Source organism: Pongo abelii, chromosome 21, assembly GCF_028885655.2.
Source record: "Pongo abelii isolate AG06213 chromosome 21, NHGRI_mPonAbe1-v2.0_pri, whole genome shotgun sequence".
NCBI lineage: Eukaryota > Metazoa > Chordata > Mammalia > Primates > Hominidae > Pongo > Pongo abelii.
Window position 1 is genome coordinate 47666175 of NC_072006.2, and position 242717 is coordinate 47908891.

Genomic DNA, 242717 nt, shown 5'->3' on the forward strand with positions numbered 1-242717 from the left:
TGGATTAAAAAAAATAAAAAAGACCCAACTACACATTACCTGTAAGAATCTCACCTCACCTGTAAAGACACACATAGGCTGAAAGTGAAGAGATGAAAAAAGATATTCCAAGCAAACCAAAACCAAAAGCAAGCAGGAGTAGCTATGCTTACAATATGGTTTGGCTATGTCCCCACCCAAATCTCATCTTGAATTGTAATTCCCACAATTCTCACGTTATGGGAGGAATCTGGTGGGAGGTAATTGAATCATGGGGGCAGGTCTTTCCTGTGCTGTTTTTGTGGTAGTGAATAAGTGTCATGAGGTCTGATGGTTTTAAAAATGAGAGTTTCCATGCACAAGCTCTCTCTTTGCCTGCTGCCATCCATGTAAGACATGAATTGCTCCTCCTTGCCTTCCACCATGATTGTGAGGCTTCCCCAGCCATGTGGAACTATAAGTCCATTAAATCTCTTTCTTTTGTAAATTTCCCAGTCTTGGGTATGCCTTTATCAGCAGCGTGAAAATCGACTAATGCAACTATGTCAAACAAAACAGACTTCAAGTAAAAAGCTGTAAAAGGAGACAAGGAAATTATATAATAATAAAGGGATTAATTCAGCAGGAGAATGTAACAATTGTAAATATGTATGCGCCCAACACCAGAGCACCCAGATATATAAGGCAAATATTATTAGATCCAAAGGGAGAAATGGACCCCAATACAATAATACCTGGGGACTTCAACGTCCCACTGTCAGCACTGGCCAGATCATATGGACAGAAAATCAACAAAGAAACATCTAATTTAAACTGTACCACAGGCCAGGCATGGTGGCTCATGCCTGTAATCCCAGTACTTTGGGAGGCTGAGGCAGGCGGATCACTTGAGGTCAGGAGTTTGAGACCGGCCTGGCCAACATGGTAAAACACTATCTCCACTAAAAATACAAAAATCAGCCAGGTGTGGTGGCACACACCTGCAGTCCCAGCTACTTGGGAGGCTGAGGTGGGAGAATCGCTTGAAACTGGGAGGTGGAGTTTGCAGTGAACTGAGGTTGCGCCACTGCACTCCAGCCTAGGTGACAGAGCGAGACTCTGCCTCAAAAATAAAAATAAACAAAAAATAAATAAACTGCACCATAGACCAAATGGACTTAACAGACATTTTACCCAACATATGCAGAATACATATTTTGTTTATCAGCACATGAAACATTCTCCATGATTGACCATACATTAGGACATAAAACAAGTCTCAAAAAAACTTTTTAGCTGAAATTCTACTAAGTATTTTATCTGACCACAATGAAATAAAACTGGATATCAATAACGAGAAGAACATTTAAAACCATACAAATGAGTGGAAATCAAACAACATGCTCCCGAATGACCAACGGGTGATGACAGAAATTAATAATGAAATTTAACAAGTCAGGCATGATGGCTTACCCCTGTAATCCCAGTACTTTGGGAGGCCAAGGCAGGAGGACTGCTTGGGCTCAGGAGTATGAGACCAGCCTGGGCAACATGATGAAATCCTGTCTCTACTAAAAATACAAAAATTAGCCGCTTGAGCCCAGAAAGCAGAGGTTGCGGTATGCCGAGACGGCGCCACTGCACTCCAGCCTGGGCGACAGAGTGTGACCCTGTCTGCCCCCCACGCCCCCAAAAAAAGGATGAAATCATGTCATTCGCAGCAACGTGGATGGAACTGGAGAACATTATGTTAAGTGAAATAAGCCAGGGGAACAGAAGGTTAAACAGTGCATGTTCTCACTCATATGTGGAAGCTTTAAAAAAAAAAAAAGTTGATCTCATGGAAGTAAAAAGTAGAACAGACAATACTTGAGACTGGGAAGGATGGGGGAAGGTGGGGTTAGGGAGATATTTGTTAAAGGACACAAAATTACAGCTAGATAGGAGGAATAAGTTCTAATGCTCTACAGCACTGTAGGATGACTGTAATTAGCAATAATACTTTATATAGTTTCACACAGCTAGAAGGAGGCTAGTGAATGTTCCAACACAAAGAAATGACAAACGTTTGAGATGATGGATGTGCTAATTACCCTGATCTGATCACTATATATTATATGTATCACAACACCACTATGTACTCATATATATGCACAATTATTATGTCTCACTTTAAAAAATGTTTTTAACTGTTTTCCTCTATGGAATGCTTAGCTCTACAGACATACACCAGGGGTCTTCAATCTAAGCTAACTGAGAAGGGGAATAGGGAACAGGGAACAGGAAACAGGGAGAACAAACGGTCTGATGAAACTCACCTTCCCATCATTTGGCAGCCAGAAGAAGAGGAGCAGGTGGAGACTGTAATGGGGACTGCTAGTATTGCCTCTTCTGTCTTTTTGTTATTGATCCTATTGGCCAAATCAGGTACACACAGGTATCAGCGTTGCTGCTTTTCTTCTGATCCTTGCAGCAAAGTCAGATGTCCATCTCAAACTGAGCATCATCCTCAACTGCATGTTCCCTGTCTTGATTGTTCAAGTTGTTCAAGTTGACTTCTGCTTAAGAGTCTTCTATTGAGGTGCCAGGGCTAGTGACTCCTGGGATATTGGGCAGATGGCAGGGCTGTGTGTGAACCATGGGATAATTGCAATGATCCAACAGAAACTTTTGATCATAAATGATTCAAGATCCCTGGGGTGTGGTGAAGAGCATCCTCTGGGCATGGTGCAATAGTCATGAGGTAGCTGCACATGTCGCTGATGGGCACAGTGCGGGTGGGGCTGGCACAGCACTGGCTGGGCTGGTGACTGCTTCCAGCAGACAAGGACACGGCTCTGGGTGCAGGCACTCCGCTTCATCCTGAGGGCAGGCTGTGGCGGCTGCAGAGCTGGGCTGCTCCAGCTCCTCAGGCGGGAGGAAGGCTAAAAATGTTTTGTGTTTTTTGTGGTTTTATTGTTGTGGTTGTTGTTGTTTTTGATACAGGGTCTTACTCTGTTGCCCACACTGGAGTGCAGTAGCACGATCTGGGCTCACTACAGTCTTAACTTCCTGGGCTCAAGCAATCCTCACACCTCAGCCTCCCAGGTAGTTGGGACTACAAGCATGCACCATCACACCTCGCTAATTTTTCTATTTTTTGTAGAGACAGGGTTTCACCATGTTGCCCAGGCTGGTCTTGAACTCCTGGGCTCAAGCAGTCCTCTCACCTCAGTCTTTCAAAGTGCTGGGATTATAGGTGTGAGCCACCATGCCCAGCCCGGTCTTTTTTAATTTAATGTTGCTTTATTAAGCTTTTTTTTAGGCTAGGCACAGTGGCTCACACTTGTAATCCCAGCACTTTGGGAGACTGAGGCGGGCGGATCACCTGAGGTCAGGAGTTTGAGACCAGCCTGGCCAACATGGTGAAATCATGTCTCTACTAAAAACACGAAAATTAGCTGGGCATGGTTGTGGGCGCCTGTAATCCCAGCCACTCAGGAGGCTGAGATAGGAGAATCATTTGAGTCCAGGAGGTGGACATTGCAGTGAGCCAAGACTGTGCTACTGCACTCCAGCCTGGGCGACAGAGCAAGACCCCATCTCAAAAAAGATTAGCCCAATAAAAATGAGCAAAAGACCTTAACAAACACTTTACACAAAAAAATGCGGAGATGGCCCATATGCACATGAAAAAACTTCATCCTTCATTAGTCACCAGGGAAAAACAAATTAAAATCACATTGGAATACCTCTACATATTTACCAAATGGCTACATTTAAAAACTAACAACATCAATTATTGTTAAGAATGTAGTGTAACTAGAACTCACACATTGTTGAGGGGAGTGTAAAATGGTACAATCACTTTAGGAAAAAAATCTGTCAGTGTCATAAAACTAAACATACGCCTGTCCTGTGACCTGCAATTCTACTCCTAGATATTTACTCAAGAGAAAGGAAAATATGCCCACAAAAAGGCTAGCATGCAAGTGTTCATAGCAGCTTTATTCATAATAATCAAAAGCCAGAAACAGATCAGAAGAATGAATAAACACACTGTGGTGTATTCACAAAATAGAATATGCTTGAGCACTAAAAAGCCACAAACAACAATATGAATAAACCTCAAAAACATTACACATGGTCAAAGAGCCTTACTAAAAAGCATATACGCCTGTAATCCCAGCACTTTGGGAGGCCAAGGTGGGCAGATCACCTGAGATCAGGAGTTCAAGAGTAGCCTGGCCAACATGGCAAAACCCCGTCTCTACTAAAAATACAAAAATTAGCCTGGCGTGGTGGCAGGTGCCTGTAATCCCAGCTACTCGGGAGGCTGAGGCAGGGAGAATTGCTTGAACCCGGGAGGCAGAGGTTGCAGTGAGCCAAGATTGCGCCATTGCACTCCAGCCTTGGCAACAGAGCAAGACTGTCTCAAAAAAAAAAAAGAAAAAAGAAAAAAAAATGCATATACACTACATGATTTCATTTACATGAAATTCCAGAACAGCAAAATTAATATATCATGAAAAAATCAGAACAGTGGTTGTTTGGGGGAGTGGGGTAGGGGTTGATTGGGGAGAGGCTTGAGAGAACTTTCTGGAGTTGACGTTACTGTCCTATAACTTAACTGGGATTTGGGACTCATAAGTGTTTGCCTTTGTCCGAGCTTGTTGAAAGGTACAGTTAAGATTTGTGCAATTCACTTTATATAAATTATATCTGAAAAATACCTGTAAACAAATGTTGAGCTGAAGTTATGCAAGTCAAGGTGTTTAGAGGTAGAATATGCTGATGTCTATAACTTACATTGAAATGTGTCAAAAAATAAGATGGATTGATAAGTGAAAAGATGAATGACTAGATAATGGATAGATGATTAAGCAAAGACAGAAAGGTGATAAGTATATCAGTGTTATAATGTGCGATTCTTTCAACTTATCCATATATTTGAAAGTTTCTGTAATAAAATTGTAGGGGAAAATATATATATACTCTTCAACCCAGAAATTTTACTCCTGGGAATTTATCCCATAGAAATAAAAGTATTTGTCTATAATAACACGTGTAAGAACATTTATTGCGATGCTGTTCCTAGTGACCAACAACTGGAAGCAAAGTGCATATCCATGAAATGGGGGTGGATATGAGTACTCACCTGAGTAGAGCGTGCCACATCCACACCATGGGCTAGAACGTGGCCACTAAAAGGAATAAGTCAGAGCCTCTCCAGAGAGTTTAAAGGGATTTCACTGAGGAACGGTTGAGAGAGAAAAGCAAGAGTGAATAATATAATCCTATTTTTGTAAAACAATCACACACACCACACATACACTCTCTCGATCTTGTTCTCTCTCTCTGGATAGAATTATATATATTTAAAAAATGGAAGAACATAGATTGTTAACACAGCTTATGGGTAAAGGCAAAAAATAAAGGGTTGAGCGTTGTTATGGGGGTAAGGGGGAATATCCATGATTTAAAAAAACAGCATGTATATCATCTCCTTTAAGTTAAATTTTCTGGCCAGACACACTCAGGAGTTCAAGACAAGCCTGGACAACATAGCAAGACCCTAGTCTCAACAACAAAAAAATTAGTTTGGTGTGGTGGTGCATACCTCTAGTCCTAGCTACTTGGGAAGCTGAGATGGGAGGATGGCTTGAGCCCAGGAATTTGAGGCTTCAGTGAGCTGTGATTGCACCACTGCACTCCAGCCTGGGCAACAGAGCAAGACCCTGTCTCTTTAAAAGATAAATAAATAAAATTAAAAGAAGTTAAATTTTCTGTAGTATGCAGGGTGTGGTGCTTAAAGAGATGCACATGAAGGCTGGGCACCAAAATGTTAATAATGGGCATCTCACGGTGGTAGGATTCCAGGTAATTATCTCCTTGTCTTTGTAGGAAGGAAGGGAGAAAGGGAGGGAGGGATAGAGGGAGGAAGAAAAGAAGTCTACAGGTCTCATATCTTTACCTCCTATTATCTCTTCAACCCACCCCAACTCCTACTGGGTTTTTTTGTTTTTTGTTTTGAGACAGGATCTCACTCTGTTGTCCATACTGGAGTGCAGTGGTGCCATCACAAGTCACTGCAGCCTCCATCTCCCAGACTCAAGCCATCCTCCCACCTCAGCCTCCCAAGTAGCTGGGACCACAGGCATGTGACACTGCACCTAAATATTTTTTTTATTTTTTGTAGAGACGAGGTCTCACTATGTTGCCTAGGCTGGTCTAGAACTCCTGGCCTCAACTCCCAATTCCTACTTTTGCCAGACCCTAATCTTATCTGACTTCTCACCAGCATTTCGCATTGTTGGCAGATGTCTCCTTGAAATACTCCCTTCAATCAACTTCCATGGCACCCTGCTCCCGACTCCTGCCTCTGCAGTCATCACTTCTCAGTCCTCTTTCCATCCCTCCCATCATCTTCCTCTGGATTTTGTCCTCAAACCTGTCCTTTTCTCAATTTAATTACCATCTAGATGCTAATGTCTCCCAAGCTGAAGTCTTGAACTCCAACCAAACGTCTCTAATTGGATGTCCCACAGGTCATCAGACCCAGCATGGCCAAAACTAATCTCATCATCTTTCCCCCAAAAGCTACTGCTTCTTCTCCTGCAGTCCAATCTCAGAGAATGCCAGCATCGCCACCCGCCACTTGCTAAAGCCATAATCTTGGGTATCATTACTCTCTCCTACTCCCACATCCAGTCGCTCACCAGGTGCTGTCAGTTCTGTCTCCCGAGTCTCTATCCATCCATCCTCTTGTTTGCATCTCCCCTACCCCTGCTTTGATTTGGGCACCATTACAACTCTTGTAAATGACTGAAGCAGCCTGTTCATTCATCTTTCTGTCCACTGCCCCCATTTATCTCCCATAGATGCCAGAGAGATTTTTCTAAACCACAGATCTGACCTCATCACTTCCCTGTTTAAACCTCTTTGAGGATTTCCCATTGCTTTTAAGATCAAGGTCAAACTCTTAGAAAGAAAGGAAGAGGCCGGGCGCAGTGGCTCACACCTGTAATCCCAGCACTTTGGGAGGCCGAGGAGGGCGGATCACGAGGTCAGGAGATCGAGACCATCCTGGATAACACAGTGAAACCCTGTCTCTACTAAAAATACAAAAAATTAGCCGGGCATCGTGGGGAGCGCCTGTAGTCCCAGCTACTCGGGAGGTTGAGGCAGGAGAATGGCGTGAACCCGGAAGGCGGAGCTTACAGTGAGCCGAGATCGCACCACTGCGCTCCAGCCTGGGCGACAGAGCAAGACTCTGCCTTAAAAAAAAAAAAAGAAAGAAAGAAAGAAACAAAGAAAAGAAAAGAAAAGAAACTGGCCAGGCATGGTGGCTCATGCCTGTAATCCCAAAACTTTGGGAGGCCGAGGTGGGCAGATCACCTGAGGTCAGGAATTTGAGACCAGCCTGACCAACATGGAGAAACTCCGTCTCTACTAAAAATTCAAAATATTAGCCAGGCGTGGTGGCGGGTGTCTGTAATCCCAGCTACTTCGGAGGCTGAGGCAGGAGAATCTCTTGAACCCGGGAGGCAGAGGTTGCAGTGAGCTGAGATTGCATCACTGCATTCCAGCCTGGGAGACAGAGAGACTCCGTCTCAAAAAAAAAAATAAACCAAATATATATATTATTTATTTATTTATTTTTTTGACAGGGACTCCCTCTGTCATGCAGACTGGAGCACAGTGGTGCTATCACAGCTCACCACAGCCTCCATCTCCCGGCCTCAAACGATCCTCCTGCCTCAGCCTCCTGAGTAGCTGGAACCACAGGCACAGGCCACCCCACCCAGCTAATTTTCTGTTTTGTTTTTAGTATAGATGAGGTTTCACTATGTTGCCCAGGCTGGTCTCAAACTCCTGGCCTAAAGCAATCCTCCCATCTCAGCCTACCAAGGTGCTAGGATGACAGACGTGACCCACTGCACCAGGCCAAGATCAAACCCTTAAACATGACACATTGGTTTAAAGATATGCTCAGCCTCCCCCAGCACATCCATCTCCAGCCCCTGACCTCTCTCTTTACCACATATCTAAGAAGCAAGAACACTGCTGTGGGCCATCTTCAAGGGCTAGGGGCGCTGGAACATTTGGCAGAGGTGAGGACGCCTTTTGCTTTTTGGAAAACTACTTGTCAGGTGGCTGAAGAAGTGAGAGGGCTGAGGTTGCTTCCCCTAGGGCGACAGCCTTCCATCTCCCACTGATCCCTCTGACTCTATTATTCTCAAGAGGTTGGGGCAATGAGCTGGTTGGAGATGACTGACCACAGAGAAGAAAAGCCCAGAGTGGGGATAAAGCCCACTTTTCTTTTGCTTTAGGGAGAAGGTTCTGCACTGATCCACATTCATAGTGCCCTCCCTTTTTTTTTATTTTTTTTTTTGAGACGGAGTTTTGCTCTCTTTGCTGGAGTGCAATGGCGCAATCTTAGCTCACCGCAACCTCCGCCTCCCAGTGATTCTCCTGCTCAGCCTCCCGAGTAGCTGGGATTACAGGCATGTACCACTACGCCCTACTAATTTTGTATTTTTCGTAGAGATGGGGTTTCTCCATGTTGGTCAGGCCAGTCTGGAACTCCTGACCTCATGTGATCCACCTGCCTTGGCCTCCCAAAGTGCTGGGATTATAGGCATGAGCCACCGTGCCCAGCCACCCTTTTTTTTTTTTTTTTTAAGAGACAGTCTTGCTCTGTCATCCAGGTTGGAGTACAATGGCTCCATCATAGCTCATTGCAGCCTCTAACTCTTGCACTTAAGCGATCCTCCCCTATCAGCCTCCTGAGTAGCTGGGACTAGATGTGCATGCCACTGCACCCAGCTCTCCATTCTAATTCTTGATACCTTGATATAGAGCTCAGGACCAAGGTGGGAGGGCTCCTCTGCTACTGACTGTCCTCCATACATACACAGCATAGTACTGGGCACAATAACTCTTTATTTCAATCTTTATCAATGGAGTCTACGGTGCACTGTTCCCCTCAGCTTCAAGCTCCCAAGCCAGAAAGTGAGTCTTACTAAAGAAAAAATTACTCATGACACTTGTTAAAAATAAAGCAAACTTTATTGAAGAGGGGCCATGAACATAAGTATAGGGACCACTGGAATGGGGTCCTGCAGCGAGGGAGAGAGACTGGACTCAACTCTGACTGCAACCAGTTCCAGTAGAGATTTATCACCGAGGAGCAGGGGGAGAAGCTCAACAGAAATTTGCTGAAGGCAGGCCAGGGTGATAAGATACCGAGGGTGGGGAGTTTTTGCTAAACTGACTTAGCAGGATTCTTGCTCAAATTGGATTCTATGAGGATACAGAGAAGCTCAAGCTCAGGGCTAGGTGAGCAGAGGGCTCAGAGGAGCCCAGTGATAGTTTTGGTCTAAGAAGACAGTCTTTGTCAGCCTCAATAGGCAGAACTAACTAAGTAGGGAGAAAGGAGAATGTGAGGCTGCAGGCTGGTCAGAGGGCACCCTCTGGTCAGGGTGCCCCATTAAAGTAGCCAAACACTGGCTTTGGGGTCCACCTATGGGTTTTAAGCCCTAGGCCTGAAGTAAGAGGCAGGACTTGACTCTGGAGGCAGGGCTCGGACACCAGGCAGAATTGAGCACTAGTTAAAACAGGGATGGGGTGGAAGCAGCTTTCCTTAAGACACACCCACCAGGGTGCCATGTTTACCGTTGCCATGGAAACACCTGAACGTTACCACTGTTTGTCATGGCAATGACCCAGCGAGCCAAAAGTTACTACCCCTTCCCTAAAAATTTCTGTATAAACCACCCATTCACCTACATGTGATTAAAAATAGCTATAAATATAACTGCAAAACTGCCCTGAGCTGCTACTCTTTGCATATACGGTAGCCCTGCTGTGCAGGAGCAGTCACGGAGCTGTAATCAGCCCTGCACGTTACTCACTCTGTAACCTTGGGCCTCAGTCTCCACATGGGTGAAGACAAGGAGACAGAAGGGGGCTAGAGTTCCCGTGTGTACTCTGGGTTCTAGGCGCTGGTGCTCGCTTTCCAGAAGGTCCCAGCTGGAATGTTTCCTAAAGAACAAGAGCCAAGTGTCTCTTTCTTTGGCAACTTTCACATTTACATATAAATTGATACCTAATGGTTCTGCCCTCCTTTATCTTAGCCCCAGATTCTAATGAGCTGGAAAAATGGTCCTGTGCCTGGGAATAACAGGGCTTCCAGGCTGAGGGTGGGAGAGAATAAGTTTCTTCGCTTGCTGTACCATAGGGAAGGCAGAAAGGGCAGGGGTGAAGGGAATACCATGTCCCTTCTCCACTGGGACCTATGCCACAGTGTCCTAAAGTAGAGGGAAAAAAACGTTTTGTAACAGTTTGAAACACGGTGGAAAATCAAGCATGAAAGTATGTGAAATCCACTACACATTTTGTGAAAAGTGACTCATAATTATATTTGTTCTTTCCGGTGTACACATTACAGATATTTCATCCAGACAGAAACTGGAAACAAAGATAAGCCAGGAGCGCCATCTGGGACGTGATCTGTCACTAAGGCTAAGGCTTAACCGCTCAAATCCAGAGATCTCTGCAGATACCGGGGATGGGGAGAAAAGTGATAAAGTCCCTCCCCCAAAACACGCACAAACACACACACATAAATACACACACAAACACATACTCTACTGGTGCCAGGTCCCTCTTAGAGTGCTTTAAATACATCCTTTTATTTAATTCCAACAACCTGTGAAGTTAAGAGTCCCATTTTAGAGACTGAGGAAACTAAGACTTGCTCACCTAAGTGACTGGCAGACTTGGGCTTCAAACCCAGGCCTGTCTGATCCTAAAGGCCCAGGTTAATTTACACAATACCCCCAGAGCACTAGAGACTGTCTTTCTTTTCTTCTTTCTTTCTCTTTCTCTTTCTCCCTTCCTTCCTTTTTTTTTTTTTTTGTAGAGACAGAGTCTCACTATGTTGCCTAGGGTGGTCTTCTTACACTCCTGAACTCAAATGATCCTCCCACCTCAGCCTCCCTAAGTTCTGATTGTACAGGCATGAGCCACTGTGCAAGGCCTAAAGCAGAAGTTCTTAATTGAGGTCCATGGACAGAATTCAGGGAGTCCGTGGATGAAAAACGAAACTACATCTTTATTTTTTCCTAACTCAAATTTAACATTTCCTTCAAATCTGAAAGGGGGCAACAAACCAATATCAATAACTTTGCCTCCAGTGGAAATCACTGACTTTCATATCATATTACAGTTGTTGATATCTCAAACTATCATTTATGGTCATTAATATTTCAAAATATCAGTAGTTAACTGACTCACCACAAGATCTTGTCATTTAGTGCATTAATAAAGAAGCACTGTGGTAGCCAGGTAGCTCCCAGAAAATAAAGCCCTGCTATGTAGTATTTGCCAGTTCCCATGGTGTAAATACTCCTACAATTGCCCATTTCAAGGATGGCTATGTTTAACAACTGGTTTGCAAATTTCCTGAAAATTTAGCAATCAATGTTTGGAAGCACAGACAAGACAGCTCCAGTACACCATGGGCACCAGAGTGAATTTTTCTGGATCTGCCAGAATTCCCTGAAAGTCCTGAAGCCTTCAATGTAATGACATTGGTAATAATGGTAATAGATTTTAAATATTGATTAAATCCTTCTTCTGTGCAAAGTGTAATAATAAGCACTTAACATGACCTATCTCATTTAAACTACCAATAATCCAATAAGGCAGGTATTATTGGAGTGGTTTAAAATAGGGGAAAGAGGAAAGAAAAAGTTGTGGCTTTGCCCCCTGGCGATGTCTGGCAATGTCTGGAGACATTCTTGATTGTCCTAACTGGGTTTGCTACTGGCATCTAGTGGGTAGATGCTGCCAAACATCCTTCAATGTACAGGACACACACACTACCTGAGAAAGAATTATCCAGCCCAAAATGTCAGTAGAACTGGGGTTGAGAAATTCTTTATTACTGTTATTCCCTTTTTAAAAATTGGAAAACTGCCACCCATCGAAATTAAGTTGTCCAAGTTCACACAGTTTTCATAGAGACAGTTATGAGTGAAGACTAGTTCTTACTCCCTGACTCTCCCTTACCAGATGTAGGGAGAGTTGCTTGTTACAAAGGAAGCAGGCCAGGCACAGTGGCTCACGCCTGGGGAGGCCAAGGCGGGCAGATCACTTAGGTCAGGAGTTCAAAACCAGCCTAGCCAACATGGCAAAACTTCGTCTCTACTAAAAATACAAAAATTAGCCAAGTGTGGTGGCATGCACCTGTAATCCCAGCTACTTGGGAGGCTGAGGCAGGAGAATCACTTGAACCTGAAAGGCAGAGGTTGCAGTAAGCCGAGATCATGCCATTCCACTGCACTCCAGCCTGGGCAACAGAGTGAGACTCTGTCTCAAAAAAAAAAAAAAGAAGAAGAAAGAAAGACAGGAAGGAGGGCAGGAAGGAAGGAAGGAGAAAAGAAAGAGAGAAAAATAAAAAGAAAGAAAGAAAAAAGAAAGGAAGGAAGAAAAGAAAGAGAGAGAAAGAAAAAAGAAAGAAAGAAAGAAAGAAAAGGAAAAAAGGAGGGGAAGGGAAGAAGGAAGGAAGGAAGGAACGAAGGAAGGAAGCATAGAGAGAGAGAAAAAAAAACAAAGAAAGAAAAAAGAAAGAAAGAGAAAGAAGAAAAAAAGGAGGGGAAGGGAAGAAGGAAGGAAGGAGAAGGAAGGAAGGAAGAAAGGAAAGAGAGAGAGAGAAAGAAAGGAAGGAAGAAAGAAAGAAAGAAAGAAAGAAAGAAAGAAAGAAAGAAAGAAAGAAAGAAAGAAAAAGAAAGAAAGAAAGAAAGAAAGAAAGAAAGAAAGAAAGAAAGAAAGAAAGAAAGAAAGAGAAAGAAAGAAAGAAAGAAAAAGAAAGGAGGGAGGGAGGAAGGAAGGAAGGAAGGAAGGAAGGAAGGAGCCTGCTGGGCTGGCCATGGCAATGTGAGTCCAGGATTGGTCTCAAGGAGGCTCGAGCATTACATGTTGAAAGATCCAACCCCAGCTGCTTGTAAAGAGTGAGAAGGGGATGACAGTGACACTCTGTCTCTAAATAAATAAATAAATAAATAAATAAATAAATTAGTGAGGAGATTTGGCCCCAGAAATTATTCTCAAAGTGAGTCAATCTGATGGCCCATTGGGCTGTCTGCAAAATTCATTTAGGACAATAAAATGAAAAGGAACATGGAGATCACTCATTGCATAAATACTTATTAAGCACGTACTCTGTGCCTGCACTCTTCTAGGTGGTGGTGGAGTAGTGAACAGAAGCAAAATAGCTCTTGCCCTCATGGAGTGTACAAGCTGGTGGGGGAGTAGAAAAGCAAATGAAGAAGCGGGTTAGAAAAATTACAGTTGTGATAGATGCTGTGAAGGAAGGAAGTGCATGAAGTGCTATAATAAATAATCTCCGTAGGGTCTTCTTTAGAGAGGATAGTCAGGGAAGACTTCTCTGAAGAAGGGATATGTGAGCTAAGATCTGAGGGATGCAAAGCCACTCATGGGAAGAGAAGAGAACAGGCATCGACACAGTGGGACCAGCAGGGCAGGTGATGAGGCTCTGAGCAGAATAAGTTTGGTGTTTTCTAGTCACAAAAAGGAGGTTATTGTGGCCTGGTGCACTGGCTCATGCCTGTAATCTCAGCACTTCGGGAGCCCAACGTGGGAGGATTGCTTGAGGCCAGGGGTTTGAGACCAGCCTGGGCAACAGAGTGAGACCTCCCACCTCTACAAAAAAGGTAAAACTTAGCCGTGCGTGGTGGTGTGTGCCTGTAGTCCCAGCGGCTCAGGAGGCTGAGGAGAGAGGATTGCTTGAGCTTGAGTTCAAGGCTCCAGTGAGCTAGGATCAAGCCACTGCACTCCAGCCTGGGCAACAGAGTAAGACCGCATCTCAAAAAAAAAAAAAAAGAGAGAGAGAGAGAGATTATTGTGACTGGAGCACAAGGACAGAGGGAAGGGGCAATTCAGGACTGAGGTAAAGAGGTCAGCAGAGGCCATGCCACACTGAACTTTATAGCACTATATTCCACTCATCTGCCTGCACTCAGGACTCAAAATAGGTGTGACAAAAAGGAAGCCCCAGGCTATAAGGGCTGGGCAGGTGAGTGGCTAAGGAGGGTGTATTAGTCTGTTCTCATGCTGCTAATAAAGACATACCTGGCCAGGAGCGGTGGCTCATGCCTGTCATCCCAGCACTTTGGGAGGCCGAGGTGGGCAGATCACTTGAGGTCAGGAGTTCAAGACCAGCCTGGCCAATATGGTGAAACCCCGTCTCTGCTAAAAATAAAAAAAAAAAAAGAAGACATATCTGAGACTGGGTAACTTATAAATGAAAGAGGTTTAATTGACTCACAGTTCCACATGGCTGGGGAGGCCTCACAATCATGGCAGAAGGCCAATGAAGAACAAAGTCAGGTCTCACATGGTGGCAGGCAATAGAGCTTGCGCAGGGGAACTCCCATTTATAAAACTATCAGATCTCATGAGACTTATTCACTACCAAGAGAACAGTATGGGGGAAACCACCCCCATGATTCAATCATCTCCACCTGGCCCTGCCCTTGACACGTGGGGATTATTACAATTCAAGGTGAGATTTGGGTAGGGACACAGCCAAACCATATCAGCAGGTGGTGGGGAGGGGTACCTGTAGGTACCTAGAGGGACTTCTAGTCTCTCCTGTGCTCCCCCACTCACCTCCCTTAACCCATCACCTCTATTGACCCAAGATTCCCAGATGCCAGGATCCAAGATGTGAGTGTGTGTATGTATGTGTACAATAATGATGAAGATCAGATGGCATTGGAGAAATCCTCAGCTCATGGGACTGGAGGACCAACATATGCCTGGCTCTGTGCTGAGAATGTCACACTAATAATTAGTCATTTGATTAGCAGCTGCCCACTTAACCACTGCACTGTTCAACAACAGTCCAATGGACTGGTGCCCTAGAGCTGGATTAACTTTGCAGAGTGGGTGAACAAACTAAGCTCTGCTCAGGGAAGCCCAGAATTCCAGAACAGTGAGACTCATCTCAGAAAGCAGAGAATGGCAGAAGGTGGAGAAAGAGGGGAGAAAACAGACCCTGAGTAAATTCACTGTGCCAGCTGCTATGTGAAGCTTCACTATACACCAATTATCTCATTTCATCCTTCCAACAACACACTTCGGGGATACCCTTTTCCCTCTTCTCCACTGGAGAACTGTATTACAGCCAGTCAAGTCCAGGACTGGAATCCAGGTCTCCCTTTTCCTTGGTGAAGTGCCCACCCAATGTCTGGATTTCACCATCAGCGATTCAAGGAACTTCTTTATCTATTCAGAACTTAAAGAAGTGGGCCGAGGAGCCATTGGTGTGCCCAAGATAAAGATGACCTCTGAAAGGAGAGAAAATATGGCCCCAATGAGGGGAGGAAACGCTAAACAGAATTTGCCAGAACTCTCCAGAAATAATTAATGCCCAGGAGAAGAGCAAAGGCATTGAGAACTTGGGCAACCATTTGACTGTGTAAAGGGGGTAATATTTTTAAAACTATCAAATAGATCCATCTACTTTTCATCCCTGTGAGTCATGCTGCTCTGAATCTCTTCTTTCCATCACCCCCAGCCCCATTAAATCAAGAGGAGTGCCAACCCCACCTGAAATAAAGAGGCCATCCTTTAGCTTTGAGTCTGTACAGAGGCCATAGTCTTAAAACCTAGCCTGGTGGGGAATACGGAAAGGTTCTTAATTTCAAAAACTTCCCTTTCCATGCAAAGGCAAATCTGGGAGGTCTGAGCTCTGGTATATATTATAAGCAGTCATTAGATGGCATTCAGTAAAAGAGCTCAGAAGAAGGTGATCTCTTCCAAGCCCGGAGGTGGAACCAAGGAGGCAGGGAGATTTAGAGAAAATGCAACCAAGAGAAAGACATTGCCTGGGATGCTCAGGGATCCACCTCCCTCAGCCCTTGCCCCAGTATGGGATAGAAAGAAAATAGGAATCCAGGGCTGGGCTCGGTGGCTCACACCTGTAATCCCAGCCCTTTGAGAGGCCGAGGTGGGAGGATCACTTGAGGTTGGGAGTTCGAGACCAGCCTGTCCAACATGTGAAACCCCGTCTCTACAAAAAATACAAAAATTAGCCAGGCATGGAGGTGCACACCTTTAGTCCCAGCTACTCAGGAGGCTGAGGCAGGAGGGTCGCTTTAACCCGGGAGGTGGAGACTGCAGCGAGCCAAGATCATGCCACTGCACTCCAGCCTAAGCAACAGAGCAAGATTCAGTCTCGAAAAAAAGAAAACAGAAATCCCAGAAGGTGAGAGGATAAGGAGAAATCAGAAGGGGTTTTTCTTCATTGAAGCTCTGAGACTGTGCCTCTGGGTGACCAAGGAGCAGCCAAGGTAGCAGAGAGATGGTTGTAGCCTTGGAGGATCCATTGGGGACAGTCACAAAAACAGAACCTCTACAAGCACTGTGGGAATCAGATTTCATATTGGAACAAGAACTCACGCAGATGTGGGAGGACTTAGAGGTGGAAATCAGAGGGCCAGACAAAGAGCCACTATCATGTCTGCTGGAGCCACTGATGTGAGTGGACACACCAGAGCTTGCAGGGAGAATCCAAGAAGCTCTTCCTGTCTGCCCAAAGGAGGCCACGAATGAGGTCTTTATAGAGGGGTTGTAGCAATGGAGAATAAAAAAAAAAAGACAAATTTGAGAGATGCTTAGAGGTGGAACTGAAAGTCCAGAAATGGTACAGCAGGGAGAGGGGAGGGAAAGGGGGGGGCAAGGGAACCCTATATTTTTGACTTGAGCAGCTAAGTGGACTGAGCACTGTGCAGTAAGATGGGAAAGATGGGGGAGGGAGCAGGGTCAGGACTAGAGTGAGCAAGTGAGGTACTCACTTCAGACACCAAATATAAGGCTGTGCCTCCAAAAAATCATTAAAAAAGATAAATAATGTTTTAATGCAATAATTTTTTTAAAGAAATCAAAATGAATGCAAAAAAAATCCATGAGGAACAAGATCAGGGTTACTGATTTTTCCTTTTGCCTCGGGCTTCAATATGGCTCAGCACAGCACTATTACTGATCCTGTCTTGATTAAAATGTTTGATCTTTTGCTCACCATGGATTTTTTTGCATTCATTTATTCCCTTTTAATATTGCATCAAAATATTATTTGATGGCTGTGTTTTCTGGTGCCCCCTCACATTTTGCACCTAGGATGAGAGCTTCACTCACCTACCCATTTCCAGCCAGGAGGAAGAGGCCTGGTGAAAGGAGGTTAACTAAGGTTCAGTCTTGGATATACATGGGGATTAAAAATAGATCTCAGGGCTGAGCATGGTGGCTCATGCCTGTAATCCCAGCACTTTGGGGGCCGAGGAGGGCGGATCACCTGAGGGCAGGAGTTAGAGACCAGCCTGGCCAACTTGGCGAAACCCCATCTCTACTAAAAATACAAAAATTAGCTGGGTATGGTGGCAGGTGCCTATAATCCCAGCTACTTGGGAGGCTGAAGCAGGAGAATTGCTTGAACCTGGGAGACAGAGGTTGCAGTGAGCTGAGATTGTGTCACTGCACTCCAGCCTGCCCCTGGGCAACAGAGCAAGACTCAGTTCTCTAAATAAATAAATACATAAATAAATAATCTCAGGTGCAAAATGCCTGGACCAGAGTTGACCTTTAACCTGTGTTGTAGCAGATTCTGTGGGTACCTGGCTTGTTCCCTAGGTCTAACCATTTCAGGGCACAACAGCTGCCATCACCTGCATTTCCTGCTTCAGGACTCTCCTGGCCAACAGATGAGAGATGCTAGAAGTGCTGGGTAATTAACAGCTCCCTGATCCCCACCCTCCCACCCCCCCACACCCCCGCCCAGCAGCCTTCTGAGGCAGGAGAATAGGGTCTGGAGGCAGGGAACCTAAGGCCGTTTCAGGCTGACTCCCTAGAACTAGATTGAAAGAAAAACCCTAACTTTCCATACCTAAATAAGAAAAAGACCAGAGTCTACTCCCTTTGCAAACCCCCACCTTTTCTGCGGGGCAGATGGGAAATGAAAGTGCCAAGACGTTTGCATAGGAGTGTAACTTTGTGACTTCACTTCAGCCTCTGATTACGGCCCACCACTTCATTTACATGAGGTGAACACCAAGTGGCCAATGGGAAACCTCTAGCGGATATTTGGACCAGAGAAGATTCTGTATCCAGGGCCTGCTCCCAAACTGTAGAGTGTACTTTCATTTTCAATAAATTTCTGCTTTTGTTGCTTCATTCTTTCCTTGCTTTGTGCATTTTGTCCCATTCTTTGTTCAAGATGCCAAGAACCTGGACACCTTCCACCAGTAACACTTCAACTACTGATCCACAGGAGTTGGTGTATAAACACCCCAGCTCCCTTGCCCCTCAGATGGGACCATTTTGAGATATATATGTTGCACCATTTCCCAGAGTCCAGGTGAGGTGAAGCTCCAGTTGTCCAAAGTGTAACTGATTGGATAATATACCCATATGCTCTGTCCCTTCCCCATCTCACTTCCCTCCCCTGTTAATGGCATTTCCCAGGGTGACTTCCCAAGACCACTGCATGCACTTGAATCCTTGTCTCAGGGCCTGCTTTTAGGATAACTGAACCAAGAGACCTATGCGTCCTTCCTTTTTTCCCCTCTTCTCTGTGGAAACATAGAATGTTCTGCACACACTTGGAAGTCTGAGCATACCCTCTAAGGAGAGACCCCTGACTCCCAGCATTCCCCTGGGATGGAGGTCTGTAGGGTGGTAATTGCCAGCCAGCGCTAGGAGGACTGAATCTGAAATGGGCTTGGCTGTGTTTCTGTAATCTCTGCACCTTGAGTGGAAAAATAATTGGTAGACACCTTTCTTGGCCATTAATTCTTTACAGCTAACACTGAGCCCTTGAGGCAAAAACTGATTATCTGCAGTTACTGCTTCCTGGTCCTGAATTCAGAACAGGAAGCTTGACTCTCCACCACCCTCTATTACAGACAACCACTCCTCCCTTCTGCAGAGATGAGATGCCCTCCCTCACTTCCTCCCAGAGTCCAAGAGGGGCCAGAGAAGGCTGGTTGTACAGATTGGAGGGGACAAAAATGCCCCTCAAGCCAGGGGAACTAAGGGTTGAGAGCCATGAGTTAAAAATCATGGAAGGTAGAGCCTTTATTCATGCTTTCTTTTTTAGAAATATTTTTCAACATGCACACTTTTTGCCCATTAATACCCACACAACAACTTTATGCAGTAGATGTTACTCTTAACACCCATTTGATAGATGAAGAGGCTCAGAGAAAAGGAGGGGCTTAGCCCAGGCCACATAGAGAATAAATTGATTTGGACACAGGTCTGTTTGACTCCAAACACCATTCTCTTCTTCATGCTATAGGTTGTTTTTCTCCCTTCAGTAAACGTTTCTTGAGCACCTACATGTCCCAGGCTCCATACTGGCCTGAAGGAGGACATAAAGATAGGTATGAAGCATTTGTTCTTTTCAGGAGGAAGAGATAAAATCTCCCCAATTCTTCCCATTTCTGCCCATTCCCTATACAGAGGGTCAGCATTTGCTTGTCATTTTTTGTTTTTTGTTTTAGACAGTCTTGATCTGTTGCCCAGGCTGCAGTGGCATGATCTTGGCTCACTGCAACCTCCGCCTCCTGGTTCAAGTGGTTCTCCTGCCTCAAGTGGTTCTTCTGCCTCAGCCTCCTGGGTAGCTGGGACTACAGATGCCTGCCACCATGCCTGGCTAATTTTTGTATTTTTAGTAGAGACGGAGTTTCACCATTTTGGCCAGGCTAGTCTCAAACTCCTGACCTCATGTGATCTGCCCACCTTAGCCTCCCAAAGTGCTGGGATCACAGGCGTGAGCCACCGTGCCCACTCAGCATCTGTTTTTATAAGATGTATATATTGCCTATAGTAGCTTTAATGCTACAAATTGAGTAGGTGCAGCAGAGACCACGTGGCCCACAAAGCTGAAATATTGACTGCCTGGCCCTTTACAGGAAAAGTTTGCCAACTCCTGGTCTACACTGTGCCAGGCACTGACGATGCACCACCACACTTACTTCTCAACTCGACTCTGGAAGGTGTCCTACTATGATGTCCATGCTACAGATGAGAAATGAGGCTCAGAGGCAGGAGATGGCTTGTCCCATTGCTGGAAAGGTACAAAGTTGGATAATTCCAAAGCCCCCCACGGCTCCAAGCCACATCAAAAATGTTGATGGCCAATGTTTTGAAACATTGGCATTCACTCCTGAAAGAGCTCACAACCGGCCGGTGCAGTGGGTCATGCCTGTAATCCCAGCACCTTGGGAGGCTGAGGTGGGCGGATCACGATTTTAGGAGATCAAGACCATCCTGGCTAATACGGTGTAATCCCATCTGTACTAAAAATACAAAAAATTAGCCCAGTTTGGTGGCAAGCACCTGTAGTTCCAGCTACTTGGGAGGCTGAGGCAGGAGAATCACTTGAACCCAGGAGGCGGAGGTTGCAGTGAGCCAAGATTGCACCACTGCACTCCAGCCTGGGTGAGAGAGCGAGACTCTGTCTCAAAAAAAAAGAAAAAAGAAAGAAAGAAAGAGCTCACAACCTCCATCAACAGTGGGCCACTGAACTATCCCCATGGTCCCCACTCCCCAAACATCTGACATCTGCCACGTTGTCTTAGAAAGACCTGAACCTGGTCAGGTCCCCAGCCCTGCATGGATGCCCTTCTCCTACAGGCACCAGAAGACCTTTCACTGTGGTGAACAGGCATTCATGAGTTCATCCAAAATCTGAGGCTGGTGTCATGATCTTCTGTTACTCAGTCTTTGTGGGAGGTTAGGTTCACATCTGAAGGAGGAGCTGAAAGTCTGCTGGAGTGCACCACATGGCAAAAGTGGCCCGTTTACAAGAAGCTCCTTTAACTTGGTCTTTGTTTTTCTCTACTCCTGTGAGACAGGTAAGATGCTTAAATCTACACTTTTTTTTTTTTAAGAGACAGGTTTTTACTCTCTTGCCCAGGCCAGAGTGCAATACCACAATCCTAGCTCACTGCAAGCTTGAACTCCTGGGATCAAGCGATACTCCGACATAGCTGGGACTACAGGTGCTCGCCACCACGCCCAGTTAATTTTGTTGTTGTTGTTGTTGTTGTTGTTGTTGTGGTAGAGATGAGGTTTTGCTGTTTTGCGCAAGCTGGTCTCAAACTCCTGGGCTCAAGCAATCGTCCCACCTTGGCCTCCCAAAGTGCTGAGATTAGCAGGCCTGAGCCACCATGCCCGAGCCATCATGCCCGAGCCACCATGCCTGAGCCACCATGCCCGAGCCACCATGCCCGAGCCATCATGCCCGAGCCACCATGCCCGAGCCACCATGCCCAGCTACATTACCTAGTTCTTTTTTTTTTCTTTTTTTTGAGATGGAGTCTCGCTCTGTCTCCCAGGCTGGAGTGCAGTGGTGCGATCTCGGCTCACTGCAAACTCCACCTCCCAGGTTCAAGCGATTCTCCTACTTTAGCCTCCCAAGTAGCTGGGATTACAGGCGTGTGCCACCACACTGAGCTAATTTTTGTATTTTTAGTAGAGATGGGGTTGCGCTATGTTGGTCAGGCTGGTCTCAAACTCCTGATCTCAGGTGATCCGCCCACCTTGGCCTCCCAAAGTGCTGGGATTACAGGCATAAACCACCGCGCCTGACTACATTAACTAGTTCTTATCAGGAGCTGACCACCTGTAGCAGACACAATTTGCACTGTTGTCCTCCCAGCACTCACCTTCACAAGCCAAAGTCTTGCTAGGAACTCCTGCCTCCCAGCCCTGGGGCTTCTTAATTTCTGGCTGTGGAAGAAGATTCAGCCAATCAAGCAAGCAGGAAATGCCAGAGTGAACACTCCTGGAAACAAGCTTCAACCAAGGGCAGCTGGGCAGTTAACGTATGAACACCCAGCTTTCTCCCTGCTTGGCTGGGAGAAGGCCATCCTCTCCCCTCTGTCCAAGGTGTGTTCTGTACCATCTCCCAGAGTTCACAGAGGCATGAAGCTCCAGTTGCTCTGGGCTGTCCTCATCCCACTAACACATTTGCTGACTTCCTCCCATTCCATGTCTCATATCTTCTCCTGGTGCTTGCTGGGATCACCTCCCAAATCAACTACTTGTAACATAATACTAAGAATCTTGTCTCAGAGGCTGCTTCCGGAAAAATTCAAACAAAGACAAGCACCAAGAGTTCTTCATGCCCTCTCATCTGATCCTGACCTCTGCCCCGGGAGCCAGCTTCATCCCTATTTTTCTGAGGTGTAGGCTGAGGGGCTCATAGAGGTAAAGCAAGCAGAACCCCAGCCTGCTAGGAATTAGCAAGGGCCAGAAGGCTCAAGAAAAGGTCCTGCATCAGGCGCGGTGGCTCACGTCTATAATCCCAGCACTTTGGGAGGCCAAGGCAGGCGAATCACTTGAGTCCAGGAGTTCGAGAGCAGCCTGGGCAACATGGCAAAACCCTGTCTCTACAAAAAAAAAACGGGCCAGGCACAGTGGCTCACACCTGTAATGCCAGCACTTTGGGAGGCAGAGGTGGGCAGATCACAGGGTCAGGAGATCGAGACCATCCTGGCTAACACGGTGAAACCCCGTCTCTACTAAAAATACAAAAAGTTAGCCAGGCGTGGTGGCGGGCGCCTGTAGTCCCAGCTACTCAGGAGGCTGAGGCAGGAGAATGGCGTGAACCCGGAAGGCGAGCTTGCAGTGAGCTGAGATCGTGCCACTGCACTCCAGCCTGGGGGACAGAGCCAGACTCCATCTCAAAAAAAAAAAAAAAAAAATCAAAAACTTAGCCAGATGTCATGGCTCATGCCTGTGGTCCCAGCTACTCGGGAGGCTGAGGTGGGAGGACCTCTTGAGCCCAGGAGATGGAGGCTGCAGTGAGCCATGATCATGCCACTGAATTCCAGCCTGGGTGACAGAGCAAAACCCTATCTCAAATAACTAAATAAAATAAAAAGAAAGGGTCCTGGGGGGAGGGGATTCAAGCCTGTCTTCACTACAGAATGAAACTGTCCCAGACCGAGGCTACACCCCAACCTTCCAGCTCTTTCTGCTCCAGGTCCAGCTCCCAACTCCCATGTCGCCATCCTCTATCCAAGAAGATGGCTGGAATGGGACCAGAATCAGCCTGTCATAAAAGATGGAGAACTAAGAGCTCTCCATAAAAATGATCTCCATGGCAAAATTAGGAGGGAAAAACAGCATGGATGAAAGTTACATTTATTAAATAATAATCGTGAACACTCACTTCATGCCTACTGTATGCTAGCTGCTGTTCCAGCTGCTTTACAATAAAATAACTTTTTAAAATTTTTGCACAACTATTTGAGACAGGTACTATTGCTTTCTCCATTTTACAGTCAAGGAACTGAGGCACGAGAAAGTTATGAAGTTTGTCCAGGGTCATAAAGCTAGCAGATGAGGGAACTAGACTCAGGCAGTATAACTCCAGATACAGTCATTACAATGAGCCACACAACAGTGAGTGAGTCAAGGAGGAGCCACTTACACAAAGATCGTCCCATAAGATTATAACCGTATTTTCACCATACTTTTCTATGTTTAGATGAGGTTGGAGGCAGGACTGGACTCCAGAGGTGGAGCTTGGACACCAGACCAGATTGAAGACTAGCTGAAACAGGAAAGAGGTAAAAGGACGCTCTGTAAGACACACCCACCAGTGCCCTGTCAGTTTACTGTTGCCATGGCAACACCCAGAAGTTATCACTCCCTTCCCATGACAATGACCCATCTACCCAGAAGTTACTGCTATTTTTCTAGAAATTTCTGCATAATCCACTCCCTAATTTGCATGTAATTAAAAGTGGATCTTGACCGGTTGCAGTGGCTTATGCCTGTAATCCCAGCACTTTGAAAGGCTGAGGCCGGAGGATCCCCTGAGGTCAGGAGTTTGAGACCGGCCTGGCCAATATGGTGATACCCCGTCTCTACTAAAAATACGAAAATCAGCCGGGTGTGGTGGCAGGCGCCTGTAATCCCAGCTGCTACAGAAGCTGAGGTGGGAGAATCGTTTGAACCCTGAAGGGAGAGGTTGCAACGAGTTAAAATCGCGCCAATGCACTCCAGCCTGGGTGACACAGCGAGACTCGATCTCAAAAAAAAGTGAGTATCAATATCAGTGCAGAACTGCCCCTGGCCCTAAGCTGCTATTCTGTGCACACTGCCTGTGGCAGTACCTCTGTGGCTGATGTATGCTGCTTCAATAAGAGTTGCTAACATCACCGGCTCACCCTTGAATTCTTTCCTGGATAAAGACAAGAACTCTACCAAGCTAAGCCCCAATTCTGGGGCTTGCCAGTCTGGCGTCATCCATACACAGACACTTCCCACTGTGTTACCATCGTCCATGTTATGGGGTCAGTTGCATGCTGCAGTTTGTAGCCTAGGGGTGGCAGGCTGCACCAGCCCTAATGTGTGGGAGGCTATCCCATCTAGGGATGTATAGTGGACTCTATGATGTTCACACAGGGTTGAAATCACCTAATGCAACTTTTCTCAGAACATATCCCCGTCTCTAAGGGACACACGGATGTACTCCCAAACCTCTTCCCCATAGGGTGCCTGTGGCACAAAGTGGGTTCTCTCAATGGTCCGTTGAGAGACACTGTGACACTGCGGGAGACAGCGCCCCCTACAGGCCTGGAGGTCCCACTTTTCGGTTTTGTTCAGATGCAAAGGAAGCTCTGGCATCTGCCTAGGGTGGGGTGAATTTTTTAGGTGGGGGGTGGGGAATGGAGTCTCCCTCTGTTGCCCAGGCTGGAGTACCGTGGTGTGATCTCAGCTCACTGCAGCCTCCACTTCCCAGGTTCAAGTGATTCTCCTGCCTCAGCCTCTGGAGTAGCTGGAATTACAGGTACTCACCACCATGCCCTTTTGTATTCTTAGCAGAGACGGGGTTTTACCATGTTTAGCCAGGCTGGTCTCAAACTCCTGACCCTCAAGTGATCCACCCACCTCAGCCTCCCAAAGTGCTGGGATTACAGGAGTGAGCCACTGCACCTTGCCTTAGGGTGGGGTGAAAGAGGCTTAACCAAGGCTCTCTGAGGATAAAAACATGTGATGACCTTCTTAGCTTTTTTTTTTTTTTTGAAAGGGAGTTTTGCTCTTGTCACCCAGGCTGGAATGCAGTGGCACGATCTCGGCGGGCTGCAACCTCTGCCTCCCGGGTTCAAGCGATTCTCGTGCCTCAGTCTCCCGAGTAGCTGGGACTACAGGTGCCTGCCACCATGCCTGGCTAATTTTTGTATTTTTTAGTAGAGACAGGGTTTCACTGTGTTGGCCAGGCTGGTCTCAAACTCCTGACCTCAGGTGATGCATCTGCCTCAGCCTCCCAAAGTGCTGGGATTATGGCGTGAGCCACCGCGCCTGGCCAGCTTTGTTTTTTACCATCTTTATTGATACATAATTTACATATGGTAAATTGTACCCATTTTAAGTAGACAGTTCAATGAGTTTTGATGAATATATACATTCGTGTAGAGATCGCAATAGTCATGATCTGGAACATTGCCCTCACTCCTTCCTGCCTCTCAGCACTCAATTTCCTCCTCCCATCGCCAGCCCGGGCAGCCACTTACCTGCATTCTGTCCCTTCAGTTCCACCTTTCCTAGTGTGGTCCCTGAGCATCTGCCTCTCGGCTCTGCAGGAGAATTTTAACGCGCAGGGCCCCAGGCCCTGCAGGCACCCAGGGAGCCTGGCGCCGACGATGGGACCCACATATCCGTGTTTCCACGGTGCTCGCCAATGCCTGAGACCACTGCCTTGGGACTGTGATTTTTGGATGGCCCACCTGGGCCTGTCTCATCTGGTTATGTCCCCTGAGATGAGCACTGTGCCAGGGCTAGTTGAGGTGCCTGAAAACAACTCATTTCCCCTCACTCTCCTAGGAGGTACATTCTGTACCTCTGCCATGTGGTAGACCCGCTCAGCTTCTCCTCCCTGTGACATTAGAGGGCCACCATGTGAGGCAGCTTTTGCTGCCAGAATAAGGGCTGCAGTGAAAAGCACATGCACCCCCGAGGCAATCAGGAACATGTTTCCATTATATCTGTCCAGATGACAGCATGTGGAACTAATGATGAGTAAAAGGTCTGCAAGCCACAGCCTGGCCAGGCCGGAAACCTGCACGCACCAGTTTCAGGAAAGATCTGAGAGGGGACCTCAGTGCTGCTTCCTGCAGGATTCTGATAGGCTTGAAGACAATGCTGCTAACTGAAGTATGCTGTGGGCTGTGAGTAACTGTCTCTGATCTTCCCCATGGCCTCATGCTCTTCACCTGACATGTGGCCAACTAGGATTTTCCTCAACAACATTTCTTTTTTTTTCTGAGACAGAGTTTCACTCTTGCTGCTCAGGCTGGAGTACAATAGTACAGTCTTGGCTCCCTGCTACCTCCAACTCCTGGGTTCAAGCCATTCTCCTGCTTCAGCCTCCTAAGTAGCTGGGATTACAGGCACCTGCCACCATGCCCGGCTAGTTTTTGTATTTTTAGTAGAGACAGGGTTTCACCAAGTTGGCCAGGCTGGTCTCGAACTCCTGACCTCAGGTGATCCGCCCGCCTCAGCCTCCCAGAGTCCTGGGAATACAGGTGTGAGCCACCGCACCTGGCATTCTCATCAGCATTTCTATTTCCCCACTGCCCTGGAAACCTGGACAATGATCCTGAGTCTACCCACCAGCACCTACTGGATTTCCATTCTGCTGACTGGCCTGCTTCCACATTCACCACAATGGACAATTTCAAAAGCTTCTTTTTTTTTTTTTTTTTTTTTTAAAAGATGGGGTCTTGGCTGGGTGCGGTGGCTCACACCTGTAATCCCAGCACTTTTGGAGGCCGAGGTGGGCACATCACTTTAGGTCAGGAGTTCAAGACCAACCTGGCCAACATGGTGAAACCCCCGTCTCTACTAAAAATACAAAAATTAGTTGGGCATGATGGCGCATGCCTGTAGTCCCAGCTACTCAGGAGGCTGAGGCACGAGAATCACTTGAACCCAGGAGGCGGAGGTTGCAGTGAGCCGAGATCCAACTGCTGCACTCCAGCCTGGGCGACGGAGCGAGACTCTGTCTCAAAAAAAGAAAAAACAAAAAGAGATGGGGTCTTGCTATGTTGTCCAGGTTGGATTCAAACTCCTAGACTCAAGTGAACCTCCTGCTCCAGCCTCCCAAGCAGCTGGAATTATGGGCACTCACCACCATACCCAGATTCTTCCAGGAACTTCTTGATCCCAGTCTGGCTCCAAGCAGTAGGAGAAGTACGACTGAGTGAAGAATTAGGCTCCAGCCACCACCTGTGTAAACAAAGGCCACAGCTCTTAACTGGTGTAGAGAACAACGTGGCTGTGGCACCAACAGTCATATCCAGACAAGTCCAGGAAGGCCAAGGTCAGCTCTGAGGGCCACACATGAATCTGAGCACATCAGCGGTGAGCAGCCAGAAGGATGAACAGACTTGAAACCAGATCACAGGAGGGATATCTGGGGGTGTGTTAGTCCGTTCTCACACTGCTATAAAGATAATACTGAGACTGAGTAATTCATAAAGAAAAGAGTTTTAATTGACTCGTGGTTCTGCATGGCTAGGGAGGCCTCAGGAAACTTACAATCATGGCAGAAGGTGAGGGGGAAGTAGGCACGTCTTACCTGGCAGCAGGAGAGAGAGAGAAGAGAGAGAGGGGAAAAAGCAGGGAGAGGGAGATGGAGAGGAAGAGGGAGAGGGAGAGACAGGGAGGGAGAGAGAGGGAGAGAGAGGGAGAGAGGGAGGGAGGGAGAGATTGAGAGATAGAGATAGATAGAGATAGAGATAGATAGAGACAGATAGAGATAGAGATAGAGATAGAGATAGAGAGAGAGAGAGAGAGAGAGAGAGAGAGAGAGAGAGAGAGAGAGAGAGAGAGAGAGAGAGAGAGAGAGAGCACACACAAAAGAGAAACTGCCACTTATAAACCATTAGATCTCATGAGAACTCCCTCACTATCACGAGAACAGCATGGGGGAAACCACCCCCGTGACCCAATTGCCTCCCACCAGGTGCCTCCCTCCACGGGGGGATTACAATTTGAGATGAGATTTGGGTGGAGACACAGAGCCTAACCATATCAGGGAGACTATGGGCACTTAGCCAGAAGAGAGGTCATGACTAGAGCATCTGAGTGCTGACCCCAGCATCTGAAAGACTCATTTGTGGGAAACAGATGAATGTGCACAGCCTCGGGCACAGCCAGGACCAGTGGGTAGACAATTCAAGGAAGGCAATTGTTTATGTAAAGAATTAATAACACACAGTGAAAGATGTCCAACAATGGACTTGGACCCCAGTTAAGCAGTGAACTCTCCAACAGGGGTGTAGCCAAGTAAGGGCCAGAAAACTTCTAGGTGAATAAGAGGCTTGACAATTAGAAGACTTGGATTCGGGGACCTTCAAGAACCTTCTATCAATAGCTGTGAGCTTCTTTCAGGCAGGAATGAGCCGCTGTTAATTTTTCTACCATCGTAATCACACTGATAGCCACCAGGTGGCAACAAAGCCACACCTTCAGCACCATGGATCATGTCCAAGCCTACAGAAAACCCATTGGAAAACAAGCCCTCTGTCCCCTCAACCAAACCATAAACAACTAATTGATTCAGATGAATTAACATTTCTGGACAAAGACTGTAAATCAAGTTCTCAGCCGGGCGTGGTGTAATCCCAGCACTTTGGGAGGCCGAGGTGGGCGAATCACGAGGTCAGAAATTTGAGACCAGCCTGGCCAACATGGTAAAATCCCGCCTCTACTAAAAACACAAAAGTTAGCCAGGAGTGATGGCACACGCCTGTAACCCTAGCTACTCAGGAGGCTGAGACAGGAGGATTGCTTGAACCCAGGAGGCGGAGGTTGCAGTGAGACAGGAGAATCACTTGAACCCAGGAGGTGGAGGTTGCCACTGAGATCGTGCCACTGCACTCCAGCCTGGGGGCAGAGCAAGACTCCGTCTCAGAAAAAAATAATAAATAAATAAATCAAGTTATCAGTAGAGCTTTAGTTACCAGCATGACCCAGAGGGCTCTAGGTGAAGTGTGTAATTGTAATTTTCTTTAGAGATTTATTGTCTTTTTTGTTTTAATTTTCTGGTGAAGTACAACATGCATACGGTACCATGCACAAATCATAAGCACACAGCTCAGTGCATTTTCATCAACAGAGCACCCCAGTACCCAGCTCAAGAAACAAAATGTGACCAGAATTCCAGCGGCCCCTCATACCCCTTCCTAGCCCTCCCCTCCCTAGGTCACGGTGACAGCCACTACCAGCTTTCAGCTTTAATGGACACCACCATGCAGCTTTCCAAAGTGATTGTGCCAATTTACACTGCCACCAATAATCTGAGAGTTCCAGTGGCTCCAGAGCCACACTGGAATTTTCTGTTTGGATAAATCTTGGAGGAAATGTGGGATCTGGTGAGGACATCCATGCACCCCTCTGAAGGTGGTGTGTCTGGGCAGCACTAACCAGAAGGTGGAAGATTCCATCCCACCAGCACATCCTGGTGAACCCATCAGCACACTAATACCTGCTGAATGGAGAGTCTCGCTTCACGTGCTCTGCACAATGTCCCAGAGTGGCGCTGCTCTCAATTAGCACTTACTATGTGTGCTGCAGTTTTGTTTTTGTTTTGTTTTGTTTTTAGAGATAGTGTCTCACTCTGTCACCCAGGCTACAGTGCATTAGCTCACTGCAGCCTCGAAACCCTGGTTTCAAGCACCTTTCTGCCTCAGCCTCCCAAGTAGCTGGGACTACAGGTGTGTGCTACTTTGTCTAGCTGTATGTGGACTTTTCTTTTCTTTTTTTTTTTTTTTTTTTTTTTTGAGATGAAGTCTTGCTCACTCTATCACCCAGGCTGGAGTGCAGTGCTGCGATTTTGGCTCACTGCACTGCAACCTGTGCCTCCCCAGTTCAAGTGATTCTCTTCCCTCAGCCTCCCGAGTAACTGGGATTGCAAGCATGCACCACTACACCCAGCTAATTTTTGTATTTTTACTAGAGACGGGGGTTTCACCATATTGGCCAGGCTGGTCTCGAACTCCTGACCTCAGGTGATCCGCCCGCCTCGGCCTCCCAAAGTGCTGGAATTACAGGCATGAGCCACTGTGCCCGGCCCATTTTTGGACTTTTCTTAGGGCTGGAGATGAAGGTGTAAAAAGACAGACAGCATCCCTGCTCCACTGACGCTGACATTCTAGTTGGGGATGGGAGGGGCAGAAATACATATCTCAGGTGATGAAAAGTTCTATGAAAAAAATGGAACAGGGGAAGAAGAGACAGAGTGCAGGGGAAAAATGCTATTTTTAAATAGGTGGTTGAGGAGGCGCTTCTGATAACAGTCTGTTTCCTGCTGATATACCACAAACTGGGTAATTTATAATGAAATTAGAATACCACAAACTGGGTAATTTATAATGAAAAATTTATCTCTCTCCCTCTTTTTTTTAAGGCTAGTAAAGTGATGCAGTGGAAGTGGAGAAGGAACAAAGAAATCTGTAACTGATTGTGATCAATTAGCTGCAAACATCATTGCACTTGGACCAGCCAGAAAAGAAATTTATTTCTTACACAAGACAGAGAGGCACCGGGGCCAGACTCGCTTTAAAACAATCCACCCTCTCAATAACCAACCCACTCCTTCCATAATAACATTAATTCGTGAAGCCTCCACCCCCATTCATGATTCAATCACCTCTTATTAGGCCCCACCTCCCAATATCATACACTGGGGATAAAGTCTCCAACACAGAAATTGTTGAGGGACATGTTCAAGCCACAGCAATAAAGTTGAGCAGAAACCAAAAGAAAATGAGGGGAGCAAGTCACAGAAAAATAGTTCCAGATGCAGGGAGCTGTCCAGTGACAAGGCCCTGAGGTCAGTGTATGTTTGGCACATTCAAGAGCTGGTGGGAGAAGGAAGGGTAAGGAATGCAGGGAGAGTTGGAGGGATGTGACTGTATAGGACCTACCCCCACTGATGTTCAAAAGCAACCACAAACCCATCCAATACACACATATGTAGTCATATCAAGAGCTGGGAGTTTTAGGCCAGGCAAGGTGGCTCATGCCTGTAATTCCAGCACTTTGAAAGGCCGAGGTGGGCAGATCAGTTGAGTCTAGGAGTTCGACACTAGCCTGGGCAACATGGCAAAACCCCATCTCTACAAAAAATTAGCTGGACGTGGTGGCACATGCCAGTAGTCCCAGCTACTCAGGAGGCTGAGGTGGGAAAATTCCCTGAGCCTGGGAGGCGGAGATTGCAGTAAGCCAAGATGGCACCACTGCACTCCAGCCTGGATTACCGAGTGTGACTCAGACTAATAAAATAAAAGTGGGGTGGGGCGGGGCTTAAGGTGGTGTTATTTACAAAAAAATTGGGATCATGCATATATTAAAACTTGCCTTCTTTACTTAACAACACCCATAAGCATCATTAGTGGTCAGTCACACAGATTGAGGTAAACAAACCTCTTCTGTGAAGAGCCAGCGAGGAAATAGTTCAGGCTTTGCAGGCTGGATAGTCTCTGTTGCAACCACTCAATATAATAACGAATCAAGACTGCTGTTGTAGCTTGAGAGGAGCCATAGACAATGTGCAAATGAATGAGTGATACTGTGTTCCCATAGAACCTTATTTACAAAACAGGTGGCAGGCCAAGATTTGACTGGGGCCCTAGTTTGCAAAGCCGACACATGACGTTACTATTGTTTTCCCAATGCTGAGAACAGTAGACATTCGATAAATATTTATTCGAAATGAGAATAATCTTACTTATTTCCATCATGGAAGAGTATTCCATGGCTTGAATAAGCATCCTTGGACCTATGGTTTTACAAACTGGCTCCTTGTCAAATAGATTTCTAGGATTAAGGTTACTGGGTCAAAGGTTTATGAACTTGCTGTTTGTCAATTAACCACTACCTCCTTGAAACCCTTTCCACTCCTAGTTTCTGTGACACCACACTCTTGGGTTTTTTTCCATACCTTTTTAGACACTTCCCAGTTGCTATTCCTAAATTTTTGGAAGGGAGGAGGACAGGTCTTCACTCTGTGGCCCAGGCTGGAGAGCAGTCACACAATCACGACTCACTGCAGCCTGAAACTCCTGGGCTCAAGTGATCCTCCTGCCTTTGCCTCCCAAGTAGCTAGGACTACAGGTGCGTGCCACCATGCCTACTAACATTTTTCTTTCTTTCTTTCTTTCTTTTTTTGACACGTAGTCTCGTTCTGTCGCCCAGGCTGGAGTGCAGTAGTACAATCTCTGCTCACTGCGACCTCCACCTCCTGGGTTTAAGCGAGTCTCGTGCCTCAGTCTCCCGAGTAGCTGGGATTACAGGCCTGCACCACCACACCCGGCTAATTTTTGTGTTTTTAGTAGAGACGGGGTTTCACCATTTTGGCCAGGCTGGTCTCTAACTCCTGACCTCAAGTGATCTGTCTGCCTTGTCCTCCCAAAGTATTGGGATTACAGGCGTTAGCCACCGTGCCCGGCCTTTTTTCATTTTTTGTAGACTTGCTATATTGCCCAGGCTGGTCTTGAACTCCTGGCCTCCAGAGATCCTCCCACCTCATCCTCCCAAAGCGCTGGGATTACAAGCACAAGTCCCTGCACCCAGCTTCCATTCCTAAATTTAACAAAATTTCAGAGTCCCTGGTAGTGTGTCTGGAATTGGTTCCTTCCGGTAGGTTCTTGGTCTCTCTGACTTCAAGAATGAAGCCGTGGACCCTCGCGGTGAGTGTTACAGTTCTTAAAGATGGTGTGTCCGGAGTTTGTTCCTTCAGATGTTCAGATGTGTCCGGAGTTCTTTCCTTCCAGTGGGTTCGTGGTCTTAAGCCGCAGACCTTCTGCAGTGAGTGTTACAGCTCTTAAAGGCAGTGCGGACCCAAAGAGTGGGCAGCAGCAAGATTTATATGTGCATATATACATAAATGTGTGTAGAGAGAGGCTTAAACAAGTTCATGGAATGTTGTTAGGGAAAGGAGAATTTGACAATGATAAGATTTTTTACTCATCAAACTCTCATTTTTAAAAAATTTATTAAAATTCATTATTTGCAAGAGTTGAAGCAAGAAATGACACTCTAATGGTATTGGTGGGACTGGACATTGCTTTGGGGAGTTAGTGGGGTCGTATTTATTGAAGGATGGGGAATTCGTTTGTCAAAGAGAAAGATGCAGCTGATATCATCCACTCTTCCTCTCACTTCTCTTTCCCAAAGCCCAGTGGCTACCCCTAACAAAAACCCAAGAGCACTGCTGCAGAAGAGAAAACAGTTTCAAGTATCGTAATTGAGAGAGGTGTTGGATTGTCACCATTCTGTGGAGGCTTCCTGAGGACCCAACTCTGCTGTGTTGGGAGAACAACTCAAAGGAGAAATGGTAGATGTGCAGCATGGGAGCTCATATCTTTTCTTATTTCTTTCTTTCCTTTCTCTCCTTTCTTTTTTAGACAAGAGTCTTGCTCTGTCACCCAGGCTGGAGTGAAGTGGAGCCATCATACCTCACTGCAGCCTTGACCTCCAGGGCTCAAGTGATCCTCCCACATCAGTCCCTGGAGTAGCTGGGACTACAAGTATACACCGCCAGTATTGGCTTTTTTTTTTTTTTATCTAAGAGATGGAGTCTTGCTATGTTGTTCAGGCTGGTCTTGTGCTCCTGGGATCAAGTGATCCCATCTCTGCCTCTCAAAGTGATGGGATTACAGGTGTGAGCCACGGTGCCTGGCAAATCCCCTCTCGTAGCAACTCAGGTGTGTGTGTATGGAGTGGAGTGAATATAGCAGCAGTTGCTCCAGGGACAGAATCCGGAATTGGAAACTGTCAGTGACAGAGTTAGAATCATGAATCAGATGATTGAAAGATCCTCTGAGGCTCTTCCAACTGGGAGATTGGATTGCATGTTGCCAAGCTAGTCCAAACCTCGTTTTAAAAACTTCTATAGGCTGGGCATAGTGGCTCATGCCTGTAATCCCAGCACTTTGGGAGGATGAGGCTTGAACTCCTTGAGCCCAGGAGTTCGAGATCAGCCTGGGTAACATAGGGAGACCCTGCCTCTATTTAAAAAAGAAAAAAAAAAAAACTTCTGTACAGGCTTCATTTGGAATAGCACTTCTCAACCTCAGCTATTGACATTCGGGGCCAGATAATCCTTCGTGGTGGGGCTGTCCTGTGCCTTGTAGGATGTTTCGTGGCATCCCTGGCCTCTACCCATGAGATACCAGCAGCTCCTTCCCTCCTCCAGCTGTGACAACCAGAAAGTCTTCAGATATTGACAGATGTCCCCACGGGGGACAGAACTGCCCCCTGTTGAGAACCACTGCCCCCTATTGAGAGCCTCCCCAATAGCTGCGACTACAGGCATGTGCCACGATGCCCAACTAATTAAAAAAAAAATTTTTTTGTAGAGATGGGATCTCGCCATGTTGCCCAGGTTGATATCGAACTCCTGGGCTCAAGCAATCCTCTCACCTGGGCCTCCCAAAGTGCTGGGATTACAGGCGTGAGCTACCATGCCTTGCTCCTTGTTTTTCTTTATTTCATTGAGTCAGAGTCTTGCTTTGTTATCCAGGCTGCAGTGCAGTGGCACGATCATAGCTTACTGCAGCCTCGAACTCCTGGGCTCAAGAGATCTTCCTGCCTCAGCTTCCCAAGGTGCAGGGATTACAGAATCATATTTTTTTATTTATCTGACTTTAAGCACAGTCTCTATCTCCCCCAGTCATAACAAACAACGTTTCCCTCCAGACTGCCAAATAGCTCCAGGAGGGCAAAACCCCCCCTTTTCAACCCGAAGCTGAAGGATATTGAGGTTGCACCACTCAAAACAGAGCAGGAATACAAAAATATCTAAAGAGCTGGTGTTGGGCTGGGTGCAGTGGCTCACGCCTGTAATCCCAGCACTTTGGGAGGCCGAGGCGGGTGGATCACCTCAGGCTGGGAGTTTGAGACAAGACCAGCCTAACATGGTGAAACCCTGTCTCTACTAAAAATACAAAATTAGCTGGGCATGGTGGTGCATGCCTGTAATCCCAACTACTTGGGAGGCTGAGGCAGGAGAATCACTTGAACCTAGGAGGCGGAGGTTGCAGTGAGCCGAGATCGCACAGGCATGAGCCACAGCGCCTGGCCTGGGCTGCGTTCTTTCAGGAGGCTCTACGGGGTGAATCTGTTCCCTCGTTTTTTCCAGCTTCCAGAAGCTACTGACACCCTTTGGCTTATGGTTCCTTCCTCCATCTTCAAAGCCATTAACTTCGGTTGTGACTTTCTTACAGCCAATCACTCTGACCCCAATCCCAGCCTCCTTTGTCACATCTGCTTCTCTGACTGTGGCTCTCCTGTCCCCCTCTTGTAAGCACCCTTATGATCACATTGGGCCCATCCGGACAATCCCGGGGCATCTCTGCATCTCAAGATGCTCAACTTAATCAGATCTGCAAAGTCCCTTTTGACATATAAGGTAACATCTTCACAGGTTTCAGGGATTAGCATTAGGACATAGACATCTTTAGGGGGAACCCTTATTCTGCCTACCAAGAGGTAAAGCCCCCTGGGCTTCTGGGTAGGGTTGGGACTTGGAGAACTTTTCTGTCTAGCTAAAGGATTGTAAACACACCAATCAGTGCTGTCTAGCTAAAGGTTTGTAAACACACCAATCAGCACTCTGTAAAAACGGACCAATCAGCATTCTGTAAGATGGACCAATCAGCACTCTGTAAAATGGACCAATCAGCAGGATGTGGGCGGGGCCAAATAAGGGACTAAAAGCTGGCGGTCAAGCCAGCAGCAGCAACTCCCTCCGGTCCCCTTCCACGCTGTGGAAGCTTTGTTCTTTCCTTCAGGCAGGTTGGGGTCTTGCTTTGTCACCCAGGCTGGAGTGCAGTGGCATGATCATAGCTCACTGCAGCCTCGAACTCCTGGGCTCAAGAGATCCTCTTGCCTCAGCTTCCCAAGGTGTGCGGATTACAGACTGGTATTTTTTATTTATCTAACTTTAAGCACAGCCTCTACCTCCCCCCGTCGTGACAAACAACGTTTCCCTCTAGACTTCCAAATAGCTCCAGGAGGACAAAACCCCCTTTTTCGACCCGAAGCTGAAGGATATTGAGGTTGCACCACTCAAAACAGAGCAGGAATACAAAAATATCTGAAGAGCTGGTGTTATCTCAGTGATATCCCTTCCTTTTTTTTTTTTAAGCTTCGGTGACACCCTACTCTCCTGGTCTTCTCCCTACCTCCCTAGTCACCCCTCCCAGTCTCCTTTCCTGTACTTAAATTTCAGAGTACCCCAGGCGTTGGCCTGGGTCTTCCGCTCTCCACTTAAACTTACTCCTTTGAGGTTTTCATCTGGTTCTCCAGCTTTAAATAGCATCTCCATTGATAAACTCACAAAATAAGGCACTTTCAAGTCAATGGAGGAAATGATAGTATTGGGACAAAGGACTTTCCATATACGGGAGAAAAAAAATCGTTCATCGCTGTGGGAGGGCTGCCGGGTCTCGTCCGCGCTCCCTTTTGAGCACCTACAGTGAGCGTAGGATTGCCACGGATACCCCAATCCACAAGTGAGTCAAGCTGCCAGGGCTCCGAGAAAGACCCATGGAGGGAGAGGGGAACGTCCGGGGAGGCGAAGGCTGCGAGTGAGACCCGGAGAGGCTGATGGCGGGTGTGCGCGCTCGCAACGCGACCCCCACCCGGTCAGCAAGACCTCGGCGCGCGATCCTCGGATTCTGCGAAACAAGACAAGCGACTGGGTTCGAGAGCGCGGTCCCCATCAAAACGAGAATCAACCAATCGCTGGGGGAAATCGGCAGCCTCGTTTTAAGCCACCAAGCAGAGACCGCGGCGACCTATTATGATAACCTCGAGAACCAATGAAAAACGGGGATTCTCTCAGCCCGCCTCCCGAGCTTCAACCCCGAAGAGATCGCGCGGAGTTTTATAAAAGGTACAAATTAGAAAATAATTCTGCGGCTGGATTAGAGACATTGTGTTTTCAAAGACGGTGGGGAGGGCTAGAGAAAAATCCTAGAAGCTAGCAAGACCGCACTACACCGAAACGTCGCGGGCAACGGACTCGCCAGTCACCATCTAGCCCAGGGCCGACGCGAGACGGACGTGCAGCTGCGCGCTGACGTCACGCACGAGGCCCCGCCCCACCAGCCGCCCATATAGGGTAAGCCTGGCGCGCGCGCGCGCCATTGTGTGGCTGGACTCGGCCGCCACTGTGGTGTGAGGCGCGTGTTCGGGCTCTTGCTGTCCCCGCACCCGCACCGCGGCTACTGGCTTGCGGTCCGCCGTTCCACAACCAGCCCTTGGGCCCCCGCCCGCCACGGACATGCCGCGCGTCTACATAGGACGCCTGAGCTACAATGTCCGGGAGAAAGACATCCAGCGATTTTTCAGTGGCTACGGCCGCCTCCTCGAAGTAGACCTCAAAAATGGGTGAGTCGGGCCTGGGCGCCCGCGCCCAGCGTCCCAGGCCTGGTGGCGGCGGGAACTCTCCAAGGAACGAAGCGGCCAAGGCCGCGGCGCCGCGTGGCAGGGCCTCCAAGATGGCGACGGAGCGGCGTCGCGGGGGCGCGCGGTGGGTTGCGGGCGCGCGCACGTGCGCGCCCTGGCTAACGACTCCCCCGCCGTTGTCCGGCCCTCGCACCGCCCCCAGGTACGGCTTCGTGGAGTTCGAGGACTCCCGCGACGCCGACGACGCCGTTTACGAGCTGAACGGCAAGGAGCTCTGCGGCGAGCGCGTGATCGTAGAGCACGCCCGGGGTCCGCGTCGCGATCGCGACGGCTACAGCTACGGAAGCCGCAGTGAGTCCCACCCCCGCGCGCTCCGTGCCCTTGGGGACCCTGGGGGTGGGGGTGAGGGGGGTGGGGCCTCCCGGCCAGGGCAGGCGCGAGGGCCGGGGGTCGTTTGACTTGGGTGTCCCCGAGCCCCGCTGCCTTCACGTCTGCCCGGGGCAGCCATGGGACGCCGGAGCGCGGGGATTGGGTTTGGGTGTTCGGTTTTGTTTATTTGCCAAGTTGGGAGGTGGGTGGCTTCTTCTGGCCCCTTGTCAGCACTGTCACGGGTTTTTCCCACAGAGGAAGTAAGGGGTGGCTGTATTTGTTGTATCCTCCTTACTTACTTATCAGTGCATTAGTTAGAGGTTCGGGAGCAGGCTCGGGTGGAGGTGGGGTAGGGGGGGCCGGGGGACAGGGAAGGGGAGGAGCATAAAGTGTAGGTCTTAAAGCTATGGAACTTGATGGGGGCCAAAGAATGTACTATTTTTAAGTAATGTGGTATTGTACCACAAAGTAGATCTAAATAAGCTTTATGCTGTATTTGAACTAATTGGGGCATGTTATTGGGAGGAGGTTGGGGGGATTTTTGGTTATGTTAAATGTTTGATGTTTAAATTGTTGCATGTTGAATTCAAACTTTTTAACAAGTCCTTGATGTTTCAATTTGAAAGTGACCAATGGGGCTGAGGCTGTGTCCACTGAGGCTAAGATGACTGCCTTTCCTGATTGGCCTTGGCTTTTCCATACATTGTGTGACCCTTGCCCTATGACCCTTTGGCTGACCTTACCGGAAGCCATGACGACAGCAGCCTTTTGCCATTAGACGCAGGGTGATGGTGAGGATTCCAAGGGTTAGACAAAACTGGTTAATCTGAACTAGGTGACTGTTACCTTGCGTGTTTTGTGGCCAAACCACCACCAAAAACCTCACACTGTGATGTAAGTACTTAGTGTAAAACTAGTAAACATTTTTGTAAAATGTAGAAATGCATGTAATCAGTTAAGTTTTATATTTTACAATGTTCTGTAAAATAAAACTTAGCGAGGTAAATCGAATAAAGGAGCAGTCACTCTCTAACAGATTGTAGGAGAGGTTTAGTTGGATTTAGTCTATTTGACTTGCCCTTAATTTAATTTTATGGCAAATCACAAATGTGTCGAAGGTTTAGCAATATAATAGCAAAGTCCTACTCCAGTAAATAAAAGTTGATATGTTTGTACTAACTTTCAAAGACATTATGCGTTTTTATCATTACAAGGCATCTAATTGTTCCCTTCATGTGATAAAAGGTGGTGGAGGTGGATACAGCAGTCGGAGAACATCTGGCAGAGACAAATACGGACCACCTGTTCGTACAGAATACAGGCTTATTGTAGAAAATCTTTCTAGTCGGTGCAGTTGGCAAGATTTAAAGGTATGTTTTGTAATTCAAGATAGAAATGATATGACTAATGCTTTAAAGTAAACTCTTTACATTCTTATTTCTGGGAATTTATTATGGTATATAGATCTTTTAAGATCTCCGAGTCTGACCAATCTTGTCATTTCAGGATTTTATGCGACAAGCAGGTGAAGTAACCTATGCGGATGCCCACAAGGAACGAACAAATGAGGGTGTAATTGAGTTTCGCTCCTACTCTGACATGAAGCGTGCTTTGGACAAACTGGATGGCACAGAAATAAATGGCAGAAATATTAGGCTTATTGAAGATAAGCCACGCACAAGCCATAGGCGATCTTACTCTGGAAGCAGATCCAGGTAACTTGTTGAAGGACACTGTGGGAAGGAAACAATATTTGCCAATAAAAAGGAGTAATTGAGTGATTTCAATTGTTGCCTACTTGAATTAAAGCCAGGTTTTAGTTTGTTTTGGCTGTGCATCATTGGGTTCTTGTCTAGATGTTTTGAACAGTGTATTTAATTTCGTAGTAAAGAAAAACATTATTCTTTGGCTTATCTATTTTTGCCAGATGACACAGATGTATTTAAGATGGATTGGGATTAAGACTTCATTGTTTTTCTCCTAATAGGTCTCGATCTAGAAGACGGTCACGAAGTAGGAGTCGCAGGAGCAGCCGCAGTAGATCTCGAAGTATCTCAAAAAGTCGCTCCCGGTAAATAACATTGTGTTGAGTCACTGTGAATATTACCGTACTTGTTTATGGAGTATGTGTATGTTCTCACAAAGTATTGAGAAAATCGGTCTTTCCTTGTCCAGTTCCAGGTCGCGGAGCAAAGGTCGATCACGTTCTCGATCAAAAGGCAGGAAATCTAGATCAAAGAGCAAATCTAAGCCCAAGTCTGATCGGGGCTCCCATTCACATTCTCGAAGCAGATCTAAGGATGAGTATGAGAAATCTCGAAGCAGGTCTCGGTCCCGATCCCCCAAAGAAAATGGAAAGGGTGATATAAAGTCAAAATCCAGATCAAGGAGCCAGTCCCGTTCCAATTCGCCGCTACCTGTTCCACCCTCAAAGGCCCGTTCTGTGTCCCCTCCACCAAAAAGAGCTACTTCAAGATCCCGTTCTAGATCTCGCTCAAAGTCAAGATCAAGGTCCAGGTCGAGTTCCAGAGATTAACTCAGAACTCCTTGTTTGCACACTATTATGGAACACTTTCCTACTTAGGCAGTTACTCTTCCATGTTTATACTTGGCCTCTTCTGCAAGAGGAATCTCTTGAAAACAGGGGCACACAGAAATTTGATTTGTGGCCAAATTGGATGAAAAAGATGAGGTTCTAAGGAAATGGTGGCATGAAGACCCTCTCCCTTCTTTATAGAATTAAGATAACTTTGATTTTATAGCTTTTGAGCTAACATAACTTTTGTAAAGATTAAGCTCATTTAGTTTTTTTGTTTTTTGTTTTAAGTATTTCAGCAGGATCTGCTGGCAGGGTTTTTTTTGTTTTATTTGTTTGCTTATTTTTAAATTAACTGTTTTGAGCTTTGGATACTTAAGGCTTTAGAGGGAGAACCCAATTTTCAATTATGTAGGCTTTTTATAAAGCTTGAGTTATGTAAGATTTAAATAAAAGTTTGCTACCAAGATGATTGCCTTATTGAATAGGTCACTATTAAATTCCTTTAAATGTTGATACCTGCCATTTGTGGAAACAACATAAATTCTACTTAAGTGTAAACAAGGCAAGCCTCATACCAGCAATAAATTATTCAGTTTGGATAACATTATTTTGTGCGGTTAATCAAATTTGCCAAAGTCTTTATCTGCCCCCTTTAACAAGTTGAGTAAAAATAAAAGGTATTTTTTAGTCAATGTGTTCCATGATTTTGCTTAAATAAATACTTTCAAGTAATGGAACTTTTTTCAAAGGCAAATTTAAACTATTTAAGAAATAGCTCCTAATAACTTGGGATCTTGGTTAGATAATCCACTTTGTGGAAATCGTCAGTGTAATTAGTGTTGAGAGTGGTTCATTTGTCTTTAATGTTTGTCATGTGGAAATGGAAGTAGCCTCTTTTTCATCTGAAATTGAGTTTATTCAAAGTGTAAAAGCACATGCTGCATTTTCTGCTGAAAGATCATTATGTTTAACAGGCACTTAATCTCAGTAAAGTCAATTGCCAGTTAAGTTCCACCCAGTAGTCAGTCCCCTTTGTAGTTAGTGGGATTATTTGATAATTGGTTAGATTATACTTGTAAATTTTAATGCTGTGTATAATTGGTTTGAAAAACAGTGAAATGGGCAAACCCAAAACTTTTGTACTTTATTACGAGCAAAGTGTAATGAGTACTGTGGAAACCAAATTTGAATACTGCAAATTTGTAGGAGTTACTAGGTTAGCAATTAGTCCATACATCCATAAGCCTGATGAGTTGAAATTGCAGTTTGAGAAGTGAATTAACCTTACATCCCTTTGTTCAGATACCTTAAAAGTTACTTTATTTAAAAGCATTTATTCATCTTAGTCTGAAATCAAAATATAGATTAATTGGCTGAGCTTTAATACCTTTCTAGGAGGTGTCACAATGTAGGGTACCAAGGGTTGGATTGTGATGGGGCATGGTCGTACACTGCTCATTGTGCCACAGGTGTGACTGGAAAGCATGATATTCTAGGGTTGGTTTGTAGGTTCAAATAATCCAGAAATATACCTAATAAGATTGAGTGAAAAACTTGAGTCAAATATCTAGGGCATTCACAGAGTAGCTGTGAGTTCTTGGTGATGTGAAAAAGGCCTTGTTTTTCAGAAATTCCTGGGTTTCCGTTAAAAAATCTTAAAGCCCAACCTTAGGAATATAGTGCCCCAAAATTATCTTATTTTGTTTGCTACTTTATTTAATTAGATGTTTATAAAGAAATGGGTTTATTTTTCCAGTATAAACCTCAGAATTTAAGGAAAGAAAATGATGTCTGTTGTTATAGTTCATTGTTTTGCCTACTCAGCAGAAGTGATGACTCTTAAAAATTGGCTTTGACCAAAGTTCTCTTGTTTTCAGGGAAAGAACATAAAAGCTTTTTGAACCACAGCCTTTTTTAAAAGAGGGATGGGAGGATATTACAGTAAGAAATTAGGCTTTCTAAAAGTATGAAACATCCTTCAACTGGGCTCTCTTGTTAATAGGACATCATATGGTAATAGACTGGTTTGACTACATTGTTAGCTGCCACAGTAAGCAGGTCATTGTATAGGTAAATGCCTGCACCCATAATTTTCTAGTAATAGCCACGACCAATTTATTAACAGTCAGGGCCTATCCTTGCCTGTAGTTCTAAGTCACTGGATGCACAAAATCACTGTGTAACATTGGCTCACTTGATGAGCATAGGGTTGACTGATAAATGTTTAGTTCCCTTGCTGACTTGTGAGAAGAATGAGTCGATGACATGCTCCATACCAGTGGCTAGATGGAGTATTAAGGTGGAGCAGAAGAGAAGTGAGAACATCTTGATTCCCCTTTCTTTTACTTGATGGTGTTTATGAACATGCCGTAGTGCCTTTATGGCCAGTTTGAGTCCTGCCTACTTTGACTTTTACGTTCCCATTCCTGTGTTACCACCTTCCTCCCGATTTGTTCACCTATTTTGTGCTTTAAATCTCAATAAAATACTTACTGAGGGAAAGGCTTGTTTTGAGTTTATTGCATATGCCCACTTAGGACCAGATTCTTAACAAATGGTTTTTTGAATTGGAGTTTGCATTGGCAAGCCATTCCTGTCTTGAGTATGAGAACAGGATCTTGTTTTCACTTCCCCAGAAACATGAGTTTGGGATTTAGTATATGGTTTATGTTGGGCAACTCATTAATCACTGTGCTTCAGTGTCATCCATGAACCAATAGGGATAAAACATGCATGGGATGTGAAGATTAAAAGTCAAGAATATGAACAGTACAAGAGAGTACCATTACAAATACAATTTCATTTCTAAATATACATGCTTGGACCATACCTTGGAATCTACTTACTAATGCAGCTGCTGTTAACAGTTCTTGTATCTGCTCAGAGATTTCTATGATCATATAAAAATGCCCTTTTAGGTTTTCAGTGTTCATACCCTGAGGAGTAGTATGCAGTTTGCTTTAATACATGGTAATACAGATATCGGCTTTAAGTGGCTGACTGGTTACTGTTGAATGAATGTACGATAAATTTTTTTTCAGAACCAACAGTGTGAATAATCCTTTCAGTTGTGTATCAGCATGAATTTAAAAATTACTTTCAGGATTCAACATCATGCAATAAAACTTACAGAGTTCTTGCAATAGAGCACCTAGTGTAGTAATTCCAGTTTATTGAGTTTCCTCAGTGACCATATTTTGAATAACATAGGTTAGTATCCCGAACATGTATGCATCCATTTACTGAAAGGACGAGTCAGTACAATTGTGCAGTTGGTCTTCCTAGATCCTAAATAGCTTGTTTACATATGCCTGTTTATCTTTGAGCAATCCTGCAGATGGCCCCCAGTATAGCACATAACACAGTCATTAACTTTTTATTCCTTTTGAATAGAAAGGAATCATGGTTCAAAAATGAGAAGAGTGGGTGCGGTGGTTCATGCCTGTAATCCCAGCACTTTGGGAGGCCAAGACAGGAGGATCACCTGAGCTCAGGAGTTCCAAGACGAGCCTGGCCAACATGCTGAAACCCTGTCTCCACCAAAAATACAAAAATTAGCCAGGCATGGTGGTGCGTGCCTGTAATCCTACTACTGGGAGACTGAGACAGGAGAATCGCTTGAACCCAGGAGGCGGAGGTTGCAGTTAGCCAAGATCACACCATGGCACTCCAGCCTGGGCGACAGAGTAAAACCCTGTCTCAAAATTTTTTTCAATATGTTTTCTAGGAACAGGGCCATTATCTTCTATAACTACGGAATTATCAAAATCAGGAAATTAACACTGATAAAATACTGTTGTCTGATACACAGTTTATACTGAAATTTCATCAGTTGTCCCATAATGTCCCTCACATTTTTTCTCTTGGTCCAAGATTCATCGGTTGCATTTTGTTGTCATGGCTCTTGAGTCTCTTAATCTCTAATGCATCCTCAGGCTTTTTCTTCATGTTACTTTTTAAAGAGTAGTTAATATACCTAGCCTCCAGTTAGCCTCCTCTCCCTCAAAATTATTTTTTAAAATGACTTCGTAGTGATCCGGGTTATTAACATGGGTCACTGGACATAATACATCGAGGACAGAGTCTCATTCTTGTGATATTCCTGCCCAAAATGCTGTCATGTAGAAACAAGACAAATCCAAGATGAGGGAAAAACCTACAAAATAAACTTTTTTTTTTCCCCCGAGATGGAGTTTAACTCTCGTTACCCAGGCTGGAGTGCAATGGTGCGATCTCAGCTCACCACAACCTCCACCTCCTGGGTTGAAGCTATTCACCTGCCTCAACCTCCCAGGTAGCTGGGATTAACAGGCATGCGCCACCACGCCCAGCTAAGATTGTATTTTTTTAATAGAGGCAGGGTTTCTCCATGTTGGTCAGGCTGATCTCGAACTCCTGACCTCAGGTGATTCCCCCCGCCTCTGCCTCCCAAAGTGCTGGGACTACAGGTGTGAGCTACCTTGCCTGGCTTTCTACCATAAAGGAATTGCTTTGGAGGGGTGGCGGGGAGGAGGGGGCAGGTACACTATATGGGTTTTCTTTAAGTTTTCTGTTTTTTTAAAGAGATGGAGTCTCATTCTGTTACCCAGGCTGGAGTGCAGTGGTGCAATCATGGGCCCAAGCAATGCTCCCACCTCAGTCTGCGAAATTGCCGAGACAAGTGTGCACCACCACAGCTAGCTAAGGGAGTAGACTGTTTTAAAGGTAACGTTTAAAGAAGATGGTTTTTTATTTTTGTCTTTAGGAGGGAGCCAATTTGGAGATTAAGAGCTGCTGAAGGCAAAGCTTTGATGGCATCAGATTGAACCCCCCATTACTGCTGAAAGCAGAGCAAGTTCCCTAGCCCAGGGCCAAAAGGATTGGGAGGCAAATAAGTTGCACCCTCATCTATAAAACAAGACCTGCTATTATTGTGAAAAGTAAATACTATTATCAAAGCATTTGGCACAGTCACTCGTTAAATAGTAACTGCATTTAGGAAGACATTCTAAAATAGAAGAGCTAAACTCTCCGGGTGTGATGGCTTATTCCTGTAAAGGAGGCCAAGGCAGGCAGATCACTTGAGATCAGCAGTTGGAGACCAGCCTGGCCAACATGGTGAAACCCCATCTCTACTAATAATACAAAAATTAGCCGGGCGTGGTGGCGCAGGCCTGTAATCCCCGCTACCCTGGAGACCAAGGCAAAAGAAATGCCTGAACCTAGGAGAGGGTGTTGCAGTGAGCAGAGACTGCAGCACTGTACTCCAGCCTGAGCAACAGAGCAAGACCTCAAAAAAAGAAAAAAAAAATAGCTAAACTCTAATAATACTGCTCTAACCAACTTGAGAAAAAGGCAAAACAAAGATGCCAAATGTGGAATGTGGTGCCCAAGTATTAAAAGTGTCTACTATCCCTACTTTCTCGTCGTTCATGAGCAGCCCGAGTGTACTAAATACATTACTGTTACCTTTGTCATACAAAGTTTCAAACACCAGTGAGAATAGTAGAATGAACCGCCCTTGTGCTCCTCTAGCTTTAACAATGTATACCTGTCTACTTCCTCTCCCAAATAATTTTGAAGGAAATTATAGACATTTTATTTGTAGATGCACTATATAGCTCTTTAAAGACATCTAAACTCTCTTTAAATCTAGAGTCTCTCTTTTTGTCCCCTTGCATTGTGTTTATTGGAGAAGCTAAGTCATTGTCCTGGAGAGTTTCCCAGTCTTGATTTTGCTCATTGCAATCTCATGGCATCATTAAGTGTATTCTCCTGTGTGCTGCATTTCCTGTAAATTAATAGACCTAGAGAAGCGGTTTTCTTTTATTTATTTATTTTTTTTTTGTGAAGGGGTCTCACTCTATCACCCAGGTTAGAGTTGCAGTGGTACAATCAGCTCACTGCAACCTCTGCCTCCTGGGCTCAAGCGATCCTCCCACCTCAGCCTCCTGAGTAGCTGCCACCATGCCCAGCTAATTTTTTGTATTTTTGGTAGAGACGGGGTTTCACCATGTTGCCCAGGCTTGTCTCAAACTCCTGACCTCAAGCGATCCTCCACGTTGGCCTCCCAAAGTGCTGGGATTACAGGCATGAGCCAACTGCGCCCAGCAAGAAGTGTGGTTCTGCCAAGGCACAGTGCCTCACGCCTGTAATTCCAACACTCTGGGAGGATTCATTGAGCCCAGGAGTTTGAGACCAGCCTCGGCAACATAGTGAGACCCCATCTCTACAAAAAAATTAAAAATCAGACATGATGCTGCCCACCTGTCCCATCTACTCAGGAGGCTGAGGTGGGAGGATCATTTGATCCCAGGAGGTTAAGGCTGCAGTGAGCCAATCATGCCACTGCACTCTAGCTTGGGTGACAGAGCGAGACCCTGTCTTTAAAAAACAAAAAAAAACACACGTGGTTCCCAACCAGCAGCATCAAAATCATCTCTGATGTTAGATGTTACAAACACAACTTCATTCTTCACCCCAGACTCTGAATCAAAAACTCTGGATAGAGTCAGGCACAGAAAGACAAACTTTGCATGTTCTCACTTATTTGTGGGAGCTAAAAATCAAAACAATTGAACTCCTGGAAATAGTAAAAGGATGGTTATGAGAGGCTGGGAGGGGTAGTAAGGGAGTGAGGGGTAAGTGGGGATGGTTAATGGGTCCAAAAAAGAATAAAATGTAGTATGTGATAGCACACAGGGTGACTATAGTCTGTAATTTAATTGTACATTTTAAAATAAAGACTATATAACTGGATTGTTTGTAACATTAAGGATAAATGCTTGAGGGTATGTCTGTGTAGTGTGGGTAATTAAAAAGAAAAAATAAAAATACAAAAAATGCTTGAGAGGATGAATACCCCATTTTCCATGTTGCGATTGTTACACATGGCATGCCTGTATCAAAGTATCTCATTTACTCTATGAACATATACACCTACTATGTACCCACAACAATTTTTTTTTTTTTTTTTTGAGATAGAGTCTCCCTCTGTTGGCCCAGCCAACATTTTTTTTAAACAAATAAAACTCTGGGCCGGGCACAGTGGCTCACTCCTACAATCCCAGCACTTTGGGAGGCTGAAGCAGGTGGATCACCTGAGGGCAGGAGTTCGAGACAAGCCTGAGCAACGTTGTGAAACCCCATCTCTACTAAAAATACAAAAATTAGCCGGGCGTGGTGGCACATGCCTGTAATCCCAACTACCTGGGAGGCTGAGGCAGGAGAATCCCTTGAATCCAGGAGGTAGAGGTTGCAGTGAGCCAAGATCATGCTCCAGTATGGGGACAGAGCGATACTCTGTCTCAAATAAATAAATATTAAAAAAATAAAACTGGGTAGAGCACAGCCATAGGTGTTTTTTAAAGCCCCTTAGGTGGTTCTGGCACATACTAAAACTTAAGACCCACTATTCTAGCAGTTTTGTCAAATTCCAATTTTTAAAAAAATTTTGAATAGGATGTGCAAGTGCAGGTTTGTTACATGCATATATTTTGTCGGTGAGTCTGGGCTTTCAGTGTGCCCATCACCACCTTTATTTTTTTTTCAAAACTTCTTGGGGGCTGGGCATCGTGGCTCATGCCTGTAATCCCAGCACTTTTGGGAGGCTGAGGTAGGCAGATGACTTGAGCCCAGGAGTCAAGACCAGCCTGGGCAACATAGGGAGACCCTGTTTCTACAAAAAAATAGAAAAATTAGCCAGGCATGGTGGCAGGTGCCTGTAGTCCCAGCTACTTGGGAGGCTGAAGTGGAGGATCACCTGGGCCCTGGAGGTGGAGGCTGCAGTGAGCCGAGATCGCGCCTCTGCCCTCCAGCCTGGGTGACAGAGCAAGACTCTGTCTCAAAAAAAAAGAAAAGAAAAAACAGGAAACTATGTGGGGGCGGGTGCGGTGTCCCACACCTATAGGAAACCAAGGTGGGAGGATTTCAAGGAGTTGAAGGCCAGGAGTTCAAGACCAGCCTGGGTAACTTAGCAAGACCCCATTTGAATGTCTTTTTTGTCATAATGGCAACCATTGATTATTTTTGCCTAGATACATTAAACCATGGACTTGTGGCTTTAAACATTTATTTCAATCCATTGCAGCTCGCCTTATCAATGCTACCTTTTTATTTTTTTCTTTTCAGTTAGGGTCTCACTCTGTTACTTAGGCTGGAATACAGTGGCATGATCACGGCTCACTGCAGCCTCAACCTCCTGGGGTCAAGCCATCCTCCCACCTCAGCCTCCCAAGTAACTGGGACTACAGGCACATGCCACCACGCCTGGCTAATTTTTGTATTTTTTGTAGGGACAGAGTTTCGCCGTGTTACCCAGGCTGGTTTTGAACTCCTGAGCTCAAGCAATCTGCCTGCCTCCGCCTCCCAAAGTGTTGGGTTTACAGATGTGAGCCACTGTGCCTGGCCTTCTAATCAATGTTACCTTCTGTCTTCGGTCAGTGGAACTCAACTCAATTTGTCTCCTGAGTCCTTTTGAAACTATTCTAATCTTGTCAGTTTCCCTGCTTTCTGGTATGGTAAGATTTCCAGGATCATGTTGTACGTTTTCAGTCCAGATCTGGAATCAGCCATTTCTCCAAGGAGCCCTGTTTTTGTTGGAAATGGTATTTAGCAACCAGTCTGGGCAATAAGCAAATTCATTGCCACTTGTTTGGTCATAGGCCTTTTCGGTGGACAGAGCTAGAAAAATATTACCTGATTCTCCCTCTAGCCACACAAATCATGTTACCTTCTGGTCATCTGAAGGTCCTCTCTTCTCCAAGCAGAAACCCTCTCAACTCTGCCTCAGTCAGTGCCACAGTTTTGAATCTCCTAACCATATGTTGTCTTCCTGCACTCTTAATTTGTGAGTGCCACTCTTTTTTTTTTTTTCAAGACGGAGTCTTGCTCTGTTGCCCAGGCTGGAGTGCAATGGCACGATCTCAGCTCACTGCAAGCTCTGCCTCCCGGGTTCACGCCATTCTCCTGCCTCAGCCTCCCAAGTAGCTGGGACTACAGGCGCCCGCCACCACACCTGGCTATTTTTTTTTGTATTTTTGGTAGAGACGGGGTTTCACCATGTTAGCCAGGATGGTCTCGATCTCCTTACCTCATGATCCGCCCGCCTTGGCCTCCCAAAGTGCTGGGATTACAGGCATGAGCCACCGCGCCCGGCTTTGTGAGTGCCACTTTTACAGAGTGGTGTCCACTGGTAGACAAAGCACTCCAGGTTTGCTCTAACCTGCTCAAAGCAAAGCAGTACATGGCTTCCCTGCCTTGATATATGGTTGCTCAGCTGACTTCTGGGCCGTTTCTGGCAAAGGGATAAGAGGATTAAAAGGAAACTGTTTCTCTAAGATCCTGCAGCCTCTTTTCCGCACCACCAGAGGGTTTAAAGCAGATAATGTGTCATCTTGCTCTGAATAATGAGTAGAGGAAGAAGGAAAATTCAGAGCCTTTCAATGTGACGCTAGAGTACACAACAGCACTATAAATGGAATGAGTAAATAAAGACTTCAAATTATAGTTTTCATCCACCTTGACCATTGCCTGCAGACCCAGCAGTAACTTAAGCCCAGACAACAGTGTGGCTGTGATCATAATAAGATGATCAGTGCTCGCTGGTGTTTTCAGGAAGTTTTTCAGGAAGCCCTCGAAAAGTATAGCACCATGAGTCATCATAGTCCAACTCATATTCAGTAAGCGTTTATTAAAAACTTTGGCCAGGCGCAGTGGCTCACACCTGTCATCCCTGCACTTCGGGAGGCTGAGGCGGGCAGATCTCTTGAGGTCAGGAGGTCAAGACCGGCCTGGCCAACATGGTGAAACCCCATCACTACTAAAAATACAAAAATTAGCTGGGTATGGTGGCAGGCTCCTGTAATCCCAGCTGCTCCAGAGGCTGAAGCAGGAGGATCACTTGAACCCAGGAGATGGAGGTTGCAGTAAGCCAAGATCACGCCACTGCACTCCAGCCTGGTCAACAGAGCAAGACTCTGTCTCAAAAAAAAAAAAAAAAATACCTTACCAGATGTGTGGTAGATTACATTACTATAAGAAATATTTACTATCTCCTCTTTCTGCATTTATGAGTACTTCCCTCACTTGATGTTGGACGGTGGAATTTAGCAGGCATGACCTATTTGGTAGGCTGAATGATGCCCTCCCACGCCCCCTAAAAGCTCCACGAGCTAATCTCCAGAACCTGTGAATATGTAACTTAACGTTGTAAAAGACACTTTGCAGATGTAATTAAACAATGTTCTGGAGATGCGATTATCTGGCTAGGCCCAGTGTAATCACAAAGGGAGGCTTTTTTTTTTTTTTACTCTCCAGCCTCCCTTATAATCTAGGGAGGCTGGAGAGTCAAAAATCAGAAAAAGTTGGTGTAAAAATGGAAGCAACAGTAGATTGGAGATGCTCTACTGTCAGCTCTGAAGATGGATGGAACCACGGAACAAGGAAACAGATTCTCCCTAAGGGAGCACAGCCCTGCCGACTCCCTGACTGGGCCCCTGCCTCCTTCCCTCCCTCCCTTGATTGGCCCAGTGAAACCCATTTGTGACTTTTGATCCCCAGAACCATAAGACAATAAATTTGTGTTATTAGGTTGGTGTAAATGTAATTGCAGTTTTTGCCATTACTTTGAAAATATTTTAGGCCGGGTGCTGTGGCTCACGCCTGTAATCCCAGCACTTTGGGAGGCCGAGGCGGGTGGATCACGAGGTCAGGAGATCCAGACCATCCTGGCTAACACGGTGAAACCCCATCTCTACTAAAAATACAAAAAATTAGCCAGGAGTGGTGGTGGGCACCTGTAGTCCCAGCTACTTGGGAGGATGAGGCAGGAGAATGGCGTGAACCTGGGACTCGGAGGTTGCAGTGAGCCGAGATGTGCCACTGCACTCCAGCCTGGGCGACAGAGCGAGACTCTGTCTCAAAAAAAAAAAAAATATTTTAGGCCACCAAGTTTGTGGTAATTTGTTACCGAAGCTCCAGAAAAATTATTACAACACAGCTAAAGCCTTAAAACACACTTAAGACAACACCTTAAGACACACTTGCACACCTGGGCTTGCTCTCCTGCATCCCAGCTGTCTCCATGAGAATAATACACCTCAGCCAGCCTGCTGGTCCAAGAGGACAAGACACAGGCTGGCCAGAGCTGCCTGTGGGCCTTGGCCACCAGCTCGAAGCAGCACCCAGCCACATCAGCCAACCTGCAGAAATGTGAAAAGTAAAAACGTAGTGGTGTGTGCTACTCCGTTTTGGGGGTTAGCGACAATGATAGCTAACTGATACAGGGTGCTAGGCAACTCCACGTATGTCTCTGCAATAACTATACATGGTAGAAACTGTTATCCAGCATTTTACAGATGATGGAACAGGTCAGGTAAACCCACATGCCCAAAGTCACACACAAGGCAGCATTCTGAAGTTCAGTCGTTTCATTTTGCCTAAAAGAATATGAGAGATATCTTCCATTTTTCCATCCCAATTCCCTATTCACCTGTCTGAGCCTCAGGAAACTAGCCTCATGACTTCCTGCACACACTTCCCTGCCCTCTGGTTCCTGAGTGGGACGTGGAGAGAGGGAGGAGATGGAAGTTAGGGTCTTTATTCCCACAGCACCCCACCCCCACCCCCGCAAACTTAACTAAGGCTGGCAGTGGCCTTCAACCAAAGGCCATAGTGTCTGGTGTACACAGCCCTCTTGTTCCAAGTCCCGGTAACCACTGCCTCCCCTTGTCCTAGCCCTGCCGTCTTGTGCTAACCATTGTAATTTTCCTACACCCTGCCCACACCATTATAAATAAGTTAATGATTTATTATATTCTCTTCAAATTACTCAAGTGGGAGTGTGCCTTCTGTTTCCTGTTGTGACGCTGCAGATAATAGCAAGTAAGTTAAGCAGTAAGTAAATATTTCCTATTTCAGAGGAATATAAAACATCACACTTAGTGCTTACTTCAGCAGCATATATACTAAAATTGGAACGATACAGAGAAGATTAGCATGACCCCTGCGCAAGGATGGCACGCAAATTCGTGAAGCATTCCATATCTTAATTAAAAATTATTAAAAAATAATAAATATCGGGGTAGATATGCAGGCAGGACGGGGCAAAGCTCTGAGGGGTAGGGTATGCAGGTCAGCATTATCTAGTTGTAATGGTTATGTTGGGTAATGGGCCACCTGGTGGTCTAGCTGGAGGCAACAAGGCTGTAAATCAATTGTTCAGCATTCTTTCCTGAGATGGGACACTCTCAACCTTGGTTTGATATTCCGGATCTCCTAAGGCCAGTTCCTGGAATTATTTAAATAAAAGGCATGGTTAAACATTAAGAGAGCACAGAAGAACAATATAGAATGGCTGGACTAGGTGTGGTGGCTCACACCTGTAATCACACACTTTGGGAGGCTAAGGCAAGAGGATCACTTAAGCCTAGGAGTTCGAGACCAGCTGGGGCAACATAGTGAGACTCTGTCTCTACAAAAAAATTAAAAATTAGACAGGTGTGGTGGCGTGCACCTGTAGTCCTGTAGGTCTAAAACTGGCCTGTTTGGAGATTTGGTTATTATTTCACTCTCTCCTGATTTCCTTGAAGGTTTGATAACAATCTTGGTTTCAGGCTGGGTGCAGTGGCTCACACCTGTGAATCCCAGCACTTTGGGAGGCCAAGGCAGGTGTGTCACCTGAGGTCGGGAGTTCGAGACCAGCCTGGCCAACATGGTGAAAACCTGTCTCTACTAAAAATACAAAAATTAGCTGGACGTGGTGGTGGGTGCCTATAATCCCCAGCTACTCAGGAGGTTGAGGCAGGAGAATCGCTTGAACCTGGGAGGTAGAGGTTGAAGTGAGCTGAGATCATGCCATTGCACTCCAGCCTGGGTGACAAGAGCAAAATTCCATCTCAAAAAAAAAAAAAAAAAATCTTGGTTTCGGCTTGGTGGTGTGGAACTTCAGCATTTGCACTCCATTTTGGTTTGGTCCATTGGATCTAATACCAGAGCCCAGTCCAAATAATGAACTCCTAAAAATTGTATTTAACATAAGGAAGGGAAGGAAGGAGATAGAGGGAAAGCGGGCATGAGAAAGAAGGGAATGAGGCCAGGTGTGTGGCTCACACCTGTAATCCCAGCACTTTAGGGGGCAGAGGCAGGAGGATTGCTTGAACTCGAGTTCGAGACCAGCCTGGGCAACATAGTGAGACCTCGTCTCTTAAAAAAAAAAGACTGAAGAAGAAAGGAAGTAGAGAGAAAGGAAGGAAAGAACTCTTCATTTATATTTCCTGGCTCTAGGTTTGCTAAATATATATGTATATTCTGACACTTTTTAAAACAGTAAAGAGGATTTTATTCAGGACTATTGGAAGAGGGGAGAAAGGTCTGCCTCAACCAAACAGCAAGGGCAAGAAGTGGGGATTTATAGCCAACAAGAAGAGTGAGGGGGTCATGGCTGAAAAATTACTAAGAGCAGACATCATGGGTAGGGGGATTCTAGCTAAACTGAACTCATAGGATTCTTGCTAGAGGCAGACCAAGGACATATATCAGAGGTGAAAGATCAGAAACTTGATCAGATATCAAGGATGGGGGATAACTTAGCAGGATTCTTATTAAAACTGGGCCAGGCAGGCCCAGGACAGGAGGGAGTGGAGGCCAAGTTTGGACAAGGAGAGAGCCTTTTGTCAGTTTTTTAAGTCACTCTTTGAGTATGAGCCTGGGGAACTGGAGAATTCATTTTTTTCTTTTTAAAATATAGATATGGGGTTTTGCCACGTTACCCAGGCTGGTCTCGAGCTTCTAAGCTCAAGCAATTCGCCCACCTCAGCCTCCCAAAGTGCTGGGATTATAGGCATGAGCTGCTGCACCTGGCTGAGAATTCAAAAACAGTAAAAATTAGTAAGATTAGAGTACTTTAATGTGGTGCTTCACAGTATACAACATTTTTAAAATCGGGGCTGGGCGCGGTAGCTCATGTCTGTAATCCCAGCACTTTGGGAGGCCAAGGCTGGCGGAAGTCAAGAGTTCAAGACCAGCCTGGCCAACTTGGCGAAACCCTGTCTCTACTAAAAATACAAAAATTACCCGGGTGTGGTGGCGCATGTCTGTAATCCCAGGTACTCGGGAGGCTGAGGCACGGAATCACTTGATCCTGGGAAGTGGAGGCTGCAGTGAGCCCGAGATCACACAACTCCACTTCAGCCTGGGAGGCAGACTGAGACTCTGTCTCAAAAAATAATAATAATAAAAATAAAATCAGTAACCTGAGGATACTAGATATCAACTCCTATGTCCAATTTATTTCATTAACCACTTTAGTAAATATTAGAACACTACATAGAACTGTATCATCAAATTGAACCACACTCCAATTTTCAGGGCAACTGCTATGAAATCAATAGTAGCAGCATCAGTCTGCACCATTTTCTTGGGCTTTGTTTGAAGCCACATTGCATACATCCTGCAAGTCTCTACTATTGACCCAATTTTTGGTTAATCAGTGAGCGAGGGCGGTCGTTGTGGTGATGAGTTAAATCAAGGAATAAATGTTTGTAAAGCGAAAATTTTCAGGAGCACGTCTTCCCACTATACAGTTCAAAAACAAACAAGAACTAATCTGGCAGGCTCGCTGAGCATTTTTGGATCACATCATTTATTGTCCTGCATTTGTATGATTATCATATACCGTATGGATTTTTTATTTTACAATAATTTGTATTCACTCATTTTCGTTCATTCAGTTTCCAAGCTGCTTATTCCAATTCAGGGTCTCAGGTGGCAGCCTGTCCTAGCAACTCAGGACGCCAGGTGGGCGTCCCCCCAGACAGGATGCTGTCCCATCGCAGAGCGCGCGTGCACACACACACTCAGACAGGAACCATTTAGACACACCAGTTCACCTAAAGTGCACGTCCATGGGATGTGGGAGGAAACCAGGGTACCTGGAGAAAACCCACGCAGGCATGAGGAGAACATGCAGACTCCACACAAACAGTGGCCCTGGCTGGGAATCGATTTGTTTTCTCAACAACGTTATAACAAAAGGATGTTGAGTGTAATGATGTTATTTGAGGACTTGCTGTAATTAACCAACTGGCCAGCCGACTGAATCTTCATAGTTACTATTATTCCATGTGCAAACAAGAGAGCCAAAGAAGGAGAGAAGGGTTAGAAATCCATTTTTTTCTTATCAAGGTATATTCTTTTATCCATTTCATTACAGTCTTTTATCCATTTCATTACATTCTTTCCTGAGCAAAGTGGAAGTTCAAGTCAAAAGTCAGATGAAAGTCGCTTTAAAGTTCAAAGAGGAGAAGAAATGAACTTTTCTTTTGAGAGCATCTTTTGTGCCAGGTGCTTGCCCCTTGCTATGAGAAATGTCAAGATCTTTGCATCCATTGAAGTACAGAGTAAAAATTTTTTTAAAAACGCAAAGATGAATACGATGAGAGTTTGTGACCTCATGCCACATACCAAATCAGGACAAGGCTATCAATAATAGCACCTGAGATTCTCCGGGCTAGAATAAACCTCCACCATCATCTTGTTCTATCCCTTATCTGATGCTTGAGTCAGCTCTTACTTCATACCCAATCTGCTAAGCATTTTTTTTTTTTTGACAGGTTCTCACTCTGCTGCCCAGGCTGGAGTTCAGCCGTGGAATCTTGGCTCACTGCAACCTCAGCCTCCTGGGCTCAAGCAATCCTCAGGCACACCCCACTACGCCCAGCTAATTATCTTCTGTATTTTTTTGTAGAGACAGGGTTTTGTCATGTTGCCCAGGATGGTCTCAAACTCCTGGGCTCAAATGATCTACTCATCTTGGCTTCCCAAAGTGCTGGAATTACAGGCATGAGCCACCACACCCAGCCTGCTTAGCTGTTTTAAAATAAAAACTTTAGACAAATTAAATGTAATGGAGTTTAATTGAGCAAAGAATGATTGGTCAATCAAACAGCCCCCTAAACCAGAATAGGTTCAGAAAAACTCCAGGGTTGCTGCATGGTCAGAGAAGACCTATGGACAGAAATAAGAAAGTGACATACAAAAAACAGAAATGAGATACAGAAACAGCTGGATGTGTTACAACTTGGCATTTGCCTTATTTGAACACAGTTTGAACAGTTGGCCATCTTTGATTGACCAAAACTCAGTGATTGGCATGAGGGTAGGTTACAGTCTGTTTACACATTCAGCTAGAATATACTTCACTATGTACAAAGAAATCTTTAGGCTGAATATAAAGAGGCAGATTTAGGCTAAACTTAATTTAACAGTTCCCTGCTTTTGGTCAACCTCTCAAAACTTCGGGCATTGATATCATTCTGTCATCATTGTAAATGTACTTATTTGGTCTCAAATCCAACTTGGAAACAGCAGAACAGTGAGTTTTGTGAGGGCTTTAGATTACCTTTTGGTAAGGGTTAGAGTAGAGGGGACCTCCTTGTGCTAAGATCTCCTATTTTCTATTCTACAATCTCTTGGTCTGTTTTAGGATCTATCTGCTTCTTTAAAGTTTTAGTTTGATTATTGTGCACTTAGCATGAATGACTCCATTTTGGTGTAATCTGTTCTGGTCTGTTGGGGTCTAGTACATGAGCTCGCTCCAAACTTATGACTTGCCATAATTTTGTTTAAAAACCCTCCCCTTTTGGTTAAGCTCTCACTTAGGTAGGAATGTGACCAAAACTCAGGGCTTTAGCAGCAATCTCAGTTACCATCATCTGGGTTTCTAGTTTCAACACAAAACTTGCAGGTAACAGTGTCCTCATGGTTATGTTTTTTAAAATTTTGTTGTTCCAGTTGAAGAGAGACCATTTGACATTCCATGATGGCTGCGTGCCAACACTTAAAATTTTTGAGAGAATACAGTGTACCAGGGAGACTACTATTATTAATATGACTATCAGGAAGGTAATATCAAGAGTTTGGAGTATGTGCTGTAGAGTCCCCATGAACCAAACCAACAAAAATCAGATAGATCAAAGAATGAACTAAATAGAGTCGATTCGTTTCAACCAAGCACAAAATGAGTTATAGGGGATTTGTTAATTTTCTATAACTGAACCTCTATAAAACCCAATGTATTCTTCTATGTACAAGAAGTGTCAGCAACTGCACAGATATTTCTCTGTTCAGCCATTAAGTAATCTAAAGCAATTCTATTATCTAGCACAACCTTATTTATTCAATTTTTTTGAAAGAGGATCTCACTCTGTCACTCAGGCTGGAGATCATATCTCACTGCAGCCTCGATCTCCCAGGCTCAAGTGACCCTCCTGCCTCAGCCTCTCAAGTAGCTGGGACTACAGGCACATGACACCATATTTGGCTAATTTTTGTGTTTATTTTTTGTAGAGATGGGATCTTGCCGTGTTGCCCAGGCTAGTCACAAACTCCTGGGCTCAAGCAATCCGCTGGCCTCTGCTTCACAAAGTGCTGGGATTACAGACATGAGCCCCGCCTACTACAACTTAGCAAGAGAATTTAAAGTCTGTTGTCTAACAAAAACCTTTGTAGTAGAATCTGTTATAGAGATAATTATAAGGGATAAATTTCTAATTATTTCCTCATTTACTCCAAACCATAGAAAAAGAGATCTAACAAATGATGCCCATCTAAAAGAGTGAAGCCCCCCTGGCGATGTTTTCTTTTTCTTTTTTCTTTTTTTTTTTTTTTTTTGAGAAGCAGTGAAAGTTTTTCAAAAAGTTTTAGAGCAGGAACAAAAAGAAGTAAAGTACACTTGGAACAGGGCCAAGCAGGCAACTTGAGCAATCCAAGTGCCCTGTTTGACCTTAGACTTGCGGTTTTATACATTGGCATGCTTCTGGAGTTTTGCATCTCTCCTCCCTTGATTTTTCCTTGGGGCAGGCTGTCCACATGTGCAGTAGCCTGCCAACACTTGGGAGGGGGTGCATGCGTGGTGTGTTTACTGAAGCAGTGTGCGTGCTCACTTGAGGCATTTTCCCCTTACCAGCCGAGTATTCCTACAGAAATTTCGTGTGCCAGTTAAACTCCACCACTTTGCCTCTTAGTGCACATGCTTGGACCCACTCGCCCAAATTCTGAGATCTTAGTGGGAAGCTGCGCATCACCAGCTTCAGGTGTTTTCTATCTATTGGGAGACTGATTTTTTTTCCTTGATGCCAGATGTGACCAATTATTATTTTAGAGAGACAGCTTAACAACTGCCTGACCATTACCTGATGGTTGCCTTGAGGTAGTACTTGTTCTCTTGACCTTGACCCCCTTGTGGGCAGGAACTGGAGTGGCTCATTTCACTCAGCTTGCAGTCTGTGGACAGCTAAGTGTTAACAGCTCAGCAAAGGGTCAGGCTGATTGCCTCCTGTACCTGCCGTAATGTATTCTTTAACCTATGATGTAGGTTAAGAGTGGACCAGTGTTCTGTTTCTGACTGATTATGATGCAACAAATGTACCATTAAAATTTCTCACCGACATTGGCCCTGTATCTTCCATCTATCAAGGCATAAGATTGTCCATATATAAGATTGGCTGCAAAATCCTCCACAAATAAAAGTATACCCCACGGGTGCACACAAGACCTCTTTTCCAGTTCTATTGTTCATAGAGGCATAAGTAAGGAAAAAATTAGGAGAATTAAGAATCTAATGATGGCAGAGGAATGTTAATCCCTGATTTTGGGAAAGCTGTCCACATCTAGGATGTCATCTGCTTCTGGGGAGAACCTTCTCTGGTTAGTTTTACCTTATGTTCTCCAATAGATATACAGTTCTGGAGGGGCTCTTCTGAGTTGCAAGATCACAAACCCAAAGCTCAAAGTCACAAAGTTTTGGGGCAGTGTGGGTGGCAAGGGCAATTTTTCTCTGATGTTGTTTCCAAAAGTCCCAATCTCTGAGTTCTAGATGGTGAAGTCTTCAACTATCCTTAGTCAGTGGATCGTGAAAAGTTTCCTTTACCTGGTGAAAATATACTTTGGCAGAATGCATTAAAGCCTTGAAAGGCTGGGTGCAGTGGCTCACACCTGTAGTCCCAGCACTTTGGGAGTCTGAGGCAGGAGGATTGCTTGAGCTCAGGAGTTGGAGACCAGCCTGGGCAACATGGTGCAACCGAGTCTCTACCAAAAATACAAAAATTAGCCGGGCATGCTAGTGTACACTCGTGGTCCCAGCTACTGTACTCGGGAGGCTAAGGTGGAAGGATGACTTGAACCTGGGAGGTGGAGGTTGCAGTAAGTCACGATGGTGCCACTGCACTCCAGTGTAGGCAACAAAGCCAGACCATGTCTCAAAAAAAAAAAAAAAAAAAAAGAAAGAAAAAGAAAAAGAAAGAAAGAAAGCCTTGTAGCATTTAGTCACATCAGAGATTAGGAGTGGAAGATACATGCGATTCTATTATTAGGAGCATAGACCTTTTAGTGACTATTTCATATGGGGTCAACTCATGTTTCCCACTAAAAGTGGATCTGATTGTTATCAATTCCTAATGCCTTTGACCAAGGCAATACAGTTGATTTAGTTAGCGTTTCCAGATATTATTGTATCTGTAATACCTTATTTAACCATTTTACAACTTGTCCAGTGAAACAAGTACCTCTATCACTGGAGATTTCTTCAGGAATGTCCATGAGAGAAACACATTTCCTAATAACCTTTTAGCTACTGTTATAGCATCAGCCCGCTTACGTGGGAAGGTTTCTATAAAGCCAGAAAACATACATTGAAAATGACAATTGAATGAAGTCCATCTATAAATGTTTAAATAGCCCATCAGGTAGCAGAAATACACCTGAAGTTTTGATTGTCTTCCCAGGATTATAGGTTTAACAAACCAAACACTGGTCATAAATTATTTTAGCAACTTAGAACAGTCATCAAATTATATATACATATATATAATTTGATTCCTGTTTGGATAATTTTATCTCTTCCATGAGGAGTCATGGAGTGCAGAGCTTTTAATAACGGAAGCTTTAAGGACTCAGGAAGGATTAGACAACCATCCGGGCTCTCTATGAGTCCATGCTTAACATTAGGTTTATATCCTCTTAAATACTGATTTTGCTTCCCCAAGTCAGATGTATAGCATTATTTGTTAGATGGGTTATCATAGGTAATTTGTCTTGGACCATGGGTTCATCCAAATTGCATATCGACAATTTCTGAACTGCCTGATTTAGCATGAAAATCTGGGAAACTATTGTCTTGGTATTCAATTAATTCCTCTCTTGCTTGGGTGAGCAGTTTTATCAGTCATTCTCTTTATTACAGTTCTGGGAATTCTTACCCAGTCCAAATGATATGATTGAAAACTTATCAGAAACCTGTATTTAAGAGTGCCTGTCAGGAAAAAAAAAGTGCTTGTCAGGGTCTTTTTTACTTTTTCCATGAACCTCCTTGAAGACATGATACTCTAGGATTTTACTTCTTGAGAAGAGCTTTCACTTTATTTTTATTTTTTTTATTTTTTTGAGACAGGATATCACCCTGTCGCCCAGGCTAGAATGCAGTGGTGTGATCACAGGTCACTGCATCCTTGACCTCCCAGGTTTAAGCCTCCCTGGTAGCTGGGACCCACAGGCATGCACCACCACACCTGGCTAATCTACTTTTATTTTTTGTAGAGACAGGATTTCCGTATGTTACCCAGGCTAGTCTGGAACTCTCAGGCTCAAGCGATTTTCCGACCTTGGCCTCCCAAAGTGCTGGGATTATAGGTGTGAGCTACCATGCCAGCCAAGAACTTTCAGAAACTGCGTCAGAATTAAGCAGTTAACTATAGAACCAACTTAATTGTCATTTTTGTTAAAGACACAATTGACAAATTTGTTCATTTCTGTGATCTACAGTAATGTAATATAATAACTATAATTATATATTGAAAAACCATATATATATATATAAAACCATATATATATACACACACACACACACACATCCAGACATATCAGAATTTGGGGAATCTTATACAATTTTGGAACATATGTTAATAACATTCATAAAAACAAAACTCAAAGAAAGTTAAACATCATTACTTTTTCCTTTTTATTTGTTTATTTAAAATAGAGATAGGATCTCCCCATGTTGCTCAGGCTGATCTCATACTCCTGGGCTCAAGCGATCCACGCTTGCAAAGTTCTGGGATTGCAGGTGTAAGCCACCATGCGTGGCCTAAACATTATTTCTTATTTGACAATGCTTCCCATGTAATTTAACATATCAAATAAGCCCTTTTATTATCTTTCTTCTGGATGCCGCAAGGACCCTATGATGCATCCCAAAGTTAAAGGTAAAAAAAAAAGACAATTTTTAATTTGAAATTTGATTTGGAGAAGCCTGTCCAATATGTTAAAGGATTAAAAGACCTTATCAAAATAGGATCACAGGTCACTGTGATAATTCAGATTTTAAAAAGCAAAAACCTTTACTTTTTGATAGAGAGAAGACTCCGTTTTCCAAACAATCAAAAGACCTAAACAAGATAGCATGAGACAGAATCTGTCTCTTCTGCCCTTTCCTTTTTTTAAAATTTTTTGCAGTTTACTCAAAAGGTGAGCAAAAATATTTTATTATTAATACTGCATGAAATTTTTGTTTAAAAGAGAAAACCAGGCTGGGCATGGTGGCTCACACTTGTAATCCCAGCACTTTAGGAGCCTGAGGCAGGAGAATCACTTGAGCCTAGGAGTTGGAGACCAGCCTGGGAAACATAGTGACATCCTGTTTCTATAAAGAATAAAAAAATTGGCCAGTGTGGTGTTGTGTACCTGTAGTTCTAGTTACTTAGGAGGCTGAGGCAGGAGTATCACTTGGGCCTGGGAGTTCAAAGCTGCAGTGAGGTGTGATCGCACCACTGCATTCCAGCCTGAGTGACAGAGTGAGACTGTCTCCGAGAGAGAAAAATCAGATTTTATTATTATTATTTTAACATACAAATATAAAATGTGGCCTGTAGTCCAAGCTAATTTTTTTATTTTTGTAGAGATAGGATCTTACTATGTTGCCCAGGCTGGTCTCAAACTCGTGAGCTGAAGCAGTCTTCTTGCCTCAGCTTCCCAAAGTGCTGGGATTACGGGCATGAGCCACTGCACCCAGCATCACATTTTTCTTTATTAGCAAATCTGAATATATTTAACTTTTCTATACCATATAAAAAATGAGATGCCAAAGCATATCAACTTAAACTTATGTTTAATAATAAATGTTCGGTATTTTAATTTATTTATAAATGGCTCACACATTTTATGATTATTACTTAATTTAATATAACATAACTTTAAGATTTTAGATTACTAAAAATAAATTTGAAACTCTGACACAGGTACCCTCCCTAATGTCTTCCCCAGTCATCCTGGGTCTCACGTAGCCATGTGGCACCCAGGATGGCTAAAGAGGGCAGGGTTCCTCTGGGTCCAGAATTTATGTGCCAAGTTTTGAGCTCAGGACAGTAGGCAGATCTGTGAAAATGATGCCTAGAGGATCAAACCCCTCCCAGAATAGCCAAGAGGCAAAGATGGACCAGAGAGGAAGGGGCCATATTGGGCTTGATTCTGCCTTGAAGCTAGCTGGTGGTCTGGGTGCTGAAAACATGTCCCCAGGTCTTAATATGGCCACCTGTCTGGATTCCAGAATCCAGAAGCTCAAAACCAAAAACAAGCTCACAGACAAATCAAGCAAGTATCAAAAATATTGTAGAAGCAACAGTTTTATGGCCCTTAAAACATGTATTGGGACAGCATAAACCTGTTTAACCAGTAGACCCAGGCAACAATTTCTGAATTATATTTAACTGATAATTTTGAAGCCATTGCTATTATATCAATAATTTTAAAACTAGCTTAATTTACCAAATATTATCACATACACACAACCCATACAGACATATAGATATACATACAGAAAGTGATCATAAGCTTTCATAAAGAATTTGTATTTACTGGCTTTTAAATAATTTTTTCAGCCAAGCATGGTGGCTCATGCCTGTAATCTCAGCACTTTGGGAGGCCAAGGTGGGTGGATTGCTCGAGCCCAGGAGTTTGAGACCAGCCTGAGCAACATGGTGAAACCCTATCTCTACTGAAAATACAAAAATTAGCTGGGTATGGTGGCACATGCCTGTAGTCCCAACTACTTAGCAGGGGTTGAGGCAGGAGGATCACCTGAGCCTTCGGAGGCCAAGGCTGCGGTGAGCTGTGATTGCACCACTGCACTCCAGCCTGGGCAACAGAGTGTGACCCTGCCTCAATATAAATAAGTAAATAAATAAATAATTTTTCCTCACTCCGACAATCAATCTTCCAATTACCTGTTTCATTGCTCAAAGCAATTGTTCACTAGGCAATAATTTGCCTTCTAAAAAGATGACTCAGCCAGGCATGGTGGCTCACACCTGTAAGCCCAGCACTTCGGGAGGCTGAGGCAGGTGGATCACATGAGGTCAGGAGTTCAAGATCAGCCTGACCAACATGGTGAAACCCTGCCTCTACTAAAAATACAAAATTAGCCAGGCATGGTGGTGCACACCTGTAATCCCAGCTACTTGGGAGGCTGAGGCAGGAGAATCACTTGAACTCGGGAGGCAGAGGTTGCAGTGAACCAAGATTGTGCCATTGCACTCCAGCCTGGGCAACAAGAGCGAGACTTCATCTCAAACAATAAAATAAATAAATAAATAAATAAACAAATAAATAGATGATTCTTCAGTGAAGACAGAAAATTTATATCTCAAAAGCAGAGCTGAGACTTGAGGTCTAAACATTGTACCATCATTTGCCAAACTCAAGGAAGAAGGGTGTGAAGGCCCAGTTTAAAAAAATTGGCAAGGAAAAGCACCTTAAACAAAGCAAAGACTTGTTATGTAAATGTAAAACAATGGTAAGAGTTTTTAGTGACTCAGTCATCCCTCTCAGAACTCTTACAAATGAAAATTTCCGTTATAGATGTAAATTTGTTTTACAAAAATGTTTTAAGATGGCCAGCTAAATGTCAGAAAGGTGTATTTTGGAGATGGATTTAGTTCAATAGGTGGCCTTTTTAATGTGGCTACTGTTTCTTAGCTAAATTTACTGAGTTATTTCTCCTTCCCTTTGCACATTATAAAAAAGAAATAAAATGAAACTACTGAGTTCTGGGTGAAGCCCATTCAGGAATTGGGCAAAGAAAGGATTTGCTATGCATGAGCCCAGCATGGATATCTCTGAAAAGGGAGCAAACCTACTTTACCTGAGGGCATAACTTCTTAATTTTTTTTTTTAGAGAAGAGGTCTCACTATGTTGCCCAGGCTGGTCTCCAACTCCTGGGCTCAAGTGATCCCTCCCACCTTGACATCTCAAAGAGCTGGGATTACAGGGGTGAGCTACCATGCCCAGTCAGAGGGCATACATTTTATAAACACTTTATCCAGGATGGTTTCTTTTAGCTTTTAGGGTGGAATAGTGTATTAGTCCATTTTTATGCTGCTGATAAAGACATACCTGAGACTGGGCAATTTACAAAAGAAAGAGGCTTAATGGACTTACAGTTCCACGTGGTTGGGGAGGCTTCACAATCATGGTGGAAAGTGAAAGGCATGTCTCACATGGCGGTAAACAAGAAAAGAGAGCTTGTGCAGGTAAACTCCCCTTTATAAAGCCATCAGATCTCGTGAGACTCACTATCATGAGAACAGAACAGGAAAGACCTGCCCTCATGATTCAGTTACCTCCCACCAGGTCCCTCCCACAACACCTGGGAATTCAAGATGAGATTTGGGTAGGGACACAGCCAAACCATATCATTCTGCCCCGGCCCCTCCCAAATCTCATGTCTTCACATTTCAAAACCAATCATGCCTTCCTAGCAGTCCCCCAAAGTCTTAACTCATTTCAGCATTAACTCAAAAGTCTACAGTCCAAAGTTTCATCCGAGACAAGACAAGTTCCTTCCACATATGAGCCTGTAAAATCAAAAGCAAGTTAGTTACTTCTTAGATACAATGGGGGTACAGGCATTCGGTAAATACAGCCATTCCAAATGGGAGAAATTGGTGAAAACAAAGGGGCTACAGGCCCCATGAGAGTCTGAAATCCATCAGGGCAGTCAAATCTTAAAGCTCCAAAATGATTTCCTTTGACTCCATGTCTCACATCCAGGTCACACTGATGGTGGGTTCCCATGGTCTTGGGTAGCTCCACCCCTGTGGCTTTGCAGCTTTTGCACCCCTCCTGGCTGCTCTCACTGGCTGGCGTTAAGTGTCTGCAGCTTTTCCAGGTGCATAGTGCAAGCTGTCAGTGGATCTACCATTCTGGGGTCTGGAGGATGATGGCCCTCTTCTTACAGCTCCACTAGGCGGTGCTCCGATAGGGACTCTGTGTGGCAGCTCCAACCCCACATTTCCCTTCTGCACTGCCCTAGTGGAGAGTCTCAATGAGGGCCCCACTCCTGCAGCAAACTTCTGCATGGGCATCTGGGCATTTCCATACATGCTCTGAAATCTAGGTGGAGGATCCCAAACCTTGGTTTTTTATTTCTGTGCACCCACAGGCTCAACACCATGTGGAAGCTGCCAAGGCTTGGGGCTTGCACCCTCTGAAGCAACAGCCTGAGCTGTACCTTGGCCCCTTTTATCCATGGCTGGAGAGACTGGAACACAGGGTACCAAGTCCCTAGGCTGCACAGAGCAGGGGGACCCTGGGCCCAGCCCACAAAACCATCTTTTCCTCCTAGACCTCCAGACGTATGATGGGAGGGGCTGCCGTGAAGACCTCTGACGTACCCTGGAGACATTTTTCCCATTGTCTTGGGGATTAACATTCGGCTCCTCATTACTTATGCAAATTTCTGCAGCTGATTTGAATTTCTCCTCAGAAAATGGGATTTTCTTTTCTATCATATTGTCAGGCTGCAAATTTTCCAAGGTTTTATGCTCTGTTTCCCTTTTAAACTTGAATGCCTTTAACAGCACCCAAGTCACCTCTTGAATGTGTTGCTGCTTAGAAATTTCTTCCAAAAGATACCCTAAATCATCTCTCTCAAGTTCAAAGTTCCACAGATCTCTAGGGCAGAGGCAAAGTGCTGCCAGTCTCTTTGCTAAAACATAACAAGAGTCATCTTTGCTCTAGTTCCCGACAAGTTCCTTATCTCCATCTGAGACTACCTCAGCCTGGATTTCATTGTCCATATCATTATCAACATGTTGGTCAAAGCCATTCAACAAGTCTCTAAGAAGTTCCAAACTTTCCCACATTTTCCTGTCTTCTGAGCCCTCCAAACTGTTCCAACCTCTGCTTGTTACCCAGTTCCAAAGTTGCTTCCACATTTTTGGGTATCTTTTCAGCAGTGCCGCACTCTACTGGTTCCAATTTACTGTATTAGTCCGTTTTCACACTGCTGATAAAAACATACCTGAGACTGGGCAACTTACAAAAGAAAGAGGTTTAGTGGACTTACAGTTCCACGTGGCTGGGGAGGCCTCACAACCGTGGCAGAAGGTGAAAGGCACATCTCACATGGCAGCAGACAAGAGAAGAGAAAACTCCCCTTTATAAAACTATCAGATCTCATGAGACTGACTTACTATCATGAGAACAGCATGGAAAACACCCCCCACCATGATTCAGTTACCTCCCTTCAGGTCCCTCCCACAACCCATGGGAATTCAAGATGAGATTTGAGTGAGGACACAGCCAAACCATATCAGATAGTAACAAAGCGAAAATTAGCAGATTTAATTTTTTTTATTTTAACAAAAAAAAAAAAAGAAGAAGAAAAGAGTCTCACTGTGCCACCCAGGCTGGAGTGCAGTGGCATGATCTTGGCTCGCTGCAACCTCCATCCTTGGGTTCAAATGATTTTTGTGCCTCAACCTCCTTAGTAGCTGGGATTACAGGTGCCCACCACCATGCCTGGCTAATTTTTCTATTTTTAGAAGAGACAGGCGTTTCACCACGTTAGCCAGGCTGGTCTCAAAGTCCTGGCCTCACGTGATCTGCCTGCCTTGGCCTCCCAAAGTGCTGGGATTACAGGTGATTACAGGTGGATTTTTAAAATTAATTAATTAATTAGTCTCTTAAGTTTTTTTATTTGCCTTTTATAAATTCTTTTAAAAGAGCCAATAACAATACTGAATCTTTTTAGAAACTTTTGCACATAAATAGACATCCCTGGAGCCTTCTTCTTTTTTTTTTTTTTTTTTTTGAGACAGAGTCTTGCTTTGTCGCCCAGGCTGGATTGCAGTGGCGCGATCTCAGCTCACTGCAAGCTCCGCCTCCCGGGTTCACGCCATTCTCCTGCCTCAGCCTCCAGAGTAGCTGGGACTACAGGCATCCGCCACCACGCCGGCTAATTTTATTTGTATTTTTGGTAGAGACGGGGTTTCACCATGTTAGCCAGTGTGGTCTCGATCTCCTGACCTCGTGATCCACCCGCCTCAGCCTCCCAAAGTGCTGGGATTACAGGCGTGAGCCACCGTGCCGGCCCGGAGCCTTTATTTTTAAATGCACTTCTTAAAGTGCAGTGTTGAAATGGGAGCGTTCCCTGGCCCCCCTCGCAGGACATGCGACAAGGGTGTGGCTCTCTGTTCAGCCACAGCAAGCTCAAACCCCTCATGGGAGGGGGAGCACACAGATGGGCAGGTGCAGGAACTGGAGTGGACACTTTTGGGCTCCAGCCCCACGGCAGTGTCTAGGGGTGACTCTGTGTCAAAAAATTCCTGTAAATCTCTGAAAGTTGAACTTCTTACTCTTTGAAGTATTGGCATTTACTGCCAGTTTTCTATCATAATTTCCGAAGACAGCTTGGATCAAAAATTTGCTCAAAGAAACTTAGATAGCTAGAAACCCAAATTCATGGGGCTTTGGAATCTGAGAACTTACCCACAATCCCCAGTTGCTGTGAGAGAGGAATGGACAAAATGAATCCAGCATGTCACTCATTTCGTCACTAGATGCTCCTGGGAGACCCTAGGAGCTCCACTTTGGTTCCTACCTCTGACACCAAATTGTTCTTCGCTTAATTAATCTGTTTAATTTGTCTAAAGTTAAATGAAAAACTGTAGACAAATTAAACAGATTAATTAAGCAAAGAACAATTTCTGAATCATTCAGTCCCCCAAACCAGAAAAGGTTCTGTGGCTGGGCACAGTGGCTCACATGTTTGGGAGGCTGAGATGGGAGGATCACTCGAGCCCAGGAGTTCAAGACCAGCCTGGCAACATAGCAACATCCCATCTCTTAAAAAAAAAAAAGAAAAAAAGAAAGAAAGAAAGAAAGAAAAACAGAACAGGTTCTGAGAGTTTCCAGTGCTGCTGCGTGGTCAGAGAGAATTTATGGACAGAAAAAGCAAAGTGAGGTAAAGTAACAGCTGGATTGCTTACAGCTTTGCATTTGCCTTATTTGAACATAGTTTGAACAGTTGGCCATATTTGATTGGCCAAAACTCAGTCACTGGTATGAGGGTAGGTTGTAGTCTGTTTACATACCCAGTTAGGTTATAGTTCACTATGTACAGAGAAACATTCAGGCCAAACTTAAAATATGTAAGGAAGCAGATTTAGGCTAAACTTAATTTTAACAGCTGGCTTATCTATATTGAGTATCTAGAATTCCACAGTGCTTTTTTTTTTTTTTTTTTTTTTTTGACAGAGTCTCTCACCCTGTTGCCCAGGCTGGAGTGCAGTGGTATGATCTCAGCTCACTGCAACCTCTGCCTCCTGGGCTCAGGCAATTCTCCTGCTTCAGCCTCCCAAGTAGCTGGGATTACAGGTGTGCACCACCACACCTGGCTAATTTTTTTATGTTTAGTAGAGACAGGGTTTCATCATGTTGGCCAGGATGGTCTCAAACTCCTGATCTCAAGTGATCCACCTCCCTCGGCCTCCCAGAGTGCTGGGATAACAGGCATGAGCCACTGTGCCCGGCCCCACAGTGCATTTTTAACGGACCTGAGTTATTATAAAGGGCTTTGCTGTACTGAGCCGTGGCTGTCGCACCATCGTCTGTTTCTTTGATTCCTCTGTTCCTCATTCATGCATCCTGTACTACACTAGGCAAGACAGATAAAGAGCACAGATCCCCAGGCTTCAGCAGCCTATGCTTCCAAACAAGGCAATACAGCATCTTCAGTATGAGTGCAGGCTCTGGAGCCAAAGTATGGTTTTACTATCCACAGTGACTTAATCTCACTATTAAATGAAGTTTGTGGGAAGCCGTTATTTTGGACTGAGCTTCTGCACTGGGCCCCAACAGAAAAGATCAAACCAAAATGAAGTTATTGATGCTAAAGTTATTTGTCACCAAACCAAACAACTAAACTGGTTTTCTGATCTTCGGAGAAGTCAGGAGAGAAAGATGACAGCCAAATCCCGAAACTGGCCAGTTTTTGTCTACATGATAAGGAAATTCCCTATGCTTTAATCTTTATAAGAAAAGTAACCTGACATAACCTGATGGTAACTGACCTGTGTTTTGTATTATGCTATTTCCTTGTTTTTGCTCAAACTATCTTATAAAAACTGATCTGTCATGCCCAATGGAACATGAAATCTTTAGAGGAGACACTGCCCAATTTATCGTTCACTAATAAAAGCCAATTAGATCTTTTTTTTGTTTTTTTTTGTTTGTTTGTTTGTTTTTTTGTGATGGAGTCTGGCTCTGTCGCCCAGGCTGGAGTGCAGTGGCGCAATCTCGGCTCGCTGCAAGCTCCGCCTCCGGGGTTCACGCCATTCTCCTGCCTCAGCCTCCTGAGTAGCTGGGACTACGGGTGCCCGCCACTACGCCCAGCTAATTTTTTATATTTTTAGTAGAGACGGGGTTTCACCGTGTTAGCCAGGATGGTCTCGATCTCCTGACCTTGTGATCCACCTGCCTCAGCCTCCCAAAGTGCTGGGGTTACAGGCGTGAGCCACCGTGCCTGGCCTCTTTTTTTTTTAAGACAGTCTTGCTCTGTCACCCAGGCTGAAGTGCAGTGGCGCAATCTTGGCTCACTGCAAGCTTCACCTCCCGGGCTCAAGTGATTCTCCTGACTCAGCGTCCCGAGTAGCTGGGACTACAGGCATATACCACCACCCCTGGCTAATTTTTGTATTTTTAGTAGAGACAGGGTTTCACTATATTGGCCAGGCTAGTCTCAAACTCCTGTTCTCAAGTGATCTGCCTGCCTTGGCCTCCCAAAGTGCTAGGATTACGGGCGTGAGCCACCGCGCCTGGCCACATCTTTAAACTAAATTTGTTGAAATTTTGTTTTTTAATGTCACTAAACTGTAAGAAAGAGAAAACCAGGAGCTGGCCTGACAGTCACTGCTAGGCCTTGGTGTTCTGTGGAACATACATGTTTTCACAGACTAACAACATCAGACAAGACTGCTGTAAGACCACAGTGGAACAAGACAAAAGCAAGTCTATTCCCCAATCATGTCTGAGCACAAACAAAACCAAGAACATGTCTAAACCTCAAAAGGACCAAACATACCCTTAGGCTGGCTGATATGAGTCATAAGCTGTCTTTACCAATTATAGGTATATCTCTACTCTAGATTTCCTGCCTTCTAGTGAAAACATTATTAAGATTCCACATCATAGTACTCGTACCTTTGCTTCCTGACAACACTCAATCCAGAGCAAAGCTCTGCTTCCCTGAACCCTCTCCAGAATGATCTTACAGAAGCCATATTTGCCATTTTAAATTAATTAATTTATTTATTTATTATTTATGAGACAGAGTCTCACTCTGTGGCCCAGGTGGGAGTACAGTGGCACGATCTCAGCTCACTGCATCCTCCGCCTCCGGGTTCAAGTGATTCTTCTGCCTCAGCCTCCTGAGTAGCTGAGATTACAGGCACCTGCCACCACGCCCGGCTAATTTTTGTAGTTTTAGTAGAGACAGGGATTCACCATGTTGGCCAGGCTGGTCTCGAACTCCTGACTTCAGGTGATCCCCCCACCTCAGCCTCCCAAAGTTCTGGGATTACAGGTGTGAGCCACCATGCCTGGTCAGTATTTGCCATTTTTAATACCTGTATTTTGCTGGGATATGCCTCACACCAGCTAACCCAGGATTTGCATGTTTCTGGAAGTCCTTGAGAAGAACCTTCGATGTGCTGTAATCCTAAGCATAACTTGCCTGCATTGCTCCCTAGTGGTCTGAGGTTTCAGCTGAGATAGTGAGGGTGGAGAGGGGAGGGTGTGATAGTGATGGAAACACACCCCGTGTAGATCAGAGGCAGCAGAAGAGGGCAGGGAGAAAGTTGAGACCTGGCTTTGCTGTGTACTAGTTTGTAAGGCCCTGACCAAGGCTGGTGGTCTCTGAACCTTGTAGTTCTCCCTCTAAAATGGAGCTTCCTTCTTCAGGGGACTGGTAAGAATTAGAAGCACAAAGTACATAAAAAGCTTTGTAGAACTGGACTCTTTTCCCTGGATCCTGGTATCAAGGCAAGATCATGACTTTCCCAGGACCCTTAGCAAAACGTCCTATTTAACTTTCTTAAAAAAATTTAAACTGATTTTTAGGCAGGGTGTGCTGTATCATGCCTATAATCCAAGCATTTTGGGAGGCCAAGGTGGGAGGCTCACTTGAGGTCAGGAGTTCAAGACTAGCCTGGGCAATATGGCGAGATCCTGTCTCTATAAAAAATGAAAAAATTAGCCAAGTGTGGTGATACATGACTGTAGTCCCAGCTACTCAGGAGGCTGAGGTGGGAGGATCGCTTGAGTCCAGATGTTTGAGGCTGCAGTGAGCCATGGTTGTGCCTCTGGGCTCCAGCCTAGGTGACAGAGTGAGATCCTTTCTCAAGAAAACAAACAAACAGATCAAAACACACACACACACACACACACACACAGCTGCTACTCTGGTTGAAGTAGGGGAAATACTTGGAATTCTCCCTCCAGGGACCACCAACCCCTTACATGCATCCTTTTTTTCTTTTATGTCCCTGGGGACATAGCCCAAAAGTTCCTGGTTTATACATTGTGCTATTCAAAATGCTGCAGTCTCCCACAAATGAAATCTAATTCTGTACATGTCATTAAGTCTCATAGATCCAATCCTGTTATGTAAAAGTTGAGGGAGTTACACAGTCCTTTTATGAAACAAGAATTTGTCAAATCAAATGCTGGTTCAGTCTTTGCAGTGGCCCTGGCTGCCGCGAGATTCACCCTGCAGTACAAAGTGCTCCAGAAAACCACTTACATGAGCTGAGCCTCCTAAGCTGCCACGAGCTTCTGGGGCACACACTTCAGAAACATCCTCATGTGCTTTGCACTCACTCCCTGCTTCTGTTGTTTTGGTGACTGCTGCACATACATTCCAAAAAGAATCACTTACATGTGTTACAGGAAAGGGGTCCTGATCCAGACCCCCAAGAGAGGGTTCTTGGATCTCGTGCAAGAAAGAATTCAGGGCGAGTCCATAGAGTAAAGTGAAAGCAAGTTTATTAAGAAAGTAAAGGAATAAAAGAATGACTACTCCAGGCTGGGCGCGGTGGCTCACGCCTATAATCCCAGCACTTTGGGAGGCCGAGGAGGGCGGATCGCCTGAGGTCAGGAGTTCGAGACCAGCCTGGCCAACATGACAAAACCCAAAACCCTGTCTCTACTAAAAGTACAAAAATTAGCCGGGCATGGTGGTGGGCATCTGTAATCCCAGCTACTGGGGAGGCTGAGGCAGGAGAATCACTTGAACCCGGCAGGCAGAGGTTGCAGTGAGCCGAGATCGCGCCACTACACCCCAGCCTGGGCGACAGAGCAAGACTCTGTCTCAAAAAAACAAAAAACAAACAAACAAAAAAACCGACCCTACTAAGGGCTGCTGGTTGCCCATTTTTATGGTTATTTATTGATGATATGCTAAACAAGGGTTGGGTTATTCATGCCTCCCCTTTTTAGACCATATAGGGCAACTTCCTGATGTTTCCATGACATTTGTAAACTGTCATGGCGCTGGTGGGAGTGTGGCAGTGAGGCATACCAGAGGTCACTCTCGTCGCCATCTTGGTTTTGGTGGGATTTGGCCGGCTTCTTTACTGCAACCTGTTTTATCAGCAAGGTCTTTATGATCTGTATCATGGACTGACATCCTATCTCACCTTGTGACTTAGAATGCCTTAACAGTCTGGGAATACAGCCCAGTAGGTCTCAGTGGCATTTTACCCAGCCCCTACTCAAGATGGAGTTGCTCTGGTTCAAATGTCTCCAACATATGGATTTACCTCTCTAAGTTGCCATCTGTAACCCTAGGATCAGTATTATGACATTTACATGACCAACCTTCCCAATGCCTGCACAATTTGCCTATTCTGGAAAAACTTATTTTAATTTTTTGTTTCCTGTGGGGTTTTTTTCTTTGTTCTTCTTTCTTTTTTTAAGTGAGTGGTTACTTCTAATGTATATGTATCAATAACTTTTATCAGCTTATCTCAGTGTACAGTGACACCATGAAAGTGAATGTGAATGCCAGGCACTTCATAAGAGAATCAGTTACTTGACCAACTGTATTAGTCAGGGTTCTCCAGAGGAACAGGACCAATAGGATATATGTATATATAAAAAAGGGTTTATTAGGGAGAATTGGCTCACATTGATTACAAGACAAGTCCTACCATAGGCTATCTGCAAGCTGGGGAAAAAGAGAAGGCGGCAGCGAGGCTCAGTCCAAGTCTGAAAGCCTCAAAACCAGGGAAGCCCAAGTGTAGCCTTCAGTCTGAGGCTGAAAGCCTGACAGCCCCCAGGATGCTGCTGGTGTAAGTTCCAGAGTCCAAGGCCCAACAAACTGGAGTCTGATGTCCAAGGGCAGGAGGAGAGGAAGCAAGCATTGGCACAGGAAGACAGAGAGAGCACGCTAGAGAACATAGCCAGCTGAATATCCCTTCTTCTGCCTGCTTTGTTCTAGCCATGCTGGCAGCCCATTGGATGGTGCCTACCCACATTGAAGGTAGGTCTTCCTCTCCCAGTCCACTTGCTCAAATGTCAATTTCCTCTGAAAACACTGTCACAGACATTCCCAGGAAGTGTTTCACCAGCCAGCTGGCATCCCTCAATCCAGTCAAGTTGACACAATATTAACCATCACACCAACTTTGTTGTTACCTTGTATGCTAGGCAGAATAATGAATGATCCCCCAAACACATTCACATTCTAATCCCTGAAACCTGTAAATATGTTATGTTTCATAGCAAGACGGAATTAAAGTTGCAGATGGAACTAAGTTTGCTGATACACTGAGTTTAAAATAGGGAGATTATCCTACATTATTTGGGTGGGCTCAATGTAAGAACAAGCATCCTTAAAAGATGAAAAGAGAGGCCAAAGAGTGAGTGTCATAGTGATATGGTGTGAGAAAAACTTGACCAGCCATTGATAGCTTAGACGATGGAGAAAGGGGCCACAAACCAATGAATGTAGAGAGCCTCTCGAAGCTAGAACACACAAGAAACTGGATTCTCACCTAGAGCCTCCAGAAAGGAATGCAGCTCTGCTGACACCTTAAGGCTGAGTGAGACCCATTTTGGACTTCTGACCTCCAGAACTATGACATAATAAACGTATGTTAGGTGTTTTGGCCAGATGCGGTGACTAACGCCTGTAATCCCAGCACTTTGGGAGGCCAAGGTGGGTGGATCACGAGGTCAGGAGATCGAGACCATCCTGGATAACACGGTGAAACCACATCTCTACTAAAAATACAAAAAATTAGCTGGGCGTGGTGGTGTGCACCTGTAGTCCCAGCTACTCAGGAGGCTGAGGCAGGAGAATGGCGTGAACCCTGGAGGTGGAGCTTGCAGTGAGCCGAGATCTCGCCACTGTACTCCAGCCTGGGTGACAGAGCAAGACTCTGTCTCAAAAAAAAAAAAAAAGGTATGTTAGGTGTTTTAAGCCGCTAACTTTGCGGTAACTTGTTACAGCAGCAAGAGAAAACTAATACAGCTCGATTTTTTTCATTGGGTTCCTCAGCATCATTGTAAGACATGAATTCTAAGGGTGTGTTGCGAGCAAGGTTCATATATTTAGCAGAGTAGGAGAAAAGGAAATAATTGAGGCTCTGGCCCTCGCTGACACAAATTTTCCTAGTGGAGATAGACCTATTTTTTCACAAACGTAAGTGCAACAGTAAATTTCCAAAGCCCAGTAGAAAATTTGTCAGTCTCTGATGTTCTGGATAACATACAGCTATACCCACACTGTAAAGTTACTAATCTCCCTGCCCATCCCTTGCCATACTGTGCTGTTTTGAAGGAAGTCACTCTGTGCAATCCACACTTGAGGAGTGGTGCTATGGTTTGAGTGTCTCCTTCCAAACTCATGTTGAAATTTCATTACCAATGTAATTAAGCAGCAGGACCTTCAAGAGGTGATTAGGTCAGGAGGACTCTGCCCTCATAGTGGATTAATGCTGTTATCTCAGGAGTGGGTTAGTTATCCCAAGAATGGGTTCCTGATAAAAAGGATGAAGCTGACCATCAGCTGAGTAAGATATAGTTCCAGCTACTTGGGAGGCTGGAGCAGGAGGGTTGCTTGAGCCTAGGAGTTCAAAATCGTAGTGTGCTATGATTCTTGTGAACAGTGATTGTACTCCAGCCTGGGTAACATAGTGAGACCCTATCTTTTTTTTTTGAGAAACAGTCTTTCTCTGTCACTCTGTCCCCAGGCTAGAGTGCAGTGGTGTGATCTCAGCTCACTGCAACTTTTGCCTCCCAGGTTCAAGTGATTCTCTTGCTTCAGCCTCCCAGGGATTACAGGTACCTGTCACCAGGCCTGGCTAATTTTTTTGTATTTTCAGTAGAGATGGGGGTTTCACCATTTTGACCAGGCTGGTCTTGAACTCCTGACCTCAGATGACACCCACTTCGGCCTCCCAAAGTGCTGGGATTACAGGTGTGAGCTACCGTGCCCAGCTGCAAGACCCTATCTTTAAAAAAAAGAAAAAAAAGTTGAGTTCAGCCAAATTTCCTCTCTTTATCCATGTTCGCTTGCCCTTCTGCCATGTTATGACGCAGCACAAAGGCCTTCACTAGATGCTGGTGCCATGCTCTTGGACTTCCCAGCCTCCAGAACCATAAGCCAAATAAACTTCTATTATTTATGAATTGTCCAGTCTGTGGTATTCTGTTATGCACCAGAAAACAGACTAAGACAGGTGGGGAATTATGCTTCCTTTTCTTTAGGGTGGAGTATCTAATCCCTTTGCATTGGAATCCCTCTGCATGAGAGATTTGTCTCATCTCCCCTATTTATTAGTTTATTCAATCTTTTTATATCAATATGGACTCCTGGGTATTTATTTTATTCTTTATCTTATAATTCAATATTACTTTATTTTGTTGTGCAAATTATTCCAGTGTCAACCATTTGGAGCACTTGTTGTTTCCTTTGCCCCTTTGATTAATGCCCATCATTGTGTTTTGTTTTGTTTTTCTTTTCATTTCTGGCACTATAAGATAAATCCTGTGTATTTTTCATCTCAAACATTGTACTTTTTATATCTAGAAGTTTAATTTGGGTCTTTTAAAAATTTTCTTTTTTTTTCCAAGATGGATTCCCACTCTGTCGCCCAGGCTGGAGGGCAGTGGCACAATCTTGGCACAACCTCTGACTCCCGAGTTCAAGCGATTCTCCTGCCTCAGCCTCCCAAGCAGCTGGGATTACAGGCGCCCGACACCATGCCTGGCTAATTTTTTTGTATTTTTGGTAGAGACAGGGTTTCGCCATGTTGGCCAGGCTGGTCTCAAACTTCTGACCTCAGGTGATCCGCCCACCTCGGCCTCCCAAAGTGCTGGAATTACAGGTGTGATCCACCACGCCCAGCCTCCTCTTCTGGCTGGGCGTGGTGGCTCACACCTGTAGTCCCAGCACTTTGGGAGGCTGAGGCGGGTGGATCATGAGGTCAGGAGATCGAGACCATACTGGTCAACACGGTGAAACCCCGTCTCTACTAAAAACACAAAAAATTAGCTGGGCGTGGTGGTGGACGCCTGTAGTTTCAGCTACTTGGGAGGCTGAGGCAGGAGAATGGCGTGAACCTGGGAGGTGGAGCTTGCAGTGAGCCGAAATCGCGCCACTGCACTCCAGCCTGGGTGACAGAGCAAGACTCCATCTCAAAAAAAAAAAATTATCTTCTATTTCTCTACTTAACATGTTCAATTCTTCCTGTAGCTTCTTGAGCATATGGAATATAGTTATAATAACTGTTTTTAAAACCTTTTCTACTAATTCTTTCATCTCCTCCTTACAGGTCATATTTTCCTGCTTCTTTGGAAGCATGGTAACTTTTTTTTCACAGGGTCTCACTATGTTGCCCAGGCTCGCTTTAAACTCCTGGGCTTGAGTGATCTTTTCACCTCAGCCTCCTGACTAGCTAGGACTATAGACATGCACCAGCTCACCTAGCTTATGCCTAGTTATTATTATTATTATTATTTGTATCAGATTCTTGCTCTGTTGCCTAAGCTGGAGTGTAGTGTCACGATTATGGCTCACTGCAACCTCCACCTCCTGGGCTCAAGTGATCCTCCCACCTCAGTCTCTTGAGTATCTGGGACTATAGGCACGCACCACCATGCCTGGCTAGTTTTTGTAATATTTTGTATAGACGGGGTTTTACCATGTTGCCCAGCCTGGTCTTGAACTCCTGGGCTCAAGTGATCTGCCCCTTGGGCCTCCCAAAGTGTTGGTATTATAGGTGTGAGCCACCACCCCTGGCCAGATTTTTTTATTTTTTGTGGAGACAGGGTCTTGCCGTGTTGCCAGGGCTGGTCTCAAACTCTTGGGCTCAAGCAATCCTTCTGCCTTGCCCTCCCAAAATGCTGGGATTACAGGCATGAACCACTGTGCCCAGCATGCCTGGCAATTTTTAAGTGGATGCCAGACATAATTTTTACCTTGTTGGATGCTGGATATCTTTGTATTTCCAAATATTCTTAAGTTTTTTACCTGGGATGTGATTAACATAGTTGGAACTAGTTCAACTCTCTTGGGTCTTATTTTAAAACTTTGTCTTTTTAAATTTTTAAACTAAGACCAGAGTGATGTTTTGTGTAGGCTTAATATTTCCCCACTAGCAAGCACTCAGAACTCTCCCTGACTGCTCATGAATTACAAGGTTTTCCACTTGGGTGGTGGAAACTATAGGAATTGTTGTCTCTAACCCTTTCAGCCTGTTCTTTCCTCAGGCTCAGGTATTTATGTCACACATGTGATGATTAGTACTTAACTGAATACTCAAGGCCAGGGCTCTCTACAGTTCTCCAGCATCTTCTCTTACATCGCTTTCCTTTCTGGTACTCTTTCCTGTTGACTGTAGCTGTCTTGCCCTCACTGGACTTCCGGCTCCATCTCCTCAATTCAGTGAGCCTGCTAGGCTCCACCTGGATTGCCCCAGCTGCGAATATTTCTCCAGCAATCATGGGGATCGCCTTGATTATTTCTCATCTTTCAAGAATTTCTATTTTACCAGCCTAGGCAACATAAAATAATTTTTAAAAATAGCAGGGTGTGGGCCAGGCGCAGTGGTTCACATCTGTAATCCCAGCACTTTGGGAGGCCGAGGTGGGTGGATCACGAGGTCAGGAGTTCAAGACCAGCCTGGCCAACATAGTGAAACCCAGTCTGTACTCAAAATACAAAAATTAGCTGGGCGTGGTGGCAGGCACCTGTAATCCCAGCTACTTGGGAGGCTGAGGCAGAGAACTGCTTGAACCTGGGAGGCAGAGGTTGCAGTAAGCCGAGATCACACCACTGCACTCCAGCTTGGGCGACAGAGCAAGACTCCGTCTCAAAAACAACGACAACAACGACAACAAAATAGCTGGGTGTGGTGGCAAATGCCTGTAGTCCCAGCTACTTGGGAGGCTGAGATGTGAGGATCACTTGAGCCCAGGAGGTCAACGCTGCAGTGAGCTATGATCATGCTACTGGACTTTAGCCTGGGTAACAAAGTGAGACTGTCTCTGACATGGTTTGGCGATGCCCCCACCCAAAATCTCATCTTAAATTGTAATCCCCATTATCCCCATTATCCCCACAGTCCCCATGTGTCAAGGGAGAGGGGGAGGTAATTGAATCATGGGGGTGGTTTCCTCCATGCTGTTCTTGTGATAGTGAGTAAATTTTCATGAGATCTGATTTTTTTTTTTTTTTTTTTTTGAGACAGAGTCTCACTCTGTCACCCAGGCTGGAGTGCAGTGGCGCAATCTCGGCTCACTGCAAGCTCCGCCTCCTGGGTTCACACCATTTTCCTGCCTCAGCCTCCCGAGTAGCTGCGACTACAGGCGCCTACCACCATGCCCAGCTAATTTTTTTGTATTTTTAGTGGAGACGGGGTTTCACCGTGTTAGCCAGGATGCTCTCGAGCTCCTGACCTCATGATCCGCCCGTCTCAGCCTCCCAAAGGGCTGGGATTACAGGCGTGAGCCACCGCGCCCAGCCTCATCTGATGGTTTTATAAGAGGCTCTTACCCCTTTACTGGGCACTTCTCCTTCCTGACACCTTGTGAAGAAGGTGCCTTGCTTCCTTCCCCTTTGCCTCCCACTATGATTGTAAGTTTCCTGAGGCTTCCCCAGCCATGCTGAACTGTGAGTCAATTAAGCCTCTTTCCTTTATAAATTACCCAGTCTTGCCAGGCACGATGGCTCATGCCTGTAATTCCAACACCTTGGGAGGCCAAGGCGGGTGGATCACTAGGTCAAGAGTTTGAGACCAGCCTAGCCAACATGGTGAAACCCTATCTCTACTAAGAATACAAAAATTAGCCAGGCGTGGTGGTGTGTGCCTGTAATCCCAGCTACTTGGGAGGCTGAGGCAGGAGAATTGCTTGAAACCGGGAGGCAGAGGTTGCAGTGAGCTGAGATCGTGCCACTGCACTCTACCCTAGGTGACAGAGCAAGAGTCCATCTCAGAAAACAAAAAAATAATAAATGAATAAATAAATTACCCAGTCTCGGGTTTGTCTTCATAGCAGTGTGAAAATGGACTAATACAGTTTCTAAATACAAAAGAAAGAAGAATATGTCTTTTGTTGCCTGGTGGCCAGTGTCTTGAGAAACATTTGCTATATGATTTCCCTTTTCTCGGTTGTTTCAGTAGAAAGAGTAAATCTAGTCCCTGTTATTCCAACCTGGCCAGAAGCTGAAGCTCTTGGCCCCCACAGTCTTTTTTTTTTAAGATGGAGTCTCATTCTGTTGCCCAGGATGGAGTGCAATGGCACTATCTCAGCTCACTGTAACCTCTGCCTCCTGGGTTCAAGCGATTCTCCTGCCTCAGCCTCCTGAGTAGCTGTGACTACAGGTGCCCGCCACCACATCCAGCTGATTTTTGTATTTTTGGTAGAGACAGGGTTTCACCATGTTAGTCAGGCTGGTCTCGAACTCCTGACCTCGTGATCTGCCCTCCTAGTCCTCCCAAAATGCTGGGATTACAGGCGTGAGCCACCGCACCCGGCCGACCCCCATGGTTTTTTTAAATGAGTGGCTACTTTTACATATACTAGTCACTTTAATCAGTTTATCTCTGTATATGGTAAAACTATTAAGGTGACTATTAATTCTAGGCACTTTGTAAGAGGTCCCTCCACCACTACCTTTCATCTTGTTTTCCATAGCAACTGCATCTTACATTCCCACCAAAAGCGCACAAGGGTTCCAGTTTCTCCAAATCCTCGTATAATTCCTATTCCTTTTAAAATAGTTTTAACATATTTGCTTTGTTTTTTGTTCTTGTTTTTGAGAGACAAGGTCTTCCTATGTTGTCCAGTCTGGTCTTGAACTCCTGGCCTCAAGTGATTTTCCTGCCTTGGCCTCCGAAAGTGCTAGGATTACAGGCAGGAGCCACTGCACCCAGCCCACATTTATTTTACAATCTCTTTATAAATTATGCTATTGTCTCAAGTTATTGTGGGTGCTAATTTTCCTGTTTATTAGGTCTGCTGATGGTTAAATATGGTAGATAGTTTCCTTGACTACTTTATGTTTTTCTATTGTGAGCATTCCATTTGGCTTGGGTTGTAACGATGTCTCTACAGAGAAGTTGTGCATGGATATTACTTGCCCAAGACCAATTTTTGCATTGCTTTCTTATCTGAAGCTATCAATACCAGGAGGGTAGCACAAATCGCTACAAATCTAATCTACAAATAGGGTTTCCAAATCCATTCACAGTGTAGGCTTACAGTTTTGATTTTCCATGGTTGACTTGCCCTGATCCTCACTTCTATGCATCCCAGGCAGAGACAAACTTCCTTTCTATTTCTCTGCACTGTTGTACTGAGTTTTTATAGAACTCTCTTTAGTGAATACATAGTCTAGGAGGAGTGTCCAGTCTTTTTTTTTTTTTTTCCTTAAGACAGCGCCTCACTCGGTTGCCCAGGCTGGAGTGCAGTGGGGTGAACATGGCTCATTACAGGCTTAAGCGATCCTCCTGCCTCAGCCTCCCAAGTAGCTGGGACCACAGGAATGTCACCACACCCCACTAATATTTTTATGTTTTGTAGAGACATGGTTTCACTTTGTTGCCCAGGCTGGTCCCGAATTCCTGGGCTCAAACAATCCTCCCACCTCAACCTCTCAAAGTGCTGGGATTACAGGTGTGAGCCACCACACCCGGTCTTCCAGTCTTTATACATGGGCTTCAGTTCCAACTCTCAGGGCCACATGGACCCAAGGTTCCATCTCCCGTCATTACATGTGTGGTAAAACCCGTCTCTAGCAGCTGGGTCCTGTCTGTATCCAACAACCACCTCCAGGACAAGAGAGACATCAGGCCACATCTTGTTGCTCTGGTTCCCTTTTCGTTTTTGACTCCTGAGGATTTCCTCTTACACGTTCAGCAATGAATTTACTTTTTTTTTTTTTTTTTTTTTTTTTTGAGACAGAGTCTCGCTCTGTCGCCCAGGCTGGAGTGCAGTGGTGTGATCTTGGCTCACTGCAAGCTCCGCCTCCCGGGTTCGTGCCATTCTCCTGCCTCAGCCTCCCAGGTAGTTGGCACTACAGGTGCCCGCCACCACGCCCAGCTAATTTTTTTGTATTTTTAGTAGAGATGGGGTTTCACTGTGTTAGCCAGGATGGTCTCGATCTCCTGACCTCGTGATCCACCCACCTCAGCCTCCCAAAGTGCTGGGATTACAGGCGTGAGCCACCGTGCCCGGCCAGCAATGAATTTACTTTCTTTCCCTGTGTGCTTGCTTGCTTCCTTTTTTGTAATATAATAAGCAGGGTTTTCTGGTGTTTGTGTTAGAAAAGGTTCCCAGCCAGGCATGGTGGCTCATGCCTGTAATCCTAGCACTTTGGGAGGCCAACGCAGGAGGATCCCTTGAGCTTAGGAGTTTGAGACCAGCCTGGACAACACAGGGAGACCCTGTCTCTATTTTATGTAACTATATTTAAAAGATAAAAATAAAAAAAGTTTTTAAAAGGTTCCGTACTAGCTCAGTCTGACGTTGGAACCAGAAGTGATTTTATACATAAAGGGCACATCCTGATAATTTCCCTAAAAATCTGCAGACAGTCCCAATGGTGAATGAAACTCTGCTGTAGGAACAGAATGGTGTGGGCTTCTTAGAAACAACAGTTTTCTTTTGTTTGTTTGTTTTACATATGGGGTCTTGTTCTATTGCCCAGGTTGGAGTGCAGTGGTATGATCACAGCTCACTGCAGCCTTAACTTCCTGGGCTCAAGCAATCCTCCCATCTCAGCCTCCCAAGTAGCCAGGACTATAGGCACGTGCCATAACACCCAACTAATTTTTAAATTTTTTGTAGAGACTGGAGGGGGTCTCTCATTGATACAGGAGTGGGGCAGGGAAGTGCTGGGTAGAGAAAGGCAGGGTCCCTGGCGAGGGCCCCACCCATGGACCCAGGTGAAGACAAGCACTCCTGTTTTTGTGCCCAAATGTTGCATTTTCCAAGGCCACTCTGGCCTGCACACCCCCCAACTTGTGCCTATATAAACCCCAAGACCCTAGTGGGCACACATACAAGTGGCTGGATATCGAGAGGAACACATCAGAAGAACACACAGATGCTGACAGGCCATCAGCTGCAGAAGGATGCAGTTGTCTAGGGAAATTCAGCTGAGGGTGGTTGAAGGAGAGCCCAGCAACTCCAGGGGAAGACCACCTTCCCACTCCATCCCCCTTCTGGCTCCCCATACATCTGCTGAGAGCAACCTCCACCATTCAATAAAACCTTGCACTAATTCTCCAAGCCTATATGTAATCCGATTTTTCCGGTACACTAGGGCAAGAACCCAGGATACAGAAAACTCTCTGTCCTTTTGATAAGGCAGAGGGTCTAATTGAGCTGATTAAAACAAGCCGTCTTCTGACGGCTAAACTGAAGAGCACACGGTAACACATGCCTACTGGGGCTTCGGGAGCTGTAAATACTCAACCCTAGAAGCTGCTGTGGGGTTGGAGCCCATGCTCCCCACGACCTGCCCGTCTGTATGCTCCCCCTAGGGTTTGAGCTGCAGGGCACCGAAGATGAGAGCCACTCCCCCGCTGTCGCACACCCTGCGAGGCGGATAAGGGAACTTTTCCTGCTTCATTACTATGTTGACCAGGCTGGTCTTGAACTCCTGGCGTCAAGCAATCCTCCCACCTTGGCATAAGTGCTTGGATTACAGGTGTGAGCCACTATGCCTGGCCTAAACAACAGTTTTCTCAGGGCTTTCACTCATCAACATTTCAAAATATTTTGGGTCCACACTTGAGCAGGGGGTTAACATAGAGAAGACAATGGGATGGTGAACTTGTGGAAGAGGGGGCTATCACTTGAGGGGAGGATCGGACTTGCTTACTTGCTCCTGAAGCCAGACTGGTACTGGAAGGGGAAACTCTGGCTTCATGAGGCAGAAACTTCTCCAAATCATATTAACGTGGGAGCAGCTCTTCACCCCAGTATTTGGTGGTCTTGATTCCTGGTTTGTTTGCTTGACCCCTGTTCAAGCCAACAAGCTAGGTATCAAGACCACAAAAATACTATTTTTTTCTGGGGTGGGGGTGTTATTTGTTTAGGCAGGATTTCTCTCTGTTGCCCAGACTGGAGTGCGTTGGCACACTCATGGCTCACTGCAGCCTTGAGCTCCTGGGCTCAAGCGATCCTCTCACCTCAGCCTCCCTAGTAGCTAGGGAGGACTACAGTTGTGTGCCACCACACCCAGCTAAATTTTTTTTTTTTTTTTTTTTTTTTTTGTAGAGACAGGATTTTGCCATGTTGCCCAGGCTGGTCTCAAACTCCTGGGCTCAAGCAATCCTCCCACCTCAGCCTCCCAAAGTGCCGGGATTACAGGCGTGAGGCACAAAAATCCTGTCGATAGGCAGAAAAATAATGTCTTAGCAACTCACATCCATGTTAGTTGTTTGTTTCTAGGTCTTACTAGCTCAAATTCCACTTGTCCGTCTTAATCACCATCTAAAAGATGCCTTTGTTTTTGAGAATCCATGTGTTTGTGTAGGTTCACCACTTTCTTTTAATCTTCCGAATACCTAAAATAAACCTTTGAAATCTAGATCAAGCACAGTCTGGGTTGAGATGAGAGAATACTGAGCGGATGGTTGTGTATGTATCAATGTGTAGAAAGAGGCATCCATTGTTATGGCAACCAGCATCCTTAACTGATGCAATCCTGTTCCCAATAATATGAGATGTGATTAAAAATTGACATTGCAGCAAGGAAGAACACATGCAATGCGTTGGCGTGGCAACCAGAATAGTTAAATTCTGCATAAATTTAAACCTGTTGATCACAGCAATTTGGAGAATTTGCCTACATTTCATTAGGAACCCTTTTCTCATCTGGCCTGGGAGGGAGTCAGGAGCCTGGAGGTCTGACATGTGGCCATGACTTAAGGCCAAGTAAAATCAAGGGATTAAATTAAATCATTGTTTCTGTAAAAACAAGGGATTAAATTAAATCATTGGTGTGGGAGAGGGGGCTGGATGGTGGACTGTACCAAAAGTTACCCTGTTTTCATCTGCATATCGTACATCATTTAGGCACTCAACAGATATTTATTAAGCACCCACTCTGTGCCCGCTTTGGGCTAGGTACTAGGAATACAAAAACTAATATTTCCTACCCTCTTGGAGCTTGAAACCTCTTAGCCTCTTGAATTACTCAAATCTATGTGAAGTGCCAGCTGTGGTATGTGTAAGCAAGACAGGTATCTTGTGTTACCAGAACCAATAACAAGGAGATTTGATTACTTAGAGAGATCAGGTGGAGGCGAAGAGATCAGTCAAATTGAAGCGGAGAGAGGCAGTGACTGCTACACCACCACAGGAACCCAAACTCAAAACGACCATACGCCATGAAGTGGGTGACAGTCTTTACCAATGTCGAAATGGAGGATCTGGGGGATAGTGATGTTACCCAGCCCGTGGCAGTGGGGTCACCCAAAAGTAGACGCGGCTAATGCCGCTCTTTATGCCCGGCAGGGCCAGGACCAGAGCCCCCGCACGAGGGTTCCTCTCTCCGGTCGCACGTGCCCTTCACCCTTCCTGAGGCCGTTTTCTGACGCTCCTGAGCTCCCCTCCAGGGTGAGGGCAGGCGCGGTGGGAAGGCGTTGGACAGAGCACACACTCGGCTGGGGTGCGTGCCTGGGTGCAGCCTCGTCTTTTGTCACTAACCACTCAGCTCGGTAGCCCTCCAGGCTCTCTCTTCGAGCTCCGCGGTCCCTGCGCCCCCGCTGCGCTCTGCTAGCTGTGATGCAGGGGGTTCGGGGGCAGGAAAAATCTCGACCCGCCACGCCCGTGCGGCAAACCTGTCCTAGGTTGAGGGGGCATGAGGCACGCACAACCAGGGCCTCGAAGGCAGGCAAGAGGGCGCGGGCGCCACAGAAGCCCGGGCCTGCGCCTGGGCCTGCGCCTGGGCCGGGCTGATGTGCCGGGCGCTCGGGCCCCGCGTTCTGCGTCCTGCAGGGAGGCGGACCCGCCCCCCCGAACGCGCAGGCGCGCGGCGCCCGGATCGGACAGTAGCTAGGCGCTGGGCGGCCACCGGCTGGCCAGGCAGGTAAGCACCCAGCGGTGCGTGGGCTCAGACCTTGCGTCCCCTGGGCGCCGCGCCACCCCGCTCCGTCCAGGGCGGCGAGGGCTCGGGTCTGCGGCCCCGGCGTCTCGCTCCTTCCGAGCGCCTCCGGCGGGGGGCGCGGGCTGGGGAGGAGGTTCGGGAAAACGCCGGGGAAAGCGGTCTGGGCGGAGCGCGCAGGGGGCCGGGCGGGTGCGGGACTCCAGGCCCAGCCGACCCTGCGGCGTGGCTTCGGGCTGCGATCAGGAGGGGCGAGGAGGGTGGAGGCTGCGTGTTTGGAGATACGCAGTCAATTAAGAGTTTTTTATTAATGGAAAGGTGTGGAAGGCGGGATTTTGGTTTTCTTGGGAAATGAATGAGTCATTTGGCAAACTTTCCTACCATTAATTTTCTGTTTTTATAATGGAATATGGAATTTTTTTTGTTTCTCTTTTTGGGGTTTTTTTTTTTTTTTTTTGGCCATAAAGAGAAAGAATAAAAAGAATTCCGCCATTTTAGCGTTTTAAAAAGTAACCGTTCTGCGAAACTGTCGGATCAGTGACCGCCCCGCCCGCCTTTGCCTATACCAGTCCCGGGAGGCTGGTGGCGGGTCCCGATCCTGGAACCCTGCGCTCAGGGCCGCTTCCGTCCCCTCCCGCGTCCGGGAAGCAGCTGCGGCGAGGGGCGGGGCCGAGGCCCCAAGTTTGTGGCGCTCAGCCTTGCTGTGTGTTGTTTTCGGGGTAGCTGTCGAGGGCTCTACTCCCCGCCCAACACCTATAGTAAGGACATTTATTGGGCGTTTTTGTACACAAGGCCTTGGAAGGCAAGGGATTGAGAAAACCTTGTCAGACATCAAGAGAAAATACCCATGGACACATTCAGCCAACAGATATTTATTGAGCATCTGCTATGTGCACGGCTCTGGGCTGGGGCTACAATGGTTGTTTTAGGTCGGGTCCCCTGGAAACAGACTCCGATAAGCAAGATTTGAGTGTAGGTTTATCGGAGTGCTCTTGCGAATATCACCAGTAGGGGAATGACGGGTTGGGCGGAAGAAGAAGCTGAACTGCTGATGTAGTCTCAAGAGAGGCCTCAGCCTGACCTAATGGAAGCTCTGGAACTGAGATGGCCCTGCAGAGGTGTTCCAAAGTAAGGCAAGGGGGTGGGGTCTTTACACCTCATAGCAACTCGTCATTGGCTGGCGGCTTCTCGGAGAGCCTTCAAGTAAGGTAGCTCCCTAGGCTCAGAGCAGTTCCAAGAGAGGCTGACGGTAGAAGGCTGAAAACTTTCTTCAGTGTCCACCAGAAACCCAGACTCTTCTGAGTCCCCTCTCACTTCATGGCAGACTCCTTCTCAGTCCCTTTTGCTAGACCCTTTTCCTCTTCCCAACCTATAAATGTGGGTGTGCTCCAAAGTTCCCACTTTTTTCTTTATACTCAGTTATGTGGTTTTTTTTTTCTTTCTTTCTCTCTCCTTCCTTCCTTCCTCCCCTCCCCTCCCCTCCCCTGCCCTCCCCTCCCCTCCCCTCCCCTGCCCTCCCCTCCCCTCCCCTGCCCTCCCCTCCCCTTTCTCTCTGACAGGGTCTTGCTCTGTCGCCCAGGCTCGAGTGTAGTGGTGTGATCATAGCTCACTGCAGCCTTTACCTCCCAGGCTCAAGCAACCCTCCTGCCTCAGCCTCCCCAGTAGCTGGGACCACAGGGGTGCACCACCATGTTCAGCTAATTTTAAAAATCTTCTGTTGAGGCTGAGGCCTCACTGTGTTGGCCATGCTGGTCTCAAACTCCTGGGCTCAAGCGATCCTCCCACCTTGGCCTCCCAAAGTGCTAGGATTACAGGCATGAGCCACCAGTCCTCGCCCCAGTTCTGTGGTTTTAAATGCCATCTACACATGCTGGTCTTCAAATTTATGCCTCCAGCCCCAACCTCATCCATTATCTCCAGAATATAAGCTTCATGAGAGCATTTTGTCATGTTTGTGACTGTAACCCCAGAGCACAGAATGGTGGTGACACCTACTTGGTCCTCCCATGCTTGCTGGAAAAGAGGCAGCAAACCCAAACAGAAACGCAGTCTTCAAATCCAGCTTCTTCAATAGACCTGAGATGTAACAGGTTTTGACACAGAGTGAAATTCTTTCAGAAGTAACCACATTCACTCTTAACTGCCAGTGTTTCAAATAAAAAGATTAACTCTATTTATTTATTTATTTATTGAGACAGGGTCTCATTTTGTCACTCAGGCTGGAGTGCAGTGGTGCGATCTTGGCTCACTGCAACCTCCACCTCCTGGGTTCAAGGGATTCTCCTGCCTCAGCCTCCCAAGTAGCTGGGATAACAGGTGTGTGCCACCATGCCCAGCTAAATCTTTGTATTTTTGGTAGAGACGGAGTTTCAACATGTTGCCCAGGCTGGTTTTGAACTCCTGGCCTCAACTGATTGGCCTCCCAAAGTGTTGGGATTACAGGTGTGAGCCATCACGCCTGGCCTGCCTGGCTAACTTTTGTACTTTTTGTGGAGATGGGATTTCACCATGTTGCCGAGGCTGGTCTCCAACTCCTGAGCTCAAAGTGATCCACCCACCTTGGCCTCCCAAAGTGCTGGGATTACAAGCGTGAGCCACCACATCCGGCCTAACTCTATTTAAAGGTATTTAAAATAGTACAAGTACTTCAGCTGTGCAAAGCAAATTGGAATTGAAATTCAGGGAATTATGTTTTATAATTTTTTTCTTTCTTTTTTTCTTTTTTTTTTTTTTTTTTTTTTTTTGAGGTGGAGTCTTATTCTGTTGCCCAGGCTGGAGTGCAGTGGCATGATCTTGGCTTACCGCAACCTCCACCTCCTGGGTTCAAGCAATTCTCCTGCCTCAGCCTCCCAAATAGCTGGGATTACAGGTGCCTGCCACCACACCTGGCTATTTTTTTTTTTTTGTGTGTGTTTTTAGTAGCAATGGGGTTTCACCATGTTGGTCAGACTGGTCTTGAACTCCTGACCTCAGGTGATCTACCCGCCTCGGCTTCCCAAAGTGCTGGGATTAGAGGCGTGAGCCACTGCGCCCAGCTAATTTTTTTTTTTTCTTTAGAGACAGGGTCTCGCTCTGTCACCTAGACCGGAGTACAGTGGTGAGATCATAGCTCACTGCAGCCTTGACCTCCCGGGCTCAAGCAATCCTCCTGCCTCAGCCTCTGGAGTAGCTGGGACTACGGGCATATACTGCAACACCCGGCTTATTTTAATTTTTTTAATTTTTTATAGAGACAAGGTCTCCCTGTGTTGCCTAGGCTGGTCTTGAACTCTTGGGCTCAAGCAGTCCTCCCACCTCAGCCTCCAAAGTACTGGGATTACAGGTGTGAGCCACTGCATTGGGCCCATACAGTGTTTTTTTGTTTTGGTTTTGGTTTTTGGTTTTTGAGATGGAGTCTTGCTCTGTCTCCCAGGCTGGAGTACAGTGGGATGATCTCGGCTCACTGCAACCTCCACCCTCCACCTCCCAGGTTCGAGCGATTCTCCTGCCTCAGCCTCCCCAGTAGCTGGGATTACAGGCACATGACACCAAGCCAGCCTCATACACTGTTTTTTATTAACAAGTTCAAGTTACTGAAATCCAACACAAGGACTTATTAAGCACCTACTATGTGCCAGGTACTAAGTGTTGGGGATACAGCAATGAACAAGACAGACAGTCAGCATTTATGTGGAGATGACTGATCAAACACAGAAATAAATAAATGAAGATCACTATTGATTATAATAAAGGATGAGAAAGAAAGAAATATATAATAGTAATGAGACAGATAGTGGTGGGATGGGGTGAAGGGTGTGCTGCTGCCTTAAATTCCTTGGTCAGGCTGGACTCGATGGCTCACGCCTATAAACCCAGCACTTTGGGAGGCTGAGCTGGGCGGATCACCTGAGGTCAGGAGTTCCAGACCAGCCTGGCAACATGGTGAAACCCCGTCTCTACTAAAAGTACAAAAAATAGCCAGGCTATGTGGTATGTGCCTGTAATCCCACCTAGTCAGGAGGCTGAGGTAGGTAGAATTGCTTGAACCTGGGAGGCAGAGGTTGCAGTCAGCCGAGATGGCACCACTGCACTCTAGCCTGGGCAACAGAGCGAGACTCCATCTCAAAAAAAAAAAAAAAAAAAAAAAAAATTGGTAAAGAAAGACCTCTTCTGAGGAGGTGACTATTGAGTTGAGGCCTGGAGGATGGGAAGGAGCCAGTCAAGCAGAGAGTTGAGGCCTGGAGGATGGGAAGGGCATTCCAGGGGGAGGGAACAGCAAGGGCAAAGGCTGTGAGTGGGAACGTTGGTCAAGCAATAGAAGGAAACCAGAGTGTTGAATGGAGAGAACAGGGGAAGAGTGGTGGAGGATGAGGCCAGAGGGAAAAGCAGAGGTCAGATTTTCTAGGGCAAAGCGCTTTGATTTTACTGTAAGGGCCATAGAGAGCCATTGAAGAATTTAGACATGGAAATTAATGTGATTTGGTTTATGTTTTTAAAGCTTTTTCTTACTGGAGAGTAGACTGTAGGGGTGCAGGAAAGGAAGCAGGGAGATGGGTTAGAAGGCAATTTCAGAAGTCCAAAGAGAGCTGATGTTGGCTGGGACTAGCATGGCAGCAATGGAGATGGAGAGAAGTGGTTAGACATTCAGTGTGTTTTGGAGGTAGCACTGACAGGCCAATTTTAATACGTCTAAAGCTGTGCTGTCCAATACAATAGTCATAGCTACTGTCGCTATTTATTTACTTATTTATTGTCAGAGACAGGGTCTCGCTATGTTGCCCAGGCTAGCCTCAAACTCCTGGGCTCAAGCCATCCTCCCGTGTCAGTCTCTAGAGAACTTGGGACTACAGGCATGCACCACTGTACCTACCTTCTGGTCACTATTTAAATTTAATTAAAATTAAATAAAATAAAAAATTCAATTCCTCAGTCATAGTAGCCCATTTCAAGTGCTCAGTAGCCACATGTGGCTAGTGGCTACTGTGTTGGACAGTTTAAGTATTGGACATTCTCATTATCACAGAAAATTCTACTGGACAGTGCTGGTAAGGCAAGTAGGACAGTGGTCAGTACATTTTAGGTGCTGAGTAAATAGATATTGAGTATATTCTTTGTATCTCTAGGTCTTTTTCTTTATGTCTTTACCTGTTGAATGAACTCTGTGAAATGCTTCTACTGCCTTTGCGTTATTAAAACAAAATCACGTACTGACTTGACTGCGTTTTCGTACACTATGTCTTTGCTCTTCAGATGCATACATTTGTTCAGCAGATGTTTGAGTGCCCACCCTGTGCTTGGGGTTGGAGGGAGTGGTGGACAGGGCCATAAAAGAACATGATCAGGAAAGATCCCACCTCCCAGGAAGATGAACCCTGTATGGGTGAAGGAAAACCTGGTACTTGAGGTCTCTGAATCCCCAGAGGGAGGATGGAGGGGATAGAGGTGGGGTCAAGAAAAAGGTGAGTTTGGATGTGGCCTGGGCTATGTCCTGGAGACAACTGGCCAGACAGAACCTTGACCTGAGTCATGCTCCCCAGAGTCAGTTTTGTACATCACAGTTTACAAAGTACCCTCACACATGCCACCCTACCCATCCTTACCATCCTTACAGAGACTGGGGAGGTGCAGGGCCTGGCCAGAACAGGAGCCAGACCTGATGCTGGTCTCTGAAGACACCCTACTCCCCACAGGACTGAGGCCTTTCTCTGCAGGTTACGGGTTTGAAGGTGGCTAGCTTCTCAAAGAAGCCCCATCCCTTCACATCTCCATTGCTGCTGTAACAAAGGTCCCCACCTGATCACCCTGGGGGCTATGTTTGGCTTGTAGGCCTGCCAGGATGGAGGGGCATGCTGAAATGGAGATGCTGAGGACACTGAAGGGGCCTTCCACAGGGGAGGTCAGCATGCACTTGGTGTCTGGAGACAGCCCCGGTTCTGGTCCTCACCTGCCCGCAACTGCCTTCATCATTCCAGGTGAGTCAAGCTAGGGTAGGAGTCTGGGAAGGAAGAGCATCTCTGTACCTGCTCAAGCAAGTATGGATCCTGGAGAGGGGATGACCGTTTTCACTCTCCTCCACCTGCCTTCCTTCACATGTCTACACATGCATGGCCGGATTGAGGTAGGGCCACTAGACTCACCTGTGTCGTGTCTATTTGTATATCTGTTTACAGCCAGTTCGGCCACCCTCGGCCTGCCCAGCAGTGCCCTGGATGTGTCTTGCTTTCCCCGGGAGCCAATCCATGTGGGTGCCCCGGAGCAAGTGGCCGGCTGCGAACCAGCTTCTGCCACCGTCTTGCCGCAGCTTAGCGCCGGGCCGGCCAGCTGCAGTACCAGCACAGTGCGGCTTCTGGAATGGACAGAGGCCGCGGCCCCGCCCCCAGGGGGCGGCCTGCGGGTCAGTGTCTGTGGGGATTGGCTAAGCTTCGTAAACCACAGCCATGGGGCGGGGCTTGCGGGCCCGGAGGCTGGACCTGAGGCGGAAGTGGGGGAAGCTGGCTCCGATGATGGGCCCTAGGGGTGGGCTTTAAGTGAGGGACTCTCGGGGCGTGGCTTGAGTTGAAGCAGTCCTAGGCCCTGGGGACCATGGGGGCGTGGCTTGGAGTGAGGCACTCTGGGACTGGACCTGTGGGTGTCTGGGGGCGTGGCTTAAACTGGGGCACCCTGACTGGGCCCGCGGTAGTTTGGGGGCGTGGCTTAGAGTGGAGTACCGTGGGACTGGGCCTGTGGGAGCCTGGGGGCGTGGCTTTGAGTGCGGCACCCTGGGACTGGACCCCGCAGGTGCTTGGGGGCGTAGCCTGGAGTGAGGGTTTGGCTGGTATAGCTTGGAGTGAGGCGCCCTGGCGTGGAGTCTTGAGGCCTGCTGAGGGCGTGAGCTGGCATGAGGCGACGAGAGGGCCATGGCACCGACTCCGAGGTGGGTCAAGGGCCCGTACGGGAGTCGCAATCCTCAGATCCTCCTGCGCTCCAGTTCCGGATAAGCGAGTACAAGCCGCTGAAAATGGCGGGAGTGGAGCAGCCCCCGAGCCCCGAGCTGCGGCAAGAAGGCGTGACCGAATACGAAGATGGCGGGGCCCCGGCAGGAGATGGCGAGGCGGGCCCCCGACAGGCGGGTAGGAACCCCGCTCCCCAGGCCCTGAGCTGGGCCCTGTGCGGGTGGGGCAAGGCCTTAGCCCCAGAAGGTTTGGGGGCGGGGCCTGGGGTGGTCCTGGGGTAGAGAAGGCTGGAGGAGGCCATCCCATGCGGAGATGGACCGAGGCGGAGGCAGGGCCTGAGGGGGCGTGGGCGGAGCCTGAGTGTGGCTGCGATGGGGAGGGAGGCCTGAGGCCCATTTGACCCCCGCAGAGGACCACCCCCAGAATCCTCCAGAAGATCCCAATCAGGACCCCCCAGAGGATGATAGCACCTGTCAGTGCCAGGCGTGCGGGCCTCACCAAGCCGCGGGTCCAGATCTTGGTTCCTCTAATGATGGCTGCCCTCAGCTGTTCCAGGAGCGGTAAGGGGAGGAGGTCGCAGCCCTACTTGCTCTACCTTCGGCCCCCAAAGCCTCATTCCTGTTCAGGGGTTAGGAGAGGGGCTGGGTGGTGCAGGGCGAGTGGTTCTTTCCCTAAGGCTGGCCATTCCTCAGGTCAGTCATAGTGGAGAACTCCTCAGGTTCCATCAGCGCTTCTGAGCTCCTCAAACCCATGAAGAAGAGGAAGCACAGGGAATACCAGAGCCCATCAGAGGAGGAGTCGGAGCCAGAGGCCATGGTAGGAAGAGGGCAGTGGGGAAGGGAGGGGGAAGCTATAGCCTATGCCTCAATTCCCACTGTCCCCGCCATCAATCCAGATTATGGAGCGGGCCAGAGAAGACACGCGTAATGACTCACTCATCATATTTTGGGGTCCCATCCTGAGTCAGGTCCTATACCTGGTTGAAGGGAAATGAATTAATCACTCTCTTGATTTTCCAGAGCTCCCATCTCAGTTTAGTGTCAAGGTTAAGACATAGTCACGTGAACTAGCACCCAAAGTACATGTGCAGGCAGCTGGAAAACTCCATCACTGGAGTCCAGTGCCTAGGCCAAAGGCCAGGGAACACCCAGGGCTCTAGCTGCAGAAGCTGGAAGGGACAGAGCATGAATTCTACTGGGCGTGTAAGAGCATCACAAAGGAAGTTTTTGTGTACTCAGTTTCTCTACCAGATAATAAGGAGAGTTGTAGTCAGGCTGTTTAATTAGGATGTGCATGCTCATGTGAGTCTGTGCTCAAGTGACAGGGGGATGTCTGCTGGAGCTGCACTCCTGCTGGCAGCCTAGAAGAAATTCTGCCTGTTTGGGGCAGAACACCACATGGCCAGAGAGCCAGGTAGGGGCCAGGATCAGACCCTAGGGCTTCATCCCAAACCATGAGGAGAAGAAGCTGGGATCAGGCTTGCCTTCTACAGGAGAAGCAAGAAGAAGGAAAGGACCCAGAGGGACAACCCACCGCTAGCACCCCAGAGAGTGAGGAGTGGAGCAGCAGCCAGCCTGGTATGGTGGCCTGTGTGTATATATTCGTGTGAGGTGTGTATATACCTTTGGAGGTGTGAGGCTGAGAGTGTGGGTTATGATTGTGATGGTAGTTTGTACATGCATAAATGAGCATGAGTTAGTGTGTGTGAGAGAGAGAGAGACGGTGAGAGACTATTTTGGGTTTGTGTATTAGTGTATGTATTTTCTTGGGGGTTATATTATGTGTTTGTTTATCCTCTATTATCCAGTCATGACTAGGCCCCAGTGCCAGGGAGATCTTGGCTCAATTTTTGAAGACTTGAGTAACTTTTACTGGCACCACATGTCATTGCTTCTCTTTAGTGGTGGGGCAAGCCTGCACTGGTCATTGGTCTAACATTCCTGTTTGGAACCCTATTCTCACTCTTTGATTCTAAGAAAAGTGGAGCAGAGGTCATTCATATCTCCAATCTTCAGGCCTTCTCAATGACCATCTCCACATTCCCACGTGACAACTGTCAACGGTAGCTAAGTAGCATACTTGTAATCACATAGATACTGTGTAGCAGTTTGTTTAATGTCTCTCTTCTGCCCTCAAAACCATCAACACAAGGACAGTATCTGTTTTTTTTTTTTTTTTAATTTTTTAAATTAAAATTTTTGGAGGGTGACAGGGTCTTGCTCTGTTGCCCAGGCTAGAGTACAGTGGTGCAAACACAGCTCACTGAAGCCTTGACCTAGGCACAAGCAGTCTTCCACTTCAACCTCCTGAGTAGCTGGGACCACAGGTGCATGCCACCATGCATGGCTAATTTTTTAAATTTTTTTATAGAGATGGGGATCTTACTTTGTTTCTCAGGCTGGTCTCGAACTCCTGGGCTCAAGCAATCCTCCTGCCTAGGCTTCCCAAAGTTCTGGGATTACAGGTGTGAGGTACCACGCCTGGCCCTCTTTTTTTTTTTTTTCTTTGAAATGGAGTTTAACTCTGTTGCCCAGGCTAGAGTGCAGTAGCGCCATCTTGGCTCATTGCAACCTCCACCTCTTGGGTTCCAGCAATTCTCTTGCCTCAGTCTCCTGAGTAGCTGGGACTACAGGCACATGCCACCACACCTGGCTAATTTTTGTATTAATAGAGACAGGGTTTCGCTATGTTGGCCAGGCTGGTCTCGAACTCTTACCTCAGGTTATCTGCCCACCTCAGCCTCCCAAGTGGTGGGATTACAGGAGTGAGCCAAGGCACCTAGCCTTTTTTTTAATTTTTATTTTTAATTTAAGAGATGGAGTTTCACTCTATTGCCCAAGCTGGCGTGTAGAGCTGTTCACAGACGCACTACAGCCTGGGACTCCTGGGCTCAAGGGATCCTCCTGCCCCAGCCTCCTGAGTAGCAGGGATTATAGGCATGTGCCATTGCACTTGGTTCTTGTATCTGTTTTATTAATCATTTTATCCCTGGTGCTTAGCTAGAGCCTGGCATGGAATAGGTTCTCAATCAGTGTTTGTTCAGTGGATGAATGGATTGAATGGATGATTTGTATGTTGATGGTTTCTCTTGGACTATGGCTTAGTTGCCTTAGTCACTGTCTTTCCCGTCCCACAGAGAACCAGACAGATGAGGTCATTTCTTAGGACATTATCCTGCCTTGATGGATCCAGTGCCAGCTGGAGGAGCCCAGTCTGCACCCAGGGCTCTGAACTTTTTATAGTGCTTCTTCCAACTTCTGCCCATTGTAGCTAAACCAGGACTTCACTATTATGTCTCACCCATGGTATTCACATCAGAAGGCAAAAGTTTAGCTCTCTTTGGTTTATGGCCTCTTAAGATTTATGCAGAGGAAAGAAGCAGTGTCTTAACTCCTGTGGGCTCAGCTGCTGTATCTTACTTAGATAAATAGATTCATAAATCAACATTGTTTTAGCTGGGTCCTGTTGACCATTACAAAGTTATCTTTTGAAGCATACTACTCACTGTCTCAACTGTGAATATTAGTGTGACATTTTCCCCTAATGCCTTTTTTTTTTTTTCGTTTTCCAAGGAAAGAAACTGTATCAGTAGACAGAAGTTTGCATCTATGACTGAAATGTTTTCCCATTTTCAGAGTCTTCTGACAAAAGAATCTGGGGGGTAGGAATAGGGGTTGGGATTGCTTGAGTTTCTTGTATGTGGGAAGAATCTATGTTTGATCTATACTCTATTTGGCAGTTTGATGGCCAGCTGTTCAATTCACGTCCCACAGACCTGACATACCTAGTGCTGACGGAGTGCTCCAGTAGTTTAAGAGTTAAAAACATGTGACTCATGTACCCATTCGGGCCTTCTCTCTCATAGATCTTCTCCTTTTCGATAGCCATATTTTGTGAATGATCATTTTCTAACACACCATTGCAAGTTTCTACAACTTACTTAGTCACTAATAGATATTCTGACTGTGTTAACAGTTATAGTAGTTCCCTTTTATCTGCAGGGAATACCTTCCAAGAACCCCAGTGGACACTTGAAACCATGGATAGTACTGAACCCTATAGATACTGTGTTTTTTCCTATCCATACCTATGATAAAGGTATGATAAATAATACACTTTAAGGCCGGGCACGGTGGCTCATGCCTGTAATCCTAGCACTTTGGGAGGCCGAGGCGGGCGGATGATGAGGTCAAGCATTTGAGACCACCCTGGCCAACATGGTGAAACCCCATGTCTACTAAAAATACAAAAAAAAAAAAAAAAAAAAAAATAGCCAGGCATGGTGGCTCGCGCCTGTAATCTCAGCTACTCGGGAGGCTGAGGCAGGAGAATTGCTTGAACCCGGGAGGAGGAGGTTGCAGTGAGCCGAGATCGCGCCACTGCACTCCATCCTGGGCAACAGACCAAGACTCTGTCTCAGGGGAAAAAAAAAGAATACACTTTAAGGCTAGGCATGGTCTCTGTAATCCCAGCACTTTGGGAGCCTGAGGTGGATGGATCACTTGAGCTCAGGAATTCAAGACCAGCCCGGGCAACATGGTGAAACCCTATCTCTGCAAAAAATACAAATATTAGCTGAGCATGGTGGTGAGCATCTGTGGTCCCAGCTACTCGGGAGGCTGAGGCTGGAGAATCGCTTGAACCCAGGAGGCAGAGGCTGCAGTGAGCTGAGAGTGCACCACTGCACTCCACGCTGACTAAAAAAAAAAAAAAAAAAAAAAGGCTGGGCGCAGTGGCTCACTCCTGTAATCCCAGCACTTTGGGAGGCCGAAGCGGGCAGATCACCTGAGGTAGGGAGTTCGAGACCAGCCTGACCAACATGGTGAAACCCCATCTCTACTAAAAATACAAAATTAGCCAGGCATGGCGGTGCATGCCTATAATCCCAGCTACTCGGGAGTCTGAGGCAGGAGAATCACTTGAACCTGGGAGGCGGAGGTTGCAGTGAGTCGAGATCGTGCCATTGCACTCCAGCCTAGGCAACAAGAGTGAAACTCCATCTCAAAAAAGAAAAAAAGAAAAAGAGATGAAGTCTTGCTGTATTGCCCAGGCTGGAGTACAGTAGCGATTCACGATGCGGTCATAGCACATTGTAGCCTCAAACTCTTGGGCTCAAGGGATCCTTCTACTTCAGCCTTCCGAGTAACTGGGACTACAGGCACCCTGTTCTTGGTTTTTTGTTTTTTCTAAATGACGTCCTTTAAGGAGGAGAAAGTTCGTTTTGATGGTGCCCAATTTGTCAATTTTTTAATGATTAGTGCTTTTTCATACACTTTTATAAGGTACCGGTTCTTAATAGCTTTATTGAGATATAATTCGTACACCATACAATTCATCCATTTGAAGTGTACAATTCAGTGGGGTTTTTTTTTTGTGTATTCACAGAGTTCTGTAACCATCACCACAATACATTTTAAAACATTTCCATCACTCCCAAAAGAAGTCCTATATATCTATTAGCCATCATTCCCCCTAAAGACCACCAGCAGTCTGCTTTCTGTATACCAGATTTGCCTATTTTGGACATTTCATATAAATGGAATTATGTATTGTGGTTTTGTATGCCTGGCTCTTCACTTAGCACAGTGTTTTCAAGGTTTACATATTTTAGGCTGTATGTGCTTCTTTTTATGGCTGAATAATATTCCATTGTATGGGCATACCACACTTTGTTTATTCATCAGTTGATGGACATATGGATTGCTTCTACTTTTGCGCTATTATGAATAATGCCAGTATGAACATTTGTATACAAGTTTTTGTGTGGACATATGGACTCATTTTTCTTGGGTATACACTTAGGGGTGGAATTGTCCAGCCATATGGTAACTCCATGTTTAGCCTTTTCAGGAACTGTCACACTGTTTTTCAAATTGTCTGTACCATTTTACATTCCCACCAGCAGTATATGAGGATTCCAGTTTATCCCCATCTTCACCAATGCTTGTTATTATCTTTTTTATTATGGTCGTTCTAGAGGTTATCAAGTGGTATCTCATTGTGGTTTTGATTTGCATTTCCCTGATGGCTAATGATGTTAGCATGTTTTCATGTACTTATTTGCCATTTATATATTTTCTTTGGAGAAATGTCTATTCAGATCCTTGCCCATTTTTAAATTGGGTTTAAAAAACAGATTTTATATTGAAATACAAGGACTGCCATATGGTGTTGGTGAACAAGTTGAGAATATGAGTGTGTAATTCAGTACCAGACATGGATCAGTATGCTACTTAAAGCAGCACTTACTTAACTGTGGTCCTTAATCTAAGTTTACATGCAAAATTCTGTGACTTGTTTATGTGAATTGTCCATGGCTTTCATTACATTTTCAAAAAGGGTCCATTTATACTTCCTAGAAACCAAAGGCAATTTTAATGGCTGACACCAGGTAAACAATAGACTATAACATTTTGGAGCCCAGCCTCTTCAGTTTGGTGTTCCCAGGCATAGATCCCTATAAGGCACATGTTAAACATAAGTATCAGGCTCTTGGTTAAACTTTCAGTGTCTTAAAATGAACTGATTATGAATTGGCTAACCATGCTCTATAGGAGAGGCAAACACACAAATATCTCTGTAGCAAATTGAAAGCAAAAAGACCTAGCACATAGTGGTACCCTGATGACTGCTTGTAATTAATTGGTTCTTCTTGAATCTTGGCATTCTGTTCTTCCCTTTACATTTTCTGTAGACATTGTAGTGAAAGGTCTGACCAGAGCCATTAATTTTTTAATTATCTATACTGAAGTAACTGAAAGTATGCTGAAGAAGCTTCCCCAGGGAATGAGAAAGGAAAGAAGATGGGAGGGAAGTACTGTGTTGGTTTCTAGGTTTGCACCATTGAGGAGCAGGGTTGAGGCAGGAGGAGGAAGAAGAATAGAGCTAACAGAGTGTGGTAAGAAAGAAATGCCAAGATGGAATGGGTGGTTGGGAGCACATGAAGATCAAGAGTTGAAGAATAAGAATAGGTCATTGGATTTTGACCTTAGTAACTGAAGAGAGCAATTTCACTAGTGTGTAGAGGTAGGCCTGAGACTAGGTGATTAAGAAAGGAATTCATCAAAAGGGTGTAAAGTTCATAATACACCCTTTTAATTATTTTATTTTTTATCATTATTTTTAGAGACAGGGTCTTACTGTGTTGCCCAGACTGGCCTTAAACTCCTGAGTGCAAGTGATCCTCCTGCCTCAGCCTTCTGAGTAGCTGGGACTGCAGGCATACACCACTGCACCTGGCTCCCCTTTTTTATTTATAGTAAACTTTATTTTCACTGATACCCCATTTAGCATAATTTCAAAGTAGCTCTGCGCCCTAAGATGAGCAAAAGAACGGATATCCTAAATATCATAAGAGATTTTCTTCACACTGTTCCTCTGAGCACAGCATGAGGTTTCAGAGCCCCCAGTGATGCCACTTAACATTTTATTCCTTGAGATTTTACCTATAAGATACAGAAAGAGGCTGGGTGCAGTGGCTCACGCCTATAATCCCTGCACTTTGGGAGGCCGAGGCGGGTGGATAACGAGGTCAGTAGATTGAGACCATCCTGGCCAACATGGTGACACCCCATCTCTACTAAGAATACAGAAATTAGCCAGGCGTGGTGGCGTGCCCCTGTAGTCCCAGCTACTCAGGAGGCTAAGGCAGGAGAATCGCTTGAACCCGTGAGGCAGAGGTTGCAGTGAGCTGAGATCGCTTCACTGCACTCCAGTCTGGGCGACAGAGCAAAACTCCGTCTCAGAAAAATGATACAGAAAGAAGATATAATATCAATATACAAGAATTAAACTGTATTAGGGTATCTGTGGGGTTGTAATGGTAACTGAGTTTTTCCCTGCTAAGTTTGGTGTCTTTTTTTTTTTTTTTTTTTTTTTTTTTTTTTTACAGACAGGATCTGGCTCTATCACCCAGGCTGGAGTGTAGTGGTGTGATGTCCGCTCACTGTGACCTCCTCCGCCTTGCAAGACTCAAGCCATCCTCCCTCCTTAGCCTTCTGAGTAGCTAAGACTACAGGCGCACACCACCATGCCTGTCTAATTTTTGTATTTTTGTAGAGACAGGGTTCCGCCATGTTGCCCAGGCTAGTCTCAAACTCTTGATCTCAAGCTATCCATCCGCCTTGGCCTCCCAAAGTGCTAGGATTACAGGCATGAGCCATTGCGCCCAGCCAATGGTGTCTTTTGTTTTGTTTTTTTTCTAAAGTAAAATGTCAGATGGCCGGGCATGGTAGTGCACCTCTGTAATCCCAGCACTTTAGTAGGCCGAGACAGGTGGATCACTTGAGCTCAGGAGTTTGAGACCAGTCTGGTCAACATGGTGAACCCCATCGCTAATAAGAATACAAAAAAAAAAAAAATTAGCTGGACATGGTGGTGCACGCCTGTAATCCCAGCTACTCAGGAGGTTGAGGCAGGAGAATCACTTGAACCTGGGAAACGGAGGTTGCAGTGAGCTGAGATCAGCCATTGCACTCCAGCCTGCGTGACAGAGTGAGACCCTGTCTCAAAAAAATAATAATAAAAATAAATAAAGTAAAATGTCAGAATATGCAAAAATGCTGTACTTATTTCTGTTAATACCTTGAAAACAGTGGAAGTTTGAAGATTTTTAATTCTTCAAGAGTCCAAGCTGGGAGATGACTGCTACTGATGGGGTTTGTTCAACGTACTGATTCCAAGCTTGGTGACCATCAGCAAACTGGTACCTGCAATTAAACCTGGAGACATAAATTTTTCAGAGTGGTAGAATCTCATTCCCATAATGCCAGCCAAGGTCTCAGACGTAGCTAGGAAAACCCAAGCAACCCTTGGATCCTGAGAGCTGATAAGCACCCAGGCCTGTTAAACTCCCAGAGAGGAATAGCATTCTACCTGCTTTTGCATAGTCAGTGATCCCTCCAGAGGCAACCAGTGCTGCCTAGCCAAAACCCAAACCAGTGCAAAGGTACTAGTGGACCAGTATCCTGCGGCACTGTTCTCTTCTCACCCTGTCCTGTGCAGACAGTAGACTATAGCAGGCCTGCATTTGCACCGCCCTCCTGAAGGTCTGTACTGGTCAACAAGATCCTCTTATCCTTTTAATATCCGTAGGACATTTTAAAATTTCTCTTATTTTCTTTTTATCTTTAACTTTTTTTAAAGATAGAAATAGGGGAGGCCAAGGCGGGCGAATTGCCTGAGGTCAGGAGTTCAAGACCAGCCTGGCCAACATGGTGAAACCCCCATCTCTACTAAAAATACAAAAAATTAGCTGGGTGTGGTGGCACATACCTGTAATCCCAGCTACTCGGGAGGCTGAGGCAGGATAATCGCTTGAACCGGGGAGGCAGAGGTTGCAGTGAGCTGAGATCGTGCCGCTGCACTCCAACCTGGGTGACAGAGTGAGACTCCATCTCAAAAAAAAAAAAGAGGATGTCACTATGTTGCCCAGGCTGGTCTGGAACTCCTGGCCTTAAGCAATCCTCCTACCTCAGCCTCCCAGAGTTTTTCTTGGTTTATTAATCAGTCTTTCCAGAAACTTACTAATTTTATTTGTCTTTAAAAAAAATTTATTTCCATTTTCTTTGGGTTAATTTTACTTTTCTAACTTCATGAGACAGATTTATTTTGATTTTTAAATTTCATTAATTTTAGCCATCCTTTTCTAATATGTTTATTTAAGGCTGTCATGTTCCTCTAAAATACTGCTTTGGCTGCATCTCAGTTTTTGATACATAGTTATTTCCATCATTGTTCTTTTATTTAACAAATACTAAGTGCCTCCTATGTACCAGATAGTGGGCTAGATGCTAAGAGTTCAGAGTAAGCAAAACACAGTACTAGCACTTAATGAGCTCATAATCTAGTTGCAGAAATAGATATGTCAACAGATTATTATGTAACCATATAGTAAGTGTTATGTTTGAGGTATGTAAATACAAGGGGCTGTCACAGAACAAACTCTGCCTGCTGGAGTATAGAAAGGCTCCATGAGGTAGATGGGATGATATTTCATCCATCCATCCACTCATCCATCCATCCATCCATCCTTATAGTCGTTTAACTAGCATTTGTTGTGCACCTATTTTATGTAAGTCTTGTGCTAGGTGCTGGAACTATGGCTACGTCTTGAAGGATGTGAAAAAAATAGGCTAATAGAACAAGGTGGGGGTGGGATTTTAAAGCAGAAGTATCAACCTATGCAAAGGCACAGAGGCACAGGGGCATGGAAATGCATGATGAAGCTGGCATGATGGGGAGTAGCTAGTTCACCAAGGCTGTGTGTGGTATGGAAAGGTGTTTAGATTTTTGGGTTTTGGGTTGGAAATGAGAAGCCATGGAACTTAAAGCAAAGAAAATAAACACTTTTTTTATTTGATATGTATTCTGTCAGTAGAATAAGTGTGAGGCAGAGACCAGTTAAGAGGCTTTTGGACTAGGCTCAAAGCAAGGACAGTAAATGTGGAGAGATGGATATAGATCCAAGAGATACCTAGGAGTTGGAATCAGTAGAATGGAAGGATCCTAGGGAGTTAAAAAAAAAAAAAAAAAAAAAGGCATAAAGTATCACTTCCAAGTTTCTGGCTTGCGTGACTGGATGAATGGATGGTGGTGCCATTGACTAGGGTAACGAATACCAAAAGGGCCACAGACTTTGGCAGAGAAGTTGCAAGTTTGGTTTTAGATCAGGCTGAGCTTGCCAAAGAAAGTGCTATCCAAGAGCATCTGGTCTAAGGAAGCAGGAATAAACAAAGGAGCATTTCTGGAAGTGGAGAGAGGATCAGTGCCACTGCTAGTCAATATGGTACCTTCGTACAAGTTATAAAAAAAAAAAAAAGCACTTCTCCTGGGCAGACCAATTAGAAAAGGGCAACCTTTCTTCACAGTAGACTCAGCCACTTGGCTTGGCAGAAAGCCCAGGATGGATTTTAGCCCCATTCACTCTCTTGGCTGGGCACCTATGTATAGTACGCAGATTATACAACCATACACAGGAGCCTTGGGACTTACTTGGGTTTAGGGATGTGCCTAAGGGCTCAGCCCATTGTTCACCAATAGGAAAAGGAGGCAGGAAACTGAATTTGGCTGGGGTGGGGGTTGGTCAGGGAAGGAATCTAGTAATTGCTGAAGGATTTGGTGGTCAGGCCTCTTTCCAGTGGATTACATTGAATCTTGTCCTCACCTGTGAAAGGGGTTACTATGAGCCCTCCCTATCATCTAAGGGAATTATGAGGACTCAAGGAGACCATGTATATGAAGCCTTTCAGGCATCTCTGTACCCCCAATTTCTAGTACCAGACATGGCACACAGGTTTAACCACTAAATGGTAAAAGGAATGGTGAAGGTCAAATGAAGAGGTGCATAGTGGTAAACTGAAGAATGTATACTTGGTAAGTGTTGTGACTAGTGAGCAAATATGAAGATAGTACAGGCCCAGGGAGGGACATCTTCAGGGGACCAGTGGTAAGAGATAATGGCAGATAAAGAGGGTGTTGGTCAGAGGTGTCTGCTGTGGCATGGGTGTCTCAGAGCTTGGTCTCTGAAGTATGGGTAAAGGGAAGCAAGCTGAGAATTGAAGCACCAAAGAGCAGCAGAGGCGCCTGAGACAAGAAATCTGGCAGGTAGTCAGCCCCTTAGCTGATGTTACGGTTTGGGAAGAGTGAGGCAAAAAGAAGAAAGTCGTCCAGGGAGGAAGAAATGGCTGTTGGGAAGGGTTCTGTCATAGTAGAAGAGATTTGGGAAAAGTGAAGAGGTCTTATGCATGATGATGTGGAATCCCAGTGGCAAGAAACAGCAGGATGATGGCATCTTGAAGTCTACTCTCTCTTCTCTTTGCCCTACTCAGTAAGAATGGATGAAGACTGAGCGGGAGAACTGGAGGGTTTCTTGAGGGTACATAGTAGGTGATATGTTGTACTCAGGACAAAGGATAGCCGGAAGAGATGAGCTCTAGATTGGTGTCTGTATAGGTCCCTGAGAGTTTGATAGCTTGCTTGATCCATTGGTGAACAAAATATCTGCTGTGGCCCAACTGGATCAGGCAGTTGAGATCTCAAGGTTTGGTACAGTGACTGAGGAATTTAGGCAGCTGCAAGACAGGTGCTTCTAGGCCGAGTGCGGTGGTTCATGCCTGTAATCCCAGCACTTTGGGAGGCCAAGGCAGGCGGATCACCTGAGGTCAGGAGTTACTGGCCAACATGGTGAAACCCCGTCTCTACTAAAGATTTAAAAAACAGCCATGTGTAGTGGTGGGCACCTGTAATCTCTACTCGGAGGCTGAGGTAGGAGAATCGCTTGAACCCGGGAGGCAGAAGCTGCATTGAGCTGAGATTGCACCACTGCACTGCAGCCTGGGCGACAGAGTGAGACTCTGTCTCAAAACAAACAAACAAAAACAAAAAACAGGTGCCTCTAGCCACTTAGGTCCCAACTAAAGCAAAAAGGGAAAAAGCATCTTCCTGAGAGACAGACCACTCCAAGCCTGAATTATCCAGGGCAGCAGCCAAGAGAAGCAGAGCTAGAATCCAGTCCTACAGCCTTAGTGAAGACCCAGGAAGTACTGGTAACAGAAGTCCAGCACTCTGTATTTCATAAGGATCTTTTATACATAGATCTGACTTAATCATCATAGTGATCCTGTATGGTGGATATCTGCATTTCACAGATGACGAAATAGAGGTGTAGACGTTTCTAGAAGAAGCTGGAGCCATTTACCTAAGGGATATGAATTGATTCTTGTGAGTTGTTACCTCTTTAGTTGTCTGTAGCCTTCGATTGGAGGCAGCTCATGCTAATCTGGTCAGCCTACATGTAACTGGATATTCTAGCCTTTAAAGGGTGTTTGTCCTCTGTTAGAGGCTAGGACTCCACCTCAGGTTAGATTGAAGGTGCTGCAGGGGTATTCATCTCCCTCTCCAGGACCCTGAGACTTGGAGGCATGGACAGGACCTGGGCTGTAGGTCCTGACCATAGTGTATGCCTGTGAGTGTATGTGTGTGTGCACATAGGCTGTGTGTGTCTGGGAGTGCTGTGGAATCAGTATATCTACTCTGGGGGTACCCATCAAGCACACATATGCACATTTGTGTAAGTCTCTGTAAGTGTTCAGGGGAAGAAGAATCAAAAAAGTGTTTCTTTTTTTTTTTTTTTTTTTTTTTTGAGACAGGGGCTCCCTCTGTCACCCAGACTGGAGTGCAGTGGCATGTTCTCGGCTCACTGCAGCCCCCGCCTCCTGGGTTCAAGCAATTCTCCTGCCTCAGCCTCCCAAGTAGCTGGGACTACAGGCGTGTGCCACCACGCCTGGATAATTTTTGGTTTTTTGTTTGTTTTTTGAGACAGTCTTGCCCTGTTGCCCAGGCTGGAGTGCAGTGGTGTGATCTCGGCTCACTGCAACTTCTGCCTCCCAGGTTCAAGCAATTTTCCTGCCTCAGCCTCCCGAGTAGCTGGGATTACAGGCACGTACCACCACGCCCAACTAATTTTTGTATTTTTAGTGGAGACGAGGTTTCACCATGTTGGCCAGCCTGGTCTCGAACTCCTGACCTCAAGTGATTCACCTGCCTCGGCCTCCCAAAGTGCTGGGATTACAGGCGTGAGCTACCATGCCCAGCCGTGTTTCTTGTTTCTCCCAACCCTTCCACTTCTTCCTATTTTCATGTTTTCCCTCTCATTTCTCTTTTTCTTCTCCTTTCCTTGTGAGTTTAGATGGCATTGTGATTAAGTTCTCTGGCACAGGACTTGTCACTCAGCTTTGTCATGTCAGAGGACAGGGTCCTTCTGTGGCTGAGACTTTGTAACTTCAGTCAGTTGCTGAATAATCCAGAATACTTCTGCTGACAGTGGCCTGAGGGGGTGGGGGGGGGGAAGTGACAGGCAGAATTTGGTGTAGCCTCACCTGAGACTGAGCCTCCCCTCAGCCCCCTGTGTCTGGCATCATCATGGTGGGTGGGACCAGAGGGTACATGTGAACACAGACAAAGGTTTGTTTTGGGGGTGAAGGTAGAGCTTGGTCAGGGGAAGCTGAAGAAAGTCATATATCAGGAGCAGCCCAGGAGTTAGCCTGTCTGTCCCCTTTCCACAGCAACAGGTGAGAAGAAGGAATGCTGGTCGTGGGAGTCCTACCTAGAGGAGCAGAAGGCCATTACTGCTCCAGTCAGCCTCTTCCAGGACGTGAGTTGGACAATTTCCCCATAGGAACAGCTTGTCTTCCCAGTCGAGGGACACACCACCAAACTCAGGCCTTCTGGCGTTTTCTGTGTCAGGCATGCCTCAGTGGACTGGCAGAATGGAAAGGGAGAGACTGTTTAGGGCCCCAGAGTGGAAAAGGGCCCACCATAAGGGGCTGGCAGGGTGGGAAGAAACAGAGGTGGAAGCTAGGCTCACTCATCACTGGGCCTGCAGACTTTTGAATTCTGGTGACTTCTACTCAATTCAGCATTGATCTTTCCATGACTTTGGTGAGAGGGAGCCCTTGAGTCCAGCCCTGACTCACCCACATTTTTCAAGGGACCTGGGAGATATTCTCTCTCTCTCTCTCTAGATCCCTGTAGTAACGATCCCCAAATAAGTTGCCCCTTTGGAAATACCAGGCGGGTGGGGCCTAAAGGCAGCTCCTTCACCCCAAGCCCACTAGGCAAGGATAAGGCTGGATGGAAGCTGGGTCCTCTCCACTCTGTGCGTTGACAGTCCCAGGCAGTCACTCACAACAAGAATGGCTTCAAACTGGGCATGAAGTTGGAAGGCATTGACCCTCAACACCCATCCATGTACTTCATCCTCACCGTGGCTGAGGTGAGCTGGGGCTTGGTACCACCTTTCTGATGATGTCTCTCAGTGCAGATTGATGGATTTTGCTGGGGGCATAGAAGGAAACACCTTCCTCCTCTCAGAGCACACACAATCTAGTAGTGGATTAAGTTGGAATACATAGAAAGCTTAAAAGAACAAAAACCAGATGGAGTGTCATGGGACAGTCCTATTACTGGATGAATGTATACTGTCCACTCTGGGGGAGCTTGAGGAGATCCTGAGGGCCAGGGATGTTGGCATGAGTCAAACAAGGTCCTTGTCCTCTAGGAGCTCACAGTTGTCTAGGGAATCAGCCAAATAAACATGTCAGTGACATGCCACGGGGGTGGCAACAGATTTGAGCTGGGAGGCACAGCTGGGTCAGTTCTGTCTGAGGAGCAGCAAAAGCATAGAGGAAGGGCCTCTTTTGCAGAGTCTTGAGAGATAAGTTGTGAATAAGGAGGGAGCTCCAGGCAGAAGGAGCAAAGTGGGCAAAGGCCCTGGGGCATGGAACAGACTGCTACCTTCAAGGAATTGCCATTGGCTCAGCAAGACTGGAAGCAGAGTGTGAGTGGAGAGCAGTGAGAGAAGGTAGCAGAGGGAAGGGTCATCAGGATCCCTCAGCAGTCCTGAGCCTTGGTGGCTGCCCTCGGAATTCTGTCCAGGGCTCAAAAGGGCAGGAGACTGTCATAGGGTCCACCTCCCTTGCATCCAGAACTCAGGGCTCATGAGTACATGAACTGTCCTCACTGCAGAATAGGACAGGATGGAGTACACTTGGGAGGAAAGAAAGGTGGGGTTGGGGAACCTGCTAGCATTAGAGCCCTTGAGACCACCAGACTGGGCCAGGAGAGGTGAGGGAGACGGGGAGTGGGTTATCTCCTGACATTGGAGTTCCTGATTCCCCTCATGGGGCCAGGTATGTGGCTATCGCCTACGCCTGCACTTTGATGGGTATTCTGAGTGCCATGACTTCTGGGTCAATGCCAACTCCCCTGACATTCACCCTGCTGGCTGGTTCGAGAAGACGGGCCACAAGCTGCAGCCTCCCAAAGGTAAGGCCTAGCTGGGTTGGTCACAGTGAGGCAGTGAGTCCTCAGACCCTTTGCTTCTTCCCCTTGGGTCCCCTGGCTTCCAGCTCTTTTGTTTTCTGACCCTGTACCCTGTTCCAAAGCCAGCCTCTCTTCATCGCATCCTGATGACTCTGCGCTGGGGCCAAGTTGACCAGAAGCCCTAGAACTTCTGCGTTGCACTTGCCCTTTGAGTGTCTACTCAAGTCGTGTCCTGCTTCAGTAGTGGGGGATCCCTGGGCAAGTTCTTGAGGGTTGGGGGGAGGTCCTCAGGCATGCCTGATTCTGCTGCTTCACTGTGGGGTGCCCTCGCTGTGGCCCAGCCTCTGCACGGCGCTCTGTTCATCCCCCTCGAGGGGCCTAGGTTACAAGGAGGAGGAGTTCAGCTGGAGCCAGTACCTGCGCAGCACAAGAGCTCAGGCTGCCCCCAAGCACCTGTTTGTGAGCCAGAGCCACGTGAGTGCCCCTGAGTGAGAGTGGATGTCACTCCCATGTGCCAGAGTTCACTGCAGCTGGCCCAGGGTATCTGACTCATCAGAAGGGAGCTCATGTGCTGGTTCTCTCAGCTTTGTTCTGATCTCTCATATCAGATGGGAGGGGCACAGCTGGGCAGGGTCCAGGACCAGAGATGGGAAGCTGGTTATAGGTTTTTCCTGACTTCCCTCCCTCCTTTACTACTGCAGATACCCTGTCCTCACATCCCCTTGGAGCCCCTGGCCCACTATCCTAGTCTGAGCACTGAGATGTCATTGCTCATATATTCTTGCTTTGGCTTGCTCTGCAGTTCTTTGCTGTAAGGTCAATGCCTCTATTCTGGGAGCTTCTTTTTCCTTCCTTTTGCCCAACGTTGAGACTCTTCCATTTATTTCCAACAATTCATCCCTTGTCCTTTCCTCAGTTCAAGGCAGCTGGCAGCTTATCCAGCAGTTAAAGTATCTCATAATCCCAACCAAAAGGCCTAAGAGATATAGGGAGCCTCCATTAAAAATATCATACTGGACCAGGTGTGGTGGCTAATGCCTGTAATCCCAGCACTTTGGGAGGCTGAGGCGGGTGGATCAGCTGAGGTCAGGAGTTCAAGACCAGCCTGGGCAACATGGTGAAACCCCGTCTCTACTAAAAATATAAAAAATTAGCTGGGCGTGGTGGTGGGCGTCTGTAATCCCAGCTACTCAGGAGGCTGAGGCAGGAGAATCGCTTGAACCTGGGAGGCGGAAGTTGCAGTGAGCCAAGATCGCGCCATTGCACTCCGGTCTCAGCAACAAGAATGAAGCTCCGTCTCAAAAAAAATAAGTATATATCAGTCTTACTGGCCGGGTGCGGTGGCTCACACCTGTAATTCCAGTACTTTGGGAGGCTGAGGCGGGAGGATCACTTGAGCCCAGGAGTTTGAGACCAGCGTAGGCAACATAGTGAGACCCCATCTGTACAAAAAATGTCATTAAATTAGCTGGGCATGGTGCACGTGCCTGTAGTCCTAGATACCACAGTAGCTAGCTGAGCTGGGAGGATTGTTTTGAGCCCAGGAATTCGAGGCTACAGCAAGCTATGATTGTACCACTGCACCCCAGCCTGGGCGACAGAGTGAGACCCTGTGTCTAAAAAAAAAACCATATTGAATGTCTAGAGTTCCCATGGGCCCAGGACTCCACCATGCTCTTCAGGCAGAGACAGTTACTCCCCAACCCCAGTCCAGCCCCAGAGTTCATACTTGCAAGTTCCCAGGTGACAGGTGGGGTCCTGCCTGCTGTTGTGACAACGAATGCCGACTTTTAATTCAAACTATTTAAATACTGGCCCCGCCATTGACTAGCATTGTGTTCTGGGCCAAGTGATTTAACTTCTTAAATGGGAATAAGGTTGTTGTAAAGGTCCAAGGAGGTGATGTCTTTTGAAGCTTACATGGCAGGTACTCAGTTTATACTGGTTCCCTGTCTGCCTCCATGCCATAGATGTCCGCTGTTTCTTCCCAGCCACCCCACTGTTGCCACAACTGCCTCAGAACAAGCTGGGAAGGGCTTGTCTGGGTAGGGAAGATTTATACTTGGTTCACCAGGTTCTTTGGGCGAACGCATAGCCTCCTTCCAGGCACTTACCTTCTGGCACAAGCCAGGCCTCTGAGTGCACCTTGGAGGCCAGAGGTTCCTGAGTGCCTCAGGACTCAGGTTATGATTCTGCCCTGGAGGGCCCTCTTTCCCAGCTTATTTCTCCTTCCTTTCTCACTGCCCACACCCCAGGCTTTCCTAGAGAACCTATTCCTTTGTTTGCCAATGGGCTCTGGGCTGGTCCTAGCCAGCTTGGCCCTGGCCGTGGCAGCTCCTCTTTTTCCCCTAGAGTCCCCCACCCCTGGGCTTCCAGGTGGGCATGAAGCTGGAGGCTGTTGACCGCATGAACCCGTCCCTTGTCTGCGTGGCCAGTGTGACCGATGTGGTGGACAGCCGCTTCCTGGTGCACTTTGACAACTGGGATGATACTTATGACTACTGGTAGTAGGAGGGCCCAGACTTGGCCTCAGGGGGTGAGGGGATGGCAGGGGGCAACTGCTTTCATATCTCAGGTACCATGTGGCCCCACTCAGTCCAATTCTGACATTCAGATCTTCCTCCGGTTGGAAGATAATTGAATTGAGCTTTATCATAAGAAATACAGCTCAATATTAAATGTTTCATCTAAAAATACCATGGTTAAGATGAGCAAGCCCCTATGATTCATGATTTTCCCTTAGATATTATGGTGATGGTAGAGTTTGTAATTCATGTTGCAATTTTCTAACTTTGTCATTGCCATCTGTCTCCCTCTCACTAAGAAGTAGATGAGGGTGGGCCCTGAGCCATGCTTTCAGAGGATGGCAGGCTCAGGGCCTCAAGTTTCTCTTGGGACAGTGACATGTTCTTGGATTTCAGGTGTGATCCCAGCAGCCCCTACATCCACCCAGTGGGCTGGTGCCAGAAGCAAGGAAAGCCCCTCACGCCTCCACAAGGTGACCCTGCAGCCTGAGCAAGCCCCCTTTCCTAAGCCTGGCTCTGCTTCCCTCTCCACTGACCCCTCACCAGTAGTGCCCCAGTAGCTGGCTCTCTAGGGTCAGGGTGAGAGAACAGACATGTCCTGAAGCCTCAGCTTCTTGGTCTGGGAGTTGAGAACCCTTTGATTTTAGGAGACTCCTGTCAAACCCTGACTCCATTGGGGTTTAGGGGAAGAAAGTTACATGACCATCTCAGCAAGGAAACAGGGAATCAGAAGTAAAGAAAATGAGTCCTTCATCCTGGGAGTATTGCATTGGCCCAAATACAGTAGAGATTCAAATGGGGCTGGGGTGGGAGCAACAGGCCAAGAGTGACAGGAGTCAGGGTTCCCAGACAGCCCTGTGAACTATTAGGGTGGTGCTGTGCTTGGTTCTACTAGCACCCATCTGCCTGAGGAGCCCAGTGCAAGGAGCTGGCTGTGGTGATGATGGGAGAGATTCTACTCCAAGGGCCTCTGTCCCTTCCATGTTCCTGGTCCTGCTTGGGGGCAGAGGGCTTCTGCAGTACACCTGGGTGGCTAGACATTGCTCTCATCCTCTCCTCCAGACTACCCAGACCCTGATAACTTCTGTTGGGAGAAATATCTGGAAGAAACTGGGGCCTCTGCTGTCCCCACTTGGGCCTTCAAGGTGGTGAGTCAGTGCCCCCCGCTCCCAGAGCTGAGCTCAGAAAGACATGGAGCACTCAGCTAGCCAGGCTGGGGCCCTAGTTTCTTCTCCTTTGGGCAGGCCCCAGTTTCCCCAGGCACAGCATTTGGGCTCCTGTGGGGCTCAGCTCTGCTGAGCTGGGCCTTGGCCTGAAGGCAGCTGTCCCCTCTGCAGCGACCCCCTCACAGCTTCCTGGTCAATATGAAGCTGGAGGCTGTGGACCGCAGGAACCCAGCCCTGATTCGCGTGGCCAGCGTGGAGGATGTGGAGGACCATCGAATAAAGGTGGCTCTGGGACCCTAGGGCTGGGAAGTGGACAGGCCAGTTGGGCAGGAATTCTGTAGACTGTTTAGAGGTCAAGGGCATCATGGCATGAGAGAGATGAAGCCAAAGATCTTGAATCTCATTCTTGCCTCATCTGTGACTTATTTTTGTGGGCTTGGACAAGTCATTTTCCCTCTCTAAGCCTTACATCATCTGTAAAATGGGCCTAATAATCCTTGTCCCACCTAAGGATTGCCAGTGGGAGATGCCAGTAACTTAATGAGTGATGCCCTTGGAAAATGTGGTGGCCAAGACTGATTATTGCAGGGTTGGCCCCTTGGTTCTTCCAATCCAGGATCTTGCTTCTGACAGGCCCCAGGGATGGGGAGAGGACCTTCTGGCTGAGCTGGGCTCCATGAGAAACACCTGACTTCCAAGAGCCTTTCCTCCCCAGATCCACTTTGATGGCTGGAGTCATGGCTATGATTTCTGGATCGACGCTGACCACCCAGACATCCACCCTGCCGGCTGGTGCTCCAAGACAGGACATCCCCTGCAGCCTCCTCTCCGTGTGTACCCCTAGGGCACTCTGATCTTTTCCTTTCCCCCCAGGTTCTGACAGTCCTGTGGTTTGCCTACAGAGCTCTGACTCCCCATGCCCAAATATGACCCAGAGGGCTCTGATGCCTACCATGAGTTCCGGAATCCCCCATCCGCCCCACCCCCAGACTATCTGCTACACTAAGCAGTGCTTCTGGCTACCCTAGTTGTCGGGGTTTGGGGTGTTGAGGTGGAAAGGGGCAAGCTCACTTGGTTGCATGTGCTTCAGAGGTGGTCAGGCACCCAGGGATTTCTCTCAGCATCTAGCAGAGCCACACTGAGCGTGCACTGTGTTTGCTAAGGACATGATGGCTTCCTAAAGTAAATTCTGATTGTCTGTGCAGGCAGGGGTTAGAGTTCAGGTCACTGGGCTGCTCAGCCCCATTTTCACCCTTAGGATTTCCCTTCCTTATTTCCCTGCTGCAACCGTGTTTGTCTGACATGGGGTGTTGATCCTTCTTGAATGTTCTCCAAGCATAGGCAGAGCCTTAAAAAAGTTACCAAAATCTTGGGGATAAAAACAAGAAAAAGAACTGAGAGTGACATGAATCTGCCAGATGTGGCTTCTAAGGTATGGCTACACCCAACCAGCTCTGAGTGGCTCTTCTCCCCCAGAGTTCTCTCAGAGACTGAGGGCATAGCCTGCAGGTTTCAACAAAGTATTAACATATGAGAGCTAAGCCCTCCTTACCCAGAGAGGGGCAGATATCCAGTAACAGAGAATGGTGTCACAGCCAACGCAGGGCCCTCATCCTTGGGGAGTGGGTTTCTAGTGTTGATCTCTCCAGTGGAAACTGCTCCTTCCCTGCCCCGCACTCCCCACCCCCAGGACTCCATGAGGACTCCCTTCTTTCTGCTCTTTTAGGACCCAGAGAGCCCAGCTCTGCCTCCCCTGGGGGCTGTCCCCCTCTCAGCTATAGGAGCCTGCCCCACACTAGGACCTCCAAATACAGCTTTCACCACCGGTGAGTGAAGGTTCCTGGTGAGAGACCCTCAGCGTTGTTTTGCACTTACTGCATGCAGGCGACTAGGGTCCACCAAAACACACTCCAGATGGGACCAGGGCTGAGGAGGGCTCAGCGGGGACCAGTGGATTCAACCCAACTGAAGCCTCTTCTTCCCCAGGAAGTGCCCCACTCCTGGTTGCGATGGCTCTGGCCATGTCACAGGCAAGTTCACAGCTCACCATTGCCTCTCAGGCTGCCCACTGGCTGAGAGGAACCAGAGCCGGCTGAAAGCGGAGCTGTCTGACTCGGAGGCCTCAGCCCGCAAGAAGAACCTCTCAGGCTTCTCCCCAAGGAAGAAGCCTCGCCATCACGGCCGGTATGGAGGCCAGGGAATCAGGGCCTGGGCTTCCTGGGGGTGTGGAGCCTTGTAGCCTGTTGGACTGGGCCAGACACTGATTCCCTGCCATGGACCTGGTCCCTCTTTCTCCAGAATTGGACGCCCTCCAAAGTATCGAAAGATTCCGCAGGAAGATTTCCAGAGTAAGTCTGGGTTATCTGCTCCTATGTCCTCTGCCGCAGAGTGTTCACAGTGAGTGCTCTGTCATTGGTGGGATGAGACAGATTTCCCAGAGTGGGAAAAGCTAGAAGGAGGGCTGTGCCTCTTCGTTTGAGATACTGAGAGCACAGAGCAGTGGCAAAAGCAGTGGAGGGGCCTTGAGTGACCTTGGGTTCCAGTCTCATGTCCCCCATGGCCTTGCCGTGAGTCTGTGGGGAGGGTACGGAGCCTCTCGGGGCCTTTGGTTCTCACTGTGCAGCAGGATGATGCTCCTGCTCTTCTCTGATTCTAGGCTTCCTGGGAAGGAGGCCATGGCTATCACTTTCTACCTGTGTGACCTTAAGCAAGTCACTTAACATCTTTGAGCTTCAGTTTCCTCACTTGAGTAACTGGATAAAACCTGCCTTTCCATTGTCAATACCTGAAATAACAGTGGTTACTACCACTGCTTACTGCGCACTATGCCAGGTGCTTTATACATACCGTGTCTAACTCTCGCAAGAGTTCTCTAACATGTATATTGTTCTTCTGTGAGAGGAGGAATGTGAGTCTCAGAGGGTGAAGTCACTTGCCCAAGGTCATTCACCTTGTAAGGGGGAGAGCTGGCATTCCAACTCGGATTTGACCTGACTCCTCCTGCTGCATGCTGCTGGTATAAGAGACATAAAGCACCTAACCCAAATGTCAGTTCACTTCTCACTCCCCTTGCATTAGCGTGCTTGCTGCTGTAACAAAAATACCATAGACTGGGTGGCTTATACAACAGAAATTTATTTTCCACAGTTCTGGAGGCCAGAAGTCCAAGATCAAGGTGTTGGGAGGCTTGATTTCTTCTGAAGCCTCCCTCCTTGGCTTGCAGATGGCTGCCTTCTTGCTGTGTTGTCACATGGTCTTTCTTCTGTGCACAAGCATTCCTGGGGTCCCATGATGTGTCCAAGTGTCTCTTCTTGTAAGGTTACCAATTGAATTGGATTAGGGCCCATCCTAGTGACCTCATTTTAACTTAATCACTCTTTAAAGGCCCTTTTTCCAAATGCAGTCCCATTCTGAGGCACTGGGGGTTAGGGCTCCAGCATATGAATTTTGCGGGGACACATTTCAGCCCATACCATACTTCAGGGGGAGGGGTATAGTGGCTGAGCCCTCCCCTAGCTGGTGAATTCATCTTACATCTTCAGCCACTAGTACAGGGCCTGATGCACAGCAGGGATGCCTCAGTTGAATGGAATGCATGTCATTTTAAGGCTAAAAGAGACCTTGAGAAATCACCTGGTTTAATGCATCTTTGGCAAGACCCAAGCTGTCACAGTTCTTCAAGAACAGTCTCTGTAACCTGGGCAGTAAGTAACATAGTGATAAAAAGCATAGCTCTGAAGTCAGACTACCTTTTACAGGCTGAGAGATCTTGGGTGGGTGACACTCCTCTCTGAGCCTCACCTTCCTCACCTGTAAAATGCTGATAATAATTGTACCCACCATATGCTGTGGTGAGAGGCTTAACTGAGACGTTCCATGTGAGGTGCTTAGCACAGCTCCCTGCCAGTATTACTAGTCTGAGTCTCTTGCCTCACTTCCTCTTGCTGTCATCTCATACTGTTTCCTCTTTGTGGGAACAGAAGCAATTTCTTCAGCCTCAGACCTGAGTGATGAGGGTCTTGGCCAGCACCTAGACCCTCAGAGTAAGGACTCCTAAGGATCAAACTGCAGTGGGCACCTCTTGTACCCATCTGTGGTACCCATGGTCAGGTCCACTGCAGGACCAAGTTCTGACCACCAGAGGGCACTTGCCTACTGTGTTCATCCCAGAATTAGGCTGTAGAATTCTTGGGAAGCTACATCTTTCCAGACGCTGAGACTATGTCACGGAGCTGGCAAAGAAGGGCTCACCCAGATCCTTGAGGCACTTCAAGGATAGAGCAGGGGCCATTGCCCAGGTCTCACTTCTGCAGGGCACCCCTGCTCTTCTAGCTGGCCTGTCACCCAGAAGAACCACTGGTCACTCTGGGTTTTGTTCCAGAGGCAACTTCTTACACGCTGGTGGGTAGACCTCCTTAGTGTAGGCTCTGAGGTTTGCTGGTGAACAATTCCATAGGAAGGTCTGCCTGGAGAGGACAGGGCTTGGCTAGGCTTAGTCTTTAGGCCTAGGAGTGTCAGCTACTGAAGGAACTGAGGAGCCATGTCTGAGGAGCCATGTCTGACCTGCAGCTGGATGGTCTGCAGTTAGATAAGACACTGTAACTGCTGGTAAGCGCTCCTGGGCTGTGCTCTTCTCTGTGCTCTGGGGAAGAAAGATAAGGAGAAACGCTCACTACAAACTTGATGTTGTCTCCCAAACCCCACCCCAGGGTATGAAACCCAGTTACAGGGTTTCAGAGAGGGAGTACCTGGGTGTACCAGAGGCCAAACCTGTGGCCAGGTAGATGAGGTGCTAGTGGTGGTAGCTGTCATGAGAGATGCTGAGTGTGCCCCAGACGGGCAATGAGAGGAGCTGGCTGAGCAGGGAGATGGGGCTGTCTGGGGTATGGGCAGGTATTAGGGTTTCTCTGATGAACAGAGAGAGCAGCAGGAAGGCAGTGGCACAGAAGTGTGGTTGGTAGGGCTGAGGATGGAATCCCAGAGGCTTTGTGGGTGAATGGAGGTGGAAGAGCCAGGCTGAAAGGCTGACACTCAGGGAGAGAGGGCAGGACAATCTGTGACCAACAGGGAGGGTCTTTGACAAGAGGGCGCTTGGAGGTGCTGCATTGATGAGCATCTGGAATTAGCACCAGGAGAATAAAGAGCCAATGCTCCTGGACCATGGACAGAGGCTGGGAAGACCCCTTGGGAAAGTGGCCACATTGCACACGGCCAGCCAAGGCTGACAGCAGTGAGTGGGGCCAGGTTTGTCAAAGCAGCCAGAGGGGGATGAAGTCCAAGTCGGCACGTACCAGGCCCCACCAAGGGGGAGGCCAAGCTGAGCAGCATCGGTCGTCAGCTCAGTACAGCTGCTTGAGGTAGGAGGTTGGGGCCAGTGATCCCAGAGGCAGACCAGGAAGCAAAGCTACAGGCAACATGGAGCTGGGGAGTGGGTCAGGGATCACCCTCTAGTGCTGGCATAGGCAGTAGTACAGACCGGGCTGGTGGAGGAGGGGGAGGAACTGGAGCTTGAGGCAATGGCAGTGGCCAGAGGGGTGGTCTTCAGCCTGGTCAGGGGGACTGTGATTCTGAAGCAGAATCACCCTGGCTCTGAGAAAGTTGGTCGTGGCCCAAAAGGACTCATGAGAAGAAGAGTAAACAGAGTGGACTTCTGACGTCAAGGCTGAGCTTGTTTGGATGTTAAGGACCCTTTTGATGGATGGCATCTAGGAAATTATGTCTTTAGAGATGCTGCAGCAGCTCTAAGAGAGTATCCTTGCAGGGCCCAGGGTGGTGCAGCCTCAGAGAGACGGGGTGAGGGTCATTCCAAATAGCTGACCTGAGAGTCTTTGAGAGAGCCACTTTACCAGCAGGAGTGAACACTGTGTGAGGAGTCAGGAGATACGGCTCACCCTCTTGACTCTACAGGCTGTCAGAAGGGGCCCGGAGTCCTGTCTACTCTGCCAGCCAGTCTCCTGAGTGGTGTGGGTATGCATGGGCTTCGGGAACAGTTTAGTCCTCTGCGTCGGCCTGCCAGCCTCTGCCTCTGCTTTCCAGCCCTCACGCCTGATGTCGTGCACCAGTCCCTCTTCATGTCAGCCCTGTCAGCCCACCCTGACCGCTCACTCTCAGTGTGCTGGGAGCAGCACTGCAAGCTCCTGCCAGGAGTAGCGGGCATCTCAGCCTCGACAGTCGCCAAGTGGACCATCGATGAGGTGAGGAGCGAGGGCCCTTCTTTATCCTTCTCTTCCTCTCCTCCTCCCTCTCACCATACCCTGGTGGAAAGGCCCAGGTCAGGTAGAACCCGGTACCACTCCTGGCACTACCTCTTGCTCATCTGTCCTGTACACAGTCCTTTCTAGCTGCCCAGTGGGGGCTGACTGAGACCCTTCCTGATAGGCCCATCGTGGTAGAGGGGGTGGGGGCTGTGCTGCTGTTTCAGCCAGAAATCCAGCAGGAGAGGCAGGCTTCAGTCCCAGGCCTCAGAAGCAAGGGGCCCAACTTGGCACATCTGCCAGCATAGAAACCCTAGGATCCTTTTAGGCTGGTGAGAAAAAGCAGCATTGGCACAGCTCAGAAGCACCTAGGCCGTGGAGGCCAGCTCTCCCTACATACCTAAGCTCTGTCCCCTGGTCAACATGTCATCTTTGGTTTCCAAGGTCTTCGGCTTTGTTCAGACCCTGACAGGTTGTGAGGACCAAGCACGCCTCTTCAAAGACGAGGTAAGGTGCAAGTGCAGAGTGGGAGACAGAGCCGGGGTCACTGTCCTTAAGACGGCAGGAAGCAGGTGCCCTCCCCAGTGTCGCCTCTGCTAGGGAGGGACCCGTGTTGCCCCACCGGGCAAGAATAGTCAGAGTGACCCATGTGTGTGGGAAGAATCTAGTCTGGACTATGGCCCAGCTTGGGGACCCTGTGTGCTCAGATCATCTTCAGGAAAGAAAAGGCATCCTGGAGACAGGAGTCCATTCACTCCTCTGCTCTCTACCCACACATTTGCTTGCCAAAGTTAGCTTTGCCAGTGATAGTCAATAAATTAAAGTGTACTTTTTTTCCCTTTAATCCAATATAGCTGATAATTAAACTGTATTTTGAATGACACAGATATTGTGATTTACTGCAAGGATCCTAACACACACTTAAAATCAGGAGCCAAGGAGTAGTGAGTTGTAGATGAAAAAAGAATGTCAGCTTTGGAGACAGTCTGGGTTTAAATCCCAGTTCTGTCCATTTGAGCTGTTTACTGTCTCTGAGCCCACATCTTCTTGTCTGTAAAATGGAGATAAAGTGGGTGTAATGAGGTCTACCTTGCAGAGCCATTGTGAGCATTGGAAATGATGAATGAATCGTACCAGAACGTCTAGTATAGTTACAGTCATGCATTGCTTAACGATGGGGACACATTCTTAGAAATGTGTCACTAGGCAATTCTGTCATTGTATAAACATTATAGAATGTACTTACACAAACCTAGATGTTATATGCATTTTTATTTACATGTATATTTTCACATGAAAAACCAAATGTCCCAGCATTATTACCGAATGTCAGTCATTTCCCCTACTTGATCTGCAATGCCAATATCAAGGGCCATGGATCAGGTTTCTGTATATGTTCTACTATAATCTTATGGGACCATGGTTTTAAATGTGGAATCATTGATGGAAATGTCTTTATGTAGTATATGGCTGTGTATCACTAGTATATAATAGAGCAATGTTATGGAGGAATATGTAGATCCAATCACTTTACCTATACAAAATGACTGCTATGGTGGGAACACAATAAACACCAGTTTTGACTTTTAGTGCATAGTTGCCCTTAAGTAAAGAACTTTGTCGGCCGGGTGCAGTGGCTCACGCCTGTAATCTCAGGACTTTGGGAGGCCAAGGCGGGTGGATCACCTAAGGTCAGGAGTTCAAGACCAGCCTGGCCAACATGGTGAAACCCTGTCTCTACTAAAATTACAAAATTAACTGGGTGTGGTGGCATGCACCTGTAGTCCCAGCTACTCGGGAGGCTGAGGCAGGAGAATCACTTGAACTTGGAAGGCGGAGGTTGCAGTGAGCCGGGATTGCACCACTGCACTCCAGCCTAGGCAACAGAACGAAACTCCATCTCAAAAAACTTAAAGTAGTTGGCTCTTCTTGCCCTGGAAGAGTGTCTGTATCCAAGCCCAGCACAGCCAGTTTCCTCCTTTGAGCTGTGTGTGGTGGAGCTCCCAAACTCCTCCCACTTCCAGGTGCTTTCCTTGCCCTCTGGGTTGATGATCTTCTTCTCTTCATGTACGTGTCCAGAGCTGAACTCCCTGTTTTCGATGGCCTCTGGCCAACATAGAACACACTGGGGTGCTGCTCCCCTAGAGGTGTTTTAATTGAGATAAAATGCCTATAGAGAGATAGGCACACATCTTGAAAGTACAATTTCACAGGTTTTATGACATGTCTGCCCTTGAACTCAGCACTTCAATCAAGATACAGACATTTCCTCTCGTGTTAAGTCGTACAAAAAAAAATTAACAAAAAAAAAAGAAAAGTAAAAGATACAGACATTTCCCTCGTACCAGAAAGTTCTTTCTCAGCCCCTTTTAGACAGTCCGCACCCCAAAAGACAACCACTTTTCTAATTTCTAGCGTCGTAGATGAGCTTTGCCTGTTCTTGAACTCATATAAATGGAATCATAGAGCATGTACTCTTCTAGGTCTGTCTCTGCACAGTGTCATGTTTTTGAGGCTTCTCCATGTGTTATCTGTATCTGTAGTTTGTTTGTTGCTGACTGGTGTTCCATTTTATGAGTATACCATAATTTCTTGTTAATGGACAACATTAGGGTTATTTTCTCTTCCCCTAGATTTGAACCCTATTTTTTTGTTAGCAAAACTTAAGTTTGCCCTAGCTTTATTATAGCTACATCACACTAGTTTGGGATTCATAAAAGCCCCCAGGTGGTTTTCATGTCAACTACAGTCGAACCAAATTTTCCAGTGAGTACTTGCACCACTGAGATTTTTTTTTTAAATTAACCTAATGTAAAACTTTACATCCACCCTATTAAATGTTATCTGGTTGGTTTCATAGCCTTGTTTTAAATCTTGGTTCTGTCATCTATGATGTTAATAAGGCTTTCCAACCTCATACAGCTTGCACATTTGATAACTAAGCCTTCTGTGTCTTTGTCCAAGTCTTAACATGTTTTATGAGAAGGCAGAACCACGTGGCACCCTGTTTCAAACCTTTCTGTAGGTTGACCACAGGTCATAAGGCAACACTCTTCGAATGTAGTTGTTCAGCCAGCTGCAGAGCCACCCAAGTTTCATCCTCCAGCCTATGCTTGGCTTTGCATTCTCTTCTTCTTGGGACAAGGGCTATGTCTCCCAGGAACATCTGCTGTTGTCTCTTGGTTCAGCATGGTCTGTGATGTAAAAAACTAGTGGCCAAAGGGAGGTGTACTGGTAGACTGCCAGCATTAAATAGAATCTCAGAGTGGAGCAGGACCTTTATGGGGTCTGAGGATCACCATCTCCAGTGTCTGGCCCATGTCATCAGTTTCCCCAGGTAGGACAATGCTCCAGGAGTGGGCTCTCTCTGGCTTAACTGATGATTGGGTATTCAGGGACACCAATCAAGATGCTCTCCATCTGGGACACAGACCAGCCAGTAGAGGGTTGCTTCATGAGTGAGGAATTAGAGCAAAGTGCATAGATGGTCTTATGGTTGTTCTGTACTGGTGGCCCTAAAAGTAGTCTGTCCAGTCCTCTCTTTGTCATCTTTATTGTAGCCATTGTGTATTTGTCTAATTCATCAGCAAATAATTATTGATGTCTACTTTGTGCCTGGCCTTGTATAAGGTGATGTGATACTGAAGCAGGTAAGAACAGGTCCCTGCTCTTAAGGTTCTCTGCATGGTAGGGGAGACAGAATTGTAGGTTGTTGCTCCTGGTGGAGTGTGGTAAGGGCCATGAAAGACACATGTGCAGGTGTCCTGGGAGCCCAGAGGAAGGGGAGGACAGAGAGGGGCCAATGGACTCTACTAACTGTGTAGCCAGATGTTTACTGGCAGCTTCCTGCTTCCCAAATGTCCGATTTTCTTGGGCTCCTGGTAGACCACACCTTTCTGCTGTGAAAGCATAGAAGTCCCAGTGGGGTTTTGAAAGTGCTGATTAAATCTTAGCTTGACCTGTGTTAAACATTCCATGTGTGGCTCTCTCAAGATCTATCCAGATCACCTCAATTTTAGGAAATTCCCTGGACCTCTCCACAGCACTGCAGGCTGTTGCTTAGGGTGGATTATTGTATGGCTTATTTTATCCATTTTCCTGTTGATTTCCTCTACCTTCAAGGTCAGAACATGACCCTTTTCCTGATCATATGACTCAAAACTCCCCATACCCACCAGCACACAGACAACATCTTAGATTTTCTGAGGTCATTCCATTGTTCCTTACCTAGTTTCAGACTGCCAGACCACAGACTCTGGCCTTTGCTTTGAAGAACCTGGAACCTGGGCTTTGGCAGTTACCGTGGGTGAGAAATCTCAGGCGATAAACAAGGAACCATATACCAGTGGGTTCTCTGAATGATAAGAACTGAAATCCTGACCGGGGCAGTGGTTCACTCCTGTAATCCCAGCAATGTGGGAGGCCAAGGTGGGCAGATTATTTGAGGTCAGGAGTTCGAGACCAGCCTGGCCAACGTGGTGAAACCCAGTCTCTGTGAAAAATAAAAAAAAATTAGCCAAGCATGGTGGTGCATGCCTGTAGTCCAGCTACTCGGAAGGCTGAGGCATGAGAATCGCTTGAACCTGGGAGGTAGAGGTTGCAGTGAGCTGAGATCGTGCCACTGCACTCCAGCCTGGGCACAGAGCAAGACTCTGTATCAAACAAACAAACAAAAAAAAAAAAAAGAAAAGAAATGAACTCCTGTAAGAATCTATACTTAACTCTGCCAGGGGTTCCTTTCCTTCATATCCTGAACTTCGAGATCTCCCTGGCCAGGCTTTGTGATTCAACAGGACCATCAAGAAGGAGCCCCAGAGGCCCGGCATGGTGGCTCACATCCGTAATCCCAGATTTCAGGAGTTCAAGACCAGCCTGGCCAACATGGTGAAACCCTGTCTATACGAAAAATACAAAATTAGCCGGATGTGGTGGCACATGCTTCTGGTCCCAGCTACTCAGGAGGCTGAGGCAGAAGAGTCACTTGAACCTGGGAGGCGAAGGTTGCAGCGAGCTGAGATCATGCCACCGTACTCCAGCCTAGGTGACAGAGCAAGACTCAGTCTTAAAAAAAAAAAAAAAAGGTGGGGGCTCCAGAGCCAGACCGGCATGAGGTGTCTGAATCTGGATGTTTCTGCACAGACACATCTGCTGGGGGGTCAGCAAAGAGAGCTCCTCAGGTCCAAGGGAGCTGCCTCCTGGGATGACCACTTGGCATCCCCCTCACAGCTCCCAGTGTCTCAGGCAAGCAGTATCTCCAGTGCTTCCCCATCGAGGAGGTGCTGGAGAGAGAGCAGAATGGCTGACTCCTTGAGAAAGGGGGAAATGTGCTTATTCAGCAGGCCCTGGTCTCAGACCTGGGAAGCCCCTTTTCACTTGAGGGGTCATTTTAGAGCATTAGAAAGGAAGCTTAATGCAGATAATCTCATTGGTGTGTTTGGCTACTAGACTTTTCATTTTCTTTTGGGGGGAAGGTTTTTAGCCATCAGAAGTGCCAGTTTTCAGAGCCTTCTTGGGTAGTGAATTGGGAAAGACCAGGTAACTGTTTTCTCAGAGCTGCTGGGGGGACAGATATATGGGGTTCATTCCCCGACTCTATCCTGCTTCCGTTTAACCTCTAAGGTTGCCAGCCTCTCTGAGATACAGTCCTGTTGTCACCACACCTCAGAGATCCTTTCATTCATTCTTTCTGGATTTACTGAGCACCCGACTTATGTCAGGTAAGCAGCCCCCTGGTGCTCCTGGAAGGCAAATGAAGAAATACGTACAATTCAGGGGAGTTTGTGGAACTGTGTGAACTCCCGACAGAGTGGAAGGAGTGGGCAGTTCTGACTGCTGGGGAAGCATGCTGACAGTGAGCAGGCCTTCCTGGCAGGGGTGGCAGAGGGAACAGAGCTGCAAGGCAGAAGATACCCAGTTATTGGGGAAGGGTCTGTAGTGCAGTCTGTGGAGCTAGGTGTGAGGAGGGCTCACTTGGAACTGTGGGACAGGGCCAGGCTTGGGTGGCATCGCCCCCTGAGCTGCATGAGTCATGTCCATAGGATACCCCTACCCAGCTTTCACAGTGGTTAAGAACACAGGTCAGCACTTATAAGCTAGGTATATCTTGGGCAAATTCTGTAGCCTGTCTGCCTTGGTTTTCTCATCTGTATAATCGAGATAATGCTGGTATTGCTTCATAGGGTTATTGTGAGGGTTAACTGAGTTAATACACAACAGGTGCTTAGGAGCAGTGCCTGGCATGTAAGAAACAACATAGAAGTGTTTTCATTGCTATGATGCTTGAGGGGTGAGCATAGGAGGGATGGCGTCTCCTCAAAAACAGGGTCCCCCAGCTCAGTCTCTTGACCCTCACAGCCTGCCTCCCAGCTCTCTTCATTCTATCCCGTCCTCCACAACTGACTTCCCTTCTTGACTCTACCCATATACCTAGCTACTAGAATTAACAATTACTAATATTTTCCATATTTGTTTCACCTGTATTTGGATGAAGTAATTTTAAGTAAATTTTAGACATCATGACATTTCACCCCTGAGGACATAACTTGCGTCTCTAAAAACTAAGGACTTTCTTTACATAACCACAATATTGTTATCCCAGTACCAAATTGCAAGTAACTCCTTTATATCATCCAATACCCAGTCTGCATTCATATTTCCCCAGTTCTCAGGATACTTTTTGCAGTTTTTGAGCCAGAATCCAAACAAGGCCTACATAATTGGTTTTGGTTTTTATGTCTCTTAAGTTTCTTTTATTCTAGAAGAGCCCCCCGCCCCCATCCTTTTTTTCCTTTTTTAATGACATTTTTAAAAGTCTTTCAGAATGTGGTTTTTTGGATTTGTCTGGTTGCTTTCTAGTGGTGTCACTTAACTTGTTCCTCTATCCCCTGTATTTCCCATGAACTGAAAGTTAGATCCAAAGGCTGGGTTAGAGTTAGGTTAAATTTCTCACTGTCACTGTCTCTGTTTCTCTCTCTGTGTCTCTCTGTCTCCCCCTGCCCCCCTCTGCTTTTGGCAAGACTAGTTCCTAGGTGACACTATGTACTTCGTACTGCCTCATGTCGGAATGCACACAATGTCTGCTTGTCTTGCTGTCAGCAGCACTAAGGTTGACCAATGAGGTCATGTGGGGACAACAACAGCAGGTTTCTCAAAGCCACTGTCTGTGAGGACTCAAAAGACATTTTGCGGATACAAATGCTAAACCTCAGACCAGTCAGCAGAAAGAGAGAAAGAGAACAAGTGTGTGAACACGGGGAAACCAGTGGCTGTCTTTCTTTCCTTCTCCGTCCCCATTGCTGTCTTCCTTTTTTCCTTTCTCCCTCCCTTCTCCTTTCTCCCTGTCCTTTCTCTCCACCTCTCTCCTTCCCTTTCTTCCGCATATCCTTTACTCCTACTCCCCTCCCCCATTCCCCATGCGCACCCCTCCCTTTCCTTCACCCCTGCCCTGTGACCCTTTCCACCTTCTCCACTTTCCACCTCCCTCCCGCAACCCCTCAGATGATTGACGGCGAGGCCTTCCTTTTGCTGACACAGGCGGACATTGTGAAGATCATGAGCGTCAAGCTGGGCCCAGCCTTGAAGATCTATAACGCCATTCTCATGTTCAAAAACGCCGATGACACCTTAAAGTGACTGGCCCAGGGCTGGGCCCTCCTGCGGCCCCTGCTTGGCCTCCCTCTCCAGCTGATGCTTTCTTCCTGACCTGAGTTCCTCATACCCCACACGTCCCCATGCTCCACCTATGTCTGACCAGGGCTGGTCCTTCCTAGAGGGTGCATGGGAGCTGAGGAGCCCTGGGGAGGGTAAGGCACCCAGCCCCAAGTCCTAGAGCTCATTCGCCACCAGGCTTGTCAGTGAGGGCGTGACTGGCAGGGGCATTACTCATGGAGTCAGTTGGACTGTGGCAGCCTCACAGCCCCAGTGGACTTTTATTTTATTACCAAAGGGTCTTTTTCTTGGCAGTTGAGGAGAGACTAGTAGAGCAGCAGTCCTTCAATCTGAGGCCCCTTTCCCTTTTTTGGTATCTCTGTGTACTTTTCTCTCCTTGGCTCCTTTCCTCCTGCCAAGAAGTGACCCCACCGCAAACGTATTTACTCCTGGAGGTACCTCCTCCCTTTCTGTCTGCTGGTTTTGCTGCCCTCATTCTGCTGCTTCGTTTCCTGGGCAGTGCCCCAACCAGACCCCACTGGCTCTTCCCCCTGAGGTATGTGAACCTCGGAAACATGTTTTCATAAGATCCCTTGGAAGTCTCTAGCTGCCTTTCTCTCTTTTGCCCAGAATTTAGAGATTCTGAGCCAAGATGCCTTCCTGAACTTACCCAGTTCTGGACCAGTTGGCATTTTAGTATCCCACGCCAAGTCCAAGTTCCAGCAGAATGAGCAGGTGGCTAGAGCCTGTTTTATAGATGGCAGAGGTTGAGGTTCCACTGCTGTTTTCCATACACCCTTCATGTGTTGAGTCTGGGAAGGAGTAAGCCTAGCCTGCCAGTAGCCTAGGTTAGGAGACCAGCATAAGGATTTGTTAGACAATCTCGGGTCTTTGGCCAGAGGGGCAGCTCCAGCAGGCATAGTGGTGCCTGAAGTTAGGAATAGTGTCCTCTCTGTAGCCTTGGACCTCAGCCAAGGTATTGCCCATGGGGTGATGGCTCCAGGCCTGCCAGGCCTTCTGCCATGAGAATGTAGCACTCTGTGTAGCACACACCCCCATGACATCATTCAACCTGTCCCTTAAATGTTGACCACTAGCTCTTGCAGCATCTTACAAAGATGACTTGAAGTTGGGAGTTAGGAAGGTGAACTTTTCTATCTGAATTCTCTGGGTCCCTGAAGCCCTCCTTGCCACTCTCCATCTGTCTTGCACTGCCAGCCGGGCCCCTGCTGGGGCTCTGGGACTTCCACTTCTCGGTCCACATAGGAACCCAGCTTCCACTGAGTCACTGCCAAACCTGCCTCCCAGCCTGGGTGGGAAGGGGGAGAGCCACTGGCAGGAGCCAGCCCCACATGGAGGTGAGGAGCCACTGCCAACCTCCTGTGCTCAGGTGCTGATGTGGGCCTGAAGAGTGTGGGGCCGGTGCCTTCCCCCAGACCCCTTCTCTCAATCGTGTGATGCGTGTGTGTGTGCACGTGTGTGTGTGTGTGTGTGTGTGTGTGTGGCACTCTCAGAAGTGTTTGACAGGGTGCAGATGTGAGGCTCAGTGTTGGGAAAATGCCAAGGGCTATTATCATTAAAATTTGAAGCTTTATTTTTCCCTTAGAAGTGGGAAACCCAGAGCTCTGTTGATTTCCTACAACAACCCAGTAGGGGCCTCTCTCTCCCATGGGCTGGACAGCTTTTTGAGGAAGCCATTCAGCTCCCACAGTTGAGCTCCCACAGGGCTTCAGGTGTCCCTTCCCTTTCAACTGCTTAGAGGCAGCTTTGAGCACAGCCTTCCTGGAAGGAAGCTAGGCAAGCCCTGCCACACAGCGAAGGTTGGGTTTACAAGGGTGACACTGGTACCCCCTTGGCCAAGAGTAAAAAAGAACAAGTCTAAGCCTTGCTTTTATCTTGGTTGTCTGGGTGGTGGCAGAACTCATCAGCTCCTTATCCTCAGTCTGTTCCTCTAAAAGATGAGAGATGTTCACTGACTTTGTGTGGTGAGAAGGCAGCAAGTACTCACGGCTGGTGCTGTGGGACCTCATAGCTTCTAAGGAGAGAGGCTGGGAGGGTCTTTGCCATCGGATCTGCCAAGCACCTAATGCTTGCCTGTGGTGAAGGCAAGATGGACCAAGGGCCTTGGAGAAAAGGGCTCCCAGGCCTCTGAACTTTGAGGCCTCAGCACTTTCTGCACTATTGTCAAACTCTTTGGAAAGAAACCAAATCATTAAAAAGTAGAAAGAAATCTGCCTCTTGTCTGCCCTACTGCCCCTTTACCCCCACTCTGTCCCCAAATGATATTATTGCACCTTGACCTGGGAATGCAGAGAGGGGAGGGAGTTGGCAGAGATTCCTGGTGCCCTCTGCCCTCCTAGCAACAGGTGCCACTTATATTTTGGCCCCTGGCAGCCTCGCCCAGCCCCTGATCATCCCAGGCCTAGGGCAGTTAGGACCTTTCTGTTTATTTTCTGAAGCAGAGAGAATGATCTCAGAGTCTGCAAATGAAGCCTTTTTTGCACTTTCATTCACATGCACTTTGGTGGGGTTACATTTTTGTACTTGCCTCTTGTGTGTGCACATGTGTGTATGTGTTCTTTAAGAGAATCTTCTGGCTTAAGCTAAGGTGACTCTTGAGGGAGAAAAAGTTACAAACAAAATGTGGTGTGATTTGTCAGTGTATCAAAACAACATAAATAAACTTGAACAACTGATATGCAGCCAGAGTCTGTTTCTATTTTCATGATAAAACATCCAGAGAACACAAAATGATTATCAGTAGTGGCATTACTGAAGAGACTAAAGTGTTCTCTTTGTTGTTAGTTGGGGTCCTTATAGTTTTTAAGGAAAGAAACAAAGAATAAGGATAAATGGGTATCTGTCTGCATTGAAAGTGTAAACAGTGGGAACTTCCAGAGATCAGTGTGTAAAAGGGCCCGATCCTTAACATTTGATAAATGGTCAAGCGCAGAAAATTCAATGAAACCTCTAATTTTTAAAATAATAATATCAGGCTGGGCACAGTGGCTCACACCTGTAATCCTAGCCACTTTGGAGGGCCAAGGAGGGAGGATCGCTTGAGGCCAGGAGTTCAAGACCATCCTGGGTAACGTAGCTAGATCCTGTCTCTATTTAAAAAAAAAAAAAAAAAAAAAGTATTTTTAATGGTGGCGTATGCCTGTAGTCCCGGTTACTTAGGAGGCTGAGGTGGGAGGATCACCTGAGCCCAGGAGTTCGAGGCTGCAGTGAGCTGTGATTGCACCACTGTGCTCTATCCCGGTGCTCAAATAAAAAATGAAAACATCAAACTTTCAGATGGGGAAATGTCAACCTGAACAGTTAGATTTTGTTAAGCTTCCCAGAGACTACAAGCAGGTGGGAAGGTGGCATCTTTCCCACCTTAAAGTGTTTGATCACTTTAACTGCTTTCTTGTCAATATCCTTAATTTCTTTGCCCTGCTGCTGTTCCAGATCACTTGTCTAGAAGCTCCAACCATGGAGCTGTCCGAGAGCGCATCCTCTCCACACCACAACTGGGAACCTACCTGACTGAGATTGGTGCCGTGATAGACTGGTAGTCCCTGGCTTCAATGTGAACTGAACCCTCAGGGCTACCCAGGAAGCACGTAGGGTCTGGGGGCTTTAGCTCTGACTTCCTTTTTCATGCTTCTCAAACCTCCTACCCCATTGTCTTGACAGATATCCTTACCATCCATGTCACAGAGAAAGTGGAAGTCATAGGAAGAAACACCTTCACCTTCCTGCCATCTCATCTGCATGTCTCCTCCCACCCACATTCATTCTGTTTCTTTCCTATTACAGTGGAAGACTTGATGCTTCCACTTGTCAGAAGCTAATCTTCTACTAGCCATGGCTGCAATAAAAGGAAAAGAAACATTAAGAGACAGGAAGAGGCTTTTGGACATTTAAAATGGGATTACGGAGATAAAAATTCAACACAAGGGTCAAAAGATAAAGTTGAGGGCATTTCCCAGTAGGCAGAATAAAAAGAAAAAGAGAGGCCGGGCCTGGTGGCTCATGCCTGTAATCCCAGCACTTTGGGAGGCCGAGGCAGGCAGATCACGAGGTCAGGAGTCTGAGACCAGACTGACCAACATGGTGAAACCCCATCTCTACCAAAAATAAAAAAATTAGCCAGACATGGTGGTGTGCTCCTGTAATCCCAGCTACTCAGGAGGCTGAGGCAGGAGAATTGCTTGAACCTGGGAGGCAGAGGTTGCAGTGAGCCAAGATCGCACCACTGTACTCCAGCCTGGGTGACAGTGAGACTTCACATCAAAAAAAAAAGAAAAGATGAGATGAGAAATGGGAAAGAAGAAAATATCAGACGACTAGTTGGAGGCCCAAATATATGATTAATAGAAATTGTAATAAGAGAGAAGCGAGAAAACAAATTATATCAAAAACAAACAACAAACTTGTACACTGAAAACAACAAAACATTGCTGAAAGAAATTCAAGAACACCTAACTAAATGGAAAGAGTTCTGTGTTCATGGCTAGGAAGACTTAATATTGTTAAGATGTCAATATTACCCAAAGATACTTACATATGCAATGCAATCCCTATCAAAATCTCCGCTGATTATTTTTTTCTTGCAGAAATGGAAAGACAGATCCTTAAATTCCTATGGAATTGCATGAGGCCTCAGATAGCCCAAACAATCTTGATAAAGTATAACAAAGTTGAAGAACAAACCGATTTCTTTCTTTCTTTTCTTTCTTTCTCTTTTTTTTTTTTTTTTTACAGAGTTTTGCTCTCCTTGCCCAGGCTGGAATGCAAAGCCACAATAATCAAAACTGTGGTACTGGCATAAGGACAAATAGACCAATAGGATAGAATTCAGAGTCTAAAAATAAGTCCATACATCCATAACCAATTGATTTTTTTTTTTTGAAACGGAGTCTCGCCTTGTCGCGCAGGCTGGAGTACAGTGGCGCGATCTTGGCTCACTGCAAGCTCTGCCTCCCGGGTTCACGCCATTCTCCTGCCTCAGCCTCCTGAGTAACTGGGACTACAGGTGCCCGCCACCACGCCTGGCTAATTTTTTGTATTTTTAATAGAGATGAGGTTTCACCATGTTAGCCAGGATGGTCTTGATCTCCTGACCTCGTGACCCACCTGCCTCAGCCTTCCAAAGTGCTGGGATTACAGGCATGAGCCACCACGCCCGGCCTAACCAATTGATTTTCAGTAAGAATGCCAAGTCCATTAAATGGGGAAAGTACAGTTTCTTCAACAAATGGGTCTGGGGTAACTGGGTTTATACATGTAAGAGAATGAAGTTGGATACCTACCTCACCCCATATTCAAGAATTAACTCAAAATGGATTGATGACCTAAATATAAGAACTAAAACTATAAAACCCTAAGAAGAAAACATAAAGGTATATCTTCCATGACCTTGGAATTGGCAATGAATTCTTAGCTATGACACCAAAAGCATAAGCAACAAAAGAAAAAACAGATAAATTGAACTACATGGCTGGGCACAGTGGCTCACGCTTGTAATCCCAGCACTTTGGGAGGCCGAGGTGGGCAGATCACGAAGTCAAGAGATTGAGACCATCCTGGCCAACATTGTGAAACCCTGTCTGTACTAAAAATACAGAAATTAGCTGGGTGTGGTGGCACATGCCTGTAGTCCCAGCTACTCGGGAGGCTGAGGCAGGAGAATCGCTTGAACCCGGGAGGTGGAGGTTGCAATGAGCCGAGATCGCGCCACTGCATTCCAGCCTGGGCGACGGTGCGAGACTCTGTCTCAAAAAAAAAAAAATTGAACTTCATAAAAATTAAAGACTTTTGTGCATCAAAGGACATTATCAAAAAAGTGAAAAGCACCTACAGGATAGAAGAAAACATTTGCAAATTTTACAAGGGTTTAACATATGGAATATATAAAGAACTCCTAAAACTAAGTAACAAAAAGCCCAGTTAAAAGATGGGCAAACAAATTGAATAGATATTTCTCCAAAAAAATACATACAAATGGCCAGTGAGCCCATGAAAAGTTGCTCAACATCATTAGGCATTAGGAAAATGCAAATTAAAGCCACAATGAGATATCACTTTCTACCCATTATGATGGTTATAATTTTTTAAAAAAGGAAAGTAAAATGGTGAGGCTGTGGAGAAATTGGAACCCCTGTACATTGCTAGTGGAGATGTAAAATGGTGCAGCTGCTATGGAAGAGAGTTTGGCATTCAAAGCGTGATGTAGGCTGAAAAAAAGAGTTTGGCAGTTCCTTCAAAAGCTAAGCATAGAACTATCATATGATTCAGCAATTCCACTCCTAGGTATATACCCAAAAGATTTGAAAACAGATACTTGTATGCCTATGCTCATTGCAGCATTATTCACAGCAGCTGAAAGATGGAAACAACCCATGTCATCATCAACAGAAAACAAAATGTGGTCTATCCATTTAGTGGAATCTTAATTCAGTCAAAAAAGAATAAAGTTCTGATACTTGCTACAACTAGATGAACCTTGAAAACATGCTAAGTGAAATAAATGAGGCTGGGCGCGGTGGCTCATGCCTGTAATCCCAGCACTTTGGGAGGCCAAGGTGGGTGGATCACGAGGTCAGGAGTTTGAGACCAGCCTGGCCAACATAGTGAAACCCTGTCTCTACTGAAAATACAAAAAATTAGTTGGGTGTGGTGGCAGGTGCCTGTAATCCCAGCTACTTAGGAGGCTGAGGCAGGAAAATCACTTGAACCCGGGAGGGGGAGGGTGCAGTGAGCCGAGATCGCACCACTGCACTCCAGCCTAAGCGACAGTGCAAGACTCCATCTCAAAAAAAATAAAAAACAGACACGAAAGAACAAATATTCCACATATATGAAATATCCAAAATAGGCAAATGCATAGAGATGGAAAGAAGATTAGAGGTCACCAGGGACTGTGAGGAAGGGGAAATGTGGAATCATTGCTTAATAATTGCAGTTTCTCTTTGGGGTGATAAAAACCAATTTTTTATTAATTAAATAGATATGATGTTTATACAACATCATGAATATACTTAACGACACTGAATTGCACACTTAAAAAATGGTTACAGTGGCAAATTTTATATTTACCACAATAAATTTCCCTTTAAAAGAGGAAGACATAGGATCCAGGAAGCAAGACACACCAAGGAAAGAGACAAAGAGGATTTGCAGGCCAGTCACGGTGGCTCACGCCTGTAATCCCAGCACTTTGGGAGGCTGAGGCAGGTGGATCTCTTGAGGCCAGGAGTTTGAGACCAGCCTGGCCAACATTGCAAAACCCGTCTCTACTAAAAATACAAAAAAGTAGCTGAGTATGGTGGTGCGCACCTGTAATCCTAGCTACTTGGGAGGCTGAGGCAGAAGAATTGCTTGAACCCGGGAGTGGGAGGCTGCAGTGAGCCGAGATTGTGCACTCCAGCCTGGGCGACAGAGAGACTCTTATTTCAAATGAAAAAAAAGGTGGAGGTGGGGACGGGTTTCCAGAGTGATGGGAAAGGAAGGGCCAGGTTCACCTCTGGACAGCTGTCTAGGTGAGAGTAGGAGGATGAACAGCTCTAAGAAAAATGGGGGAAAAAAAAAACCTGAAACTGATATATTAATGTATCAAGAGGATATTTTAGCTTTATCAGAGAGTTATATACACATAATTATACATAATTCTCTAATAATTATATATATTGAATATGTTCAATTTCTAAAACCAAATGAAGCAAGTATAAATTCAGGAAAAGCTGAAACGTGTGTTTGGATAGGCATAATCTAAGTATTCATGTTCCATAGTAGGAAAGAAGCCACTTGAAAATGTTTTAAACTGAAAAATGGAAGAATAGAAGTATAAGACTATTAAGATACATGGAGGTAAATACCAAAGAAAGCAGCCTAAAAAGATGAGGAATGGGGCAAGGAACTGATCTTTTTCATTATTTGATTTTACACTTTGTACAATTATCACTTTCTAAAAATGTTTCCAAAAGGCAAACTGGGGCCCATATCTGGGCTATGTATGAGCTCTGTTGCCCAAGAGTCTCTTAGCCCATGTGGGTAGTAGATTTTTCTCTGGTGGCCCTGTGTCTGTTATTCCCTTTGCCTATGGGTGAATTTGCAGGTGGGAATAGGGCTGGAGCCAGACTAAGGACAGAAAAGTGGTCTGAGGAATGTCAAAGTGAAGGGAATATTTCTGGAGGTAGATTTCCATTGGTTAAGTCTCTTGCTTTCCCCTTATGCCTGAGAACATGACTTTGACCTTCATATCCAAACAACAAAGTCCAGCCAGGGAGGGTGGGAGGGGAAAGAAGGAAGAGAGGAAGACGGGAAGGAGACGCATATCTGCAGTGGCCTATCTACACATATCTGCACGAGTGACCTTGGCTATTTCCTGCAGTATCATTAGGGGGAAGGGCAAGTTTAGCACTGCTGCTAGCCACGTTGGTTGGCACAACTTGTTGCAGTCATTTGGTAGAGAGTTCATAATTAACCCAGCACTCACACTTACAGGAGTTCATCTGTCAGAAATACTAGTGGAAGGCCACAGGATATTAAAGCAGAGATGTTTGCTGCAGCCTTGTTGGAAATATTGTGAAACTGCTAACAGTCAAAATGTCCATCAGAAGGAACAGTGAATAGGGAATAGGGGTTGTGAAAACTCCACACTATGAAGTGTGGTGCAGCTGCTTAAAAGATGTATATATGAAAAAAAGTGAATTACTGATGGCCCATTTTCTGGAAAAAAATGGATGCAGTTATATAGATTAATACATATAGATTAAGATTAATATACATATAGATTAAGACATAGACAAAAGTCTGGAAGGATTGTCACCCTTTTTTTTATTTTGAGACGGAGTCTCGCTCTGCCGCCCAGGCTGGAGTGCAGTGGCATGATCTTGGCTCACTGAAAGCTGCACCTCCCAGGTTCACGCCATTCTCCTGCCTCAGCCTCCCGAGTAGCTGGGACTACAGGCACCCGCCACCACGCCCGGCTAACTTTTTGTATTTTTAGTAGAGACGGGGTTTCACCATGTTAGCCAGGATGGTCTCGATCTCCTGACCTCGTGATCCACCCGCCTCGGCCTCCCGAAGTGCTGGGATTACAGGCATTAGCCATCGCGCCCAGCCGGATTGTCACCCTTTAGTTAACAGCAGCTCCCTCTGGAAATGAGATTGAAGATGGGCTGGAGGGAAAGCTTTCACTTTTTATTTGACATTCTTCTGTAAGTTGGAATTATTTGATACACTTTATGCAACCAATACCAGTATGTGGGGTGTTTGAGGTGTTTTTTAACCAGCTCTGGAAGAGCAGGGGAGAGGGAGCTTGGTGGCACAGCAGCAGCAGCAGCAGGAGCTCTGGAAAGGGGCAGGACCTTGTGCGCTGCCCTGATTTGCTCTGTGTACTTGGGCCAGCCACCTCCCCTATCTGGACCAGGGCCAGACACATGCTGCTATGTGTGTTGGTGGAGGTGGGGTGTGTGGCCATGCAGGGCTCCTCCAGAGCACAGCAGAGCAGCCGGTGTTTAAGGCACCAGAATTACCAGAAAGTTGTTGACATTTTAATGGAAAGGCAATGGAGGAAGCAGTGTGAAAGTCAGCGTGCTCAGGAAGGGTCACTGGGCAGAGCTTTCCTTACCTGTCCGGGGTCCAGGCCCTGCCTGTGCCCTGAGTTAGAACCCAGGGCCGGCCAGGCGCGGTGGCTAACGCCTGTAATCCCAACACTTTGGGAGGCCGAGGCGGGCAGATCACAAGGTCAGGAGATCGATACCGTCCTCGCTAATGAAGTGAAACCCCATCTCTACTAAAAATACAAAAATTAGCTGGGCGTGGTGGCGGGCGCCTGTAGTCCCAGCTACTCGGGAGGTTGAGGCAGGAGAATGGCATGAACCTGGGAGGCGGAGCTTGCAGTGAGCCGAGATCACGCCACTGCACTCCAGCCTGGGTGACAGAACGAGACTCTGTCTCAAAAAAAAAAAAAAAGAACCCAGGGCCTGGGAAGCTTTGGGTCAACCCCCAAGAAAGCCTTCCCTGTTCTCCAGGGTGAGCTAATCTCTGGTTCCTGAGCCTCAAATCTCTGAAGGGCAGAGTGGGGCATAGGTTTCAACTCAGCTGTGATTCTCCCAGAATGGTGCCAGGGCAGTGCTAGGTCGGGTAGGCTCTGGGTGGCAGTCTTTGGCTTAACATAAGAAATTGCCAGAGGCTGGCTCAGGGGGAAATGAGCTGCCCAGCCTGGAAGTTTCCATGAAATGACTGAACGTAGAGGCTGGTGGCCCCCATTAGGAAAGGGGTGGAGGAGAGTGTTGTGTGAGACCAACCTTTCAGTTGCTGGTTCACTAGGTTCCAAGCGAAAGGGAAGATGACTCAGCGGAGGGAATCAGGGAAGGCTGTGTAGGAGTCAGCATTTTTAAGCTGGACCTTGAGAGAGTGAGGCAGTTCCAGTATTGAAAGGGACTTCAGAAACTGTCCCTCTAGTAGGACACACCATCCATCACCAATTCACATGAGGCTCAGGGAGCTGAAGTCAGTTGCCCATGGTCACATAACAAATTGTGCTTTTAAAAATTCAGAGAGTCCCCCAGGCAGGGCCCATCCAGGAGCCAGTGGGTGCAGCCAGCTTGGTAATTCAGGTCCAGTGGTTAATTAGTAACTGGAAGGCCCCGAAGCCAGCTTCCAGCAGGCAGGGGTGGGAGGTTGAACTTGAGCCGGTTTGGGAGCCAGGAGCTAGTGGGTGACAGGTCGTTCCTGACTGGGAAGGTTGCTTGACAAGTCAGGATTGTGCCTCCAGTCAGAAAGACCATGAAGAGAGAGAAGAGGGTAGAGCCGTGCATGGGGCTGCTCCCCAGGACCTGAGCTGGAACCTGGAGTTTTCAGGTGAGAGGCTCACCTGTGAGCACGATACCTGCCTGCTGGCCTGTTGGTCTCCAGATTGACTAGTTACCTAGGTAACATCTTTCCTAGTACCTGTTTACTTTCTTTCCTTCCTTTCTTCCTTCCCGACGTCTTTCCCTTCTCCCTCCTTCCTTTCCTTCCTTCCCTCCCAACTATCTGCTTTCTCAGCTGCCTAATTTTCTTCCTCCTTAACTAACCAACTTACATCCTCACTTCCTTCCCACTAACTTCATTTTTTCCTTTTCTAGCTTTCTATTGTCTTCCTGAAATTCCAGGCCGTGGGCTCTGCAGTCGGATGGCCTGGGTTCAAATCCTGGTTATGTCATTTATTAACTGTCTTGATCATGTCACTTCCCTGTCGTTGCCTCAGTTTTCTCTTCCTTGAAACAGGGATGATGATAGTTCCTAACCCGTGGGGTTGTGGGAACAAAATAAGATCAAGTTGGCACTTGAACTGGGCAGGCGTGTAAATGAACAAGTTACAGTGAAGACAGGGACAGCAGCAGGAGAGGGTGCATGGGATCGGCGGGTCATCTGGCTTCCAGGAAAGGCAATGAGAACAGGTGAAAAGGTGAGCTGGAAAGGCCAGGTTTGTTGGGGAATGTTCCAAGGAAAGAGAACTGTGTGACACTGTCCCACCCCCACACCCCATTTGGCAGGGCCAGGGAGCTGTAAGCAGGTCCATGTAACAGTGGGACAGAGGGAGGCAAGTCTGGGCTGTGGCAAGTTAGGAAAGGGACAGGCTTGAGGACTCATGGAGGGGCTTGAGTAGAAGTTTGCGGAGTCTGAAGAGTTAGGAGAATATATTGATGTCCAGCTTCTGGCCAGAAAATTAGAACACCGTGGTGCGAGACAGAAGAAAGCCTTAGGAACTGAGGGCTGCTTAGGCATGGGGGTGGGGTGTGATGGGCCCAGTCAAGGTGATGGGGGAGGGTGTGATGGGCCATGGGCATGCCAGATTGCCACCAGGAACTCGGTACTGGAATATTAACTCAACAGCAATATCTTGAGAAGCTTTACACAATAGTATAAAGATAAAAGTTAAAATAACCAGCCTGGCATGGTGGCTCACGCCTGTAATCCTAACACTTTGGGAGGCCGAGGCAGGCCGATCACCTGAGGTCAGGAGTTCGAGACCAGCCTAGCCAACATGGTGGAACCTCGTCTCGACTAAAAATACAAAAATTAGCTGGGTGTCGTGACACATGCCCGTAATCCCAGCTATTCGGGAGGCTGAGACAGGAGAATTGCTTGAACCCAGGAGGCGGAGGTTGCAGTGAGCAGAGATCGCGCCACTGCACTCCAGCCTGGGCGACAGAGCGAGACTCCATCTCAAAAAAAAAAAAAGTTAAAATAACCTAACCTAAGAACCCACTGTTACCTTGGGTCATGACCCTGCAGTCTTTTTTTGGCAGCTGTACTCACAAATGTGTATGTGCATACATGTCTTTTGTTTTTCTTTTACAAAATTGGTACCCCTACAACACCTACTATTTTGAAACTTGGTTTTTGGCTTGATATTGTATCACGTGTATGTTCCTGTTTTGGTTTATATAGGTTTTATATAGTTTTTGGTTGTGCAATTTTCCACTTTATATATGTACCAACATTTATCAATTCATTTATTGATTCATTAGTCAAACATGTACTGGGCACCTACTATATTCCAGGCCCTGTGCTCAGTGCTGAGGATTCAATAGTTGAACAGGAAGTATTTGCCCTCCTGGAGCTGATGTTCTAGTTGGAGATAGAAAATAAAAATTAATAGATACGTGATAAGGCATCAGTGCTACAAAGTAAAATATAAAGGAGACAGAATGTATAGGGAATGAGCAGGACTGGTATCAGAGTGACTAACCAACCTGGTTGGCCCAGGACTATAGCGGTTTTAGCACTGAAACCCATCAGTCACAGACAAACCAGGATGACCTGTCACCCGTAATCAGTACAAGCCTCTCCAAGAGGTGACTTTAAGCAGAAACCTCTATGACGTTAGTGGAAAACAGCCACGCAGATGCCTGGGGGAAGAGTGTTGTAGGCACAGGGAAAACTAAGTGCAAGGGGCTGGAGGCCAGAGAGCACTTAGTGTGTCTGAGGGACAGCAAGAGAAAGCAGAGAGGCTGAGGGCAGTTAGGAAGGAGGGGAGTGGAAGCCAAGGAGGAGCTGGAGACAGCAGCCAGGTCATATGGATCGATCTCATAAACCATGGTAGAGGCTTTGGATTTTTTTTTTTTTTTTGAGATAGTCTTGCTCTGTCACCAGACTGGAGTGCAGTGGCGTGATCTCAGCTCACTGCAACCTCTGTCTCCCGGGTTCAAGCGATTCTCCTGCCTCAGCCTCCTGAGTAGCTGGCACTACAGGCACGTGTCACCACGCCCAGCTAATTTTTGTATTTTTAGTAGAAACGGGGTTTCACCATGTTGGCCAGGATGGTCTCGATCTCTTGATCTCATGATCCACCCACCTTGGCCTCCCAAAGCACAGGGATTACAGGTGTGAGCCACCGCACCCAGCTGAGGCTTTGGATTTTAATTCTAGGTGTGTTGAGAAACCACTGGAGTTTTTGAGCAACTAAGGCACATGATTTGATTTACATTTTAAGACTCACTGTGGCTTTTCATGGAGAAAGATTGTAGTGGGTAAATGGAGAAGCAGGGAGTCAGTGGAGAAGCCATTGCAATAATCCATGCAGGTGACGATGGGGGCTCAGGCAGGGTGGTTGCAGCAATGATGGTGAGCAGCAATGGTTTCTGGATATATTTTGAATGGAATTTCATGATGGAGTGGAGGCGGAGTGAGGGTGCAAGCTTTCTAGAATGAACTCAAAGTCGCTGGCTTGAACTTTTGAGTAGGCGGTAGTGCCATTATTGAGGCTGAAGACTGAGGGAGGAGCAGACTGGGGCAGAGTGGAAGGAATATGAGTCAAGACCTTTGTTTTGGACATGTTAACTTCAAGATACCAGCCAGGCGCGGTGGGTCACGCCTGTAATCCCAGCACTTTGGGAGGCCAAGGCAGGAGGATTGCTTAAGCTCATGAGTTCAAGACCAGCCTGGGCAACATAGTGAAACCCTGTCTCTACAAAAAGTACAAAAAAAATTAGCCAAGCCTGGTGGTGTGTGTCTATAGTCCCAGCTACTCAGGAGGCTGAGGTGGGAGGATAGCTTGAGCAGGGGACGTAAAGATTACAGAGAGCCTAGATCACTCCACTGCACTCTAATCCGGGCTGCAGAGCTAAACCATGTCTCAAAAAAAAAAAAAAAAAAAAGATTGAGATGCTTTGGCCGGGCATGGTGGCTCACACCTGTAATCCCAGCACTTTGGGAGGCAGGGGTGGGTGGATCACATGAGGTCAGGAGTTTGAGACCAACCTGGCCAACATGGTGAAACCCAGTCTCTACTAAAAATACAAAAATTAGCCAGGCGCGGTGGTGAGTGCCTGTAATCCCAGCTACTCAGGAGGCTGAGGCAGGAGAATCGCTTGAACCAGAAAGTGGAGGTTGCAGTTAGCCGAGATTGTGCCATTGCACTCCAGCCTAGGCAACAGAGTGAGACTCTTTCTTAAAAAATAAATAAATAAATAAAGATTGAGATGCCTCTAGACATCTGACTAGTGAATTGTCAAGGAAGCAGTTAAATATTTAAATCCAGAGTTCAGGAAAAAATCAGAACTAGGCTGGGCGCAGTGGCTCATGCCTGTAATCCCAGCACTTTGGGAGGCCGAGGCAGGCAGATCACTTGAGGTCAGGAGTTCGAGACCAGCCTGGCCAACATGGTGAAACCCCATCTCTACTTAAAAAAATACAAAAATTAGCCGGGTATGGTGGCAGGCGCCTGTAGTCCCAGGTACTCAGGAGGCTGAGGTGGGACTGTCACTTGAACCTGGGAGGCAGAGGTTGCAATGAGTTGAGATAGCGCCACTGCACTCCAGCCTGGGTGACAGAGCAAGACTCTGTCTCAGAAAAAAAAAAAAAAAAAAAAGAAAGAAAGAAAAAAAAAGGAGAATCAGAACTAGAGAGAGAGATTTGGGAACTGACAAGTATAGTTGGTTAAACCATTAAAATGGTAGCAATCAACTAAAGAACAAGTACGTGTAGACAGAAGCCCAAAGACTAAGCCCTGGGATAGGCCTGTGTTTAAGGATAAAGAGAGGAGGAAAATCCAGCACAAGAGATGGAGGAAGAGCAGTCAGTGAGCTAGAAGGAAAACCAAGAGTTCCTAAAGCCAAATGGGGAACATGAGTGCACCAAATTCTTCAGAAGAGTTGAATAAGATGAGGATGAGGAACTCATCACTGGCTTTGGCACATAGAGGTCACTGGTCCACGGTTTCACTGAAGTGTTGGGATGAGAGCCTGTTTGGAACAGGCTCAAAAGAGAACAGGAAGAGGAGTGGAGACAAGGAGTCCAGACAACTCTTTCAAAGAGTTTAGCTGAAAAGGGGTACAAAGAAATAGGACTGTATCTGGACACGGTATATGGTCAAGAGAGGGAGCTCTTGCAGCTGGCAAGCGTTCTGAAGTGCTCTGTGGTGGGACACTTAGGTTACTATTAGCACAATTATTTTGCTGTTATAAATAGTGCTGCTGAATGAAGGCCACATCAGGATCTTGTTTTTGAAAAGTAATGTCCTTGTTCTGGGTATGTGTTTTGTCAACATGACATCCTGCTGATCATGAATTGGTTCCACATTTCTATTTTGTTCAAGATGGAAGGCTTTGATACTGTGCACTCAGGTTTTCTCTGGTCAACACTTCCAGATCCTCTGCATTTCAGAGCCCACAGAGAACCCCTGAGGCCCCTGGGCTCAGTTCCCTCCCTGACCAACTTTCTGGGCCCTAGCCCCATGTGTCCCTCCCCTGTAGTATACTGTAGCCACACAAAGTTTGAGAAGGGCAGGGGCTGTGGGCCCATCAACTCCTTTATTCCTGAGAACACCTGCCCACCCCTTGGGATCCTGGGGAGAGGAAGGGACCCTGTGAGAACCTAATGACCGCCCCAGGCAGCAAGGCCTTCATGAGCCAGGGTGCTCTCTGGAACCGTTTCTTACACAGCAGAAGAGTCATGGGCCAACCAGGCCTGCCCTGAGGACTGGGCCAGAGCCCTTGAGGGGCCCGCAGGGAAAGGCCCAAAGGACCAAGTGCTCAGTAAAGACCAAGGCAGGCTGGACTGAGCTGGACACCCAGGCTCCAGGTTCCTTCCTCTGAAACATCTGCAGGTTTTTGGGAGGCGAAAGGCTCTCAGCTGCCATGGCTGATGTCTGTGGGACTTTTTCTTCAGCTCCAGATGGTCTACACAGGGTTCATATACACAGGCCCCCTAGACGCACGCATGCGCACACGCGTGCACACACGCGCACACACACACACAGACACACACATACACACACACCCCAGAGTAAATTCACTGATATACACCAATATGAACACAGACACACAATGACTTACCTATACACACATATTAACAGACACCCATACTGCTCTGAACACACACCTTCAGACAGCCACACAGACTCACACTCACCCACATACACACACACTGACACAGCACATTCACATACAAAGATACACACTGATATGTACTACACAGAGACACGCTGAAACACATCCATATACACACCACACACACTGAGATACAGTGACACACACACTGAGATACAGTGACGCACACAGTCACAGATGCACAGACATATGCTGATGTAAATGTACAAATGTGGTCACACTGACACGTACATGCAATCATCTACGCAGACTCATACAAACGGACACAAATACCTGAAATACAGAGCCACAGACAGACACACACGGAAGCACTCTATGCACAAAACACTCACACAGTACACACCATGCCGCACACACCCTGACCCAAACAGTCTAACAAGCCCTGAGGGTCTCCAGGGCTGCCCTGGGGCTACTGCCCACCCTCCCACCGTCCCTGCTAGGGTGAGATGGTGTTCCCCAGGGAACAGAAGTCTCCAGTCCCATCTTAAGCTCTGCTGGATCCCGCGTGACATCAACTAGCCCCCTTGCAGCTGCCGGGAGCTGTGAGCTCTGTGCTGGGGCCAGGCCGGCACCGGGCACAGACACTTAGGCCCTTGTTGGGAGAACAGAGAGAGGCTCTCTTGTCCACTGCCTGTCTTCGATTCCAACTGCTGGTTCTCCTAGAGGCCTCTCCTCAGACTCGCAGGTATGTGAGACCAGGGAGGCCAGGTCCTGGCCGAAGGGCCATTGGGGTCAGCCCAGGAGAGGGTGTGGCAGTGTTGTGGGCTGTTTGCAGGAGCACACATGTCTGGCATTGGCTAGGGGCAGGCTGCGCTTCCTTAGCAGTTCTGCAGCTTGCTCTTAAGGCTTGGCAGGGCTGGGCCTCTCAGGGCAGCCTGGGCTGGGGGATCCTCTCAGTTCCCCTTCACTTTCTCTGTTCCCAAGAAGGCCTTGAGGTTGGTGCCTCCAGGACCCCCCCGCCTTGTAAAGACAGGAAATCTCTACTCAGAGAGGCTGGGCTGCAGCCCAGGCCCCACAGTGGGCCAAGACTAAGGTCTTGAGATGCACAGCAACTGGGCTCTCAGGTGAGATCTCTGCTCTCAACCTTTGCCAAGCAAGGATGAGACTGTGGGGCCCCAGGCAATCTGTGGCGGGGCCTGGGCACCCTGGCCTCCTCTCCCCTGCAGGGTGGAAGCAAGGAAGACACTATTCCTGGCCGCATAGATCAGCTGGTCACACCTTCTGTCGTTTGGCCCCGAATAGATATTGGCCAGTCTTGAGTCTCTCTGTGGCCCCAGCCCAAGGCTTCCAGGGCAGCTGCCTTTCCTGAGGCGTTTGGCAGAATTCCTTGTGGCAAGGAGATCATAGCACAGAGCCCAGCTGGGAGTGCGCACAGTAATTCAGGCTTGCCATTGTTCCTCTATGGGAGTCCGGAGAGCCCAGCCTGCGCTTCACAAGGCTATGTGGCCTTAGGAAGGTCCTTTTTTAGGCCACAGGCCTTCCACCTGTGAAATGGGGGATGAGTTCAGACTTTATGCCCTGAAAAGGTCCTTCCAGCCCTGGCCATCTTGGACTTCTGGAGCTACCCTGGCTCACAGGGGTCTTGTTGCCCTGGGTGTCCCCAGTTCTTGAGAAGAATCAGCCTGGGAGGGGCCACACCCATCCCCCTTTATCCCTTCTGAGATGTTTGTTAGGAAGTCTGGGTCCAGGGGATATCATTTCTTGTTCCATCCGTGCAGGGGTTGCTTTACCTCTGGGGTAGGAAACCCTCAGGTGGTGGCACATGCACAGGTAGGGGAGGATGGAGAGGGCAGTGGTGCCTGAAGCCCTGGATGGGCGGAGCTGACCCCCCAACACCAGCTCTCTCATGCCTGCTCCTCCCTGTCCCCCCAGAGCTGCCTGATCATTGCTGCAGAATGAACTCTAGCCCAGCTGGGACCCCCAGTCCACAGGTGAGTGGTTCTTGGCTCCCCACCCATCATCAGGGGGCTCACTTCTTCCCGAGGCTAAGGAAATCTGTGGGTCCCAGACAATGTCAGGGGCTCAGAGGGTTACTGCGAGCACATAGAAATGAGCCACTTGCAGGGTGAATAGAGTAGAGATTGGAAATAGGGCTTCAAGATGAACTGGAAAAATCATGAGATTTGTCATGGAGACACCTGGGTTCTATCCCAACCTGGTTGTCTGTGAGACCCTGGTCAACTCCTCTCTGGGCCTCAGTTTCCTCGCCTATTCAATTAGCACAACAGCCAGCTGCCTCCCAAGGTTGTTTTGAGAAGTGGGTAAGATGGTGCATGAGTGGATTTGTGGGTGGGTAGAAGGAGGGAGGGAGGGAGGGAGGCGGGCAGGCGGGCAGGCGGGCAGGCGAATAAAAAGGAAAGAAAAAGGCAGGCAGACCTAGTAGAGTTGTTGGAGAAGGGATCAGGGCCTGGGCCAGGAGAAAGCGAGGTAGCCAAGGAGTAGGGATCTGCTGATCGTAATCACTTCTTTCTTTAGCCCTCCAGGGCCAATGGGAACATCAACCTGGGGCCTTCAGCCAACCCAAAGTGAGTTCTGGTCCCTCAAGCACCTTTCCTACTTGACTCGCCTCATACCTGGCTCCCCTTGCCTTGGGAATAAAATCCAAATTCTCTGGTTTAGCATTCAAGACTCTCTGCCATCTGGGCCCAGGACCTTTCCCCAGCTTTATCTCCCACAAATTCCCCAGCCTCTGCCCATGCTGAACCCTCTTCCTGCAATGCCACTGAAATGTCTGCATTGTTAGCAACTCCCCACACTTCAGGCCCTTCTGAGGGGCTTTGGGTACCAGAACCCTGCCTTCTATGTAGGCCTTCTGTGCAGTATGTCTGGTTTTATCTCCACTCTGCCTGTTGTTTAACTTGAATTTGAGTTCCCCTGGGGCCAGGGTGAATATTACAAGCCCTCTCCTGGCTGGGAGAACATGGGGTTCTTCGGGGGTGAGGAGGCATGGCTCCTGGAAGGCTCTCTGTATTTCCCCACTCTAAAGTTAAAAAGAAGCCCAGATTTGTTCTCACGCACCAGGTTTCCAGACCTCGCAAATGCTTATCTGTGTTTTTCCCTCTTCCCCCAGTGCCCGGCCCACGGACTTCGACTTCCTCAAAGTCATCGGCAAAGGGAACTACGGGAAGGTGAATGACTTGGTGAGGGTGGGAAGCCTGGGTCTTCCCTTCTGCAGCCTCTTCCAGCCCCTGCTGCCACTTGTATGTGTGAAGAGAGAGCGCTTGCACCTGCAGACAAAAGCAGCCTTGTAGTGCTGTTGGGAAGTCCAAAGTCACCTACAGGGCCTCAAATTCGTGTTTCTGCTCAGGTCCTACTGGCCAAGCGCAAGTCTGATGGGACGTTCTATGCAGTGAAGGTGCTGCAGAAAAAGTCCATCTTAAAGAAGAAAGAGGTATCAGAGCTTGGGCACAGGCGTTTCTTCTACTGCTTCTCAAACCCCAGCCTAGGGTGGCTTTCAAAGATGGGTCCCACCTCTGACAGGTCCATGGGGCTGGGTGCAGAAGTGGTCACAACAAAGGGCAGAGGGGACGCGGTATGCAGGATGCTGGCCCTTCTGAAAGAAAGCAGGCCAAGCCACCTCACCACAGGGCTTTCAGGAAAACCAGCCTGGCTTTGCCTTCCCCTGGGAAATGCAGGCTCCACGACGGACAAGGCTTCTGCCTGCTCCAAGTGCCAGGCTCCCCATCTGTATAATGTGGAGCCCCACTTTATTCTCTCTGAAGACCCTTCATGCAATCAGGCCATATGGCTGGAGTGCAGTAGTGCAATCACAGCTTACTGCAGCCTCAAACTCCTGGGCTCAAGCAATCCTCCCGCCTCAGCCTCCCAAAGTGCTGGGATTAGAGGCATGAGCTACATGCACAGCACATCAGGGACTTCTTTTTTTGTTGTTGAGACAGAGTCTTGCTCTGTCACCCAGGCTGGAGTGCAATGGCACCATCTCAGCTCACTGCAACCTCCGCCTCCTGAGTTCAAGTGATCTCATGCCTCAGCCTCCCGAGTAGCTGAGATTAAAGGCACCCGCCACCACTCCTGGCTAATTTTTGTATTTTTAGTAGAGATGGGGTTTTGCCATGTTGGTCAGGCTCCTGGCCTCAAGAGATCCGCTGGCCTCAGCCTCCCAAAGTGCTGGGATTACAGGCATGAGCTACCACACTCAGCCCCATCGTGGATTTCTTGATGCCTCAGCTGACCTGCGTTCCTTTAACACCTGACTCCATTAGTAGGCCAGAACAGGCCCAGAGAGAGTTTTGCATAGGAGATCAGGGGACTCAGAGAAAAGGGTGATTAATGTTGACAAGGTCTCCATAGGGAGTGGGAATGGGAGGTCTTCCTGAGGGAGGCAGCGGTGCAGCTGGCCTTGATGGTGGGATTCTGATGGTCTGAAAAGAGGGTGCGACATCCAGGAAGAGGAAATAGCACGAGCAAATGCATGAATATGGATAGTGCGTGGCTTCTTTCCCTTAGGAACTCATTTATGTAGGCATCACACATGCTTTGCTTTTCACTCCAGGGGCAAGAAGCTCTGATACAGGGGCTAGAGCTGTGCCCACATGAACTAGCTTAGGATGAGGCTGACCACCCTGAGCCCTGAATACTAAGCAAGGAACTTGGGCCTGGCTCTAAGGGCAATGGGGAGCCATTGTGGTGTTTGAGCAGGGGCATGAGAAAGTCCTGGGTAGGATGACTTCCAACCACAAGCTTATATTGACTGAGCGGGAATAAAAGGGGCTGTTGTGGGCTGTGACATGGACCCCTCTCTTTGTGACTCCACAGCAGAGCCACATCATGGCAGAACGCAGTGTGCTTCTGAAGAATGTGCGGCACCCCTTCCTCGTGGGCCTGCGCTACTCCTTCCAGACACCTGAGAAGCTCTACTTCGTGCTCGACTATGTCAACGGGGGAGAGGTGGGTGGGCCCACAGGGAGGCTTCCCTGGGCTGGCTCTTAGCTGGGAGCTGTCCATCCCACATGCCCACTGCATGCCAAGTTCTGGAATGATCTCACCTCATCTTACAATAGACCCATTTTGTAGCTGAAGAAACTGAGGTTCAGAGAGGTAATCATTTGCTCAAGGCCACCCAGCCCATACCTGGTAGAGTCAGGACTTGAATTCAGGTCTGTTAGACTCCCCACCATAATGCTTTCTTGCCTTCCTCATTCGGAGTTGCCCATAGACGCACTTTGATAGACCTGGGAAAGGTCAATGCTAAGAGGAGCTCGTGGTCAAGGTTTCTAGTGCTCCCATTTTACCCCATAGGCCACAGGGTGGGATTGACTGGTCACTGTGGTAAACAGAGACCTCAGGCCACCTGGTGACCCAGAAGCACAGCTGGGACAAGCGGGGCTCCCTCCTGGGCTTCACTCTGTCTCTCTGGTCAAGATGGCAAAATGTAGTGGGGCTCCACTCAGTGACCCCAGATTTAACCTGCGTGACCTCATGCCCTTCAGAATGATGCCAGGAGGGGAGTTTTTGTCCTGCATCCCTAAGTGAAGGGCTTTCCATGCCGGCAAAATAGTCCAAAAACATTGGCCCATGGGTGGAGCTAACCTGAGCTCAGTCTGACAGCCGTATCATCTTATCGCCTGGATTGATGGAAAAGCATAATGTTTGAACCACGCAGGTTCAAATGCCAGCTCTGCCAATTATAAGCTACGTGACCTTGGGCAAGTCGCCTAACCATTCTGACCCCCCCCCAGCTTCCTCTTACATGAAACTAGCATGACATTTTTACCTTGAAGGTTGTCATGAGGATTAAATAAGAGATGTGGAAGGGCCTGACTTGGAACCTGGAACACAGGAGGTGCTTAAGCAATGCTAACTCATCTCTTCTTCTGCTGACTCTTTGGACACCCAGGACTGCTGTGTGGGGCAGGGGCCAGCATGCACTCTTTTGGTAGGAAGAATGCTGCAGGTCAGAGAGGGAGTGAGCTCGCAGCCACACAGGGCGGGGAGCAGGTGCACCCTAGCCCTACAGCAGCCACCCAGTAACTCCTGTCACACTCCTCCTCCTCTCCAGCTCTTCTTCCACCTGCAGCGGGAGCGCCGGTTCCTGGAGCCCCGGGCCAGGTTCTACGCTGCTGAGGTGGCCAGCGCCATTGGCTACCTGCACTCCCTCAACATCATTTACAGGTGAGGCCTGCCTGTGGCTCAGAGCCAGCCAGGACCAGGCCCTTCTTGCTCCAACAGCTAGGGGTTGGTGTGGACCCTAAATTCTGATGAAATTCTGGTGGACTTGGTCCCTTGTTTTGGGTGGGGTTGGAGTCTCCTCCTCCGAGGTCCAAGTACCCAGCCTTCCTGGGCTCTCCCTCTGCATCTCTGGGAACCTCCATGAATAGTTCTCGTGCCAGGACTACCCCCCCGCCCAGGTCTCCAATTCTCCTCACTAAACGGCTGAGACACCTCAAGGCTCTTTTCCCTTATTTTCTGCAGGGACCTGAAACCAGAGAACATTCTCTTGGACTGCCAGGTTGGTGTGTGTGTGTGTGCGCATGCATGTGTGTGTGTGGACATGGTTGCACAGGTACATTATCTGACCATGAGTCTGTGTGCATGGGTGTGCGTGCATTGTACATGCATGCATATAGGTAGAGGAGGCATTTGAGCATATGTGTGTGTGTGTGTGCCCATGCACATGTACACACATGCATATGTGCACATGAGACTGTACATGTATATATGTGCATGCATGTATACAAGGGGGCAGGGGTGGAGCCAGGTGGGGGCTAGTGTCTTAGACTGGGCTCCATGGAAACAGACTCTGAGATGGAGAGGAGGCAGAAGCTTTATTGGGGAACATTCTCAAGAGATAACACTTTTAAAGGGGTAAAAAACCAGGATTGGGCAAAGGAAGAAGCTCACCTGCATTGTGGTTGCCAGTGGGGCCTCGGCTGATCTTGCAGCAGGGAGGAGGGCCTGAGCTGGGATGGCTCTCTAGGATTGTCCCAAAATGAGGCAAAGAGGATGGGCCTTTGTGCCCCTGGATGTGGATTGCTCCTAGGGAGGGGGCATAACTTTGGGTGCGGGCAATGTTCCAGCAGCAGGGGGATGGGGATAGGCATGGTTCTTCTGTACCCTGGTTTCAGAAGAGGGATCCAGGCAGAACCCCACAGTATCTACTCACTCTACCTTCCTGCCCAGCTGCCACAAGGTGTGATTTCTTTCTGAGTCCCCAGCCTCTGTGTAGGGGTTTCTGTCCACAAGCTGCCACTGTTGTAGGGGTGGGTCTGAGTTTGTGATGAGCTGTGGGTAGACAGTGGAATGCATGTGCCCACCTGGCCCCCTGTGCTGCTCCTGGCATCCAGTCCAGGAGCCCTGGGTTGGAGTGGAGCCTCCAGCCTGTGCCTGGGCATCAGATCCCACAGCTGTTGCCCTGGGGTGTGGCATCTGGGCTTTGGGGTTAGGCCTGGCTCATACCACCCTCCAGCCCATGTCCTCCCTCATTCTCAGGGACACGTGGTGCTGACGGATTTTGGCCTCTGCAAGGAAGGTGTAGAGCCTGAAGAGACCACATCCACGTTCTGTGGTACCCCTGAGGTAAGCGTAAACATCCCAGGAGAGGGGAGGTCATGAGTGGGTGAGGCCACAGCTCCTGATTAGAGCCAACAGGTTACAGTGAAGGGGACTCACTCCTTTGACCCAAACACTTGTCCTGAGTTGGCTGTACACTGAACCTTGGTTTCCTCATCTATGTAATGGGGGCACCAGCTCTAGCACTGCTGAGACCCAGCCAGCTAGCCGCTGGTGAAGCTCTACTGCAGTGCTATCCAGTAGAAATAGAAATAGAAATGCAGGCTGGGCGCGGTGGCTCACGCCTGTAATCCCAGCACTTTGGGAGGCTGAGGTGGGCGGATCACCTGAGGTCAGGAGTTTGAGACCAACCTGGGTAACATGGTGAAACCCTGTCTCTACTAAAAATACAAAAAATTAGCTGGGCACGGTGACGGGCACCTGTAGTCCCAGCTTCTCGGGAGGCTGAGGCAGGAGAATTGCTTGAATACAGGAGGCGGAGGTTGCAGTGAGCCAAGATTGTGCCACTGCACTCCAGCCTGGGCAACAAGAGTGAAACTCCATCTCAAGAAAGAAGAAAAAAGAAAGAAATGCAAACCACATAAACAACTTAAAAATTTCCAGCAGCCACATTTAAAAAGTAAGAAAGCAACAGGTGAAATTAATTTTAATGATGTATTTTATTTAACCCAATGTATCCAATATTCTCATTTCAACATACCATCGGTATAAAACTGGTTGAAATATTTTATTCCTTTTTTTTTTTCTAACCAAGTCTTGAAAATCTGGCATGAATTTTAACACTTACAGCCCATCTCAATTTGGAGTAGCCACATTGTAAGTGTTCGATAGCCACGTGCGGCCAGTGGCTGCTGTATTGGACACTGTTGATGGGCAGGGTGAAGTCCACGTGCAACAAGAGGGCCTGGCCTGAGAGTTAAGACCTGGGCTGGCAAGTGTAAACCACAGGTCCAGGTCTGTCTGCCAGCTGCCAAGAGCCCGGAGGGTTACAATTTGCAGATCTCAGCAGTCATTCAGACACGTCTACATGTCCTGCCAAGGTCTCTCTGCAGCCCTGAAGTTAAAACCTTTCTTTGGGCCAGGTGCGGTGGCTCACGCCTGTAATCTCAACACTTTGGGAGGCCGAGGCAGGCAGATCACCTGAGGTCAGGAGTTCGACACCAGCCTGGCCAACATGGCGAAAACCCGTCTCTACTAAAAATACAAAAATTAGCCAGGCATGCTGGCAGGCACCTGTAATCCCAGCTACTCAGGAGGCTGAGGCAGGAGAATTGCTTGAACCTGGGAGGCAGAGGTTGCAGTGAGCCGAGATCACGCCATTGCACTCCAGCCTGGTGGACAAGAGCGAGACTTTGTCTCAAAAAAAAAAAAAAAAAAAAAACCACCTTTCTTTGAACTCCCACCAATCTTGGACCTTGGACCTTGGACCTTGGACCTTGGACCTGAAGGGGTCCCCAGTGGCTAGACAGACGTCAGGGTGAGGGTTGGAGGGCTGAGGCTACAGACTGGGAGACTCCTCCCCACCTGGCATGAGACAGGACCTCAGCTGCTCTCTTTTTCTCCATATGCTTGAAAAGCTGGGTCTTAGATCTAATGGCCTCCTCACTTTGGTTCTAGGGTAGCTGATGGTCGGATGACCTCTCTGAGCAGGAGCCATGGTCTGTGTTTGTGTATGGCGGATGGTGTTTGCTGGATAAAGCCAGCCCCCCAAAGCCTGACAGTCCAGCCATCCCTTCCTTGGATGTTGCTAGGGATGGGAGCAAAGGATATGGAACCCCAGCTCATGTTGGAGACATGTGGCCCCAACACATCACCTTTACCATGACTCAGCCACTGCCGTGGTGTTAGGGGGCACAGACAACAGTAGCCATGGTTGCTCCCATTGTTCGAGGGCCAGCACATGTTAGCATCTTAGAACAACATCTAGGAGGGATTTGGCATATTCATTTTTAGGATGGGGAAACCAGGTTCTGAGAGGTTAAATGCCCTGCCTGAGACCACATACCAACCAGGGCTCAGGTCTGTGTGACTCTGCCCTTCCCTAGACCCACACAGTCTCTCAGAGCAGCTTTTCCTGTTGCTGAGACCTTGCCCCCAACTCAGTGGCAGAGACACCAGGCTAAGAAGTCAGTAAGCCTCTTTTTTTTATTCCCAGGTTCTCTTCCTCATGCAAGGCATAGAGACATGGTGTACATTTATTTATCAATAGCTCAGGGGTCACCCCCTCCTTCCTGACCCTAGGGTTTCCAGCACAAGGATACGCCACATTTACTTTTACTTACACTCACATTAGTCTCTACACTGCCCTGTGAGAGTACTCCCGGGCCTTCCACTCCCAGGACACAGATAGTCTGTTGAATGCCTTTGCAAAAATAGAAAAAGGCATCCCCTCCAGGCAGACTAATTAGAAAAAGCACCGCTTGAAACAAAAATAAAGTTGCTGGATAATACCTCTGAACTAGTGTTACGGCTTGGTGAGTGGATCACAGCCATGATTGCAGCCCCCTTTACCCTTTTGGTTGGTGCTTTTGTGTGGTACACACCATGTAAATTGCACAAAGCAGTCCTGGCTGACCTCTTCTACATCCCCAACCCGTGGCAAAGGGCCCTGCAGAAAGCAGGCCTTTGCTGAATGACTGATGCATGAACACACGCACAGCCACAGAGCACACACACAGCAGGGTCAGCTCTTGGTCATCTTCCTCCAAGTGCCTTATTTACAGCTGGGGCAACTGAGGCTTAACGACTTATTTCAAATAAGTGCGTTTCCTTCTAACAGTACTTGGCACCTGAAGTGCTTCGGAAAGAGCCTTATGATCGAGCAGTGGACTGGTGGTGCTTGGGGGCAGTCCTCTACGAGATGCTCCATGGCCTGGTGAGTCAGTGGTGGCCATCTACAAGGGCCATCTGGCTAGGGATGGGTCTATCTCTCATGTGGTCTACACAAGCTCCGTCCAGGAAAATGAGCAAGCCATCTCTTCATTCCAGACTAAAAAAGATAACGCCAAGGCAAATATGCGAATTATTATTTTTTTCAATAATGTTAGTTTAGGCCAGGGGCGGTGGCTTATACCCATAATTCCAGAACTTTGGGAGGCTAAGGCAGGTGGATCACCTGAGGTCAGGAGTTCAAGACCAGCCTGGCTAACATGATGAAACCCCATCTCTACTAAAAATACAAAAATTAGCTGGGCGTGGTGGCAGGCACCTGTAATCCCAGTTATTCGGGAGGCTGAGGCAGGAGAATCACTTGAACTTGGGAGGCAGGGGCTGCAGTGAACCGCGGTCGCACCACCACACATCCAGTCTGGGTGACGGAGGGAGACTCTGTCTCAAAAAAAAAAAAAAAAGTTAGTTTACAACACACTGTCTCACCTTGGGTGCCTCAAAATAGCCTTTGGAGGCTGACACAGCATATCATATTTTGCTGATAGGGAAATTGAGACCAAGAGAGATCACAGTCCTGATAGGTTGTGGAACCAACCCCTGACCCCAGTCCTAGGCTGCCTGCTTAGGTAGAGGCATGTGTAGATTTGCCCTAGGCCATGCTTTGCTTTGGAGTGGTTTCACCAGCATAGCTTGGTCCCTAGGAAGGAACAGGCTCTGTGGATTAAGGGGAAGGAACAGCTGGAAGAGGCGTGGGAGGAAGAATAGTAAGAAAGAGAAGGGGACCCTGGATATGGTTTCGGGCCTGGCTGTCTTCCTAACTGTGCCGCATAATTGCTCTGAGCCCTGTTTTCTTATCTGAAAAATTACAACTCTCTTGGAGCATGGTTATGAGGCTGGGGTGAAATGATTAAGGTGAAAGTGCAAATGTTGCCAAATGCAAAGTTGGTGCGCAAGCTGGATGAAAAGAGATGGGCCTCACACTGGTGGGAAGAGACTTCTGGCCTTCCTAGCAACTCTCTCCACGTGCTGGAAGCCTGGAGTCCTGTCTCTTTCCAGTCTGCCATGCGAGCCATTGCACAAGACAGGGGTCATACTGAATCCTCCCAGCTGCCCACCTTGCTCCAAATCTCCCTGAGCCTGTGTTCACTTTTGCATGGGTGATCCTCCAGCTGCTCTCCCTCTCTCCCCAGCCACCCTTCTACAGCCAAGACGTATCCCAGATGTATGAGAACATTCTGCACCAGCCGCTACAGATCCCCGGGGGCCGGACGGTGGCCGCCTGTGACCTCCTGCAAAGCCTTCTCCACAAGGACCAGAGGCAGCGTCTGGGCTCCAAAGCAGACTTTGTAGGTGACCTGCCAGTAGAGCACTGGCCCCCATGGGGCTCACAGCTTCCTGCAGAGGCAGCTCTGAAGCACATTAACACGCATCCTGCTGCCTTCTAAAACCAGGCGCTGCTCACTTGTTCATTTGGAAATTCACTAGTGCTACTAGCTGACTACTTTCTCTAGTCTAGTTCTCTTAGTCAATCAATATTTACTAAGCACCAACTATGTACCAGGTATTAAGCTAGGTGTTAGGGATTCAATAGGCTGGGTCTCTGCCCTTATTAAGTTTGGGGTGGGGGCCGGGTGCGGCATTCACGCCTGTAATCCCAGCACTTTGGGAGGCCAGAACGGGTGGATCACCTGAAGTCAGAAGTTCGAGACCAGCCTGGCAAACATGGTGTAAACCCTGTCTCTACTAAAAGTACCAAAAATTAGCTGGGCGTGGTGGTGGGCACCTGTAATCCTGAATACTTGAACCTGGGAGGCTGAGGCAGGAGAATCACTTGAACCTGGGAGGCGGAGGTTGCAGTGAACTGAGATCGCGCCATTGCACTCCAGCCAGGGCAACAAGAGCAAAAATCCACCTCAAAAACAAAAAGAAAAAAAGTTTGGGATTGGGGGCAGGCAAAAAACCCAAACATTATATACAATTATCACAAGGTATGACAAGTGTCAGGAAGAAAATGAGCAATGAGCTGAGATAGACAATAATGGGAGGAGGGCAAGTTAATAGTGGCATGGTCAGGGAGTTCTCTCTGAGGAGGTGACAATTAAGCTGAGGCTTGAAGGATGAGAAAGAGGCAGCCATGAAGACAGCTGGGCAAAGGCTCCCCAGACACAGGGCACAGCATGTGCAGAAGTCCTGCTATGGGAACAAGGAGGAGAGTGGCCAGTTTTAGGGTGTTTTGAGCAGAGGTCTGGCATGACCTGATTTAAGTTTTTAGAAGATTCCTCGGGCTTCTTTGCGGAGAGTGGACTGCATTTGCTTTTTTTTTTTTTTTTTTTTTTTTTTTTTTTTTTTTTTTTTTTTTTTTGAGACAGAGTCTTGCTCTGTTGCCAGGCTGGAGTGCAGTGGCACAATCTTGTCTCACTGCAACCTCCGCCTCCCGAGTTCAAGCGATTCTCCTGCCTCAGCCTCCCAAGTAGCTGGGACTACAGGCACCCGCCCCCACACCCAGCTAATTTTTGTACTTTTAGTAGAGATGGGGTTTCACCAAGTTGGCCAGATGGTCTCGATCTTTTGACCTTGTGATCTGCCCACCTTGGCCTCCCAAAGTGCTGGGATTACAGGAGTGAGCTACCATGCTTGGCCTTTTTTTTGAGACTGAGTCTCGCTCTGTCACCCAGGCTGGAGTAAAGTGGTGCGATCTCGACTCACTGCAACCTCCATCTCCCAGGTTCAAGCAATTCTAATGCCTCAGCCTACTGAGTAGCTGGGACTACAGGCACCCGCCACCATGCCTGGCTAATTTTGTATTTTTTTAGTAGAGACGGGGTTTCACCATGTTGGACAGGCTGGTCTCAAACGCCTGACCTCAAGTAATCTGCCCGCCTCAGCCTCCCAAAGTGTTAGGATTACAGGCATGAGCCACTGCGCCCAGCCAGCACTTGCTTTTTCCAAATATCTGAGTACTTCTTCCTTGCCAGACCCCAGGCTGGGCAAATGGGATATAGGGATAAATGATTCATAGTCCATTCTTAGCAAATTCATTATATTCATTCATTAAAGTGGCACTTTAAAAATAATCCTACTTTTTTTTATTCAACACAAGGTAATTTGGATTTACAAAAAGAAGGCCTCAATATTTTCTCACCAGGAGTTTGCTTTCTTTTCTAACATAGTGGTTAAGATGAATGGACTAGGCCAGGTGCAGTGGCTCACATCTGTAATCCCACCACTTTGGGAGGCCAAGGCGGGCGGATCACCTAACGTCAGGAGTTCGAGACCAGCCTGGCCAACATGGCGAAACCCGGTCTCTACTAAAAGTACAAAAATTAGCCAGGTGTGGTGGTGGTTGCCTGTAATCCCAGCTACTCAGGAGGCTGAGACACGAGAATTGCTTGAACCTGGGGGTGGGTGGAGGTTGCAGTGAGCTGAGATGGGCGCCACTGTACTCCAGCCTCCGCAACAGAGTGAGACTCTATCTCCAAAAAAAAAAAAAAAAAACATGAATGGACTATGAGGCAAACTACCTGGGTTCAGCAGATCCCTCCTTCACCGCTTACTAGTTACAGGACCTTGGACATGTTGCTTACTTTCTCTCTGCGAGCCACAGTTTCCCCATTGTAATAACAGCACCTGACGTAGCTGTTTTGAAGATCAAATGGATTAGTATTAATGTATGCAAAGTACTCTCAGCAGTGTCTGGCACACAGTAAGTGCTTTTTAAGTGTTTGTACCAAAAGCTTTACATTCCAGTTACTGTAAACCGTAACAACATTTAGGGCATCTGCTGCCTATTCCTGGCCAGCTTAAAGAATAGGGGCTTCCGTGAAGATAAGTCTCCTCTTCCAAGCAAAAATTTGCATCTTAAAAAAATATGTGTGACTCTTAAAATAAGTTATACATTCACATAGATCAAAATTCAAAGGGTACAAAAGAGTATCCAGAAAAAGTCCTTCCAGCCACCCAGTTCCTCAATTCAGAGGCAACCAATGTTACCAATTTCTTGGGTATTCTTTTGGAGGCTTTTTTTTTTTTTTTTTTTTGAGACAGAGTCTTGCTCTGTTGCCCAGGCTGGAGTGCAGTGGCATGATCTCGGCTCACTGCAACCTCTGCCTCCCGGGTTCAAGCGATTCTCCTGCCTCAGCCTCCCAAGTAGCTAGGATTACAGGCACACACCACCACGCCTGGCTAATTTTTCTATTTTTGTAGAGACGAGGTTTCACCATGTTGGCCAGGTTGGTCATGAACTCCTGAACTCAGGTGATTCACCTGACTTGGCCTCCCAAAGTGCTGGGACTACTGGCATGAGCCACCGCACCTAGCCTCTTACGGAGATATTTTCGATCTGGGTTGTTAACCAGCCCACTGGGGTTCCTGATATGGGGAGGTGGAGAATAATTATTTGAGAAACACAGATAGAGGATGTGATAGAAAGAAGTTGGTGCCAATGTTGATTATGATTAGGAAAGGTGGTGAATCATGACCAGGGCTGAGTCCTAAAATCTGGGTGTCTGGGAATCTGAAGGTCTTCTTGGGGGCTTTATTTTTCAAACCTTCTCTAGTGAGTTGATTTAGTCTACTTCTCTGGTTTGCATACTGGAAAACTCAAGATGTACTGAAGCAGAGTGAGGGGAGGGGTCTCCAAGCTCCCACTGGTACTCCCCCACCCCCAGAGCAGATTCTGATGTATTATTCACTGACACTCCCAAAGCCTAGCAAAGGGTCAGTGCCCAGAGAAGATGCTCAGTAAATAGTTTTGGAATAAACAGATGCTGTAGTGGGGAGAAGGGTTTGGATTCTGGATGATGGGAGAGGCTTAGCTGCAAAACTCTCTTGTCCCAGGAAACTAGCCAGAACTGTAAGTTAATTTCCATTTGACAGCCAGTTGCTGGTGGAGCTCTGGAGGATGTGGGGGTGAGGTGAGAGCACCCATGGGGAGGGCTACTTCTAACCAGAACCTTTTTTCTGCACTTCCTGCAGCTTGAGATTAAGAACCATGTATTCTTCAGCCCCATAAACTGGGATGACCTGTACCACAAGAGGCTAACTCCACCCTTCAACCCAAATGTGGTAAGAGGTCACAGCATTCTAGACTCTGGATTTCCGGGGCTGGGGAGCTTGCTATGCATGCCAACTCTCCTTATCTAGATGGAAAAATTGGGGGTCCAGGAAGCTCAGTCATTTGTCCTAGGCTACACAGTCAGTTAGAGACAGAACTGGTCCTGACTACAGGTGCAGCTCTTGGATAAAGTGCCATGTTGCTGCTCCTTTATCTTGAGCACCAATAAATAACTCTGGCTGCAGAGACTTTTACAGTTTGTGAAGTGCTCTCTGTCACACAGCACACCCGCATAGGGCCAAGCCCTTTAGAGATATTTTATCTTTTTCTGTTTATAGGCTTTTTCCTGATAATAAAAATGACATATATCCTTATAAAAAGTATGTAAAACACTGGCCAGGCACAGTGGCTCACGACTGTAATATCAGCACTTTGGGAGGCTGAGGCGGTAGATCACTTGAGGTTAGAAGTTTAAGACCAGCGTAGCCAACATAGTGAAACCCCATCTTTACTAAAAATACAAAAATTAGCCAGACATGGTGGTGCACACCTGTAATGCCTGCTACTCGGGAGGCTGAGGTGGAAGAATAGCTTGAACCTGGGAGGCAAGAGTCACAGTGAGCCAAGATCATGCCATTGCACTCCAGCCTAGGCAACAGAGGGAGACTTCATCTCAAAAAAAAAAAAAAAAAAAAAGGAATGTATGTAAAACAGAAAAGTTTAAAGTAGCAGTGGGGAAACGCTTATTATCTCACTACTTAAGGGAAACCACTGGCATATTTCCTTCCAGTCACTTTTCTATGTGTTTTTTGTTTGTTTGTTTTGTTTTGTTTTTTTTCCTTGAGATGGAGTCTCACTCTGTTGCCCAGGCTGGAGTGCAGTGGCACAATCTTGGCTCACTGTAAGCTCTGCCTCCTGGGTTCACGCCATTCTTCTGCCTCAGCCTCCTGAGTAGCCAGGACTACAGGCGCCTGCCACCATGCCTGGCTAATTTTTTGTATTTTTAGCAGAGATGGGGTTTCACCATGTTAGCCAGGATGGTCTCGATCTCCCGACCTCGTGATCTGCCTGCCTTGGCCTCCCAAAGTGCTGGGATTACAGGCGTGAGCCACTGTGCCTGGCCTTTTTTTTTTTTTTTTTTTTAACCTAATTAGGTCCTACTTTATAATATCTATATGTGTGTGTGTGTGTTTATTCATCTATATATCTTCCTCCTTTTTTGGCTAAAAACTATGTTATAATTTCCTCATGTCGTAAAAAATTTTATAAATACAATTTTTAGTGGCTGCATAATATTTCCATCTTATGTTGGTAACATAATTTACTCACCCATGTTCCTAATGGCAATCTTATGGTTGTTACTATGTTTTTTCTTTATCATGATGTGCTGATGAACAGCTTTAAGTATATGTCTTTGCCCAGAATTCTGGTCATTTCTTTAAGATGGATTCCATATGGGGAATTCCCAATGCTAACGTTTTTAGATTTTTTTTATTATTTATTTATTTATTTATTTTGAGACAGAGTCTCGCTCTATCGCCCATGTTGGAGTGCAGTGGCATGATCTCAGGTTCAAGCAATTCTCATGTCTCAGCCTCCCGAGTAGCTGTGATCATAGGCATGCGCCACCACGCCTGGCTAATTTTTGCATTTTTAGTAGAAACAGGGTTTCACCATATTGGCCAGGCTGGTCTCGAACTCCTGGCCCCAAGTGATCCACCTGCCTTGGCCTCCCAAAGTGCTGGGATTACAGGCGTGAGCCACCGCACCCGGCCATTTTTAGGTTGTTGATTCACACCACCTTTTCACTGTGTGGAAGGGAAAACCATCTACTTCCTACCAGCGGCACTTGCTGGAGAGTTCTCATCTTGCTTGCACTCTGAAGCATGTGTGGTTATTGTTTTTTACTTTGCAAATTTGGTAAGTAAAAAACAGCATCTCTTAATTGTTTTAACTTATATTTGTCTTATAGTAAAGATGGTTAGTTTTTTAAATTTATTTATTTTTTGAGAGAGGGTCTCACTCTATCACCCAGGCTGACGTGCAGTGGCATGATCTCTGCCTATTGCAACCTCCACCTCCTGGGCTCAAGCCATCCTCCTACCTCAACCTCCTGAGTAGTTGGGAGGTGGGTGCCACCACACCTAGCTAATTTGTATTTTTTGTACAGATGAGGTTTTTCTATGTAGCCCAGGCTGATCTTGAACTCCTGGACTCAAGTGATCCACCCCCTCAGCTTCCCAAAGTGCTGGGATAACAGGTGTAAGCCACCACACCTGGCCAGTTTTTTATTTTTATTTTTATTTTATTTTATTTTACTGAGGTGGAGTCTCACTTTGTTGCCCAGGCTAGAGTGCAGTGGCATGATCTCAGCTCATGGCAACCTCTGTCTTCTTGGTTCAAGCAATTCTCCTGCCTCAGCCTCCCGAGTGGCTGGGACTTACAGGCATGTGCCACCACACCTGGCTAATTTTTGTATTTTTAGTAGAGATGAGGTTTTACTATGTTGGCCAGGCTGGTCTTGAACTCCTGACCTCAAGTGATCTGCCCACCACAGCCTCCCGAAGTGCTGGGATTACAGGCATGAGCCACCGCACCTGACTTTTATTTTTATATTTTTGAGGTGGAGTCTTGCTCTGTTGCCCAGGCTGGAGTGCAGTGGCACGATCTCAGCTCACTGCAACCTGTGCCTCTCCAGGTTCAAGCAATTCTCATGCCCCAGCCTCCTGAGTAGCTGGGACTACAGGCACTCAGCACCACACTTGGCTAATTTTTTTGTTGTTGTATTTTTAGTAGAGACGGAGTTTCACCATGTTGGCCAGGCTGGTCTCGAACTCCTGACCTCAAGTGATCTGCCTGCCTTCGCCTCCCAAAGTGCTGGTTTTGCAATGTTAATTGGTAGTGGCAGTGTGAATGAAAGGAGTCCTATTGGAGGTGGGCGTATGAAGCTGTGTGGTCTACCTGTAAAGCATGGTGCCAAGCCCCTTCCATCGAAACAGCCTGCATACCAAACACTGCCAATGTTAATTCACCATTTACATTTCTCCTTTGTTTAACTACCTATTCATGAACTTGTCTTTGGGCACTGAATCAGATAGGATACACTCGGGCCAGGCACCAGAAAAGCTTCTTTTCCTTGGGATTTTAAAAAGACAGTGAAGATAATGTCGAACTTATACCCTGGAGAGAGAACCATACATGGAATACTAGGCAGAGATGAATGGACTTTAGAATGAGACACTCCGGAGCTGGATTCCTGGTTTTGTCACCTACTATTTGTGAGGTCTTCAGTAAGTCTCTTTAGTATTATTTTCTTCTAGGGTCACACAACTAATAAGGGCCAGGATGCACATTCTGATCTTGGAACTCTGAGTGCTGGGCTGGGACTACCTTGTCTTGTAGCCTTATTGAGAAGCTAGAAACTGTGATCTGTTTGGCTCCATAGCCCGACTTGCACACTAAAGCACATTTGCAAGCCCTTCCCCTTCCTCACCTGCTTACTTCATAAAACCCAGGCCTCCTCCGCAGAGAGACTGTATTGGTTAGCTCTTGGTACATAACAAGCAACTCCAAAGCTAGGTGGCTTAAAGCAACAATCTTTTGGCTGGGCATGGTAGTTCATATCTGTAACCCCAGTGCTTTGTGAGGCTGAGCCATTAGCATTGCTTGAGGCCAGGAGTTCAAGACCAGCCTGGTCAACATGGTGAGACCCCCCCATCTTTATAGAAAAATAGAAAATTAGCCAGGTGTGGTACTGCATGCCCAGCTACTCAGGAGGCTGAGGTGGGAGGCTCGCTTGAGCCTGGGATGTCGAAGCTATAGTGAGCTGTGATCATGCCAGTGCACTCCAGCCTGGGTGACAGGGCAAAAAAGACCTTGTCTCTTTAAAAAAATTATTTTGTTCGGATTCTATGTGGTTTTTTTCAAGTCTGAGCCAGGCCAGCTGGTCTCTGTGGAGCTCTCTCGTATCTGTGGTCAGCTAGCGGGACAGTTGGCAGTTGTTGATCTAGAATTGCCTCACTCCCATGCCTGGGAGTTGGCAGGCAGCCAGGGCAACTGAGTGCTTCCTGAGCCTCTCATGCTCCAGCAGGCTAGTCTGGGGCTGTTCACATGGTGGCCTCAAGGTTAGAAGTACAGCAAGCGAGCAACTCCTGATGTGCAATTTCGAAGCCTCTGCTTGTGTCATATTTGGTAATGTCCCATTGGCCTAACCAAGTCATATGGCTAACTTACATTAAAGGAATGGGGAAATAGACTCCACCTCTAGATGGGAAATGGAGAATTTGTGAACATTTTTATAATCTCCCTCACAGGTCTTCCTCCAAAATAGCTAAAGCAGCCCCAGTCAATCTCCACCATATCACCCTATTTTATCTTCTTCATAGGACCTATCACCATCCTAAGTTATCTATTTGTACGTATGCTTATTATGAATCCTCCTACCCCCTACACAATGTAAGCTCCATGAATGCAAGGGCTCACTTTGTCTTGTTCTCCTGTGTTCCCAGCGCCATGAACAGTACCTGGTAGGCATTCAGTAAGTGTTATGTTGATTAACTGACTTGTCTAAGGATTGGTGTGGAGGCAGAATACCGGGGGCGAGAGGAATAAAATGATCAATGTAAATGCACAGGAAAGTGATAGTCAAGTATGGATGACTGTGAAGCATGGGGCACTCACAGAGGCCTGACATCCCTCTCTGAGGATTTGGGCTCCTTTAGCAGCTCTGACCCTGGTGTTTTCTTCTCATCGTTGGCTTTTATTGACAGGCAGGACCTGCTGACTTGAAGCATTTTGACCCAGAGTTCACCCAGGAAGCTGTGTCCAAGTCCATTGGCTGTACCCCTGACACTGTGGCCAGCAGCTCTGGGGCCTCAAGTGCATTCCTGGGATTTTCTTATGCGCCAGAGGATGATGACATCTTGGATTGCTAGAAGAGAAGCACCTGTGAAACTACTGAGGCCAGCTGGTATTAGTAAGGAATTACCTTCAGCTGCTAGGAAGAGCGACTCAAACTAACAATGGCTTAAACGAGAAGCAAGTTTATTTTTTCCACCACATAAAAGAAAAATAATGTTATGGAGTCCAGGGCTGGCAGGACAGGTCATCAGATACTCAGAGGCTATATTTCTGCCCTGCCAACTTGACAAATGGCTTCCAATGTTAGGTTTGCTACAAGATGGTTACTGGAGCTCTAGCTGCCAATTTTGTGTTTGGGGAAGGGAAAATGGAGGAAAGGGGAGAAGAGCAAAGGGCGCTTTTAAAGAGCTTTCCCAAAAACTCCACCCAGTGACTTCTGCTTCCATCTCACTAACCACCCACCCCTACCTGGAATGGAGGCTGGGAGATGTGGCTTATTTGCTGGGTACGTGACTATCCCTAATAACAAAGGGGTTCTGACACTAAAGGAGAAGGGGAGAATGTTGGGTAGGCAGCCAGCACTCTTTACCAGAGGGCTTCCTGGTGTTTGGATTTTGATCTAAATATGTAAAATGACAGAGATGTAACAAGCTCATAGGGTATCAATATCTCTTATTGTTCTATGTTGATGATATTTGTCTTTGTTGTGGGTAATACTGGACATTTGTTATTGGGTCTGGGTGCCTGGTATCTGAACCCCTTCTTGTCTCCAGGGATTCCCCTATTTTATGAGACTTCATGGGGTGCAATAACTACCTCCACTTAAGAGTAGCTGAAAATGCTAGACACTGACTTTCCCAGCCTCCCCTTAGCTAGGGCCAGGCATGGGGAGCAGGGATGCACCTGTGCCACACTTTGACTCAGGGAAGGGATTGGGAGTGCTCTTTTGTGTGGTAACTGTGACAACAGTACCCGCAAAATTGAGTTCCTGGTGTAGAAGTGGCAAGGATGCAAACTGTAGCAGTTGCTGCTCAGTGGCAGTAACGCCATCAGACCAGCCCTGCAATGTCATTCCTGGAAGCCTCAAGTCTTTTTTTTTTTAGACAGTCTTGTTCTGTCACCCAGGCTGGAGTGTAGTGGTGCTGTCTCAGCTCACTGCAACCTCTGCCTCCTGGGTTCAAGTGATTCTCCTGCCTCAGCCTCCTGAGTAGGTGGAACTATAGGCACGCACCATCACACCTGGCTAATTGTATTCTTAGCAGAGACAGGGTTTCGCTATTTTGGCCAGGCTGTTCTCAAACTCCTGACCTCAAGTGATCTTCCCGCCTCAGCTTCCCAAAGTGCTGGTATTACAGGTGCAAGCCACTGCACCCACCCAAGCCTCAAGTCTTGTCTAGCTTTCCAAATGATCTGAGAATTTATGATCCTTTTTAACACACTCCTTTTTTGCTTAATTGGCCAAAGTTAGCTTTAGATCGCCTGCCTATGCTTGGCTAGTTGCTGTACTAGACTCATCCATGTCTGTTACAAATTTTCCATCCAAACAACCCTGAGGTAGGAATTATTACTGTCCCCTTTTTACCAATGAAGATGCAGAGTCAGAGAAGCTGTTCCTTGCCTGAAGGTCATATAGCTAATAAGGGTCAGAGCTGGGACTTGGAGCCCTACAAGCTGGCTCCAGGACTCTCACATTGAACTTTTGTGCCGATCTGCTTCTCACCCTGGCTATTAGGTCCAGGCAGAATGACTGCCAAAATCTCTAGTGAGGAGCTAAGTCAAAAGTTGGCTGGAACAAGCCAAGTGTAAGAAATGGGGTCTTGAAGAGGAGACATTGAACAGGATGCCGCTCCTGGTCTGAGCCTGGCTGCCAAGTTCATGCCATGCTCCACCACACATGGGGGAGCTCAGAGCTGGACAGAGCTGGAGGCTGCTGCAGACTTGATGCCTAGAGCTTCCTGGCCACCATGGAGCTCCATATGTTCAAGATTAGTCTTTTTTTTTTTTGAGACTGAGTTTCGCTCTTGTTGCCCAGGCTGGAGTGCAGTGGCACGATCTCGACTCACCGCAACCTCCACCTCCCAGGTTCAAGCAATTTTCCTGCCTCAGCCTCCTGAGTAGCTGGGATTACAGGCACGCGCCACCTCGTCTGGCTAATTTTGTATTTTTAGTAGAGACAGGGTTTCTCCATGTTGGTCAGGCTGGTCTCCAACTCCCGACCTCAGATGATCCGCCCACCTCGGCCTCCCAAAGTGCTGGGATTACAGGCATGAGCCACCGCACCCAGCCAAGATTAGTTATTTCTAAAGATAATTCTGATCGGACAGAACGTGAGCTGTAACACCTCATAAATTCAGAACACTGCATTTGTGGGATGGATTGTGCTTCCTTACTTCAGTGGAAAAGTGATTCGTTTCAGCTGGGCACGGTGGCTCACACCTGTAATCCCAGCACTTTGGGAGGCTGAGGTCAGGAGTTTGTAGATCAGCCCGGCCAGTATGGTGAAACCCTGTCTCTACTAAAAATACAAAAAATTAGCTGAGTGTGGTGGTGCATGCCTGTAGTCCCAGCTACTCAGGAGGCTGAGACACAAGAATCACTTGAACCCAGGAGATGGAGGTTGCAGTGAGCCAAGATCGCACCACTGCACTCCAGTCTGGGCGACAGAGTGTGACTGTCTTATTAATAAATAAATAAATAAATAAATAAATAAACAAACAAGAAAAGTGGTTTGTTTTTTAACAAATGTGCGGTTCCTACTCCTGGGTGGCCTTATTAGCTTTTTTGGTTAGGAGACAAGGGAAGGAACTTTCTTGGATCAGTGTGTGCTGGTGATTTTATTGCCTTTTCCTCTTAATTCAATCCCACTCTTTCCCTTCCTCAAGTCTTGTCCACCCCGCCCCCTGCCCCAGGAATCATGGGGGAGAAGTCTGGGAGACCACGGAAAAAACACCAATGACACTGAGCTATTAGAGATCAAAACTGGGTCAGGAAGAGTTCATGTTAAGCTTTCACATGTGCTAAGAAGGCTGAAAGATACACACTGATTTCCATCTTAATAGTGCCACTTAATTGACAAATGTGGGACAAGATGAGGGAGAGGTCAAAATTCCCCTAACTTCCCAAAGCAAAAAACAAGAGTATAATGATCAGAAACGTAATAGTAGTGTCAGAAGCACACAATCAGCTATGGACGGTGAAACATATAATGGTTCTATCTGTTCTGAGATTGTAAAAGCACAATTATTTTCATCAGGATAAAAAATAAAAATGAAGAAAAATTATGCTGTTGAATGGAACATGCTACAGCCTATGTTTATTGAGCACATTCCAAGTTTTATATGCATTATCTACAATCCTCACTATAAGCCAGCATTTAGAAATTATTAACTTCAGGCTGGGCGCGGTGGCTCATGCCTGTAATCCCAGCACTCTGGGAGGCCAAGACGGGCGATTCACGAGGTCAAGAGTTCAAGACCAGCCTAGCCAAACTGGTGAAACCCCGTCTCTACTAAGAATACAAAAATTAGCCAGGCATGGTGGCGGGTGCCTGTAATCCTAGCTACCTGGGAGACTGAGGCAGGAGAATCGCTTGAACCCAGGAAGCGGAGGTTGCAGTAAGCGGAGATCATGCCATTGCACTCCAGCCTGGGCAACAGAGCAAGTCTCAGTTTTGGCAAAAAAAAAAAAAAGAAAGAAAGAAAGAAATTATTAACTTCACTTTACGGATAGGATACATTTGCTCAGAGATTATGAAAACTGCCCAAGGTCACCCAGCTGGTACAAGTCACAGCGAGGAATTGAACTTGGTGACAACTACTGATTCTAAAAGTGTTACTCTTGCTTTTTTTGGGGGGGGCGGTGGGGGACGGAGTTACGCTCTTGTTGCCCAGGCTGGAGTGCAATGGCGCAACCTCAGCTCACTGCAACCTCTGCCTCCTGGGTTCGAGCGATTCTCCCGCCTCAGTCTCCCAAGCAGCTGGGATTACAGGCGCCCGCCACCACACTCGGCTAATTTTTTGTATTTTTTCTATTTGTATATATATATTTTTTTTGTAGAGACGGGGTTTCACCATGTTGGCCAGGCTGGTCTCGAGCTCTTGACCTCAAGTGATCCACCCACCTTGGCCTCCCAAAGTGCTAGGATTACAGGCGTGGGCCACTGCACCCAGCCAAAACTCTTACTCTTTCTGCAGTCTCTAACAGTGGGAGAAATGCTCTGGGCAGGTGCTGTAACAAACACTGACTGCATATCAGGCAGAAAGATCCCAAGATTTGTCCCAGCCTTCAAATGGGACGGCCTACTCTCTCTTCAGTGAGAATACTTCATTTCCATTATTACCCTAACTGCAAACTGTATTCACCCAATTTTGCACCAAAATACAGCATCCCCAAGAAGAGAACTCTTTTTTTTTTTTTTAAGAGACAGGGTCTCACTCTGTTGCCCAGGCTGGGGTGCAGTGGAGCGATCATGGCTCACTGCAGCCTGAACTCCTGGACTCCGGCGATCTTCCCACCTCAGCCTCCCAAGTAGCTAAGGCTACAGGTGTGTGCCACCATGCCTGGCTAATTTTCTTTTTTTATTTATTATTACTATTATTATTGGAGAGAAAAGGTGTTACTGTTACCCAGGTCCCAAACTCCTGGCCTCAAGTAGTCCTCCCACCTTGGCCTCCCAAAATGCTGGGATTACAGGTATGAGCCACTTCATCTGACCAAAAAGAATTCTCAAATCGCCCTCTTCTCCACTTTCTTTTTCCTTTTTTGAGACAAAGTCTCACTGTGTTGCCTAGGCTAGAGTGCAGTGGCACCATGACGGCTCACTGCAGCCTCAACCTCCTAGAATCAATCAATCCTCCCACCTCAGTCTCCCAAGCAGCTGGGACTACAGGGGCGCGCCACCTCACCCAGCTCATTTTTCGTATTTTTAGTAGATACCGGGTTTCGCCATGTTGCCCAGGCTGGTCTCGAACTCCTGGGCTCAAGAATCCACCTGCCTCGGCCTCCCGAAGTGCTGGGATTACAGGAGAGAGCCGCTGCGCCCGGCCCGTCTTCACTTTTAAAATTTCCAGTGACAGAAGTTGTGGAAAGCCACACGAGTTGTGTGTGTTTTAATATCCTAAACTCGAAGACAAACAAAAATGTAAATAAAAACCGTCAGAGCTCTCTGCAATCTTCAGTTTGGGTCTTCCAGGCTGCTGCAGCGTTGTTCACAGATCCACACGCCTCTAAAGGCAGGCACAGAGCGCTTTCCTGGGTAGTCGGGTGGCCTGTTAGTAGTTGCAGGCTTCTGGTTTCCCACTTTAATGGCGATGGCAGGGCAACCTGTACTGGTGATGCTCTCTGCACAAGCAGTTCTTTCTGCCCGGAACGCCCTTCCCCAGCCTTTGCCTTAATGAATACCACTCTCTCTTCAAAGCTGTGCTCAACAGGGGCACCTTTCTGACCAGCTTAGTCGTCAGACTCCGTAATACAGTTCATAGTTTTCACATTTTTGTAGAATCTATTCAAGTTCTAACTCCCCGCCATGCTCGCCGGCGCTCAAGCCTAGTACCATGGCAAGCGAAGATGCAGAGTTAATAAAACAGAATTGCTCTCCCTCTCCCTCTCCCCCTCCCCTCTTCGGTCTCCCTCTCCTTTTTTCGGTCTCCCTCTGTTGCCGAAGCTGGACTGTGCTGCCGCGATCTCAGCTCGCTGCAACCTCCCTGCCTCGGGCTCCTGTGATTCTCCTGCCTCGGCCTGCCGAGTGCCTGGGATTGCAGGTGCGCGCCGCCACGCCTGACTGGTTTTTGTATTTTTGGTGGAGATGGGGTTTCGCCGTGTTGACCGGGCTGGTCTCCAGCTCCTGGCCTCGAGTGATCTGCCCGCCTCGGCCTCCCGAGGTGCTGGGATTGCAGACGGAGTCTCACTCACTCAATGCTCGATGTTGCCCAGGCTGGAGTGCAGTGGCCTGATCTCGGCTCACTACAACCTCCACCTCCCAGCCGCCTGCCTTGGCGTCCCAAAGTGCTAAGATTAGAACCTCTGCCCTGCCGCCACCCCGTCTAGGAAGTGAGGAGCGTCTCTGCCCGGCTGCCCATTGTCTGGGATGTGAGGAGCGCCTCTGCCCGGCCGCCCCGTCTGGGAGGTGAGGAGCGCCTCTGCCTGGCCGCCACCCCATCTGGGAGGAAGTGAGGAGCGCCTCTGCCCGGCCGCCCAATCTGGGAAGTGAAGCGCGCTTCTACCTGGCCGCCCCGTCTGGGAAGCGAGGAGCGCCTCTGCCCGGCCGCCCCTTCTGGGAAGTGAGGGGCGCCTCTGCCCGGCCGCCCCGTCTGGGAGGTGAGGAGCGCCTCTGCCCGGCTGCCACCCCGTCTGGGAGGAAGTGAGGAGCGCCTCTGCCTGGCTGCCCCGTCTGGGAAGTGAGGAGCGCCTCTGCCTGGCTGCCCCGTCTGGGAAGTGAGGAGCGCCTCTGCCCGGCCGCCACGTCTGGGAGGTGAGGAGCGCCTCTGCCTGGCCACCACCCCGTCTGGGAGGAAGTGAGGAGCGCCTCTGCCCGGCCGCCCAATCTGGGAGGTGAGGAGCGCCTCTGCCCCGCCGCCACCCCGTCTGGGAGAAAGTGAGGAGCGCCTCTGCCTGGCCGCCCCATCTGGGAAGTGAGGAGCGCCTCTGCCCGGCCGCCCCGTCTGGGAGGTGAGGAGCGCCTCTGCCCGCCCGCCCCGTCTGGGAGGTGAGGAGCGCCTCTGCCCAGGCGCCCCGTCTGGGAGGTGAGGAGCGCCTCTGCCCGGCCGCCCCGTCTGGGAGGAGAAATTCTTCTGCCTTGGGATGCTGTTGATCGATGGCCTTGCCCCCAGCCCCGTGCTCTCTGAAACATGTGCTGTGTCAACTCAGGGTTAAATGGATTAAGGGCGGTGCAAGATGTGCTTTGTTAAACAGATGCTTGACGGCAGCATGCTCTTCAAGAGTCATCTCCACTCCCTAATCTCAAGTACCCAGGGACACAAACACTGCGGAAGGCTGCAGGGACCGCTGCCTAGGAAAACCAGAGACCTTTGTTCATGTGTTTATCTGCTGACCTTCTCTCCACTATTATCCTATGACCCTGCCATATCCCCCTCTCCGAGAAACACCCAAGAATGATCAATAAATATTTAATTTAAAAAAAAGAAAGAAAAATAAATAAATAAATAAAAGAATGAAAAAAAAAAACAGAATTATACGGTATTATCATTCTCAACACTAAACCTGCGCACCCTTTTCCGTTAAGTAGTTCCTAATAGTCCGGCCCAGCCTTCCACCCGGCCCCGCCCGCGCCTGGCTCCGCTCTGCGCCTGCGCCTTGGGAATCGAAGCTGGGGCATTCTCCAACCCCCGCCCCCCCACCCAACGCTGGAAGCCTTCACTATTCTCCTCCCTGTGGGTGGAGCGAAGTTTGGGCACTTGGGCCCTCCCGTTGTTATTAGTCTTTAGTTGTAACTGATATTAAAGAACAAAATTAAATGGGTTTATTTTTGGTGAAAAGTTAATTCTCATTATGTTTGGATTTGCCCCTCATGCACCAAATGGTACAGTCCCACATCAGCCAGGCTCCCTACCCCTGTCGCCTGCGACGGAGAGGCGCCTTCCGTGCTGTCGTCATCACGTCGGCCGGAGCTAGCGCTGCGTGCTGGGCTACGCCTCCCGGCGCACCGACGCGCCTCCCCGGTTACTAAGCGGCCTTGGATACCTGGCCGCGGGATGCTGGGCGGCGTCAGGTGACCGGTGGTCGCTGGGCCTCAGGTAAAGGGCTCCAACAGTGGTGGGCCGGCTGGGGCGTTGATGCGGCTTGGGAGCTGGCGAGGGACTCGCCACACTCTTCGAGGCCGCTGGGCCGGTCATAGAACATCCAGGGTCCACCGGGGTGAAGTAAACTGTGGGCGCGGACGTAGCCCGGGGTTCTGGCGCTGCGGCTGGGCGCCCATCTCCACGGCCTCGGGTGGTGCAGGTTTTTAGTTGTTCCGCTGACTATGAAAGAGCATCGGACGAGGAATCGTAAAGTCTTAATCTCTCTTCTGTCGTGGCTGCCACCCCTCGGTATTCATGTGGGAAAATACTGATTTGACTGGTAATGTTATTGAAGAGAAAGCAAGAGAATGGTTTGGCAGCGTTACCCAAATATTTGTTATTTTTATAGTTTTAAAGGCCTTATGCTATTATTAAGGAAATGCATTTCTGGCTAAGTCTGACAGTACAGGAACGCAGACCTGCTACTCTCACCAGAGGCTGAACTAACAGAACAAAAAAAGATAGAGGTATCACAGTGGTGGGATCATGGAGGGGGCAGTTTTTCAACTGGACAAAATGATGTTAAAGTGCTTAAAGAAGAATAAATATGTGAAAGTAACCAGGAAAATTCTGAAATTAATGGTAATAAGGGAGATTAGCGCTCCAGAACCACCAGATATTATAACGTAAAGGTATAGCAATTAAACTAGCATAGAAGATGGGTGCAGCAGTGTGGGCCCGTAGTACTGGCTACTTGGTAGACTGAGGCGGGAGGATCCCTTGAGCCCAGGAGTCAGAGACCAGCATGGGTATCAAAGGGAAACCTGTCTCTGAAAATGAATAAATAAAAAAAGTTTGGAACTCAGCAGGAGCTTACAGGCAGATAAAATATATTAGAACTCAGAATAAGAGCCAGTTATATATAGGGATTTATTATATAGGTAAAGTGGTACTGTATTTCAAATCAGCATTGAAGAGATGAATTGGGGTCAGGCAGCTTTTTTAGCAATTTAGAAAATAATTAAACCAGTCGAGCGAGGTGGCTCACACCTGTAATCCCAGCACTTTGGGAGGCCAAAGCGGGTGGATCACTTGAGGTCAGGAGTTCCAGACCAGCCTGGCCAACCTGGTGAAACACCGTCTCTACTATGGCGCGAGCCTGTAATCCCAGCTACTGGGGAGGCTGAGGCAGGAGAAGTGCTTGAACCTGGGAGGCGGAGGTTGCAGCGAGCCGAGATTGCATCACTGCACTCCAGCCTGGGTGACAGAGCGAGACTATGCCTTGAAAAAGAAGGAAAAAAAAAAAAAGGAATGAAGCCTATTTTGAGCACCACAATAATTTCCAAATGGACTAAAATTTAAATGTTAAAAAATTACATCACGAATTAGCCGGGTGTGTTTGGGCGCCTGTAGTCCCAGCCTCTTGGGAGGCTGAGGCACGAGAATCTCTTGAATCTGGGAGGCAGAGGTTGTGGTGAGCCGAGATCGTGCCACTGCACTCCAGCTTAGGCCACAGAGCAGACTCTGTCTCAAAAAAAAAAAAAATTACATTGTAAAGTACTGAAATAAAGCATTGTTGAATTTATTTCTAATCTTAGAATGACAAAAAACTCTTCTAAATGTTTCATGTCATCCAGGAGCCAGAAAGGAAAAGATTAATACTTTTAACTCTATAAAATTTAAAATCCATATGGCCTGTAAAATTCAACCAAACCAAAAAACTACCAGAAGCCAAATAAGCTTATGAAAATATTTGTTTAATGATCAATTAGAAAATTATGAAACCCGACCGGGTGCAGTGGCTCATGTCAGTAAACCAGCACTTTGGGAGGTTGAGGTAGGAGGATCACTTGAGGTCAGGAGTTCAAGGGCAACATAGCGAGACCTTGCTTCTACAAAAAATTTAAAAATTAGTTGGACACTGGTGCGTGCCTGTAGTCCCAGCTACCCAGGAGGCTGAAGTGGGATGATTGCTTGAGCCCTGGAGGTCAAGGCTACAGTGAGTTGTGATTGCACCACTGCACTCCCAGCCTGGGTCACAGAGTGGGACTTTTGTCTCAAATAATAATAAGAAGAATAAGTTTTTAAAAAGAAAAATGGAAAGAGAAAAATGATCAAGAGTACCTGGACAAGAAAATCAGAAGATATACAAGTGGCAAAAATCTATAGCAAGAGACCACTATCTCACTAACTTCAAAGTAGAAATTAAAACAGTAATGAGGGGGGTTTTTTGGCCCTTTTTTTGGCAAACATGACAAAGACTGGAAATAGGATTGTGTGGAAACAGAAGTGTGTTAGTGGAAGTATAAATGAGTATAATTTTTTGGAGGGCAATTTGGAAATGATTTACTCAGCCATTCAATAGGTAAGAATCTACAAATATGCAAAGTGCAGAAAAACATGTTTAACATTGATGTTTTTAGTATTGTTTTAGAAAATATTTGATAAAAGATGTCAGTCAGTATATGACTGGTTAAATAAATTATGGTAGATCCATAAAATGAATACTGTGCAGCTGTTTTTGTTGTTGTTGTTTAAAGACAGGGTCTTGCTGTGTTCTCCAGGCTGGAGTGCAGAGTGGCGTGATTGCGGCTCACTGCAGCCTCAACCTCTTGGGCTCAAGCAGTCCTCTCACCTCAGCCTCCCAAATAGCTGGGACTACAGATATGTGCCACCACGCCCTGCTGATTTTTTTTGTAGAGATGTGGTTTTATCATGTTATCCAGGCTGGTCTGGAACTGCTGAGCTCAAGCGATCCTCCCACCTCAGCCTCCCAAAGTGCTGGAGTTACAGGCGTGAGCCACTGCACCCAGCCCTATGTAGCTGTTTAAAAGAATATGGTAGATCCATGTGTACTGACAAAGAAACATGTCAAATATACAAGGTTAGGTGAAACAGGTGTTTCAGAATAATGCATATAGTAAGATCCTATTTCATAAAATAAAACTGTAAGTTAATATATGTATAAAAAGAATCTCGAGCTGGGCGCAGTGGCTCACACCTGTAATCCCAGCACTTTGGGAGGCCAAGGCAGGTGGATCAAGAGGTCAGGAGTTTGAGACCAGCCTGACCAACATGGTGAAACCCCGTCTCTACTGAAAATACAAAAATTAGCTGGGCATGGTGACACGTGCCTGTAATCCCGGCAACTCAGGAGGCTGAGGCAGGAGAATCACTTGAACCCGGGAGATGGAGGTTGCAGTGAGCTGAGATCATGCCATTGCACTCCAGCCTGGCAGACAGAGCAAGACTCCGTCTCAAAAAAAAGAAAAATAGAATCTAGAAGACTATACCCCGTGCTTAACAGTAGTTAGCAGTAATGAATCAGGTTGGAAACATGGTCTTGGGACACAAGAGCAGGGTGATGGCAGGGCAGGGCCATAGGTGTAGGCTGTTGGGAGGATCTGGGCAAGAGGCAGAAAGCAAAAGTGGGTAGGGGAGGGCTGGGTTGGTTTTGGTCTTAGGTTTCTGTGCTATGCTTTTGCATTTCACTCTCAACCTTTGAGAATTGTAGGAGTTTCCTAGATAGATTTCAGTTGTATACCCTTTCTTGATAAATTAGTAGTAGAAGGCAACTATTTATTACTTTTAGGGTCTTTGGAATATTGTTTATTGATTTTCTGATCCCATCTTTCTTCCATAAGGTAACCATGGAGAAAGAACTGCGGAGCACCATTCTTTTCAATGCCTACAAAAAGGAGATATTTACCACCAACAATGGCTATAAATCCATGCAGAAAAAACTTCGGAGTAATTGGAAGATTCAGAGGTGACTGACCATGTATATTGTTTTCCCTTCTAAATGATATTTTCCTGCTGATAAAGCTGAGAAGTCTTTATTTTCTTAGGTAACATAGATTGTTTAGGTGCGATAAGCTCAATTTAAAGATTATTCAGAATTAGGTCTGGCGCAGTGGCTCACACCTGTAATCCCAGCACTTTGGGAGGCTGAGGCGGGTGGATCACGAGGTCAGGAGATCAAGACTGGCCGGCACGGTGGCTGACACCTGTAATCCCAGCACTTTGGGAGGCCAGGGAGGGCGGCTCATGAGGTCATGGGTTTGAGACAAGCCTGGACAAGATGGTGAAACCCCATCTCTACTAAAAATTAAAATTAGCCAGGTGTGGTGGTGGGCGCCTGTAATCCCAGCTCCTTGGGAGGCTGAAGCAGAGAATTGCTTGAACATGGGAGGCGGAGGTTGCAGTGAGCTGAGATTGTGCCACTGCACTCCAGCCTGGGCAACAGAGTGAGACTCCGTCTCAAAAAAAAAAAAAAAAAAGATCAAGACCATCCTGGCCAACATGGTGAAACCCTGTCTCTACTAAAAATACAAAAATTAGCTGGGCATGATGGTGCGTGCCTATAGTCCCAGCTACTCGGGAGGCTGAGGCAGGAGAATCGCTTAAACCCAGGAGGCGGAGGTTACAGTAAGCCGAGATTGCGCCACTGCACTCCAGCTTGGTGACAGAGCGAGACTCTGTCTAAAAAAATAAAAAAACATTATTCAGAATTAAATAAATTCTTATTAAAACATCTCTTGGGCAGGACGCGGTGGCTCATGCCTGTAATCCCAGCACTTTGGGAGGCTGAAGCAGGCAGATCACTAGAGGTCAAGAGTTGGAGAATAGCCTGGCCTACATGGCAAAACTTCATCTCTACTGAAAATACAAAAATTAGCCAGACGTGATGGTGCATGCCTATAATCCCAGCTACTAAGAAGGCTGAGGCACAAGAATCCCTTGAACCCAGGAAGTGAATGCCTGCAGTGAGCCGAGATCATGCCACTGCACTCCAGCCTGGGCAACAGAGGGAGACTCTGTCAAAAACAAAAACCAAAAAAAATTTCTTTCGAAATCAGCAATTAGGATATTATTAAAGCAGCATATTATTAAGTTGTCTTCCAAATCACAAGCCAAAAAATTATTCTAATTATACACATATAGCTTTTTAAGATGTTAGAGGCTTTCTTCATATTTTGACTCAGGTCAATAGTAGGGAAAGGAAACATGAGAATTAAATGAGAATAACTTTGACTTTGTGTATGTGTATGTTTTTCTTAATAGGTGAGGATATGTAATCATACAAGCTAATGGTAGGGCTGATTGAATTAGTAGCTGAGGACTTCCTTATGCTTTAGCATGGCTTGATTTGAACACCTTGACTTACTGGAAGTATTTGAACAGAGGCCAGATGACTCTGGGGCAGGCCTGTAGAGGGAATTCTCACTTTGGGAGAGAGACTGGACCAGTTACCTCTAAGTCCCTTTATCTCTGTGCCTCTGTGGCCTCTGCTTCCAAATAGTTTAGAGACTAAAATAATACCTAAATTGGTTTAAATTATGGACCTCATATTTGCTTTTAAAATTGTATTTCTAGCTTAAAAGATGAAATCACATCTGAGAAGTTAAATGGAGTGAAACTGTGGATTACAGCTGGGCCAAGGGAAAAATTTACTGCAGCTGAGGTAAGAAATCCACTAAAGAAGGAATATGGTGAAATGATTAGGAGTCTGGGCTTTGAAATACCAGATTTGAATCCCCCTTCACCACTTACTGTGTGGCCTTAAGGTAGTCACTTCATCTCTCTTTTCATCATGGAGTTGTGATAATTAACTGAGATACTCCGTGTAAAGTACCAAACACATAGTGTGGGCCAATTAAATATTAGCCACACTTTTTTTTTTTTTTTTTGAGACAGAGTCTCGCTCTGTCTCCGAGGCTGGAGTGCAGTGGCGCAATCTTGGCTCACTGCAACCTCCACCTCCCGGGTTCAAACAATTCTCCCTGACTCAGCCTCCTGAGTAGCTGGGACTACAGGTGCCCACCACCACACCCGGCTAATTTTTGTATTTTTAGTGCAGATGGGGTTTCACCATGTTGGCCAGGCTGGTCTCAAACTCCTGACCTTGTGATCTGCCTACCTCAGCCTCCCAAAGTGCTGGGATTACAGGTGTGAGCCACCGAGCCCGGCCACTAGCCACATTTCTTTGCTATATTTTTGCTTTGAAAATAGGAAAATTCCGCCAGGCGTGGTGGCTCAAGCCTGTAATCCCAACACTTTGGGAGGCCAAGGCAGGCGGATCACCTGAGGTCGGGAGTTCAAGACCACCCTGACCAACATGGAGAAAACCTGTCTCTACTAAAAATACAAAATTAGCCAGGCGTGGTGGTGCATTCCTGTAATCCCAGCTACTTGAGAGGCTGCGGCAGGAGAATTGCTTGAACCTGGGAGGCAGAGGTTGCCATGAGCCAAGATCGCGCCATCGCACGCCAGCCTGGGCAACAAGAGCAAAACTCCATCTCAAAAAAAAAAAAAAAAAAAAGAAAGAAAATAGGAATCCATTTAAAATAAAAATGTTTATTATTCTAGTTCATGGAATGGATAAAGAATGATAAATATAAGGCCCAGAATACAAATGACAAGTATTGGTGAGAATGGGAAGTTATTGGAACCCTTCCACACTGATGGTGGGAATGTTAAATGATGCAGTCACCATGAAGAACAGTATGGTAGTTCCTCAAAAATTTAAGCATAAAATTGCCATATGATGGCTGTGTGTGGTGGCCCACGCCTGTAATCCCAGCACTTTGGGAGGCTGAGAAGGGTGGATCACTTGAGGTCAGGAGTTTGAGACTAGCCTGTCCAACATGATGAAACCTCATCTCTACTAAAAATACAAAAATTAGCCGGGCGTGATGGTGTGTGCCTGTAATCCCAACTACTTGGGAGGCTGAGGCAGGAGAATCACTTGAACCTGGGAGGTGGAGTTGCAGTGAGCAGAGATCGGGCCACTGCACTCCAGCCTTGGCAACAGAGCGAGACTCTATTTCAAAAAAAAAAAAAAAACTGCCATATGATCTAGCAATTCCACTTCTGGGTATATGCCCAAAAGAATGGAAAACTGGATCTCAGAGATAGTTACACACCTATCTTCTTAGCAGCGCTATTCACAATAGCCAAAAGGTGGAAACAGCCCAAGTATCCATTGGCAGATGAATAGATATGGTATATACATACAATGGAATATTATTCAATCTTAAATAGGAAGGTAATTCTGATACATGCTACACATGGATGAATCTTGAGGACACTATGCCAAATGAAAATAAGGCAGACACAAAAAGACAAGTACTGTATGATTTCACTTATGCAAGCATGAGGTACGTAGAGTATTTGAATTCGTAGAGATGGAAAATAGAAGGGTGGTGGTTGCCAGGGCCTGGGGGAAGTGGAGAATGGAGCGTTGCTGTTTAATAGGTATAGAGTTTCAGTTTTGCAAGAGGAAAACAGTTCTGCAGATCGGTTGCCTAACAGTGTGAGTATATTTAATACTGCTGAACTAGGCCAGGTGCGGTGGCTCACACCTGTAATCCTAGCACTTTGGGAGGCTGAGGCGGGTGAATCACTTGAGGCCAGGAGTTTGAGACCAGCTTAACCAACATGGTGAAACCTCGTCTGTACTAAAAATACAAAAATTAGCCGGGTGTGGTGGCACACAATTGTACTCCCAGCTACTTGGGAAGTGGAGGCGGGAGAATCGCTTGAACCTGGAAGGCGGAGGTTGCAGTGAGCCGAGATTGCGCCACTGCACTCCAGCCTGACAGAGACCCTGTCTGAAAAGAAAAAACAAACAAAAAACTGCTGAACTATATACTTCAGAATGGTTAAGATGGTAAATTTAAGAAAGATTAGGTGTGTTTTTTCACAGTCAATAAAACAAAAAACCCAGAACATAGAGCCATTTTACAGAGAATGGGAAGTACCTTTGTGCTGAGAGAGAATCTGGGGAGTAGAGTGGTTGAGGCAGGGCAAGGCCAATGTGGTCCTTAGACTGAGGCAGGCCAAGGTCTCCTGCTGTTACTCTGGGTGGTGCCATGGGGAAGAGGTCCACTAGGGAGCATTTCTAGTGCCCTTTGTTTCTCGATTTGATTGCAAGGTGATCTTCCCCGCTGGGAATGGCATGGAGAGAGACATGATTGTTTGATCAGGTTAATTGACGGAAGGAGTAGAAATTACCATTGGGAATGTGGAGGTAACCAGCAACTCCTACCCACTGAGACCCTGAGGGAAATGTACACATAGAGGGCAGCGGCCTGCAGAGCAACACTCTATTGCTTGTTGGGCTTCGGCTCCATCTCCCCATCCACCTAGCGAAGCCAATGAGAGAGTTGGCCTGATGTTTGCCAGGGACCAACCAGCCTCAGGAACACAGGGGCATCCAGAGAGAGGGTCAGAACCTGGTGCCTGGGCCTTTTCCCAAGTGGAGATGGGTGCCAGGCCAAGCCTTAGTTTGGGCTTCCAGGGATGGTAGGCTGATGCATTCAGGAGACACAAGTCCTTCGAGAGGCAAGTTTGATGTAACTTTAGCCTAATAAAACGTCCTCTCCCAGACCAGTCCCTGACACCATGCCTTCTCTTTAGAGTTGGAGCGAGGTGGGAAGAAAAGGGAAAAAAGCTATTAGCTTTTTTCTAGGAATCAGCATTCCTTTGTGTTACAGTTCTTCCAATGGGCTCATGCTTGTGAGATCACTGTTTTCCTTGTCATTGCTGCTGGCCTCCTAGACTGTTACCCCTGGAGAGCTGTGTGATGCCTTTTTCATGTTGACTTCCAGAAACTTCTGTGACAGGACAGACATCATATGTCTGATATTAGATGCTAGTATCAGGCTAGAAACTAGGCTGAACAGTCTTTCCTTATTTCTACCTCAACTACATTGACGCATTACACTAGCTTTGTGGTGGTATTGAGTTACGACCAGGTAACCACGTGGCTGAGACGAGTATTTTCCAACCCTAACAGACCAGCATCCACCTATATTACAGATGCCAACTTTGTTACCCTGAATTGAAATGCAAAGATAATCTAACCCACCACCATTAAAAAAGTAAAGCAATATAACTTCCTAACTTTAATGTACAGAAATTAAAGGATGATTTATAAAAGAATATGTGTACTTCAAATTGTAAATGTTTATGCATATATATACTAGAAGAATATACATATTTCAGTTTGTTAATGCTTGGTCATACATGCATTAGAACACTTCTTTATGTTTGACATTTTGAAATAAATGTTTAATAAATATGTAGAACTCCCATGAATGGGATAGGTACATATGCAGACTGGTGGAAGTGATGTATTGGCAATTCAAATCATGAGCCGTGTTGCTGTCGGTGATGTGATTTTTCCAAAATACTGACTAACTCTTGGTAAAGTTCTATTTCTTTTTTTTTTTTTTCCCGAGATGGAGTCTCGCTCTGTGGCCCAGGCTGGAGTGCAGTGGAGTGATCTCGGCTCACTGCAAGCTCCGCCTCCCGGGTTCACGCCATTCTCCTGCCTCAGCCTCCCGAGTAGCTGGGACTACAGGTGCCCACCACCACACCCGGCTAATTTTTTGTATTTTTAGTAGAGATGGGGTTTCACCGTGTTAGCCAGGATGGTCTCGATCTCCTGGCCTTGTGATCTGCCCGCCTTGGCCTCTGGTAAAGTTCTATTAATAAAAAGAGTATAATTCTCTCAGTTTACATGGTAGTTGGGTACCTGGGAATTCAGTGTATGTTAAATCGTGCAAAAAATACTTTGTACAGTATTTACGTAGAATTTGGGCTGGGCACAGTAGCTTACTCCTGTAATCCCAGGAGTTTGGGAGGCCAAGGCGGGTGGAACACCTGAGGTCAGGAGTTTGAGACCACCCTGGCCAACATGGTGAAACCTTGTCTCTACTAAAAATACAAAAATTAGCCAGGTGTGTTGGCAGGCGCCTGTAGTCACAACTACTCAGGAGGCTGAGGCAGGAGAATCACTTGAACCCAGGAGGCGAAGGTTGCAGTGAGCCGAGATCGAGCCACTGCAACATGGGTGACAGAGCAAGACTTCATCTCAAAAAAAATAAATAAATTGGAGTTAGATTTTAGGCTAAGCTTCTTTTGTTTGTTTGCTTTTTCTTTTTTAAACCTACGTGACTATCTGAGAAGATATTCAAATGCTGTGGAATAGTTCTTTACTATGTGGGACTGGTCTGAATATTGCAGGACCTTAACTTCCCTGCCCTTCACTCGCTAAAATGTCCTTAAACATTAATATTATGGCATTAATATTATGCAATATTATGGTGATCCAGAATACATGCTAGATGGTTTAAATGCCTCCACTGAGAGCCACTGGCCTGGATCATCCAGTCTTGATTACAGGAAATATCTCACATTTGCTGCCACACTAACAGTGTGAATGCATTCTAAGCCAATTTCTAAAATTTAAGTCTGCAAAATTAATCTTTTTTCCTGTTTTTGCCATAAAGAAATAAGAAACCTCCAATTTGTACCAAATATCCGTTCTTTTGTTAGAAGGGTCTCACTTACGTGCATAGCTGGAAACTGGGTCATAATTCGTGGAAGCTCCTTCAACTTTTGCCCACCTGTGTTATTGCACACCACATCCTTCATGTATCTTTTTCTTAAAATGCCAGATGGCCAATAGGACACAGTAGATACCAGTACCTACTGTATATTCATTGCATTTAGGCAACATGGACAAGTCCCAGAACCACATAATCATAAAAACCAAGTCCCAGTAGAATTTCCCAAGCAAAAGCTATGTTCTGAGAATATATATTGCAAACTAGACCTGGCTTGCTATTATCAGTCATAGAACATAGCATATATTTAGGGCTGTCTGGGAAGAGGAGTTTGAGAGGAAATCAAAAGGAAGGAAAAGGAAGATGAATTTAGGGAGAGATTCAGTCTGTTGTTCAGGGTCCAGGATCATGCAGTTATAACCCATTTGTTTTGTTTTTCTGTTGTTGTTCCAAAAAATGTTTACTAAGGATCTGTTACACACCTAGTAACAGGTCCTAGGACTAACGCTAGGGATCAAAGTCAAATAGCACGTGATCTCTGCACTCAAGGAACTGATAGTCTAGGGGAAATGACACAAATGGACCATCTACCAATAATGATCAATGTTCTAAGTTCCACATTTCTACAGAAGCACAGAAAAGAGGCATTGGATTATTGGGTCCAGAGGAAATGGACTTTGAGCTGATTTTTATTTTATTTATTTATTTATTTATTTTTTTTGAGACAGAGTCTTGCTCTGTAGCCAGGCTGGAGTGCATTGGCGCAATCTTGGCTCATTGCAACCTCCAGCTCCCAGTTTCAACTGATTCTCCTGCCTCAGCCTCCCGAGTAGCGGGGATTACAGGCATCTGCCCCCACACCTGGCTATTTGTATTTTTAGTAGACATGGGGTTTCACCATGTTGGCCAGGCTGGTCTCGAGCTCCTGACCTCAAGTGATCCACCCACCTCAGCCTCCCAGACTGTTGGGATTACAGGCGTGAGCCACTGCGCCCAACCTTAATTTTGATTTTGAAATAATTCATTTTTTATTTTGTTTTTTTTTTTGTTGTGTTTCGTTTTTGAGATGGAATCTTGCTGTGTTGCCCAGGCTGGAATGCAGTGGTGCAATCTCGGCTCACTGCAACCTCCACCACCTGGGTTCAAGCAGTTCCCCTCCCTCAGCCTCACGAGTAGCTGGGGCTACGAGTGCATACCACCACGCCTGGCTAATTTTTGCATTTTTAGTAGAGACGGGGGTTTCACCATGTTGGCCAAGCTGGTCTCGAACTCCTAACCTCAGGTGATCCGCCTACCTTGGCCTCTGAAGATTCATTTGTTTTATACAGTGTGGGAAAGGCAGGGGGAGAGGAAAATTCAGGCAGCATACAAGAGCAAGAGGGCCGTGCTGTGGCAAATCTAGTCTGGGCAGTAGTTTCCAAAGTAGGATGCATGTGATGAATCAGTGGGGTGCCAAAAGGAAATTAGGTTTATTATTCATATTTTCATTACCCTTAAAACATTTCCTTTTTGGGAGTTGTTTTAAATGATAAAGTACATATTTTATATAGAGATACATATATATTGAATGTATTTATATACATGTTCAGATTTTTTTCTGCTGGAGGGCTTGATGAAGAAAGTTGAGAAACTATTTGTCTGGACCACCCACCCCAGATTTTCTCAGGCTAGACCAGCAAGATCAACCCTAGATTTTTCTCCCTTCCCCAGCTTTGTGAAAACAAGAGAGAGCTTCCAGGAGATAAGCAGAAAACATGCATTTCTCTCTATGGTTTGGTTGGTCAATGACTTTGAACAGAATTCCTCCCAGGTGTGGTATGAAATGCCTTCATCCTGATATCCTGTGTGGCAGTCAAGAGAAGGCATTGTCTAAATCAGTGGTTCTTAACTAGGGGTGATTCTATTTCTTCTTCTCCTAAGGGAACATGTGGCAATCTCAAGAGACATTTTTGGTTGCCAGGGGAAGGTAGGTACACCTGGCATCTAGTAGGTGGAGACCAGGGGTGCTGCTGAATGGAGAACTGAGTGCTTCCTTTAGTTAAGTTTTTCACTTTTGACTTGCTCTCTAGATAGTCAGCTTCGAAACTGTCAATTTACTTTGAGTATTTTGGAGCTTTATGCTCAAAGACAAGCTTGGAGATCCTACATAGAGAGTACTTTTTATCTTATATACATTTATATATAAATGCCTTATAGATTTGAAATATTTATTTTTCATCTAGTTAAGGTCTTATTCATGGTATTTCGGGCAAAAGTCTTTTGAGTATATTCATAGATTGCTTTTTTCCTTTGTGTAGTTTGAAATCCTGAAGAAATATCTTGACACCGGTGGAGATGTCTTTGTGATGCTAGGAGAAGGTGGAGAATCCAGATTTGACACCAATATTAACTTTTTGCTAGAAGAATATGGAATCATGGTTAATAATGGTAATTAGTATTATTATTTTCAGTAGAGGCAGTAATTTTCTATCTATGATTTGATATAGCCCTCTAGGTCCAGTGGCATAATGGAAAAAGCCCTGGGCTGTGTGTGCGTGTTTTAATGTTCCATTCTCATCAGCAGTCTGAGCCTCCTAGGCTTGGGCTGCTTCCATTTATAAAGCGAGATGGATTGGAACCAAGTTCCAGGGTGCCCTTCAGGTCAAAATTGGTATGAGTCTATAATATCAAATTTATTTCTAACCTAAAATATACCTCCTTCTCTTTTTCCCTCATAGATGCTGTGGTTAGAAATGTATATCACAAATATTTCCATCCTAAAGAAGCTCTAGTTTCCAGTGGAGTCTTGAACAGGTAAGCATGTTGAAAGCAGAAATATCTTGGCCAGGCATCGTCGCTCACACCTGTAATCCCAGCACTTTGGGAAGCCAAGGCAGACGGATCATTTGAGGTCAGGAGTTCCAAACCGGCCTGGCCAACATGGTGAAACCCCATCTCCCTGTCTAAAAATACAAAAAAAATTAGTCAGGCATTGTGGCAGGCGCCTGTAATCCCAGCTACTCGGGAGGCTGAGGCAGGAGAATCACTTGAGCCCGGGAAGCAGAGGTTGCACTGAGCTGAGATTGCACCATTGTACTCTGGCCTGGGTGACAGAGCGAGACTTCGTCTCAAAAAAAAAAAAAAATAAAGCAGAAATATCCTTACACATAACTCTCATTTCTTCTACATAAATCTTCACTCGTCTCTTCTCATACATTCTTTTCACTGCCCCTTCTTCTTTCTTGCCTTTTTGTTTTATGTTATTATAATTTATTTTACTATATTACTATCTGTTGCTCAGGCTGGAATGCAGTGGTGGGAACACAGTTCACTGCAGCCTTGACCTCCCAGGCTTAAGCAATCCTCCCACCTTAGCCTCATACTTACTGTACTAACGAATGCAGTGTGAAATTCTCAAATTTTTTTTGTTTACTAGATTTTAATTTTTCTTCTTCAAGGGAAATTAGCCGAGCTGCAGGAAAGGCTGTGCCTGGGATCATTGATGAGGAAAGCAGTGGAAACAATGCCCAGTGAGTGTGTTTTCTGATGCCACATGAGGAAGATGTATCATTTTGGAGTCTTCTTTTTCAAAATGAAAAGAGCTTTTGTTTCTGGTTACAAAAATAATCAGAATTTGAACAGTTCAAGAGGAAAAAGTAGAAGCTCTGCACTGTAAGTCCATGCTTCTCCCCCTGAAGGTAATCTTAATATAGTATTTAGGCCCGGCACGGTGGCTCACGCCTGTAATCCCAGCACTTTGGGAGGCTGAGGTGGGTGGCCCACCTGAGGTCAGGAGTTAGAGACAAGCGTAACCAACATGGCAAAATCCCATCTCTACTAAAAATACAAAAATTAGCCGGGCATGGTGGTGTGCACCTGTAGTCCCAGCTACTTGGGAGGCTGAGACAAGAGAATTGTTTGAACCCCGGAGGCGGAAGTTGCAGTGAGCCAAGATTGCACCACTGCACTCTAGCTTGGGCAACAGAGCAAGACTCCATCTCAAAAAAAAATAGTATAGTATTTAGATTTCTAGGTTTTTTTTTTACATGTATAAAGTTATAGGTGAGTACCTCTTCATTTTTAATGACTGGATTAAATTGGATATATCCCAGTTTATCTAACCAACTCCCTATTATTGGACATTTAAGTAGTTTATAATGTTTTTCTTTAATAATACCACCTAATGTTTGTCAAGCATCGACTGTGTGACAGGCATGTATTACCTCATTTAATCCTTACGACTCTGGAAAGTTAGAGATGAGATACAGAGATGTAATTGCCCAAATGCAGATGACTACTCTGTGTTAGAACTTAGATGCAAACATAGGCAGTCTATTCTAGAGCCTGCACACTTAACTTCTGTTCCGTATTGTTGTTATAAACAATTTTATAGCCGGGTGTGGTAGCTCACTCCTGTAATCGCAGCACTTTGGGTGGCCAAGGCGAGTGGATCACCTGAGGTCAGGAGTTTGAAACCAGCCTGGCTAACATGGCGAAACCCCGTCTTTACTAAAAATAGAAAATTTAGCTGGGCGTGGTAATGGGCGCCTATAATCCCAGCTACTGGGGAGGTTGAGGCAGGAGAATCACTTGAACCTGGGAGGCAGAGGTTGCATTGAGCTGCCATTGTACCATTGCACTCTAGCCTGGGGGACAGAAGGAGACTTCGTCTAAAAAAAAAAAAAAAAAAAAATTATATTTGTCATTATAGATAATAAAGCACAAATGAACATCTTTTTTTTTTTTGGAGACGGAGTCTCACTCTGTCACCCAGGCTGGAGTGCAGTGGCATGATCTTAGCTCACTGCAACCTCCGCCTCCCAGGTTCAAGCGGTTCTCCTGCCTCAGCCTCCTGTGTAGCTGGGATTACAGGCATCTGCCACCACACCCAGCTAATTTCTCTATTTTTAGTAGAGATGGGGTTTCACCGTGTTGGTCAGGCTGGTCTTGAACCCCTGACCTCAGGTGATCCACCTGCCTCGGCCTCCCAAAGTGCTGGGATAAGTGAACATCTTTGTATGTACAGTTTTGTGCACTTGTGGTAGTATTTTTTAGGGTAAATTTCTCAGCATTGAAATTTCTGGGTCAGAGGTCTTCCAACAGATGGGTTACCAAATGTAATGTGTTACCAGATGTCTCTCAGGGAGGTGGTACCACTTACAGTCCCTATGAGCACACCCCTTTTTCCTCTCTTGCCAGCATGGAGTAGTCTAGTAAACATTGTATCTCTTTCTTTTAATTTGCATTTTTTAAAATTATTAGTGCATAGGATGACCTTTAAAGTCTATTGGCTGATTGTATTTCTTCTGGGAACTTCATGTTCATTGCTTCTTGGCCATTTTTCTATTGATGGTTTGTCTTTTCGCATTCATTTATAATACCTCTGTACTTTGAAATATTTTACCCAACAAAAATTGACATTCTTATGTAGTTAAAGCATGTTACAAAGTTTTAGTAGTGAAAATAATGTGGTCCGGGTACCGTGGCTCACCCCTATAATCCCAACACTTTGGGAGGCTGAGGCAGGCAGATCACTTGAGCTCAGGAGTTCAAGACCAGCTTGGGCAACATGGCGAAACCCTGTCTTTACAAAAAAATACAAAAATTTAGCCGGGCGTTGGTGGCTCGCACCTGTATTCCCAGCTACACAGGAGACCGACGCTGGAGAATTGCTTGAGCCCGGGAAGCAGAGGTGGCAGTGAGCCGAGATCGCGCCACTGCACTCCATCCTGGGTGACAGATGAGACCCTGTCTCAAAAAATATGTGAATAAAATGAAATTAAAAAATAAAATAATGTGGTTGGCTGTGTGCAGTGACTCACACCTATAATCCCAGCACTTTGGGAGGTCAAGATGGGCCAATAGGTTGAGGCTAAGAGTTCAAGACCAGTCTGGGCAACATAGTGGGACCCTGTCTCTACAAAAAAAAAAAAACTTTAAAAATTAGCCATATGTGGTGGCACACACCCATAGGCCCAGCTACTCTGGAGGCTGAGGCAAGAGGATTGCTTGAACCCAGAAGGTTGAGGCTGCAGTGAGCCGTGATCATGCCACTATACTCCAGCCTGGGTGACAGAGCAAGACTATCTCAAAAAAATAATAAAATGTGGTCATAGTCCAGAAATAGTTTTTAAAAAATAAATAATACAGATTAAAATTAGACCAAAAACATATATGGAGGGTGGGAGTTATTTGTGTATAGTAAAAGTGGCATTTCAAATATTAGAGATGGATGGCATAATTCTGGGTAAACATTTGGAGAAATAGTTTCATTTTCATACCACACCCCAAAATGTATTCTGGATAGGCTAAAATTTTTAATATTAAAAATGAAAGCATATGCCGGATGCGGTGGCTTATGCCTGTAATCCCAACACTTTGGGAGGCCGAGGTGGGCGGAACACCTGAGATCAGTCGTTCAAGACCAGCCTGACCAATGTGGTGAAACCCCATCTATATTAAAAAAAAAACAAAATTAGCCAAGGATGGTGGCGGGCACCTGTAATCTCAGCTACTCAGGAAGCTGAGACAGGAGAATCACTTGAACCTGGGAGGCGAAAGTTGCATTGAGCCGAGATCACACCATTGTACTCCGGCCTGGGCAACAGGAGCGAAACTCCGTCTCAAAAAAAAAAAAAAAAAAAAAAATTAGCCTGTCGTGGTGGTGCATGCCTGTCATCCCAGCTACTCGGGAGGCTGAGGCAGGAGAACTGCTTGAACCCAGGAGGCAGAGGTTGCTGTGAGCCAAAATCGCACCACTGCACTCCAGCCTGGGCAACAGAGCAAGACTCCGTCTCGAAAAAGTAAAATTAAATTAAATTAAATTTTAAAAGAAAGCATAGAAGTACTTAAAGAAGCCCAGGTACGATGGCTCATGCCTGTAATCCCAGCACTTTGGGAGACTGAGGCAGGCAGATCACCTGAGGTTAAGAGTTCAAGACCAGCCTGGCCAACCCCCATCTCTACTAAAAAATACAAAACTTAGCCAGACGTGGTGGCACAAGCCTGTAATCCCAGCTACTCGGGAGGCTGAGGCAGGAGAATTACTTGAACCTGGGAGGCGGAGGTTGCGATGAGCCGAGATTGCACCACTGCACTCCAGCCTGGGCGACAGAGCGAGACACCAACGCAAAAAAAAAAGTGCTTAAAAAAAATAAGTGAATATTTTAAATTCTTGGAGTAGGGAAGACCTTTCTTAGTAGAAACAAAATAAAGTCATAAGGGGGAATATGTATAGCAATATAATTCACAGAGTTAATATTTTTGACTGTCAAGAATCAATCTAGGCTGGGCGCAGTGACTCACGCCTATAATCCCAGCACTTTGGGAGGCTGAGGTGGGCAGATCACGAGGTCAGGAGATCAAGACCATTCTGGATAACACGATGAAACCCTGTCTCTACTAAAAACAAAACAAAACAAAGTTAGCCAGGCGTGGTGGCAGGCACCTGTAGTCCCAGCTACTCGGGAGGCTGAGGCAGGAGAATGGTGTGAACCCGGGAGGCGGAGCTTGCAGTGAGCCGAGATCACGCCACTGCAATCTAGCCTGGGCGACAGAGCGAGACTCCCATCTCAAAAAAAAAAAAAAAAAAGGAATCAATCTAATTATTTCACTTTGTGTCAGCTCATCCAATTGGTATAGGTAAAAGAACTGTAGACTTGGAGTTAGAAGGAATTATTAGAAGGTCCTGATTCCCTCTCTTACTTGCCAAGGGTGACCCAAGGCATAGTAACTGTTAGTGTCTGTTTCCCTATCTGTGTAATGGGGACAATGTTAACCTTACAAAATTGTTGGAAAATTTCAGTAAGGTGATATTTGTGAAAGTGCTTTGTAAAGTTGAAAGCATAGTGCCCTACCTGTTGTTGCGTTATGACTTTGTAATTAATTATAGTGAAGGGAATATGTCTAGTTGTTCCTTTCCTGGATTATCCAGGAAACAGCTTCCTGGTAGGCTTTGAGGTATGGACTAGTCCTGCTTCATGCTTTGAAGTATCTTTGCCTGTTGGAGTCTCAGATTCTCCTTTATCCTTATTTCCTGTTATGTCCCTTCTCCCTTCTCTCACTCTGCTGTAGCCACACTGACTTTGTTTCAATCCTTAAATAAGCGAAGCTTGTATTCATCTTAGGGACTTTACACAAGCTATTCCCTCTTTTAGGAAAACTCTTTCTGAAACTTTTCACTGAGCTAATCTTATTCATTCACATGGTTTGGAAAGTTCTGTTTTGGGGATGGGTGTTTAAGTTTATACTTAGTCTTACCAAAATGTCAGTCTCGTTGATTTTTTTTTTTTTTTTTTTGGAGACAGAGTTTTGCCCAGGCTGGAGTGCAATGGCGCTATCTCATCTCACTGCAACCTCTGCCTCCTGGGTTCAAGCAATTCTCCTGACTCCCGAGTAGCTGGAATTACAGGTGCCCGCCACCACACCTGGCTAAGTTTTGTATTTTGAGTAGAGACGGGTCTTCACCATGTTGGCCAGGCTGGTCTAGAACTCCTAACCTCAGGTTAGTCTAGCCTAGTCTCATTGATTTTTTTAGTAGTAATAAAAGAAATACAGGAGTGTAAATAATAGCAGATAGGCTGGTCACAGTGGCTCACACCTGTAATCCCAGCAGTTTGGGAGGCTGAGGTGGGTGGATCACCTGAGGTCAGGAGTTTGAGACTAGCCTGACCAACATGGTGAAACCCCATCTCTACTAAAAATACAAAAAGTAGCCGGGCGTGGTGGTGCACACCTGTAATCCCAGCTGCTCAGGAGGCTGAGACAGGGGAATTGTCTGAACCCAGGAGGCAGAGGTTGCAGTAAGCTGAGATCATGCCATTGCACTCCAGCCTGGGTGACAAGAGCAAAACTCCATCTCAAAAAATAATAATAGTAATAATAATAGCGGATAGTTTTTATCTTGCTACTCAATTGTCCGTTCTCCCTTATGCCTTGAGAATCATCTTCCATTGATTGCATTTTGGGAAAATGTGGGGGATAGATGTGCACTGACCTCCATATGACTATTTCTCCCATCTACTTTTTCTTCCTCCATGGACAACTGCTTGTTTTCTTCTGCTTCTGGCCCAGAGATCATGGGCTGTAATCCACCTTGCTGGGATACTGCTGGAGTAAGGGTAGAAGGTGGAGTTTGGAGAATGTGGGCCAGGTACCACTTCTCTTTCATGGTATGACAACAAAAGTCATAGGGTAGATGAGACTTTACTGAAGGAATGGGGAAGATTAACACCAGAGGGAGGCCAGGCCCGGTGGTTTATGCTTGTAATTCCAGCACTTTGGGAGGTCAAGGTGGGCGGATTGCCTGAGCTCAGGAGTTCAAGACCAGCCTGGCAACATGGTGAAACCCCGTTTCTACAAAAAATATAAAAATTAGTAGGTGTGGTGCTACTACTCAGGGCACTAAGGCAAGAGAATCGCTTCAGCCCAGGAGATTGAGGCTGCAGTGAGCCATGTTCATGCCACTGCACTCCAGCCTGGGCAACAAAGTGAGATCCTGTCTTAAAAAACAAAACAAAACAATCAAACAAAAACACTAGAGGAAAATAATTTTAAACTTAAGCCAAAAAGAATTTTTGTGGTCTAAAGGAAAAAGGAAATTAAAATCTCTATGAGGAACCCCTCATGGGTGCTTCCCCTATACCCCACCCCAGTTTCTAACCTTATGCTCTGGTATTGAGATCTGTGTTTCTCTCCATTCTGAGAGCACTTCCTTCAAGCTTTGCAGAGCTCCATCTTTGAGTAAAACCCTAGCCCCTCCTACATGGGTTGGCTTCACCCCAGAATCTGCACCCCACCTTTGCTCCTCTATCCCACACCCTCTCCAGGAGTACATTGCCCCAGGTCAGACCAATTCACTCTAGATAATCTAAGACAAGTCTTTGTTAGGACAGTGGAGAGTAGAGGAAGGACTCCAAAGCAGATCTGTGTAGAAGTGTCCATTGTAGCGTATATTTATGCCTCTGTTCATGTGACATTTAACTGGTAACATACCCTTCCAGTGACATACATTAATTATTAGAGATAGCACTAGCCAAACCTAAGGAAGAACGTATTTACCACTAAGATATTATTATGCAGAGCAGCTCGAGTTCAGTTCTTGGATGAGGCCCCATCCTCTTCCTCCTCCCTCCATCAGGGGCTTCTTTAGTTCTCCCAGTTACAGTCATTTACACTTTCCTGTTAATTTACTTTCATGTTTTTTAAAATGCTTTATTAAATGTGTAGCTTGAGTTGTCCCAGTTTTTAAGTTAACAAACCAAAGCTTAGAAAAAATTTTGTGTTTGATAATGAATCAAAGAGTGTTACTCAGCTGAGCACCGTGGCACACGCCTGTAATCCCAGCACTTTGGGAGGCCGAGGCGGGCAGATCACTTGAGGCCAGGAGTTCAAGACCAGCCTGGTCAACATGGTAAAACCCTGGCTCTACTAAAAATACAAAAATTAGCTGGGCGTGATAGCAGGCACTGAGGCTGGAGAACAGCTTAAACCTGAGAGGTGGAGGTTACAGTGAGCCAAGATCGCACCACTGCACTGCAGCCTGGGTGACTGAGTGAGACTGTTTCAAAAAAGGGTGTTACTCAAGAAACATTGAGATTATTTTCAGAATTTTTGTATTCATGTTTTTAAAATTTGAATGTGTTTCTTTAATTTCTTACAGGGCTCTCACCTTTGTGTATCCTTTTGGTGCCACATTGAGTGTCATGAAACCAGCAGTGGCGGTTCTGTCTACAGGTTCTGTCTGCTTCCCACTTAACAGACCCATTCTAGCTTTCTATCACTCAAAGGTACAGCCTTTCTTAGATATGGGTATAGATGTTATTTTTATTCTTGAAATAATAAAAACCACCTTACCATTTCCAGAAGGCTTTTATATGTTTTCTCATTGGTCTTCCTGCCAGTCCTGCAAAGTAGTATTTCAGCTATATACATTTTGCTTATGGGGAAACAGTAGACTGTCCAGTAATTGATGAAGTTAAGGCCTAAACCTAGCTCTTATTATTCTAAACCTGAAGCTTTTCCACTGTAGCATGAGGCTACCTGTATTATAACGTTTTTTTTTTTTTTTTTTTTTTTTTTGAGATGGAGTCTCACTCTGTTGCCCAGGCTGGAGTGCAGTGGTGCAATCTCGGCTCACTGCAAGCTCCACCTCCCGGGTTCATGCCATTCTCCTGCCTCAGACTCCCGAGTAGCTAGAACTACAGGCGCCTGCCACCACGCCCAGCTAATTTTTTGTATTTTTAATAGAGACAGGGTTTCACCATGTTAGCCAGGATGGTCTCGATCTCCGGACCTCATGATCCACCCGCCTCAGCCTCCCGAAGTGCTGTATTATAACTTTTAAAATAACTTTTTTTTTTTTAATCCCATGGCAGCATATTGATGAAAATAACTTTTATTCCTGTCTGTGACTATGGGCTGTCACCCTCAGTGTAAAGAGAATACATTCAGGAACAGATGGAGTTAACATATTACACAAAGTAGCACAGAATTATGTTGCTGTTAGTTTATCCTAGGAAAATATATCAGAAAACTATTTTTCCAGTTATTATCCTAGAGACCCCATAAAAATGTGGGCACAGCTAGTCCCAGGCAGTGACCCAACATCCCACTGCCTTTCTTTTTCTTCCTTTTTTTTTTTTGAGATGGAGTCTCTCTCTGTTGTGTAGGCTGGAGTGCAGTAGCATGATCTTGGCCCACTGCAACCTCCGCCTACCAGGTTCAAGCAATTCTCCTGCCTCAGCCTCCCGAGTAGCTGGGATTACAGGTGCCTGCCACCAAGCACGGCTAATTTTTGTATTTTTGAGAGAGACGGAGTTTCACTATGTTGGCCAGGCTGATCTCGAACTCCTGACCTCAAGTGATTCACCCACCTTGGCTTCCCAAAGTGCTGGGATTACAGGCATGAGCTCTGTTGCCCAGGCTGGAGTGCAGTGGCACAATCTTGGCTCACTGCAATCTCTGCCTCCTGCCTCAGCCTCCCAAGTAGCTGGGATTACAGGCCTGCACCACCACACCCTGCTAATTTTTGTATTTTTAGTAGAGATGGGGATTTACCATGTTGCCCAGGCTGGTCTTGAACTTCTGAGCTCAGGCAATCCCCCCCACCTCGGCCTCCCAAAGTGCTGGGATTACAGGCATGAGCCACTGTGCCCAGCCCCCACTGCCTTTTAATTCATATTTTGCTGAATTTACCTTCATCTACCCCCTAAGACAGAATTCACCAGCTGATCTCCTAATTTTTTTTCTAGGGACCTAGGTGTCTCTAGCTCTGAACAATCCTATTTTTCTTTGTGGTACCTAGGAATTACCTTTCCCTTCTTATTTAAAAGCTCTTGGGCTGGGCGTGGTGGCTCACACCTGTAATCCCAGCACTTTGGGAGGCCGAGGTGGATGGATCACTTGAGGTCAGGACTCCAAGACCAGCCTGGCCGACGTGATGAAACCCTGTCTCTACTAAAAATACAAAAATTGACCAGGCGCAGTGGCTCACGCCTGTAATCCCAGCACTTTGGGAGGCTAAGGCGGTGACCCGCCTTGAGGAGATTGAGACCATCCTGGCCAACATGGTGAAACCCCCTCTCTACTAAAAATACAAAAATTAGCTGGGTGTGGTGTGGTGGCACGTGCCTGTAATCCCAGCTACTCAGGAAGCTGAGGCACGAGAATCGCTTGAACCCAGGAGGTTGCAGTGAGCTGAGATTGTGCCACTGCACTCCAGCCTGGAGGCAGAGTAAGACTCTGTCTCAAAGAAAAAAAAAATATTGAAAAATTAGCCAGGCCTGGTGGCAGGCTATGCAGCATTTGCTTTTAACCTGGTACAAGTCAGAGTTTTTTAAACCAATTTTTAAAAAATTTATGGAATGTGTGTATTTATCTCTTGACATCTCTGGCTTAGTATAATTCTTTTCCTAGGGAAGTTATAACTATGCCTGTTCCCTGTATGTGATGTAGCTAAAAAAACTGATTTCATTTTGTATTTTTACTATTGAACTGGTTTTCTCATTACAAAAGTAATAATGTGCTCATTGTTGGGCTGGGCGTGGTGGCTCACAACTGTAATCCCAGCACTTCGGGAGGTCAAGGCAGGCAAATCACTTGAGGTCAGGAGTTCGAGACTAGCCTGGCCAACATAGTGAAACCCTGTCTCTACTAAGAATACAAAAATATTAGCCCAGCGTGATGGTGAGTGCCTGTAATCCCAGCTACTCCAGAGACTGAGGCAAGAGAATCACTTGAACCCTGTTGCAGTGAGCCAAGATCATGCCACTGCACTCCAACCTGGGCAGTGGAGCAAGACACTGTCTCCAAAAACAAACAAACAAAAAAAGTAATATTGTAGAAATGTTACAATAATTGTAGAAAAAATGAACAATACAGAGATAAAGCAGAAGAAAAAAATTCCCCCATTGCACTACTCCAAGACTCTAAGACAGCCCAGGTTGACATATTATTCACTTTCTCCCACTTTTACTTTGCCTTATTTTTATTTATTTGCCTCTTAAGCTTTAAAGTAGGATAGCAATATAATTTATAGTATAGGTCAGGCATGGTGGCTCATGCCTATAATCTTAGCACTTTGGGAGGTTAAGGAGGTAGGATCACTTGAGGCCAGGAGTTTGATACCAGCCTTGGCAACATAGCAAGACCTCTCTCTACAAAAAAGTTAGCTGAGTGTGGTGTTATGCTCCTGTAGTCCTGGCTACTTGGGAGGCTGAGGCAGGAGGATCACTTGAACCCAGGAGTTCGAGGCTACAGTGAGCCATGATTGTGCCACTACACTCCAGCCTGGGAGACAGAGTGAGACCCTGTCTCTAAAAATGGGAAAAAAAATTATAGTATACTTTTTGTTTAACCAAATGATGTGTTGGAAGCATTTTCCCATGTTACTGAAAACCCTTTATAATATGAAATTTAACTGCTGAAGAAGGTTCCATCATTCTGAATTACTTTTTTGTGAACATTTGGATTTATTTATAATTTTTTGTGACTATAAGTACACAACTGGGCATAGAATTTTTTATGTTTCAGACTGCTTTCGTTGCATATGTTAATAGTTTCAGCAACAATGTGTGAAAGAACTTATTTCACTAAAATTTGACTAGCGCTGTTTACATCGTATTTTCATATTTATTTATCTGATAGGAAAAAGTAGTTTGTTTTTATTTGTTAAAAGTTACAAGTATTGAAAATTTTTCTTATTAACCAGTCGTTATTTTATGACTCTCTCATGCTTGTGCCTTAGTTTTCTGTTGTTTTTTTTTTTTTTTTTTTTTGAGACAGAGTCTCACTCTGTCACCCAGGCTGGGGTGCAGTGGTGCAGTCTTGGTTCACTGCAACCTCCACTTCCCAGATTCAAGTGATCCTCATGCCTCAGCTTCCTGAGTAGTTGGGATTACAGGCATGCATCACTATGCCTGACTAATTTTTGTATTTTTAGTAGAAATGGAGTTTCGCCATCGTGGCCAGGCTGGTCTCGAACTCCTGGCCTCAAGTGATCCACCCGCCTTGGCCTCTTAAAATGCTGGGATTACAGGCATGAGCCACTGCGCCCAGCCTTGCCTTAGCTTTCTTTGAGACTGAGTCTTACTCTGTTGCCCAGGCTGGAGCGCAGTGGCGCAATCTTAGCTCGCTGCAACCTCACCTCCCAGGTTCAAGCAATCCTCCCGCCACAGCCTCCCAAGTAGCTGTGGGAGTACAGGCGCGTGCCACCAACCCCAGCTAATTTTTGTATTTCTAGTAGAGACAGGGTTTTGCCTCCCATGTTAGCTAGGCTGGTCTTGAACTACTGATCTCAGGGTGATCTGCCCACCTCAGCCTCCCAAAGTGCTGGGATTACAGGCGTGAGCCACTGCACTCAGCCTGCCTTAGCTTTCTATTTGGATCTTACTTAAATACTTTTTTTTTGGTACCCATAGGTATCTTTAATTGTACAGACTGTCTTTGAGTTTATCTTTTTTCCCTTTAAAATTATGATCTTCATTTATAAGATAAACAACAATGGGAAAATGCTGTAGAACCAATTTAATTTTGTTTGTTTGTTTGTTTGTTTTAAATTTTTAGAGACAGGGTTTCCCAGGCTGGAGTGCAGTGGTGCAGTCATAGCTCATTGTAACCTCGAGCTCCTGGGCTCAAGTGATTCTCCAAACCCCAGCTTCCCAAGTAGCTAGGACTACAGGTATGCCTCACCACACCCAGCTAATGTAGAATTAATTTATGTTAGTTTTCGTTAAAGCCAAATAGAAAAATACAGAAGTGTCTAAAATGAGAGGCAGGTTAAAGTGTAGTAGTTATTATAGTTGGTCTTTCTTTTTTTTTTTTTTGAGATGGAGTCTCGCTCTGTTGCCCAGGCTGGAGTGCAGTGGTGCGATCTCAGCTCACTGCAACCTCCGCCTCCCAAGTTCAAGTGATTTTCCTGCCTCAGCCTCCCGAGTAGCTGGGACTACAGGCGCATGCCACCACACCTGGCTGATTTTTTTTTATTTTTAGTAGAGATGGGGTTTCACCATGTTGGCCAGGCTGGTTTTGAACTCTCAACCTCAGGTGATCCGCCCGCCTCGGCCTCCCAAAGTGCTGGGATTACAGGCTGAGCCACTGCGCCTGGCCTATAGTTGGTATTTCTAAACTTTAAAATCTGGGTGTGAATTGGCACTCTTCAGTATATAAGACAGTTGCTAGCATGATTCTGATAAGTGTCTGGGGACTAGGATACATGAGATGCATTTTCGGATTTGAGTATCTGACCCTGCTTTGTCATCAATAGAACCAAGGTGGGAAGCTGGCAGTGCTTGGTTCATGTCACATGTTCAGTGATCAATATTTGGACAAAGAAGAAAACAGCAAAATCATGGTAAGCTTTTTCTTTCGTCATATTAATGTACAATGTGTATTATTTTCATGTCATTTGAAAAAATACTGGTAAGTTTATTTGCTCATTTAAAAGCAGCTACTCAGAACCCATCATATGCCAGGCACTGAGAATACAAAGTTGAGTCAGGCATAGTCCCAGTCTCTGCTTTGGAAAACTTTGTAATACACTGAGAGAGAGAGAGACAAATTAGTAAATCCAGAAGGGTGTTTCTGAGCATGTCAGGTGGGGTGGGAGCTGAGCCTGGAGAAGCGGAGAGGAACAGGCTCAATAGCAGTATCACGTGTAAGGCCAAGGAGCTTAAACTTGATGCTGAAAGCCACAGGGAGCCCTTGGGTTTTCAGCAGCCTTGAGCATAGCCAGATCTGTGTTTCTTCTTCTTTTTTTGTTGTTGTTGTTTGTGAAAGAACTTCTAGAATGTTTTGGAAAGATTCTTCTGTCAGTTGTGTGGAAAGTGGAAAGGAGGAGGCAGGCTAGAGCCAATTAGGAAGGCGGTGGTGTCACCAGGCAAGGAGAAATGGGGACCTGAATTACGGGAGTCAAGGTGTGAGTGGAGAGGAGGGGCTGGTGGGAATGGGAATCAGGAAAGGCTCTGTAGAGGACTACTCACTGACTGATGTGGCAAATAAAGTAAAGGCATTGCAATTTTGTCAAAAAAATGCCAAGGGAACATGTCTTATGGAAGATGGCAGAGTGGGGAAGCACATGTCTGTACAGCATGTGCCAGAGCTGTCCATTAGTGATTCCAGTGAGAGAAAGAAATGCCTTATAATTGTTATATTGGGAGATTGATTAAGATCTTATTTCTGTGGAATTTACGTGAAGTTTCAGTGTCTCTAGAAACATTATGGGAGATCTAGATAGTCTACTTTTTTTTTTTTTTTTTTGACATGGAGTCTCTCTCTGTCGCCCAGACTGGAGTGCAATGGCACCATCTCGGCTCACTGCAACCTCCGCCTCGCGAATTCAAGCGATTCTCCTGCCTCAGCCTCCTGAGTAGCTGGGGTTATAGGTGTGTGCCACCACACCAGGCTAATTTTTGTATTTTTAGTAGAGATGAGGTTTCACTATGTTGGCCAGGCTGGTCTCGAACTCCTGACTTCAGGTGATCCATCTGCCTCAGCCTCCCAAAGTGCTAGGATTACAGGCTTGAGCCACCACGCCCAGCCTAGGTATTCTTCTTTTCAAAAGTTGTAATTTCAGGCTGTCATCACAGTAAATAGGGATTAATTCAGGATTGTGAACAAAGGTTAATAAATTTTAGCTTGTGGTTAGAGGTTAGAGTGCTTAAAGATACATTATAAATTTCCGATAATAAAAGTTGCATTATGCTGGTCATGGCAGCTCATGCCTGTAATCCTACCACTTTGGGAGGCCGAGACAGGTGGATCACCTGCGATCAGGAGTTTGAGGCCAGCCTGACCAACATGGTGAAACCCCATCTACTAAAAATACAAAAATCAACCAGGCCTGGTGGCAGGCACCTGTAATCCCAGCTACTCAGGAGGCTGAGACAGGACAATCGCTTGAACCCAGGAGGTGGAGGTTGCAGTGAGCCGAGATTGCGCCACCGCACTCCAACCAGGGCAACGGAGCGAGACTCTGTCTCAAAAAAAAAAGGTGCATTAGGGTGAAGAAAATCTTTGAGTTCTCATATGACTGCATCAAGACAAGGCTGGCTACCCTTTTCTGAATCACTGGTTTAATCTTTTTTCCTTTATCATTCTTCTTGATTTAATTCTCTAGTCCTGACCTTCAGCTTTTTCAAATAACCAACTGTCCTAATTATATACTTTTTTTTTTAATTTAGGATGTTGTTTTCCAGTGGCTCACGACAGGAGACATCCACCTAAACCAGATTGATGCTGAGGACCCAGAGGTAGACACCGAATTATTAGAAACTTTTAAATGAAAAATGAGTCCAGCTTCTCAGTACCACTTCTAACAGCTCAAAAGGAATACATGTCTGTCTTACCTCATCTGTAAGACAGATGGAAAGAAGGAATGATTTGGGGGAGATGAAGGCCATATTGTAAAAAATAAGTCAATAAACAAAATATGTAATTAATCATAGAATTAATTGGAGGGGGAGCATACATTCATACAGTATGTATATAAATTAGAATTTAAATTATGGGCACTCTGGCCCAGACTTTCAAAATGAGCATCTGCAGAAAAATACTTTTTTCAGAAATCTGAAATTTTCTCATAAAGAAACATAGAGTATCAGAATTTATGTTGTAAACTATAATTTTGTTGCCTTTAGATTTAACAGTTCTAAAGGCATTATGATAATATTCATCAGACAAGGGAAAGTGGTGAAACCAGCACAGTGAAATCACCACTGGCTCTTGGACGTTATATAGGTTCTTTCTGACCATTTTTCATCCTAGTTTTCTTTATTTAAAAAAAATTATTTTATTTTATTTTATTTATTTATTTTTTTTTTTGAGATGGAGTCTCGCTCTGTCGCCCAAGGCTGGAGTGTAGTGGCGCAATCTCAGCTCACTGCAACCTCTGTCTCCTGGGTCCAAGCGATCCTCCTGCCTCAGCCTCCTGAGTAGCTGGGATTACAGACGTGAACCACCATGCCTGGCTAATTTTTGTATTTTTAGTAGAGGCGGGGTTTCACCATTTTGGCCAGGCTAGTCTCAAACTCCTGACCTCAAGTGATCCACCTGCCTCAGCTTCCCAAAGTGCTGGGATTACAGGCGTGAGTCACTGGGCCCAGCCTTCTAGTTTTCTTATCTGTGAACAGGGAACACTAATACCTGTGTTCTCTGCCTCACAGGATGATTGTGCGGGCTAAGTTAATAGATGGTAATGTGTCAGGCATTGTATGCCATATACTTCCACATAAGTCATCTTATTTAATCCTCATAACTGCCCTGGGAGGCAGATGGTCTTATTCTCATTTTATAGATGAGGAAACTGAAATCCTTCAAGATTGCAGTGTGTTCAAATGGCAGGCAAGTGCAGAGTCAGGATCCAAATCCAGGTCTCCTAATTCAAACTGCACTTACTCTACAATTGTTTCTCTATTTCTTAGACTCTGAAATGTCAGGAAAATGATTTCCTGGCCATTGGTCATAGGAGGTAGGTGAGAAGACAGTCGAAGATAGCTGTCCACTGACTGCTTCCTCCCTCACCTAGGGACATGGCTTCTCAGAGACTGATTTGGGTTAGGAAACAGGAGAGCTGCATGTCTAAAATATTTCCTTATATTGAAACATTAAGCATATGCATATTTTGCTTTATTATTTAAGTGTAATATATTTAACCACTCTCGGCCGGGCGCGGTGGCTCACGCCTGTAATCCCAGCACTTTGGGAGGCCGAGGCGGGCGGATCACGAGGTCAGGAGATGGAGACCATCCTGGCTAACACAGTGAAACCCTGTTTCTACTAAAAATACAAAAAAAAAATTAGTCAGGCGTGGTGGCAGGCGCCTATAGTCCCAGCTACTTGGGAGGCTGAGGCGGGAGAATGGCATGAACCCACGAGGCACAGCTTGCAGTGAGCCAAGAGCATGCCACTGCACTCCAGCCTGGGCGACAGAGCGAGACTCGTCTCAAAAAAACTAAATTTTTTATATATACATATATATATATATTCTATCTATATTTATATTTATATATATTTTTATATGTAAATATAAATATATACATATTTTATATGTAAATGTAAATATATATATATATATTTAACCACTCTCCTGTTGGCAGGCATTTATGTTTTCCTGGTCTTTTACTGTTACTAGTCCACAGCATGTGTCATGACTGAGGGCTCTCAGCAATGCTGGAGGGATGTCCTTGGCTAGGGGAGAAGGACTGGGATCTAGTGTACCAGTGGAGGAACTGTCTGTACTGGTGTCACAGGTGCTCTGGCATGTATCAGGAGGAAAGAAGCAGATAGGGCCTGGATGCTAGGGGGTGGGCACATGTTATGGTGGGAGCTTGTGGACTTTCTTTCATGATTTCCTCTATTTTCTTATTAAAATAGAAAATAAGGTCATTGCTAAAATGGTGAAAGGGAAAACAAATTTTTTTGTTTTGAGACAAAGTCTTACTGTATCACCCAGGCTGGTGTGCAGTGGTTTGATCACGGCTCACTGCAGTATTGACCTCCTGGGCTCAGGTGATCCTCCCACCTCAGCCTCCTAAGTAGCTGAGACTACAGGCACACACCTACCATGCTCAGCTAAATTTTTTTGTATTTCTGTAGTGACAGGGTTTTGCCATATTGCCCAGGCTGATCTCCAACTCCTGGGCTCAAGCAATCCACTCACCTCAGCCTCCCAAAGTGTTGTAGGTGTGAGCCACTGCACCGAGCTAGGAAAATCATTTTGATGGCTGAACTGACAAAAGGGAATTACTGTCTAGAAGAATGGGAAAGTGAGTAGACTACGGAGATGTAGTTGATTGCTGAGCGCTCAAGATCAGAGATCATGAAATTAAAAGACCAGTTAATAGGGTTGTGTGTTTCTCCAGCTGTTTTCAGCCATGTGAGTACTGGTGTAATTGGAGATTTGGATTTAGCCACTGCTGGGGTTTAGCCAAGTGAGTTTTGTTCCTCTTTGCACATAAATTGACTTATTTAAGGTTTAGTGGTCAGTGATCATGAACAGTAAAATTTCTTGGCAAGAGAATATAAATGTTGCAGATTTAGACCTGAGACAGTGGAGACTTGACAGAATAAATGCTTGCTCTTGCTGTGCTAAAAGGAACCCTCTTGTGGCTTTCAGATTTCTGACTACATGATGCTGCCCTACACAGCCACCCTATCAAAGCGGAATCGAGAGTGTCTCCAGGAGAGCGATGAGATCCCGAGGGACTTTACCACCCTCTTCGACCTGTCCATCTTCCAGCTGGATACCACCTCCTTCCACAGCGTCATCGAGTCAGTACCTGTGGGCCTCTGAGCCACACTGCACTCCATTTTGAGTGTTTGGTTTGGAAACATGAACCTGGGAATGGGAATTAGGGTCACAGTAAATGTGGCATGCAGAACATGTTCTCACATCTATGATGAGGTCAACAAAGAAACTGGGCTGGGCATGAGGGGTTGATGTAGAGGAACTGCCAGAGGTTATTAGCCCCTGCGTGTTCCAGATTCTGGACCAGGCATTTAGGGTGACCAGCTTGTTTCATTTTGCCCCAGACTTCTGGTTTTAGCACAGAGAGTCCCAAGTCCCAGGAAAACCCTCAGTAAATGGAGATGGTGGTCACCTCATTTCTCTCTGGGTATCTGGGCAATGGTAATGCTATTAACTGGCAGTTAGAATGCAGGAAAAGGAATGATAAATGGGCTGTGTTCTGGGCACTCTCAGTCTAGTGCGGATGTGCAGGTGGAACTACAAGTTTAAAGATGAAAAGATCTGTAAAGCCGTTAGGGAAACTGTGGGATGGGATGAGGACGTCAGGGACAGCACAAGAATGGGAATTGGACTTGAGACAGGACCTCACAGCTGTCAGTGCTTGAGAGGCAGGAGAAGAAGAGGGCCAAAGACAGAAGCTGGGGAAAAGCAGTTAAAAGTACAGGACAGCGGGCAGCATCCTGAAGGCAAAGGAGGAGGAAATGACACAGAAGCAGAGGGGTTCAGAAAGGAGCCAGGGCTCATCTTCACTGTTTCTAACCTGAATTTCGCTCAGGGAGAAAATTGTTTAGCTTGTCTTCCTTTCTCACCCCCGTGTATCCGGAGAGCAAGAGCCATGTCTTATCAACCTGGAATCCTCATTGCCTAAGACCCAGAGCCCAGCATATCCTGAGCATTTGGGGGATGTTTGTGAAATTAGCATGTTGCCATTCTCCCTGTGCCTTGCTTATACATCCACTCAGCAAGTATTTGTGGCACAACTACTGTTCCAGGATCTTGGGATGCTTCAGGGACCTCAATAATGAAAATCTTTGCCCTTTTGAAGTTTATTATCTAGCAAAACAGACAGGCATCAAGACATTTCTATATGTGTGATGTAAATTAAAGAATATGTTAGAAGATGATTACATACGTCAAGCAGAGTACTGGGGAAGGGGAGTGCCAGGCACATTGCATTTTTAATAGGGTGATCAGGCCAGGCGTGGTGGCTCACACCTGTAATCCTAGCACTTTGGGGGGCCAAGATGGGAAGATCGCGAGGTCAGGAGTTCGAGACCAGCCTGGTCAACATGGCGAAACCCCGTCTCTACTAAAAATACAAAAATTAACTGGGCACAGTGGCGGGCGCCTGTAATCCCAGCTACTCAAAGGCTGAGGCAGGAGAATCGTTTGAACCCGGGAGGCAGAGATTGTGGTGAGTCGAGATTGCACCATTGCACTCCAGCCTGGGCGACAGAGGAAGACTCCCATCTCAAAAAAAAAAAAATAGGGTAATCAGGATGGCTTTATTGAAAAGGTGATATTTGAGGAAAAACCTGAAGGAGGTAAAGAATTTAGCCTTACGGCTATCTGAGGGAAGAGTATTCTGGGCAGAGGAAACAGCCAGTCCTAAGACCACAAGACGGAGAAATGCCTGATACATTCAAGGAAGAGCAACAAGGCCACTGCAGAGTGAGTAGGGGTGAGAATGGTGGGAGATCAGGCCTGGCCTACTTGTTTGCCTCTGTAAGGACTTCCTTGGCTTTCACTCTGGGTGAAAAGAGGAGGCACTGAGAGTTCTGAGCAGAGGTATGGCATAATGACTTCCTTATATCCCGAACATCAAGGAGCAAGAATGGAGGCAGGGCCTGTCACAGTAACTCAGGCATGAGTTACTTGGGAGGCTGAAGTGGGAGGATTGCTTGAGCCCCAAAGGTTAAGGCTGCAGTGACCCACTCCAGCCTGGTCAACAGAGACAGATCTTGTCTCAAAAAAAAAAAAAAAAGCAATAACTGAGTTGAGAAAGACTGCGAGTAGATTTTGCAGGAAGAGCAGAAGTTCAGTTTGAGGTATATGGAGTTGAGATGTCAATTAGGTATCCAGGTGATGTTTAGTAGCAGTTTTATATGTTAACCTGGTGGTCAGAAGAGATATCTGAGCTACACATTTAATTTGGGAGTTTGGGGGCACATCTGTATTTCATCTAAAGCATACATCTTTTCCTTTTTTTTTTTTTTTTGGAGACAGAATTTCACTGTTTTTGCCCAAGCTGGAGTGCAGTGTCGCAGTCTCTGCTCACTGCAACCTCTGTCTCCCAGGCTCAAGCAGTTCTCCTGCCTGAGCCTCCTGAGTAGCACCACCATGCCCAGCTATTTTTGTATTTTTAGTAGAATCGGGGTTTCACCATGTTGGCCAGGCTGGTCTCGAACTCCTAACCTCAGGTGATCCACCTACCTCGGCCTCCCAAAGTGCTGGGATTAAAGGCATGAGCCACAGCACCTGTTCCTATTTTCAAATCTATAAAATCAGGATGAATCTTTTTTCTTATTTTTTGCCTTTTTTTCTTTCTTTTCCTTTTTTTTCTGTTTTTCAGGATGAATCTTTATTAACAATAGATGATGTATTAGTTTAACTAGCATTTTTTTCTTTCAATGGACCATAAATTATGGTGGATTCTTAGATTTGATGAAATATGGTAGATAGTATGTAAAGCCATGTGACTGGATGAGCTCACAAAGTGTTATAAGTGTTGATAGAGAAGAAAAAAGGACCATCTATTGAGCCCTGGGGCACCCCAGAGTTTAGAATTTAGGAAGAAACAGAAAAGCCAGCTGGGCATGGTGACTCATGCCTGTAATCCCAGCACTTTGGGAGGCCGAGGTGGGTGGATCACTTGAGGCCAGGAGTTTGAGACCAGCCTGGCCAACATGGTGAAACCCCATCACTACTAAAAACAGAAAAAAAATAGCTAGGCATGGCGGCACATGCCTGTAGTCCCAGCTACTTGGGAGGGTAAGGCAGGAGAGTCACCTGAACCTGGGAGGCAGAAGTTGCAGTGAGCCAAGAACACACCACTGGACTCCAGCCTGGGCAACAGAGCAAGACTCCATCTCAGAAAAAAAAAAGAGGAAAGGAAGAAGTAGAAAAGCCAAAAGAAGAGATGGAAAAGCAGCAGCCAGTGTGAGATGAAGAAAATCAAGTGCATGGTATTCTGAGAGCCAAGCAAAGAAAGTCTGTCAAGATGGAAAGGGTAATCAGCTGTGTCAGATACTTCTGATGGGTCATAAAAAATGAGGGTTGAGAATTTATCATTGGATTTAGCAACATGGAGGTCACTGGTGATCTAGACAGGGTCTTTTTTATGACATGGTGAGGGTGAAAGCTTATTTGAAATTGGTTTAAGAGAGAATTGGACATAGCAAATATAGATAGCTCTTTTAAGGTATTTGCTACAGAGAGGAACAGAGCAGGGGCAAGGGCCAGGGTCAGTAACTAGCTGGAGGAAGTAAGGTCAAGAAGGTGTTTTTTGGATGGAAGAAGTCACAGGATATTTTTATACTGGTGGGAATGTTCCAGTAGAGAGAAAAATGGATAATGTAGGAGAGAGCGAGGAAAATGCCTGGCGTGAAACATGAGAGTAAGCAAGAGACAATGGGAAAGGGGGTTTGGTAAGTGGTCTTAGCTCTTTTTCTTTTTTTTTAAGACAGGTTTCACTGTTGCCCAGGCTGGTCTGGAACTCCCGGGCTCAAACAGTCCTCCCACGTTGGCCTCCCAAAGTGTTGGATTATAGATGTGAGCCACCATTCCCAGCCTGGCCTTCGCTTTTATTTTTATTATGTCATATATATATATATATAGAGAGAGAGAGAGAGAGTTGTTGTTTTTTTGTTTTTTTTTTTTTTGAGATACAGTCTCACTCTTTACCCAGGCTGGAGTGCAGTGGCACGATCTCGGCTCACTGCAACCTCCACCTCTCAGGTTCAAGTGATCCTCCTACCTCTCAGCCTCCCTAGTAGCTGGGACTACAGGCGTGCACCACCACACCTGGCTAATTGTTATATTTTTAGTAGAGACGGGGTTTCACCATGTTGGTCAGACTGGTCTCAAACTCCTGACTTCAAGTGATCCACCCGCCTCAGCCTCCCAAAGTGCTGAGATTACAGGCATGAGCCACCACGCCTGGCCCAGTCTTAGCTTTTAGACAGGAGCATGGATCATTCAGTTGGTAACAGATGGGAAACATGGGTGCAGACTCTGATGGATGAGAAAAATTGTTGATTGAAGATTGTGGAAGTTCTCAGGGCTTCAGTTCCTTTTGATGAAATAGGAAACAAGATCATCAGTTAAAAATTACCAAAGAAGCCGGACATGATGGCTCACGCCTGTAATCCCAGCACTTTGGGAGGCTGAAGCGAGCGGATCACGAGGTCAGCAGTTTGAGACCAGCCTGGCCAGTATGGTGAAACCCCGTGTCTACTAAAAACACAAAAATCAGCCGAGCTTGGTGGTGCGCGCCTGTAGTCCCAGCTACTCAGGAGGCTGAGGCAGAAGAATCTCTTGAACCTGGGAATTGGAGGTTGCAGTGAGCCGAGATCGCGCCACTGCATTCCAGCCTGGGCAACAGACAGAGCGAGACTCCATCTCAAAAAAAAAAAAATTGCCAAAGAGATAGTGGAGATTTAGGAGAGAAGGCATATATATTAGGCCTCTAGGGGAGTGGGAGAGGGAAGTAGACAAGGTTTCTGTAGAAGGATTTGCCAATCCCCCTGGAGGTTAGAGGTTTTGGATCTAAAGTTCTACAAACCAGTAGAGTGGTATGTTTTCCTCCAAACTTGTTTAGCTGTGTAGCTGCAGGCAGAGTGGGCCCAGACATGGATTTAACCATTGTGATTTTGTCAAGCAAGTGGTATAAAGAGGAAGGGGCAATATCTTTTGTAAATGCCCAGGAATTATTTAGTTGCATGTTTTAGTATAAACAGTAACTGCTATAATTGTGGTTTTAATTAGCTTATTTTGTAAAACCTTATACATCATATCCAAAAGCTCTGTTGTACGTTTTTGTTTTTTTGTTTTGTTTTGTTTTGTTTTTTTGAGATGGAGTCTTGCCCTGTCACCCAGGCTGGAGTGCAGTGGCGTGATCTCAACTCACTGCAAGCTCCGCCTCTCCGGTTCACACCATTCTTCTGCCTCAGCCTCCCGAGTAGCTGGGACTACAGGCGCCTGCCACCACACCCAGCTAATGTTTTGTATTTTTAGTAGAGACAGGGTTTCACTGTGTTAGCCAGGATGGTCTAGATCTCCTGACCTTGTGATCCGCCCGCCTCGGCCTCCCAAAGTGCTGGGATTACAGGCGTGAGCCACCGAGCCCGGCCCCAACTTAAGTTTTACAGACAATGAACCCCCACTTTCTTCCAAGAGCCTGCAAATACTACCACATTTACTGTTTACAACAATTCTGAAAAGTAGAGCATAGCTCCATAGTTAACTTCTAAGAAGCTGAGGCTTGGGACAATTTGCTCTAAGTTAAACAGCTACTAATCAAGCCCTGACTAACAATTGTCCTTAGCTCCCCTCTCATCTCCCCTTCCTTCAATATTAATAACAACTAACGTTTATGTACTTTGCATTATCATGTAACAACCACAGTGAGGTTGTTATTTCCATTTTACATCTGAGGACGCTGAGGCACAGAGAAATTAAGTGATTTGCTCAAAATCACACAACTAGTTTTCATTGGGACCTGAATTTGAAGCCAGGCAATTTTAACTCTGAATCTTGGAAGAAATTATCTGAAAATGTGTTACTGTAGGAGGTGAGAGTGCTTTTAAGAAACAGCAGGACCAAAGCCTCCAGAGCTACCAGGGCGTGACATCTGCATCACCCCTTCCACAGGTGACAGCCCGGTCACAAATCCTGTAGCTCCTGGCTGCATGTTTGGCTCTTAACTTGCTTGGTTTTGAGCTCTGGTGTTCTCTTCCTCCTCTGCAGCTCAGGGCTTTTCTAAGAATAAAAAAAGATACATCTGACCACTCTGCTAGCCAATTGCAGTCTGACCAGCTTCTGCTGTTTTGGCCTAATTCTCCCCTGATATGTTTAAACCAGATCATTATGATAACTCTTCAGTGTTAAATGAAGGATTAATTGGAACTGCCTACTATCTTAGTGTCAGCAGAGTCAAATAGTGGATGTTTCAGAGACTTAGACAACTCTTGTATTTGTCTTACATACCACAGCAGAGGCCAGTAGTTACTGGCTTCTGGTGTCTATGTGGTAAGCTCAGATATTTTTATTTGCTAGTAACATCTTTCAATAGTTTATCTTTTCTGAGTTAAAATTCAGTTAGGCTTTAAATATTTATGTCAACTACAGGGTGTTGCTCTGAAGTAATTTCATTTGTCCATTGGGTGTTTATCAATGCCTGCGGAGTATGAGGTAGAGGCAGATGGTGTGGAGTCCCTGCCCTTAGAGTTCATGGTCTGATGGGCTGCGGCTTGAAACATGGAGTGGTGAAAACGCAGTGCCAGAGGTCAGGCCATTCCCGAAAGATCTAGTTCAGCTCCATTTCACAGATGTATATTTAGCTTTTGCGTCTGTTCTTCCCTTGGTTTTAAGATGAGTTTCTCCAGTCCCTTACCCAGTTCCCATCAAGCCATGTTGGCTAATGGTAGGAGGATAATTAGGGCAGGTGGTGAGCAGAGTGGAGGAAGGGAAGACTTAATGGGACAAAGCCTTTGCTCCAGCACAGTCAGCTCTCTCTGGGGACAGAAAGCGGAAATAAATTCACAGCTGGGATAGCCGAGGCTAGGACTCAGCAGCAGGATTCTTTGTGAGCAGGTAGTAAGAATTTTAGTTTAAAACTGCCCCTAATCACTTTTGATTTTGGGGCAGACCAAAGTAAAGATTCTGGTTGGCAGAGATTGGCTACGTCTGAGTTCTGATCTTGCCTTTGTCCCATCTTAACCATATGACTTTGGGAAGCTACTGTTTATCATTCCTGTACCTCAGTTTCTTCTATAAGAGATTATCCCACTTTCCACAGTTGTATTGAGGATTAAATGAAATAAGTTTAAGTGCCTAACACAGGGTTGGCATAATACATGGCATATAGCAGGTGCTTGATAAAAGTTATTTCTCTTCCTTCTGTGGAGATCTGCTGCTCAGTGCTAGGAAAGATTCTCCCCAAGCACCTGGAAATAGTGGAGGAGGTGACAGCAGTGAGCTCATCTTTCTGCAGTCACAGACCTCACTCATAGAAAAAAGCTGCCATGATCTTTGTCCACTCATTGGCATTTGGTTTTCTAGCTTAACTTTGAAGGGCCACAAATACATGTACAATTTAAACTGGATGACGATATTTTACTTTGCCTCTTCCCCAGAAAAGTTTAGCCAGCTTAAAAAATTGCATACAATGCAAAAGGATAACATGAATGTTTGAGAGAATGAAGGCAAAGGAGAAGCCACAATAGAAAAATAATGCAGGGGTAAGATGAGCTCAGCTCTGTAGGCTTGCTCCTAACACTGATCCTCTGCTGGAGTCACTCTGGCTGGCCTGCTATTCTGTGAAAATGCCGGGCACCCTTCTGCCTGTTCTTGCTCTTGCCTCTGCCAGGGACACTTTTGAAGATAACTGCATGACTTCCCCCCTCCCTCACTCAGGGCTCCTCTGACAAGCCACACTCCCTGCTCCTGCCCCTTCCCTGTCTCTTTCTCCTCTGATTTGTCTTTTTTTTTTTTTTTTTAAGATGGAGTTTCGCTCTTGTTTCCCGGGCTGGAGTGCAATGGCACGATCTCCGCTCACCACAACAGCTGCCTCCCGGGTTCAAGCGATTCTCCTGCCTCAGCCTCCTGAGTAGCTGGGATTACAGGCATGCGCCACCACACCTGGCTAATTTTGTATTTTTAGTAGAGACGGGGTTTCTCCCTGTTGGTCAGACTGGTCTTGAACTCCTAACCCCAGGTGATCTGCCTGCCTCGGCATCCCAGAGTGCTGGGATTACAGGCGTGAGCCACTGTGCCCAGCCTATTTGTCTTCTTAATACTTATCAGTTCCTGACATCTTTTTTTTTTTTTCTTTTTCTGAGACAGAGTCTTGCTCTGTCTCCCAGGCTAGAGTGCAGTGGTGCGGTCTCGGTTTACTGCAACCTCCGCCTCCCAGGTTCAAGCAATTCTCCTGCCTCATCCTCCCGAGTAGCTGGGATTACAGGCACACGCCACCACGCCCAACTAATTTTTGTATTTTTAATAGAGATGGTGTTTCACCATGTTGGCCAGGCTGGCCTCCAACTCCTGACCTCAGGTGATCCACCCACCTCAGCCTCCCAAAGTGCTGGGATTACAGGCATAAGCCCCCGCACTCGGCCAGTTCCTGACATCTTACTAGTTTTTTTGTTTAGTGTGTGTCTCCCCTCCCCCTACAATGTAAGTTCCGTGATGGCCTGCCTTGGCATCTTCTTTTACTGTTGCTGTACTCCTCATGTGTAGAACTGCCTGGTACATAGTAGATATTCAGTAATTATTTGTTGAATGAGCACACAGAAGTGCATATCATACAGATCTGTTTACTTGCCAGAAACAGATATCAGATTTGACTCCTATCTCTTAATGATGAAAAGAAATAAAAAAAAACACAGGAGTTGCAAGATTCACTGTGTCCATCAGGCAAAAACAAAAAGCTTATTTAGGAGAAACCTGATATGAAACTTGAAAGAAATGTTTCTTTTCAGTTCTCAATGAGTAATGTATGATACGGTAGAGAAGATTCCTGAAAGGATCATTACATTATTTATAACACATTTTGTCTTTTGTCTCTTTTTAATTTGGACTTTATTGTATTCATAGCTTTAACTTTTTAAAAGTCAAAATTGGCCGGGCTTGGTGGCTCACGCCTGTCAATCCCAGCACTTTGGGAGGCCGAGGTGGGCGGATCACCTGAGGTCGGGAGTTAGAGACCAGCCTGACCAACATAGAGAAACCCCGTCTCTACTAAAAATACAAAATTATACGGGCGTGGTGGTGCATGCCTGTAATCCCAGCTACTTGGGAGGCTGAGGCAGGAGAATCGCTTGAACCCGGAAGGCGGAGGTTGCAGTGAGCAGAGATCGCGCCATTGTCCTCCAGCCTGGGCCACAAGAGCGAAACTCCATCTCAAAAAAAAAAGGTCAAAATTATTTATCTTTCAAATCATGTATTGACTATTATTTGTACTCCACTATGATTAAGACAGAATTTGGGGCTGGGCACAGTGGCTCACACCTGTAATCCCAGCACTTTGGAAGGCTGAGGCGGGTGGATCACGAGGTCAGAGTTCGAGACCAGCCTGTCCAACATGGTGAAACCCCATCTCTACTAAAAATACAAAACTTTGCTAGGCATGGTGGCACGCGTTTGTAGTCCTAGCTACTCGGGAGGTTGAGGCAGGAGCATCGCTTGAACCCGGGAGGCAGAGGTTGCAGTGAGCTGAGATCGCACCACTGCACTCCAGCCTGGGCAACAGAGTGAGACTCTGTCTCAAAAAAATAAATAAAAGAGAATTTGGCTGCCTTAGGTGAGCAGTTAATACCAATCAAAAGAAAATTTAAGATTGAAGTAGCTGTAGAGTGAGGAAGACCCTCATTCCCAGGAAATCAATTTCCATCTTTGGACAAATCTCAATACCAGAAACTGATTTAAAAAGAAAAGGTTGGGTGCGGTGGCTCACGCATGTAATTCCATCACTTTGGGAAGCTGAAACAGGAGGACCTCTTGAGGCCAGGGGTTCGAGACCAGCCTGGGCAACATAGTGAGCCCTTGTCCCTACTAAAATTTTTTTTAAAAATTAGCAAGGCATGGTGGTGCACACTCGCTCGTAGTCCTGGCTACTCAGGAGGCTGAGGTAGGATGATTGCTAGCTAGAGTCCAGCAGTTCAAGATTAAAATGAGCTATGATCGTACCACTGCACTCCAGCCTGGGTGACAGAGTCAAAATTTATCTCAAAGTAAGTGTTTAGATTGTGGTTTTTTGTGCATAAATGAAAAAAATTAAAAAATAGAAGAAGAAGAAAAAAGATAAAGCACATAATACTTTAAACATATGGATGCATATGAGTGATATGGGAAGAATAAATTCAAATTTCAAAGTTGGAATTAATATAGGTATTATTATTTTGGAAGAGGAAATCTCAAACCTTTACACTAAATCAAAGAAAAAAATTCAAAATTTCAACCAGTCACCAAAGAAAGTGAAACACTACATATCTACATGAGTATCTGAAACAGACAGAAACTAGACTAACTGCCATGAAATTAAATCCCATTAAAATATTTCATTGAAATCCCATTGAAATACGTTAACATATTCTGATCTAAAATGAAAAAAGATTTAACTATGTAATCTATGTAAGTTAGAAGGCATATTCTATTTAGAGAGTTGATTAAGTAACATTGATATTATTTTATGAGGTTTTTTTTTTTTTTAACTTTTAAGTTCAGGGGTACAAGTACAGATTTGTTACCTAGGTAAACTTGTGTCATGGGGGTTTGTTGTACAGATTATTTCATCACCCATGCATTAAGCCTAGTATCCATTAGTTATTTTTCCCGATCCTCTCCCTCCTCCTACCCTCCAACCTTCTATAGGTCCCAGTGTGTATTCTCCCCTATGTGTCTATGTGCTCTCATCATTTAGCTCCCACTTATAAGGACATGTGGTAGGCTGGGTGCGGTGGCTCATGCCTGTAATCTCAGCACTTTGGGAGACTGAGGCGGGTGGATCACGAGGTCAGGAGTTCAAGACCAGCCTGACCAACATGGTGAAACCCCATCTCTACTAAAAATACAAAAATTAGCTGGGTGTGGTGGCGCGTGCCTGTAATCCCAGCTACTTGGGAGGCTTAGGCAGGAGAATCGCTTGAACCTGGCAGGCAGAGGTTGCAGTGAGCCGAGATCGCACCACTGCACTCCAGACTAGGTGACAGAGCAAGACTCTGTCTCCAAAAAAGAGAGGAAAAAAAAAAGGACACGTGGTATTTGGTTTTCTCTTCCTGTGTGAGTTTGCTAGGATAATGGCCTCTAGCGCCATCCATGTCCCTGGCAAAGGACATGATCTCATTCTTTTTTTTTTTTCTTCTTTTTCTTTCTTTTTTTTTTGAGACAGAATTTTTGCTCTCTTGCCCAGGCTGGAGTGCAATCGCACGATCTCTGCTCACTGCAACCTCCGCCTCCTTGGTTCAAGCGATTTTCCTGCCTCAGCCTCCTGAGTAGCTGGGATTATAGGCACCAGCCACCACACCCGGTTAATTTCTGTATTTTTAGTATAGACAAGGTTTCACTATGTTGGCCAGGCTGGTTTCGAAGTCTTGACCTCAGGTGATCCACCCACCTCGGCCTCCCAAAGTGCTAAGATTATAGGGGTGAGCCACTGCGCCCAGCCAATCTCATTCTTTTTTATGGCTGCGTAGTATTCATGGTATGCACCACATTTTCTTTATCCAGTCTATCACTGATGGGCATTTGGGTTGATTCCATGTCTTTGCTATTGTGAATAGTGCTGCAGTGAACATATGCATGCATGTGTCTTTATAATACAATGATTTATATTCCTTTGGGTATATACCCAGTAATGGGATTGCTGGGTCCAATGGTATTTCTAAAAATAGTACTGAACCACTGTATTTCATGGAGAACAACACAGTGTGGTCAGTTAGACATGCTGTGCTATGGTGTCTTGATCCCTGCTTTTTTGTTTGATTATGAACACAGGGCTCACGAGCAGCTAAATGTGAAACATGAACCACTCCAGCTCATCCAGCCTCAGTTTGAGACGCCGCTGCCAACCCTTCAGCCTGCGGTGAGTAGGTGTGCTTGGGGGATCCCACTGCAGAGCCCCACTGTAGAGCTCCACTGTTGCCCTTATCTTGTCAGCAGGCCTTCGCCGTGGTCCCTTCCATGTGCCATTCGTGGCACTCCTTGTGGAGTCATAGTGCTCTGTCTCTAAACATGCATGGACACCACATTTGTTAATGTTCTATAGAGACTTCCATGTGGTATGCTTCCAAATTGAGGAATCAAGGATGTGGAGCCTTCTGGCTGTTAAACATTTCCTATTCCCATCTTGTGGGGTTGGAGGGCATATATGAGATTTCTTGGATAAAAAGGAAGAAAACTTTGTACTGCCATTCCAGGTGTCAGGGCCTGATTCATAGCATAATTCTCACAGCCCAGGGGATAGTTATGGTTATGTGTGTAAATAGGTTATTTTTCAACATTTCAGTCCAAAATTCACTCAACTTGCCTTTAAAATTACCTTGTCTCACCACATTCTGAAATGTTATGAGCCAGTTGGCTTGATCTTGCTTGGTAGCTTGAAATTGGCCATGGTGAGAGGATTTACATTACGGAAAATGGTAAATGCTACAAAACAGGCCTTCAGTTTTGTTTTGTTTTGAAAGTAGTTAAACATTTACCCACATACCATTGGTTCATACCTACAAAATGTGACTCCAGGTTCAATACTTTCTACATTAATCTGCATCTGGTTCTCCAAATAACTTCCATCCCTAAATACTTATGATTAAATGAGAAACAAGTTGTACAATCAAATGTTCAACACAAACCTAAGCCCCAAGCTTTGTGTCATCGTTCTGAGTTAATTAGCATTGGTATGTCAGCTTGGTCAGTTTAGTGGTAATTAGAGCTGGTTCTACTTGGTTGTTTACAGTGGGCTAATAATCTTTCTTGGTATGGGTCTAATGGGTGAGGGTAGACGAGGTGATGGGAGTTTCGGTATTTCATCCTCAGGGAAGAGCCGAGTTACTGTTCTGTAGGGGTTTCCATGTGGTGTGGTTCCCAACTGAAGAATTAAGGATGTGAACTTCCTTATTCTCCTTGTGTCTCATCACTGTTAGTTATGACTTTGGACAAGCTCTTTCTAGAGAGACTTTATTTCCTTTACCTTATCCTCCCTCATTTCTAAATGATGACTTTATTTCCTTTTAGGTTTTTCCTCCCAGTTTCCGGGAGTTACCACCACCTCCTCTGGAGCTATTTGATTTAGATGAAACGTTCTCCTCTGAGAAGGCACGGCTGGCTCAGATTACCAATAAGTGTAAGTTTGGCCAACTTTTTTTTTTTTGAGACGGAGTTTCACTCTTGTTGCCCAGGCTGGAGTGCAGTGGTGCGATCTTGGCTCACTGCAACCTCCGCCTCCCAGGTCAAGCGATTCTCCTGTCTCAGCCTCCTGAGTAGCTGGGATTATGGGCATGTGCCACCACGCCCGGCTAATTTTTGTATTTTTGGTAGAGACGGGGTTTCATCATATTGGTCAGGCTGGTCTCAGACCCCTGACCTCAGGTGATCCGCCCGCCTCGGCCTCCCAGAGTGCTGGGATTACAGGCATGAGCCACCACGCCCGGCCTAAGTTTGGCCAACTTTTAAACTTTGTTTTCTCTTATGAGTTTTATTTAATCATGAATTTCTGAGAATTGCTATGAGAGAAAGCTTAGAGTTTGTTTAGGGAAAACAAAATATGAATAGGAGTATAAACTTACCATTCTTATTTATGTCATGTAAATAATGTTGGTTGTTCTTCTCGAGGCTATTTAGTTCAGTGAATTAGAACATAGTGCCAAGCAGAAAGCCAAAGGTTTCAGCTTTGATCCCTGTGAGTCCTTAGTTCTGACCTATTGAGAGACCATAGAATTAATCTTGACCCTGGCTGCCACTTAGCAAATCTCAGTCAGTGGTCATAGGAGCAGCTAAATAAGGAAATTGAGTAGGGCCCAAAGAATCATAGAGACTTCAAACTGGACAAGATCTGAGAGAGAGCCAAGTGTGCCCACCATGACATGTAGATGAAGAAATGAGGCCCCAGGCCACCCAGCTCCACGGTGAGTGGTCCTCCTGACTTTTGGTCTGGGGCTGCTCCTGACATGAATTGCCTCCAACACAGCAAATGCGTCTGCACATATATGCTCAGAGGCATAAAATTAACGATCCACTTTGAGGCAGTGACCCCACTCCTGGGAGTCTAATCTAAGGAGATTATATATATTTTTTTGAGACAAAGTTTCACTCTTGTCACCCAGCCTTGGGTGCAATAGTGCCATCTCAGCTGGCTGTAACCTCTGCCTCCTGAGTTCAAGCGATTCTCCTGCCTCAGCCTCCCAAGTAGCTGGGATTACAGGTGCCCACCACCATGCATGGCTAATTTTTGTGTTTTTAGTAGAGATGGGGTTTTACTGTGTTGGCCAAGCTGGTCTAAAACTCCAGACCTCAGGTGATCCACCTGCCTCAGCCTCCCAAAGTGCTGGGATTACAGGCGTGAGCCACCGCGTCCAGCCAACTTCTACACTATTTATTTTAAAAATACAATAAATTCGGGAGGCTGAGGTAGGAGGATCGCTTGAACTTAGGAATTTAAGACCAGTCTGGGCAACGTAGCAAGACCCTGTCTCTAAAAAAATATTTTTAAAAAATAACAATTTTTAAAAATAGAAAAAAACTATAAATTTGGGAATAGCTTTAATGTCCACTAGCAGAGTAATGGCCTTAAACTGCGTCACAATCATTTGGTAGGAGAATATGTAGTCATTATAAAAGAGGTTCACAAAGGCTAGGGAATGACACATATGATACAGACAGAATTTAAGAGAGAATCCTGAATGAAGAAAGCAAGATATAAAACTGTATGTACAAGAGGATACCAGCTATGTCAGCAACATCTGTATGTGCCCAAAGCCCAGAAAGAAGTAAGCAAAATGGAAACAGTTCAGTGTAAACGAAGACCTTTACTGCATCTCTCTTCTGTGGCAGGCATTGCTGTGGGTCCTGGGCAGTCAAAAATGAGCAGGACATAGTGATGAGTCCAGGAGGAATCACAGAACAGTGAAGAAGCAGAAGCTTTGACTTGGCATTTCTGTTTCTAGCAACTGTCCTATGGAAATCCTTGTAGAAATGCAAAACAAAAAAGATATAGATATTAATTATAGCATTCAAAAAATTGGAAACAGTCTAATGGTCTATCCATCATTAGGGGGACTGGTTAAAAAGAGTATGAAATAAGCCTGGGTGACATAGACCCCATCTCTACAAAAAAAAAAAAAAAAAATTGCGTGAGCACAGTGGATCATGCCTATAATCTCAGCACTTCGAAAAGCCAAGGCAGGAAGATCAGTTGAGGCCGGGATTTCAGACCAGCTTGGACAATAATGAGACCTTGTCTCAAAAAACAAAAAAAAAGGCTGGGTGCAGTGGCTCATGCCTGTAATCCCGGCACATTGGGAGGCCAAGGTGGGCAGATCACCAGAGGTTGGGAGTTCAAGACCAGCCTGACCAACATGGAGAAACCCCTTCTCTACTAAAAATACAAAATTAGCTGGGTGTGGTGGCGCATGCCTGTAATCCCAGCTACTCGGGAGGCTGAGGCAGGAGAATCGCTTGAACCCAGGAGTTGGAAATTGTGGTGAGCCGAGATCGTGCCTTTGCACTCCAGCCTGGGCAACAAGAGCGAAACTCCGTCTAAAAAAAAAAAAATTTTTTAAGTAGCCAGGTGTGGTGACGCATTTCTATATTCCTAGCTACTTGGAAGGTTGAGGTGGGAGGATCACTTGGGCCCAAGAGTTGGAGGCTGCAGTGAGCTATGATACACCTTGCACTCCAGCCTGGGTGACAGAGGACCCTGTTTCTGAAAAATAAATAAATAGAAACAAAATAGAATATTACATACCTGTTAAAAGAAAAATGTAGCCTGGGTGCAATGGCTCACACCTATAATCACAGCACTTTAGGAGGCTGAGGCAAGAGGATCACTTGAGACCAGCCTGGGCAACACTGTGAGACCTCTTCTCTATAGAAAAATAAACAAAATTAGCCGGGCATGGTGGCTCACTCCTGTAGTACCAGCTACTCAGGAGGCCCAGGTGGGAGGATTGCTTGAGCCTAGGAAGTCAAGGCTGCAGTGAGCTAAGATTGTGCCACTGCACTCCAGCCTGGTTGACAGAGCGAGACCCTGTCTCAGAAAAGAAAAGGCCAGGCGCAGTGGCTCATGCCTGTAATCCCAGCACTTTGGGAGGCCAAGGCGGGTGGATCACAAGGTCAAGAGTTTGAGACCAGCCTGGCCAAGATGGTAAAACCCTGTCTCTACTAAAAATAAAAAAAAAAAAAATTAGCCAGGCGTGTGGCGGGTGCCTGTAATCCCAGCTGCTTGGGAGGCTGAGGCAGGAGAATTGCTTGAATTCGGGAGGTGGAGGTTGCAGTAGGCCAAGATCACGCCACTGTACTCCAGCCTGGGTGACAGAGTGGGACTCCGTCTGAAAAAAAAAAAAAGAAAAGAAAAAAAATGCAGGGCATAAACTTTGATACGGAACGTCCATAATACATCATTAAATGATGAAGTCAACTTAGAAAACTATTCTAGTTTGATCCCATTTTTGTGAAAACTTACATTTACACACAGAAGCATACATAGCAATAATAATTCTAGGTAGTTGGTGGCAGTAGAACTAGGATGAAACATTGATACAGCTGTGGGTTTGAATGTCTTAGTAAAAAACATACATTTCTATCAAAACTTAAAATGCAAATCAGAGGGAGAATAAATAAATTACAGCCGGGCACAGTGGCTCACGCCTATAAGCCCAGCACTTTGGGAGGCCAAAGCAGGTGGATTGCTGGAGCTCATGAGTTCGAGACCAGCTTGGGCGACATGGTGAAACCCCGTCTCAATACAAAAAATCAGCCAGGCGTGGTGGTACACACCTGTAGTCCAACCTACTTGGGAGGCTGAGGTGGGATGATGGTTTGAGCCCAGGAGGCGAAAGTTGCAGTGAGCTGAAATCATGCCACTGCACTCCAGCCTGGGTGATAGAGCCAAACCTTGTCTCAAAAAAAAAAAAAAAAAAAAAAGGAAGAAAGAAATTACAGTATAATGTGAGAAGTGCAGTAATGGCTGTCTATCCTACACGTAGGGCTCCAGAGGATAGCTTCACAGAGCTATGTTGTTGGTGGAATTATGGGTGATTTTTTTCCTTAATTTTCTTTCTATAATATTGTTTGTTTTTGGGGGTTTTGTTTTGTTTTGTTTTGAGACCTAGTTTTCCTCTTGTTGCCCAGGCTGGAGTGCAGTGGCACGATCTTGGCTCACCACAGCCTCAGCTCACCGCAACCTCTGCCTCCTGGGTTCAAGCAATTCTCCTGCCTCAGCCTTCCTGAGTAGCTGGGATTATAGGCATGCACCACCACGCCCGGCTAATTTTGTATTTTTAGTAGAGACAGGGTTTCTCCATGTTGGTCAGGCTGGTCTCGAACTCCCGGCCTTAGATGATCCACCTGCCTCAGCCTCCCAAAGTGCTGGGATTACAGACGTAAGCCACCACGCCCAGCCTTGTTTTGTTTTTGAGACGGAGTCTTGCTCTGTCCCCCAGGCTGGAGTGCAGTGGCGTGATCTCAGCTCACTGCAACCTCCGCCTCCCAGGGTTAAGCAATTCTCCTACCTCAGCCTCCCGAGTAGCTGGGATTACAGGTGCACACAACCATGCCCAGCTAATTTTTTTGTATTTTTAGTAGAGACAGGGTTTCACCATGCTGGCCAGGCTGGCCTCAAACTCCTGACCTCGTGATCCGCTCACCTTGGCCTCCCAGAGTGCTGGGATTACAGGCATGAGCCTTCACGCTCGGCTGTTTTCTTTTGTTTTGTTTGAGATGGAGTCTGTTCTGTTGCCCGGGCTGGAGTGCAGTGGCACAATCTCTGTTCACTGCAACCTCCATCTCCACAGTTCAGGTGATTCTCCTGCCTCAGCCTCCTGAGTAGCTGGGATTACAGGCCTGCATCACCACATCCGGCTAATTTTTGTATTTTTAGTGGAGATGGGGTTTTGCCATGTTGGCCAGGCTGGTCTTGAACACCTGACCTCAAGTGATCTACCTGCTTCAGCCTTCCAAAGTGCTGGGATTACAGGCATGAGCCACCACGCCCAGCCGATACAATATTGTTTTAGTAAATGCTATTTTTAATTACCCATATGCTTTTCTATAGTCATCTTTGTTGCATTCAGGGAATGATAATTTGATTTCCTACTGTTGCACCTGTTCTTTCTAACGTAGGAATACTAGATCTGAGGAATAGGAAAGCCAGTACCAGTCCAGTTTTATTCTGATTAGGAGTGCTTTTATTATAAAAGCAGCACATTAGAGAGCTCTAGAGTTTTTCAGTGTTGAAATCCTGTAGTCACATTACTTTAGGAAGAGGTGCGTGATCTTAGGAAATGTGGAAACATGATAGGGCATACCTGAAACACACTAAGTCTGTACTTTGGGAAGGGCAGAAGTTAAGAATTAATCTAACTACTACTCCAACTGTCTTAGGTACTGAAGAAGACCTGGAATTTTATGTCAGAAAGTGTGGTGATATTCTTGGAGTAACCAGTAAACTACCAAAGGACCAACAGGATGCCAAACATATCCTTGAGCACGTCTTCTTCCAAGTGGTGGAGTTCAAGAAATTGAACCAGGTACAGAGCCTACAAGACACAGTGTAGTGGGAGCCCCTCCAGTACTGGTATCTTCCATGGACTGTGCTTGCCATGTTTTATGACGTTGATTCAGCCTGTAAATATTTATTAAGCATCTACTAGGTGAACAAAACAGACAATAAACCCTGTACTTATGGAACCTATATACTAGCTGGAGGATATAGACAATAAGCAGTAAACATAAGTGAGTCACACAGGATGCTAGAAAATGGTAAGTGCTTTGGTATAAAAGAAGTGGAGGCCGGGCACAGTGGCTCATGCCTGTAATCCCAACACTTCGGGAGGCTGAGGTAGGCAGATCACCTGAGGTCAGGAGTTCAAGACCAGCCTGACCAACATGGTGAAACCCCCTCTCCACTAAAAATACAAAAATTAGCCAGGCATCATGGTGCGTGCCTGTAATCCCAGCCACTCGGGAGGCTGAGGCAGATGAATCACTTGAACCCAGAAGGCGGAGGTTGTGGTGAGCTGAGAACGTGCCATTGCACTCCAGCCTGGGAGACAGAGTGAGACTCCATCTCAAAAAAATAAATAAAAAATAAAAATAAAAATGTTTAAGGACTTGGGCCAGGCGCTGTGGCTCACGTCTGTAATCCCAACACTTTGGGAGGCTGAGGTGGGCGGATCACTTGAGGTCAGGAATTCGAGACCAGCCTGGCCAACATAATGAAACCCCATCTCTACTAAAAATAAAAAAATTAGCTTGGTGTGGTGGCCCGTGCCTGTAGTCCCAGTTACTCAGGAGGCTGAGGCAAGAGAATCACTTGAACCTGGGAGGCGGAGGTTGCAGTGAGCCAAGATTGCACCACTGTACTCCACCCTGGGCAACAGAGTAAGACTCAAAATAAAAAAAAAAAAAGTTTAAGGACTTGGGAATACATTCGTGATACAGTAAATATGGGGTGAGGAGAGACTAAAGAACAGTATATAGAGAGATTCTACTTTCTTTACAGAATACACACAATACACACATAGAATTATTTCGCATAATAAAAAAAAACATAAAAGATATTTATCCTTGGGGCCCGGTGCAGTGGCTCAAGCCTGTAATCCCAGCACTTTGGGAGGCCGAGGCAGGTGAATCACGAGGTCAGGAGATCGAGACCATACTGGCTAACACAGTGAAACCCCGTCTCTACTAAAAATACAAAAAATTAGCCGGGTGTGTTGGCGGGTGCCTGTAGTCCCAGCTACTCAGGAGACTGAGGCAGGAGAATGACGTGAACCCGGGAGGCAGAGTTTGCAGTGAGCCGAGATCATGCCACTGCACTCCAGCCTGGGTGACAGAGTAAGACTCTGTCCCCCTCCAAAAAAAAAGATATTTATCCTTGGGCTGGGCACAGTGGTTCACACTTTGCAATCCCAGCACTTTGGGGGGCCAAGGTAGGTGAATCATTTGAGCCCAGGAGTTCTAGTCCAGCCTGGGCAATAGAAACTCCACATCCATTAAAAAATACAAAAATTAGCCAGGTGTGGTGGTGTGCACCTGTAGTTCCAGCTACTTGGGAGGCTGAGGTGGGAGGATCATCTGAGCCTGGGGAGGTTGAGGTTGCAGTGAGCGGTGATCGTGCCACTGCACTCCATCCTGGGTGATATAGTGAGACTCTGTCTTAAAAAAAAAAAGATAGTGTTTAATTTTTATTTTCCTTCTTTATTAAAATTTCTATAGTGGGCCAGATGCGGTGGCTCACGCCTGTAATCCCAGCACTTTGGGAGGCTGAGGCAGGAGGATCATGAGGTCAGGAGATCGAGACCATCCTGGCTAACATGTGAAACCCCGTCTCCACTACAAATACAAAAAAAAATTAGCCATGCGTGGTGGCGGGCACCTGTCATCCCAGCTACTCGGGAGGCTGGGGCAGGACAATGGCATGAACCCGGGAGGCAGAGCTTGCAGTGAGCCGAGATCACGCCACTGCACTCTAGCCTGGGCGACAGAGCGAGACTCGTCTCAAAAAAAAAAAAAAAAAAAAAATTCTATAGTGACTGTGTCACTTTTGCAGCAAAAAAAGAGTGTTTTGTTGTTTAATGTAAGCAGGCAAAATTCAAGCTTAGGATTCCAGATGCTGAGTGGAAAGACCAATTAGGTTCTGAGCCTCTCCTGGAAGGAAGCTGGCTGTGCCAGATGCTCATTTGGCAGTGTTTTACTCTCCACCTCTAGCATGGTGCTGGAGGCTGGGGCCATAGCAGTGAACAAGATGAGTGTGGTCCTTGCTGTGCCTTTCAGAGCTCTGTGTAGTGGGAGACAGAAGTGTATGGGCAGTTACCATGGTCTAAGTGCCATCCATGAAGGGAACCCAGAGATGAGGGTTTTGATGTGGCTGCTCAGCAGTGAATGATGGGATGGGAGGTCAGGTAGGTTCCCAGCAGTACTCACTCTGGTGGCATGCTAGGACAGGCACCCAAGGCCATTGTAAGAAGTCTAGTGTGGTCTTCGCACCAGTGCTTTCAACTCTGTTTGTTACTCATCATGGTGGTTGGTGGGCAGTGGTCACAAGCCCTGCCCTGGTAGGGCAAAAGGATCAAAATTTGATCCTTGGGTTGGATTCAGCCCTAAAGCCAGATATTATGTATATGTCCTAATTAATGAAGATTCAGAATCTCTAAATTCCAAAGCACTGAAGAGTTTACATTTCAGGCTTTATACTGAAATACTAAAATTCTGTGTCTTATTCTCTCATCCAGGAACATGACATCGATACAAGTGAAACAGCGTTCCAGAACAATTTCTGAAGACCATGCCTCTTGAAGCTTTTTCTGCCTCCTGATTCTCTCTTTATAAACTATTTTCAAATTGTTTTTCAACTCCTTATCAAAATTGTTTATACACTCTTTCCTCCATGAGCTATGGAAGGTATATGCATCTTCTGTAATACTCAGATAGGTATAAGATTTTTCACAAAATCCTTATGTAAGATATATTCCATTTTTAAAAATTAAATGTATGGTTGCATCTGTCTTTTTATACCCTGTGAAACAGTCTTTCATTGAATTTTTTTTTTCAACCCCAGTTCTGGATTTGAGTCTTTTATCAAAGACATAATTAACTCTCAAGCTTGTTGTGAATACTGTACAGCTTTCTGGACCGGTTGAAAGGATACAACACTGGCTGGACACGGTGGCTCACTCATGTAATCCCAGCACTTTGGGAGGCCGAGGCAGGCGGATCACTTGAGGTCGGGAGTTCAAGACCAGCCTGGCCAACATGGTGAAACCTGTCTCTACTAAAAATACAAAAATTAGCCAGGTGTGGTGGCATGTGCCTGTAATCCCAGCTACTTGGGAGGCTGAGACAGGAGAATCACTTGAATCTGGGAAGCAGAGGTTGCAGTGAGCCGAGATCATGCCGCTACACTCCAGCCTGGGTAACAGTGAGACTCTGTCTCAAAAAAAAAAAGGGGGGGATGGGAGGCTAGGTGGAGTGGCTTATGCCTGTAATCCCAGCACTTTGGGAGGCCGAGTTGGGTGGATCACGAGGGCAGGAGATCAAGACCATCCTGGCTAACACGGTGAAACCCCATCTCTACTAAAAGTACAAAAAATTAGCCGGGCGTGGTGGCATACGCCTGTAGTCCCAGCTACTCGGGAGGCTGAGGCAGGAGAATCACTTGAACCTGGGAGGCGGAGGTTGCAGTAAACTGAGATCGCACCACCGCATACCAGCCTGGGTGTCAGAGCAAGACTCTGTCTCAAAAAAAAAACAAAAGGATACAAAACTTAACCCATAATCTGTTTACCCCACTGTACCTAAAGAAAAAGATAAAAGAGTAGATAAGATAACTTCCTTACATAGATCACTCATCCCTTCATCTCCCAGTTGCCCATAGGGCACAACCATGTAGAGCAAGCTTGTCCAACACGCAGCCCATGGGCTGCATGCAGCTCAGGACAGCTTTGAATGTGGCCTAAAACAAATTTGTAAACTTTTTTTTTTTTTTTTTTTGAGACAGTCTCGCTCTGTCACCCAGGCTGGAGTGCATTGGTGCGATCTCGGCTTACTGCAAGCTCCGCCTCCTGGGTTCATGCCATTCTCCTGCCTCAGCCTCTCCGAGTAGCTGGGACTACAGGCGCCTGCCACCACGCCCGGCTAATTTTTAGTGTTTTTAGTAGAGACGGGGTTTCACTGTGGTCTCGATCTCCTGACCTCGTGATCCGCCTGCCTCAGCCTCCCAAAGTGCTGGGATTACAAGCATGAGCCACCGGCGCCCGGCCTACAAATGTGTAAACTCTTAAAACATTATGAGGCCAGGTGCAGTGGCTCATGCTTGTAATCCCAACACTTTGGGAGGCCAAGGTGGGTGGATCACCTGAGGCCAGGAGATAGAGAACAACCTGGCCAACAGGATGAAACCCTGTCCCTACAAAAAATACAAAAATTAGCCAGATGTAGAGGCCTGGTACGGTGGCTCATGCCTGTAATCCCAGTTCTTTGGGAGGCCGAGGTGGATGAATCACTTGAAGTCAGGAGTTCAAGACAAGCCTGGCCAATATGGCGAAAACCTGTCTACTAAAAATACAAAAATTACCCGGGTGTGGTGGTGCAGGCCTATAATCCCAGCTTCTCAGGAGGCTGGGGCAGGACAGTCGCTTGAACCCCAGAGGCAGAGGTTGCGGTGAGCTGAGGTTGTACCACTGCACTCCAGCCTGGGCGACAGAGCAAGACTGTCTCAAAAAAAAAAAAAAAAAATAGCCAGACATGGTCAGGCATAGTGGCTCATACCTGTAGTCCCAGCTACTTGGGAGGCTGAGGTGGGGAAAATCATTGAACCTGGGAGGCAGAAGTTGCAGTGAGCCAAGATCACATAACTGCACTCCAGCCTGGGTGTCAGAGCAAGACTGTGTCAAGGAAAAAAAAAAAATAAGAGATGTATTTATTTATTATTATTATTATTATTATTTTTTTTTTTTTGAGAAGGAGTCTCGCTCTTTCGCCCAGGCTGGAGTGCAGTGGCGCTATCTTGGCTCACTGCAAACTCCGCCTCCCGGGTTCATGCCATTCTCCTGCCTCAGCCTCCCGAGTAGCTGGGACTACAGGCGCCCACCACCACGCCCGGCTAATTTTTTGTATTTTTAATAGAGACGAGGTTTCACCGTGTTAGCCAGGATGGTCTTGATCTTCTGACCTCGTGATCCACCTGCTTCGGCCTCCCAAAGTGCTGGGATTACAGGCGTGAGCCACCGCACCCGGCCATTATTATTATTTTTTAGCTCATCAGCCATTGTTAGTGTATTTTGTGTGACCCAGGACAATTCTTCCAATGTTGCCCAGGGAAGCCAAAAGATTAGATACTCCTGATTTAGAAGCTGAGCCTGGGGAACAAAAGTGAAAGTCCATCTCTACAAAAATGAAAATTAGCCAGGCATAGTGGCACACACCTGTAGTCCCAGGTATTTGGGAGACTGAGGTGGGAGGATTCCTTGAGCCCAGGAGTTGAAAGCTGCAGTAGCTATGATCATACCACTGCACTCCAGAATGGGCCACCCACGCTTCTTCCCTCTCCTCTGGCTTCCTGAAGCACCCAGTTCTATCATCGTCTTGGGTTATAATGTAGGGCCAAATGTAATCATCTGTTCCAAGGAGGCTAGAGGGTATTGTCATGGGACAATGGGAGAGACTGCACCTGTCAGTATGGTGCAGTTGGTGTATGGAAATGCACAGCAGTGTACTGACATACACAGAGAACCAGCTTTGGGGAACTCTGAAAGCCAGATGGAAGCTTGCAGAGCCACTGAGGACAGGAGAGGAGAGAAAGGAGAGGAGGGGAGGGGAGGGGAGGGGAGGCGGGAGGAAAGGGGGAGGGGGAGGGGAGGAGAGGGGAGGAGCAATTCCCATTGCTGCACAATGGGAATAGTTTAGCTGGTGGGTTCTATAAAGATGGGAATGGTAGAAGGATGGTCATTTAGAGAAGAGTTTGATACAACCCCAAGAGCAAATAATAAGGATGTGGACTAAGGTGGTATTATAGGAAAGGTGGCATTTTGAAACACATTTGGTCTGGGTGTTGAAAGTTAGATTGGCAAGATTTGGGGCTTGATTTCCTGGGATAGTGGGGGTAGCTATTAAAAGATGGGGAGTCTAGGCCAGGCACGGTGGCTCATGCCTGTAATCCCAGCAATTTGGGAGGCCGAGACGGGCAGATCACCTAAGATCAAGAGTTCTAGACCAGCCTGGCCAACATGGTGAAACCCCGTCTCTACTAAAAATACAAAAATTAGCCGGGCGTGGTGGCGGGCGCCTGTAATCCCAGCTACTTGGGAGGCTGAGGCAGGAGAATTGCTTGAACCCGGGAAGTGGAGGTTGCAGTGAGTCGAGATCACGCCATTGCACTCCAGCCTGGGTAACAAGACGGAAACTCTATTTAAAAAAAAAAGATGGGGAGTCTGAAGGATGAGTGGTTTTGGAGCATAAGAGTCCAGTTGAGACTATGGCAATTAATACAGATGGAAATAACTAGTAAATGGCTGGAAATCCCTAACTTAGGCTTAGAAAAGATGTCCAGTCTCAAGAGTGGAGTTGTTCATATGGAGTGGTTAATTAAAGTCATGAGAATCATTTGTCAAAGAGCAGTGTTAGAAATTTAAAAGCTTGGGAAGAACAGTTCAAGTCAAATCCTGAGTTTCAAATGATTTCTTCATGGTAATGCTCTGTTCATAGGCTTCCACTCTCTCCCATACTCAAGCCCTAGGACACGGCTTATTCAGAGTTGCCAGCCAGGGCAGGGCACTGGGGAATGGGGAGGCCACTCCAGGGGCAGAATTTGGGGGCTCTAGCTCAAAGCTGGGAGATAAGCAGCTAGAGGACAGGCCTGGGGAGTGCTGTGGCAGTGTGTTCCGAACACATCCCCAAAATGTGTTCAACGATTGTCTCCCAACCCAAATGCTCTTCTCTTATCCTGTGGGCTTGATGCTCCTCCCATTGAGAGGTGGGGTCTCTATTCCCTCCTCTGAATCTTTGAATCTGGCACCGTGGCAGAAGTGATGCTGGTGACCTCTGAGGCTAGTTCATAAAAGGCTATACAGCTTCTGCCTGGTTATCTTGGGACATTCACCTTTACAGCACAAGCCTCCATGTAAGAAGTCCAAGGCCACGTGGATAGGCCATGTGTAGGTGTTCTGGCCAACAGCCAGAGATCTCAATCTATACCAGCATCTTGGTATAAATCGCTTGCCAAACATGAATGATGATACCTCCAAATGACTCCTGGCCCCAGCCATCAAGCACCTCAGCCTTTTGTCATCGCAATTGAGGCCCCAGATGTCATAGAGCAGAGACAAGCCATCCCTGCTGTGTTCTTTGTGAATTCCTGACTCCCAGAATCCATGAATATAATAAAATGAGAGGGAAGGTGTGTCCTCACTGCCATTTTGTTATATTTGTTTTTATTTTTATTTTTGATTTTTGTTTTGTTTTTTGAGACAGGGTCTCATTCTGTCTCCCAGGCTGGAGTGCAGTGACACAATCTCAGCTCACTGCACCTACCGCCTCCCAGGTTCAAGTGATTCTCCTGCCTCAGCCTCCCCAGTAGCTGGGATTACAGGCACGTGCTACCATGCCCGGCTAATTTTTTGTATTCTTAGTAGAGACAAGGTTTCACCATGTTGACCAGGCTGGTCTCAAACTCCTGACCTCAAGTGATCCACCTGCCTCGGCCTCCCAAAGCGCTGGGATTACAGGCATGAGCCACTGCGCCCAGCCTTGTTTTTGATTTTTTTGAGACAGGGTCTTGCTCTGCTGCCCAGGCTGAAGTGCGCTGGTGTGATCATAGCTCACTGTAACCTCAACCTCCTGGGCTCAAGCAATCCTCCTGCTTCAGCTTCCCGAGTAACTGGGACTACAGGTGTATGCTACCATACCCAGCTAATTTTAAAAAATGTATTTTGAGTGGCTGAGCGCAGTGGCTTATGCCTGTAATCCCAGCACTGTGGGAGGCCGAGGCGGGCAGATCACGAGGTCAGGAAATCGAGACCATCCTGGCTAACACGGTGAAACCCCACCTCTACTAAAAAATACAAAAAAATTAGCCGGGCATAGTGGCAGGCGCCTGCAGTCCCAGCTACTTGGGAGGCTGAGGCAGGAGAATGGCGTGAACCCAGGAGGCGGAGCTTGCAGTGAGCGGAGATCGGGCCACTGCACTCCAGCCTGGGCGACAGAGCGAGACTCGTCTCAAAGAAACAAACAACAACAACAACAAAAAATATATATATAGAGAGAGAGAGAGAGTCTTTTGTCTGAGCCGCCAACATGCCATCCAGACTGAGGAAGACCCAGAAACTTCGGGGCCATGTGAGCCATGACCGCATAGGCAAGCTCCAGAAGCACCCCGGAGGCCACAGTAATGCTGGTGGAATGCATCACCACAGGATCAACTTCAACAAATACTACCCAGGTTACTTTGGGAAAGTTGGTATGAGGCATTACCACTTAAAGAGGAACCAGAGTTTCTGCCCAGCTGTCAGCCTTGACAAATTGTGGACTTTGGTCAGTGAGCAGACACAGGTGAATGCTGCTAAAAACAAGCCTGGGGCTGCTCCCCTCATTGATGTGGTGCAATTGGGCTACTACAAATTTCTGGGAAAGGGAAAGCTCCCAAAGCAGCCTGTCATTGAGAAGGCCAAATTCTTCAGCAGAAGAGCTGAGAAGATTAAGGGTGTCGAGGGGGCCTGTGTCCTGGTGGCTTGAGGCCACATGGAGGGAGGTTCATTAAATGCTAACTACTTAAAAACAAATAGGCTGGGTGCAGTGGCTCACGCCTGTAATCCCAGCACTTTGGGAGGCCGAGACGGGCGGATCGCTTGGTTGGGAGTTCAAGACCAACCTGACCAACATGGTGAAACCCCGTCTCTACCAAAAATACAAAAAGTTAGCCAGGTGTGATGGCGCATGCCTGTAATCCCAGCTACTCGGGAGGCTGAGGCAGAAGAATCGCTTGAACCCGGGAGGTGGAGGTTGTGGTGAGCCGAGATCGCGCCATTGTACTCCAGCCTGGGCAACAAGAATGAAAACTCCATCTCAAAAAATAAATATAAATTTAAAAAATTATATATATATATATATATATTTTGGGGGGGGGGCTGTGGGGAGCTGGGCATAGTGGCTCATGCCTGTAATCCCAGCACTTTGGGACGCCAAGGCGGGAGGATTGCTTGAGCCCAAAAGTTTGAGACCAGCCTGGGCAACATAGCAAGACTCCATCTCTATTTATTTATTTTTATTTGAGATGAAATTGCAGACATCATAGCACTTTACCCCTAAAATAAATAAATACCTATAGAAATAAATATTGCCCAGGCTGGTCTTAAACTCCTAGCCTCAAGCGATCCTCCCACTTTGGCCTCCCAAAATGCTGGGATTACAGGCATGAGTCACTATACCTGGCCTTAAAATGGCAGTTTTAAGCCACTGATTTGGAGTAATTTGTTATACAGCAATAGGTAACTAGAATAAACACCTATAATCTTACAAGGAACTTTTTGGTTCTATCTGAATCTAATCCAACTTCCACTTTCACTTTTCAAAGGGATAACTGAGGCCTAGTTGCGGAAGAGACTGGCAATCTGCCTACTAACCCGGAGTTTCTCCCACCGCTCTCCTGACCAAGAAGGTGCCTTGGAGGAAGCAAGGCCTGTTCTGCCACAGGGTCAGTAGGCTTTTCGCCTTCATCCATGGATGGCTTGTGGCAAGGATATATTTTTTCTCCCATTTATGTGAAAACTTTGAAACTAATTGTGTGTTCTGTGAATGCTAGCTCTCTTGAATTGGGGTAATGGTTATTGTTTATAGAGCATAAGCCAAGTTTTATATTCTACAATGCAAACAGGTACCTGTTTCTAAATAAAACTGTTTACATTAAAAAAACAACAACAACAAAACTTTGAGGGCCGGGCGTGGTTGCTCATGCCTGTAATCCCACCACTTTGGGAGGCCAAGGTGGGCAGATCACTTGAGGCCAGGAGTTCAAGACCAGCCTGGCCAACATGACAAAACCCCGTCTCTACAAAAAATGCAAAAATTATCCGGGTGTGGTGGTGTGCGCCTGTAATCCCAGCTACTCGAGAGGCTGAGGCAGCAGAATCCCTTGAACCCGAGAGGCAGAGGTTGCAGTGAGCCAAGATCGCATCACTGTACTCCAGCCTGGGCAACAGAGCAAAACTCCGTCTCAAAAAAAAAAAAAACCCCACTTTGAAACAGAAAAGCGTAAAGAATACTACATTAAACACCAGTGTGCCCATCAGACTTTAAAAAATTATTAATATATTGCCATATATGCTTTCTGTATGTATAATCATTTTTATTTTTATCTTTTTACATGTAGACCTTAAAATCCCAATGTATAGGCCAGGCGCAGTGGCTCACACCTGTAATCCCAGCACTTTGGGAGGCCAAGGTGGGCAGATCACTTGAGGTCAGGAGTTCAAGACCAGCCTGGCCAACATGGCAAAACCCTGTCTCTACTAAAAATACAAAAATTAGCCGGGTGTGGTGGCGGGCGCCTGTAGTCCCAGCTACTTGGGGGGCTGAGGCAGGAGAATCGTTTGAACCTGGCAGGCGGAGGTTGCGGCGAGCTGATGTTGTGCCATTGTACTCCAGCCTGGGCGACAGAGCAAGACTCTGTCTCGAAAAAAAAAAAATCCCAATGTATGTATAATCTTTTTTTTTTTTTTTCGAGATGGAGTCTTGCTCTGTCACCCAGGCTGGAGTGCAGTGGCATAACCTTGGCTTGCTGCAACCTCTGCCTCTCGGGTTCAAGCGATTCTCCTCCTGAGTAACTAGGACTACAGCCATGAGCCACTGACCCTGGCCTGTATAATCAATTTTTTTTTTTTTTTTAGACAGAGTCTTGCTCTATTGCCCAGGCTGGATGGAGTGCAGTGGCACAATCACTGCAACCTTCGCCTCCTGGGTTCAAGTAATTATCCTTGAGCCTCCCGAGTAGCTGGGACTACAGGCACGCACTACCATGCCCGGCTAATTTTTTGTATTTTTAGTAGAGATGGGGTTTTACTATGTTGGCCAGGCTGGTCTCAAACTACTGACCTCATGATCCGCCTGCCTCAGCCTCCCAAAGTGCTGGGATTATAGGCGTAAGCCACGTCACCTGGCCCTGTATAATCTTTTTTACCAAATATTTGAAATGAAATTGCAGACAGAATAGCATTTTACCCCTAAATATTCATTGTATAACTATAATGCCATTATCATTTCTATTACCTAATGTTTAATACATATTCAGACTGTCCCCTAATTGCCCCCAAAATGTGTTTTATAGATTTTTTTTTCAAGCCAGGATTTAGTCAGGGTTCACACATTGTATTTGACTGTCTCTTTAAATCCAGAACAGTCTCCCTATCTCTTTTTTTTTTAAATGATCTTTTTTTTTTTTTTTCCAGACAGGGTCTTGCTGTGTTACCCCGGATGGAATACAGTGACGCAATCATAGCTCACTGCAGCCTCGACTTTCTGGACTCAATCGATCCTCCCACCTCAGCCTCCACAGTAGCTGGGACTACAGCTGTGCACCACCATGTCCAGCGAATTCTTTAATTTTTTGTAGAGACAGGGTCTCACTGTGTTGCCCAGGCTGGTCTGGAACTCCTGGGCTCAAGTGATCCTCCCACCTTGCCCTCCCGAAGTATTTGGTTTACAGGCATGAGCCACTGCTCCTGACCAGACACTGATTTTTTTGAAAAGATCAAATTAGGTGTCTTGCAGAATATCTCACATTCTGGATTTATCTCATTGCTTCATCATGGTGTCTATTAACTTGTTCCTTTATCTTCTTTATTTCCTGTAAACTGAAGTTAGGTCTGAAGGCTTGACTGTGAATTAAAACATTTTTGGCAAGAATATTTCATAGGTGGTGATGTCAGATTAGTTTTTATTAGTAAAATTAAGCTTAACTAGCTAAAGTGGTGAGCAGGGGTGTTTTGTTTTGTTTTTTGTTTTTTTGAGACGGAGTCTTGCTCTGTCGCCCAGGCTGGAGTGCAGTGGCACAATCTCGGCTCACTGCAACCTCCGCCTCCCAGGTTCACGCCATTCTCCTGCCTCAGCCTCCCGAGTAGCTGGGACTACAGGCGCCCGCTACCACGCCTGGCTAATTTTTTGTATTTTTAGTAGAGACGTGGTTTCACCGTGTTAGCCAGGATGGCCTCGATCTCCTGACCTCGAGATCCGCCCGCCTCGGCCTCCCAAAGTGCTGGGATTACAGGCGTGAGCCACCACGCCCGGCGCAGGGGTGTTTTTAAATTCAAACATGAGCCACAAGAATGCCCCTTTATCCCAGCTGCTATTCACCATGTGCATAAACTTCCTGGTACATAAGAGTGAAAATGAAAAATAGCCGACTTGAACAAGTGTTCCAACTTCACTCTTAAAAATAAAAAAGCAACGACAACCAAAACCAAAACCAAAAGAAGAAAACATATATACCAGTCCTAGCAGGTAACAGTGTAAAAATAACTGGAGATCGCGCCACTGCACTCCAGCCTGGGCAACAGCGCGAGACTCCGTCTCAAAAACAAAAACAAAAACAAAAACAAACCCCTCTGAGCCCCGAGTTTTCTGGGAGACTGATTTGAGTAATAATACAACTCCGGTCTCCCGCACAGCCCGCTCCGCGCGTGAATTACCCTTTCCCTATTGCAATTGCCCTGTCTTGATAAATCGGCTGTGTCCAGGCAGAGGGCAAGGTGAAACCCCTTCGGCAACCTTACAGGGCTCCCCTGCCGCAGCTCAGTCTAATTGCTGAGAGAAATTAACCTAATAATAGTTGCAAACGGGACACCGGGCATGCAGTGTGAGGAGCTGGTCCAGAGCCTCTGACCCACACTGGGAAGTCATGGACGGTTCAGGGGTGGGGGGCGACACAATGTCCGAGGCCTGCGACGTCCCTCCCTTGCTCCCTCTCATCCCTGCGACTTTCTTTCACCCGTCCTCCGCACGAACGAGACCACGCCACCCAGAAGAAGGCTCTGGGGCACGGGGCTGGTTAGAGCCCCAGAGTCCCCGCCGCCCCGCTCCAGGTGTCCCTGCGCACAGGCGCCCCACGGTGACGTCAGGGACGCGACTCCCGCGATGCCCCGCGCGCCGCCTGATCCCAGGCGCAGGCTCAGACTGGGATCTCGGAGTTCCCCTGCTCCTTCCTGACGGTGCGGTCTGGCGGCCCGTGGCGCGGGCCCTGCCATGGAGCATCCTGGAGCCTTTGGCCTCGTTTTACATGGGAGGCCCCTCGAAACAGGGCACGTCACTTGCCCCCGGTCACCTGCGGGCGGCGAGACTCTCGGGTTGACTCCAAGGCCTGACATTCCCCTCCGGTTTTCACGGAGGAGGGTGAGGATGTTGCCAGGAGCTGCCGTTTGGAGGAGCTTGCGGTTGGGTCCACCCGCCTCTGGACAGGCCTTAGCGTTCACCCGCGGTTTCTCCCTGACTTTGAACCCAAACTCCCTACCCCGCAAGTCCTTCCCTGTTTGATTGCTGAACTGCAAGTGACAGAAGAGCTAAGTGTTGGCGAAAGCTGATGCTCCAGAGGGTGCAGAGTAGAAGTCAGGGGTGGGGGCCTCGCCATGGGGTATGTATAATGTAGCCCAGGGTCCTGGCACCGAGTCTCTTCAGGAATGCAAGGGATTTGGATTAGATGGTTTCTTGGAGATCTAAATTATCCCCTTTTGCAATTGCATACCTAAAGAAACCGCTAGGGCTGGCATGAGCCTGGAAAAACACAGGCAGGGTTAATGGCCCTGTCCTTTAGTCGGTGGCCCCACACTTCTTCTAGTGACTCAGAAGGGGTCCCTGGAGTCATGCAAATGGAACATATCCATCATGCGCCAAAACGTCCTTGTGTCTCCTTGTAATCCCTTCCTCTCCACAACCATTGTCACTTTAGATTGGTTTCTGTCACTTTAGATTTGTGTGTAACTTCTAGAGTTTTTTTTTTGTTTGTTTTTGTTTTTTTTTTTTTTGAGGCAGAGTCTCACTCTGTCATCCAGGCTGGAGTGCAATGGCGTGATCTCGGCTCACTGCAACCCCTGCCGCCCGGGTTCAAGTGATTCTCCTGCCTCAGCCTCCCAGGTAGCTGGGACTACAGGGGCGAGCCACCGTGCCAGTCCTAGAGTTTTATATAAATAGTCTTATAGGCCGGGCATGGTGGCTCATGCTTGTAATCCCACCACCTTGGTAGGCCTATGTGGGTAGATCACTTGAGGTCAGGAGTTTGAGACCAGCCTGACATGGCGAACCCCTATCTCTACTAAAAATACAAAAATTAGCCGGGTGTGGTGGCTCGTGCCTATAATCCCAGCTACCTGGGAGGCTGAGGCAGGACAATCACTTGAACGCAGGAGGTGGAGGTTGCAGTGAGCCGAGAACATGCCACTGCACTCCAGCAGGGGCGACAGAGTGAAACTCCATCTCAAAAAAAAAATTAGCCTGACATGGTGGTGTGTACCTGTAGTTCCAGCTACTCAGGAGGCTGAGGTGGGATGATGGCTTGAGCCTGGGAGATGGAGGCTGCAGTGAGCCGAGATCGCTCCACTGCACTCCAGCCTGGACTATAGAGCCAGACCTTGTCTCTAAAAAATTTAAAAATTAAGAAAAAAATCATGCAGTATGCTCTCTTTTGCTTCTTTTAGCACAGTTTGTAACTTATTTATATTTTATCAATAATTTATTCCTTTTGCTGAGTAGTATTCCACTGTATGGATATATTTGTTTTTTACCTATAATTTGTTTATTCAGTCACCTGTTCATATTTAGGTTGTTTCCAGTTTGGGGTTGTAACAAACAAAGCTATCTAAAAGCTTTGCGTGGAGATATGTATTCATTTTTCTTGGAGTGGCTAGATGATATGATAGGTGTATACTTAAGGTTTTTTTTTCTTCTTTTTTTTTTTTTTTTGAGACAGAGTTTCGCTTTATTATCCAGGCTGGGGTGCAGTGGCGTGATCTTGGCTCAGTACAACCTCCACCTCCCAGGTTCAAGTGATTCTCTTGCCTCAGCCTCTCGAATAGCTGAGATTATAGGTGCGCACCACCATGCCCAGCCCTTTTTTTTTTTTTTTTTTTTTTGAGACGGAGTCTCACTCTGTCACCCAGACTGGAGTTGTGCGATCTCGGCTCACTGCAGGCTCCGCCTCCCGGGTTCATACCATTCTGCCTCAGCCTGGAGGCAGGCTGGAACTACAGGCGCCTGCCACCACGCCCGGCTAATTTTTTGTATTTTTTAGTAGAGACGGGGTTTCACCGTGTTAGCCAAGGTGGTCTCGATCTCCTGACCTCGTGATCCACCCGCCTAAGCCTCCCAAAGTGCTGGGATTACAAGCGTGAGCCACTGTGCCTGGCCCTATTTAAGTTAAGAAGCAGTTTTCAGGCTGGGCGTGGTGGCTCAAGCCTGTAATCCCAGCCTTTGGGAGGCCAAGGCAGGTGGATCACGAGGTCAAGAGTTTGAGACCAGCCAGTCTGAGTCACCCCGGTCAACATAGTGAAACCCCGTCTCTACTAAAAATACAAAAATTAGTCAGGTGTGGTGGCGTGTGCCCGTAGTCCCAGCTACTCGGGAGGCCGAGGCAGAAGAATTACTTGAACCTGGGAGGCGGAGGTTGCTGTGAGCCGAGATCTCACCACTGCACTCCAGCCTGGGATACACAGCGAGGCTCTATCTCAAAAAAAAAAAAAAAAAAACAGTTTTCAAAGTGGAATATAAAATACAATTTTATATTCCCACCAGTAGTATTTGAGAATTCTAATTGCTCTCCATCTTCATCAACATTTGGTATAATTAGTCTTTTAAATTTTAGCCATTCTAATAGGCATGTAAATCTCATTGTGGTTTTAATTTACATTCCCCTAATTACATGGTATTGAGCATCTTTTCATGTGCTTTTGCCACTGGATATAGGATTTGCAGGTGGATCAGATACGTGAGTGAGAGAAGAGTCAATGATTTTGAACCCTTGCCAATCCCTGAGTACTTCCTAATCCCCCTCCTCCTTGCCATGCGCTGGCTATTTCCTGTGCCATTCCCTGCATTGCAAATTCCTAAATCATCCAGCTCTAAAGAGCCTTCAGTGATCCTGTTGGGTGGGCACTCACAGTCCTGGCAATTGATCTTCACCTGTACAGAGCTAATTTTCCACTCATTCTGTACCAGTTGGTGAGCTTCCTGAGAATATGGATGGTTGGATTTTCTCGTTATGACTAACCTCTAGTTGTAGCCCAGGCTCAGACTTTCAGTATACATCACAAATGGTACTCTCCAATCTAATATCAAGTTGTGGATGTTTTGCTTCAAGCTACCAGCCCTTAGCTGTGTGATCAGTGCAATTTACTTAATATCTCTGTGTTTTAATTTGTTTGTTGTTAAAATGTTACCTGCTGCACAGAGTAATAAGCATTAAATGCAAAATAAGCCAGCGCAGAGGCTCATGCCTGTAACTCTAGCAAGTTGGGAAGCTGAAATGGGAGGATTAAACCCACGAGTTTGAGCTTGAGCCCAGGAGTTCGAGGCTGCAGTGAGCTATGATGGCACCATTGCACTGCAGCTCCCCAGACTGGAGTGCAGTGGTGCCATCATAACTCACTGCAGCCTCAAACCAGAGTGAGACCCCATCTCTAAAAAAAAAAAAAAGGCAAAATGAATGTAAAACTCAATATGGTGCCAGGCACATAGTGTCTTCCCTAGAAAAATCATCCTGTTATTCTTATCTTTTTTTTTTTTTTTCCGAGACAGGGTCTCACTCTATCACCCAGATCAGAGTGCAGTGGCAAGATCTGGGCTCACTGCAACCCCTGCCTCCCAGGTTCAAGCAATTCTTGTGCCTCAGCCTCCCGAGTAGCTGAGACTACAGGTGAGCGGCACCACACCTGGCTAATTTTTGTATTTTCAATAGAAATGGGGTTTCACCATGTTGACCAAGCTGGTCTCGAACTCCTAGCCTCAAGTAATCTGCCCACCTTGGCCTTCCAAAGTGCTGGGATTACATGCGTGAGCCACCTTGCCCAGCCAAGCTGTTACTATTTTCTGATCTGAATACTTTGATAGTCCATTTCTGAAACTCAGAGATAGGTGCTTTGCAAATGGTTATTAATGTAATCTCAATCTTTTGAGTAGTAAAAGCTGACATTGGGGGCCTGGCATGGTGGCTCACGCCTGTAATCCCAGCACTTTGGGAGGCCAAGGCAGGCGGATCACCTGAGGTCAGGAGTTCGAGACAAGCCTGACCAACATGGTGAAACCCCATGTTTCTACTAAAAATACAAAATTGTATTTTGTGGTGGTACATGCCTGTAATCCCAGCTACTTGGGAGGCTGAGGCAGGAGAGTTGCTTGAACCCGGGAGGCAGAGATTGCAGTGAGCCAAGATCACGGTGCCATTGCACTCCAGCCTGGGCAAAAAAGAGCGAAACTCTGTCTCAAAAAAAAAAAAAAGCAGGTATTGAATTAGTTTGATTCCTTGAATCAAGTAATTAAATTGCTTTCCTTCCTCCTTCCATTGAGATCCACATTGTTATAGAAAGTGTCCCTTTCCAGGCTGAGTCCTTGGCCTCTTATGCCTATATGGCCACTTGTTTGCTACCATGTCTCTGTTCTCTACACTGATGCCCTGGAGTGGGACAGAAGAGTCTGCAAAACATCCCTTTGTTTCAAAATCTTTCTCTCTCATTTTTAGTAGAGACGAGGTCTAGCTGTGTTATCCAGGCTGGTCCTGAACTCCTAGCCTCAAACTGTCCTTTCACCTTGGCCTCCCAAAGTGTTGGGATTACAGGATTACATGTGAGCCACTGAACTCAGCCAACAGGTGTATGTACTAGTTTAAGGAGACTTGGTATTTAGGTTTTGATTTAACAAATTTTTTTGTATAGACAGGGGGTCTCACTATGTTGCCCAGGCTGGTCTCGAACTCCTGGCTTTACACAATCCTTCCACCTTGCCCTCCCAAAGTGCTGGGATTATTACAGGTATGAGCCACTGCACCTGGTCCCAAATCTTTTTTTGAGACAGAGTCTTGCTCTGTCACCCAGGCTGGAGTGCAGTGGCACAGTTTGGGCTCACGGCAACCTCCTCCTCCTGGGTTCAAGTGATTCTCGTGCCTCATCCTCCTGAGTAGCTGAGACTACAGGTTCGTGCCACCATGCCCAGCTAATTTTTGTATTTTTAGTAGATATGAGGTTTCACCATGTTGGCCAGGCTGGTCTCAAAGTCCTGACCTCAAAGTAATTTGCCTGCCTTGGCCTCCTAAAGTGCTGGGATTACGGGCATGAGCCACCGTGCCCAGCCTGAATCTCTTTTGATGTCCCATATTTTATGAGATACAATTCAAACTCTAGCATTCCCAGCTTCCTCACTTGAGGTCCAAGCCTTTCTAACTCTCCAGCCCAAATGTTAGCTTTGTAACATTGCATCCACTCAATTTAAATGGAATGTGTAAAACCCCTTCCATGAGTACCTACCAGCAGCCAAGCTATAGTAAAGGTCTGAAGCTTAAAATGTGCACAGGCTGTCCTTTCTCTTGAGAGAGAAATAAAATGGTGGAGGAAGTGTGATGAGGACAAGAATGATAAGGAGGATGCTCTGGAGGTGGAGGGGGAAGACTCCAGCCAGAAGGGCCATGTGATTCTACTTATCATCAATCACTGTTTGTTTGGTGTCCAAGCTGGTGCTGAGCCCTGAGCATTTAATAAGTTGATTTGACCCTTATCTTCCCAACACAGGGTCAGGCCTGGGTCTGGAGCCGGGGTTGGGGCAAATTGTGGAATAACCAAATACCTGGAGCCTCCCTGTCCAAGGAGGGCGTGTTCAGGAAAAGTTTCCCAGCAGAGATAAATTCTGTATGTTATTAGTCCAGAATCCAGGGACCACTCCCAGGTGTGGTTTCACTCGGGACACTGGGAATCCTCTCTCCAGGGGATATCTGTTGGTATGATGATAACTGGAGAGGAAATGTGTAGAGATCATCAGATTCCATCTGGCACTAGGGTGATCTCCCTGCTGCCTGACTCACAGCACTGACTCCAGGCTTCTTTGGCTCTGGGGCATTGGTTAACTGGCCCCAGTTCCAGGTTGCAAGTGCACTCTGCAGCTGTTCCCTGCCTCTTGCTTTGGGCAGATACCTTGCCCAAGCTGTCAGGTCCTGCCTCTCTCTGAAATGGGATGACTAATGTGTGGACCTCAAAGGATAAGAGTGAGGGCAGCTGAAGAATTACAGTAGTAATAATAGCTAACAGTAATATAGTTCTTTTTTTGCTGAGTGCGGTGGCTCACGCCTGTAATCCTAGCACTTTGGGAGGCCGAGGTGGGTGGATTGCCTGAGATCAAGAGTTTGAGACCAGTCTGGGGAACATGGTGAAACCCCCATCTTTATTAAAATACAAAAAATTAGCCGGGTGTGGCGGAGTGCTTCTGTAACCCCAGCTACTCGGGAGGCTGGGGTTATTGAGACGGAGTCTTGCTCTGTTGCCAAGGCTGGAGTGCAGTGGCATGATCTCGGCTCACTGCAACCTCCGCCTCCTGGGTTCAAGTGATTCTCCTGCCTCAGCCTCCTGAGTAGCTGGGGTTACAGGTGCATGCCGCCACGCCCGGCTAATATTTCATATTTTTAGTAGAGACGGGGTTTCACTATGTTGGCCAAGCTGGTCTCAAACTCCTGACCTTAGGTGACTCACTCGCGTCAGCTTCCCAAACTGCTGGGATTACAGGCATGAGCCACTGCGCCCGGCCAATATAGATCTCATTATGTGCCAGGAACTGTTTTTGGTGCTTTACGCATATTAATTTATTTAATCCTATAATTACCTACAAAGTATAGTGATTAAGAGCATAGACTCTAGAACTAGACAGGCCAGGTTTGAATCCCTGCTCTGCCATTTACTAGCACTGTGACCTTGGGGAAGTCTCTGCCTCAGTTTTCCCATCTGCTAAAAGAGGATAATCCCAGTATCTACCTCATAGAGTTGTTACAAGGATTAAATGAGTTACAATTTATAAACAGAATGCTGGCTGGAAATATTAGCCGGGCATGGTGGCGTGCTCCTGTAACCCCAGTTACTTGGGAGGCTGATAGTTTAAAAACTATCTAAAATTTTGATAAATCCCATTTTTCCAGGTGAGAAAACTGAGGCACAGAAGAGTTAGATAATTGGCTGGGCATGATGGCTCATGCCTGTAATCCCAGCACTTTGGGAGTCTGAGTCGGGTAGATCACCTGAGGTCAGAAGTTCAAGACCAGCCTGGCCAACATGATGAAAACCCATCTCTACAAAAATACAAAAATTAGCCAGGCATGCTGGCGCATTCCTGTAGTCCTAGCTACTCGAGAGGCTGAAGTGGGAGAATCATTTGAATCCGGGAAGTGGGGGTTGCAGTGAGCCGAGATCACGCCACTGCACTTCAGTCTGGGCAATAAAGCGAGACTTGGTCTAAAAAAAAAAAAAAAAAAAAGTTAGGTAATTTGCCTAAGATACCGCAACTGAATGGAGCTGGGACTCAAACCCCAGGAAGTTTGACCGTGGAGGCTGTGCTTTCAATGAAGTGGGCATGTCCACATTAATTACTTTATAAGGGGAGTGGGTGGGAGAAACCCTGAATTACGTGATATGGAAGCTTCTAGCACTTAAGATGTGAGTTAGTCTTCCTTCTTCTGTGGTAAGTGAAGTTTGCAGCAGCTGGTAGCTGGACTGTCTTCAGGTGGCCAGCAGCTTCTGGAAGGGGGCTCTGAGGCCTGAACAGGGGCTAAAAGGCTGGGGTTTGGTTTGGTCTCTTCAGCATCCTGTCTCAGAGCTCATTTATCTTCCTCTCAGCACTGCTCCCAGGAAGTCCAGTGTGACTTGATCCTTGGTACTTGGTAAATGTCAATCTAAAATAGAAAACCTTTGCTAAATCTCAAGGAGAGACAGTCTCACTGTCTGTCGCCCAGGCTGGAGTGCAGTGGCGGGATGACAAGGGCTTGAGCCCCTCGAACTTCTGGGCTCAAGCAATCCTCCTGCCTCTGCCTCCCAAGTAGCTGGGATTACAGGCATTCACTGCCACAGCCAGGTAATTTCTTAATTTTTCTTAATTTTTTGTAAAGACAGGGTCTCGCTGTGATCCCCAGGCTGGTCTCAAACTTTTGGACTGAATCAGTTCTCCCACCTCAGCCTCCCAAAGTGCCAGGATTACTGGCGTGGGCCACTAAGTCTGGCCTAATCTCTGGGAGTTTAAACTCAAGGTAAACTGAATTCAATTCAACAAACCTTTGCCTGGGGCTTCTTATGTCAGGTCTTCTACTGGGCCCTGGAGATACTGGAGTGCATTGAGAGGCCACCTGGACCTCAGGATGCTCCCAGTTCAAAGGGGGAAATGCAGAAGTCTACAGGCAGAATGTGGGCAGTGGACCCCAAATTAAATAGGAATCAGCCACCTGGGAGGGGCAGGAAGTGTTCCTGCCCTGGGTAATGGCTCAGGCAAAGGCAAAGAGGCCGTTTCTTTTGGCCAGGGCTGGGTGGTGGTCTGGAAGATCAGATAAATGTGATTGTGGAGTAAGGAATTTACCCTGAGGGAGAGGAGGATGGTTTTAAATTCTGGAAAAGAGCTCACGCCTGTAATCGCAGCACTTTGGGAGGACAAAGCGGCAGTAACCCTTGAGCCTAGGTGTTTCTAGACTAGTCTAGGCAACAGCAACATAGCAAGACACCCCCTTCTCTAAAAAAAAAAAAAAAAAAAAGCGCGGTGGCTCACTCCTGTAATTCCAGCACTTTGGGAGGCCGAGGCGGGCGGATCACGAGGTCAGGAGATCGATACCATCCTGGCCAACATGGTGAAACCCCGTCTCTACTAAAATACTAAAAAAAAAAAAAAAAAAAAAAAATTGCCGGGCGTGGTGGCGCCCGCCTGTAGTTCCAGCTACTTGGGAGGCTGAGGCGGGGGAATCGCTTGAACCCGGGAGGTGGAGGTTGCAGTGAGCCAAGATCGCGCCACTGCACTCCAGCCTGGCGACAGAGCAAGACACCGTCTCAAAAAAAAAAAAAAAAAAAAAATCAGCCGGGTGTAGTGGCGAGTGCCTGGTCTTAGCTACTCGTGAGGCTGAGGTGGGAGGATCGCTTGAGCCTAGGAGGTGGAGGTTGCAGTGAGCTATGATCGCGAAACTGCACTCCAGCCTGGGCGACAGAGCAAGACC

General features: G+C 46.5%; 5 protein-coding genes, 1 long non-coding RNA gene, 1 other non-coding gene and 2 pseudogenes across 18 annotated transcripts; 6 read left to right on the forward strand and 3 right to left on the reverse strand.

Annotated features, from left to right (window-relative positions):
- Nucleotides 1-2436: 2436 nt before the first annotated feature.
- Nucleotides 2437-6248, reverse strand: LOC129052176 (eukaryotic translation initiation factor 4E-binding protein 2-like; annotated as a pseudogene).
- Nucleotides 6249-19078: 12830 nt separating this feature from the next.
- On the reverse strand, nt 19079-36720 carry LOC129052119 (uncharacterized). 2 transcript variants are annotated; one of them, XR_008516935.1, is made up of 4 exons: nt 36335-36720; nt 27176-27273; nt 23471-23593; nt 19155-19387 (listed from the first exon to the last, which is right to left on the reverse strand). It is a non-coding gene; the product is annotated as an uncharacterized LOC129052119 (long non-coding RNA). The 2 variants fall into 2 exon arrangements; XR_008516936.1 differs by lacking the exon at nt 27176-27273 and having other exon boundaries at nt 19079-19387.
- A 423-nt stretch (nt 36721-37143) lies between these two features.
- On the forward strand, nt 37144-42881 carry SRSF6 (serine and arginine rich splicing factor 6). The gene is given in 6 exon segments (NM_001195568.2): nt 37144-37449; nt 37670-37818; nt 39082-39206; nt 39343-39551; nt 39824-39907; nt 40012-42881. Coding segments are annotated over 6 exon segments (1035 nt in total). The 5' UTR covers nt 37144-37342; the 3' UTR covers nt 40373-42881.
- A 9415-nt stretch (nt 42882-52296) lies between these two features.
- LOC112130435 (U6 spliceosomal RNA) lies at nt 52297-52403 on the forward strand. The gene has a single exon (XR_002912701.2). It is a non-coding gene; the product is annotated as a U6 spliceosomal RNA (small nuclear RNA).
- A 33841-nt stretch (nt 52404-86244) lies between these two features.
- On the forward strand, nt 86245-131274 carry L3MBTL1 (L3MBTL histone methyl-lysine binding protein 1). 7 transcript variants are annotated; one of them, XM_063720526.1, is made up of 22 exons: nt 86245-86295; nt 92116-92261; nt 92460-92683; nt 93257-93398; nt 93631-93781; nt 93914-94037; nt 94714-94798; nt 107285-107373; nt 107890-107994; nt 108911-109046; nt 109426-109517; nt 111396-111547; nt 111965-112041; nt 112631-112716; nt 112906-113016; nt 113450-113564; nt 114461-114560; nt 114721-114918; nt 115033-115082; nt 118771-118928; nt 119373-119435; nt 126462-131274. In XM_063720526.1, the coding sequence occupies exons 2-22, from the start codon at nt 92126-92128 to the stop codon at nt 126558-126560; spliced, it is 2493 nt and encodes an 830-aa protein (XP_063576596.1). In that variant the 5' UTR covers nt 86245-86295; nt 92116-92125; the 3' UTR covers nt 126561-131274. The 7 variants fall into 7 exon arrangements, with proteins under 7 accessions (XP_063576596.1, XP_024094774.2, XP_054397764.1 ...); XM_024239006.3 differs by lacking the exons at nt 86245-86295; nt 126462-131274 and adding an exon at nt 119559-119745 and having other exon boundaries at nt 91241-92261; nt 119373-119440; XM_063720528.1 differs by lacking the exons at nt 86245-86295; nt 119373-119435 and having other exon boundaries at nt 91242-92261; nt 126426-131274.
- On the reverse strand, nt 101868-106174 carry LOC103888800 (transmembrane protein 14C-like; annotated as a pseudogene).
- On the forward strand, nt 119371-163930 carry SGK2 (serum/glucocorticoid regulated kinase 2). Of its 3 annotated transcripts, none has more exons than XM_054541404.1 (13): nt 119371-119435; nt 144821-144879; nt 145424-145473; nt 146019-146076; nt 146256-146339; nt 147725-147856; nt 148968-149080; nt 149381-149417; nt 150398-150484; nt 153258-153353; nt 154558-154713; nt 158342-158431; nt 163190-163769. In XM_054541404.1, the coding sequence occupies exons 2-13, from the start codon at nt 144844-144846 to the stop codon at nt 163352-163354; spliced, it is 1104 nt and encodes a 367-aa protein (XP_054397379.1). In that variant the 5' UTR covers nt 119371-119435; nt 144821-144843; the 3' UTR covers nt 163355-163769.
- Nucleotides 163931-170865: 6935 nt separating this feature from the next.
- IFT52 (intraflagellar transport 52) lies at nt 170866-223552 on the forward strand. Of its 3 annotated transcripts, XM_024239061.3 has the most exons (14): nt 170866-171031; nt 174661-174785; nt 176393-176480; nt 183669-183798; nt 184089-184164; nt 184809-184880; nt 192011-192137; nt 197114-197200; nt 199029-199097; nt 201962-202116; nt 213809-213896; nt 215045-215153; nt 220409-220554; nt 223261-223552. In XM_024239061.3, exons 2-14 carry the CDS (start codon nt 174667-174669, stop codon nt 223306-223308), a joined length of 1314 nt encoding a protein of 437 aa, XP_024094829.1. In that variant the 5' UTR covers nt 170866-171031; nt 174661-174666; the 3' UTR covers nt 223309-223552. The 3 variants fall into 3 exon arrangements, with proteins under 3 accessions (XP_024094829.1, XP_054397765.1, XP_054397766.1); XM_054541790.2 differs by lacking the exons at nt 170866-171031; nt 174661-174785; nt 176393-176480; ... (1 more) ...; nt 184089-184164; nt 184809-184880 and adding an exon at nt 184893-185022; XM_054541791.2 differs by lacking the exons at nt 170866-171031; nt 174661-174785; nt 176393-176480; ... (2 more) ...; nt 184809-184880; nt 192011-192137 and adding an exon at nt 196429-196528.
- A 5197-nt stretch (nt 223553-228749) lies between these two features.
- Nucleotides 228750-229255, forward strand: LOC112130321 (large ribosomal subunit protein uL15-like). Its single transcript, XM_054541792.2, has one exon. The coding sequence runs from the start codon at nt 228818-228820 to the stop codon at nt 229253-229255; it is 438 nt and encodes a 145-aa protein (XP_054397767.1). The 5' UTR covers nt 228750-228817.
- The last annotated feature ends 13462 nt before the right edge of the window (nt 229256-242717 follow it).

Coding starts and splice junctions, on each gene's coding strand:
- IFT52 (XM_024239061.3), top strand. CDS start 174,667: ATGGAGAAAGAACTGCGGAGCACCATTCTTTTCAATGCCTACAAAAAG. Junction 184,881..192,010: donor AGCAGTGGAAACAATGCCCA/GTGAGTGTGTTT, acceptor AATTTCTTACAG/GGCTCTCACCTTTGTGTATC. Junction 197,201..199,028: donor AAGAAAACAGCAAAATCATG/GTAAGCTTTTTC, acceptor TTTTTAATTTAG/GATGTTGTTTTCCAGTGGCT.
- SGK2 (XM_054541404.1), top strand. CDS start 144,844: ATGAACTCTAGCCCAGCTGGGACCCCCAGTCCACAG. Junction 146,077..146,255: donor GCAAAGGGAACTACGGGAAG/GTGAATGACTTG, acceptor GTTTCTGCTCAG/GTCCTACTGGCCAAGCGCAA. Junction 158,432..163,189: donor CACCCTTCAACCCAAATGTG/GTAAGAGGTCAC, acceptor TTTTATTGACAG/GCAGGACCTGCTGACTTGAA.
- LOC112130321 (XM_054541792.2), top strand. CDS start 228,818: ATGCCATCCAGACTGAGGAAGACCCAGAAACTTCGGGGCCATGTGAGC.
- L3MBTL1 (XM_024239006.3), top strand. CDS start 92,126: ATGGAGGGGCATGCTGAAATGGAGATGCTGAGGACACTGAAGGGGCCT. Junction 107,995..108,910: donor TCATCCTCACCGTGGCTGAG/GTGAGCTGGGGC, acceptor TCATGGGGCCAG/GTATGTGGCTATCGCCTACG. Junction 112,042..112,630: donor GCCCCTCACGCCTCCACAAG/GTGACCCTGCAG, acceptor CCTCTCCTCCAG/ACTACCCAGACCCTGATAAC.